This window comes from Squalius cephalus (genome assembly GCF_949319135.1).
Source record: "Squalius cephalus genome assembly, chromosome: 24".
NCBI classification, from domain to species: domain Eukaryota; kingdom Metazoa; phylum Chordata; class Actinopteri; order Cypriniformes; family Leuciscidae; genus Squalius; species Squalius cephalus.
In genome coordinates, this window is record NC_137145.1 from 23,360,527 (window position 1) to 23,601,964 (window position 241,438).

Sequence of the window (241,438 nt, forward strand, 5' to 3'; positions counted from 1 at the left end):
GAGCGTTCGAGTCCCACCGAGGCTTGGCTTCCGCCTTTCTCACATATTTCTCAGTCCCCTCTAAGTTCAGGCGGCTGGAAATATTAATATTGCAGTAAACGAGCCTGTTACCTTACACGCTCGCCTGCAAAACATGACGACGCTCCGGCTACTCGCCCCGCTTCCCGCGCAAACTGCGCCGTTCTCAGGGATGTCAGAGCGGACGGTCACGAGTAATGCTCAGCACCCCGCGTGCCTCACTCACCGGCGGAATGAGGAGGGAGATGTTTGTAGCCCCGCTGAGGCCGGGCCATTCTCCAATTCCCATACGTTTCTCAGCCCCCTCTGAGTTTAGGCGGCTGAAAATGTTAATGTTGCAGCAACGAGCCTGTTATAATCAGAGGCGAACCAACACTGTGTGGGGGCCCCAGGCAAAATTAATCAATGAGGCCCTTTTTTTAATATATATGTATTTTATATATGTTTTATACACTACGTGCGTGCGTGTGCGGTAGGCTAGTCGAGATGGCCATGCCTAAAGGACAGTGAGATGTATCATCAGGCTACTGTGGTAATATATAATATATACACTTTAGTATAGATTTGTTTTGTTAATACATCTTAATACATCTACACAAAACATCTAAAAGAGCATTTGTTTAATTTTTACGTGTTTTTTAATTAATTAAAAAATTAAAAAAAATTTAATTAACGAAAGGTCCATCTTCATCTTTATAACAGAAGATGCAATTCAACAATCTTCAAGATACAGTAAATCTTCTAACGTGTAACAGATTGTCACCTTAAAACAGTAATTTAAATTACGTGGTGGAACAATGCTAAATAGAAATATATAGTTAACATCTTAATTTAATCTTATTTATTTTTTTAGTTAATAATTAAATTGTTTTTTAAAGCTATTAGTATTTTTTTCTACTAACACTAATAGCACGTTTATATTAATTTCTGCTAAATACTGGGTGAATGGAGGAATACATGCTGCGCCCAAGCGCATGCATAAATCTCGCCGCAAAAGCAGGCTAAATATGTCTTACATAACGAGGCATTTTAATTTATTCTAAATTAGTGATTTCGACCTCCTCGAGCTTTTATTTTGGCACTTCCAGTTACCGGCATTTTAAATTTGCATATTAGTTAAATATTTAGTTTCACTCGTAACATTTAGATTCAACATTTAGATTTAGATTCAGATTTAACATTTAGATTTAACATTTAGATTTAGATTCAGCATTTAAATTTAACATTTAGGTGTAACATTTAATATTTAGATTTAACTATTTAAAATATCTCTAAGTTGACAAATATTGTTGTAAATGTGCTAAAAAGTGACATACCAAAAATTCATACCAGTTTTTTAAACATTGTTTGAAGCTAAATGTGACAAAATGTTGCTGTTATTTTCAGCGTGCTGCAAACATATCTTCATTCATTTCTGCTGTAAAGTGCATGTGCCTTTAGAAAGAAATTCATCTTTCATACCATACGGATTACATAATCAGATGATAATTGCTTAGTTTCCATTCAAATTTTTTCGTTTAAAAGTGGACATATCAAGCATAGGCTATATCATGTATGTGAGGCTAGTATACCCTACGCCGTGTTTCTGTTTATTTTTGAGACACGCTCCAGTTCACGGAGACCACGAAAGCGCGCCCTGATTGTTTATTTTATTTTACGAAAGCGCAACGTTTACTTGTTATTGTGAGTTTACACAAGTAAAAGTAGTTGCGACTGATGCATCATTCTTTTCTGTATGGACAAAAATATAGTATTTTTTTAGTCATTTCCACTGTTTATAGCAAAATGCAAGTAATCGCGTTGCCGCCTCATGCAGTGCCCTGCCAGACGGATAAGTCCTCTTCGTGTTTAACAAATCGAATCATGGATTTTCTACATACCCGCGAATCGCTGCTCCGGTTTGAAAAAGGCGGCTGAGGCGAGACGGTAAAAGCATAACCAGCGTAACGAGAAAGGGGCCCCATTAAGGGGGATGCAGAGCTGTCGCTGCGGCTTTATATTAACATTCCTGATTATTTGAATGATCAGCCCTCGGGGGGCCCCCTTAAAATGTGGGGCCCCAGGCAATTGCCTGGCTTGCCTGCCCTATTGCGGCGCCTCTGGTTATAATACACGCACGTCTGCACGCTATCGCCGACGAAAAACATGACCCGCCCTCTCTTATGCTCGAGCGAACCGATAGCCTATGCACTCTTCCCCTGTGGCTCAGTGGCAGAATAACAGGCTTTCACACCAGAGACCCGTGTTCGATCCCGGCTCTGGCAGCAAAATTTTTTATGCTGTTCGCTGATCCAAGCTCGCGGCCAGCTTCTCACACGCAGAAAGTGTGTGTATTGCAGCCAATGAGTCAGTTATACAACTCGCTCGCCTGCACACAAACGCTGTTCGCACAGCGGCCCAGAAAATCTGGCAAAGAGTGTTAATTCTGGTTATTCGGCTCACGCCGACGGTGTTTGAGTGTAGTAAATATGCCCACGACCCAGTGTTCATTTCTACACACAAGCACAATTCCCCCTGTGTACCCCACAGAGCACACTCACATAAAGCGCGCACTTGCCGCTCGAGTGTTAAGTGTAGGAAAGGTGCCCGCTCACGAGTGCTCACAACCACACGCTGTTCGCTCTGTCTCACACGTTCAGGGTTCAGATATCGCCACTGCCACCGGCCGTGTTTTAATAAAGAGTCCTGTGCCCGCTCCCCTGCGTTCACACTCTGCTATAAACACTCACGCGCGCTCTCTCAGCGCAATCCGGCCGGTCACTGCTATCAGCGAGTCCCCGTCTCGAAGCACTGTCTCAGCGCGCACCGCGCGCCCGCCACTGCAGGTCCCTCGTCCCGCGCTATGCAGCGGGCAGGACTCAGAGGCCATTCGACCCCTAGCTATGAGTGCGAATGCATGGAAAGCTATTCCGGGTGTGTCGACATGGGTGCTGGACACGGTAATACAGGGCTATTCGCTACAGTTCAGTCGTCGGCCTCCGCGCTTTCAAGCCCGGACCGAAATGAAAGTGAACGCAGAAGCAGCCCATCTGCTTCATGCAGAAATAGCGAAGCTGCTACGAAAAAAAAAAAAAAACGCGATAGAGAGAGTTCCTCCTTCTCTGACCGAGGCGGGCTTTTACAGCCGTTATTTCCTCGTGCCCAAGAAGGACGGTGGGCTCAGACCCATATTAGATCTGAGACATTTGAACAGGGCTCTCATGAGACGGCCGTTCAAAATGCTTACGACCAGGCAGATCCTCGCGCTAATTCGCCCGAGGGACTGGTTCATATCTCTCGATCTGAAAGACGCGTATTTTCAAATCCAGATTATACCCCGTCACAGGCCATTCTTGAGATTCGCCTTCGACGGCCAGGTGTATCAATATACCGTCCTTCTGTTCGGCCTGTCCCTAGCACCCCGTACATTTACGAAGTGCATGGATTCAGCTCTCGCTCCCCTGAGAAAACAGGGCATGCGAATTCTGAACTATCTGGACGATTGGCTCATTCTAGCGCAGTCAAAAGAGGAACTCATCTCTCACAAGATAGCGCTTCTCAGTCATCTGGAAAGCCTGGGTCTTTCGGTGAACTGGGCCAAGAGCTCACTTATCCCCAGTCAGTCAATTTCCTTCCTAGGAATAGAACTGGACTCGGTGGCGATGACGGCCAGGCTGTCAGAACAGCGCGCGCGCTGTGTTCGACACCTCGCCGCATCCTTCCAAAAGGGCAGATACCTCCCTCTGAAACGTTTCCAGAAGCTGTTAGGCCATATGGCATCAGCCGCAGCGGTCCTACAGCTGGGTTTACTTCGAATGCGCCCGCTTCAATGCTGGCTGAAATCGAAAATACCCCGCGGAGCGTGGGTTTCGGGCAGCGCTCAAGTCAGCGTGACTCAGGTCTGTGTCTCAGCCCTGCAGCCCTGGCTAGCGCCCGAATGGTACCGACAGGGAGTGACAATGGGAGTCATCTCACACCGCAAAGTGGTCTCGACAGACGCGTCCAACATGGGTTGGGGAGCGCTTTACGGGGGCAGACCAATCTGCGGCCCCTGGTCGGGCCCAGAGCGGAACCTCCATATAAACTGTCTGGAGATGTTAGCGGTCGAGAAGGCTTTGAAGCATTTTCTCCCATACTTGCGGGGACACCACGTGCTAGTTCGCTCAGACAACATGTCAGTGGTGTCCTACGTGAACCGCCAGGGCGGACTCAGATCCAGAGCCCTGCGCGCTCTAACAGAACGCCTTTTGGTCTGGGCTCAGGGCTCGCTGCGCTCGCTGAGAGCCGCGCACGTGCCCGGGCACCTGAACGACGACCCGGACAAACTGTCCAGGGACAATGTTACCCCAGGGGAATGGGCGTTACACAGCCAGACGGTACAGACGTTGTGGCGCCGCTTCGGCGAAGCGAAATTGGACCTTTTTGCCACAAGCGAGAACGCTCAGTGCAAAAGGTTCTTTTCGAAGAGCAAGGATGCGCTGGCCCAAGTTTGGCCCAGTGTCCCGTTGTACGCTTTCCCCCCGATCTCAATGCTGCCTCAGGTATTAGCAAAGATCAGGGAAACGCGCTGCGCAGTGCTCCTCATAGCCCCGCACTGGGAGAACCAACCCTGGTTCCCGGAGCTGGTGAGCCTGTCAGACACAGCCCCGTGGCCGATTCCGGCGAGGAGAGACCGTCTCTCTCAAGCCCGAGGGTCAATTCTGCATCCCCATCCAGAGCGCTGGTCTCTGCATGCGTGGGTAATCAACGAATATTCGCTGATCTGCCAGAAGGGGTAGTTAACACGACCTCGCAGTCCAGAGCCCCCTCGACGAGGCGGCTCTATGCGTCTAAATGGTCAGTGTTTAACAAATGGTGTGCAGGGAAGAGTTTGAACTCTCAGTCCTGTAGGGTTCCACAGGTTCTGAACTTCCTCCAAGAGCTCTTGGACGCGGGCAGGTCCCCCTCCACGCTCAAGGTGTATGTTGCGGCGATTGCTGCGTTCGCCGACTCGGCGCGCGGCCGCGCACTAGGAAGAAACAAACTCATTACCCGTTTCCTGCGAGGCGCCAGGAGGCTGAACCCTCCACGGCCACCTTCGGTTCCGATATGGGATCTGTCTTTGGTCCTGGAGGCCCTTAAAGCTTTTCCCTTCGAGCCGTTAGACTCTGTGGGTCTCTAATACCTCACTTTCAAAACCGTTTTTCTGCTGGCCCTCGCCTCAGTAAAACGTGTGGGTGACTTGCATGCGCTATCAGTTAGCGCGTCGTGTCTCGAGTTTGGACCTAACGACTCGTTAGTCATTCTCAAACCTAGACATGGCTATGTCCCTAAAGTGTTGGGTACTCCTTTCAGAGCACAGATTGTCTCCCTCTCAGCCCTGCCGCCGGCAGCCAGCGAGGTCGATAATAACCTCCTTTGCCCTGTCAGGGCGTTAAGGCTTTATATTACGCGCTCTGCAGCCTTCAGGCTCTCAGAGCAGCTCTTTGTTTCGTTTGGTGGGCACACCAAGGGTCTCGCCGCCTCGAAACAGACGCTATCCAGATGGATAGTGGACGCTATTGCGACAGCATACGCGTCCAAAGACCTGCAGTGCCCTCTGGGCATACGGGCTCATTCCACCAGAGGCGTTGCCTCATCGTGGGCATGGTCCAGTGGGATTTCCATTTATGACATTTGTACGGCAGCAGGCTGGGCCTCCCCGTCTACATTTGTTAGGTTTTATAACCTGGAAGTTCCCGCCCTGCAGGCTAAACTTCTTGCAGTCTAAAATCATGTTCATGCCCTGCTCTTCGCAGGCTGGATATTAGATTTGACTCTTCTGGTCGAGCCGCACTTTCAGGGAAAGCTTTTATATACAGACCGGCTGCGCCGCTCTGTTTCTCCCTACGGGTGCTTATGTACATGTGTTGGCCCGCATTGCTGGCCACCTCTCTCCCCACTCTTCACTCCCCGGGTCCCCTCCCCCTGGAGTTGTGTGTGGATGCATGGCGCGCACGGCGTTGACAAAGGGTTCCCGTAGCGTAAGTTCCTTACGCAATACGAGAGAACCTCTCGTAAGAGAACGATACTCGGTTACTCACGTAACCTCGGTTCTCTCTAGAGAGGGAACGAGTATTGCGTTCCCTGCCGTGCTTGCGCCTCGAGCTCATGTCGCTTCATTCGACAGAAACCAGAGAATTAAGCCTCCGAGCCCTGTTTTTATACGCTCTGACGCCGCCCCTTCTGGCGGGCTGTGACGCGCGAGGGCGCGCGCACCCTGATTGGGCGTGACGTCACGCGGGGCTCACTGGTAGGCTTAAGCAGTTGCCGCGCGGCAGCCAATGAGCACGCAGTATTGCCCGCTCTAGCTCTGCTGTGCTGCCTGCTGCACTGCGTTGACAAATTATGAAAAATTAAGGATAATTTTTTGGCTTCAGTATCTCGAGAAAAGATGACTTTTCCCGTAGCGTAAGTTCCTTACGCAATACTCGTTCCCTCTCTAGAGAGAACCGAGGTTACGTGAGTAACCGAGTATCGTTTCCGAGCTAACCATTCTACTGACACAGCATATTGCTTCATCTTAGAAAACATCAAGCTAAAAATGGACAAAGGAGGTGTTGTTGGTGCCATATTTTTGGACTTAAAGAAGGCATTTGATACTGTCAACCATCAAATACTCATCTGTAAATTATCTAATTGTAATTTCTCCCCTTGCGTGCTGAATTGGATGAAGTCCTACCTTACAGGCAGAGTTCAGTGTGTAAGGGTGGGTTGCGAGACCCTTTCTGAGCAATGAAATGGGTGTGCCTCAGGGATCCATCCTGGGACTCCTCCTGTTCAGCTTATATATAAATGATTTACCTTCGGTGTGTTCAGGGTGTGAGGTAAGAACCAAAGAACAAGCAGCTCTTAAACTCAATGAAACAATGATAAATGTTAACAAATGGTTTATGATTCACACTTGTTTCTTAATGTCAAGAAGACTGTTTGTAAGTTCTTCACAAAGTCTATGTGTCTGGAGAGATCATCCAAGTAGTCTCTTATGTTAAATATCTTGGTATTATCCTTAACTCCACATTATCCTTTAAAAAACAAGTGAAGAAAGTATTGCAAATAACTAAATATAATGTGGCTAATTTCAGCTACATAAGAAACTGTCTAACAATTACAGCAGCAAAATTATATTTAAATGAAATGATTATCCCTCACTTAACATACTGTATGACAAGTTGTTCTCTAGCTAAAGGTACAAATGTGAAGCCCATTCTCTCCTTGTATCAGCAGGCCTATAAAGTGTTAGACTGAAAATCCAGTACTTACCACCACTGTGATATTTTGGGCAAATATGATATCCTTATCTGGACAAATCTGACAAAATACACTGACGCCTGTTTGATGTTTAAGATCCTAAATGGAAATGCTCCTCCACCACTTCTGCAAGATTGGCACATAGAGGGGACTGTGTAATCCGCTTCAGGTCCACCTCCTTTAGCCAATCATGCTTCTCCGTTAGAGCTTCTCACTTGAGGAACACACTTCCAACTGAAATAAGAAACTGTGCCACATATCACTCCTTTACTCAAAGCCTTAAAGCCTGGCTTCTAGAAAATCAGACATGTGATCATTTTTAATATCTGTAGTTCATTGCTTATTTAACTATTACTGTGTTTGTTATTTAACCTGCTGCTAAAATGTTCCATGTCCTTTGCTCGTGGCCAGTCGTCCAGCAGCGTGGCTTCGTAATTGTGTCTCTTAATATTTTATCGAGATTAATGTACTGTTGGCTGTGTTTTACATGTTTATTGTTTATTTCCTTTGTTGTCGCTTTGTATGCTTGTATGGCTATTTGTGTGGAAATGCTGATTGCTGTTACTGAATTAATGTGCTGATGTTTTGCCGTTCTTTGTTGCTTCGCATGGCTTGTGTCTGTGCTGAGAATTCTTCTTTTGATGTTATTTCTGTCTTTAGTTATGAGGTGTTATAATGTACTTTTATAAGGTTTTAAAAACATCTTGGCAAAGGACTGCAGTTGAAAATGAGCCAGCTGGCACATTTACAGAAATGTTGATTAATGTGTGTTGTCCTTATAAAATAAAGAAAGAAAGAAAATGTGGAGTAAATTATGGTAATTTCTTTCTTAAATTGTAATGTCACTTTTCCGAAATGACACAAACTCAATGATAAATCCATCCGACAGTTGCGACTTGCAGGGCGTAGCCTTCAAAGTGAGGCAGTCATTGTCTAGTCTCCCTGTGGGTGTACAGACTCTTTCTCCCATCATGGTTGATACTTGCCTGTCTTGGTTTACCGCCTTCACCTTTTTTCCACTGCAATCTGATCTTCCCTGTATTGACTGACCGCATTACATGCGTTTCTCAGGCGTGTTATTCTCACCTGTCTACAATAAAGTCCCAATGTTGATTTTATCCTCATCCAGTGTGTGTCTGCTTCCTAACAGTCACTTACTAACTAACTGTATGAAGCTCAGAAATTTTTGTTGGGGTTTCATGGATCTAGAAATTAATTTCTTTGCATTTATTACATGTCAGTGTCACAATGAAATCAAACTGGACCATTCCTATTTTCTTTTCTATTTTCTGGAATGTTGTAGTGCTTATTATAAATTACTTATTTGTGCACATCATTATTATTATTAATAAAGCTGCTCTAAGCGATGTCGGGTGACGTCACTTCTTGTTGACGTTCGAAGTATTGTCAAACAAAACGGAGGCTAGCTCGACTCTCCCTCCTCCTCATCCCGTCCCTCTCCCTTCCGTGCTTCCTGAAACAGGCTTTTCCGATGTCAATCGGGACTTCACGCGTTCCTTCTCCTTCTCCTTCTCCTTTGCTATTTGGTCATCAGAACGTCGTCTCTTTGGTCGTGTGTCGGCTATATCAAAATTCAAGAGAATATAATTCTAACGTTAGTCGTTGCCTAGACATCTCTCCTCAAGCTAACTTCCCTCTTCATGCTTCTCTCTCCTCCACTCCCCACACCCCCCTTCATGTGCACGCGCAGTAACCCCCCAACACCCAACCCCAAATCATTCTTGTCGGTTATTAGCTGGAACACTGTTTGTTATGTTTTGTGGTCCAGGATGGGGCAGTTTGTTTTTCAAATAGTTCTCACTTTAGGTCACGGAAAAAGGTAAAAAAAAAAAAGACATTAATTAAACCAACCTTTATTAGACATTAATTGCATTAGTGTGTAATAAAATGTTAATATAAATTGAATAAGTGTTCCTTAAAAAAAAAAAATATATATATAATGTCCAATAAAGGTTGGTTTACAGCACTTAATTAGATTTCCTTGACCTAATCTAAAGTGATAACTATTTACTACTAATAACTAATTAACAATTCCTTTACTACGAGCCAATTAAACAATAATAACTGTGTTAATTAGTGACAATGAATGAAGAACTCACTATTTGTATATGAAGAGTTCAGATGCAAAAACCTCTAAGTGCCATCTGAAATTTTCTTCTAGAATGATCATTTTTATCAAGCTCGTATATTTAAGTTCAGTAATTTCACTTAAATGACAATTAATAGGTTATTTTCATTGCCATTTAAGTGAAATTACTGAACTTAAATATACGAGCTTGATAAAAATTATAATTCTAGAAGAAAATTTCAGATGGCACTTAGAGGCTTTTGCATCTGAACTCTTCATATATAGCCTATTAATACATTTACAATGTAGAGACTACAATTTATAAACTATGAATTATTAACTTTAAACTAATAGTTTGTTGATGATTTGTAAGTACTTTATTACTGTATACTTACCAAAACCTTAATTTTATTTCACAAGTTGCTCAAACTATTAGGGATTTTCACTGTAATCATTATGAATATTTCTTATGTCCCTTTGTCTGTATTGGGTTCATCATGACTGATGCAATACCTTACATCACGTTTCTGCAGCATTCAGTTTGCTATTGTTTCTTTACTGGCATTATGTGGATAAAAATGAGACACTTGATCCACCAAAGTTCAGCCGAACCCACCCACTGACACACTGAACTGGGTCTCTCTGTTTAATAGGCTGTCCTTCTCCTGTTCACCTTCAAGAAAAGCAGAAATGGGATCATGACACAAATATGTTTATCAATGCCATCTTTATAAATAAACCAAAGATTTGATCTTTAAACAACTACATTCTCGCCTGAGATACTCTTAAAACGTACTCGGTTACTAATGTAACCTCGGTTCTCTCTAGAAGAGGGAACGAGTATTGCGTAAGGTTACCTTACGCATCGGGAAAGTCTTCTTTCTTCGAGATCTGAAGCCAAAAAATTATCCTTAATTTTGTATACATTGTCAACGCAGTGCAGCAGCCGACAGACCTAGGCAGGCTGTATAAGCGTGCTCATTGGCTGCTCGGCGGCAACTGCTTAAGCCTATCGGTGAGCGCTCTGAACGCGGCAACCAATGAGGGCGCTTCGCGCCCTCCACACCCTTCTAACCGTCAGAATGGGTGTGGCCAGCGTGTATAAATTCAGCGCTCACAGGCTAAAATTCTGGTTTTCGCAGTCTGAAGCGCAAAAGCTCGTGGCGCGACACGGCAGGTTACGCAATACTCGTTCCCTCTTCTAGAGAGAACCGAGGTTACATTAGTAACCGAGTACGTTCTCTTACGAGAGGTCTCTCGTATTGCGTAAGGTTAGCTTACGCATCGGGAACCCTTTGTCAACGCCGTGTGCGCCGAGCATCCAGCCCATGAATCCCAGGGAAACCGGGGAAAACACTCTGCTGGGAAATGTGGCCGGTCAGAGACGGGCCAGCGCAGTACAGGCACTTCATGCAGCATATGAAATAGAGCGGCGCGGCCGGTCTATAAACATATAACAGTACAAACAGTAGGGCCGGCAGAGCGAGCCCATACAGTACATAAGCACTCATAAGGGTAGGAGAAAAACGACATAGTCGGTCTCACATGAAGAGAAAAATTCCCGCGCGACAGAGAATAATACGGGCGGCCAGCAGCGCGGGCCAGCACCGACAACAGCGCGTAACGGGAAATAGGAAACAGAGCGGATCGGCCGGTCTGAGTCAAACACTTCACCCTGAGTATAGTACCAGAATAGCGCCAGCATATGAACGTAGTCTGCACACGAGAAATGGGCAGAGCATACACGTCACTTATACTGACAGTATTTTTGCCTGTAGGGCAGGAACTTCCAGGTTATAAAACCTCACGAATGTTGACGGGGAGGCCCAGCCCGCCGCCATACAAATATCGTGAATAGAAATTCCGCTGGACCAGGCCCACGACGAGGCCATGCCTCTAGTGGAGTGGGCTCTGATGCCCAGAGGGCACTGCAGGTGTCTGGAGGCATAAGCTGCTGCTATCGCGTCCACTATCCACCTGGACAAGCTCTGCTTCGAGGCGGCAAGACCCTTGGTGCGTCCGCCGAAGGAAACAAAGAGCTGCTCTGAACGCCTGAAAGCGGCGGAGCGCGTGATGTAAACTCTCAGCGCCCGGACAGGGCATAGGAGGTTATCACTGTCCCCACTATCGGATGCTGGCAGAGCCGAGAGGGACATAACTTGTGCCCTAAACGGGGTTCCAATCGCTTTGGGGATGTAACCGTGTCTCGGTCTGAGAATGACTTTCGAGTCATTCGGCCCGAACTCAAGACATGCAGGGCTAACAGATAGCGCGTGCAAATCACCCACTCGTTTGACTGAAGACAGAGCTATCAGAAAAACGGTTTTAAGCGACAGATACTTTAGATCCGCGGATTCAAGCGGTTCAAAGGGAAAAGCCTCTAGGGCCGCTAGGACCAAGGACAGATCCCACGAGGGAACCGAGGGGGGCCGCGGGGGATTCATCCGTCTAGCTCCTCTGAGGAAGCGGATAATGAGCTCATTCCTTCCCATTGCCCGGCCGCGCGTCGTCTCAGCGAACGCTGCAATAGCGGCCACATATACTTTGAGCGTGGAAGGGGATCTGCCCTTTTCCAACAGCTCTTGTAAGAAGGAGAGCACCCGCGGGACCCCGCATGCGCGCGGATCCAAGTTTTTAGTATTGCACCATTTAGAAAACACCGACCATTTAGACGCGTAGAGCCGTCTCGTGGAGGGGGCTCTCGACTGTGTGATCGTGTTCACGACCCCTTCTGACAGGTCAACGGGTATCCGTTGATCACCCATGCATGCAGCGACCAGCGCTCTGGATGGGGATGCCAGATCGATCCACCGGCTTGGGAGAGGAGATCCTTTCTCACCGGGATCGGCCATGGGGGTGAGTGCGACAGCCTCACTAGCTCTGGGTACCAAGTTTGGTTTTCCCATCGCGGGGCTATAAGCAGCACTGAGTGGTGCGTTTCTCTGATCCTCGAAATGACCTGTGGCAACAGGGAGATCGGAGGAAAAGCATACAGCGGGAGGCTGGGCCATGTCTGGGACAGCGCGTCCTCGCTCTTCGAATAAAACTTCGGGCATTGAGCATTGTCTTTCGACGCAAAGAGGTCGATTTCTGCTCTGCCGAATAGGCGCCAGAGAAACTGGACTGTCTGGGGGTGCAGAGACCATTCTCCCGGGGGAATGTTGTCCCTGGACAGTCTGTCTGGACCGACATTCAGGTGGCCCGGCACGTGCGCGGCTCTCAGCGAGCGCAGCGAGCGGTCAGCCCACACGAGAAGGCGTTCTGTCAGCCTGCACAGATTCCTGGATCTGACACCGCCCTGTCGGTTCACATAGGATACCACGGACGTGTTGTCCGAGCGGACTAGCACATGGTGATCCCGTATGAATGGGCGGAAGCGCCTGAGCGCGTTCTCGACCGCTATCATCTCCAAACAGTTTATGTGGAGGCATTTTTCCCGGTCTGACCATAGGCCAAAAGCCGGTTTGCCCTCGAACAGAGCGCCCCAACCTGAGGTGGAAGCGTCCGTCGAGATAACTTTGCGGTGTGAGATAGCTCCCATTGTCACTCCCCGCTGGTACCAGTCGGCCGCTAACCAGGGCTTCAGAGCTGAAACGCAGCTCTGAGTCACTCTGATGCGAATACCGCCGGAAGCCCATGCTCTGTGAGGCACTCGGGCATTCAGCCAGCGTTGTAGCGGGCGCATTCGTAAAAGACCCAGCCGAAGCACTACTGCGGCTGAGGCCATACAACCCAGTAACCTCTGAAATGTTTTGAGAGGTACGGTGCTGCCCGGCCGGAGGGACGCGGCCAGGCGTCGAATGCAGCGCGCGCGCTGTGTCGACAGGCGGGCCGTGTACTGATATACCTGACCGTCGAAGGCGAATCTCAAGAATGGCCTGTGACGGGGTATTATCTGGATCTGAAAAGCACGCGTCTTTTAGATCGAGAGATATAAACCAGTCCCTCGGGCGAATTTGCGCGAGAATTTGTCTGGTTGTGAGCATTTTGAACGGTCTTCTCATAAGAGCCTTGTTCAAACGTCTCAGATCCAAAATTGGTCTGAGAGCTCCGTCCTTCTTGGGAACGAGGAAATAACGGCTGTAAAAGCCCGACTCGCTCATGGAAGGGGAAACCGGTTCTATAGCCCTTTTGCACAGAAGTGTAGCTATTTCTGCTCGAAGTAGATGTGCTACTTCCCCATTCACTCTGGTCTCGATACGCGCTTGAAAGCGCGGAGGGCGGCGAGCGAACTGCAGAGTATAGCCCTGTTTTACTGTGCTTAGCACCCGTTCTGATGCGCCTGGAATAGCTTCCCACGCTTTTGCGTGTGCAGCCAGGGGCAGAATGGCCTCCGGGCTCCGATCGCCGTGCATCGCGGGCTCGAGAGCTCGAAACGGAGGGGCGGGCGCGGCGTGCGCGCTCTTGGTGCTTAGATACGGCGGATCGCACGCAGCGATAGCTGGTCGTTTTACACACAGTGTCCCGGTGGCTTTAGACGGGGAACATAAAGTGTGAGGCGCGATGGCGGCGTCGGGGGCGAAAATGTTTGTTAGTATGTGTGAGCGCTCGAGGGCGGGCACAGGACTTACATTCAGGGGCGGGCGCGGCGCGCGCGCTCTTGGTGCTTAGATACGGCGGATCGCACGTAGCGATAGCTGGCCGTTTTACACACAGTGTCCCGGTGGCTTTGGACGGGGAACATATAGTGTGAGGCGCGACGCGCGATGTCGGCGTCGGGGCGAAAATATTAGTTAGTATGTGTGAGCGCTCGAGGGCGGGCACAGGACTTACATTTAAAACATGACCGGTCGTGCGAGGCCGTGTGACAGAGCGGGCAGTGAGTAGGTGTGGGCACGGAGAAGTGGACACGTGACCTACTTTTAACACTAAAGCAGCTTTTGCCTGCTTCAAGAGAGTGGGCTCTGTGAGAGACACGGGATGTATAGTGCTTGTGTACAGGGGTGAGCACAGAAACGTGGGCACATTCACTGTACTAGAAACACATACGGCGTCAGCCGTGCAACCAGACATTATGCTCTTTTGAAATTTCTCTGGGTTGCCGTGAGAACGGCGGATGCGCGCAGGCGAGCGGGTAGATATACCGGCTCGTTGACTGCGAGGTAAACAGCTGCAGTAGCCGTGGCAACGGGGACTGACAGAGCGTTAAGCTTCGACGGTGGTCCAGCCGCAGGGCTGCGGGATTTAACCGTCTTTTCTTCTCTCGTGTTTAGACGCTCAAAAATACTCGAGCACCCTGAGAAGGTGTGGTGCGAGAGGCGGGTTCGCTTTCTGTAAGTAAGAAAGACTGGCCGCGAGCTCGGAGAAGCAAGCAGCATAAATTTTTATCTGCCCCGAGAGCTGGGATCGAACGCGGATCTCCCGCATGAAAGAAGCTCCCGCATGCGTGTGTTTAAAACAGGCTCGTTTACTGCAATAGTAATATTTCCAGTCGCCTGAACTTAAGAGGGGACTGAGAAATGTGTGAGGATTGGCGGTTGTCCAGCCGTAGCGAGACTAACACACTCTCTTCTCTTTTCGCCGGTGAGTGAGGCGCGCACGCTGAACGCTGCTCGTGACCGTCCGCTTTGTCATCCCTTGAACGGCGCAATCTGCGCGGCCCAACGAGGGAGAGAGCGGGCTTGTTTTCTGTATGTAAGAAAAACTGGCCGCGAGCTCGGAGAAGCGAACAGCATAAACTTTATCTGCCGCGAGAGCGGGGACCGAACCCGGGTCTCTAGCATGACAGTCTAGGATTCCGCCACTGAGCCACAGGGGAGAATACATTAGTACTCGGTTAGCGTCATCATGTCTTGTGACGGCGTTTGCTTGCAGGCGAGCGTGTATTTATAACAGGCTCGTATACTGCAATAGTAACAATTCCAGTCGCCTGAACTTAAGAGGGGACTGAGAAATGTGTGAGAAATGGAGGTTATAGTCCAGGCCACGGCGGGACGAAAACACTCTGTTCCCCTTTCACCGGTGAGTGACGCGCGAGGATGGAGTAGCTTTCTTGTAACGTAAAGAGAGCTCCAAGACCGTCCGCTCCTGCCATCCCTTGTGAGCGGCGCAGTTTGCGCGGCTCGAACAGAGGGAGAGGAAACTCGCTCCGAGACCGTCCGCTCCTGCCATCCCTCGTGAGCGGCTCAGTTTGCGCGGCTCGAACAGAGGGAGAGGAAACTCGCTCCGAGACCGTCCGCTTCTGCCATCCCTTGTGAGCGGCGTAGTTGCACGGCTCGAACAGAGGGAGAGTACGGGTATCTATCACATTCGCCTCATCTCCTGACGCGGCGGCGCCGCGGGCGAGAGCCGGCGGTTGAACGGCCGGGAGGGAGAGGGCAAGAGAGAGCTCGAGGGAGAGGTTCCGGCGAGCTCCTCAGTCACAACAGTCTCCGGTGGTCGCTGCGAGCGGCGCATCTTATTGCGCGGCCCGGCAGGGACAGGCGGAGCGACAGCTTGGTCGAAAGCTTCAAGTCGAGCCCGCAGGGTCGACATTGAAAGCTCTTCGCACTCGGAGAGTGCGGTGGCGGCGTGCCCGCGGCCCAGGCGGAGAGCGCAGAGAGGTGGCGGTCTCCGTTGCTGAGCGGGGCGCGGCACGAGCCACAGGAAAAACGAGGCGTACAGGAACAGTAATAATGTAAAGGATATGTCGCCGAATAGCGTAGCAGGCACGGATGGCTGAAGGCGGCGAAGACGGCCGGCTTCCTCAGGCGCTGTCCTAAGCTTGCTGGTCGCTGGTTTTAACGGCGGCGGCTCTCAAGATCCAGCGATGTGAAGAGCGTCGCTGAAGACAAGAAAATCAGAATTTTAGCCTATGAGCGCTGAATATATACACGCTGGCCACACCCATTCTGACGGTTAGAAGGGTGTGGAGGGCGCGAAGCGCCCTCATTGGTTGCCGCGTTCAGAGCGCTCACCGATAGGCTTAAGCAGTTGCCGCCGAGCAGCCAATGAGCACGCTTATACAGCCTGCCTAGGTCTGTCGGCTGCTGCACTGCGTTGACAATGTATACAAAATTAAGGATAATTTTTTGGCTTCAGATCTCGAAGAAAGAAGACTTTCCCGATGCGTAAGCTAACCTTACGCAATACGAGAGACCTCTCGTAAGAGAACTCCCTATTTGTATATATAGCCTATTAATACATTAACAAGGTAGAGACTACAATTTATAAAATATGAATTATTAACTTTAAACTAATAGTTTGTTGATGATTTGTAAGTACTTCATTACTGTATACTTACCAAAACCTTAATTTTATTTCACAATTTGTTTCACAATACAGTATATGTCAGTATATGAATAAAAATTATGTTTATTCAGCCAGCGCACATACCTGTATTTACATCCTGTTTTCGGTCGAAGTCCATAGTAGTCGATTGTCGAGTTCACGCGCATAGGTTAAGTACCTATGATCACGCGCGTGAACTCGACAATCGACTACTGTGGACTTCGACCGAAAACAGGATGTAAATACAGGTATGTGCGCTGGCTGAATAAACATCATTTTTATTCATATCTTTCACATCTACTGCAGTCAGACTCACCCGCGTTCACCCCGAAGGAATCACTCACATTGGCTGTGCACTTGTAATGACACATCAAGGATGTTAAGAGGCTAAAAGCAGGTTTAAAACTTGCCCCATTGAAGTCAACAGGGTGCAAATTTTAAAAAGAGGATAACACGATGTAGGCAACACAAATTTTTGTCGTTGTTCTCTGTACTGACAGCACTCCAAATTTACTAAAAAATTAGCTCAATGTTAAAATTGACCGGAGTTCTCCTTTAATGGACAGGATATTAAGCTCTACTGTCAACAAAGGCTCAAAGGGAGGACTTTGAAGAGCTCTAAGTACCAGAGCTAGGTCCCAAGAGGGTACAGAGTGCAAAACACGAGGTGGATTTAACCTCCTAGCACCCTTAAGGAATCTGATGATCAGGTCGTGCTTCCCCAAAGACTTACCTTCTACTGCATCGTGATGCGCGATCTTGCTCATCCAGACCACAGCCTGGTAATCACATCAGACTGGTAAAACAGGAGAGCATTGACAAACGACCGAATTGTAAGTATATTATAAAGTTGTAATACAATACAACAATTTACATTATGCTATTAGCTTCTAGTTTGATATGATACTGTACATGTATTTTTTCTTCTCAAAGAAATTTTTATTTTATTTTACATACAGTTAGTGTTGCAAAATATGACAGACAGCTTATTCTTCCCGTACTGAAGCAGAACACTGTGTGTTCTCCACTATATCTGATGATAAAAATGTGACTTAGCATAAAGTTATCAGAAATGTCTGTTCACCACATATAAACCATATAAAGAGAATCAAATGTTTTGTTCCAGTTTCTCATGATTCTGGTGGTCCAGAGCAGAGTCAAACTGATATATCTGAAGAGATCCATGATAAGGTGAGATATTTAGTGTTCAGAAAAAACTGACACAAACTAGAATGAATGAACAGATAGAGTAGAGAATGACTTTCTTTAATGATACAGACCACTGTGATGGAATCACATGTTCCCATGAATGTTTGTGTTAAAGGTGGTATCAGCGATTTCAGGCCCAAACATAAATGATCACATTCATCTAATATTTCGCTAGCTGCACGCCCCATAAGCATGCTGTCAAAAAAACGCGTCTCTCTAGGTAGCCTAGGCTCTGAGATCTGCACACAAAAACAGCTGTTTTCAGTCTGTTTGGCCAAACAATCAAAACCCAAACAAATAGTGTTCCAACCAATCACCGACAGGGGCGGGTGTTGTGAGGTTTTCACGTGCAGCCGTCATAGGCAGCCGTGCACGAGCGCAAAACCTCACAACACCCGCCCCTGTCGATGATTGGTTGGAACACTATTTATTTTGGTTTTGAGTGATGTTGATACCAACTGTTTTTGTGTGCAGATCTCAGAGCCTAGGCTACCTAGAGAGACGCGGTTTTTTGACAGCATGCTTATGGGGCGTGCAGCTAGCGAAATATTAGATGAATGTGATCATTTATGTTTGGGCCTGAAATCGCTGATACCACCTTTAACCTCTGTTTTTTCCTAGAAAACTACAACACAGTAAAGAATGAGAGAACGTGACAGCAGTGACGTCATCTACTCACAGAACATGGAACTTCCTGGAAAGTAATTCTAAAATACTTGCAATGCCTTCAAAGTGACAAAGCCACAGAACATATTGAGATTCGTGGATTCCAGCCTTCCCTACTCCGTACATGGGAATTCACTGGACAGTTTTTAAAGACATTCAGATGTACTGCAAAAACAAGAGCTGCTGGAGGAATTTCAGCACTACATCTTTGAGGAGACGACTTTGCATTGACAGTAAACACTTTTTAACCTCCCTGGCTTTTGAAGGACCGGGGAGAGGTTGGGTGACCGATGGCCCCTCCCCTTGTGTGCAGCGAGGAAGGAACTGAACAAAAGCTTCCTCATGCTTTTTAAGCTCTCTGAACCTGGAGACGACTGTGTTTATTGATGAAGTCACCAAACAGGCCAGAGGGTGAAACTGGGGAGTCTAGCAGAAAGACACGGTCTTTATCTTTAATTCCAGTTAAGTTCAGCCACAGGTGCCTCTCCGTGCTAACCAGCGCTGACATTGAACGGCCGATTGAACGGGTCATTTGCTTAGTAGCACGGAGAGACAAATCTGTGGCTCTGCACAGTTCAGAGAATGCTTCCTCATCTATTGCACTGCCTGCACTCAAGTCCTTCAACAGGTCAGCCTGGGACGCCTGTAACACTGCCATAGTGTGCAGCGCAGCACCAGCCTGACCTGCAGATTGATAAGCTTTTCCTCTTTACAAACAGACATTTGATAGGAGGACTAACAGTTTTCATCATCGCAACATAGTGCAAACATATAATTTATTGAGTTTTGATAATATTAAACATTTTGTTGATGCTTGTTTGATTTCTTACATTTTAAATGGTTATGCACCTCCCCCATTTAATCAGTTTATAACGCAAAAGGATACCAATGGCAGAGCAATTACTAGAGGAGACTGTGTTGTACAGTTTAGACGTTCAACTTTCGGACCATCAGTCTTTTCAGTTAGAGCCATTCATTATTGGAATACTCTACCAACTGAGTTAAGGGGTGGTACAAACTATTCAACATTTAAATTTAAATTAATGGCTAAAAGCAAATCAAATTTGTAATTGTGTAAATTATCATTATTTTTATTTTTATGATACTGCCATTATTATCCCTAGCAGTGTTACTCTATGTAATTTGAAGAGTACCATAGACAGTACTCGGTAGGTACTCAAGATGGCGGCAGTCAACTGGAAAAAGAGCGGATGACGTAAGAGGTCACGTGACTGATATTCATATATTAAATCCAGTCACAAAGCAGCTCGTCTGCCACTCAGTCCGGCTGAGGAAGTGTGATATTCCCTCGATATTTACTAGCGATTTTTTTTTTTACCCTATTCACCTGGGGTGTCTTGTCATAATTGTGTCCACTCACAGAATGAATTAATCATGGCTGAAAAAAAAATTGTGCTTTCTACAATGTCATCATTAACTTTTGCTCTTGGATGATTCTGAATCTATGCTCATAGGTTTCATCATAACAAACAAAATATTATTAAGTTCACTTTTTAACTCTGTTACTGTTTCATTGTTCGATCACTTTTTTCAGGTTAGAATTGGCCCCAACACGTCCATCGGTGCCTAACAGTTTGGCCACATGAAATGGCCTTCTTTCCTCGCCTATCAGCTCCTCCCCCTATAGGGTGAGAGGGAAGGCTGCAAGGAAAGAAAAGGAGGATGGAGGAATCGAATGAAAGCTTTTTTATACATTTTATTCACTTGATCACTCGAGCGTCACTTCACAGCGTCATCAGCAGCGCTCAAAGGATCTGCCCTTATGTTGTTGTATAAGTTTGGTTATTTCAGAAACTCATTATAAATCATAATAAAGCAAGATACCCTGTTGAAATATGTGTGATGTGGTTTATATAAACTGCAAAGGTAAAGTATCATTTAAAATTATTGTGACCGATATGAAGGGCGAGGAGAATTGATATGTGTGTCAGTGATGCGTGGGTCAATGTATAAACAAACCGCACCTGACCGACGTTTTCAACTAACCCGCCCGCAACTCGGACCGCAAAAAAAAGAAAAAGAAAATATTGTACCCGACCCGCTTCCTGACCCGTATTTTTTAAAAGTAGTAAATGCTCATCTTAGCGTCTTAATATAACTTAATATATTCTAATTTTGTCAAGAATTATAAAAAAATCGTCAATAAGCTCATAATTTGTACTAAAATAGTCTAAATGTTTAGTTTTAAAAACAATTTTAAAAAGCTGGCTATGTCTATTTTGATGTTTCTGCGCAAGTTCAGCAGACAGTGAGGTTCGGGTTTGTTCCGATCAGAGCTTGTGAGCGAAGAGCGCATTTCTGAATATTCCGCTCCGCTCACTCATTCCGTAGGGTCGCCCGCTCAACGCAGAATGGCCTGCTGGTTCGAAAATATGTGGAATAAGGGCTGCCTCCGACTTTTTTTTCTAGTCGACTAGTAGTTGTTCATTTAAGCCATTCGTGGACAAATCGCCCTTTTATATTAATTTATTTTGGTTTGAATATTTTCGTTTAAAAGTAGACATTTCAAGCTTTCTGTAATATATAGCCTATATTTCTCAAATCTGTGAGGCACAAGCTGAGTTTCGGTGCCCTCCAGTTCACATGCAATGCAATTGATCGTGCCAGCGCCTTATTACATTGTCTGCTATATATTTGCTTCTTATTTATTAAATACGGGCAATTGATTGATAAAACATTTATTAAAATTAAAATACAATTTATACAAAACGAAAATCTTTTAAAAAGAGTTTTCTATAAATCAAAACTTAATGAAGTAGTCAAAATCATGTTTTACCAAAAACAGCGCCGTTGCTAGGAGGGCGCCAGCGCCTCTGCCTCGCGAGTGGATGATAGCCCTGAAGACGCCTAGCAATGATATACCTTTAGTGGTAGTATACCTTTAGTTAAGTTATACCTTAAGAGTCTTCGTAGCGCGCTAAGAGACAATGTTATCGGAAAATGCAGCCCAGGTATGATGCGTATGATGCGTAATGGAGATTCCAAAGCGCTCTTCTTTGGTCAGAACCATGGAGAGCGATCGCGGATTTACTTTTAACAATGCAACAAAATATTTAAAGAGCATCAAGCTATTAAAATCTATATTATGTATACGCACAGATAATATAACAGTAGGCTATATTAGTCAATATTTTTTTATTAGGTTAAGCAGTGATTGGATAAGGTTTTTTTTTTTTTTTTTTTATTTAACGTTTTTAATTTAAGGCCCACCCACTGGCCCATCCAAAACTGGAATCCTGGCGCCGTGCCTGGTTGGTCGTGCCAGTTTTGTGGTTATCAAATGTGTAAATAGCATCGCAAGAAGTACACATGACAAAGCCAGCACTTTGGTCATCATCTTTCATTATTTCGGCAAATGTCTCCCACAATTTGCTCTTTCTATTTGCGTATTTGCGGAGCTTCCACTCCCCAGTCTTCACCTTTACTCTTGCCGCCTACATCTCTACCTGCAGTGCAGACTGAGCTCATGCGTCATCTTCGCGCCAATTATTCAGCCAATAAAGTGGCCTATGTATTTCATAGAAAATTGCGTCTAGTACTATATAAATTAGAAAGGTTTAATTGGCATCTTTTTTTCAAACGACCCGACCGACCGCGACCCGAATATCATTAAAAATATTTTTGGATGACTCATAACCGCGGGTAACCGCGGGTGACCGCAGGCGCCCGCTCATTTTGGATCAACCCGCACATCACTGGTAGCAGTGTGTTGCCAGTGTTGCTCTTCCAAAGACAGCCACCAGGAGGTCTTTTGCTGCTTTTTTTGCATCTGTCCATTTCATGTGGCCAAACTGTTAGGCACCGATGGACGTGTTGGGGCCAATTCTAACCTGAAAAAAGTGATCGAACAATGAAACAGTAACAGAGTTAAAAAGTGAACTTAATAATATTTTGTTTGTTATGATGAAACCTATGAGCATAGATTCAGAATCATCCAAGAGCAAAAGTTAATGATGCCATTGTAGAAAGCACAATTTTTTTTTCAGCCATGATTAATTCATTCTGTGAGTGGACACAATTATGACAAGACACCCCAGGTGAATAGGGTAAAAAAAAAAATCGCTAATAAATATCGAGGGAATATCACTCTTCCTCAGCCGGACTGAGTGGCAGACGAGCTGCTGTGTGACTGGATTTAATATATGAATATCAGTCACGTGACCTCTTACGTCATCCGCTCTTTTTCCAGTTGACTGCCGCCATCTTGAGTACCTACCGAGTACTGTCTATGGTACTGACAAGCATTAACTAGCTAGCTTGCTACTATTTACAGGTTGGTACGGATACAGTAAATGGCTATGAAAGACAACATTTCGCACCTTGACTGCCATGAAAGAAACGCTACTTTAAAAAAATATCATTGTTAGGGTGTGATCCCTACGCGATACCTGATGCGTACTTCCAGCCTCTGTCCACTGCTGCCGAACTACCAACCCTGTGTAATCAATTCAATGATATTATAAGTTGATCCGACTATTTTAAGCGTGTATTAAGGTAGGGTAGGTAGGATTTTTATAAAAAAAACTTTTTTTCAAATTTGTTTAAACTATCTTTATATACCAATACATAATTAAAATGTAAGTGCTCTGAAAAAGAGAGAATAAAAATCGAGTGACTGTAGACCTTTTAATCTGCAATAAACACAGCTCATTATTTCCATTCGGGACTAAACAATTGATTGGTTTGGGCGACTGTCACTCACTCTCGCAACCAATGGCTACCACCCCTGTCGCTAGATCTGCCCATATGCGCGCGCACCCGTTTGATTTGAGAGGCGCGGAACCTACGAAGAGTAAAATGATGGCAGAGAAAGAGCATTCAAAATTCAAAGCACCTGCATATGCAGTCAGCGAAGGCAAACAAGGCAAAAACTACTTCCTCGGACCCTGCCCGCACTCTTGAACGACCTCCTCTGCTTCGCCCTCGACCCCGGACCTGTCCTCGAACCGACGATGCGGTACTTGTCTCCGGAGTGTAAGTTACGTTAGTCTTCATTAGAGTCAACAATGTTTTCATTATGGAAACTCTTACATGCAAAACACCGTATATGTTATGAATCTTACACGAAATTCACCTTCATCACAGTGTAACTGATGGTAATGGAAAAACGTGTATCAATGCAACCTGTTTTTAGCTTTGCCTTATAAATATAGCTCATTACCTATAAATATAGCTCGCTACCGAATCAAACTTTACCAGTATCGATATGCTAGCTTGATAGTGAGTACTAAAATAAATCTTATTTGTTTATATTCATAGTGATAAAGTTAGGCATTTTATTACATGTGATTCTGACATGATGTCACTGCATGTACTGCGCTCCTCTCCACTCGTCTCAGGTAAATAAATAAATGCGCCGTCTTCCAGCTGAGCCTGAGCGTTTGGCGTCGCGCGTTCATGTGTTTTGGGGGCGTGGCTTTGGAAGGAGCTCAGAAGGGAGGGGGTGGGAGTGAATGGAAATAATGAGCTGTGTTTATTGCAGATTAAAAGGTCTACAGTCACTCGATTTTTATACTCTCTTTTTCAGAGTACTTACATTTTAATTATGTATTGGTATATAAAGACAGTTTAAACAAATTTGGAATGTTTTTTTTTAGAAAAATCCTACCTACCCTACCTTTAAGGCTCATCAACTTTTTTAACCCTTCTGTTGTGTTGAAAACCCTATTACACATGTGGTGTTCCCAGTCAAAAATGACCGGCCTACAAAAAACAGCTTATAAATTACTTGTTGTGCTATATTATCACCAAATAGTGGATTAAATCTTTTTCTCAACTTGTTTTGTTTTTGTTTTTCAAAAGGATTAATCGTAGGTCTCATTGATCTGAGCTTTTGCACCTCAGTTTTTGAGTGATAAAAGCATTATTTGTGAATCATTTTGGCAGTATTATGTAAAATATGAAACAAATTGCACTATTGATCACACTAGTCTAATATTTAACCATGACATTTTTTACAGCATGTTTAAATTGTCATTTTTTGGAGCTCAGAAAAACATGCTGTTTTAGTGTGTATCCCTTTAAATGCAAATGAACTGCTGCTGCCGGCCCAGGGGGCAGAGCATCACGAGCTCGCGCTCAGAGCCAGGACAATCTCATCTGATAATATCAGAACAGAAACTCTCAGTTGCGGTGTTCATTTCGACTCGGAGTCGGAAAATACTGCCCACAGAGCCAGAGAATATATTCTGTACGGAGATAGAACAGGTATAGTTTAGTTTAATTATGGTTATAACTTATTTGTCATATGCTTTTATCCACTATTAATACAAGCCTGCTGTAGCAGACCCTGTCCGAATGATGACCAAAATATACTGACGAGTTCAGTGAAGTTTATTGTACATCACACAAAAGATGAGCGTTAGTTTTACTCCAGAGAATCACTGTAATAGCTGAATAAACACAGTAAAAGAAGTGCGCATTAAAGTCTTATAAACTCTCTCTCTCCCTTTCATTATCATCAACATACACAGCGAAGTACACAAAACACTCGTTACAACTAACAGTAAACAAATATATACACACCTTTTCATACACCTTATATCCGTAAAATGACTCGATGAGCTGCTCTCAATTTCATTTCTGCCTTGGTCAGTAACGTTAGGCCTGTCGCTCCGGAGACCGTAAGCTGGATCAGAAACAGTACTGATCCATCCTCGAGTAACAACGAGAGTAAATGAAGACTGCTATGTTCATTCTTACATCCAACAAAAAAACACCTCAATCGCTTAGGAGACATTCTTGTCTACAGCTGCTCAAGCGTCGAAACAATGGCAGACTCTGTGTCCAGCTCACTCAGGGTGGGTCTATGCTCAAACTGCAGTGTCAATCAACAGTCGTGGGAGGGGCCTGTGCAAAGTGATGTCACATTGCCCCGAATCTGAGAACAGCTTGTTCTGAGACAGTGCTTATGATTTATGGGGATTATAAAAAAAGCACTGGGTGGATTTTTATCATTATAGGGTGGTTGTGAACACACACTGCCAACACACATTTATGTTCAAACCATGTAAAAGTGAATTTTGCATAATAGGTGCCCTTTAAAAACATAATTTAACATATAAATAACACTTTTTAAATAGCCCACTTTAAGTGTTTATTACAAATAAATGACTAAATGCTAAAAATGAATAAATGTTAATGAACAAACATTTTCGTTGCATTTACAATTGCAGCACCCCCACTTCCCACGCCCCTGATTGGCTCGTTTTAATACTCTCGAAGTAGATTGGTCTCTCAAGGCGATCCCTATAACGTTGGCACGCAATGTCTTCCGTTCCCTCCTTCAGGAGACAAGGGTTACATACGTAACCGAGACGTTTTCTGGCTGCTGGGGTGCAGCTATTGAATACAACAATTTGTTGCAAAAAAAAAAAAAAAAAAAACATACACAGTTGAATAATAATTAAACGGAACATTCCACAGTCACTCAGAGAAGATGTAATGGAAATTTGTATTACCTTTATAAAGCCTATTTACATTCAGCATTATGATCAATCTTATATATAGTAATAAATGTATAATCAGCCATAAGCTATGATTAATGTAAAGAACAAGGATGCTTAATATAAAGGAGTAGAAGCTTGAACAAATGTATAACATAGTTGTCTCTGTCTTAAGATGTTTTTCACTTCTCAGTAGCAGGGTGCAAACCGCATGCGCAGGAAGTTAGTCTGACAAGTTCAGCTCTGCCACGGTACAGAGGAAGTGTTCTGTTGACATTCATGACATCTTATTTCAGAACAGATTTTCTTTCAAATGTTTGTACAGTACTGTGCGTTGTTTTTCTGAGCTATGTTTGTGATTGTGTATTTAATTTTGGTTTGTGTTGTGAATTTGATTTTGGTTTGTGTTGTGAATTTGATTTTGGTTTGTGATTGTGAATTTGATTTTTGTTTGTGATTGTGAATTTGATTTTGGCTTGTGTTGCGAATGTATCTCTGTTAAGAGTGGTTGTTGTGACTGTGTTGATAATTATACTGGCATGTCTGTATCAGTGAGGTCACAACACTGCTGACATCTGCCTCAGTTTAATTAACATTTCAAGCATTTGCCATATCACATATCAGTGTAACCTGAATAAATCTTTTTACAAACTTTTATTGTTATATTGTCTGTCTTGCAGTTGCTTCTACAATTAAACAAAGCCACCACCATTAAACAATCATCTAAAGATATTGATAAAATATATATAAAAATGATGGACATATCAAACTTTTTATCCACATTTTGAGTCTTTTATTAGGCCTAATGGACTCACTGGGAATTTTAACGTCTTCTGCATGTAGCCTCCAACACCACCTTCCTGCAAGTAGTCCCTTGTGAAAAAAAGTGCACTTTAGTATACTTTTCACAAATAACATTCTTTAAAGGTTTACATTTAAGTGTGAATTAAATGTAACGTTTTTGACGCACTTGATGTATATTATATGTAATTGATTTCAAATGTGTCACACATTAAGTTACAATTAAGTGCAATTAGTTGAAATTAAGAGTGATTTTTTTGGAACAACTTAAGTGGGACTTTTGTTGTGGCAAAAATTCTCATTAAACAATCATCACTGCATAAGAGACCCTCTGAAATTCAAATGATCATTAAAAAGTATTTTATTCTTGCAAGAAGGCCCAGTTGCCACACAGAAGTCACCAGTACAGTCTGTGAAACAAGTGCGACCACGAGAGGGAGGGCAGAGGAGTCTTTATACTGCTTTCAAGGTCTTCTGCTTAAAGGCCCTTATCTAAACAAGGAGAGGCTTCCCTGCTAGTTTTCTGATACTAAGTTTGTTCTTACAAACTCACAAGTTCTAAATTGGGCGGCCTCTGACCCTAGGGGTCAGAGGTCCCTTTTCAATCTGCCTCCTCCTGACGTCTCACCTGTTTCCCAGTGTTTAAAAACACACACACATTAGTCATATGTTGGCAGACCACATACAGTCCAGCAAGGATCATTTCAATGTCTTACTGAAATAAATGAAAATCAATACTGTAAATCAATGAAAATCAAAAATTTACATTACAATTCCCCCTTTTTATCATTTACTGATAATTGATTAATCAAACACATCAAACCATAATAATAATAATAATAATAATAAAATGAACCAAGTTTAAGTCTTACACTTATACTCTTCATCTCTGATTTTCATATTACTGATCACTCGTCTTTAAACTTGTAGAAAAAGAAAAGATTAAAATGAAATGAGCTTAGGCTGTTTTTGTAAGGATAGGCCCTTAATTTTGTAGCAAGCAAGTACAGGTTTACATAAGGCCGGGCTAGGTGAACAAGCACTGTTATTGCACCCCCAACACTATAGATCGGACCCTCAGTCACCTCAATATAAACAAGAAATAGTGTAGATTATATTTAGTAGGAAAACAACACATCAGTTCAACACATATCAATTCAACACCCCTTGTTGATTTCAGAAAACTATTACACAAAGAAAAGAAAAAAATAGATAAAAAATATTCCTCAATTCAAACCCTGTCCTTGTATGCCACCTCGTAACACGGATGGCTACTTAACCCTCTTTACACATTATCATCGTCCTTAGAAAGAAATAATTTAGAAAGTAAGAAAATAAGAAATTGAAAAAACACCCCCCAATTTACCACGTTACTGTAGCTTCCGCTACTTCCACCGTCTGCCTAATTTTGTTCATCCTTGAGATAGGCTGTCATTTTCGACAACTGCACAGACATTCCAGTACTCGTATTCACCCATGAATAACAAAATTATCAGAATAACATATACAATCATAACTCTTATACATTCAGCCTTTTCCATTAATCCACACCCATCTACATATTTCCTAACCATATTTTGTTAACTTTTAATTCAGTCGGGCAATGGTTTTACTTAGTAAGCTCTATTTAATACCCTATTTAATCAAATCTAACCAGAAGAGTTTTATGATTTTATCCATTCTATCCAATTTGGTTGTTAAAAATTAACTCTTACTTTTCCATTGCAGACCGACTGTCTTTTTTTGTTTATGACCGTACTTCACATCATTGAATAGATTTTATACTTTTCCTGAAAACATTTGCACCAATCAAATCATTAGATCTATATCAATACTAAGCCCTAGTTTGATTTAATCAAATAAAATCATCAACATCTTCACAAAACAAATTATTTTGGAACAGAATCAGTTCTGTTTGACACAATCCATCCTGACATTCTGCAAAAGGAAAGTTTTAAGTTATGCGCTGCGCAAGGTGTGGCCTTTCATTCTGCCCTGTATCAAAAGTCTGCAAAAACAAAATGTCAAGGTTATTGTCAGATAGTGAAGTACACGTAGTTTCTTTTGTCTGCTGTGCTGCCGCGGCCTTCGCTGCCGAATCTGCCCTGGCGTTTCCTGTTGAAACAGTCCTTGTTATAAGCACACTTACAGACAGCAAATTTTGTTAGGGAGAAGAACGACTTCTTGCAGGGCTTTTACCCAGTTAAACCCAGTGTCCTCCCAACATTTATCGTCCCACCTGTTTGATTGCATTCAGCAAATTTGAACCCCTTGGTATGGCAATTGTTACCATCCCCCTTTTGATGCATGATACAACTCGTGCATCAATTTAACATAATGGTGTTTGGGTAAACAAAGTTTTCAACACTAACCCAAACGTTGTCCTTCAGCCAAATTTCCCCCAGACATCTTTCTCTGCCTCTGAAACAAAACATTACGTAAGCCACAATCTCATCTTCTTATCTAATAATTTGAAGGGCACTGGCCCTGAGTCTCACTGCTTTTCAGGCCTTTTGTTTAGTCTCTTAAGTCAGTCATCTACAAACATTTTTCAATGTCAAAGTCATTAATTGTTTCTATCAGGTCAGGTCGTGGTGTACAGACTTGGTCAGTATCAGTCAAACAACATTCTCCTCCCTTTGTTCACAATAATCTACTGAGCTTGATGATCAAATTTCTTTCAAATATGTCATTTGCCTTAACCCATCTGTAATGATAAAACTCTCGTTCCAGAGGTTAATGACACAATATACACACTATGGGGACAGAATAGCTCCCCTAAACTAACACATACCAAACATGAATCAACACTCATAAAACATACAGTGCTGTCACCATCCAACACACACATACACGCATACCTGACTATGAACTGCTCATATTCTCATATTCATATCTTTTGGTGTTTACTCTAAACATATTTAAATTTTAAATAAGATTTTAAACTTCTCATTTTCCTGTAGCTTTTATCTAATTTTACATGGTCTCTTTACCAGTTTCAAAGCACGTTTGTTCATTATTCATTTTCTCTTAGAAAAGTCAGCTGGGTTGTTTTGGTTCATTATCATTATTTTGCTTCAGCTTGCTTTACCATGCCGATAACAGAAAGACGGACAGTCTACCATACCTTCTTCCACTCAAGCAGTCTCTCTCACTATACACAAATAATCTTTTCAACAGCCTCCTAAGACTGTAATTTAGACAAAACATAATAATAAATTCATTACAATAACCTTTGACCATTAACCTTCATCCAGACTTTTCTTGAATCTACAAAAGCTGTCTTCATCTTTAGCCACCAACATGTCTAATGACCTTCAGGAGTTAAAACTATCTTACATATATATTATTTCAATATCAACATTTCTATAATTTTCCTTTTTTCCTTGCCCATAAGACAACCATCATCATGTTCCTGACATAAATTAAGTTTTGTTACTGTCTCCATAACAAATAATGACAATCACCTTGCGGTCTCAGCTGGCTCTTGAAAGCCCATTCCCATCAGCTCTTTACTTCTTCTCTTCAGGGTATTGTCCCCTGGCATAGTTGCAGACACTTGTCATAATGAAAAACAAGCCATACAATGAATGCGGTTTCTTGTTAGTGGTATAGAGGAACTCACATTTTTGGGTCAGACTGCCGTAACTCCTCACAGCTCATCCCCCCTTAATGATATCATGATGCTGCTGGCCTCACAGTCACCGCTCAACTCTCATACCCATCTCACATAACACCTCCCATCAGGAGATGCCCAGTGGCGGCGGTGACCCCCTGCCTTAGTTTGCCCTCGTTTGGCCAAAGAGGATCTTACCCGTCCTTGAGTAATCACCTCGTGCACACTGGTAACCGCTCTTCCCCATAACAGAATCTTTTACCGTTTTCTTCAACATAATCAGTTGTTTTCTGGAGCTTAGGGAAGGCACATTCAAGAGTCACCAGAGCCATCAGGTTGCCTAATAATGTTAACACAGGGAGACAGGTTAATAACAACAGTATTTAATCACCTAAACTCATTAAACATCTTCAGATCAGCAAAATCGCAATACTGAGATTATACTCAGTGAATTTAGTTATCACAACGTCCATTCAGTGTACATCTACATCTGTAGCCGGAGCCATCAGCCCTGTTTCATGGTGGAGGCTAAGATCAGACAAAGAAGTTACTGGGCCTAAAATAAACTAGTCAAAATGTCACTTTTATCATTTAAGGTCATTATTCTTCTTAAAGACTTCTTTAAGAAGTCAAAAAAGTCATTCAGTTTTACTTTTAAAACATTTGCCCTCTCAATGTATAAATTCTGAACTGCCTGTAGCATGATTTCTTTTAACATCTTTGTGTTAAAGGCATCTTTGCCAGAATTTACATGTATTTTCAAACAACCATATTTTACATTTGTCTTTTGCCCACATCAGGGAATTTAGACATTACAAATTGCCTCTCAGATCGTGTCTTTGTCACACTGGACGTCTCAGCCACAGCACACACCAGATTCCGATAAGCAAACTGTTTCAGCCAATCACAAGCTTATCTTTTGAAAGCAAAACATCAGCTCCTAGTTCTTTCATGGTCAACTATTCCTCCACGTTCAAAACATTAACAAACTGTTTGTTTAATCAGATGCCTTTCTACACATTTTACATTTAGCAACTGTTAATCCAGTAATACTGCTTCTACTTATTTGATCACTTTTATGTATTTTGCAACTCATATTTTTAGTCATTATCTGTAATTTTACATCAACCTGTATTCATCAATTCACTTATAAAGAATATTATTATAGATCTTTCCTTCAAAAGGATTCCCTTAAGACTTAAATCTTTCAACCTTCTTTTAACCTTCAATCTTCTTACGACTTCCATCTATCAACTTTCCTTTAACTTTCTTTTCTCCCTTATTTACTTGCACGTTCTTTTCACTTTCTTTAGCACTGCGTTCACATTCTTAGTTCTTTCTCAGGCGAAAACTTTAATATCGTCATTTAAATACTGTTCTACTTTCAAACCAGAAAATTGTTACTTTCACATTTTCTCACTTTCTTTTATACTTTCTGAGTGGGCATTTACAGTTACGGGCTAAATGGCCCCGCTGACCACAATTAAAACACTCTCTTTGCCTATAGTTTGATCATTGAGCTTTCAAACGGCTCCAACTTACTGCACACCCTTGAAGCAGTGTGTCCCCATCAGGAATGTAAACAGAGCCACTGATAAGCAGTTCTCTGTATTCTTTTACAGTCCACCAGTGGCGGATTCAATCACAATAGCCAAATCATAATCTTCATCATTATCATTGGCAGCACATTAATTTTCATAAGCTGCACAGAAAATCACTCAACATATTCTAAGGGGTTTTCACATGTTTCTGTTTGACTTGAATCACATTTCTTTGAAGTCAAAGCTTCAGAGCACTGCTGCTTACAGCATTCGCTCTCTTCTGTCTTACTGTTTGTTTCAGGATTCTCAGTCCCACTTATCTCTGCTGTTTCACAAAAACCAAAATATCATATTACTCATATCTCAATCCCTAAAGTGCACAGACAGCCATTATAGCTGCTTGCTCCTTCAACTCTTGTTATGAAAATTCTCTAGACATCATTATTTTACCAGTAAAATATAATTGTTCCCCATTCTGCTTAATAAAACTTTTGTTCATTCCTCATCTTTATGTCACTTAATCTGACTTAACAGGCGTTCATAAATAGTTCCATAAATTCTATCAGAAATTTTATTTTCATAACATACATTTTACTATATTTCTTCTCATCTTTCCCTTCTTTTCGCTCTGCCTCATCTAACCAGTACACGATTGTTTGCTTACAATCCACACACACGTCTCACACACAACAACCTGTTGTTTTTCACTTCCCTCTTCCATCGAGTCTCTCACCGCTGTCAGCCTAGTGACACTTAACATTCCCTCCCTGGGAAAATCATGGTACTTAATCAACTTTCCCATAATTTTTCTTCATTTGACTGTAAACCGGTGAACAAAAGCGGTCGCATTTACTGTTAGATGACCCCATTTTGGCTGAATCTCCTCTCTTGAATTTTTCCTTTTGACGCGCGTCCTACTAATCTGTCAAACGTCTTCAACAGATCCGATTTTTTCACCCAAAATCGGACAGGTTTTAGCAAATATGCTCTGTGATTATCTGTGACTCTTCCGTTCACCTATTAATCAACTGTGGTACTTCCGTCCACCTACGAGCTAGTTTTTTGTAGAAACCGGTCTGATTCTGTCAGATCAGTTTCTCCCTCAAAACTTTCTCTGCTCGTACCAAAAAAAGAAATTCAGCCAGTATGGTTCACATTCATTTCACAATTATCAATTTACACTCAATTTCAATAAAACAATTTGCCGTTTCTTACCCAGAGATGCTTTCTCTTTTCTGTAATTACCACGGATTCTTTTTTGATCCTGGTGGGAGTTCTTCCCCTGGTCCTGAATGCCCTTTTCCCCATAATTTTCTTCATTGCATAGTACACCGGTGTGCAAAACCGGTCATATTTGCTGTTAAATGTTCCCATAATGGCTGTCTTTTTTCTATCACTATGCCTGTGGCTTTTCAAAACTGACTTTTCACCCAAAATCAGAGGGGTCGAAATTAATTTCCGCTTACTCTCAATATCTTTCTCTGGAGTTCGTTCCAGTGATCAATTATTTCAGCTCCTTGAATTAATTTCCTAATAACGAGTACTCAGCTTCGGTCTGGACAATATCTTGACCTGCTCTGAGGTCTCAATTTCCATGCCCTTTTTAAAAGTCTCCCCTTCCTCGTACCACAGCTCTAGTTTCAACTTCCAAATACAGCCATTATGGTTCACCCATAAATTTTAAAATCCCCAAAACAAAGTAAATTTAACTGTCTCTTACCAGAGATTTTCTGTTGCCACTTCGATTCGTTTTCTTAATTCCAGTGGTTGCTTCCTCCGGACCCCGGCGGAACGGCCCCTCGTCCCTCAAAACTGTTCGGGGTAGGGCTGTGACTCTGAGTCCAGGAGGCCAATTCACCGTCCGCTCTCGGGTCCGAAGGGCACATCCAAGGAATCCCACTGTTCTGACACCAATTGTTGTGGCAAAAATTCTCATTAAACAATCATCACTGCATAAGAGACACTCTGAAATTCAAATGATCATTAAAAAGTATTTTATTCTTGCAAGAAGGCCCAGTTGCCACACAGAAGTCACCAGTACAGTCTGTGAAACAAGTGCGACCACGAGAGGGAGGGCAGAGGAGTCTTTATACTGCTTTCAAGGTCTTCTGCTTAAAGGCCCTTATCTAAACAAGGAGAGGCTTCCCTGCTAGTTTTCTGATACTAAGTTTGTTCTTACAAACTCACAAGTTCTAAATTGGGCGGCCTCTGACCCTAGGGGTCAGAGGTCCCTTTTCAATCTGCCTCCTCCTGACGTCTCACCTGTTTCCCAGTGTTTAAAAACACACACACATTAGTCATATGTTGGCAGACCACATACAGTCCAGCAAGGATCATTTCAATGTCTTACTGAAATAAATGAAAATCAATACTCATTTGGGGTGGTGTTGCTGTAATTTATAGTAATAGTTTCAAAACCACTAAGAAATCAAGTTTTAAATATAATTCTTTTGAAGCATTGGTGCTTAATGTAAAAAATATATAGTGTAAACGATAAATCACGTTTGAGATTTGTGTTGGCTACTGTATACAGGCCACCAGGGCACCATACTGACTTTATCAAAGAATTTGCGGACTTTCTATCAGAATTAATATTGACTGCAGATAAAGTACTAATTGTTGGTGATTTTTAATATACACATCGATAATGAAAAAGATGCATTGGGATTGGCATTTAAAGACATTGTAAATTCAATTGGAGTTAGACAACACGTGTCAGGACCTACTCATCGTCGTAATCATACTCTAGATCTAATATTATCACACGGAATAGATGTTGATGCCGTTGAAATTCTGCAGCAGAGCGATGACATCTCAGATCATTATCTAGTCTCGTGTAAACTTCATTTAGCCAAAGCTGCAAAGCCGACTCCGTGTTACAAATATGTTAGACCTATCACTTCTGCTACTAAAGATTGCTTTATTAATAATCTTCCTAATCAGTTTCATCATCTCAGCATCTCAGATAGCTTAGAAGAACTAGATATTACAACAGAAACGTTTAACTCTCTCTTTTCCAGCACTTTAGACACAGTTGCTCCGTTGCGCTTAAAGAAGATTAAAGAAAATAGTCCAACGCCGTGGTACAATGAGCACACTCGGGCCCTTAAGAGAGCAGCTAGAAAAATGGAGCGCAACTGGAAGAAAACAAAACTAGAGGTATTTCGCATTTCATGGAAGGAGAGCTCTATTGCTTACAGAGAGGCTTTAAAAGCTGCTAGATCTGCTTATTTTTCAACCCTATTAGAAGAAAATAAACATAATCCTAGGTATTTATTTGAAACGGTGGCTAAACTAACGAAAAATAAAGCTTCAAGCCCAGAAGTTTCCAAGCAACACAGCAGTAATGACTTTATGAACTTCTTCAATTATAAGATTGATAATATCAGGGACAAAATTATAACTATGCAACCGTCTACTACAGTATCGCATCAGGCAGTGCATTGTAGTCTCCCTGAGGAAAAATTTGATTCATTCGTTGCTATAAGAGAGGAAGAATTTACTAAACTCATTAAATCATCTAAATCTACAACATGTATGTTAGACCCTATACCGACTAAGCTACTGAAAGAAATACTTCCAGAGGTCATAGATCCTCTTCTTAATATCATTAATTCGTCTTTGTCTCTAGGATACGTACCAAAAAACTTTAAGCTGGCTATGATTAAACCGCTTGTTAAAAAAACGCAACTTGATCCTACAGAATTAGTCAATTACAGGCCGATCTCGAATCTACCTTTTCTGTCAAAGATACTAGAAAAGGCAGTATCCTCACAACTGTGTTCCTTTCTTGAAAGAAATGATATCTGCGAGGATTTCCAGTCCGGATTTAGACCGTACCATAGTACCGAGACAGCTCTCGTTAGAGTCACAAATGATTTGCTCTTATCATCTGATCGTGGTTGTATCTCGCTATAAGTGTTACTCGATCTTAGTGCTGCATTTGACACCATTGACCACAACGTTCTTTTAAATAGATTAGAACATTATGTTGGCATTACGGGAAATGCACTAGCATGGTTTAAATCATACTTATCTGACCGTTATCAATTTGTAGCAGTAAATTATGAGATGTCTCATCGATCACAAGTTCAGTATGGCGTACCACAAGGCTCAGTACTAGGACCGTTGCTGTTCACTCTGTACATGCTACCCTTAGGAGATATCATTAGGAAACATGGCATTAGCTTTCACTGTTATGCCGATGATACTCAGCTCTATATTTCTTCAAAACCTAACGAAACTTATCAATTCACAAAATTAACGGAATGCATAGCGGATATAAAAAATTGGATGACTTTTTCTTCTAAATTCTGAAAAAACAGAGTTTCTAATTATTGGACAAAAAACTTCCTCACGTAATAATCTAGAATACTGTCTAACACTCGATGGCTGCTCTGTTAAGTCTTCGTCGTCGGTTAGGAACCTGGGTGTGCTCTTTGATACCAATCTTTCATTTGAAAGTCACGTGTCTAGTATCTGTAAAACTGCATTTTTCCATCTTAAAAATATATCTAAATTACGCCATATGCTCTCATTGACAAATGCGGAACAATTAGTTAATGCGTTCATGACCTCAAGGCTAGATTATTGTAATGCTCTACTGGGTGGTTGCCCTGCATGCTTAATAAACAAACTACAGCTGGTTCAAAACGCAGCAGCTCGAGTTCTTACCAGAACCAGGAAGTATGACCATATTAGCCCGGTTCTGTCAAAACTGCATTGGCTCCCTATTAAACATCGCATCAATTTTAAAATATTGCTGATCACTTACAAAGCACTAAATGGTTTAGCTCCGCAGTACTTGAGCGAGCTCTTAACGCATTATAGTCCGTCACGTCTATTGCGATCTCAAAATTCCGGCCAGTTGATAATACCTAGAATATCAAAATCGACTGCTGGCGGTAGCACCTTTTCCTATTTAGCACCAAAACTCTGGAACAGTCTTCCTACCATTGTCCGGGAAGCAGACACACTCTGTCAGTTCAAAGCCAGATTAAAGACACATCTCTTTGACCTAGCTTTCACATAATACATTATAGACTTCTATAATTTAATGTTAGGCTGCATAGATTAGGTCAGCCGGAACCGGGAACACTTCCCAAAAATCCTGATGTACTCGTTACATCATGAGAAGAATGGCATCTACGCTAATTTTAGTGTCTGTGTTTATCCCGAGGTTATCCTGCAGCCTGCCGGATCCAGGCCGTATCCAGATCTGACGAAGGACCTTCGCCTGGACCGATGACAACGCAGTGCTGAAGTGCCAACTAGTCTCTCCCTATGGAGGATCCCACTACCACTCTACAGATAAGGCGTTGTCGGGAAAATCCGTTTCGCGTTCCTACCCCAAAGCAACAAAATAAAATAAAATTCTTTATCAAAATTTATAGGGAAAGACAAGTACTTTGTTTAGGCTTGGCTTGTAGGGAATTCCAAACCTGCATATATTCAAACGCACATAACTATAGAACCCATTCTAAATGCTCATGTGAACGCCATCAGTGTTTCTCACAGGTTCGCGTTTAAAGTCTGTGTAGAGGGAATGGTGTCGTCTTAGCGGCCCCTAATTTAATAACAAATGATCATTGCGACGGAAGCAAATAAATCAAAACTAACTTTAGATGGAAATAACTTAACTCTGCTGTAAAGCCGAAACAATCTCTGTTACCTTAAATTATACGCTTATCTCTGTAAAGCTGCTTTGAAACAATCTACATTGTTAAAAGCGCTATATAAATGAAGATGACTTGACTTGACTTGAATACTGTAAATCAATGAAAATCAAAAATTTCCATTACACTTTAATACAACTTTATATGTACTTTCATAATTGTTTCTAATGTCTTTAAAATATATTTAAAGTGCACTGCTCAATGTACTGACAAGCAATTAATGTGAACAAAAATATACTTTAATGTCAGTTAACAATACACTTAAGTTTGAATTAAGTGTAATGTTTTAGATGCACTTAATGCATATTATATGTAATTGATTTCAAATGTATCTCAGATTAAGTTCAAATTGAGTGCAATTAGTTGAAAATTAAGAGTGATTTTTTGGAACAACTTAAATGGGAATTTAATACAACTTTAATACAACACTGCTCAATGTACTGACAAACAATTAATGTGAACAAAAGTATATTTTAATGTCAGTTAACAATACACTTAAGTGTGAATTAAACTTAGAATACATATTCTATGTAGTTTAGTTATTAAGTTTCCTTTGCAATACATTTCACTCAAACAATATAACTTTGAATTAAACCACACTTTCAAAGGTAATGCGTTCCTTAAAATCATCTAAGTAATTAGATATTGTGTGAAACACCAAATGTACATTTCAGAACTTACCACATAGAGACCTCAATAACAGTAGATAATACACAATGACGGTAACATTTGATTGTTTGTTTTTGTGTCATTTTGAGTAGAAAATTAACTCCAAATGTCACAAAATGGCAAGTTACTAATCCTAACAATAAAGCAATGATAAAACAGTGTAAATACAGCTGGAAAACAGTGAAAAAGCAACCTCATTAATTATTCAAGGCCCAGTGCATGATGGGAACACCAGTATCAGAAATGTTGAGTCATTTTACTTAATTTTATAACGTTGATATTTACGCTATCATTTCTACATGCTTGAATTGAGTACTAATATAGAATTTACTTAGTTTTTTAAATTCTTGCCTGAACTAACTTTTTCATGTAAATTACATTGTTTTTTTTATGTAGTATTTACTTCACCACAATTTTTTTTTTTATCATTGAGTTCAGGAAAGTCATGTGTTGAACTCCTGTTGAACACCATGTTTGTAGTTCAGTTTGCAGTAAGCAGTGGAAAGTGCACCAGGGGAGCCTTTATGCAGCTTATCAAAGTAGCAGATGATCTCCAAGCAGAACTCAGTTGTGATTATATAGTGATAATTGACACTTTGGGGGTTAAAATCCCCTGAGCTCGCACAACTGCACAACAGCCACGAACATGACAATAGCCGCGTTTCCACTGTCGAGCCAAAAGTGGGCGTGCTAGTGTGTGCCAGGGCCAGTCTCATTTCCACTGTCAATTCCGGGACTTGATCGGGTCTCGTCTGGGCTTCCTCTGGGCCAACGGCCTGGGTTTTTTGCCCGCTGAATACCTTGGTCTTGAGGAACAAAGGCAGAGTATACAGAGTCTGGAGACGGCAGTGCCGAATGATTTCATATACCAGCTAACATCAGCATTAAAGACTTTTAAAATTATTTTTTTAGCTCAAAACACACTTTCAGACAGCAGCGAGTGTTTGAAATAAATTCCGTTTGTGACCTGTCGTGGAAATTTCTTTATCCTAAGACTTTATCAAATAAGAGACACAGTGATACCTCTCAAAAGTGAATAAGCAATGCTTTATTTCTTGCAAGAAAGGCGTTCTACACACAGATAATGTCTAGCATGAGAAGGCAAAATGTCCTCCTCTTTTCAAAGTTAATATAGTACTTTCTTCAGCATCCACACCCTTCCTTAACACCTCTCGTCTAATTTGCTATTGGTGTATCAGCAAACAAATTACCCTATATGGCATGTTCAGTTCTGCTGCTCCTGCTCTTATGCGTGCACAGAAAAAAACATAGAGTTTAATATGAAAAACAAGTTTGAAAAACATAGATTAATTATTCATTAGAACACAGCACGCTTCCTTTCCTTTATGTGGGAACACAGCCCACTAGGGACAAGACATCCCACCATGTTTCACTCAAGCCTACATGCGTTATGCAGCTTATATCCATCAATGCATTCAAGATAAGCAAGAATAAAGTTTCCATTACAAAAGCATAAGTAAGAATAAAATTTCCATTACACTCCTCCCCTTTTTCATTTCTGAAAACAAAACATCCTTCAGACAATTTTATCAACATATAAAGTCTCCCATCGTTGGGTTTTCCCTTATACATATCATTTAGTCATAAGCATGTGCACTCCATTGCTGTAAACACATTTGGACGCACACCATTTGGACTTATCCTGTGGGGTTGAAAAATTTTGCATTATTTTCACCTCCCCTTGGCAGTCCGTGGGCTGTTCTGTAAGCAGAAAACAATCAGTTAGTGATGTAGCAGCCGCTGCTTTTGCTGGCAGGTCTGCAGCACGGTTACCTTTAGAAACTGGGTCAGTGCCACTAGTGTGTGCCTGGCATTTGCACACGGCTATGGCATGAGGCAGCAAGATTGCTTCTAGCAAATCTTTGACCAGTGTGTGATTCAACATTGGCTTGCCATCTGCTTTAAGGAACTCTCTGTGTTTCCACAGGGCTCCAAATTCATGCACCACTCCAAAAGCGTACATGGAGTCAGTGTACATGGTAACAGTTCGATCTGTAGCTAATTGGCATGCTCTGGTCAGCGCCATTAACTCTGCAGACTGTGCAGAAAAGTGAGCAGGCAACGGCCTTGCTTCAGCTATTTCATCATCAGTGACCACCGCATAGCCAGCCACGTTTTTCCCGTCCTCTCCCTTACTGCAAGAACCATCTACATAATAAATCAAGTCAGGGTTTGGTAATGGTTCATCTTTTAAATCAGGCCTTGGGGTGCAGACCTGCTGCAGTTCCAGAATGCAGTTGTGTGGTTCCCCATCTCCCTCTATTGGTAGCAGTGTAGCAGGGTTAAGTACAGTGCATCGCTTTATTGTGACGTTGGGCATTTCTAACAGTGTTAGGTTATACCTGAGCCACCTGGCGGTAGACAGATGTGATGTCTTTTGTTCCAACAGGATCATGGAAACCGCATGTGGAACCAGCAGGGTTAAAGCACTGTACCCCACAAAGTCTCTTGATGCCATTACAGCTCTCTCAGTGGCTGCCACTGCTCTGAGGCAGGCTGGCAAACCTCTAGCAGGATGAGAAATAAGCTATTGGTCTGAGCTTATCACCGTGCGTCTGCAACAGTACCGATGCCATATACCTTTCATCCACTGTTTGAGTGAATGGTTTCTCTGGGTCAGGAATGCCTAATGTAGGGGGAGATTGGAGGGCCAGCTTCATGTTAACAAAAGCTTGTTCGCCCTCCTCTGTCCACGTGATCTTACTCGCTGCAGTCAGCTGTTGGCCAAGAAATTCCAAGAAATGACATCATCTGTTTCTTGGTAATTGGCTTTGGAATGTTCTGAATGGTTTCTATCCGTTTCTGAGACAGAGTTTTTCCATGACCTGTCAGAACATGACCCAAAAACGTTACTGATGTTTGTGCTATGGCTACTTTAGCAGAATTGACCTTATGACCCTTGTGAGCCAGGTGAGTGAGTTGTTGCTGTCAGACAGGCTGCTACATTTGGGCAGCAGAGTAATAAATCATCCACGTATAGCAAGAGAGCCACGCCTCTTTCTAAAGTCAGGTCTTCTAAGCTGTTTCTCAATGCTTCATTGTAAATGGTTGGACTTTCGCAATATCCCTGGCACAGTCTTGTGAATGTATAGGCCTTGTCCTCAAAATTAAAAGCGAACCAAAATTGAGAGTCTGGATGCACTGGGACGCTGAAAAATGCATTAGAAATATCAACCACTGTATAATGTGTTGTATTCGGTGGAATCTGCGAAAGTATGGTATACGGGTTTGGGACATTAGGCGCATGCTGTTGCACTGCAGCATTGTCTTGTACGAATCGCCATTCGACTGGCTGTCCTTTGTCTCTAATTTTCTTTACTGGGAAGATGGGCGCTCGCACGGGAGAATTCGGACATTCAACAATTACCCTTCTTTCCAGTAAAGACTGAAAAACAGGTTTAATTCCTTCAATGGCTTCCCTTTTTAAAGGATATTGTGCCTTCTTTGGCCTGTATTCAGATTTTGGAATGATCTGAACTGGGTCACAATTTTTAATCAGTCCCACGTCATACTTGTCTTTTGCCCACAAACATTCAGGAACATTATGCATACCATCAGGAATTTCTAATCTGGTCATATGAGCGATGGGGGTGCTTGAGTCACTAATAATGATATTTGTTCTTATGGCTGGCAGTGTGTTACAACATGTCTGCTTGAACCAATTGTTGTTCATGCTTTTGAAAATCTGCTGTTGCTCATTGACACACTGCCAGTCTGTGATAGCATGACAGGCTTTGGTGAATGCCCCAGCTGCTCTCCACTCACTCTCTGGTGGTTTTGACAGTGTCACATGTGGATGTGAATCTTCCACATCAAAAAATGTTTGTTGATCATCTGACAAAATCACATTAAGCACACATCACTGCCCCTTCACAGTTTCTTTTTCACATTCATACCATCGCTGCGCAAACACGTCATCTGGGCCGCTACTGACATTTAGCTGTACAATGCAAATCTGCAGGCTGCATAAAATCAGCTGATGCTTTCACTCTGTCTTGAGCTTTTCTGGGCAGAAAATCATTTGGGGTCTGCCAAGTATACACATACAGTACAGTTTCCTGTTTTAGCAGTCTCATGTCAGCAGAGAGTCCAGATGCGCCACAATTTAATTGTACATGTAATTTACACATTAAATCCCTCCCCATGAGATTACATGGACATGATTCAGTGATCAGGAACTTGTGTTCAAAAGATTTGTCATTTATCTTACACGGCAATTTTACTGTCATTTGCTCTCTCACCACATGACCTGTGCTGCTTCTAGAGGAGACCCATTTATCTGACATTTCTGCATTTGGTAATTCATCTTTTCTAATTACGGAGTTAGTTGCTCCGGAATCAATCAGAAATAGCAAGGGTTTACTCATTACTACCATCTCTACCAAAGGCAAATAAACATGTGGTCTATAAAATATATCAGCAAGCATTTCTTCATTGCAAGGGCGATGGGGAAAATTAGAGTTAAAATCAAAACAATACTCATCTGATGCTAGAACAGAAGCCCCGTCGCCGTCCGCCCCCTCCTCTCAGTCTCCCATAATCTCACGTTGTCCCCCCTTTTGAACCCTGTGTCTCTTAGGGTTTGGACAGTCATTTCTCCAGTGTCCTTTTTCACCACAGTTAAAACATGCTTCTGGATCTGTGGTCATTACTCTTCCTTGATTTTGGCCAGGACGATTTCCTTGTCCTCCTCTCCCGCGGCCTCTGCCTCTGTACTGTCCTCTTCCTCTTCCCTCACGGTTTTAAACATTCAGTTGGGCTAGTGCTAGCTGCAGGGTTTGATCTTCCTTTTTCCTCTTTCCTTTCTGTTGCTCTCTCATGATGTCTTCAGCGTGCACTGCATGGCGTCTGATCTCAGACAGACTTGCCATAGATAATCCAACGCAAGTTATCTTGACTTCTTGTAAAATGTCTCTGTCCAAACCATCCATGAAGTAGGTTTTCAGCATTTCCTCGTATGGGTCTGGTCCCCTGGCCGCTTCCTCAGCATTGTTTTCCAGTGGCACACGGACTTTTATTCCGCTGCAGCGATCATAAATGTCCTTCAGACGACAGAAAAAATTCTTTGCAGGTTTCTTCGGACCTTGAGTACATTGTCGCACCTTTTGCAAGTCCATCTTGACCGGAAAAGCAGTAATAATCGCTGTTTTAAATGCATTTATTTTAGCAACGTACGTAATGTTTGCTTCTGTAGACCAATCCGGATCCTTGAGCTGGTCTGCTGTTGGCCATTTTCCAGACAGCTTTGACATTTTCACCGCTCCATATTTGACTTTCATCAGTCTTTGCAGTTCGTCAATTGTAGGACGGAATTCTTTGCAGAATGCCTCGAGCGAATCTGCTCGTTTTTGTCCTCCCTCATCCAGATCAGGCCAGTGTTCAGCTGCTTCTTTTAGTTCTTTTTGAGTCCATGGTCTGAGTATCAGCATCGCAGCTCCCCCTTCCCCAGCCACTTCGAACATTGGAGCTCTGACAAATTCCACGTCCTCTGTCTCATCTTCTGCATCCGTTTCCTCTTCTGTTCCACTTTGATTCGACATTTCTCTCAGATAAGTTCCTCTTTTTCCTTTCCCTTTATGCATTTTCAGATGTTGTATCTTTTCTTTGGGTTTCTTTGAACTTCTTGAGAGACTTGGACTCGCCTTCGAGCAATAGGACGGAGGTCCTGAAGGAGCTGAGGGAGCAATTGGTAAGGGAGGTGTCATCGCAGCTGCGGCATATGAGCTGTAGGTGTGTCCTGATCTGGTGTGTCTGGAGAAAGGGTCTTTATGTCCATTTGGATTTGGATCAGGGTTTATATCAGGAGACGGGTAATAGTCGGGAAGTTCTTCTTTCAGGACTGGATAGGTTCCTCCAGTCGCTCCCGCAGTTTGTTCCGCTCTTTGGGGCGTAGAGAGGTCAGAGAATGGGTTGTTCTGACTTCGAGGTTGAGGGCATCTGGCTGGAGGCATTCCGTCCTCATCAGGCAGTCGAACGAAACAGTCCTCAGAAAGAGAAGGAAAACAGTCAGTTTTTAAGTTCTGTAATGCCTTCTTAGATGCTAAATCTCTGTCTTTCTCTGTTGTCAGTGGGGCAATAGCAGCACACACACTTTTATTCTGTCTCCTAATTGCTTCTCTCAGTCATTCTTTAACCCTCTGAGGTCGGCAAATGCGCGGGCACGTTTTGCTGGATTTTCTCCACATTGTAGCACTATAAACTTAAATTACTCCGTCATTTATGGTCATACAGAAAAAAGAAATATAAAAAAAGAATCTGTGATATTTCTACTTTTGTATGTGTCCACTTACAATCAAATCAAAACATTGTGCTTTTGTAAAATAAAGAAAATAAACAGGGTGTGCGTTCTGCCTCTCCATCGCGGTGAACTTTTTTTTCTTGCGCATGTCTATAAACTGAAACAAAACTCAGCGAATACTTGTCACACATTTATGAGCCATATACCTTTATAAACATTTAAGTGTGTACTTTTAAATGATCGGATTCAAACTGAAAACAAATATTCTCTGTTTAAGTAATTTGTATAAAACCAACAAGATGTCCAGCTTCTCAAACGCTTCCTAATTATTTTTTAATTTACCACGCCCACTCGCGCAAAAGAGATTCACATGCAAATCTCCACATGGAACGCGATCGCGCTCATTAGGCCTACAGTACCTCAAAAACAAAACACCAAAACACTTCACAAGTCTCTGCTTTTAGACGCGCCTGAGCTTACATTGGATTTACATCAGAAGAAGAAGAATGCGATTTGAAGACAAGAAAGATGTAAGGTAAGAAATTCTTACATATTAGTTGTTTGTAGTTACTATTGTTGCATAAATTTCACATTGCAGTTGAACTGTTGCTAGATATATGGTGAATATTATAATATTTAGACCCGTGTTTACTGTTACTGTGTTTGTGGATATCTGCTCAAACATAGATATGTATATGGTAACCATAATGTTTTATATTTGAGCGCGATCGCGTTTGAATGTATCATATTTTGGATCGTGATCGCGTTTGAATGTATCATATTTTGCAGCACAATCGCGTTTGAATGTATCATATTTTGGATCAAACGGCTTCATGTTTTTACTATTATATCATTTCATATCATCATAACGAATGGAAACATTTGAAGTAACATGATAATCAATATATTTTTCTCTAGCTTAGTTGTTACTGAAATCTTTTGGAAGATTTATACTGCTATAGGTATAAATATAAGTATATTTATCCAGCACTGCGCATAGCAACAAACCTGGTGTTCATTATATTATATATTGTTGGAAACATTTGTGTGTGTGTATTCTGTGAATTTTAAAAAGCAATTTTAACCAGAAAAATCTAAAATTTATTCCCAAAATCGTGCAGGCCTTTCTCTTGATATCAGTATGTTCACTTTTTTTTTCAGGGCCCAGAAGCCACTGAGGACTTCAACATTCACATGAGTCTCTGTACATGAACATGGTAAAGTGAAAATCAAACACCTTGGAAATGAAAGGTATGTACAATGTTTTTATGAATGGCACAAAGGTATAAGTGCTTTTTTGTCATTTGTTGTGTATCTTTGGACTATGTTGTGTTGTAAATAAATCCAAACAATTTAAAAGCCATTCTTTTTTAAATCTCCTCATTTACAGTATTGTGAAAGGTTGCTCAGAATGATAGGGCCTGATAGCTCCTTAATAGGGCCGTTAGGGGAGTGTCTTTGTCTTTCTCAGGTGTGAAAAGCTTATTACATATTAATGACCTCCGCATAAAGCTTTTTCACACAAAACACGTCGTAAAATTTTTAAATCAATATATTGTCTTATCTTAATGAGCAGTCAAGGTGATTCTAGGCTACGTCATACAATTTTCAAAAGTCTTGTGAAGAAATAATCAGTATGGGTTTCATGGCCTTATTTCAGTGAGAATTTTTTTTTTTGTATTTTCACAAACCACGCATAAATGTCATTATCTCAAAACTACAAACTTTTACATACATGCTGCTGATATATTATTGTAGCAGAGTTTGTGCTGAATACAGTGTAATTAGACTTTAGCCATGAAAATGTCACAAGTAACAGAAATAACCAGAAATGTCAGAGCATGTCAGAACACCTCCAGGGCCCAGAAAACAGCTCAGACCTCAGAGGGTTAAAGACAGAACTTTCATTTTTGACCACATTCAAACTGGATGCAGCTGTTTCACGTCGAAATGGAATGATCAAAGTGGAAGGAATCCAAAAGACATACATGGACACAATGGAGAAGTGTCACGGTTCATGAATCCGCTGTCTCATGCTGATGTGTCTGTGTGAGTGTAATTGTGTGGGTGTGGTTACTCGTTGTGTTGATTAGTGTCTCCAGCTGTCATCAATCCCAGTTCCCTTTATATGCCCAGTAATTTCACTCTCATGTTGTCAGATCGTTGTGGTTGTTCCTCGGTGTGTGTGTCCTGTTCCTGTGCCTCGTCTGCAAAGTTCTTCGTCTGGATTTCGTCAGTTTCTTCGTGTCGTCTGGATGTTCCACGGTTCCTGGTTTTTCACTCGAGCACGCTGATCACCGCACCACCACCGGATCGCCATCTCGTCCCTGCTTCATTTCCACCTGAGTGTTTGTCCCCGACCTGTGTCTTCATCTGACCTTTATAATAAACTGAGTTTTACTTGCATCTTGCATCCTCCTGTTATTTCCTTACAGAACGATCTGACCTGACCATGGATGCAGCAAGCACGTCCCAGATCAACGACTTCATCGCTCACAGTATCTCACGTATGGACCAACAAGAGGAGAGCATCTCGGGCACAGGTCGTGCGGTGCAAGCACTGGTGAAGCAGGTGTCCGAGCTCACCCAACAGATACAACTTTTACGGACTCCCACTGCGCCCCCCACGCCGCCCGTTCCCCCACCACCAGCGCCTGCTGCAGCAGAGAGCCCAGAGCCACGCCTACCCACACCAGAGGGATACTCCGGCGAGCCTGAATTTTGCAGAGCGTTCCTCACGAGATGTTCCATGCATTTCGCCTTACAGCCACGCACTTTCCAGAGTGAACAGGCTAAATTGGCATTTGTATTAACCCTGCTGTCAGGGAGAGCAGCGCTTTGGGGAACGGCGGTGTGGGAGAACGGAGACAACTGCTGCATCTCGTTCCAGGCACTCTCCGAAGAAATTAAGAGATTTTTCGATCGTGCAGTGGCGGGTAAGGAGGCGGCCAGATTACTCGCCGAACTGCGACAGGGAGAAGGCTCGGTGGCGGACTTTTCCATCCGGTTCTGCACCCTGGCCGCAGAGTGCCGTTGGAACGAGGAGGCGCAGTGGGATATGTTCCTGCATGGGCTGGCTGACCGCGTTCAAAAGGAGATTTATGCTTTGGACTTACCGGAGACGCTGAACGGACTGGTGGAACTTGCTCTGAGAGTTGACGCTCGACTGAATCGTGTGACCAGATTGACGCGTCTCAGCCGTCCACAGCCCAGCACGGAGGACCACCAGCCCGGTGGTGCGAGCGCGGTCAGCCCCGCATTCGACCACGAGCCCATGCAGGTGGGGAGAGCTCGGCTTTCCCGGGAGGAGAGGGAAAGGCGGAGATCCCAAGGACTCTGTCTGTACTGTGGCCGGGCGGGCCATTTCATCCACTCCTGCCCGATAAAAGAGCAAGCCCGGTAGTAAGTATGAGGCTACTATCGGGTGGGATCTCCGCCGAGAAGACCTCATCACCATCATCGACCCTCCTCCCGGTAAGACTGAGATGGCGAACATCGATGCACTGCACCAACGCACTACTGGATTCGGGAGCGGAGGGTAATTTCATGGACTTCAAACTTGCACTTAAGCTTCAGATCCCCATCACTCCTCTCTCGCACCAGATTACTGTCAACGCACTCAATGGTCAAGAACTTCCCCGGATTACACACTCTACTGAAAGCATCACCCTCATCACTTCTGGCAATCACACAGAACTCATTTCATTCTTGCTCATGGACTCACCACTTACACCAGTGGTTTTGGGACACCCGTGGCTTTCCAGACACAACCCCCGTGTCGACTGGAGCACTAACACTGTTTCCACATGGAGTAACCACTGTCATGAGTCCTGTTTAGTGTCTGCTTGTCCCTCTGTGTCTGGTTCTGTGTTTCAGAGTGAGGCAGCGGATTTGTCTAACGTGCCCGCGGAGTACCTCGACCTGAAGGAAGTGTTCAGTAAGTCTTGTGCTGCTTCTCTCCCTCCGCATCGTTCCTATGACTGTGCGATAGATCTACTGCCAGGTAAATCTCCGCCTAAGGGCAAACTTTACTCTCTTTCTGTTCCCGAGAGGGAGGCCATGGAGAAATATATTTCTGATTCTCTAGCCTCTGGGTTCATCCAGCCTTCCTCTTCTCCTGCGGGGGCGGGGTTCTTTTTCGTTGGGAAGAAGGATGGTTCTCTGCGACCTTGCATTGATTACCGAGAGCTGAACAACATCACGGTAAAGAATTCTTATCCTTTGCCGTTGATGTCTTCAGCTTTCGAGAGGTTGCAGGGAGCATCTATTTTCACGAAACTGGACTTACGTAATGCATATCATTTGGTTCGCATCAGGAAGGGGGATGAATGGAAAACCGCTTTTAATACCCCTAGCGGGCACTTTGAATATTTGGTTATGCCTTTCGAGCTTTCCAACAGCCCAGCGGTTTTCCAGGCACTCGTTAATGACGTGTTGAGAGACATGGTAGATCAGTTCATATATGTTTACCTGGATGAAATATTGATTTTTTCTTCGTCTCTCCAGGAACACGTTCAACACGTCAGACGAGTGCTCCAGAGATTGTTAGAGAATGGGCTTTTTGTCAAGACGGAGAAATGCGCGTTTCATGCACAGTCTGTTCAAGAAGAAAGTGCTAAACTTGCTGAAAGACGGTCGAACAATTCAGACATGTCAGACTCCATGCTGGATGAAGCATTTGTCAGGACACTGGGATGCACAGGGCTCGAACAACCAGATATCAGGACAAGAGTTTTTCATCTTTTGATGATAAATCTTCAATCTAGAGGAAGTTCAATGGCTCAAAGCTTAGACAAAGTGAAAGATTTAAACAGTCATGGCCATGGAAATTTTATTGCCTACAAAGACAAAAACTATGCATCCAAGTCATGGTACAAAAATCATATCAAGATAGTTTGAGAGACGTCAGACAAGAAGGACAGTTCAAAAAGGGATTGTACTGAATTTACTAAACTAACGAGGGAAAGTAAGGATGATTATGATACAAAATACATCAGGGAAATTCTTAACATGACTGATGAGAAACTTAAGGATTTATTAATCCTTTTTTATTAATTAATTTATTAATTTCAAGAGATTGATAATCAATTCATCAAGGAAAACCACCTGCAAACAACCTTGGAGAACTTCAACCAAACATACCGCTCTGACTTAATTGACCTTTACCATGAACGAGACCAGTGTCAGAGGAAAGCTGATGAATTCATGAGAAACTGCCTAAAACCTGCCTTGGAAATATATACAGACCCTTTCCAAAAAATTTGAATATCATGGAAAAGTTTATTTATTTCCATAATTCCATTCAAAACGTTAAACTTCCATAGATTATAGATTCAGGGCCCACAACTTAAACGATTTCAAGTATTTAGTTGTTTATTTGTACATAATTTGGGCTTCCAGCTCATAAAACCCACGAAAACAGGATTTCAAAAAATTAGAATATTACATGAAATCACACAGTAATTACACAGTGATACCATGGTCATTGAACCAGATTTTGGTTCTTTTGGCAGTGTGGGCAGGTGCAAATCCTGCTGGAAAATGAAGTCAGCATCTCCATAAAGCTTGTCTGCTGAAGGAAGCATGAAGTGCTCTGGAAATGTCCTGGTAGACGGCTGCATTGAGTGGACAGCACAGTGGACCAACACCAGCCGATGACATGGCTCCCCAAACCAACACAGACTGTGGAAACTTCACACTGGACTTCAAGCATCTTGGTTTGTGTGCCTCTCCATTCTTCCTCCAGACTCTGGGACCTTGGTTTCCAAATGAGATGCAAAATTTGCTCTCATCAGAAAAGAGGACTTTGGTCCACTGTGCTTTATTAAATCCACACTGCCAAAATAACCAAAACCTGGTTCAATGACCATGGTATCACTGTGTAATTACTGTGTGATTTCATGTAATATTCTAATTTTTTTAAATCCTGTTTTCGTGGGTTTTATGAGCTGGAAGCCCAAATTATGTACAAATAAACAACTAAATACTTGAAATCGTTTAAGTTGTGGGCCCTGAATCTATGTAAGTTTAACGTTTTGAATGGAATTATGGAAATAAATAAACTTTTCCATGATATTCAAATTTTTTGGAAAGGGTCTGCATTTCAGAGAACTTGGGCATGAAAATGGCAGACAAGATGGTGAAAACTCAGCAATTTTCGGATCAAAGACAACATTACAGGATATACTCTTGAAAAATCTTCTCGTTGAATCTTAATTTTAAACATATTTGCAGTTCATCACGTCATATCACGTCAACGTCACATTATTTTGGACAAAATCAAAAAGCACTTTTCAGCAGAGAACAGAATGTTCACATTGGAGGAGAACCTCGTCAATGAAGTCATCAGTGAAATTAAACAGGCCATTGAAGAGGCAGAGCGAGACCCAGAGATAAATGGCATCAAGGGATTTATTGAGAACATTTGTAATAAACTTGTAAATAGGCTTGTTTTTCCCAAGGACGCAGTGGACAAAATCAGTTCACTGAATAATGCAAATCCAAAAAAATTGGCTGAATGCCTTCAATGTTCTGTAATGGACATGTATAAATCACTGAAAACAAGTTTCCAAGCAAGAGATTTTCAAAGGAAAATAGATCGTCTTCAAATCAAACCACAGGATGTGCTGTTCAAACGAGTGCATGGCTGTGGGAAACAGTGTCCATTCTGTAAAGCACCATGTGAGGCTGGAGGAGACGCTCACACTAAACACTTTGTCTCAATCCACAGACCAGAAGGTCTCGGCCGCTACAGATTTACTGATTCTAAAAAACTAGTGACCGACATCTGCTCATCACTAGTGCACAGCAACTCAAGATTTAAGTGCCGTGACACCAACGATCCGTCGCATCCATATAAAGAATACAGCAAAATCTATCCAGACTGGCGAATCGATCCAGACCCCAGCATTAGAGGCCTCAGCATACTGGAAATATGTGATGGCAGAATTCAATAAGCAGTTTGCAGAGCAGTTGTAATGGAAATTAGAGCTTATTTACATTCAGCATTAGTGATCAATCTTATATACAGTAGTAAACGTATAATCAGCCATAAGCTGATTAATGTAAAGAACAAGGATGTTTAATATAAGGGAGTAGAAGCTTGCACAAATGTATAACATAGTTATAGTCTCTGTCTTAAGATGTTTTTCACTTCTCAGTAGCAGGGTGCAAACCGCATGCACAGGAAGTTAGTCTGACAAGTTCAGCTCTGCCACGGTACAGAGGAAGTGTTTTGTTGACATTCATGACATCTTATTTCTTTCAAATGTTTTTTAACTGAGATCACATCCTCCTCCCTTCTGTTGTTTGGTACAGTCTGATGAGATAAAAGAAAGAGGGACTCGAGCAGGTCCTCACACCCTTCTGACATCAGCAAAGCTTTTCAAGTTCAAAAGTAAGTATTTGTAATTTATTTTCCTATATACAGTATACATAAAACAAATGGTGGCTTGTGACCCAAAATACTGTGCAAAGGCGTGTTAGATTTTTCACAAAAAAGGTTGTTATTAATATATTTTCTACAGGCACACCAAAGGAAAAGATAAGTTTACACATAATTTCCAATTTCAGTTTACAAATATAATTTTCAAACATTATTTGCCATACATAGTAATCTAGAGAGATGTTTATATGCACAAGGTGGGACAACAGACAATCTACTACAATCTGATCTCACAATCAGAGGCCGTCTGGGATTATGATGAAGAGACAGAAAAATTTCCAGGAAAATCACCTGCAAAGCTATCTTAAAAACTGTGAGCAAGTGTACTAGGACAAAAGCTGTGGTAAAGGGAGCTCATGATAAATATTGATTTGATTTAGTTGCTGAAAGTTAAAGATACACTATGTATTTTTTTTAAACAAAATGTTATTAAACAGAGGGTTAAAAAAATCCACCCCAAAAAATATATTTTTACTTCAGCCTAAATACCTTTTGATTAAAATAGGCCTCTTGTCAACCCAAGTCACGGACAAATTAAATGTGTTAAATGTGCAAACATTTGTTTTGTGGGTGAAAATTATGGTAATTTTTGTAATTGTTTTTCAGTAAACCACAGTAGCCAGCGCTCCTTTTCTCTGTGTATGGATATGAATCAACATAAATGGGCGTATGGTGAGTTTCCCACAAAACCCATCCCAACAGCTCTAAAACAAAAATCATTATTGTAGGTTAAGAGTGACATACCTTAAGTCTTCAGGTATCAGCACTTCCAACTAAAATTTTAAGACCGGCACAGTACTTCAATCACTATCAGGGTACATCAGTGCTCATAAATGGGTGTAGTCTTTAAAAGAGTAAACTCAAACTCCTTAAAGACCTTCCACTCAAGATGTCAGTTTCCATGTGTATAGTCAGGGCAAGGAAAGATGTTCAAAATTATGTATTAAATAAAAGGGGTCAAGTCAATAACAAAATGAAAAACGAAAAAATGTTATGTTCTGCATAGCACTAAGTCACTACCGGGTTCATCAGTTTTGGGTGTAGTCTTCAAAAGCGCTAAATGAAATTTATTTCAGAAAAATCCCCTTCACATTTACATGTTTGCTTTTCTGCAACCTAATAAATATGAACATACTACTAGTAGGTACTTCTATTCCTATGAATAACTCATAATTATAAAAATAAGACAAATATATTACTATTGTAGAATGTAAACAAAATGTACAGGAAATGGCTGGCAAAAAACAGTTGGCAATTACTTTCTATAAAAATGATAATTGCTGTAAAATGGAGTACAGTATAATGCTGTAAAGCAATTTACAGTTAATTGTTGTTTGTAAATATTTTTTTTGCATTTTGTTGTTTTCTTGCAGTATTATAAAATGAAAAGGGTTTTTTTCTGTGTGTGTGTGTGTGTGTGTGTAATTCCACTAAATTACAACTAGCAACTAGTAAAATTAAATCCAGAATATTCCATCTTAAAACTTTTTTTTTTTTAACATTTTGTTTGTAAGTTGACCACTTTTTGGCAGTAATCTTAGTGAATAAGATTAAAAACACTTAAAAACATGCATGCCTGTCAAAGCAATTTTTTTAAAACAGAAGTCTCATCCTGCATATGTTGTGGTTTTGATACATTTATAAACTTACATGCTTCACCCCTTAAAGTCCATTATCCTGTAATGATCAGCCAGTTAGGTTACAATAGTTAAAATGGGGTTAGATTTTACTGTGTGAGGAATCAGGGGTTAAAAAAATGAGACAGGACTTATGTTAAAGTGGATAAGAACGCTGTATTTACATTTTTCACAAGAGACTTTAAAACAACACAATAAAACCAGGAAAACTCAGGCTGTTTAAAGCATAGAGTCCATCGCACCATACCCTAAAACAGTCCATAAGAATCCTTGTGTATTGAAGCGTCCCAGTGTGAGTGTCCACCAGTGTATATACAGTCCTAAAGAAGTGATAATCCAAAAGTTTGAAGTTTGTGTCTGGAAAGGCAAGTCTCCAAGATGGTAACTCCACAATCCAGAAAAGTGATTGGTATATGTGGTGACTCCTGTTTGATTGCCATGCTGCTCTCTTTATACAAGTGTAGTTCCTGCTTCTTCTTCTTCTTCAGTTTTTGGCGCTTTGCATCCTGTGTGTAGTTCCTGCTTCCTATCATGATGTGATCGCTTTTAAATGACAGGCCAACCCATAGACTGTAAGGGCCAACCATACATTTCTCACAGACATACACACTTAAAATGTTAGGATGAATTAAATGGACTAAGAAAACATGTAAACCAATTAAAAATCTATTATACATAAAATCATTGTAATAAATAGACCAGTAAAACATGTCTCTTATGTGACAGTGTCGCAAACCTCCAGAATAAAGCACACCCATGAGGCTTGACTGTGTTGTTCTTCTTCTCTTGTTTTTGCCTTCAATTATTTGTGTGGCTGTCTTGGTGGCAGTGGCTGGGTTGAAAACATCTGCTCAAAGATCAGTAAAAAAAAAGCAGAACAAGCAGACGCATTACTATAATGTAACAGAAATTAATTAAACTAATTTAAAAAAAAAGTTTATTTAAAAAAGAAAAGAAAAGAAAAGAAAAGAAAAGAAAAGAAAAGAAAAATACAACAAACATTTGCTGCATTTATGATGTATTAAGTAGGTTTAACAAAAACATTTATATTTAAAGAGAATGTCTAATGCTATTTCATGAATTCTGACTTATTTATAACAGAGGGATTATCTCCGCCAGCCATGGTGCTTTGGGAGATGCGTTTGCATGGAGACCAAGTTCGGCTCCAAGCTTGGGAAAATCACACTCTGGGTGCAAGATTGCTTTTGTTCTCATTCACCCTGAACCCGAGAGATGTGATGTGCGTAAGCACACGGCAGGTGCCCTGCAACACTTTTTCCTTCGATTCGGCTATAATAAGCCAATCGTCTATGTATGTCTAAATCCACAGACCTGACATTCTCAGGGGAGCTAAGCCCACCTCAGCACACAGACAAAAAGTCTGTGGGCTGAGTGAGAGCCCAAAAGGAAGAACTGTGAATTCGTAACATGTGCCTTGATAGGCGAAACAAAGAAACTTCCTGTGTAGTGGATAAATGCTTATGTGGAAAAACATCTTTCATATTGACCGGTGTGAACCAGTCAGTACGTTTTATGGTGCAGGCGAGCGAGACATGAGTTAACATTCTTAAATTGTATTTCCTCAAATGTTTGTTTAACACTCGGGGACCCAAAATAGGGCGGAGAGAGCTATTCTTCTTTGGAACCAGGAAATAACAAGAGTAAAACCCCTGATTTATCAGATTGGGGGCACCACCTGAATTGCTCCCTTGTTTAGAAGGGAAGAAATTTCCTCTTTCAGAATGTGAGGTATGCTCTCCTCCTTGTGTGAAGAGAGAACACTGTTGAAATGCGGGGGTTTTATTACAAACTGCAGTCTGGAGCCCTGCATTATTGTACGCATTACCCATTTGGGGGCCAAAACAGTTTGCCAAACTGAGTGTCCCCACCCAAGCTGATACGTGTACCGTGTTAAGTTGGCTCATTTGTGGTGCAATGGTGTCCTCTAGTGGACGAACTACGGGCAACATGCAGGGGTTTAGAAAAATGTTCTCTCTCTACAGAGAGAGGTTCTCTCTTTGTGACGAATTCATTTGATATGTTTGTTTTAATGTGTTTTTTTTGTGTTTTGTGTTGAGGAACACAGGGGCAGAAGCTTTTATTAATTGGGTGAGGGGAACAAAGCGTGTGTGGTGTGGTGACACTGCTTGTTCACTTTTCCTCACAACAGACCCCCTGAATGTGGGGGGAGAACACACAACGTCCACTAAACACATGGGCTGGGCAGCCTAGGAAGGGTGGTTATGGAATTACCTTTGTGCCAATAATAATGAACAACTTTTCAAGAAACTAATGGAAAAATAAATTGATACTGAATAAAATATCTGTGAAACTGAAGAAATAAAAAAATCACAGGCAATTTTTTTGACTTCGTTTTTAATACACTGCATGTTTCGCTAACTGTTTTCACATCTTTCTTTCGCTGATCTGAACTTACAAATACGCTCCCATAGTTTTCATTTACGCTTCTGAAGTTTTTGTATACGCCCCTGAGTTTTCGTTTGCCAATCTGGCACATATCTCTCGCGGGGGCGGGGCTAGCAGCAGTGTGTTCTCATTGGCTACTGAGTTTTTGATTGACAGCTTCTTGACCTGGAAGTGAAGACATCAGTTTTGTGTTTATATGTGTGGATGTAAGCGTCTGTAAGCACAGCTTTCGATTTCATTTTAGTGATACCTCTTAAGTGTCACTGGCCCACCGGTGGGCCCAAAGCCATTACATATTTAAAACAGTAATATCCTATACTAAACCTAAACTAATCTTGACAAACTATATATCATTTGAAAGCTTACAATCTCTAGTTTTCATATTTGGTGATTTTCAAAATAAATTACAGGGGAGCCGTAATTTATCAATTTGCAACAAGAATATTTTCATATTCCTAAGGCATGTTCAGACATACATGTTTTGAAATAGCAATGAACATGAAAAATCATGAAACCTCAATTTTTTTTCATGCCAAGAGTTCAAAAGATAGCATCCAGGATCCCCTGACCCATCCATTCAATTATTTTAGAAAAAAGGGTCAGAAAATGTTTTAAAGAAAAAAATAATAGATTCACCATTTGTGATGTGGTAGCGAGCTATAGCGCACATACGTCATATCAAAATCTGCCAAACTTCCCATATTACTTCTGAATAGAATGTCTACTTCATAAATTGTATGAAAATTGTGGAAATAATGGTTCAGATCACTCAAACCACATATGGAAATGGAGGCACCCTTATATGGGCAGTAATGGAGTCTGGTTGTCACAAAAAGTTTGGTACTGCGCTCAAACAAAATCTTACTGAAAGCTCTTTTTTGAGATAGCAACCTAAATTTTGAAACACAACTTTTTTTTTTTGCAGTTTTAGAGTCGCTCAGGTTTTAAAAATATATATTTTATATGAAATATGAATATTTTTTACATTGTACATTTCCATAAACTCAAACTTCTATAACTTTTTCTGTTTCACTTTCTAAATTTATTTCACTTCTACAAAAATCTGCCAAATGTCTTCTTTAAAACAAGACCGATTGTACGTCTATACTCCAAAGCATTCTTTAATTACAACCATTTAAGTTCGATATGTGCATTTTCATGTCTACTCAAAAAAAGGGGGGTGACACTTAACAGGTTAAGTTATGAGTTTTGTTTTTTACATTTTATCTGTATTTATCTGTTCTTACTACTTTGTCGACAGATGCTTTTAGGAGCGCAAGAGATCTATTCAGTCTATTCAGGTGTAATTGTACATTAAAGTAGTGTATATAATACTGAAAAAATTGTATAGTGTCCAATGTTTTACAAGGATAGTCCACCCCAAAAAATGTAAATTCTCTCATCATTTACTCACCTTCATGCCATCCCAGATGTATATGACTTTCTGTCTTCACACTTGCAGAGATGGATTACTTTCCTTAAAATCTTAATTCGTGTTTATTTGTAAAAAAAAAAGAAAGTAAAATACATCTGGGACAGCATGGGGGTAAGTAAAATATATGAGAATTTTTATTTTTGGGTGAACTATCCCCTTAACATTCATATGCTGTGCTAATCCAAGATCAGCATGGACTAATAAGAATAAATTGTGTTTGTTGAGCTCCAAAGAAATTAAAATATTTGCATGATATCAGGTGTCTGAAGATCAAGATCCCAGTCATTCAAAGGTGATGTGTCTGAACGAAGTAAGATTATTGTCTAATGGGCACAGTAGATCTCTGGTATCACACAGCATCAGAATTGCATGGAAAAGGTTTTCCACTCCCTGGATAATGAGAAAGGAAATGTATTTTAATCTAACAATTCAAACTGCTTTGAACTCCCACATAACAAATTGCAGACTTAAAATATTGATTTCAAACTAATTATATAATTTAAGGGATTTTACATTACTAAATAAATATACCTCATGCACCATTTATTATCTGTAATACTGTTGTGTAACCAGTAGATGGCTGTATAGCCCTATATATAAATATCAAATGGCTGTGTGTATTCCATGTTTCTGGATGTTTCTGGATGTCATAATTACTTGCATGTATTAGGTTTTGCATTTGGACATACATTTATTATTAAAGACTATTAAAGATGAAACATTTTTCTCCGAAATGTTCATTTGAATTGAGCATTTTTAAATTATTAATATTAAAATATGGACACAAAAATAATTTTGTTACTCATTGTAACGGGGCGAACAAGACGTGAGACGTGCGGATCCAAATGCAAGGCTTTATTCCAAAACATGGTCATCATACAGGCAGGGTCAATAAACAGCAAACAGGTATGGCAGAGGCATGACACAGAGTAATCCTTAGGGAAAGCGTGGGTAGACGATCGCCGAACATCAACAATATCCAACAGGGGCAAGGCAAAGAGAGATAATCCAGGTAAACAACAATAATCCAAACGAGGTGCAAACAGAGTCCAAAGGGCTAGGCTAAAGGTGAATCCTGGAAACACAGGCAAGAATCAGAACACAGGAAAACGCAAAGGACAAGGCAAGACTAATAGTCTAGTAGCCAGCCCATAGAGCCCCATTGTGAACCCGGAAATGTTGAGTACACCAAAGTTTTATTGCAGAAATGTGAAGAATGGGTCCCATACAGAAACTGCCGGATGCTAATTTACATAGGTTGAGCAATTTGCATAATTAGCATTATTAGCTTAATCGTCCATTTTGACCACATATTTTGCACTGTATAGGCAATTTCTACAATGTGTGAGTGGTTTTAAAGGTTTTAGAGGATGCTGATTTCATTTCTGGCACTTTCAGACTTCAAAATGGTAATTCTATAACAAATTTGGATAAATTTAGACATTTTTTATTAATTTCGGCCAAAATTTTTGGTTATTTTCATGGTAAACACAATAATCTCACATTTCAGAATCACAAGAGCTCTTGCTCTTTGATGTGAATGTTGCCAACCTAAATTTGTTTACATTTCTTGAGGTCCAGTTATGTTTTTATGCAAATAAGCTGTTGCAGCTAGCTGGTGTAGTTGTAATAAGCATGTTGTAAAGCAAGGGAGCATAGTCTAGTTTTAAAGTTGAAATTCACCTTGCAAATATTTTTTTCTTATATCACCTTAATATTCGTAAAATTCAGTCAAGGGATTTAATGTTGACATTTTAATGTTGATATTACTTATGTTTTCACATTAAGATAAAAGGTGGACAGAGTTATAGTGACAGTATTGTTCAATACATTATACATTTCTAGCCAGATCCATTTTGTGGGTGAATCTGGTGTTCTAAAATTAGTTACCATTATTTAAAAATTTCAGATTCTTCTTTTTTTTTAATTCAGACTTCTTGTGGTTTGATAAGGAAAGGATTAAAAACAGTCGATATTCAGTGTTATTGCTGCTTTCTCAAGTTGTTGTGGAGGATTATTTAACCATTCAACTCTAGGGTTAAGTACTTTCAAAACAAAGAGAGGTGGTTTGATCAGGTCGAAATGTCGGGAAAGAAGTGTCTGTTTGCTCCATGCAGTGGAAAAGTTGGCAACTTTAAAATATCTGGGTCCAAAGGAATCGCTACTATGCTAATTAAGAGCTCGGAGACAGCCATACATGAGACTTTGTCAAACATTATTGCTTCTGATGGTGCTTCATCAGCTTCTGTGCTATGTCACAAATCTTGCTACAGCTCATATACTTCTAGCTCTAGAAACATGAGCAAACGCAAGTCAGACTCATGTCAGAGTAGGGTTGCCACCTTTGATTTGTGAAAAACCGGGACACTCAGATTTTTTTTTTTTTGTGTGTGTGTGTGGGGGGGGGGTTGTTTTTGCATGATTTTCTAGGGCTGTTTTTCCTTTATATTTAACTGAAATTTTTAAAAAAAATAATCTTGCAAATAAGTGTATTGTGATTGTCAAAACATTTTAGTAGCTAAACTGAATTGTATTAGGTTTAGTGACAACATGTTACAATGTTTATATGGTACAATTTCTGGTAAGATACGTTTTTTATTATTGCTTGAAACAAATTTCAGGATTTCAATTCAGTTCAATTCTTGTGATTTGATTTAATTGACTGATTTGGATAAATATTAGGTACACAAGATAGGCATTCATTTTTCTCAAGAAACAAATCTCACCTTATGCTGTAAACATAGAGCCTTATCAATTGGTAGTATTAGGTTAAAAATAACTTTATTTAACAAATTAAATATAATGCGTTTTTTTTATTATAATAACAACTTTATTTAATGATAAGTAAATATAATAAATATGTAATATAGTAGCCTACACATGTTTAGCAAAATACTCTCTATAGCTCTTTTTTTCTAGCTAACTAACGTGCTATAGCCTATTAGTCATCAAATGGCTTTCCTGAGGTAATGTTATGTGACAATTGTTCTCCAGCTGTTTTATTGACCCTTTCCGCGGTTGAAAAACACCGATTGATCGATATTATGTATGATGAATATACATTTCGGTAAGTTGTACGTTTTCTTTTAACATTGTTCATTCGTGTTTATTTACTATTAGCTAGAGGTGATCAGTTCACGTGGGATCTTTCACGTCACATTTACAAACGCCAAAACGGTGTTTATTGTTTGAATTTCGTAATAAAATTGACAGAATCTGAGAGCTAAGATTTTTTTTATATCATAAGTAACCTGCTCTGTCTAGTCTATCGGTCTCCGTGTCCTCTTTGCTTCGCGATTTTTCTGTGCGTGAGAAGGGTTAATTGCGCGTGGCAGCTCTGCAGTAGCCTAACAGTGACAGTAGAAGGAAACGGTTTGAAACCAGGACATTCTACTTTAGAAGAACATTTTAACAAAAAACCGGGACAATTCGTGTCCCGGGAAAGAATATAAATTTTCCGGGACTGTCGCTCAAAAAAGAGAACAATCCCTGGAAAACCGGGACGGGTGGCAACCCTATGTCAGAGTCAGCCAGGAAAGCAAATCATTCGTTCTCAACTCTCTGCCTTTGAGTATTCAAAACAGTGCTTGTTCTGTGGTCTTATTTGTGAAGAAAAAGACTCTAAAAATCCTAACAGGTGGAATCCAGTTAAAAAAATGTCAGACTTTAGATAGGCCAGGCCTTCCACCCTTGAAAGATGTGATTTTGTCTAAATGTGATGAACGGCTAGCCTAGAAATCTAGATGCACCCTAGCGGCAGCTAAATTTATTTTGCAGCCAGTGCAGTCTAGCAACTCTCCGTTGACTTTCGAGCTGGAAAAACCAAACTCTAGTCAGGCCAATCAAATCATGTATAGAGTCGGTGGGCGGGCTTAACAATGACGGCAGAGTTGTGATGGTTCTGCGTGAATTCCCTGCTACTTGGAAAACAAAGAATGGCGGCTGCTGCTGGCGAACAGCGGTCTTTCCAATCGGCTTTGGCCGCGACTCTGGAGGACTTGGAGTTAAGCTTTTCTTTGAGAAAAGAACAAAGTACGACACTTAAGTCATTCTTAAAAAAGGAAGATGTGTTTGTAGTTTTGTCGACCAGATACGGCAAAAGTTTAATCTATCAACTAGCTCCACTGGTGGGCAAACACTCTGGTTGGGTTGTAGCACTATCCTATTGCGTGAAGAGGGAATTTGATTTATCCCGCCATTTATCCCGCCCCTCAGATTGAGCCGTGCCAATGGTGTGTTGCCAGACCAAACATCTTGATGTAGGTCTGGCTTTCCAGGCTAATGAACGGCAGGATGATTGGGCAGAAGTTGTGAAGCTACGGGTGAATGGCATCATGGACCTACCTGCAGCTGATGCTCAGTATCACTCCAAGTGTTACAAAGCTTTCAGAAAGGTACCTATTGACTCTAATGCAACTGCTAGTAAACCAATTGACAGCTGCCTAGCTTCGGTCATAGACCACATGAGTGCAAACAAGTCAGTGACTTGGACTGTCTCCAAATTACATGATGTTTTTGTAGCTAATTCTGGGAGTTTGTGCCGGAAACAAATGCTAGCACACCTGTGTGATTATTATGGTGATGCCGTTATTGTAATGAGAGTTGAAGGATGTCAGACGATTGTTGGCTTTAGGCCGTACATTGCTAAATAACTCAAATTAGTAGGACAAACTGGCCTCTTCAATGATTACGATGATGATGTCGACAAGTTTGTCAGAAAAGTGCGGGCAGAGGTCCAGAATATTCCATTGCCTCGTGAATACGACCGTGGCAGCTTTAGGCATGAAAGGGTCATTCAATATACAAGTCCAACTCTCCTAAGACTTGTCTCCAGTCTTGTGTCTAGGGTAGAAACGGTGACCAAACCAGCACTCACACTTGCTCAATGCATCAGCACATCCGTAAAAGCTGGAATCACACAACTTTGGGGCTAGCTGTAAAACTTCATCATAAGGTAGTTCAGAACTGTTTCGGGACCTAAATGAGCATGGTCTTGTTGTAACATATGATGAGGTCCTCCGGGTTCCGGAAGTCAGCTGCCAAATACGCCTCAGATGATGCAGATACACTGAAATAAATGATTAGTTGAATTTAATCATTTTTTTTTTATCGTAAGTGGTTGCATTAAATTTATTTTACGTACATTTAAACAAATGCGTTAAGTTGAACTAAAATTGATTAAGTTCAATGAATTATTTTTTTTCAGTGTAAGTACCTGTGGGTATGGACTGAAGAGGTGCATTGGCCCTATTCACAGTTGGGGTGATAACTTTGACCTTGTAGTCTTCACACCCAATGGTTGCCACACAAGACATGCCATGGCCACTCAGTTTGTGCAAAATCCTGCAGGGATCCTGTTCCCTGGAGTGGCGACTCCAGACGGTGGGATTACGTCACTAAAAGTTCCCCATCTGACAAAGCTCCAAGCTGAGAAATTCTGTCCGGTAGCTAACAGCAGTCTTGCCATTTAACATTATACAGGCCCTAAGAAGCTGACTCCACCCGCTCTGAAAGAAGTGCCAAGAACAGCTACTGTCCAAGAGAGCATCCGAGAGAGGGATTCTAGAGCACAGAGGAGGGATGATGCTTCCATTCTACTCCTCTTCCCCTGGACTGGTCAGCCTACAATGTTGTGCAAGATCGTCACAGTGATGAAGGTGTGTCTAAAATGAAGAATATAAGTGTCTTTGGACCATTGCTCGACTCACCAGGACAGACGAGGATAGTGAAGATGATGAGGCTGCCTTTTGTTAATTAATTGTGAGGCATAGTAATTTGCCTGAAGGTGGTAGCCAGTGTGTGCTTTGTGTGGTGCGGAGGTGAGGCCCTCTTTGTTAGCTTTTGGTGTGGCGGGCTGACCTGGGTTGGCCAGACTCAGTTTTAACTCTTGCATCTGGCGGAGTTTTAACTGGGTCCCCGTTGGATCTTGCGACTTGCGGACCAACCTGGACAGCCCTTCTGCCATTCGGGAGTTGCCCTAGTGACTTGCGTGGCCTGTCTTGAATGGTATGTATACAGTGAATATTTGTTCATAGTTTGTTGATCACACATGGTGATGGGCTTAGGTGATGTCATCTCATTGGGTGTCTTAAAGAGCTACCCCATTAATATGTATCGTACAGTTGCAGGATCCAAGTTGTCAAATACCCGCATTGCTTTTCCCTCCAGAAATGCATAACATTCAGCCTAACAAAGATTCATTGTTTATCCAAAAAGCAATTTTGAATCTTCAAAAGTGTCAGGAGGGGATTCAGCCTCACCACACCCTAAACAATGCATCAATATTCACAAGAGCACTCAAGATTCTGAAATGTAAGTTATTTTGTATACCATAAAAATAACCTAAAATTATAACTGAAAGTAATCAGAATTTGCCTAAATAAATCAAAATATGTAATAAAATTAGCTCTTTGAAATCTGAAAATGCCAAAAATGAAATCAGCATCCTCTAAAACCTCTAAAACCACTCACATATTGTAGAAATTGGCCATACAGTGCTATTAATGCTAATAATTAAGTTAATAATGCTAATTATGCTAATTATGCAAATTGCTCAACATATGCGAATTAGCATCCGGCAGTTTCTGTATGCTGGGGACCCATACTTCACATTTCTGCAAAAAAACGTGGGTGTACTCAACATTTCCGGGTTCACCTAGTTGGCCAGGGACGGACTGACAATCTGTGCGTTCTGGAAAAGTCCAGAACGGCCGTCCAACCTGTTTTTGATAACACATACAACAGGTTTATAGAAAATCAACAAAAAAATCAATAAATATTTTCATAATTTTTCAGGAATTGTTTTTTTTTTTTAATGCTTGTATGTCTGAACCAGAATATCAAGATATTTTATTATTTCCCATATGATGGTGAAAAGTAAAAAAGCTTCACCATGTTATGTATAATAAATATTGGAGTATAACAAATAAAAATTCCTTATAGATTATTTTATCCCTTGAGCCCTCGCACACAAAAAGGTTGGAGACCCCTGGTATATAGTAGGCTAATATGTTTTATAATTACAAGTTTGTCTAATTTGGGGTTACTGTAGCCAGTGACATTTCATTATTTGTATTTTATGGCATTACATTTTTTGTTTTTATTTGAAGGCTGAGGCTTCACTATTAAACACAACCCCAATTATCATCATTGTTTTGAGATGTTACTTGACGTGAATACCTTGTCTGATAGGCTACAGTATTGTGGCTTATAGTATCAGGACATCCTGGCTAGTGTCTGTCGGACATGGCTAGAGGCGAATGGCCGGATGATGGGCCTATTTGGGAGAAAGTCCAGGGCTGTTTTTTAGCCCCAGTCCGTCCCTGTAGTTGGCTACTAGACTATAAGATCACTGGAAGGGCTCTGTAGAGAAGCTAACACTAGGGGAGTGCTAAAAGCAATTCAATACTCAGCAACAAGGAGAGAAAGTCCAAGGCTTATAATGAGTGTGAGATAGTGTGTGATAGTTCTCAGGTGTGAGTGTGATTAGTGGAATCAGCTGTGTGTGTCGTCAATGCAATGAATGATGGGGATTGTAGTGAAGTGCTAGAGTCCATGCTGTGAGTGGGTGACCTCTGGTGGTGACCAACCGGAAGTGCAGTGACCAACCAGAAGTGCAGTGACCAGATTTGTGACACTCAGGGGCGTTGCTAGACATAAAGCTCTACTGGGGCACAGGTCCCCCATTTTTGTCTGAGATAGCAAAAGTAACTAAGGAGGCCATGGCTTACCGATAGGTCAATTAAATATAAATTTAATTTCCAAAAGAATGATTCATTGTTATCACAAACAATCAAAGACAGTAGTACAGAACACAACAATGTATTTATTTTCTGTGCTATACAGTGCTGCAGGCAGGGGCGTTTGTTTCCAAAAACACCAGGCTGGATAGTTGGGTAACTTAGGGGAGTTGGGGGGCATGCTCCCCCGAGAAAATTTGGATTTCTCAGACCTACAAATGTGTATTTTAAGGTGTTTGAAAGCCAAAAAACTGGATAACAATAGCTTTAATAGAATGTTAGTGGGCAACATAGCATAAATTTTGTTTTTGTTTTTGCGTAGTAACTCTACACACAAACATAAAATGATTAGCTCACATACACACAAAACTACACACAGATATGAATTATGTAAAACACTACTATCTTGTGTCTTTTGCTTGTTCAGTGTGCAGTGGAGTGTATAGGAGTTTGTCACACGTACATGTATGTGCACAAATACACTGTATATATTATACAGGATGTTTGATTAATGTTAGTTATTGAACTAAACTGAATCAACACTGAAGTGACTATTAACTCAATATTGACACTATTGGCCAAGCTGCTTCTCAGGCGATTTTTTAAATTTGTTATTGTGAAGCTGCTGTGAAACAATATATTGTAGCTCATATATGTATATAAATATATACGGATCTACACACACACACACTGAATATGCAAAAATGGCAAGTCAGAAACTCAACTCTATTTCTAAAGCACTGTGTTTGTGTGTGAGTGTGTGTGTGTGTGTGTGTGTGTGTGTGTGTGTGTGTGTGTGTGTGTGTGTGTGTGTGTGTGTATGTATGTATGTATGTATGCATGTAAACAGAATGCATATAAACAGAAATTTAAGGGGGTAAAAATGATTTCTTTCTTTCTCAAAACTAAGTTTCTCACTTCACGCTCACTACTGCGCAGAATCGGAGACTTTGGCGTCCTCACTTTTCTTCAATGGACGAGAGTACGGCGTCGTCCGTCTTCTTTTACAGTCTGATTGGAACAAAATACGGGACTTATTCCGCCATAATGCTCGTTGCACTTTCTCTCATTCATAGTAGGCTAATGCGAGACTAGTGCACTCTTTTTCTGTATAAAAGTTTTTTGACTATAGTAAAGTACAATTCCATTTCTTGGCAGAGGTTTTTCATATGGGTTTTTCTGAGGCTTGATGCTTTTGCATCTGATGTCTGATGATGTACCTCCCTCAAACTCATCATCTCTCCTTTCTGCTTCCCTGTCCCTGCTTCGTACAAAAAAAAAACAAAAAAAAATCTGATGTCCATCTACAGAGGCCAATAATGTATAAAAATAAGATTATTTGTATTATTTACAAACTTTTGTTTCGTCATAGCCTACCTTAATAGCGTGCCAACACCTGACCGGACTTCAGTGTGTTCAAAGATGTGCGCGCTGCACTGCAGTTGCTTGGAAACAGACGCGCGCGGATATGGATTTCTGTCGCGCTGTTCAGTTTCTGTTTTCGGTTAAACTGCGTTGCTTTTACAAGCGTTGATTGTTTTATTACTGCGTTGCAAATAGAGAATTTCTATTACCCTATAATATAATTTCTATTAAATACACTGACAAATAAAATAAATTGTTGAACTCAAACTTCAGATTTACTGGGGCACAGCAGATTTATACTGGGGCACGTGCATCAGAATAAATATTGACTATATATACTTCAAAATAATTGAGTGTTTACATATCATGAACAGAGACGTAATCTGTGGTCAAGTCGTGTCTCCTCTTTCAAAAACTCTGCATCGCAAATTAATCAGCAATTTAAAAATTCAGGTTTAAATAGCTTTATTGCCATGGTCCAATAGCATCGGTTGTCTGATACAGTACTTTTTGTACTGTAGGCTACAGTACAGATACTGTACAGTACTCCAGCCCAATGCTGTTTGGGGTGGCTGGGGGAAATATGATCTAATCAAAGCAAATATGATCTAATCGAAGACTGTAACCGTACACTGTAAAACTTTTCACTGGCAGCTGGGTTGCCAGCCACATACTGTATTTTTACAGCACTAGTACAGTAAACAGCATTTACAGTACTCCACTGTAATTACAAAATACAGTATATACCACATACTTTTACAATATTAAACTTGTCTACAGCAATAAATTGTATTTTTACAGGGAATACTGCTTTTATTATAATTAAAATATTATACTTTAAGGTTTCATAAGAGTAGTCACACTATGAAAAAGAAAACAACATTTTCTGGGTTTTAAAACATTTAATTTGGTTAAAAGCAAAGATCAGAAAATTGCCTTCTGTGAACATGTTGGCTGAATTTTTTTTTAAACATAAAATGAAATTTTAACACTTAACAACAAACAGGTTAGCACTTAATTAAAGGAATAGTTCACCCAAAAATTTTTAATTAGCCCATGAATTACTCACCCTCAAGTCATCCTAGGTGTATATGACATTCTTCTCTCAGACGAATACAATCCGAGTTCTATTAAAAAATGTCCTAGCTCTTCCAAGCTTTATAATGGCAGTGAAGTGCTGTTTCTGTTTTGAAGTCCATAAAAGTGCAAACGAAATCCCATTCAAACAAGTCTGCAAGTTTTCGCAGAAGTGAGGAAACCTGTAGGCTTACAGTGGTGTTCTTTTTTGCACAACTTGGCCAGTTTTCTTTGAAGTTACTTGTCCTTTCTTTGTTTTTGATCCACCGTTCAGGATTGAGGTCAAGAAAGCGTCTAAAAGGCAGAAAAAACAAACAAAAAAAACAATGAAATATTATGGACCGAGTTTATATATTTTGACAGAGAGAGACAGCACAAAAGATGTGTAAATAGAAACCAGATATCGGTTTTAACGACTAGTTTGTTTGGATAAAACTGAACAACATGAAAGAAAAAAAGCAATGTTGGATGTTGTGATCAATAACTGATATTTTTTTCTACCCTGGTTAAAATACATCAACTCAATGTGTCTGTTTACATGCGCACTGTCAACTAACTAAACTTTTGGAAGTAGGGTTGACAGATTTAAAGTTTTATTATACAACTTTTGTCTACTCATCACTAGGGCTGTGCCGGTAAACTTGACAACCGCACCACCGCGGTTGTAAAGCGCCACCGCGGTGGCTGAGTAGTACCGGCGGTTGTTCGCCTAAAAAAAAAATTTTGTATATGAATGCTGTTTTACATTAATATTATGACACACAAAGCTTTGTTTACAAAACAAATAATAGGTTAGCAATTAAATGTTATATCGCAGCCATGGAAAAGTTTTAATTCATGACGAATGAGAGAGTTGTACGTGAGCCCATAAACTTAAGCTTTGTCGGCTTTGAATTCTGGTTTGCGATCTGGTCACCCGATTATCAGCGAATTTAAAAATATTCCATTAGTTATTCCTTATAGAAAGCTTGAATTGTCTACTTTTAAACAAAACAATTCAAAACGGAAAATAAACCGACTAGCATATATGCTTCTATTCCGTATTGAAGTGTGCATTTCTCTCTCGCGTTCACTGCGAAGAGTGAGCATCGTCAACTTCATCTTTGCAGCCCGACACTGACACACACACACACACACACACACACACACACACACACACACACACACACACAAAACACTTTATTAATAAACAATTCAAATGTCTCCTTGCTATATTTGACACGTTCATAATCATTACTTTTGCCGGTTCTTTGTGATAGCTGTTATGTGCGCTATTGGCAGCGTCACCCTCCGGTTACATGAACGCGTCACCGCCGCATCAGCACCAGAACATGGAGATTTTATTTTAGAGAATGATCGCACAACAGACATTAGAACATTAGATATTCTATAATTAAATCAACTAATCGAATATTCAAAAATCGCGACTCATCCCTGCATGGAATCTCTTTTTTCTTTTTCACTCGCGTCTCACCCAAAGACGCGTTAAACGTTTCTTCCTTCGCTTTTAGGTCGATTATTTTCGTATTCTTTTCTGTGGTAAAGTAGCCTAGAAAAACGCTGTAGGTCAGATAGCCTACATTTTTACTTGTACGTCAAATTCTTTTTAACACAGTTTGTGCTTGTTATTAGACATATTGGTAAGGCGCGTCAAGTTCATTTTGTAAAGCGCGTTTCACACGCGCGGGGAATTTTAGTTTTGCTTTCTCTGGCAGCGCGCAAACAGCCTAAATGCCTTGCCCTTGTAGAAGATAAATTCGCTCTTCATTCCTTTTACAAGTAGAAAACATGAAGATATCAGAAAAGAGATCGATGGTATCTTTCCTGCTCGTGTCCCACATCCCTCTCAAAGCGCAGAGCGGTAGGCTTTATCACGCGCCTTTGTGTGGAAATATTAAACGAAAAAAAAAAAAAAAAAAATAGATTCAACTTTATTATATTATGTAAGTTACCAGTATTTACTGATATTTATTTCAATGCTTTACAGGCTTTAGTGTGTTGTTTCTTTCTTTTTTTTTTTTATTTGGGTCCATTACTACCGCGGTGGTAAAAAACTGCCACCGTCACAGCCCTACTCATCACCCAGCTCATTAACAATATCATCCCCTCATCAGGTCCCATCAGAGTATCAGTGGAAAGGCAGTCATAGACTCTCAGTTTATATAGAGCACACTAGGGATGGGACGATTACCGGTTTCACTATAAACCACGATAAAATGTACTGACGGTTAGTATTGTCGTTTAAAATGTATCATTAAAACCGTGGTTTTTTTTTGTTTGTTTTTTGGCCCGCCACCACCCCCCCTCTTCGGAGGACAACTTTATTATTTAATAAAGCAAAATATATACACAATATGTTACAATACAGACAGTAGATTTATATACCGTGCATAACCATTCAACCAGTTTAGTGAGACCCTGGGTACATAAGGGGAGGGGGGATTATTAGGGGGGAGGTATGTATCTGGTAATGTACACGGCTTGTAGTTATGTTTGTGTGTCAAAAATGGGGACCAGGCAGGGCCGGAGTGGGGCCACTTTTCAGCCCGGGAGTTTCAGGCCCAAGACCGGCCCACTTTTTCCAAATTAGCACTTTTTCCAAATTGGATAAATTAAGCAACAGTTCAGCTCTTACTATTGTGTAGTTTGTAATGGTTCAACAAATAATTTAAAGGTTAAATAATAATTCACTTAGACTTTATAAGAAGCAATTGCGACTTTGTTTCACACAATTCTGACTTTATATTTCGCAATTCTGACTTTATAACACGCAATTGCGACTTTATATCACACAATTCTGACTATCTTGCAATTCTAACTTTAAAAGAAGCAATTGCAACTTTATTTCACGCAGTTCTGACTTTATATCTTGCAATTTCTGACTATAAGAAGCAATTGCGACTTTATATCACGCAATTCTGACCATATCTCGCAATGCTGACTTTATAACACGCAATTGCAACTTTATTTCAGGCAATTCTGACTTTATAACACGCAATTGCGACTTTATTTCAGGCAATTCTGACTTTATATGTCGCAATTCTGACTTTATAACACGCAATTGCGACTTTATTTCACGCAAATCTGACTTTATAACACGCAATTGCGACTTTATTTCACGCAATTCTGACTTTATATCTCGCAATTGTGAGATAAAAAGTCGCAATTATCTTTTAAAATGTTTTATTCTGTGGCGGAAACAAGCTTCCATACCTCCTGGCCTCTTCCTCCCATCCATCCTCCCTGACGCGTACCGTTTACGGTAGGGCCGGCCCAGCTTATCGGTAGGCGCCGGCAGTGCCGCGGTAGCCCAATATTTACCTGAGAAAACGTTTTGGAATAGACGGGCTATGGACCCAACCAACTCTATAGGAGGGGAGGGGAGAACTCCCTCACATGGTACAACCCATGCAGAGGCTGCGCGCTGCGGTGTCAGAATGCGAAACGTGTAATGTAGCCTAACTAACGTGACATTGAAATGTGAAAAAAATTTTTTTTTTAATTCCTCGACCGGCCCAAAAGTGAAGCGGCCCACCGGGATTTCTCCCGATTCTCCCGATTACCCACTCCGGGCCTGGGACCAGGCGTCTTCAAAGGCTGATATTTGCTTCCCTCTGTGTGCATTTTGTTTCTCCATTGAAATGTATTCTAAGATTAAATTTGTCCAGTGTTTGATGTGGCAAGATTTCTTTGATTTCCAGTTTTGGAGAACTACTTTCTTAGCGACAGAGCTAGAGAGATGAGCAACGGATTCCTGTATTTTTGCGGGATATGGATTTCGGAAAAGTCGCCTATGAGACAAAGTGTTGGGGATAATGGGATTCTGTGGCTCAGGATGGTGGACAGTGTCTCAGTGACTGTAATCCAAAAAGAGTGAACTGGTTGGCAGTGCCACATGGCGTGCAAATAGTCGTCTGTGCTACCTAAAGTGCATTGTGAACAGATATCGGTGTTGTGTAGACTCATTTTGAACATTTTACTTTGGGTGATGTGAGTTCTGTGAATGACTTTATATTGTATAAGCTGCAGGTTTGTGTTAACGGTCATGGAAAATGTATTCCTACAGATTTGTTCCCAGTACCCAGGGTTGGAAGAGACGGCCAGGTCGGTTTCTCACTTGGTTGTTGGGAGTGTTATTGTTGTGTTTTGGTTGGAAATCATTGTATATAGCTGGGAGGTTCATTTTTTTAAGTTATTAATTTTCATAAGTTCTTCTATAAGCTGAGAAGGTTGTAATGTATTGTTGACAAGTGTGATTTTATTTTTAATTTGAAGTCTAAGTTGTTGATATTGAAGGAATTGTTCTCTCCCAACCCCATATTTCTGTATGAGTGTGTTAAATGACATGAAATGGTGGTTCTCAAATAAGTGGTGAAGATGTGTGATTCCTTTTTGTGTCCATGTGGGGAAATAAAGAGGTTTGTTCTGTATCATGAATTCTGGGTTGTGCCAGAGTGGGGTGAACTTGTTTAATTCTAGTGATGATTTTGTGATTTGGTTTGTTTTCCACCAGGCTGTCAAAGTTGAATGGATGGTAATGCGTTGGCAGAGTTTGGATTTCTTGATTGATTGTGAGAGGAAGGGGAGGTCTGCAACTGGGATATTTGTGCATTGGTTTTGTTCCAATTCCAGCCATGGGTAATTATGCTTGTGTATATTGATCCATTTAACTAGGTACTGTAATTGATTTGCCAGGAAGTAGTGATGGAAGTTTGGTGCCTCAAGCCCCCCATGTGATTTTTTTATTTTGTAATGTTGAAAGTCATATTCTGGGTTTTTTGTTTTTCCAATAAAATTGTGTTGTTAATGAATTAAGAGTTTTGAACCATTTATCTGTAGGAGTGATGGGGATCATAGAAAAAAGGTAATTAATTTGGGGTAGGGTTTTCATTTTGACAGCAGTTATTCTTCCGATGAGTGTGAGTGGGTGTTTAGACCAGCGTTTATATTCGTCTTCAGTTTTCTTTAGGAGTGGAGTGTAGTTGAGGGTGAAAAGCTCTGACAGCTGGGGAAAATCTGAATCCCTAAGTACTTGATGTTGCCCAAGTGAAGGTGGAGGGATGTGTCCTGAGCTCCAGAATCCCATGCATCATCTGAAAGTGGTAGTAAAATTGACTTGTTCCAGTTGATAGTGTAATGTGAGACAAGGGATAAAATAACTTTTGATGCATCGGTCTAGTTTAATCATCTTCATTTATTAATATCTACAGATTTGTATGCATGAATTGTGCATTTCCAGTTATCTAAACAGTTAATAACAAAAAAAAAAAACTTTATACAAAATGCATCATGCATCACGCGTGTTTGTGCACGCGGGAAATATGTTGTGCATAACAATAGAAAACAAGGAGAATCGCGCAGTCACATGCTCAAACAATCAACAACGTCGCTCTAGAGGTGCGTTCCATTTGACCGTAAGTGGACTGCGAAGTGGACTTCACAGGGTATTCCGCCATCTTAAGTGAGATTCAAAATTTAACAGCTGATGCCATGATTTCACTTCAATACACAACTGGAAAGTAAAGTGATTTTATTTTAGGTAGTTGTAAAATAGTGCAATATAATTGTAAATATATAATATAATAATAAAAATTAAAATATGAATATAGTCCTATATATATTTATGTTATATCATAATTTGCGCGACCCCGTCGTTGACTTTCTTTGATGACGTTTGCAGGGCGTTTCAAATGAGCGGTTATTGTCAGTGAAGTCCACTTCAACTGATATACCGTGCTCAGGGAGTAGGGGAGCAGTGAACACTGCGTATGGACCCTGTCGAATGGAACGCACCTTAGATGTGTAAAAACAAGTGGAAAGCGCGGGCGCGCCGCTGTCTCCTTTCCACAAGCGCTTGCTCTCCCGTGGCGTCTGTCGTTGCTATGCAACCATGAACTGCGCTCTCCATGATGACAAGGAAGTATCAGCAAAAGATTAATTGATTTCTAGCCCTTGCATTAGCTTTACTACTAGATATATTTATGGAGATGAAAAATAATACGGCGCCCTGTATAGCTATGATCAGCTGTTCAGCCGAGCATTCAATGTTGTTACGCTGCAAGCTGATCAGTTGGTTCGTTGCTGCCGCGCTCTATCACTCGCACACCATAAAGAGCAAATTGTTTTTTAATGTTTCAATTTCGTGATTAAAATGACATAATTTGGAAGCGGATAATTTCTTCACAAACAGCTCATTGACTCAATGTTAGAATGCTGCACCTACACTCGATAGTGTGAATAAGATCAGCGCAACGCAGACCACTGCATTGACAGGGTAAAACATATGATCTGTCTACGGCCGGGGCTCAGCGGAAGACAGAAAATGCCGGTCCAGCGCTGATTGAGGAATTAAATTCGAAAATAAAAGACAGTTTGCCATCTTTTTTCTTGCATCTGTGAATTTATTTTTTAATCATTTGTTCTGAGATGAAGCGAATATATTTGTGCGGGAATTTCTCGCACTATAAAAGCTAACCTTGCGGGAATGGTTTAAATTATGCACAATACCCACATTCCCGCACCGAAATTCAAGCCCTGAAATGGCAGCAGGATGTGTAACTCTAGCATATGGCGCATATGTCATATAAAGTTAGGCAAGGCCAAACAGCGTTATCCATGTTGTTGCGATTACATCGCTAGAGTAAGCTAATAGTGAAACTGATAGCGTTTTTCATTTAATTACAATATGAGGACTGACGGTAGGCTATAAAAATCAGCGTTTCTGTGTAGGTGATGACAACCATTTTGACAGCAGCAATCAAAGCATCGCTAATTACGGTAGACCTTAATTTGAGATAGTAAATTTGTTCCTAATCAAAGGGAACACTCAACCTCAGAACAGCTGGGTGAGTTTTGTATTGGCATATTGGATACAGTAAATGAAGACTGTCAACTTCTTTACAATAGGCTACTATTTCATCACCCAAAACACTCCCACTCTCTGCTGTATATTCATAACCAATTATTTCAAAACCAACAACCAAGCCACATAAACAATGCCATTGGCACTAGTCTACATTGCAGACATGTCTCTTAATGCACATAACTTTTCACCTTTTTGCACAATCTTGAAAAAAGTACTATTGTTGAAATTCTCAGATCAAGCGAACTTCAACGCACCCTTATCCACTACCTGCTAACGTTAGTGAACCGCACCCGAGCAAGCACACTTCGCAGTTCCTCCGGAAATGCATTTTTCTAGTTTAAACTATGTTTTTACTACCTTTCTGAGCCTTGAAAGTTGTGCTGTATATGGGTGGTTCAAAAACCTCTCAGATTTCATCAAAAATATCTTAATTTGTGTTCTGAAGATGAACGAAGGTCTTACAGGTTTGGAACAACATGAGGGTGAGTAATTAATACAGAATTTTCACTAATCATTTAACTGAAAATAACTTGCACTGACATATCTTAAAATATGTGACTGCCACTGTTTTGTCTCAAGATGCACACCAGCAATGTTTTTTTTATTAGACATTTTTATAAAAGCTGCTTAAATACTCTTATTTTATTAAGGCCTAGACCTGGCTTAAGCTAAGCCCTGTATGGAAAACAGGGCCATATTGTTCATACCAGTAGCCAGCTTAATAAATACTGTCAAGACAAGGCTAGTGACACAATTCAGTCTAATATTTATATGAATGGCAAATATGCTAATGACTAACCTCTGAACAAACTCAAGGGTGCATGCTGCCTCTTCCTGGTACTGCAATCTGAAGTTATAGGAGGTGGCAAACAGCGCTGCCAGGCCAGTGATGAAGTTAGGCTGTGATCCTTTCACACACACCTTGACCTTCCAAACGTAATATCCAGCTCTGGTTGCTTAGAGATTGACCTGTAATTAAAAAAAAAAAAAAGAATTAATAAATAATATTAATAATTAAAATAACTATTGTGGGTTCCACTGTGGTTCGATGTAGTTGTCCATTCATAGTTCTATTAAAAAAAATTAAAATTGATTAGGGTTAGAACGCTAAAATGCACTGGCATATTATTTTGCTTGTTTTAAGCATAAACTCACTTAATTTTGACTTGTTCTTTCAGAAAACAAGACAATTTTTATTTGTCTATTAAATGCTTCTTCATATAAGAATTTTAGATATCTGGACTGGAAACAAGAAAAAAACACTAATTAAGAAAAACATATTTTGCAGTGTGGAGAGTAAATAATGGCTTTTCATTTTAGGTTTAAACTACCCCTTTAATGTTTACATACCAGGAAATATAAGACTTGGACTCTCTGGCAAATGTAGATTGCTGGACATCAGAGTTGCAAATTCCTGAAACAATTTTTAAAAAAGGACAGCACAACCATGATCAACAGAACCAAAACATAAAACATATTACAGAGATTAATGAGATTTGCTGAATAATCTCTACTTATCTGCTTGAAGGATAACACCGTCTAACTTCTCTTTGAATTGTGGGAGTAGTTGTAGGACCATGGCATGGCAATCAGGAATACTAAGTTACATTTGAAAACAGCATTAGGAACATGGATTTTCATGTGCTAGCAAAATTCTGACAACGATTCGAAAGCACGATCACAGAACTGACAGCATTTGATAGCATTTATATATATATCATATAGATAGACAGACTATAACTGTAATACTGCTTAAAAGCACTTACATTAGCACTGGACTGTCATCAGATTACAAAGCCTGAAACGAAAAAATATATATATATATCAAAAGCACGTCATGCAAATAACATGGTAAATGTTGCCTATTATGTGAAATGTCGAAGTTACTTGGTAAACAGGTGGAACAGAGTCAGTGGCTATGTGCACAAGCGTCGCGACGAACTTCCGCTATTGTCAGAAGTCGGCATATCAGTTTCCGGTAAGGATGGCTGACGCGAAACAGTCGTTCCGAAGCTTTGCGAGATCCCGAAGCGCAGATGTGTCGAAACACTGATCCGAAGCGTGATTCGAAACACCCATGTCACGTGACTATGACCAAACGAAGCCTCGAAGTGTTTCACTAAGTGTTTCATCAGGTGTGGTCCGCCGAATCAGCGTTTGATTGACACGGTCGGGAACAGACCACACAATCGCACATCTGTATAAAAGTGAAATAAACGCATTTTGACCTCGTGGGTTTATGTGAGAGGAGTTTGATTTTGAGATAGCGTATTTTTGGTGATATAGTGACATAGTGCGATTTGATTAGTTATAGGCAATTTAGGCTTACATTTAAATTTACACAACACATTGACTGATAGGCTAGAGACAGACAGAGTATAGTGACACATTAGATAGGCCTACATAGATATAAATATAGACAGCTAGATTAATAGATAGATACATATATAGATAGATTACAGATATAAATACATATATTATAGATAGATACATATATAGATAGATTATAGATACATATATAAATACATATGTTATAGATAGATACATATATAGAAACATAGATTATAGATACATATCTAGATACATAGATAGATAGATAGATAGATAGATAGATAGATAGATAGATAGATTTGGATAGATAGATAAAATGGAGGCTCCCCAGAAGAGATGCCGTACATCTGTGGTGTGGGAGCATTTCCATTTAGAAACCCCAAATTAAGTGAGATGTGTGTATTGTGATCGGCATCTAGCCTACTGCAACAATAGCCTACATCATCCATGATGCGCCATTTGAGGAGCACTCATCCTGCCATTTTGCAGGGTGCAGAGGATGGCATTCCCCCTGTACCTCGGCCTGCTACTGACACTGTTGGGCCATCTATATGCAATGTATTGTTTGAAATATAATTATAATTGAAATATAATTACAACCTTTTGGGACACTGTTTAGAAAGTCCATAGCCCAATGCCCTACAACCTAATGTCCCAATCACAACTGCCAATCATGTTAAAAATAGCTTCAATGTGAATATAATATAATATAATATAATATAATATAATATAATATAATATAATATAATATAATATTGTGTGAATATACATTTTATAGGTCTACATATGAGTACCCAATATACTGCAGCTGATGCCACAGTGGAAGTGAAAAAATACAAAAACGATGCGTATTTGCCCAGAACTCATGATCCCCTAACTTATGGAAAGAGAGAGCAGTAATCTTTCCTCATTTGTATGTCCTTGCTAAAAAATATCTTTGTATGCCAGCAACAAGTGTCCCTTGTGAGAGGATTTTTTCAAAGGCTGGAGAAATTATCTGTAAAAAAAGAAGTAGGCTAAGTCCTTCCACAGCAGAGAAATTAATATTTTTGAATAAAAATCTCTAAAAAAGTGAGACATTGTGGCTTGATTTGTTTTATTAATATTCATTTTTCATGACCAAAATAACATTATGCACAGTGAGGAGCCTATAGGTTACAAGCTTCACATATTAGAAAATTATAATAATAAAAAATAACACATTTTTTTAATGGCTCGTCAAGGTTGTTTCAGATCAACACCTGCAAGTGACCACTAGGTGTCACCGTTGAGACGGGTGTCGGATTGATTCAAAGCCTCGAAACAATATGGCACATTTGGTTCAACTGTTTCATTGCTTCACGAGGCCTCGATCTGGCCATCACTAGTTTCCGGTTTACGGCCACTTCATCGGCATCCGCTGTAAACAAACAAGATGAGTGCTGCTGTTGTACGAAATAAAGAGATACTATGTGCGTGACACATCTAAGTTTCTAAGAACTGTAGGTGGATCTTACAGCCGTTTCCCACATACTCCGTGTGCAGTGTGTGTGTGTGTGCGCGCGGTGCAGGAGCAGCACGCGCTGTAGTGCTTATGCGTTCGCAGTGAATAACTGATTCACGGCTGTACCACAAACACTTACTATTTTTATTTAAAATCCAGAAGTTACGCTGCAACTTTTATTTAATAAAATGTTTTTTCAGCATTGCGATTCTCTTTGTACACATATAACCTACACTCTTTAATGGACGCATGCACGTTTAAACACAATTTAAACAACATAGGGCTATTCCATGCATTACTTATATTAAGTTGCTCAAGAAAGTGGTCAAATATTTAACTGTAAATTGACAAAAACAGCCGACTCTCATGCCTTTTCTTTTCCATTTAAATTTTAATAAAATAAATCTAAAATAAAAGAACTTGTTTTTCCACCTCCACGAATGAGAGTGTTGATCATTATGTCGCCTTGTTGAAGTAAATTGTAGTTTACCTTGCTTTACCCCGGTCTTCTAAAAGTAAAAAGATGACTGTGAAAAATAGTAGTAGGCCTATAGAATTAAATGCATACGGTGAGATTACTACAATTTATTGACAAATTACAATTTATCTAGATCGTTTCCGCACCGAGTCTATTTCTGCTGTTCTGCAAACGCTGAATTAAAGTGACAGCGCATGTTTCGTGGTCAAAATTAACAAAGATTGACATGAAAATGTAGTAATTTCACCATAAATGCGTTTAATTAAATAAATTGTAGTCTCATTCGTGGAGGTGGAAAAACAAGTTCTTTGTGACATGCAAGATTTATTTTATTAAAATTTAAATGGAAAAGAAAAGGCATGAGAGTCGGCTGTTTTTGTCAATTTACAGTTAAATATTTGACCACTTGCTTGAGCAACTTAATATAAGAAATGCATGGAATAATAGCCCTACGTTGTTTAAATTGTGTTTAAACGTGCATGCGTCCATAACTGTGTACAAAGAGAATCGCAATGCTGAAAAAAAAAACATTTTATTAAATAAAAGTTGCAGCGTAACTTCTGGATTTTAAATAAAAATAGTAAGTGTTTGTGGTACAGCCGTGAATCAGTTATTCACTGCGAACGCATATGTGAAGCACTATAGCGCGTGCTGCTCCTGCACCGCACACACACACACACACACACACACACACTGAGTAGCCTATGTGTGAAACGGCTGTAAGATCCACCTACAGTTCTTAGAAACTTAGATGTGTCACGCACATAGTATCTCTTTATTTCTTACAACAGCAGCACTCATCTTGTTTGTTTAAAGCGGATGCCGATGAAGTGGCCGTAAACCGGAAACTGATATGCCGACTTCTGACAATAGCGGAAGTTCGTCGCGACGCTTGTGCACATAACAACTGCGTTCGCAAAATCAAACCAAATACGTGGAAACAATTTAGAAATGCGAAAGCAAAAAAATATATTGGCTTACCGTATAACTCAGTTGAACAATTTTCCATCTTCTCAAACTCTAAATCCCACTTATCGTCACAGGCGCAGGTTAGATTATTCAGATGACAAATTCTTACATCCGTCTTCATGTAACATTAACGTCGTCCATTTTCTGCTGCGTCACAGGCAACTAATGTTTGAAACACGAACCGAAGCTCACGAAAGCTTAAAAATTGCTCACAGATTCGCAGACACTGTTTATCTTGATAACAGGAATGATTATTCTGTACAGTTGAATCTCCCTGACAAATCAAGTTTGCCTGTAGTAACTACTGTCTGCTCGCGTCACATTTGAACTGAATTGAGCGCGAAAGAAATCAAGCCCACAATGCAATGCTTTTACAGTATGATACTGTGTTACGAATTTATCGGGATAAAAACAGAAATGTGCTGTATACAGCTGTTCTGTAAAAGATACAGCCTACAATTCTGTAAGAAATTCACTGTAAATTTACAGTAAAGGGTTACAGTAGATAAACAGGCCCTGTAATGATTGGGCTAAATCAAGACAACACTGCTGTATAGTGTTATGGGCTCTCACTGAGCTCTAAAATACGTCTCCACCTGAAAAAACAAGTACTGTATTATAAATAGTATTAGTATATTAAAACTTTTTAAAAAATCAGACTTACCACGAGTATCCACAGCAACTTCATTCACTTCCGGAAGTATGGCAGCAAGTGCATCTGGCATTGTGATCTCGGTTTTGACGTTTATTATTTGTTGTAATTTGTGTCCATCAAGCAAAGTTTTTACTGATAAGAAGCTGTTTTAATTTTATATAGTATACAATTTTTTGGTGTATTTAAAAAAAAAAAAAAAAAAAAAAAAAAAAAACCTTTACAATAATCTTCCATTTATTAAACTCTAGTTAACTACATTAGTTAACATACTATTAATAAACTGCACTTCACAGGCATTCTTAAAGGGATAGTTCACCCAAAAATGAAAATGCTGTCATCATTTAGGCTACTCTTCCTCAAGTTGTTCCAAACCTGTATAACTTTCTTTCTTCTGCTGAACACAAAAGAAGATATTTTAAAGAAGGTTGGTAATTAAACAGTTGCTGGTCCCCATTGACTTCCATAGTATTTTTTTTTTCCTACTATGTAAGTCAATGGGGTCCATCAGTCGTTTGTTTACCGACTTTCTTCAAAATATCTTCTTTTGTGTTCAGCAGAAGAAAGAAAGTTATACAGGTTTGGAACAACTTGAGGAAGTGTAAAAGATGACAGCATTTCCATTTTTGGGTGAACTATGCCTTTAATATCAATTTTAATATTCATGCTACTAATAGCCTACATTATTGAAATCAAAAGTTGTATTTGTTAACATAGTTAATGCAGAGGAGAGGAAGAGCAAGGGAAAAGGAGAGATCTGGGCACGGAGGGGCCCATCTAAGATTATATCGTCCCGGGCCCAGGCAAGACTGTCAGCTGGCCTGCAGATGGACATTACCTGAAAACTGTTCACTTCAGACTACAAAAAGATATGAAAAACACATTACCAACAGTTACAACATTTTCCCTTCTTATAAATAAACTGCCTGACTACTGTGAAAACTGTCCTCTGGGGTTACAGTAGAGTGACTATAAATACAGTCTTTTAGGTTTCACGGCTGGGCTCCCAGATCTGGTTCTAGTTACTACTTCTTTTGGACTGACAGAATATGTTAGAGGTGCCAGTGCATTTTTGTGTCTCTGTAATGTTCTTCTCAGACAACTGGGAACCAGCCTAGGTGTTCTGAGCTGTTCGTTCTCTGAGTTCTAGAGAGAGTTTGCCAGGACGGGGTTCATCTACTGCTAGCAGACCCATTATGGCTGGCCCGATTATGGTTCTCGTACCTGATGTCTCTCCTAGACAGCTCTCGCTGGGATATTCCCATCAGGAGTGACGTCATATCACAGGCTGGGGGAACAATCTATCACCCCCGGGCTGAGATATGGAATCTGTGGGTTTGGGCCGTGCACAGACATTATGAGGGGCAGTCGCCCAAACCAAAAAAGGGGCACTCTTAGGGGGTTAACTCTGAGGCAGTATCATCTTAATATAGATAATGAATTATAAACCTTTTATAATCATATTTTAAATACAATAGTTAGGCTTTAGTGCTAATTCAATTTATGTTGTTGTAAATACTCTTCCATTCAAATAATTTAATGTGTATCTTTCTTATCACACTCTAGCATATTCCTAGATATTCCTACTGTCAGCCAGTTCAACAGTCTTACCTGTAACTGTCTGATTTAGCTGATGCTCAGTGGGCTTTCCCTCTCTCTCTGAGCTGCCTCATCTTGAATGGAAGTATTAGACATTTAATTTAACATTATACAGCATAAATCTATACTGTAGTATTATATAGCGTAAAACTGAGCCAAAAGTGCACCAGGGTAAAAGGCGCTTTTGACTTTATTCTCTTTTAAAACACAAGATAGCACAAAAATTCAGATCAGTACTTTACAAAACATCCGCTTAAAAAAAAAAAAAAAAAAAAAAAAAAAAAAATCAGCTTTTGATGATGCACTTGGAAATGTGTCTTATCCTTGACATGATCACGGACAGCAACGCAAAGTTGATTCTGTGCTAATTTAATGTAATTTTTAATGTTTTTTTTTTTTAATGTTGTAGATTTATGTAGCAAATGAGAATCGCTAAAATGATATATATTATTAGGCCTGTATTGAGACAAAGATCATGTTAATGATTTTCAGCTTTGTTCAAGGTAAATATCATATAATAAAATATCATATTTATTTGTTATACTGTAAAGCATTATTAAATTATTATGGGATATCATTCAATGCTTTCAGAGTCTTTACTTTTTTTATAATTTTTGTTTCTGTATTTTTAAAATGTATTTTTTACCTTAACCCTTGTGCATCAATTAAAAAAAAAGTTACACAGGTCCAAAATATATATAGAGAGAGAGTTTTAAGTTTATGAAAATGATTTATGAACATTGTGAACATTATTTTATATAAAATATATATTTTATGAAACATGTTGAACTCTAAAACTGGTCAAAGCCATAAATCTAAACTTAGAGGTAGATATCCCAAAAATGAGCTTTCAGTAAGATTTTGTTTTGGCGCAGTACCAAATTTTCCCCAATAGATGTCAGCAAAACTCCACTGGTGCACACAGTGGTTGGATTTTAGATTTGCAGTTTTTCTCTCTCAGTCTCAAATATTACAAGCACACACTGCAGAGCTGCCAATTCTCATGCACAGAAAAATCGCGAAGCAAAGAGGACAAGGAGACCGACAGACTAGACAGAGCAGGTTACTTATGATATAAAAAAAAATCTCAGCTCTCAGATTCTGTCAATTTTATTACGAAATTCAAACAATAAGTTTTAGCGCTTGTAAATGTTACGTGGCAGATCTCTTGCGGCACATGAACCGATCATCTCTACTAGCTAATAGTAAATAAACACCAACACTGTTGAAAGGTACAGTACAACTTACCGAAATGTATATTCCTCATACATAAACATAATATCGACCAATCAGTGTTTTTCATCCACATAAAAGGGGTCAATAAAACAACTGGAGAACAATTATGTCACACAACATTTACCTCAGGAAAGCCATTTAAAGGGATACTTCACCTCTGGAAAGATGAATGTGTATTTAAAATGGGTCATTTATGTAGAAGAATTGTGAAATTATTTTAGAATTTGGAGCTTTCTAGACTGAGAAAAGCCAGAAAATGTATTTTTGGCTCATGTGGATAAAAGACAACAACTCCAAGAATGCACTTGCTTCGCTGCCCTACGAGGCCACTCCCAAGCCACGCCTACCGGTAAAAGAGCGCAGTTTAAAACAACAAAGCTAGGCTACTAGTGAGTCTCCGTGACGAGTCTGCCCGGGATTTCGAGATCGGCCAAAATGTCTGGGATTCGGCTATTGCGTTCTACAGTCGCCATTCATTGGGTCTCATTCATGAAACATTCGTAAATATACGAGTAAATATGTGAGTGATTTGTGCGTAAAGAGACCTTCCCGAAAACTCTTCTCCTGATTCACAAATACTTCGTAAACGTCAGATGTGATAGTGAAATGTGTGTGTGCACGCTCATTCTCAATTACCATAAATCCCGCCCATTAAATCCGACTGACAACTATATATGGGCATCATATTATGACACTAAATGAAGGATTTCAACATGTCTTCTCAAAAGCGAATGAAAAAGAGAAATTTCTCAGATGCAGAAATGTAAGTTTTATTATCAGAAGATGAGAGCGGCACCTGTGAGACGCACCGGTCTCGTATCTCTCATGGAGGAGCGGGAATTTTCTTAGCAATGTTAAAACGCACATCAACCGATCACTTGTTTAGCGTTCATGTAAACACTACATTCAGATTCACCAATCGGAATGAATTCAGTTAGATTGAAACAAAAGGTGTGCATGTAAACAATGAATGGCGACTACAGAAAGCAAAAGCCGAATCCCGGATATTTTGGACGATCTCGACGGCCTGACATGTCCGGGAAAAAGAGGATGGTAACCCCTACTACACAGCTTTCTCCACAGAACAAGAGCCTGCTAGCTTAGCTTCCAAAGAAAGACGGCTGACACTGTTTGTACATTCTGTGAGTGAGAAACCACCCTCTATGGGCGGGTTGAAAACATGCGGGACAGCTCCTACTACTGGCTGTAGTCTTTAGCCTCTGGCCAAAAAACCCTCTGATGACGTAAAATGGCGATTTTTGCATCATCGGAAGATTTTTTCCAGACAAAGGCTCAGGTTCAGGCGTGTCGGCGGCCATCTCTGCTGAGGGCTCAGGCGACGTGGCAGCGGCCATCTCATCCGGAGACACTGGCTCGGAGGCGGCCATCTCTGCTGAGGGCTCAGGCGACGTGGCAGCGGCCATCTCATCCGGAGACACTGGCTCGGAGGCGGCCATCTCTGCTGAGGGCTCAGGCGACGTGGCAGCGGCCATCTCATCCGGAGACACTGGCTCGGCGGCGGCGGCCATCTCATCCGGAGACACTGGCTCGGCGGCGGCCATCTTGTCCGAAGACACTGGCTCGGCGGAGACCATCTTGTCCTGAGACACTGGCTCAGCGGTGGCCATCTTGTCCAGAGACACTGGCTCAGCGGAGACCATCTTGTCCTGAGACACTGGCTCAGCGGTGGCCATCTTGTCCAGAGACACTGGCTCAGCGGAGACCATCTTGTCCTGAGACACTGGTTCGCTGGCGGCGGCGGCCATCTTGTCCAGAGACACTGGCTCGGCGGAGACCATGGCTGAGTCCCAATTCGCCTACTTATACTACGACCTAAAAGTATGTACTTTTTTTGTGATGAAAAAGTACATACTTTTGAGTGTGTAGCAAAAAGTATGCACGTTCTGGGACATACTTCCATGACGTAATGCAACGTGAACTTGAACGTGGTTGCCTAGTTACGCACACCGCGACTGTTAACAAAACATTTAACATTTCATTCATTTTTATATATCCAATATAATTTTATTTACTATTCCCATCTTTTTTTCCACAATACATTTACAATGTGTTTACCAAATTGAGGAGTGAAGCAGGGCGTCGTCGTAGATCAACCAAACGCAGGTCGTTTGTGAGGCGGCTCTGACGTTCATGTGCAAATGTGTGTAACGAAAGCTAGCGCTACTTATTTTCTGAGTTAAAATATTTCAAGTTTATAGTGTAACTATTGTTTAACGTATTTTATACTTAATCTTATACTTATGTATAATACTTAAAAATACCCCGATGAAAATGAACCATGCTTTTACTATAGTAAAAGTGTAGTAACCATGTTTCTTTGGTTGGACTGATAAAGTTAACATATGTACAGCCACAGTATTACTACAAATAAGTCAGACAGAAACATCAAAAGCAATACATAAAAAAAGACACTTGCATGACACTGTACTAGAGCCTAGAGTTCTCAACGGGCCTGAAAATTACAACCCGACCCGACCCGGCCCGTGGCTTTTAAAGCCCGGACCCGATGTAACCCGACACATAAACATGAATTATCTGCCCGAACCCGACCCGCGGCGGTTTTTTTTCTCTCATACACGTATTATCATGACCAGCAGACGGGAATTCAAATCAACCTTTAATGTTCACGCCTTTTAACAATACAAACAATACAAACAACTGAAACAATACACTTTAAATATATAAATAGGCTGTAGTAGCGACGGTGAATTCACCTGCGGCAAGTTTACTTCTCATCAACTCCATCTTCTTCTCCAGGCTAAAGGCGTGCACGCGTGTCAGGTCTGCCCCCGCCCCTCTCCATGATGCACGTTACACGCAGCAGCCAGACTTTCTTTATGGTGACCAGCAGCGATTAATAATAAATGGTTTTTTTTTTTTTTTTTTTTTTTTTTTTTTTTACTGAGCGGAAAAGATTAAGCCCGAGGTCCGACCCGACCCGAGTCATTTGATTATATTTTCGACCCGAACCCGGCCCGAACCCGCGGGACCCGTCGGATTTGTCGGGCCGACCCGACCCGTTGAGAACTCTACTAGAGCCTTTTTATTTATTGTTTTGTAGCCTGCAATGAGGCGCTCGGTATCTTCATCGGACCCTACAAGACCCATTAATATTACGAGACAATAAAATATAACTTTAATTAGGGTTAAACATTTGAATTCTTACACTTAAAAACTGAGGGCGCATCTCCGTTGCTGCATCCGACTGCCAGGTTCGTCCACCACCATCACCGCAAAGCTCCTCCCTCCCGCACGCAATGGGTTGTGGGCAATATTAGCCGTTAGAGTGTGCATTGATCTGCACTTCGAATTCTAACCGGAAATAGTAGACCATCCGGGTATCTTTGGAATACTCATTTCAACATGCTACGATTTGGGACGTACTAATTCTAGTTTCGCATACTATTTAGGACGGATAGTATGCGAATTGGGACTCAGCACATCTTGTTCTGAGACACTGGTTTGGCGGCGGCGGCCATCTTGTCCGGAGACACTGGTTCGGCGGCACCGGCGGCCATCTTGTCCGGAGACACTGGCTCGGCGGAGACCATCTTGTCCTGAGACACTGGTTCGGCAGCGGCAGCGGCCATCTTGTTCGGAGACACTGGCTCGGCGGCACCGGCGGCCATCTTGTCCGGAGACACTGGCTCGGCGGAGACCATCTTGTCCTGAGACACTGGTTCGGCAGCGGCAGCGGCCATCTTGTCCGGAGACACTGGTTCGGCGGCACCGGCGGCCATCTTGTCCGGAGACACTGGCTCGGCGGAGACCATCTTGTCCTGAGACACTGGTTCGGCAGCGGCAGCGGCCATCTTGTTCGGAGACACTGGCTCGGCGGGCGTGACGTGAACAGTCCCTGGATCGGCAGAAGTGACGTGAACAGTCAACGGTCTCTGGATTGGCAGACGTGACGTGAACAGTCTCTGGATCGGACTGACGTTAAGCTCTGGCTCAGCAGGACTGATGTGAAGCTCTGGCTCGGCAGGACTAACGTGAAGCTCTGGCTAGGCAGGACTGATGTGAAGCTCTGGCTCGGCAGGACTAACGTGAAGCTCTGGCTAGGCAGGAGATTTTTTTCTTGAGAAAAATTAACGCCTATCTTGTGTACCTAATATTTATCCAATTGAGTCAATATTAAATCAAATCACAAGAATTTAATTTAATTGAAATCGTGAAATTTTTGTCAAGCAATAATAAAAAAAAACATAGCTTACCAGAAATTGTACCATGTAAACATTGTAACATGTTGTCACTAAACCTAATAAAATGAGGTTTTATTAAGCCCTCCCCCCTCCCGCTATGCGCGGTCATTGGACGCCCCTTTCAGCTGATTGGTCAAGCATATCTGAGCCTGTGACATCATCAGTAGTTCACCTGGGGCACGTTCAAGTTCAAAAAGGTGCGCAACGTTTTGCTACGGTTTCCGGGTTGAACGTCATGTTTCCTGGAAACGGCGTGCACCGGTGTGCAACGGCGTTTTCTCTTGTTTGGTGGGTGTGTCAGAACTGCAGTCCAATCAGCAGCAACATGTACTGTATATAAAGCACGCGGTATTAAAGTGAACTCGCACAATGGGTTCAAGGAAAGTAATTTACAAATGTGTTCGATGCAGCTCGGTATACGCAACAACTGAGGATATTAGAAGATATGTTTGTCGTAAGTTTTATTGTACAAATATAGGATATCAACATAATGATGTAGTTGTTTATATTTTTAGCTTCACTGCAAGTGTATGGCATTTGGTATAGAAATAAACAATGGTAATTAAGTGCTTTTCCTAAAAATGAGAAAGAAAATACAGGGTATTAAAACAGTATGAACTACAAATAAAGTCAGTAGCCTATGTGATTTAAATAGATGTGTTTTAGTCTGAATTAGGTAAGATGTACGTGCTTCCATTTCAGTTTCAGCAATCCCTTCACTCGATTGGGATGTTCTCTTTTGTTCTGGGCGGCAAGTGAAGTATCTGTAACATCGGGCATATTTTGTAGTATTAAACACATATTTATACCGACTTCATCAGGCTCCGAAAATTCTTCACAAAGAACACAAAGAATGGCCTTCTCAGCTGCCATAGTTGCAACTCTTGCGTCATCAGAACAGTGTGTTCAACGCATCACCGTTTTTGTTTAAAAAACGTTGTGCAACGTTTTGTCGGGGCTGAAGAACGCAGCCCAGGTCTGTTCAACAAAATCCTAAAAAAATAAAATAAAATAATAATAATAATAGTAGTCCTATGGCTCTGCGTACTGGAAATATTAAATATTAATCTGCACCCAGACAGTTTTATAGCTGTGCAGAGTTAAATCTGTGTGGTGCTGCGCTAGACAGAGCAGAGCGGGTGAAGCACAGACCAATGATCAGTGTAAATACGCAGCAGTCATAATAACTCTTCTTTTAGACAATATGTTTTGGACAAGGTGTGGTCATGGATTTAGAAAGCAGAGGCCCCCCTCGTGGCCCAAACTATCACGGCATCTTAATTTTTAGAAACAGTAAAAGGAAGCTATGGGTTTTTATTTAGTTTAAAACAAAACCACTTTCTTCAACTCCATTTCTTGTGATGTTAACTGTGACAGCAGAGATCTATATAAAACAAAAGACAAAATGGAAACTAACAAAATCGGAAAAAAGTTTGTGTGTTTTAAGGGGTGTGTGTGTGTGTGTGTTTGGGTAGTACAGCGGCCCGATAAAAACGTTCCTGAAGCAGCAGCTCTGGATCAAAGAGAATAATGAGGCCTAACGAGAGGAGCAGGAGGAGGAGATGAAGATGAAGATGGCCACATACTCGCGATGGAAACGCTACAGGTGCTGGATAAGGAGCGAGAGTCCTGACCTGGACGCATCACTTTCGCTGACGATTGACCACACACACACACACACACACACACACACACACAGTGTCGTTGACAAAAAGATTGAATAATCTTTGGGTGATGATATAGCATAACAAGTGATTTATAAGAAAATTTTTATAGGCCGGTCATTTTTGACCGGGAACATTAAGGGCCCTATTTTAACGATCTGAAACACAAGTATCAAGCGCAAAACGCAAGTAACTTTGTGGGCGGGTCTTGGGCACTGTTGCTATTATACCGGCGGGATAAATTACTCTTGCGCCCAACGCAAATCTAAAATGGGTTGGTCTGAAGTAGCTTCATTATTCATAGGTGTGGTTTGGGCGTAACGTGAAATAAACCAATCAGAGCGACATCTCACATTCCCTTTAAGAGCAGGCGCGCTTGTTCTATAGCGGATTCCTATTATAACGAGGGATTTGCCAGGCGCAGTAGCGGTTCACAGCCGAGGAGACCAACGTTCTCGTCAGGGACGTTGAGGATGGAGAAACACACCCAAATTAACTCCTGTTAAACAGGCATATGATAATTTGGGTAAATGTGTAAGCTAGATGTATGCTTTTATAATAAAATATCTATCTATCTATCTATCTATCGTAATAATGTATGATTTGCAAAAATGAAAACTGCTGCGTCTGTTTGTAGATGAGAGAATCAAAGTGTATGTGCGTTGAGCACACGCTACATTGATTATGGCCCTTAAAATAGCATATGAATAACATGCGCAACGCGCCACTGACTTTAAACTGTTTTTTTTCGGCCAGTGGCGGAATTGTTTTCTAAACCTGTAAAACAGCATGAGGGAACGTTTGCGCCGGAACACGCCTCCTCTTTGCGCTGAACCGCCCCGGGGAGCGCAAGTGTATTTCTTAGTTAACCGACGTGCATCTGTGGAGGGAAAAATCCGCTTTGCGCGGGTGCAAAATAGGAATGATACATGCGTCGGTGTACAAAGTCAATTGCACTGGGTGCAAGATAGGGCCCTAAAAGTGTTATAGGGTTTTGAACACAACCTGAGGGTTAAAAAAAAAACTGTAAAACGGGGCGAGGGGGTCTGAATAACTTTTCGAGATTAAAGTCGAAATATTTCGACAATAAAGTCGAAACAGTACGAGAATACAGTCTTCCGTAGAAGTTGCATGTGTGCTTGCCGTTGTATCACATTTCCGCACAGGAATTCATAACGAGTGTTTCATCTGCGAGTGTTTCCAATTCATTACTCATTGTGTGTGTGTGTGTATGTGTGTGTGTAAAGAAATGTGCTTGTGAAGTCGAACTGTGTCGGACATGGATCTACACAAAATAATAGCTTTTAACTTTTATCTGGGCTTTCAACAAAAGGAAATTCTACAGGTGCCAATCTACCAACATGGCATAGGCTACCATTATAGACCTTATGTAGCCCCGCCCTTTTACAGCCCTGTGCTCGTCTTTTGACTTCCGGTCTGTATTTTCACAGCGTTTTGCGTGTTTATTAATGAACGGCTCGTTTTAAAATCTTCCCGGTCGACTTACATTTGTTAAGTTATCTGCTTTAAACATTACAGTCCTCATGATAACTTTCGTTAACTTTACATTAAGTAAATCCTCTTCAAAAGCTAATTACTCCTGGACAGAAATGCCATAGAAATATACAAAGCGACCGCAAAAGTTAAAAGACAATATTCTAAAGATGGCGGCGCATAAGGATAGGACGTTATAAAATATACTTCGCCGGAATAGACTTTACAGGCGCAAACACTTTTCAGACTGGATGGAGATATCCAACTTTATGAACGAATGGATGAATGAATGAGGCATTTATAACGCTATATGTCTATGCACACACACGCAACTTCTACGGAAGACTTTATTCTCAAAATGTTTCTGGTAATGTACGTCACCGCCGGGTCTCTGCTGCCTTCAGCGACTTCCGAAGCACCTGCTTCGGTCTCGAGGAGTCGGAGACTGTGGTGGACTCAAGTACACTTGAACAGGTGCCTGTCACTCCAGCCAGGCAGGGGTTCTCTGTCTTGTCGTGCTGGTGCTGATGCTCAGGTTTATCTAAAATAGCAAGGTTGGATGTTGTGCTAAACCCCTCTTTGCTAACATCACCGCCAGCGCCATGGCAATGCAGGCTCTTTATTTTTCGCCGAGCTGACTTTTGAAAAAAGTGGAGATGGTTGGAATATTACTCCTAATTAAATCCTCTCTGCTATCCTTTTCCCTTTTAGCTCTGCATTTTGTGGCTCCGCTGCTCCAACGTTTTTCATTGATGTCTTCTACCGCCTGTCCTGCCACTTGCAACAGTTTTCGCGGTAAGCTGACTTGTCATCATCAGACACAGCCGACACAGCCAAAAAACTGATCATGATACTTTTTTGTGTGCAAATACATTTTTGTTAACACACACACACACACACACATTAATGAATTTTATTTAAATTTACAAAAGAAAAAAAAAAAGGATGAGGTCACACAGTTAGTGGGGTCTTGGAGGCCCCCGGGCACCAGCCCAATCGGCTCGTGGTAAATCCGGCGGCCGGCCTTGGGTGTGGTCACTAGTCATTGCAAATACTATGCAGAACTGCTGATGGTGGTGGGTACAAATAATGTAAATTAAAATTTTACTGTAACTGTAATCATAGCCATGAGAGTGAGACAGCGAGACGATTGACTGTACGATAGCGGAGGAAAAAGTGCAAGATAGCCAAACTTTTGTTAAAATATTTATTTGTTTAATATAAGTGAAAAAAAAAATCAAATAACACTTGAACCACAAACTGAGCGTTCATTTTAAAGGGAAATTTCCAAATATATTTTATGATACTTATTTGTTATAATGCTGTTGTTTTATGTATTCCGTCTTAATCGGTTTGTTTTTTATTGTACTATTTTATTGTTGTTGTGTTTTCATTAAAAATAGCAATGAACCAAAAAAAAAAAGCATTAATTTGAAAGGTGAAAATCCATAGGTCTTTCATTTACATGTGTTACAACGCGGGTACCATCTCATCCGTCTTATTCGTTTTGTTAATAACGAATAGGCTAATGTTAATTAAAAAGAATCAAAATTCAAAGACTGGAGGAAGATTTTGTCAAACATTAGAAAAATAAGCGCTACAGATGCTGAACGTCATAACAAATATATTTTCTTGATAAATGTGGATAACACTGGTGTTGTCACAATTATTTTCCCACCCGCACATCCCTATTCTTAATGTTGGCTACATGTTACAGGTTGATTCTACTTCATAATAACGCTTTAGGCTTCTTAACCAGCACCCCTATTTTTGAGAATTTTCTGAAAATGACATACCAAATACAAATGTCTGTAGCTCTTATACCTTATGGGCCACATTCATAACTCTGATCTTTTTTAAACTAGACACTTGAAACTTTGTTACCCAAGAGTCATTATAGCTCAAAGTAGCATAGGAACACAGTAAAACAAGGTAAAATTGACATGAAAGTGACTGACGATTTCTTTAAATGAACTGTCTAACGTTGTCTCTTAGCGCGCTACGAAGACTCTTTAAGGTATAACTTAACTAAGGGCCCTTTCACACCTACCTGGTTTGGTCCGGACTTTCGGACTTTTCAGTTTGGTCCGAATCAAAATTACAGGTGTGAAACCTCCCCCGGACCAAACAGACGAAATTTGAACGCCTGCAAACAAACGCCGTCACAAGCTCTGGCTTTTCGCCCCTCTTCCCGCTCCCTCCCTTTGTTTGAGCCGCGCAAATTGCGCCGTTCACAAGGGACGTCAGAGCGGACGGTCACGAGTAATGTTCAGCGCGCGCGCCTCACTCACCGGCGAAAAGAGGAGAGAGAGAGTGTTTTTAGTCCCGCCGAGGCCGGACCAACCTCCAATTCTCACACAGTCCCCTCTTAAGTTCAGGCGGCTGGAAATATTACTATTGCAGTAAACGAGCCTGTTATAATACACGCACACCTGCAAACAAACGGTGACACAAAACATGATGACGCTCTCTTATATCCTCGCGCTAACCAAAAGCTTATGTGTTTTCCCCCTGTGGCTCAGTGGCAAAATCTTAGGCTTTCGCGCCAGAGACCCGTGTTCGAATCCCGGCTCTGGCGGCAGATAAAAATTATGCTGTTCGCTTCTCCGAGCTCGCGGCCAGCTTTCTTACATACAGAAAGCGAACCCGCCTCTCGCACCCTCCCGCTCATGATGATGCTCGAGTATTTATGAGCATCTACATATATGAGCCTTCTAGCATTTCGCTCTGTCAGTCCCCTTAAAAAGGCGACTGCAGATGTGTATTCCGCAGCCAACGAGCACATTGTACAACCCGCTCGCCTGCACCAAAACACGTTTTTTACGGCGCCAATGGTGTGTAGAAAATGTGCCCGCCTCCCAGTGTTCACCCCTACACACAAGCACGGTTCCCCCTGTGTCATTCACTCATGCAGTGCCCACTCTAGAGCTGGCATATGCCGCTTGAGTGTTAAATGTAGGAAAGTGCCCACACATACTCATGGTGCTCGAGTATCTATGAGCGTCTAAACATATGAGCCTTCAAAGCATTTCGCTCTGTCAGTCCCCTTAAAAAGGCGACTGCAGATGGTATTTTGCAGCCAATGAGTGCGTTGTACAACCCCTCGCCTGCACCTAAACACCGTTTTATGGCACCCCAGAGAAATCTCAAAAAGAGTATAATGTCTGGTTGTCCGGCTCACGCCGCATGTGTTTTAAGTGTAGAAAATGTGCCCACATTTCAGTGTTCACTCCTGCACACAAGCTCTATACCCCCCGTGTCTCTCGCAGAGCCCCCTCTCATAAAGCTGGCGAAAGCCGCTCGAGTGTTAGATGTGGGATTTGTGCCCACGAGCCCGTGCCCACAACCACTCACTGTTCGCTCTGTCACACGGCCACTCTCTGCCAGTCACGTCACAGATGTAAGCCCTGTGCCCGCTCACGAGCGCTCACACTTACTGACGAACACTTTCCCCTAGGGCTTCCCCCGCGCCCCGTTCCTCGCACAATATGTTCCCCGTCCAAAGCCACCGGGACATCATGTGTAAAACGGCCAGCCATCGCTGTCTGCGAGCCGCCGTATTCAAGCACCGAGAGCGCGCGATCAGAACCCGGAGGCCATTCTGCCCCTAGCCACACATGCAAAAGCATGGGAAGCTATTCCAGGCATGTCAGAATGGGTGCTGGGCACAGTAAAGCAGGGCTATGCATTGCAGTTCGCTCGCTGTCCCCCGCGCTTTCGAGCGCGGACCGAGACGAGAGTGAATGGGGAAGCAGCACACCTACTTCGTGCAGAAATAGCGAAGCTTCTGTGCAAAGGGGCTATAGAACCGGTACTGCCTTCTCTGAGCGAGTCAGGCTTTTACAGCCGTTATTTCCTCGTGCCCAAGAAGGACGGAGCACTCAGACCGAAAAGTTATCTCGACGGACGCCTCCAGCTTGGGTTAGGGCGCTCTTTTTAAAGGGCAAACCGTTTTTTTGGCCTGTGGTCAGACCAGGAGAAATGCCTTCATATAAACTGATGATAGCTGATGATAGCGCTGAAGCGCTTCCTCCCACACATACGGGGCCACCATGTTCTAGTCCGCTCGGACAACATGTCTGTGGTGTCCTACGTGAATCACCAGGGCGGTGTCAGATCCAGGAATCTCTGCAAACTGACAGAACGCCTTCTCGTGTGGGCCCATCACTCGCTGCGCTCGGGATGAAGAGATGAGCTCATCATCCGCTTCCTTAGGGGAGCTAGGAGGATGAACCCCCCGCGGCCCCCCTCGGTTCCTATTTTGGATCTTTCCTTGGTCCTGGAGGCCCTGAAAGCTTTCCCCTTTGAACCGTTAGATTCCGTGGATCTAAAATATCTCTAGCTCAAAACTGTTTTTCTGATCGCTCTGTCATCAGTAAAACGAGTGGGGGATCTACACGCGCTGTCTGTCAGCCCCACATGTCTCGAGTTCGGACCAAATGACTCAAAAGTCATCCTTAAACCGAGACATGGCTACATCCCCAAGGCGATTGGCACTCCCTTTAGAGCGCAGATCATCTCCCTATCGGCTCTGCCAGCATCCGATAGCGAGGACAGTGGTAGCCTCCTATGCCCCGTCAGGGCGCTGAGAGCTTGCATCACGCGCTCCGCCGCCTTCAGGCGTTCTAAACAGCTATTCGTTTCGCTTAGTGGGAGCACCAAGGGTCTCGCCGCCTCGAAACATAGCCTGTCCAGATGGATAGTGGACGCTATCGCGGCAGCTTATGCGTCCAAACACCTGCAGTGCCCTATGGGCATCAGGGCCCACTCCACTAGAGGCATGGCTTCGTCGTGGGCTTGGTCCAGCGGGATTTCTATTCACAACATTTGTATGGTGGCAGGCCGGGCCTCCCCCTCTACATTCGTGAGATTTTATAACTTGGAAGTTCCCGCCCTGCAAGCTAAACTTTTATCAGTGTAAGAGATGTGTATGTTCTGCCCAGACATTTGTGTGCAGGCCACTCTCGTGTCACTATGAGCTCTTCTGGTTGAGCTGCACAAATGGGTGAGATTCTATATATATATATAGACCGGCAGAGCCGCTCTGTGTTCCCTATGATGTGCGTGTGTAATTGCGCTGGCCCGCGTTGCTGGCCGCCTATTCTCCACACTAACGCACAAGGGGGTAATGCTCTCTATACAATAGACCGGCAGTGGCGCTCTATTTTCTCCCCGTGATGTGCTTATGTACTAGTGCTGGCCCGCGTTGCTGGCCGCCTTTGTTCTATACGTTTATATATAGACCGGCAGAGCCGCTCTGTATTCCTATGAAGTGCTTATGACATGTGCTGGCCCGCATTGCTGGCCGCCTGTTGTTCCCCGGGCTTCCCTGGGACTCATCCAGTGATGCTCGGCGCGCACGGCGTTGACAAGGGTGTTCCCGTAGCGTAAGCAACTTACGCATTACGAGAGAACCTCTCATAAGAGAACGTACTCGGTTACCTAACGTAACCTCGGTTCTCTCTAGAAGAGGGAACGAGTATTGCGTAACCTGCCGTGCTTGCGCCACGAGCTTATTCGCTTCATTCAATGAAAACCAGTGTTCAGCCTTTCGAGCCCCAAATTTATACGCTAAGCCACACCCATTCTGGCGGGCTGTGACGCATAGAGGGCGCGACGTCACGCAGGGCTCACCGACTACGTTAGGTAACAGAGTACGTTTTGATTGTACTTTTTTATTGTACCTTTTATTGTACTTGTTTTTTGTTTAAATGAATGTATAAATTAAATAATAAAAAAGGGAAGAAAAAAATATACATCTAAATTAAATTAATGAACAAAAAAAAAATCATAAAAGAACGAAGTAATGTGGGAAATATGCTTCAAAGACTTGGCAAAATATGGATGAATAAAAAAAAAAAATTCTTGCAGGGCATTTCTTGCAGACCACCTTCCCTGATCTTTGAACACCCCGGGTTGCAGTTAGTTTGCAATGTCCACCCAGATGTTTTGTTTTACATTATTTGTATGGTGTCCTTTAAATCTTTATAATCTGTTAATAACATCTTTGTTTCGCTCCTCTAAAATTAGGCCTACATTAATTTAATCTTTTTTGAAAGGTATCTTTTCTTGTTTGTTTTTTTGTTCATACATTTTGTCAGTAGGCTATCTCCGCCTGAATGTAGACTTTAGACTTGTCTTGATTGCTAATCCACAGATGACGATTATTAGGTTAAACCTAATAATTAAGGCTAAATGTTCAGAATACCATATAATTCCAATCTAAGGTTATATTTCAGCACTTGCGAATGGACAGCGACTCTTAAGTAGCACGTAAAACGCGTTCTCGTGCGTTCATGTTAAGTCCATTTTTGGGAAACGCTCGTGGAATTGCTGCGAGCGTTCGTAACCTTGCACGTAGAGAGTGCTCTTAAGAGCTACAGATACATCGTTATCGGGAAACCCGGCCCTGAACATAACTGTGACATTATGAAGGAGTCAGGGGCATTATGATTGTTTTATTCTTCATGATAGTTGCACTAAATTAACAAATTACATTGACATCCCTAATAATAAAACTAAAGATCCCATAGACAAAAACTGTTTTATTTAGGGAAATGCCTTTGCTCTTAAATTCATCCAATTCTGACTGGGCAAGAGGCAGCAAATGTTATTCATTTTGTTTTTAATTTACAGGGAACATCATGAATAAACTCCTGGAAAATTTGGGTTTGGCAGAGTATTATGGGAAGAAACTCACTTTACACACAGTGCTGCAGATCAGCAAGAACAGTGTGACAGATGTGTCTGTCCAGTCCCTTTCAGATCTGCCATGGCTGTTCTTGAGGAGACTGATGTTGCTACAAAGGACAGCAAGGAGTGTTAAGTGTTCCTCTTCAGATGGGGCAGAAGATTCAGAGTGGGATGATGATCAGGATAGTGCTGAATCAAACTGTCCTCAGTCAGTAAACCCTTTAGATGTTTTGACTGCTGTGTTTCTTTGTTCTGACAGTTTTCTTCAGCAGGAAATGATCATGAAAATGTCCATGTGTCAGTTTGCGGTTCCTCTGCTGCTTCCAAACAGTGATAACAATCAGATCACTCTTATGCTTTGGGCAATGAGAGATATTGTGAAAAAATACAGACCACACTCCCTGTTAGATCCAAGTGGATTTGTGGAAGAAAGGATTGTTCTCTCAGACCTACCGTTAGTGTCTTTTGTGAGACTTGGCAGGTGCAACATTTCCAAATCAGAAATTCTGAATAAACTGCTCAGCAATTCACAGCAATACACTGATACCTTTGTGCATTTCAACATGGGTTGTGGAAACATCAACAAGAAAATATCAAATGGCTTGGTTGAGATGGCCTGGTATCTTCCTTGTGGAAACAAGAACATTGACGTCTTTCCTGAGCCAATAGCGATTGCAAACTTGAGAGGTGACATCCAGAACTTTGAAACACAGTACTCTTTTCTTTGTGAGGCTTCAGCTGCTGTGTTTGTGTTCTTTGAATCCCAGTTTTTAGATACACAGTTAATTTCAGTTCCCAGTCAGAAATCTACGCCTCAACTATTTTTTGTGGGGGACTCCAACAACAACAATATAAATGCTACAGTCAACAAGCTCAAGCTGAAGAAAAGCAATTTCATCTTTAAAGCCAAGCAGAACGATGCAGACTTTGTTGACAAAATTCAGAGCAAGTTGCAATACGCAATTAATAACAACAATCACAAAACCTCAGTTGTTCATTTAGCTGAGATTGCACGGAATCTGGGAATCTTGGTGGACGAGGATGGTGAAGAATGTCAGCGTGCAAAAAAAAGTGCAGATGAAATCACATCAAAAATAGAGGATATAGTGCAGTTCAAGAAGGATGAGCTGCCCTTGCATGGAGAGATCTTGATGAAACTGGCCAAGTTAGAGAAGGAGGAATGCCGACTAAAGAAAATTGATGATAAGAAGATTGATGACTACAAAAATGAACTTCAGATGGAGAAAAAGAAACTCAGAGAAGAGCAATGCAGCAAAGACATATCTGCCACTATGAGATGCTTTATCAGTGCAATATCAACACCAGAAAGGGCCTACTTCTTAAAATGGTTGAGAATCGCTCTAGAGAATCGATCACATGAAGTACTGCCTCAACTCAGAGAAGAGTACAAAAAGAAATGTCAAGATGTTTGTGGAAACAAGACAGAAATTGCTGAGCTTGATAAAAAGATTTCAAACAGTTCTTTAGGAGTGGAGCACTTCATTCGAGAGATGAGCCAGCTTTACGAGGCTTCAGTCTCGCTTCCAGAAGATTCACTTTACCGAAAACAGCTGGAACACTTGCCTAGACTCTGTGCTGAACTACTATTGGATGGATTTTCACTTGAACTAGTGGATGGAGATTCTTCAAATATCCCTGTGAAATGGCTTTCTGGTGTGTTTTCTGAATTAAACACACTGGTGGAGTCCAAAAACAGGATTATGGTTGTCACTGTTTTGGGCGTCCAGAGTTCAGGAAAGTCAACGCTGTTGAACACCATGTTTGGAGTTCAGTTTGCAGTTAGCAGTGGAAGGTGCACCAGGGGAGCCTTTATGCAGCTTATTAAAGTAGCAGGTGATCGCCAAGCAGAACTCAATTGTGATTATATAGTGATAATTGACACTGAAGGACTGAAATCCCCTGAGCTCGCCCAACTGGACAACAGCCATGAACATGACAATGAGTTGGCAACTCTTGTTGTTGGACTGAGTGATGTAACAATTGTCAACATTGCCATGGAGAATTCAACAGAGATGAAAGATATTTTACAGATCATTGTTCACGCCTTCCTCAGGATGGAGGAGATAGGAAAGAAACACACGTGTTTGTTTGTACACCAGAATGTTGCTGATGTCTCGGCTCATGACTCAAACATGAGAGACCGTAAGTTTCTGTTGGAACAACTGGATGAAATGACACAAGCTGCAGCCAAAATGGAGAACAAACTGGAATTCAGCAAATTTACAGATGTGATGAACTATGACACTGAGACGGGTGACCACTACATCCCTGGACTGTGGCATGGAACCCCCCCAATGGCACCAGTGAGTATTGGCTACAGTGAGTCTGTGTATGATCTCAAAAAGCATATAATGGAAATATTCAGACGTTACAAGTCCTACAACATCAGTGAATTTCTTAAATGGACCAAAGACTTGTGGACTGCTGTGAAATTTGAGAAATTCATCTTCAGTTTCAGAAACAGCTTGGTGGCTGATGCATACATGAAACTGTGCACAGAGTACAACAGATGGGACTGGACACTGAGAAAGCAAATGCACACATGGGCGTTAGAAGCTGAAACCAAGATCTTAAACCATGGAAAATTTGAAAACTCTGAGAAGTGCACCGTTGAAGATGTTCGTTGTCGTTTACTACAGGAAACAGAAGCTAAGCTTTCAAAAGGACAAGATGAAATGAATGACAAGATCAAATCATACTATGAACAAGAAGAAGGTCATGTTGAACTAGTGGAAAATTATCGACAAGACTTTATAAACTCTGCCACGTCTTTGAAGAGGGAACTTTCAAATTCTGTCACAATCAAACTGGATGCAGCTGTTTCACGTCGAAATGGAATGATCAAAGTGGAAGGAATCCAAAAGACATACATGGACACAATGGAGAATAAAGTGCTGAACTTGCTGAAAGACTGTCGAGAGAACAAGTCAGACATGTCAGACTCCATGCTGGATAAAGTATTTGAAAAAATGTGGCAGGAGACTGTCAGGACACTGGCATGCACAGGGCTCGAACAACAAGATATCAGGACAAAAGTTTTATATCATTTGAGGAAAAATCTTCAATCTAGAGGAAGTTCAATGGCTCAAAGCTTAGACAAAGTGAAGGATCTACACAACCAAGGCCATGGAAATTTTGTTGCCCACAAAGGTAACATTATTTACAGGAAGTGGCACGCTCAATGGATCAAGACAGTTCAAGAGATGTCAGACAATCTTATCAGAGATTGTTGGGAATTTGTTAAAGCAAAGTGGGAAAGTGAGGATGATTATGATGACACATACATCAGGGAAATTCTTAACATGATTGATGAGAAACTTAAGGCTCATGAAGAGCTAAAGGGAGATTTTGAGCTGTCTCTTAAACTCCACATATGCGGCTTTGCAAGCAGAGAATTTCAAGATATTCACAATCAATTCATCAAGAAAAACAACCCACGAACAACCTTGGAGAACTTCAAAAAAACATACCGCTCTGACTTCATTGACCTTTACCATGAACGAGACCAGTGTCAGAGGAAAGCTGATGAATTCATGAGAAACTGCCTAAAACCTGCCTTGGAAAGATTTATTTCAGAGAACTTGGGCATGAAAATGGCAGACAAGATGGTGACTGGTGAAAACTCAGCAATTTTCGGATCAAGGACAACATTTCAGATTTCGGTCTTGAAAAATCTTCTCGATGAATCTAAATTTGAAACATATTTGCATTTCATCTCGTCATATGAAATGTTTGTTAAAGCCTTTATTGTGGACAAAATCAAAAAGCACTTTTCAGCAGAGAACAGAATGTTCACATTGGAGGAGAACCTCATCAATGAAATCATCAGTGAAATTAAACAGGCCATTGATGAGGCAGAGCGAGACCCAAAGATAAATGACATCAAGGGATTTATTGAGAACATTTGTAATAAACTTGTTACTAGGCTTGTTTTTCCCAAGGACGCAGTGGGCAAAATCAGTTCACTGAACAATGCAAATCTAAAAAAATTGGCTGAATGCCTTCAATGTTCTGTAATGGACATGGATAAATCACTGAAAGCAAGTTTCCAAGAAAGAGATTTTCAAAGGAAAATAGATCGTCTTCAAATCAAACCACAGGATGTGCTGTTCAAACGAGTGCATGGCTGTGGGAAACAGTGTCCATTCTGTAAAGCACCATGTGAGGCTGGAGGAGACGCTCACACTAAACACTTTGTCTCAATCCACAGACCAGAAGGTCTCGGCCGCTACAGATTTACTGATTCTAAAAAACTAGTGACCGACATCTGCTCATCACTAGTGTACAGCAACTCAAGATTTAAGTGCCGTGACACCAACGATCAGTCGCATCCATATAAAGAATACAGCAAAATCTATCCAGACTGGCGAATCGATCCCGACCCCAGCATAGAGGCCTCAGCATACTGGAAATATGTGATGGCAGAATTCAATGAGCAGTTTGCAGAGGAGTACAAAGCAGAGCCTGCAGAAATACCCTGGGGGAAAATCACAAAAGCAGATGCAGAGAAAAGCCTAAACATCAATTAACTACCTCTCTGACCTCTGTTTAAATTAGTTTGTTATGATGGTAAGGAAACTTAAAACTCACACCTTAAAATCCAAGTCTCCATGAATATTAACTATGACGACAAATAAAATAAAAAACAAAAAACTGCTGGTTTCAATATTAATCATAGCATATCCTGACTAATGCATGAGTACCATTATACAAAATGTTGCTTGCTCCTGCCTTGTATTAAGAAAACATGAAAAATAATTCAACTTAAATAAGTGTTTTATTCCAATAAAATAAAGATGTGTTTTATATGTAAACCTGTAGTTTGAATATGGTGGTATACTCTTAGTGACAAATAATTATTTTACCTATACATTCTTTTGTTTTGTTGACATTCATGAAATCTTATTTTAGAACAGATTTTCTTTCAAATGTTCGAAAGAAAAAATCTTGATCTTTAAATCTTTCTCTTTGATTTTTAATCATGTATTGTAACTGTGAGGTGTTTTTCTGAGCTATGTTTGTGATTGTGAATTTGATTTTGATTTGTGTGGTGAATGTATCTCTGTTAAGAGCTGCACGGTTGTTCTGTGACTCTGTTAAGACATATACAGGCATGTCTGTATTAGTGAGGTCACAACACTGCTGTCATCTGGATCAGTTTAATTAACATATGAAGCATTAACATGCCAATCACATGAAATCAGTGTAACCTGAATAAATGTTACCGGCATCAGAGTTGTTTTGTAACTTTTATTGTTTATAATATATTGTCTGTCATGCATCTCCAAAAGTCACCACCATTAAACCATTAAACAATCATCTAAAGATATTGATAAAATATATTAAAAAGCATGGACATATCAAACTTTTATACACATTTGGGTCTTTTATTAGACCATCTAATGGACTCACAGGGAGTTTTAATGTCTTCTGCATGTAGCCTCCAACACCTCCAGTTGTTGTTATTCCTTTTACAATATATGTGGGATAGAGTTGCCTAAAATCTAAATGATTTAGATGTTTAAAGAGATCTAATATGTCCTGCAAATTTTACAACCAAATGTGAATGAACATTAGCAATGACAACCGTTTTTTTTATTATTTTTTTTAGAGTGAGTCTTTAAAACTGTCCGGTCAACACTTTATTTTAAATAGACATGTTGTGACAAACAGCGTTACGTAACGTGATAATGGAAATAGCACGAAGACATAGGAGTATGAAGATAATAGTCTTTAATGATAAAACTCAGAAACCAGGAGAAAACCACACTAAACATTAATGAGGACAGACGAAGATTGAAGGAGAACACAGGGTATAAATACACAGAGAAAACAAAAGGAACTAAATTAGATAATTAACAGGACACAGGTGAAGGAGATGACTAATTAGACAGACAGGGGGAAACTGGGTCACAGGACTAAACCAAAAATACTGTGAAACAAGGGAGACAAGACCATACATGTAACACAACACATTCAGCAAAAAATGCAAAATATTTCAACCAAATTCAACATAACTTCTAGGTATATTATGAACTTTTGATCTTAAATTATGAACTTTTGTCTTAGAAAATGCAATAATTTATACAACAGAACTGAATAAAGTTGATAAAGAGTTGATGATGCTCTATCGATCCATTTTCTTAGTCAGTGATACTCAACTCCACCGCTCTGCACATTTTGTATTTCTTCTTCATTTAACACTCCTGATTCAGTCATTTATCATGAGAGCTCTATGAACTGAATTGTGTGTCAGATAACAGAGACATACCAAATGTGCAGAGCGGTGGTGGGTCCCCAGGTTGAAAACGTCTCAGGTTACGAATGTAACCTATGTTCCCTGAGAACAGGGAACGAGACAATAAGTCATTGACGCTTTGGGGAATGCCTCAGGCGTGACAGGTGTCTGAAATCAAATATCAACTCACAGCAATCATGTTGACCGGCGACAGCCCGTGCATCATCAGCTTGGATGATGAGCGCGCGACCTGGATAAAAGGGAGCCTTGCACACATGACAACATCCTATCGTCTGAAGGGACTGTTGCAGGCAGGCCCCGAGGCATGGCAGGGAGACGTATTGTCTCGTTCCCTGTTCTCAGGGAACATAGGTTACATTCGTAACCTGAGACGTTCCCTTTCGAAGGGAACTCAACAATACATCATTGACGCTTTGGGGAACGATATACCAACGCCGCCATGCTAAGGGGAGTGCATGCCAAAAGGCAGTGACAACTGTCAGAACCAGTAATTCAGAAAACACTGGAACCACTCACCCTTAGGTCACATCAGGCTGTCAGTGACAGCACTCCCTACCGGTCATAGCCCAAGCTAATGAACCAATAAACCACCAGAACATAGTTAATGGGGGTATATCTGGGCCAGCTCAAAGGCTTAGGACCACAACTTCCAATAGAAGGGGTCCCTTCTAGGGAGTGTGGCTAGGGGACCCAAGGGACTCCCAGCCAGTCACTATTCAGGGGAGCATGCCTCCTGAAATGCCACCAGGCTGGCCTGGTGATCTATACTAAGACACACAGTCTGGCCATTGCCTGTCTGTCCAAGACAGAGCCTCTGGAAGTTGCCTTGGATAAGGCATCCCGAAACTGAAGGCCTGTAAAGCTGGCAGAAACCATTCAGTTCCGGATCACAGAGACGGGATCTCCCGGAGAGTGTGACTTAACCTCAAGAAACGACGGAAGTCGTCCACTCAATCCACGGGTCTACCCAGTGCTCGATCCGAACACTGGGGAAGTAAGAGAGGGTTCAAAACTAGGAAGGTCTACTGAGACCTAAGACCTGATGACCCCCTCATGTGGGGAGCTCCAGTACATGAGGGCTCATATCAGGAAGGCCGCTGAGGCCTGTAACCTGGTGACCACAGTATGTGGGAGCTTGTATTCAGGAAGGCCGGAGAGGCCTGTAACCTGACAGCCACACAATGTGGGGCTACCTTCAGAAAGGCCTAATGAGGCCTGTAACCACAGAATGTGGGAGATAGCTTGAAAGGGAAGCGCCTGTCGAAAAACATTGCGACAGAAGATGCATCTAGAGTGGGACCCAAGGTGAAGAACCGGAGTCTGAGCCACATAAAAAAGGGAATGAAGCGGACAGCGCATAACCCTTACCATAAATATGGATTTTATAAAGTACACGAAACGAAAGTGCGTGTACTTAGCCATTCTGAATCCAGGAAGGCCTGGTGAGGCCTCTAACCTGGCAACCACAGCATGTGGGAGCTCATACTCGGGAAGGCCGGTGAGGCCTGTAACCTGGTGACCACAGTGTGTGGGAGCCCATCAGAATGTGGAAGTAGCTAGAGAAAGGCGTCTGTCGAAGCATACTTCGACAACAGGACGCATTTAAAGTGGGACCCGAGGTGAAAGACCGGGGTCTGAGCCACATAGGAAGGGACCGAAGCGTACAGCGCATGACCCTTATCATAAAATATGGATTTGAGAAAGTACACAAGACGTTCAGTCGTGTGACTTACCATAAGTATGGGTTTAAGAAGGTACGGAGCGTACGTACCAAAAAGAAAAATAGATGAAGTAAAGGTGCATGTACTTCATCACTCTATATTCAGGAAGGCCTAGTGAGGCCTATAACCTGACGACCACAGTAAGTGGGAGCTCATCCTCAGGAAGGCCGCTGAGGCCGGTGACCTGACGACCACAGAATGTGGGAGCTCGTATCCAGGAAGGCCGGTGAGGCCTGTAACCTGGCAACCACAGCATGTGGGAACCCATGATCAGGAAGGCCAGATGAGGCCTGTAACCTGATAGTCACAATGCGTGGGAGCTCACATTCAGGAAGGCCTGATGAGGCCTGCATCCTGACATGTGGAAGCTCACAACCAGTGAGGCCTATACCCTAGCGACCACAGTGAGTGGGAGTTCACAATCAGGAAGGCCTGGTGAGGCCTGTAACCTGACATGTGAGAACTCATAACCAGGAAGGCCTAGGAGGCCTGAAGCCTGGTGACCACTGAATGTGGGAGCTTAACACTCAGGAAGGCGGAGAGGCCTGACACCTGGTGACCACAGTACGTGGGAACTCACATTCAGGAAGGCCGGATGAGGCCTGTAACCTGACATGAGGAAGCTCATAACTAGGAAGACCTGCGACCACGGTGTCAAGTCAAGTCAACTTTATTTATACAGCGCTTTTCACAATACTACGGAGCCCCCCTAGTCCCACTTTGTCAAAAAAAAATTATTATAACTATCTTGTGGCCTCAAGATAGTAACTCGTGGCCTCAAGATAGTAACTCGTGGCCTCAAGATAGTAACTCGTGGCCTCAAGATACTAACTCGTGGCCTCAAAATTGTATAGCTAGTGGCCTCAAGATAGTAACTCGTGGCCTCAAGATACTAACTCGTGGCCACGAGAAAGTGAGTTTTTTCAAGGCGAACCTTCCCTTTAATGTTTCCATGGCGACGCGTCACGCGATACACCGCAGCCACAATAATACTGTATGACAGATGTGTCGCTTTTATTTCGCTTTTCCTTTTTTATTCAAAATATTCACAAACTTGCTTACCATGTCATCAACTAGCCTATCTGATATTCCGATTCTCAAATACGTGTAAGTGAGTGTGTTTGGTCGTTTAAAAACCTTTATAAATAATCTTGATCTATAATAACATGAGATGGGCGCTGCAATGTTGTCCTGTCAGTCGGATTTACAGCACGTGAATTCATCAGTTTCTCCCGAAATAAATGCAAGAAAGTGGCCGGTGAACTGAGAAGAATAGAGTAAACTTTATAGTTCCTTGTCTTGCACTATGTTTGTCTGATATGAATAACACATGTCGGCAAATTAATTTGAATAGATTGTTATTGCTGCTTCCACAGACATCAGTGTGTTTTACAAACTCCAAATGTATTGTTTTACTCGTGCTTATGTGTATTTAAATATCTGAAACCAAAAATAAACATTATGAAGTTGAAAAAACTGCTTGAAACATTAAGAGGGAACGTTCGCCTTGAAAAAACTCACTTTCTCGTGGCCACGAGTTAGTATCTTGAGGCCACGAGTTACTATCTTGAGGCCACGAGATATACTATCTTGAGGCCACGAGTTACTATCTTAAGGCCACGAGTTACTATCTTGAGACCACAAGATAGTAATAATAATTGTTTTTTTTTGACAAAGTGGGACTAGGGGGGCTCCGTACAATACAGATTGTATCAAAGCAGCTTCACAGTATTAAATAAAATAGTACATCAGTGTTTGTTTCTAGTGTAAAACGTCCACGTTTGGTAATGCTGATCAATAGTATTGTTGATTGATTAATTAAATTAAGTATCCCCAACTGAGCAAGCCAAAGGCAACAGTGGCAAGGAACCGAAAAACTCCATCAGGTGACCTAATGGAGAAAAAAAAAAACCTTGGGAGAACCCAGGCTCAGTCGGGGGCCAGTTCTTCTCTGGCGTTTATGAACTAGAGACCGGATTTAGCTGTAAGATTAAAAATATTATATAAATGCCTGGCTGAAGAGATGCGTCTTTAATTTAGTTTTAAACTGGGAGAGCGAGTCTGAGCAACGAACAGTATCAGGAAGGCTATTCCAGAGTTTTGGAGCTAAATGTGAAAATGATCTCCCTCCTTTGGTTGATCTGGATATCCTAGGTATGACCAAAAGCCTCGAATTTAGTGATCGAGAGCGCGATGGATTATAGGGCGATAGAAGATCCGTTAAATAAACTGGAGCTAAGCCGTTTAGGGCTTTATAAGTCAGTAGCAATACCTTGTAATTAATACGGAACTTTATAGGTAACCAATGTAGTGATGATAAAATTGGTGTTATATGGTCAAATTTTCTTGATCTAGTTAGAACTCTAGCGGCAGCATTTTGGACTAACTGTAGCTTGTTTATTGAGGATGCAGGACAACCAGCTAATAAAGCATTACAGTAATCTAGTCTCGAGGTCATGAACGCATGAACTAACTTTTCTGCATCAGAAACAGATAGCATATTACGTAGCTTAGCAATGTTTCTAAGGTGGAAAAAGGCAGTTCTTGTAACATATGAAATATGATTTTCAAAAGACAGGTTGCAGTCAAGTATAACACCCAGGTCTTTTACTGTAGAGGATAAAGTAACAGGACATCCTACTATGTTAAAGTTGTATTGTGAGAGGTTTTGTGGACGTTTTTTTGAACCGATAAGTATTACCTCTGTCTTGTCTGGATTTAATAAAAGAAAATTGCGCGTCATCCAATCTTTTATATCTTTAACACACTCTGTCAATTTGGATAATTTACGTTTTCATCCGGCCGTGATGAAATATATATTTGAGTGTCATCATCATAACAATGGAAACTAATTCCATGTTTCCTTATAATATTTCCAAGTGGCAGCATATATATTGAGAATAATATATATTGAAAATAACAGAGGGCCTAACACAGATCCCTGCGGCACTCCATAGTTTACTGGAGTTATGATCGATTTTTCTCCATTTAAATAGACAAAATGATATCGGTCAGATAGGTATGATCTGAACCAGCTTAATGCTTGTCACACCAGTATAATTTTGTAGTCGATCTAAGAGTATTGTGTGATCTATAGTATCGAACGCAGCACTAAGATCAAGTAAAACTAGTATTGAGATACAGCCTTGGTCAGAAGCTAAGAGTAAATCATTTGTGATTATATAAAGTGTGGGAGCTCATACTCAGGAAGGCCGGGTGAGGCCTGTAACCTGACATGTAGAAGCCCATCACCAGGAAGGCCGGTGAGGCCTGTAACCTGGCGACCACAGTATGTGGGAGCTCACATTCAGGAAGGTCGGTGAGGCCTGTAACCTGACATGTGGAGGCTCATAACCAGGAGGCCTGGTGAGGCCTATAACCTGGCGACCACAGTATGTGGGAGCTCATACTCAACCACCGTATGTGGGAGCTCATATTCAACCACAGTATGTGGGAGCTCATAACCAAGAAGGCCTGGCGAGGCCTGTAACCTGGCGACCACCGTGTGTGGGAGCTCATATTCAGGAAGGCCTAGAAAGGCCTGTAACCTGATGACCACCGTGTGTGGGAGCTCATATTCAGGAAGGCCTAGAAAGGCCTGTAACCTGATGACCACCGTGTGTGGGAGCTCATATTCAGGAAGGCCTAGAAAGGCCTGTAACCTGATGACCACAGTATGTGGGAGCTCACATTCAGGAAGGCCGGTGAGGCCTGTAACCTGACATGTGGAGGCCCACAGTATGTGGGAGCTCATATTCAGATTCAGATTCAGATTTATTTTTATTCAGACATTTAAACATTTAACAAATGATGACATAAATCTACATAAAGTCTGAAATGGAATAGGCAGAAGCAAAAGCTTATTGAGCCTATCCCAGTGCATTTACAAAACATAATTATTAAAGCTGCCAATGTCTTATACATGAAATTATACATTTCTTTTTTCTCCTTTTTTTCAACAAACATCCCCAACATCCATTTACATCCTTAGCATCCATTCTCAATGTATTTTTTTATAATTGATTTCTTCAAAAGAATTTTAAATTGAATTAAGGTTTTACAGTCTTTTAGCTCTTGGTCCAACTTACTCCACACATTAATCCCAACAAAAGAAACACAATGCTGCTTTGCACTCGTTCTCACATATGTTTTTTGAAACATTTCTTCCTTTCGGAAATTATAAACACAATCTCGTTTTTTGAACAATCCCTGGATATGCACTGGTAACCTATTATGGCTTATATTATACATAAATTGTGCTGTTTTAAACTCGACCAAATCCTTCAATTTTAGTGCTTTTAGTTTAATGAAGAGCTCATTTGTATGGGCCCTGTAATCAACTTTATTCACAATGCGGATAGCTCTTTTTTGAATGATACTTATTGGATTAAGATTGGTTTTATAAGTGTTTCCCCAGACTTCTAGACCAGGTCATGTACGGGAGAACCAGGGAACAGTATAAAATATATAAATTTTTTTCATTTAAAAGTTCTTTAACTTTGGATATTATTGCAAGAGATTTACATAGCTTTGCCTTGATATAGTTTATATGGGGCTTCCAGCTAAGCTTATTTTGTAAAAATAGCCTACTCCAAGAAATTTTATTTCATTCACTCGTTCTATCTCAGTATCATTTATTCTTAAATTTATACACACATCAATGGCACGATTTCCGAAAACTATAAATTTGGTTTTATTTAAATTAAGGGTTAACTTATTAGAATCAAACCACTTCTTTAACAATGATAATTGTTTTTCTACTATATCTTTCAATACTTCTAAATTTTTACCACAACTAAGCATGCTGGTGTCATCAGCAAATAAAATAAGGTTTGATGTTTTTGAAACTAATAGGCCGCTGTACGTGAGCTGTATCATTCAGTTTCGTTCCGACAAACGGGGCACTAATTTTTCTTTTGCTCAATATGTTCAACGTTAATAAAAGGTATCCAAGCAAAAAGTTCTCCACGCATTTTCCTGCAGTTAATGAGAAAAATGTATTTATTGGCGCACTATATTGACTGCGTATTGAGACATATAAAACTGTTAGCTAGATTTTCAACCAATCAGCATCGAAAATGTAAGTAGGTCATTTTCCAAGCAAAGGTATCCAAGCAAAAAGTTCTCCACGCATTTTCCTGCAGTTAATGAGAAAAATGTATTTATTGGCGCACTATATTGACTGCGTATTGAGACATATAAAACTGTTAGCTAGATTTTCAACCAATCAGCATCGAAAATGTAAGTAGGTCACAGCCGAAATCAAGCCAATATCACTACGCACATGTAAACAGAGGAGGGCGTAAGCAGCGCATCTTCATCTGATAGCGGCGATCAAGCTCGATTAACACACGTAAAGTGTATTCTTCATGTCGGAAAAGATGGTGGGAAAGGTCCGCAGCCCTTTACTGAAGTCCGATGGGAAAAAATCAAGCAATGTGCGTAGGAATGGCTCAAAACGTCGGACACTACGGAGCTAACGTTAGCTATTGCTAATAAACATGTTGCCCTCCTGGACAAACTGGTCTCTGATGTCCCAACAACTACGGGTTTCACCCGGCCTGATATCGGCGTTTTATAGACGCTTGACTTGTGTGTATGTGCGTGATGGGTAGGTTTAGGGGTCGGGTTAGTGTGTGTGTGAGAGAGATAGGCTGCTGTCAGTAGCCTAAAAGAGGCCTAGAAATAGGGTTTCGTTCCACATTTAAAATCAGAAATATATAGAGATATTACTAAACCTACCCACTTTCAAACCTGTTTATCATATAAACCCAAAAATGCCGAATTACCACTAGTACAAAATACACCAGTTTGAAATGTGTGATATACCTGGGGGCTGTTCCATAAAACAAGATTAGAGTATAAGCCAGGCTTATTTCGGTTAGTCAGACTTATTGTCGGTGGATTCTGTTTCATAAAGCAAACTTAAAATAGTTCAAACTCAGTGCTCGAAGTGGGGCGGTACTCACCGGTACGCAGTACCGGCACTTCTGCATTTTACTCCAAAGCGTACCTGTTTTCTTGCATACCGCTACTTCTCGCATGTAGCCGGTACTCTACCACTGACAAAAAAAGCGTCAGTGTCACGCCCATTTCACATATACTCCGTTTGCGTATGCGGAGCTTATTTTTTTCCCGCACCCATATTAACAGGTTAGAGCTTTCACACTGCACGCGGATGTGGTCCGGCAATGCGTTCCAGGAGCGGTGCATATACAGCAGTCCAACGATCGTTTCTACACCGAGTCTATTTTCGCTGTGCTGCACGCGCTGAATTAAAGTGACAGCGCGTGGTTCGTGGTCAAAATTAACACAGAATATGACATTATATATAATTTGTATTATTTAAAATTACTATTAACATTTAAAAACAGACGTTTTCAAATTCCAAAGCTTGCAGAAGGTTCCTAATGGCAATACTGACTTAGGCAGCTTTCCTGGTAGCCTTGAGTGAATTAACTTGTCTTAGAAAATGATTCATAAAACGTATAAATATCAGTTGAGCCTATGTTTACTTTCGTCACTGACACAGACGAAAATGAAAAGACTACGTTCAGCTTTAGGAGGGGAAGAAATAGACCAGGATAAGAAGACTGAGAGAAAAAGAAATATGAAGATGAGGAGAGAGCAGGTATTGACAAATAATCTAATGACAAGGTTTTAAAGAGAGCCTATTTCTTATAATTTTTTGGCCTTCAAAAGTCCTAAATTGCACATATGTAGATCAGAGAAATCCAAATTTTCTCGGGGGAGCATGCCCCCGAACCCCCCTAACTACGGGGGGCCTTGAGTCTGGTTGTCCAGGGCACAGGAAATTGTTAATCCGGCCCTGGGTGAAGGCAGTGAGAGTAAGGCAAGAGAGTACCGGCACCTTTTCCCCCCCACTTCAAGCACTGGGGGCTGTTCCATAAACCAAGATTAGAGTATAAACCAGGCTTATTTCGGTTAGTCAGGCTTATTTTTGGTAGATTCGGTTTCATAAATCAAACTTAAAATAGTTCAAACTCAGTTACCCTGACAACTTATGCTGGGAAACTAGCCTGGTCCAGGGCAGGCTAACTGTCAAGCTAAGCCTCAGCTGTTACACAGATCCTCTAACACTGACCGACAAGAACACAATGATATTACCACTGACACTCTCTCATACCATTATTGGACTTTATTACATGGCTTGGCTGAATTCCAATGTAGAATGCGGTCTGTTATTTCTTTATAACAGACCGCTGCGAAGTATAACAGACCGTTGCCATGAAAAACAGCGCGTTGCTATGGACGCGGAATGGACTATTTTCTTTGGCGGAAGCAATACAATCGTTTTTAAATCAATAAACTCCTTTTTGAATAAATAATTTGTGTCAAATTATTTATTTATTTTGTAGGTAGCCATGTAATAAGCGGGATAATGTATAGTGAGCCGGTTGTTATAGTGAATAACAACCCCTTCAGGCTGATTCAAGATCCCTCCGCTTCGCGTCGGGATCCCGTTCAGCCTGTCGGGGTTGTTATTCACTATAACAACCGGCTCTTATTAACCACTATTAGTCCAAAAATAAATACACAGTAGGCCTATACAGAAAATCAACTTAAATAAGGCTACAATGATAAATTAGACAATTTATATATATATATAAATTGTCTAATTTATCATTGTTTATCATATATAGATAGATAGATAGATAGATAGATAGATAGATAGATAGATAGATAGATAGATAGATAGATAGATAGATAGATAGATAGATAGATAGGCCTAAATACAATATATATACTACAGGTTTTCTTTTTTTACTGGCTGAATGTTTTGTGCCCAAGATTTAATTAGATTGTTTTAAAGATTTATGAAGACATTTCTCTCTGGTTTTGTTTGGCAGTTGTAGTACATGTTTATGATTATTAGAAGAACATTAGAACACAATCTAAAAAAAAGCTTTTTAAAGCAGAAGTTAAAATCACAAAATTAAAAATAAATAATTACAAAAGCACAGTATAAATTTTAACTGGTAAGATGAATCTGAGCTTAGAAATTGACAGTATATTAGCCTACATTTGATTTACCCCATTACAATAGTCCCTTTACAGTTATTGCTATCATAAAAATATACACACAGGTTTAAAATTCTAAATAAGGCACATCTAATGTCCAAATAACATATATATATATATATATATATGTATATATATATATTGTATTTTTTTTATTTTTTTATTATGTACTTTATTATGTCTTTCAATTCAAATACATTTAACACAATTATACAAATGGACAGTTCCTTTAAAGACATCATATTTTCCCCCAATAAATATTCCTTATTTTTCCTTCTACTTTTTTTCTTTTGTGATAATACCCACCAACACACATGATTAGAACAATAACCAAAAAGTACATAGTTAGACACTTTTACATATGATTTAAGGCGGAAAAGACAAAAAACAAAAAGACAATAAATATTAATACAAATTTAACATTCACATATTTATATCAAACTCTTATAATGACACATAATTCCTAATAGTTATACAAGTAATATTATTTGAATATCAAATATTCAATATTAAATAAGTAAATACATAAAATAACAAATAACTAGCCTATATAGTTACCCTGGCAACTTATGCTGGGAAACTAGCCTGGTCCAGGGCAGGCTAACTGTCAGGCTAAGCCTCAGTTGTTACACAGATCCTCTAACACTGACCAACAAGAACACAATGATATTACCACTGACACTCTCTCATACCATTATTGGACTTTATTAACCACTATTAGTCCAAAAATAAATACACAGTATACAGAAAATCAACTTAAATAAGGCTACAATGATAAATTAGACAATATAGACCTATATATAGATAGATAGATAGATAGATAGGCCTAAATACAATATATATATATACTACAGGTTATTAAAAATAACCTGGTTACACAAAATTAAAAATAAATAATTACAAAAGCAGAGTATAAATTTTAACTGGTAAGATGAATCTGAGCTTAGTAATTGACAGTATTAGCCTACATTTGATTTACCCCATTACAATAGTCCCTTTACAGTTATTGCTATCATAAAAATATACACACAGGTTTAAAATTCTAAATAAGGCACATCTAATGTCCAAATAACAAATATTTTAGTATATATATATATATAATGTACTTTATTATGTCTTTCAATTCAAACACATTTAACACAATTATACAAATTGACAGTTCCTTTAAAGACATCATATTTTCCCCCAATAAATATTCCTTATTTTTCCTTCTACTTTTTTTCTTTTGTGATAATACCCACCAACACATAGCCTAAAAACACACATGATTAGAACAATAACCAAAAAGTACATAGTTAGACACTTTTACATATGATTTAAGGGGGAAAAGACAAAAAACAATAAATAAATAGTAATAAAAATTTAACATTAACATATTTATATCAAACTCTTATAATGACACATAATTCCTAATAGTTATTCAAGTAATATTATTTGAATATCAAATATTCAATATTCAATATTAAATAAGTAAATAAATAAAATAACAAATAACTAGAAATAAAAGGGAGGGAGGGTTATATAAAAATGTAGTTAATGTAGGCTAATATATATTCCTTTATTTTATGGAATATTTTTTATTTTAGAGTTGCACATATCTTTTCAAAATGTATACATTTGCTCTTAATTTAATGTTATCCTCTCCATAATGTACTTTAGAAACTAAATCTACTCATTTAAAACTGGGGATTCTTGCTTTCTCCAAAAAAATATTGCATTAAAAGCTGTAATTCTCAGCATTCTAAATAAGTATACATCATCTTTATTAAGTAGCATAGGTCCTATACCCAAAACTATATTTTGTATCTCTATATATTTAGTTTCTTAAAAAAAATCTTCCCTGAATTATAGGCTACTTCACTGAAGTACTTCTGTTCGCTAGAAGTTCAGTGCAACTTATCCAACATCCTAAAGATAAATTATTATAATTAGAAGATATTTCTAGTGTTATAAAATATCGCATATTAATTTTCCAAGCAAAATGTATATTTTAGTCAGGATTATTGCGCTCATTTGGCGCGCATGCGCGCAGCAGCGCTCGTTCAATATGAAAATTAGCAGCAAAATGGATACATTTGCATGACTTTCGAACATTTACAGATGGAGAATATAACTGTAAAATGTCAGTTTTGATCTGAGGGGGGGAAAAACATGTCACAAACGCATAAAACAGCACAAAATATACGCTGTTTGATGATGGATCGATTTGATCCACGATCGACCTCTAGGGCTGCTTAAGAAACGCGTGCACACGCAATTATCTAGACTAGATAAACCTGGATCAAATTAGTGAGATTGCGTGAGCTTCAATTACCTTTTATGGAACCACTTTAGCCCCAACTCATTTGTTAGGCTCATTCAAGTCCGGTTTTGGAGTTTAATCCCCGCTTTTCTAAGCGTCTTTTATGGAACAACCCTCTGGTGAAGAAGCTGTCAATAAAAACACTGCTACTAGCCCCGCCCCCACGAGAGAAATGTGTCAGAACAGCAAACGAAAACTTCAGAAGCGTAAATGAAAACTCTGGAAGCGCATTTGTAAGTTCAGATCAGCGAACGCAATATGAGAAATAGTTAGCAAAACATGCAGTGTATTAAAAACGAAGTCAAAAAATTTGCCTGCGATTTATTCTTTTTCAGTTTTAAAGATATTTTATTCAGTTTCAATTTATATTTTAATTAGTTTCTTGAAAAGTTACGTTCATTATTATTGGAACAAAATTAATTCCATAGAGGACAGAGGTTTTTAAACATCAATTGTAAGAACGACAAACAATATGCGTTACTCTACACTGCACAAAACTCTGCATTTGAACAGTCAATAGCAAATACTTTAACAAATAATGAAGCATACTTACAGGCTCTGATTCAGAAGTGCCAGATTGCCCTAGCAAAGCTGGAATTACCCCCTTTTTTTTTTTTTGAAATACTAAGCCTTTGTGCACAGCCGGCCTTGTACCCTCCCAGGTTCAGGAAACTGTTTGCTGTCAAATATGCTACACACACACACAGCAATTTGTGCTGTACTGTTCTTCTTCTTCTTCTTAAGCGTTTTTTGGCGGTTGGCAAACCAGCTGTAGGGGAGAGCGGGGCACAACCTAACGCTTTTTGACTTTCTCAGTTTGTGCAAATCTACTTATGGTTCAGAGTATTTATTTTTTCCCCACATTAATTTCCCACATGTCTAGTACAATTATGTGTTTTTATTTTATTAATACAGTATACTTTTTTCTTGATTTAGCCCGAAAGAATGGAAGTGAAATGTGACAACATGCCCCATAGGTGGGGTACATTGTAACATGTGTGGGGCACATTGTAACATGACATATGGCAGCTTAAAATGTTATCTGATCTAATAAAAAAAATATACAAAACAAACTAAAATATTTTCTAAATAAAATACAATTAAAAAACTTTTTCATATAAAATAATGGCAATTTTTAATAATTAAATAGAAACTCATTTTTGAGTTTTGACTAGGAACACATGAAAACACAGCTATACAACATAGTTCAAAACAAATAAATAATTAGTCATTTCTGGACATTGACTCTCAGTCTTTATTCACCTTTTCCTCACGTTTTCTCAATAAAATTAATAAAAGTATAGAATATAATAGCATATTTCTAATAGGGGCACATTGTAACGCAGTGTTACAACATGCCCCCGCCTGCACAACTGCGATTTAAACCCTGCTAGTGTCTTCTGCTAGTTAGCGAAGCATTAAAGAACTATCTCAACTGTTAAATAACATCTTGGAGATTAAAATAATATCAGATTTGTCTTATTTTAAAATAAACACAAAAAATAGAGATGAAAAATTAACTTAAGTAAGAAATTTACTTTTGCTATGGTTTAATAAATGTCTATGGATATCTTCCAAAAAGAAAATAATTTTGGCGGATTTTTTTTTTCTATATAGTGTTGATATGGCAACTAGTAAATAAACAAAGTTCCGTCATCCAAGCATGTGCGGAAGTATTTAAAACAAGCGTGTTACAACTAACCCCGCGTTAGGTTGTGCCCCGCGCTCCCCTACTGTTCTGGAGCAGTGTTGTAAATAAATCTTAATCACTGATTCCTAATTGCTTCCTCTTTTGGAAGGGCAAATAAAGTGCTTTTGCATCTAATGACATGGCGGCAACAACACTACTACGACAACTGAAGCCACACCTTCTTTCTCTGCATACGCAAATATTTCCACCTAGTGCCGTAGGTTGGTGAGAGAGAATTCGATCGAGGCACTTTGGGTGTGAGCACAAAATCTGCGGAAATGAGTAAAATTATGCGCAATACGTACAATCCCACAGCGAAATTCAAGCCCTGTAACACCAACAATATTCATCCGGAGCAAATGAAATGAGTGAGTAAGCGTAAGCGGGTAAGCGGGTTTGTGTGTCAACTTGCTGTTGGAGAGGTGAGAGAGCGAGAAAGCACAGCTGATATAGTGTATCTGTATTCTGCAGGACATTAGAATTGGAAAGCGTTTCAGATATTTCAGTATCGATATTTGTCAAAAAAAAATAAAAAAAATTGACAACACTATATAGCACTTAGTTTATTTTTTCAGACACCTTTGTAAAAGACTACAATTGAAAAATGTGTATATGATATATAAAATTCAACCCGCCAAAGTGACTAGTAGGAGTGACTGTGTTACACGGCACTGCTGAAATCCACACGCATTTGGCGGGTGTTCATCTCAAGCTCTGTATATATGGAAGCATATGAGTAGCAATATTCAATTTGAAATGCAATATGTAAAATGGCAATGCATTTCGGTTACAGCCTATTCAGTTATATTGTGTTGAAGATATTACATATTTGGGATTAATGAATTTATGATTGTGAGTGACTCGAATTATTTAGTAATATAATTGTTTATTGCCTCCCAGCGCTGGTGATAGGGGCCATTTTTGGATGCATGTAATATTCTTTCACACACTAGAGGGCGCATAATATATTTATATTGACATGTCAAAAAAGAACATAATATCCATTATAAAAAAATATTAGATATTTATTTATTTTTATTTAGATAGTTTATTAGATTGTTCTTCACATGAAAGACCAATGTGCTACTACATTTCTGTTTGATACAGTAGCAAATTAAAGGAGAAGTTATTGTAATTGCGTATTACGTGACGTCACGAACGCGCATCACAGAACAGAGCAAGGCGAACATTTGTGCTTGTAAAACTTAAACTTTTTTATTTATTTTTGAAATGACCGATCGTTTCGCTAGATAAGACCCTTATTCATCGTCTGGTATCGTTTAAAGCCCTTTGCAGCTGCACTGAAACTGTCATTTGGACCTTGAACCATTTGGGTCCCATTGGAATCCATAATATGGGGAAAAATCCTGGAATGTTTTCATCAAAAACCTTAATTTCTTTTCGACTGAAGAAAGAAAGACATGGACATCTTGGATGACATGGGGGTGAGTGAATTATCAGCAAAAGTTTTTTTTTAAAGTGAACTTCTCCTTTAAATTAAATTGAATGTGGAGGATTTTAACTGTGACAAGATGATTAAAAGTATCTACTTTTATATACTTTTTATAATATTTTTATAAAAGTATCTAAAAAGTATCTCAAAAGTATTCTCTTTTGTTTGTTTTTCTTCACAAAACAGTACATACTTTTAAGGCATAGTATAAGAAGGCGAATTTGGATGCAGCATTTGTATTGTAAAGTGAATGAAATAGTCGCTTCTTTTCCTTCTTTATTTTTGTTGTTATTTATTTTTGACCAAAGAAATGGACAATAACAGACAACAACTGTCTCGCCCGTTGTAGATCATAGTACGATGCATCGTTGGTGAAATCAACTTGCTAGTCATGACTGTTTCCCGAAACCATGTTGTCGCAAAGTGGTCGTTCAACCATGTTGGTTAATGACGTCACGCATGTGGTGGGGTAATAACTTATTTTAATGAAACTGTTTGAGATCGAATTAACGCTAGATGTTTTGATATAAATTACAGACATGGCAATTTCAAAATTTTCTGTTATTTTGCTTTACTTCCAGACTCAATCATAGGCTCGTTCTTACAGTACATAGTAGAGCACGTAAACACATGTGCAATCTTCGACGACCCGCCTGCGGGCCATTGGGTGTGTAACTTAGAATTCCTGCAACATTTGCCCTAAAACGCCTAAAAGGCATACCCAAAATAAATTGGATGCTGTTCTTGAACCATTTGGAGTACTGTAGTGTATATGCATGGTGTTGGTCTCTTTTGAAAAGGGACACTTTGAGGTTTGTTCCTAAACTGTCAAAATCACTGCAAGTCTTACTAGTATTGAGTAATAGAACTTTGAACACACTAAAAAAGGGGGATTTTTTTTTTTTTTTTGTAAACAGATGCCTGCAGATAAATATAGCTGGGAGGTATTAGCTGGAAAACACAGTGGGACCACAGCATGAAGCCTTACCAAGCCAAATTTAAAAGTTGATAATAATACCTTAGTTAATGAGTGTTTTACACAGGTTTATCTAAGTTTATGTCTAGGCGCTTCCCAAAAAAGGCCACTATATCAAATATTATATATATATCAAACTATTTACAAATTTATGATTAGGTTTTTCTTTGGTTATTGAACCTCTCTATGAAGATGAAGGATGGGGCTCCTTGATGTCCATCATATGGCTTTCTGCTGACTAACTCCCAGGGTGCTTCTCAATATCCCTCCTCGTCTCCTCTCTCCTCCGTCCTCCATCCTATGACCCGGAAACCGATCGAGCTCAGCCATCTTGAAGGACATCTCAATTCTCTAATTGCACCGCGAGGAGTCGAGGATCGAGGAGTGAGGAGGCTTCCTGAGGAGTCATGAGCGAGGATACACAGGTGCATCCTATGCGGAAGAGTTTTATCGACTAAAACGTGAGGCACGTATCAATTCTCCTCGACTCCTCCCCCTTCACATCGGTCACAATAATTTTGATTTATACTTTAATTTTGCAGTTTATATAAACCACACACCTCACATATTTCAACAGGGTATCTTTCTTTATTATTATTTATTATGAATTTCTTAAATAAATGTAACCCAGTAGAATATAATTCTTCAGGTTATGGGTTATCTCAACTTTATTTGCTTTTGTTTGGTTCTAATTCAGATCTAATAGGTGATTGAAATATACATTTCAAATCAGTGATGTATAAAGATGTGTGTTCCTTTAAGAACGTCATTCCTATTTCAAGTTTGATTGATATGCACATGCGAAAAACGTGGCATTAACAAACAAGTTAGGTGTTACATTATTTTATTGGTTTATGTGAAGTAAGTCCCGCCCTCACTGGTGTTTTATGTAACGCGAGTGGTTGTTCAAGGAGAGAGGAGAGAGGAGATTGACAAGGCGGTCGATTGAAAAGAGACGAAGAGATTGCGGTAACAAAAAGTGGTTATCTAGATAATTCATCTGTTTAAAACGCTTATTGTGCCTTGTAACGTCTGTAAATACACACAAGTTTTGGAATAAGAGTTGTTTTGTTTTGTAACTGAGTCACACCGTGTGTTTGCTCGACATCGCGGCACCTTTTCTTTTCTTTTATGGGACAGATCGCCAATACAGACAGTGTTTATAGTTATTGTAAAGAGAACTGGTGAAGTACTGAAGACCCTCCCGTTAATTGTTAGTCGTTGAAATTCTAACGAGAGACTCGGAAGTTTGCCAGCCGCGATAGACGTTCTGCATCGTCATCAGAGGACGCGCAGCCGCGCACCGGAGGAGGATATCGCGGAGACCTAACGGTCACTCTGGGCCGAGGAGTCGTGGGCCTGTATTCAACGGGCGCGCAACAACGAACGCAAAGGAGGAAGATTTCCTGGGATTCCTCGTAGTGCAGCAGAGTCACTTATGGTTACCATCTGAATTCAGGTATCCTTTGTGTATAATTGTTTTCCCGCTCAGGAGAGTGAAGCGGCCAGTTTATTGTTTCAAAGGCCACTACGTACCCCAGCAACGTCTCAGGCCTGCAACGGTGTGTGTGTGGGCTAACTGTTGTGTGTGTGGGTGTGTGTGTGTGTGTGGGCCCACAGTGTTTTGTTATCATCTTTGTTATTCAGTACACTTACACTGTGATTTTTGATCATTTTCATATGCAGTGAAAGTGTGACGGACACATTCATTCTTTTTGTCATAATAATATATTGCCTTTGGGGTAGTATTGTGTCCTTGTGATTTGAGCTAATAGTTAACTGTGAATTACTCACACATTGTTTATTTGTTATATTAACTTTATTTATTTTTATTTTATACAAATTAAATTTGGCTACATTTTGTCACTTTCAAAGACTTTTATTCTTTCAAGAGAGGTTATAGCAGTACATTTAAGCACAATTGAGTATAGATAAATATTATAATTTTCTACAAGAGAATTAATTCAGCTAGTGACGTCAGAGGGGCCTAACTTCAACATCTGTAGGTATATAGTTACTGAATCTGGAGCGCTGCTGATCCTACTTAATTACAGGAAAGGCAAGTAGGGGGCGCTACATAACGTGGGGGCTCGTCCGGGATCTCCCTCTGCAAGTCACAAAATAGTTTGCTGAAAGAAGAAGAAAAAAAAAAGAAAGAAATTAAGCTCAACTCACCCCTGTAATTACATCATAATTAATTGAATAGTGCATAAAGTGTTGTCATGGCTCTAACAAAAGACCCCAGTCTCCAAGCAGAGTTGGCCAACTGGTGCAAAGATGTTAACATTGATGAGACTCATGCTCTTATGCTGGTAAACGTACCTGTTCACACAGAAGTGGCCGAAATGGAAGAGGTGATGGAAGCAGTAAAAGCTCTAGGAAGAGTTCGAGTACGAGACACGAGAGAAGGACCCACTTCACATTATCTGCTGGTGTTGTGTGAGTGTCGACAAGCCATTGACCCAAAGTGCATACCTCCTGAAGTGTCAAGGGGAGAAAAGGAAGAGCCCTGGTCAGTCATAGTAATCCAGACCACAGAATCTGCATCTGACACAGCTTCTGCAGGGTTTATAGAAAAGTTTGCAAAGTTCCTGATGGAAGAAGGAAAGTCTCTCAGCGAGGTACAAGCTTTGATTTCTCCACACAGTGCCACTGACAGTTCCCCCGAGTCAATTATTCGCGCCATGGGTGAGGTCCTGGAAAAGACAGTAAAGCACTCGAGTGACAACAACACATACCGACGCCTGCGCACATTTTCAGCCGTAGTTCCAACCCCCATGGGTGAGGAGAATATGGAAAATTGGATTGATCAAGCCAGGCTGCTGATAACTGAGTGTGACTGCTCCGAAAAAGAAAAACGACGCAGAATTGTGGAAAGCCTCAAGGGACCTGCAATGGATATTGTAAGAGCTGTCAGATTCTCTGATCCTGAAGCTAGTGCCTCACAGTATCTGGAAGCGTTGGAGAGCACCTTTGGATCATCTGAGTCTGGTGAGGATTTATACTTCAAGTTTCGTCTTATGCGCCAGGGCACCGGGGAGGCTTTATCTGAATTCCTGAGAAGGATGGAGAAGACCCTCAGCAAAGTCGTGGAACGAGACGGACTGACCCTCAGTATGGTCGATAAAGTACGAGTGGAACAGCTGATTAGAGGGGCTGTGAATTCTGACATGATGTTGCTCCAACTGAGGCTGAGAGAGAGAAAAAATCACCCACCTTCTTTTCTGAGTCTGCTGAAGGAAATACGTGAGGCAGAGGAGAGTGAAGCAGCTCGCCATAGAATGTCCGCGAAAGCGAAGGCCATACTATTCCACGAAGATGAAAGAGCCAGCGTGTCTGTTATCCAGGAACTCAAGGCCGAGCTTCAAGAATTGAGAACCCAAATAAGCGGGGTTGAGGGCCAAGATGTTTCTACTTCATCATTAGTGATTAAAACCAAAGAAAAACCACTCAAGAAAACAACTGAAAAAACTGATGATTCAGAAGTACAAGAGTTAAAGAAACAGGTCCAGCACCTACAGCAGCAGTTGGCAGTTCTGAGTGTCAGCTCTACTCAATACTCACCTCCTGTGCTAGAGCAGCGGCCAAAACCATGCCAGTCTGCTCCCGCAGCGTTAAGATATCAGTCAGCCCGAACAAGAGATGACTACTTCTGCTACAAGTGTGGAGAAGATGGCCATATTGCCACAAAGTGTCAAGCTCCACCAAATTCGGATCAAGTGATTCAGAAGCTGATTCGTTCTTTGCGGCAGGCAAAGGGTGGGAAGCACGAGACAGCTGACAATAGAACTACTCAAAACCAAGCCTGTTTCTCCAAAAAGAGCCAGACCACCATCCATGAATCCAGCCATCTTCCTAAAGGACTAGTAGGACCGGCATCCAATGTAAAGGTGAAGCTTAATGATCGTGTATGTCAAGCACTGTTAGACAGCGGATCACAAGTGACAATTGTGTTTGAAAGCTGGTACTCCAAAAACCTGCCTGATGTGCCCATTCACCCCTTGACTGGATTATCAATATGGGGCCTCAGTTCTTCCAGTTACCCTTATAAGGGCTATATCATAGTGGATGTCACCTTTCCCGCCGCTGTCACTGGTGTGGAGGAGCCACTCTCCATCCTGGCTCTTGTATGTCCTGAACCCCAAGGTCCTTCCCAGCTGCCAGTCATTATTGGTACCAATGCCAGTTTCTTCACACGCCTTGCTGCTCTCAGCCAGGATACAGAAGGATCCAGTGTTGCACGTGCTTTGAGAATCCAGACTCGACACCCTGCAATCCATCTGCCACAGCAGCAAAAGTCTGAACCTCTTCCTGATTCACCTGAAGGAAAAGTCCGATGGATAGGACCTGGTGATTGCTTAGTTCCACCAAGGGGAGACGTGTGTGCTGTCTGTAAACTGGAGACTGACAAGCCTTTAAGAAAAGAGATCTTTGTGGTAGACACTGCCGAGGACTCTAGTCTTCCAGCTGGAACCTTTATAACCCCAGTGGTACTCCCATCATCCGCGGTAGATGGACAAAACATACAAGTGCTGGTCCATAATGAAACATCCAAAAATATCTCCATTCCTGCAGGAACAGTAATTGCCAATGTATATCCAACTGACACACTCACCTCAAGTTCTGGAGAACAGAGCTCCGAAGCAATAGACCCGAGTTTGTTTAATTTTGGTGAGTCGTCCATTCCTGTGGCCTGGGAACAGAGACTGCGTCAAAAGTTGTCCACCAGAGGTGATGTATTTTCCACCGAGGAATGGGATGTTGGATTAGCTCGTGGGGTTGAACATACTATCAGACTGAAAGACACCAAACCATTCAGAGAACGATCCAGACGCATCGCTCCTGCGGACATCGAGGATGTACGATGTCACATCAAAGAATTGTTAGCAGCGGGAATAATTAAAGAGTCAAGGAGTCCATATGCATCGCCCATTGTAGTAGCACGAAAGAAGAGTGGGGCAATCAGAATGTGCATCGACTATCGAACTCTAAATGCTCGTACCATCCCTGATCAGTACACCACTCCCAGGATCGACGATGCTCTAGACAGTTTGGCTGGCAGTAAATGGTTTTCCGTACTGGACCTCCGCAGTGGATACTATCAAATAGCCATGGAAGAGGAAGATAAAGAGAAGACAGCGTTTATCTGTCCCCTGGGATTCTTCCAGTTTGAACGGATGCCTCAGGGTATTACTGGAGCTCCAGCCACTTTCCAGCGGCTAATGGAGAAAGCGGTTGGCGACATGCACCTCCTCGAAGTAATAGTCTACCTCGATGACATCATCGTGTTCGGACGCACCCTTGAAGAACATGAAGAGAGGCTGCTAAAAGTCCTGGACCGTCTGAGAGAGTGTGGCCTGAAAGTGTCGATTGACAAGTGCCAGTTTTGCCAGCCTCAAGTACGGTATGTGGGTCACATTGTGTCAGCTGCTGGCGTATCACCAGACCCAGCCAAGATTGAAGCCGTAACACGCTGGAAAATGCCCACTGACCTAAAGATGTTAAGGTCGTTCCTGGGGTTTTGTGGATTTTATCGGCGATTCATAAAGGATTACTCCGCCATTGTAAGGCCGTTGACGGAGCTCACCAAAGGTTACCCACCAACATCTGGGCAAAACCGAAAGAAAATCGATGGCAAGAAATACTTCAGAGTATCTGAGCAATTTGGAGAGCGTTGGGATGACACTTGCACTACAGCTTTCCATAAAATCATTTACTGTCTCACACATGCACCAGTACTTGCTTTCGCTGATCCTGCCAAATCATATGTACTGCATGTAGACGCCAGTCTGAGTGGACTGGGTGCCGTTTTGAATCAGGAGCATTCGGGAGGACTGAGGCCCATAGCCTACGCAAGCCGGAAACTGAGTGCTTCCGAGCAACGTTACCAAATTCATCAGCTGGAGTTCCTGGCACTCAAGTGGGCGGTGGTGGACAAGTTTCATGATTATCTATATGGAGCTCAGTTTGTGGTGAAGACCGACAACAATCCACTCATCTATGTGTTGTCAAGTGCCAAACTGAGTGCGACGGGTCATCGTTGGTTGGCTGCATTAGCTACATATAACTTCAGCTTGCAATACAAACCAGGAAGTCACAACATCGATGCGGATGTATTGTCTCGCTACCCGTGTGAATCGACTGCTTGCTCTGAATGGAAGGAAATACCCAAGTCAGGAGTAAGAGCCATCTGTCAGTTAGCAGTGGTTGCTGAATGTGAAGGGTCCTCATCCAGACTGCTGGATCACTTAGGTGCTTCACCTCAGAGTATTCCCGATGCATTCTCTTGTCCCACCACTTTGGGTCTTGGTCAAATGGGACAGCTGACTAATGCAGAGTTGAGGAAAGCTCAAGAGGATGACCCCGTAGTTGGTGTAGTAAAGCAAGAAGTGGAGTCAGGAAGAATACTTACAGCTGCTAGGAGTTCTGATGCTACCATTGCTCTGTTACAGCGGCAGGGAGACAAGTTAAAGATAAAGAGCCAACTTTTATACCGAGTCACCAAAAGTTCCTGTGGTAGAGAAAAGATACAACTCGTCTTACCCGAAAAGTACTGGTCTACTGTGTTGCACTCCTTGCACGACGACTCTGGCCATTTGGGAGTAGAGAAAACTACGGAACTCCTGAAAGATCGCTTCTATTGGCCTAAAATGTCTGCATACATAGAGAAGTATGTTAAGGATTGTGGCCGTTGTGTAATGAGAAAAACATTACCCAAGAGAGTTGCACCACTGAATCACATAACCAGCAGCGGCCCATTCGACTTAGTGTGCATCGACTTCCTGTCAATTGAGCCTGACTCAAAAGGTATTGGTAATGTTCTAATCGTAACAGACCACTTCACACGCTATGCTCAAGCGTTCACCAGCAAAGACCAGAAAGCTCTGACTGTGGCTAAAATACTGTGTGACAAATTCTTTGTGCACTATGGCTTACCCTCTCGCATCCATTCAGATCAGGGTGGAGATTTTGAGAGTGGTCTCATAAAAGAGCTACTAAGTATGCTGGGAATCCGAAAATCCAGAACGTCTCCCTATCATCCACAAGGAGATCCACAGCCAGAAAGGTTCAACCGAACACTTCTTTCCATGCTTGGTACACTGAATCCTGCAGAGAAAAACAGATGGAGTCAACACATTAACAGATTAGTACACGCTTACAACTGTACTAAGAACGAAGCAACCGGGTTTTCACCCTATTATCTTCTGTTTGGAAGAGAGGCTCGTCTGCCGGTGGATGTGTGTTTTGGGACTTCGCCTGATGGAAAGGAAGCCGGTAGCCATCGACAGTATGTGGAAAGAATGAAATCAGAGTTACAGAGAGCATATCAGTTAGCCACTGAAACTGCCCAGAAAAGTCAACAAAGGAACAAACGGTTGTACGACAAGCGAGTGAAACACCAAAGTCTGTCTGTGGGAGATTGTGTGCTGATAAGAAATCTGGCCGTGACTGGAAAGAACAAATTAGGAGACAAGTGGAATTCTGTTCCTTACCTGGTGGTGGAAAAGCTAACGAACTTACCTGTGTATCGCCTGAAACCTGAATCCGGCATGGGAAATGTAAGAACATTACACCGAGACCATCTCTTACCAGTTGGGGACCAGGTGAGGTTGGCAGATCTGGGAGAACCAACGGAAGTTTCTGCTCCGCCGGAGACAAGGACAAGATCTGTGGAGAGAAAACGGAGAAGAGGATTGGGAGAAAGGAATGTGGCCCTGACAGGAAGTGAATTGAGGAACCACTCTGAAAGTGAAGAGGATGAAGTGTGGTATTACTACTCGGATAGAGTTGAGGAACCGCACAGGCCAGAGTGTGTTACACGGGAGGACTCTACAGTGGATGGTGAAACTGTTAACTGTGGAGGTGATTTGGATAGACCCCTTGCAGAAATGGCAGAGCTGATACTCATGGAAGAAGGCCCTGGGGAGCTTCCAGATCAGAGTTCAGAGACAATGGGAGATCCTGGTTTAGAAGGGGGAGAGCTTGAAATAGGTAATGCTACTAAAGAGGTAGTAGAAACAGTTCAGTCCCGCCCAAAAAGAGACATAAGACCTGTAGTCAAGTTGAGCTATGATAATCTGGGCCAGCCCACTAACCGACCTTTAACTCTGATTCATAGAGGGATGGTCATAAATGTAGAGGGTGGGGAAGAGTCAGAAACGAAACTCTGTAACACCATGTGGTGTCACCCTATGGCACAGTGTGCTCGTTGAACTCAAATAAATCCTTATACTGAGCCTAAAGTCACCATTAAAGTGCTGAGAAGTAATCTCATGGGGTCATGAGATGTTTAGAAGGGGGAGCATGTAACCCAGTAGAATATAATTCTTCAGGTTATGGGTTATCTCAACTTTATTTGCTTTTGTTTGGTTCTAATTCAGATCTAATAGGTGATTGAAATATACATTTCAAATCAGTGATGTATAAAGATGTGTGTTCCTTTAAGAACGTCATTCCTATTTCAAGTTTGATTGATATGCACATGCGAAAAACGTGGCATTAACAAACAAGTTAGGTGTTACATTATTTTATAGGTTTATGTGAAGTAAGTCCCGCCCTCACTGGTGTTTTATGTAACGCGAGTGGTTGTTCAAGGAGAGAGGAGAGAGGAGATTGACAAGGCGGTCGATTGAAAAGAGACGAAGAGATTGCGGTAACAAAAAGTGGTTATCTAGATAATTCATCTGTTTAAAACGCTTATTGTGCCTTGTAACGTCTGTAAATACACACAAGTTTTGGAATAAGAGTTGTTTTGTTTTGTAACTGAGTCACACCGTGTGTTTGCTCGACATCGCGGCACCTTTTCTTTTCTTTTATGGGACAGATCGCCAATACAGACAGTGTTTATAGTTATTGTAAAGAGAACTGGTGAAGTACTGAAGACCCTCCCGTTAATTGTTAGTCGTTGAAATTCTAACGAGAGACTCGGAAGTTTGCCAGCCGCGATAGACGTTCTGCATCGTCATCAGAGGACGCGCAGCCGCGCACCGGAGGAGGATATCGCGGAGACCTAACGGTCACTCTGGGCCGAGGAGTCGTGGGCCTGTATTCAACGGGCGCGCAACAACGAACGCAAAGGAGGAAGATTTCCTGGGATTCCTCGTAGTGCAGCAGAGTCACTTATGGTTACCATCTGAATTCAGGTATCCTTTGTGTATAATTGTTTTCCCGCTCAGGAGAGTGAAGCGGCCAGTTTATTGTTTCAAAGGCCACTACGTACCCCAGCAACGTCTCAGGCCTGCAACGGTGTGTGTGTGGACTAACTGTTGTGTGTGTGGGTGTGTGTGTGTGTGGGCCCACAGTGTTTTGTTATCATCTTTGTTATTCAGTACACTTACACTGTGATTTTTGATCATTTTCATATGCAGTGAAAGTGTGACGGACACATTCATTCTTTTTGTCATAATAATATATTGCCTTTGGGGTAGTATTGTGTCCTTCCCAGACAGCAAACTGACTACGAAACGCATCCGCCGTGGAGGTACAGTGAACTCCGGAACGGATCCAGAAAGCGGATCCGAAACTGCGTCCACTTGCACACCGCGCCGGATCCGCCGCGGTGGCGGCTCGTGGATCCGGTCCGACACCGCTGCGGTCCCTTTGCGTATCCGTACATAAATGGGTACATCCGCCCCGGCTTCGCTTTGGATCCGCGAATGAGCCGCATATCCGCTCCGGGTCCGTTTTGGACCCGGTCATATGCCCGGCCCGGGTCCGTTTTGGACCCGTTCATAAAATTCCATCTACAATGCCACTTTTTTCCCCACACTTGATTATCTGGCCAAAACTATAGCTACAGATATATTTAAAATCTAATGGTGGACGAACATTAGATAGACTGGACTGCTCTATAAAAGCTTAAATAGTTATTAATGTATGTGCCTTTGAATAAAACATGAAATCATTAAACATGAATAATTTTTAGCCAACTAACAATAACAAAATAGGTTATTACAGACTATAAATGTATTTACTAATTTTTTAAATAGTTTTATTCATGTAAACATTGAATAGACATTACAGAAAAAAATGAAATCAACCATGAATTGTACCAAGAACATTTTATTTAGTGAAAAACATTACACTAAAATGATAAAGTATTTTTTTTCACTACTGTTGGGTCAAGGTTTGCTGACAGGGGCTCCGGCTCCTTGAGCTTCCCCTATCTGATGCCAGGTTGAACCACCGGATTACATGTTTTGTAATGTCGTCATCGGTGGCGGCACAAGAGACATGGCTCTTTCTCACAGCACCTGTAATACATAAGCAGATTTTCATTACATGTCATGAAATCACATTGAAGCTACCAGGTTGTTGTTTTTTAGAGGATAGACATAATTCTTTTTTTAACTTAAAATAATGTCAAGTCGTAACAGGGTGAAAGGCACTTCTGCCTCCGCTTTGCGGTCCTTTATCTGCTATAACCACGCTATGTAAGATTGCCAGATCGGGTCGCGTTTCTGTAGTTCTAATGAGACATAAGAAAACTACAGACTTTAATAGACTCCCTAAAGAATTTGGCACAAACACAAACAGAAGCTCAACTAAAATGATTAAGTGATTATAATTTTAACCATTATACAGCGTGACAAAAAAAAAAAAAAGTTTTCCTTGAATAAAACTTGAATGCCCATAAGTTTAGTTGACTAAAAAAAGAACTAAACAAAAACAGGATAAGGTTGACTACATATGATAAAAGTTAAATAGTAAATTTGACACAGGACTAAGCATGCATAAAAATAAAAAAGCTGACAAAATAAACTCTATTTGAGTCTTGTATCTAATGAGGTATTGCTCACCAGAGCAGGCAATACTGTCTGATCCACATCTTCCCCCCCGCCAGGTAGGTCTGTAGACCCTGCTTGCAGAAGGGGTTTGCTCTTCTGCTGGTCTCTGTGAACAGTGAGGCAGAGAAATGGGTGGAGGTGGAGCAGCTGTGCCGCTACTTAGGATAAAAGGTGGTGGTGCAATAACAGGAGCTGATGGTTGTGTTAAAAGTTTGCCTCTTTTTATGAGCATCTTCCTCCTCGCTCTCATCAGAGTCTCCCAAGAAATGACTATAAATTAGGGTGGAAAAAAACAAGCAGTAAACATCTTATTAATTACTCTTATTAATAATAACAATAAACGTAAAGCCTTCCTGTAGCTCAAACAGTAGAGTGTTGGCGCTTGCAATGCTAAGGTCATGGGTTCAATTCCCAGGGGAAGCAAGAACTGATAAGAATGTAAATGTGTACCTTAAAATGCAATGTAAGTTGCTTTGGATAAAAACGTCTGCCAAATGCATAAATGTAATTACATAAACATTTTCACTGGCCTAAGAACTTAAATTGTAAATCAATGTAATTGGTTGAGAATGGTTTCTCTGAGAAACCAGAAAACATACTGTCCATTTAACTCTATTTCAGCTGGCTTTACGTGTGGTGGTTGTCGGGTTCATCATATCCTAACACTAAATTATGTTTTTGAGAAAATATAGAGGCCAAAAAGTTCATGTAAAATATAAAGGATAATATATGTATACTAACATCGGCTTTGGCCTTCTTTTTGGCCGAATCTCCTCCTCTTCCTCTTCAGACTGTAGATCTGATGTGTTGCAATTTAGAGCTTTCTTCAAGAGTTGTTGTGCCACAAAGTAGTCATCTAAAAAATAAATAGCCTACATGTTAAACTTCAGTAGACCTTCAAATTAATAGAGTTAAAAAAGAACTATAGACAACAGAACAATATGAGAATATAATTAAAAGGATTTTCTTCCCATATAACATATTGGCAAAATACTTTGATATTTGCTTACAAAAGCCATTTAGATTATTTAAAAAGAAAATAGCATACCACATGATTTAATAACTCTGGCATCATATTTTTTCCAGTCAGGTCCAGGTTCCTCAGAATTTTTCACTGCCCCGTTCACTCTCTCATCATTTTTGTAGTTTGGCCAATAGGTAACTCCATCACTGTACCAATTTTGTGGCACCAAACATTCTTAAACGAGAAGGAAGTAACAAACAGCACCAGATAAATTTAACTTCCTGTTTCAAGAACAGGTCAGTATGTCTACTTTGGGTTATTTCACCAAGTGTATGGTGTAATTGCATATGGGTCACTTTTAAATTAAAAAAGCTGGTCCAAAAAATAAAAGAAATTCAGATATGGTCAACAAATCGGAATTGGGCATCAAGACCTGCAGTATAAATGTGGCCTTACTGAACTCAATTGAATCAACAATGAACTGTCAACTTACAGTGAAGTTGCTGAAGAACTTACTGTCTTAAGGTGGAGCTGGAGACAGGTACAGTTTTTCTATTCATTTTATCTAAAAGAAACGTAACAGAAACACAAAATACACATTTCAACTAGTGAGTTGTGGAAAATAACCAAAATTTTGAGTGTTTTCAAAAATAATTATACAGCAGGGCTCGACAATAAGGACTGCCTGATGGCCCGGGGCCAGCGTGAAAGACACTTGGGCCAGTTGCAGGAACTTTCACCTGCCCGACTGGGCCAGTGCTGCATCTTCAAGTTGATAATTTGCAAATTTTTAAGCCTTGACAATTGAAATGCTGTAGTGTGGACCAGTGTCAGTATTTGACAACATATCTGGCTAAATCAAGTTGGAACAGTATTAAATCTTACTTTACTCTGATGTCAGGAAAAGATGAAACTCCAAAATAAGACTGGTGGCACTTGAACAAACTGTGAACTGTAAGCTGCAACAGAACACACACACACACACACACACACACACACACACACACACACACACACACAATATCTTAATATGATATGAAATAATTATCTGAAACAACATTACATGGGGAGGTGGTGGAGAATATATTTGTCATGATGTAAACAAAAATGGACTCAAACAAACCAAACCAAACCAGTACAGTGCTAAATGCTGTAGTGTGGACCAGTGTCAGTATTTGACAACATATCTGGCTAAATCAAGTTGGAACAGTATTAAATCTTACTTACTCTGATGTCAGGAAAAGATGAAACTCCAAAATAAGACTGGTGGCACTTGAACAAACTGTAAGCTGCAACAGAACGAACACACACACACACACACACACACACACACACACACACACACACACAGTATCATATAATATTAATTATTTTTTTGAAACAACATTACATGGGGAGGTGGAACTGTCCAAATGTAAACAAAAATGGACATGCTATACCAGAAATTCAGTGAAAAAAGTAAGTTAGGTAACGTTAGGCCTAACATGATAATATTGCCTGACATTTTAACGTTACTGGAGGGGAGAAAATACGCGCTCAGGATGTGATAAAAATCCGGACAGCTAACGTTAATTAAATCACCTAACCTCCCAGACAGAAAGAATATACCATCCAAATAGCTTTTTACTCAAAGTTATTAATTATCAAATACATTTTTACTCAAATCTACGCTAATGACAATTTGCTAACTTGGTTTGCCACAATCATTTCAGAAATAAAATCATCGGTATGTTGAACGGTATGAACGGTAATGTTTTACAGCTAAGTAACTGTACAAATAAAGCATATTTGAACCATTCTTACCGTGATCCGTGCTTGTCGACCTGCCGGTTAGCTTTTCCACAGTGCGGAGAATGATTCTGTGACTTCTTCTTCTTCTTCTTTATTGTTTATTGGCGGTTGGCAAACCAGCTTTTGGATGATTCTGTGACGATGGCGACAGTTGAAATTAGGCGCGTTTGGTCAGCGGGTCCGCCCAGCGTCTGTAGCGAGTCCGCGAGGTGACAGTGCGTCAGGGGGCGGGGCACATGTTAAGGCGCGTCCGAAGTGCGGATCCGTATGTGATCCGTTCTGGGTTCGCCGATTAAAACCGCAGGCGGGGCCGATCCTGGAGGCGGGGCTGATCCTGTTAGCGCAGCGAAAACGAATCTGACAGTCAGGCGGATCTGGCGGCTTGAGGGCGGGTCCGCCACGGACTCCTTTGCTGTGTGGGTTGTGATTTGAGCTAATAGTTAACTGTGAATTACTCACACATTGTTTATTTGTTATATTAACTTTATTTATTTTTATTTTATACAAATTAAATTTGGCTACATTTTGTCACTTTCAAAGACTTTTATTCTTTCAAGAGAGGTTATAGCAGTACATTTAAGCACAATTGAGTATAGATAAATATTATAATTTTCTACAAGAGAATTAATTCAGCTAGTGACGTCAGAGGGGCCTAACTTCAACATCTGTAGGTATATAGTTACTGAATCTGGAGCGCTGCTGATCCTACTTAATTACAGGAAAGGCAAGTAGGGGGCGCTACATAAACAAATTTCAACAACATGAGGGCAGATCCTCTGAGCGCTGCTGATGACGCGATGAAGTGACGCTCGAGTGATCAAGGATTCCAATGTATACAAAAAGCTTTCATTCGATCCCTCCGTCCTCGCGTCTTTTCCTTGCAGCCCTCGCATCCTACAGGGGGCGGAGCTGAGACGCGAGGAAAGGAAGCGAGGAGAGGAAACGAGGATGCACAAATAAGAATTGAGAAGCACCCCAAGTCTTCATCCAGTTCAAAGTCAGATGATTGTCTGTGATGTCAAAAAAGCAAAGAAAGAAACAATTTACATCTTTTATGTATTCAACTATTTTATACAGAAACGCACGCACTCGAACAACCAGGCATGCGCAAACACACACACACACACACTCTCACACAAACATAAACATAAACCCGTGGATAAAGACACACAGGGACACAAACATACATTTACACCTCATAACAGCTCAAGAGCTCTCATGACACCAAACACACATTTTCTTTAAGACTGCAAGGGAAGCTCGGCTTCCCCTATAATGTCAAAAAATTAATGGTCAAATATGCACTATTGTGTTATCATTTTGACTAAAAATGCATTAGAAAACGTTCATCTCAAAGACGAGTTCGTTCAGAATCAGTTACATATAGCAGGACGGCTGACTCGATTTCCTTCTATGAAAGCGTAAGCGAAAGTTCTACCAGAAAGACTCTACTGTCACGTCATTAATTCACAATTACACGCTACCAATCACAGCCTGACATCAAATATAAAAGACTGTTCTTACCGTCCCATTTTGTTGCCTGCAGGTGTCGTAGTAAAGTTTTAGCTGCCAATTACGCTTCCATTCAGTTCGCAGAAACAGACGCCGGCGTTCACTTACTCGCGTTTCGATTCCAATCATAACAACACAAGTCATATCGTTGATTTGATCTCAGCAACTTTCGCGGTGCGCGAGTGCGACACGCTTGTGTAGGAAACAAGGACGTGGCAGCTGAAATCTCACGAGAGACGATCTCTTCACAGGGTAGTTCAAGTTCCACTTTCAAGGCTTTTACATTGGTAGGCACTTCCAGCGGCCACTGTTTACATGTCCCCATTACTATGATTAAACTTCATGATTCAGGTAAGTATAAACTTGCTCTTCTGCTCCCTTCATCAGTGGTAAGATCAAATGGTGACTGTGGCGAAGTGGTAGTTTTCTTAAACTGCCGATACATGTACAGCAGTCTGCAACGCAACATACTCACTGTAACGCTTTAAAAAGTAGGGCTGGATAGCTCGCTGAATGGTTGTAGCAAGTGTAAACAAAGATTCACGTAACTGATTTCCTCAGCGAGCGCAGTGTTCTATTTTTAGCGTTGTCGATCCCACGCACTCATGGGTAGTTGCAAAATACTAACAACTGGGTTGCTGAATAGATTTAAATTAAGCTTAAGAGCAACTAAGTTATTAAATCGGCTTTATGTATGCCATATTCACAGTCCGCGCTCCTCATCTGCTCACTCACCACGTGAGAGTGCCTTCTATCTTAAAGGAGCAGTAACTTGTTTTACGCCCTTCTCTGATTTGGTATTGCTTCGGCATTTATGAGATGTTTTAGCTAAATCACTTCCCGATCGCCGGGAAAGTTATAATTTAAAAAGGGTTGTAAAAATTTGAAAATGATACATGTAAATATGTCCACATATCATAAAGAGAAGCTGACCTTTAAAGCAAGTTGGTCATTGGATGTTATGCGTATGCCGTAGTAGACATGGTTATGAAGGGTAGGAGTTATGGGTAGCCTATATGTTGCAGGGGTATTTAATATAGGAAGTAAGTGATACATTTACAGTGCTCTACAACTGTTCTACCGTTTTCTTTTTCATATCAAGATCTTTTAATACTTATGTTTAAATTCTTCACTAACATAAATATGGTACAATCGCTGTAATACAAATTTTCTTGGTGTCTACTTAATCCATCGATATGCGTCATAGAAATATTTACATTATAGGTAGTTGATATTAAATGTACAAAGGCAGACTAGGATGCTCAGGTCAAATGTCACAGACTAAAATGTGCTTAACACCGTAGAACTAACAGTTATAAGTTTAGACCATACAATTCAAACCAATCACCAGACAAATCACAGTCAAGAAGACTCGAGTGACATTATATTTACTCATCTGTATGATTTAAATGTTCACTTATTTTTCTATTCAAGGGACTCCCTTGGTTGCCATGGCCAGTGATCTCTCGGCTGTGAATAAAACTTCACTCATACAAGAGCAACTCGAGAGTAATGTCAGGCGTGCGCTGCACAGCTGAGAAATACATTCTACGCTTAAAGTCAACAACAGAATATCTAGTGTGATTGAGGTTGTATCTTATCGGTATGCGTCACCATACTTCAGGTAAGTATCGTACTAATATTAATAAGATTAAGATTTAATGGTTATATAAAAAAAAAATAATAAAAAAAAAACACCATGTATCTCTTCAAGGCAGGCTCATCTCTCGTCTGTTATCACTGGCACTCAGTGCTAATTAAGCGATCCAATCAGTCGCTTTGCTTAATCCAGCTAGATCGTATATAACTGAAGGTGTGGCTCCCTACACCTTAAAAGCTTATATTCTGCAGAATTGTTTATAATGTTTCGCTTTTCTTTTCAGATTCCCTTATTTCCCATCCTGATTTTAATATACTGTTCTGGAATTGTCATTGCATTCTGTTTTGATATGCTATAGATCATATTCCGGGAGCTGGATTTATGTGACTTTGGGGTTTGTGATGCCACTAATCCAGAGGGAGTGCCGCTCAGTTCCTCTTAGCGTTGTTGCAGTCCTTTAAAATCATTCTCTTTAAATTAAGGCTTCCATGCTTGAAGTTTGTGCGTTGTAACTTTTCAGATGTTGTTTATGCTTTAACAGCAACATTACAGAAAAGTGAAATTCATTTAACCCCCCTTTTATTACTTCCCATCCGTTATGGTCTCTTCTCTTCCTATTTTCATATTCAGATTGTAGCCTACTAAATGCTCAACAAGCCCTCTCAACCCAAAATCGAGGCAAATTTCTTCGCTAGCTACTGGTGGTGGTTAACGATCCATACATCTATCATACGTCTGCTTTTCGCTGCTAAATCTGTTTAGTTATACACGCAGTCAATTTCTTTATCTTGTTCTTTACCGTCAACTCAGCCCATAATTTATTAATTTAAGTTTTGTGAAAATACCATAATAACAACGCTCCAAGGTTATTCGTATCCCTGCTTGCTTATGTCTATCGTGACTTTCTTTTGTTTGCTTTCTTCTTTGGCTTTCTTTGGCTTGCTTTCTTTCTTTGGCTTTGGCAAGCCTTTCGCTTGCTCAGTTGGGGATATTTTGGGGATATTTAATTTAATTTTATCAATCAATAAATTCCACTAGAAACAAACCTCGTTGTATTGTTTTAATTTAATACCATGAAGCTGCTTTGATACAATCTGTATTTGAAAAGCGCTATACAAATATATTTGACTTGACTTTCGTTTCTGATATCTGCAATAATTCTAAGTCTATCGCGGCTTCTGAAATTCTGCGATTACTGTTTTTTTTTTATTTTTTTTTTTTTATGGCCAATCGTGGCCTATTTCATTAATGCTATCGAAGCTTTCGATTTTGTTCTCGATGCATGAACTCTGCCTATCGAGGCATCACTTGTATGAGCTTTCATGATTGTACTCTAAAGGCAAATATTTCATGGTCGATCGCGACCTTAGTTCATAAACGCATATCGTAGCTTTCCTGATTGTAATCATCTTAATGTCATATCTCTGCCTATCGTGGCTCCTCGGAAAAGTCGCCTGGCTTCAGCCTTTATCATTATAAATGTAAGGTCAATCATGGACCTATTTTACGATCACTGGTATTGTTTCATGGCTAAACGTAGCCTATTACATTAATGCTATCAAAGCTTTCGACTAATCTTGGTTCTGATGTATGAACTCAGCCTATCGAGGCATCAGCCTATCGAGGCATCAGCCTATTGAGGCATCAGCCTATTGAGGCATCAGCCTATCGAGGCATCAGCCTATCGAGGCATCACTATTGAACAAGCTTTTATGATTGTACTCCAAAGCCAAATATTTCATGGCCGATCGCGGCCTTCGTTCATAAATGCATATCGTAGCTTTCCTGATTGTAATCATCTTAATGTCATATCTCTGCCTATCGTGGCTCCTAGGAAAAGTCGCCCTGGCTTCAGCCTTTATCATTATAATGTAAGGTTAATCATGGACCTATTTTACGATCACTGGTATTGTTTCATGGCTAAACGTAGCCTATTACATTAATGCTATCAAAGCTTTCGACTAATCTTAGTTCTGATGTATGAACTCAGCCCATCGAGGCATCAGCCTATTGAGGCATCACTATTGAACAAGCTTTCATGATTGTACTCTAAAGCCAAATATTTCATGCTGATCGCGGCCTTCATTCACAAACGCAAACCGTTGCTTTCCTGATTGTTATCATCTCAATGTCTTATCTCTGCCTCTCGTGGCTCCTCGGAAAGTTGCCTGGCAACAGCCCTCATTTATAAATATATGGTCAATCACGGTCCTATTTTATGATCACTGTCATTGTTTCATGGTTAAACGTAGCCTATTACATTAATGCTATCGAAGCTCTCAACTAATCTCGGTTCCGATACATGAACTCAGCCTATCGAGGCATCACTATTGAACGAGCTTTCATGACTGTACGCTAAAGCCAAATATTTCATGGTCAATCGCGGCCTTCGTGCGTCAACGCATGTCGTAGCTTCTCTGATAGGCATCATCCCAATGTGTTATCTCTGCCTATTGTGCTATCTCTGCCTATTGTGGCTCCTCGTAAAATCGCCTGGCGACAGCCCTCATTATTCATAAATGTAAGGTTAATTACGGACCTATTTTTAAAGAAAGACATGGGCGGGTGCATATGCTATTTAACTTTGCTTTATTTTATTTTCTCCCTTTCTTCAAGGTTATTCGTATCTCTGCTTGTTTATGTCTATCTTGACTTTTATTTTTATAACTGCAATATGTCTAAGCCTATCGCAGCTTTTGAAACTCTACACTCATTTATTTATTTATTTATTTATTTATTTATTACGGCCAATCGCGGCCTAATTCATTAATGCAAATTACATTTAATCTCGGTTCCGACGTATGAACTCAGCCTATCGAGGCACTAACTTATCGAGGCACTAATTTATCGAGGCATTTGCCTACTGAGGCACTAACCTATCGAGGCATTAGCCTATCGAGGCACTAACCTATCGAGGTATTAGCCTATCGAGGCACTAACCTATCGAGGTATTAGCCTATCGAGGCACTAACCTATCGAGGTATTAGCCTATCGAGGCACTAACCTATCGAGGTATTAGCCTATCGAGGCACTAACCTATCGAGGCAATAACCTATCGAGGTATTAGCCTATCGAGGCACTAACCTATCGAGGTATTAGCCTATCGAGGCACTAACCTATCGAGGTATTAGCCTATCGAGGCACTTGCCTATCAAGGCACTAACCTATCGAGGTATTAGCCTATCGAGGCATTTGCCTATTGAGGCACTAACCTATCGAGGCATTAGCCTATCGAGGCACTAACCTATCGAGGTATTAGCCTATCGAGGCACTAACCTATCAAGGTATTAGCCTATCGAGGCACTAACCTATCGAGGTATTAGCCTATCGAGGCACTTGCCTATCAAGGCACTAACCTATCGAGGTATTAGCCTATCGAGGCACTTGCCTATCGAGGCACTAACCTGTCGAGGTATTAGCCGATCGAGGCATTTGCCTATTGAGGCACTAACCTATCGAGGCATTAGCCTATCGAGGCATCACTTTTGAACGAGTTTATGATTGCATTCCAAGTCAAATATTCATGGCCAATCGCGGCATTACATTAACGCACATCGTAGCTTCCCTGATTGCATCATCCCAATATGTTATCTCGGCCTATCGTGGCTACTCGTAAAGCGACAGCCTTATCATTTATTAATGTAAGGTCAATTGTGGTCCTAATTTTAAGTAAGATGGGGACTAATGTATATGCTATTGAATTTTGTTCTCATTTATATTTTATTTTCTCTCTCTCTTCATACCTCGGATGTAGGCTATGCATCTTAAAATCTCAGCCTATCGAGGCTTCGTTTAAAATCTCCACCTCAAGTTTCGCGGCCAGACGTGGCTTTTGTTCTTGTTTTAAAGATGATAAGCTCAGTTCACATATAGTGTCATTTCCACACTCGATCTTGGTTAAGTTTCTAATCAATCATCTTTATCTCAGTGTATCTCGTAGTTATAATTTCTCACATATAGATATTCACATTAAATAAGCATTAAAGAAGTTGTCTAATTGTCTTTCCTTTTTTACTAATTCTCCTGCATGCTTTTCAGAATCCTCATAGGTACGTATGGAATTCATCTCTTATTCCTTATTTTTGGGGGTAGCTCCGCCCCTGCCTCTATCATCAGGCAGGACCTACAAGCTAACTTTCAGACCCGGACGGAGGACGGGGCCTACGCCAAAGAACTGAGACGGAGCTTGTCGTGCATCTATATTTATTTTTTCTGTAAAACCTTTCATAAAATAAATTCTATTTCATTCGAGAATCCTCCTGAGTCTTTTTGGTAGAACATACGTTCTCGTAGCGTCACAGTGCTTTTCCCTGTTGAAGCCAAGCGGCTATGGGGTGAGATTTCGGTCACAATTCTGCGCGCGCAAGATCACATTTTGAGCGTGCAAAAGGGCATTTCGCACGCGCGTGAACTGAGTTTTGCGGAGAAATGTTCGTCTCGCAGATAAGAAAATATTGCGAGCGAACGAAAATCAATTTTGCATTTAAAATAAGAATTTGGATGTGCGCGGACGTTCTCTTTCGCGTGTGCAAAGTTTAACTTTCTTGCTCCTTTCATACCAGCCGTGACCGCTCTCTAAGCGCAGACAGCTCGCTTGCTCAACACAACCCAGTGTTACAATATGCCATAATTCCAGCCAATCAGAGATGAGACTGCTAAATTCTGATTGGCTGGCTTGAAAACCAATCACAAGACTCCCTGCATCACCGACTGCGGAAGAGAACTAGTGTAGTTGAGTTTATTATTTATGAAAAATATTCAAAAACTTCACTGTAATTCACTGTATTGTTGGCAAATTCAGTTCACACATCACTGCTGTCCTGATGGTTATACTACAAGACTGACTTTGTATAAATATAGTTTTGCGTATTTTTTACGATTATTATTTATGAAAAATATTCAAAAACTTCACTGTAATTCACTGTATTGTTGGCAAATTCAGTTCACACATCACTGCTGTCCTGATGGTTATACAACAACGCTTATTTTGGGAAAAATATAGATTTTAAATTGTATATACTATTGTAAATGTAGAAGTTTTATGATTTTTATGAAAAATATTCAATAACTTCACTGTAATTTACTGTATTGTTGCCAAATTAAGTTCACACATCACTGCTGTCCTGAAGGTTATACAACAACACTTATTTTGGTAAAATACAACTACAATAAACTCAACTACACTAGTTCTCTTCCGCAGTCGGTGATGCAGGGAGTCTTGTGATTGGTTTTCAAGCCAGCCAATCAGAATTTAGCAGTCTCATCTCTGATTGGCAGCGAGCAATGGCATTGGCAATGTTGAGCAAGCGAGCTGTCTGCGCTTAGAGAGCGCTCACGGCTGGTATGAAAGGAGCAAGAAAGTTAAACTTTGCACACGCGAAAGAGAACGTCCGCGCACATCCAAATTCTTATTTTAAATGCAAAATTGATTTTCGTTCGCTCGCAATATTTTCTTATCTGCGAGACGAACATTTCTCCGCAAAACTCAGTTCACGCGCGTGCGAAATGCCCTTTTGCACGCTCAAAATGTGATCTTGCGCGCGCAGAATTGTGACCGAAATCTCACCCCATAAGCGGCAACCTCCCCGTCTCTCTCTTGAAACCAACACGGAAGTGAGTTAAACTGTAATTCGTTGACTGGCCGCTTGAGGCTGGCTGCAGAAGTGAGTCAAATCTGTATCTCCCCCATGTTAAAATTACCAACTTTACAGCAGAAAATGTTTACAGCCTGGATCTCTATGTGGCTTTGGTCTATACAGCTAATTTTGCCCTTCATAACAACTGTGAGGGAGGTGAATTTTTTTATAACTCATCCGTTTAGTTGATTAATATTTAAATTTCTGCATAATTAAGGGTGTGTCCACTTTTGAGTGACAGGTCTGCTGTTAGCCGCGTCACTACTCTCACTTCACCTCAGCAAATGTTGCTGCTGAACTTGCCATCTCTGCAGTGTTTTCTGTACTTTTTTCGGGATTATTTCATACAATTTAATACACCCATTACTTCGCCCACAGCTTTGGATTCCGTCGTTGTCGTCGAGGATCATTCGAGAGAACAACCAGCGCTGTATTTCAGTTGTTTTCCTCTGTGAACATGCACTAATGGATGTCTGACAATTCGTTTTTGGAGTTTTCCGATTTAAAAATGTCAATAAAGGCTCGATCGTTCTGCTCTCACGGAACAGATAGATTATAATATGCTTATGTACCGTCGGATGAAATCATGCAGGCGTCGGCGCTTTCTCCGTTCATGCAATAAATGAACATCCTTGAATGAGCGCGGATCTATGGTTTAACCCATTTGAGAGGCGGAGAAAATCAGAATTTAAAATGGACTGAATAACGTTAAGCTCTCTACGAACTTGACGAGCGATGCCGCGCTGACGGACCATAGACTATAAAAAAAAAGAGTGACTGACATGTAACTGTTATGCACATAAATCACTGTCACACACACTCTCTCAGAGTAATAGTTACTGCATAATACATTTTCAACTAGCAAAATAGTACAGAATCACGATACACAGTCTCACTTGTTTCCATGTCTTTTAATAATATTTCGAAGGGCAAAAACAGTTGATGATGTAAAGCCAATTAAAAGTTCCTGTCACTTTAGCGCGAGCCCCTGTGCAGTCGTAGACTTGGTACTTTCAGTAGCATATAGACCTTATGTAGCCCCGCCCCTTTTCAGCACTGTGCTCGTTGTCTTTTGACTTCCGGTTTTATTTTCACAGCGATCTTGTGTATTTATGAATGAACGGCTCATTTTAAAATATTCCCGGTCTACTGACATTTGTTAAGACATCTGGTTTAAACATTACAATCCTCATGATAACTTTCGTTAACTTTTGTTAACTTTATATTAAGTAAATCCACTACAAAAGCTAATTACTCCTGGACAGCAATGCCATAGGAATATACAGAGCGACCGCAAGAACGGAAGTTCAAAGACAATATTCTAAAGATGGCGGCGCCCTTGTTTCTCTGGCGCATAAGGTCTATAGCATTACCTCCCAAGCCTGAGCTAACTCGATCACGTCGAGTGGTGAGCGTGGTTTCAGATAGCCAGCCTCCTCCAGCTCCACACACGCCCCGCCTCTTTGCCCATTTTCTGTTCTCCGAGAGTGACGCAAGGTGACGTGAGGCCAAGATGGCGACGGCCGACTCCGTCCACTTTAGGCTTCAAAAATGCTCTTCAGAAACCTACGGGTGACGTCACGGACACTACGTCCATATTTGTTTACAGTCTATGGTTGAAGCCTATGGAAGGCATTTTCTGCCAAATTTAAATAAATAAATTAAATGATTAAAATTAAAATTAAAACCAGATTAACAATTTCATTACAGAAAACAGTACGCAAAAAATGTGACAAAATTGAGAATGAAATTAAATGATTTCATTTTCACAGCATTATCCCTGTCAAATTGAAAAATAAAATGCAATTGGTGATTTCACATTTCATTTCCACTACAGTCTCGAGGCAAGACTGCCAATATTAAAATAAAAAAGCGAAACGTGAAAAAGAAACTACAAATACAGTTTTTACAATGCTCGTTAGTAATGCTCACGCAATAATAGTGACACAATTCAAATACAAATGTAAATTTTCGTTTTCATTTTAATTCCTCTTTTATTTCACAGTTTTCATTTTCGTTTTCATTTTCAAAGACAACCTGCATGCAAATTATATGTTAATGAGTGTGTGTGGCTTATTCTAGTAACGGCGCTGAGACACGCCTTCTGCAAAGCTAAGTCATCGTCCCGTGTGCATGAATTGAATGTGTGAAACAAAATTATTTAAATGTGATTATATTGTAATCGAGACGACGAGATATGGTGAAATCTGTTAGTGAGCTTTTGCGGGAAGCTGCCGCAGCATTAGAACATGGAAACAACCAGCCTGACCATGTTAGATATGATGTTAGACTCAGACTAGACCATAATCGACGACGAGGTTCATTCATGTATTAGGCTGTTTTGGAAATTCAACTATTTGGGTGTACAGAAGTCTTAGTAACACAGTTTCTACAACAATTATAGCCAGACATTAATACCCAATGGCTTTAACCGAGGACCTCGGCCAATGTTTCATATTCGCGTCGTGCCTAACAACGCCCTTCAGCCGTGACTTATTCAGATGATACAGCACTAGCCTATAGTAGCCTGTTTTTATAAAACGGTTACCACGCAATACAAATATTAATCCCGAAACATGTGTATCTATGCAACTTTCATGAAGTAAAATGAATCTCTAAAAGCCAATTCCTTCCGCTGGAGAAAAAAAATAGTCCCTGACCATAAACAGCAACAGAAGAAGTTACATTAGTTCTCCATTAGATGGAGACAAAGACTGTCTTAATGAGTGAGTCAGTCAGTAGAGAAGACTTTTGAAATGACTCAAACTTGTGATCACGGAGAAGAAAGACGCAACTGACATGACTATAGGCATGGACAACCCCTATTAACTGTTAAAAGTACAAGATATCACACCGGACATTCAAACAGATTTTTTATTATGAATATAGGACTGACCTGAAGGAAAATGCTAGCCTACTGTAAATGCAGGTACACTCGCTTTCTCGGTCTCATCCAGAAGTTGTTACTGGAAATGAAAATCAGCATTGTGATTCTTTTTGTACACAAACGCAAAATAACCAAAAGACACGTAACAGTTAAACAGCGGACAGATACTGTATCTGAATAAGTCACGGCTGAAGGGCGTTGTTAGGCACGACGCGAATATGAAACATTGGCCGAGGTCCTCGGTTAAAGCCATTGGGTATTAATGTCTGGCTATAATTGTTGTAGAAACTGTGTTACTAAAACTTCTGTACACCCAAATAGTTGAATTTCCAAAACAGCCTAATACATGAATGAACCTCGTCGTCGATTATGGTCTAGTCTGAGTCTAACATCATAACTAACATGGTCAGGCTGGTTGTTTCCATGTTCTAATGCTGCGGCAGCTTCCCGCAAAAGCTCACTAACAGATTTCGCCATATCTCGTCGTCTCGATTACAATATAATCACATTTAAATAATTTCGTTTCACACATTGAACTCATGCACACGGGCTTAAGCCTGTTTTATACTTATGCGTCGGACCTACGCCGAAGCCGCCCTCTACGCTGTAGAAGGCGTGTCTCAGCGGCGTTACTAGAATAAGCCACACACACTCATTAACATATAATTTGCATGCAGGTTGTCTTTGAAAATGAAAACGAAAATGAAAACTGTGAAATAAAAGAGGAATTAAAATGAAAACGAAAATTTACATTTGTATTTTAATTGTCACTATTATTGCGTGAGCGTTACTAAAGAGCATTGTAAAAACTGTATTTGTAGTTTCTTTTTCACGTTTGGCTTTTCATTTTAATATTGGCAGTCTTGCCTCGAGACTGTAGTGGAAATAATTTTTCAATTTGACAGGGATAATGCTGTGAAAATGAAATCATTTAATTTCATTCTCAATTTTGTCACATTTTTTGCGTAGCCTACTGTTTTCTGTAATGAAATTGTTAATCTGGTTTTAATTTTCATTTTAATCATTTAATTTATTTATTTAAATTTGGCAGAAAATGCCTTCCATAGAAGCCCAGCGTCCATTGACTTCAATGGGGCTGCTTCGAACAGTTTTTTTCAATGCTTCGAAACTAGACGGTCATTGGATAAATGCTGTGATTATGTCCCGCCCACGGACTCTCAGGGTCTCTGGGGGTGAATGAGGAGTGGGCTGGCCTGGACTCCGGCTTCTGCGTGATGATTGGAGGGTGTATCGAAAGGCTGCATCTCCTTTTGATTGACAGCGATTTCATAAAATAAAAAGTCGCTGCCGCTGAAGCTATTCGAGCTCAGTCCCATCGCTGATTTTTCAAGTGTAGTCGAAAGACAAACTTCTGCAACCTAATTCTTGGTATTTGCTTGTCGAAATTGCTAGCCAATTTTCATAATACATTTCACACAATTATATATATATAGCTTTATTATAGTATTACTTATTATATTTTTTATATTATTATTATTATTAATAATTTAAAATAATTAATAAAATAATAAAAAAATATATAGTATTAGTAGTGATATTATTATACTTTATTATATTATTATTTATACCTTTATTATATTATTACATTAATACAATTATATTTAACTCTGCTGGCCATTGAGAGGACACTGGTCAAGTCAATGGAAAAGCCTTGTTGGTACAGGGTCACAGAGCATTTTCTTGAAAAGGAAAATTAGAATTTACGTATAAATAAATGGACAGTTTTTATGATGTAGGCCGAAAATGAGCTTCCCCTCTTTGAAAGACCAGCAGCCGCCGCCCCATACTGCGCGCTGGCTGGCTTAGGCGGTCTGGAAACCCCCCTTGCACTCTCGGATTCGCTCAAATCAGCTGTCATTCAAAAGTGCAGGGGTCAGCGGCCATTTTGACGTTGAAATATCTGTATTATCAGAGAATGTCTAATAAGGGGAGAACTTCCACTCTCAGTAAACTTCCGGCTTCTGAACTGGTTCCAGTTCCACTCTGGTTCCATATGAGGGTGCTCACAGGACGAGTGCAGAATGAATGGAGGTCTATGGGCTATATACCCCTCAAAATCCACTTTTCTCAGGATATAATTTGTCTTGTAATTTGAATGTTGTATTCGAAAGGAGATGCAAAGAATTTACACATTGCTGGGTGATAGATTTTTTAGAGTCACTTATCATTGTACGACCAAAGATACTGCTTTACGGCAATCCTTCAGTCACTTTGGTGCTTTCGCGCTCTGCACTTTCTTTTCTCTCGAGGCATCGACAACACAGCTGACACAGGTAAACACACGTGCTAGACAAGTTTTTCTTCTGTTTGTTTCTGGTCCCGCTTCGGATGCCACGATGCCATCAAGCGGTATCTCTGGTCGTAATCAGTCCTTCACTGACCAATCAGCGTTCATTAGCAGAATGCTAGCATGTTATGGGCAACAACAACTCAACCTGTAAGAAATCAAAAGGACATAAAGTACTCGTTCATTCAACTTTCAACCTATAACTCATGTTGAACTTGCAAAACCTACAATCAAATCTGAGATTTCTCAACGGCAATCGGGTGAAAGAGACACATTTAGCCGTCTAGCCCCATAGACTCCCATTCATTTTGCACTCATGGCGATCGCCCCCAGTGGAACTACAACCAAAATACGGTACAATAGGACTTAATAGGGAGTGGCCAGGCTCTCCATAGACGGGCTCTGGTATTATTTACATGTGAGGAGTAGTTTTACCACAGAATGCATCAAAGTTGTGACAGCTCTGTTGGCTAACTTGAAATGCTACTACTACATGGATGTTTATTGATATATAAATGTGTTATGGACTAAATACTTACTGTAGCTGAATTGGATTGTATGGAGCCTTTACAGTGTAACTAAACCATTGTTGTTGGAATGTAATGGATCAGTGCATGAACAGGAGGCTTTTTAGGTGAGTTTCTTCCAGTTGTTGTTGTTTATTTGGCATGTCTGTTGGTGGTCTGACAAAGAGACAGATTGTACCCGCTGTATTGATTGTATACTAAAATGGTTTACATCGTTCGAATCACTTTTTTTTTTTTTTTTTTTTGAGTTTTGAGTTTTGTCTTTCAAAAAGTTTAAATCTCTTGACAAACTAAAATACATAAATTACATTTGTATGTATTCTAAATTAAAGACACAGGTTGTACTGAATTTCAGTTTGCTTATTTTACTCAAGATAAGGATTTATTAAGTCCACATGTCATGCAAACTAGAAACTCTGCTTCTAACCACAGGTCGAGAGCTGTTGCTCCAAACACACAACTTTGCGATGCTGTTTGCGAATGTTCGTTGGAACGATGGTTTCAGGAAACATAGACTCGTTGAACTGTGCTGATAACGATGGAACTTGCGAACATAGTTGGCCAACGATGCTTTTGGGAAACGCACCCCTGTTCGAGTTCTGCTCAATATAATCAGTTATTAAAGGAGAACTCCGGTCAATTTTAACATTGAGCTCATTTTTTTGTAAATTTGGAGTGCTGTCAATACAGAGAACAACGACAAAAATCAGTGTTGCCTACACCGTGTTATCCTCTTTTTAAAATTTGCACCCTGTTAAATGGGGCAGGTTTTCAACCTGCGTTTAGCCTGCTTTAACACACTTGATTTGTCATTACAAGTGCCCAGCCAGGTGAGTGAGTTTATTTAGAGTGAACACGGTGAATCTGACTGCAGTAGATGTGAAAGAAATGAATAAAAGTGATGTTAATTCAGCCAGCGAAAATACCTGTATTTACTTCCTGTTTTCGGTTGAAGTCCACAGTAGTCGATTGTCGAGTTCACGCGCGTGATCATAGATACTAAACCTATGCGGGTGAACTCGACAATCGACTACTGTGGACTTCGACCGAAAACAGGAAGTAAATACAGGTATTTTCGCTGGCTGAATTAACATCACTTTTATTCATTTCTTTCACATCTACTGCAGTCAGATTCACCGTGTTCACTCTAAATAAACTCACTCACATGGCTGTGCACTTGTAATGACAAATCAAGTGTGTTAAAGCAGGCTAAACGCAGGTTGAAAACCCCATTGAAGTCAACAGGGTGCAAATTTTAAAAAGAGGATAACATGGTGTAGGCAACACCGATTTTTGTCGTTGTTCTCTGTACTGACAGCACTCCAAATTTACAAAAAAATGAGCTCAATGTTAAAATTGACCGGAGTTCTCCTTTAAGTTTAAGTTTTTTTTATATTAAGTACAATGAACTTTAAGTGATGTTGAGTAATATGAACTCACTTTGTTTGGTAAATTTGACTTTTAGGTTAACAATGTGACTTTTAAGCATAAAGCTGCCTAGCATGTCCAGAAATCAGCCCTGGACAAAAACTCCAGCTTTGAGCGGGGAATGGATTCTAACGTAAACACTTCTGATTGGCCATTGCGTTCAAGAAATCAACAGATATGTCTGTGACTGGCTACATTGGTCCAAGATGCGAAAACACAAATAAAAACCTTTGACGCTCTCCAGAGCACACACAGATACGCACCTGGATTGTTTGCCAAATCACCAATATGCTATTATTACGGAGAAAACTGATCCTAGACCAGCAGTAATGGGCAGCTTTTTCCTCTAAAAGCATAAGCAGCAGCAGGCAGTGGTTTGAAAAATATTTTAACTCTAGTCTCAAGTCCTTGCCCAGCCTTACACACATTCCACCTGTGACTATTTACCTTCGTTATTGTTTGTGGCAAGCAGGACAAGGCCGAGGGCCATGAGAATGGGACAAGGCCGGTGGAGGTCACAGAAGAGCACAACATTGTAAATAAGCTAGAATATATTGCATTCTTTGAGTGTGACATAAGCTGCGACATTAACAAAAATGTATCTGTTACCATGTATTGACTGTCTTCTGATTTGCTGCTCCTTTTTTTAAATGTGTGTTTTGTGTTTTCATTTTCATTTACCCAGACAGATCTCTTGAATTCATTCCTAACAGCTTTATACATCCCTCTGTCCCAATGCTTAAAGTTATTTTAATAGTTTGGCAGAACTGTTTGCTCAGATTAGCTTTCCACATCTGCATTGTTTGTTACTCGTGTTCTGATTCCTGGAAATCGGAAAGCCTTCCAAATCTGCCTTGTCACTCTGAACTCTGCAAGTTCCTGCAAATCACATGACTGAAAGGAAAAAAAAGTGAAACTGAAAGGAAAAATAAAACTGAAATAATGAGCATCACCTGCGCAAGGCACCGGTCTCAAGTTTCTCACGGAGGAGCTTCAGAAGCATAAAAGTAGGAGAGAACGACAGTGAAGGTGTCATGATTCCTGTCTTGTGTGGACTTATGTTATTTCCTGTTCTGTGCCATGTTTTGTAGTCCTTTGTAGATGTTCTTGTTGATTAGTCATTATGAGTTAAGTTTTACTGCTGCTAGATCCTATGCTGGTCTGTCATTCTGTAACGCTGCAGGTTGAAGCAGGGAAGGATGCAGGATCTACTTGCAGCAGCTTTTATTTAAACAAACTCTAACAGTCATAAACTGGATCACAAGAAACAAGAACAGAACAACTGAACAGAACAACCAACATAACGCAACAACGACAGACAAGGAACAGACTGAAACACAGGGCTTCAATACACAGAACAGATCAGGGAAACGAGACACAGCTGGGACAAATGAACTCATAATGACTAATCAACAAGAAAAACAAAGGACTACAAAACAGGAAATAACATAAGTCCACACAAGACAAGGGGCACACAAGACAGGAATCATGACAGAAGGATGAGAGAGGACCAGGCCTGGACTATTTTACGTTATGTTTGGTTTATATGTGTGTGGCAGTCGTCCGTCCGTTTTGTATTTTATGATAAAGTGTTTAAAGGTTTGCCAGTTCCCATCTTCTCCTTCCCTGAATAACAAACCTTGTTACATTGATCTTATTCTGTTTATTGTTTATTTTATTTAACAAATTTTGTTTTTACGAAACTGTCGGCTGACAATGAATCACATTTAACAAATCTTAATTATCACATTATTTTTAACCTATTGTAAAATTATGTAATTTGAGTGTAGGCATTGAGGTCCACCCTTTTTCAACAAGGTCCACTCACTTCACAATGGTCTAACTGAGTGTTGTTAAATGGGACAGTCTAGTCGCTCTAGCCTTTGAAAGATTTCTCATCACCTAAAAGCGGCAGTAACGTTTGTACTGGACTTTTTTTGAAAGTTATATTTAACTGTCTAAAAACAACAAAAAGGTTCACAACTTGTCTAAATACTGTTATGGTTTGTGGAGAGATGAACCCAATCGCAGATAGTATGCAATTAACACGGTTTTATTCAGACAAAACAGGGAAAACAAAACCCAAGATGGGGCAAAACAAGGCTGGTGGGCAAAAACAAAGACTAACTACACTAGACTAAGACTTGACATACCTAGACAAATAACTAACAGCAACAAGATCAGGACTTTACAAGACAGAGTTCTTCACAAGGTACTCACGGGAAGGTTTACAAGGTTAACTAAATGATGAAAAAGTGGTATAAGAGTACTGGCATGAGTTTTAAGAAAAATCATGTTTAAATTATTTACATCACAAGCATGGGAAGCGTTCAAAGAACACAAAATATTATATAATTTTGTGCGATTTCAGAAAAATAGAATTGCTGAGATTCTGCTGGTACTGATGTGAGAAACAGAGGAACAGTAAATCTAGCGGATAATTCTTGTACAGATGCAATAAAATACTCATTGAAAGAATTAGCAATTTTATCATGATCAGTGAGAAGAGTACCATTTATGGATATTTGTAAACGGTTGTTATTTTTAATTTTGTTTTCACCAGTTATAGATTTAATTGTTTGCCATAATGTTCTTGGGTTGGAAACCGTTCGATTAATTTGATTTTCAAAATAAAACTGTTTTGCTTTGTACAATTCAAAATTACACTTATTTCTAAACTGTGTGAAAATAAGCTTAGCCTCAGGTGTTTTTAGTAATCTGTAGGCTTTCAGAGCCTTTCAGGCCTTCTTTTTTAAAAGCTGCAAAATGTCAGGAGTTACCCAAGGTACTGTATTTTGCCTAATATGTATTTTACAGGTAGTAGTACATTTTTGACGTATTGTCTCCACTCTTCTATGGAAATTTGACAGAACATGATCAGGATTTGGCAAAGACATCTCATTACTCCAATCAGTATCAGCAAATTCAGCATTAAACTAAGATGATTTAGAGTTTGGTACATTTTTAATATAATTATTTTTATGACATTTTGGCTGTTTAAAATATTTCCTTATGACATATATGAGTGAATGATCTGAAACTGCTGTGTTTATCACTCCAGATATACCATACTTGGAGGGTTGATTAGTGAAAATAAGGTCCAAAATAGAATTTTGTGTTTTACCAAATCTGGTGGGATCTTTGATTAATTGATGAAGACCATATTTTATGGCAGTTGTTTTCAGAAGTTTTGATGAATTATCAATCCAATTCAAGTTAATGTCACCAAGAATAACAAGCTCCTTAGTTTTAACAGATTTTATTAAGTCAGAGAACTGCAATAAATATGCAGTTGGACAATAATAGTAACTGAGAATTGATTTGTAAAGTAAACAACTAGTTGAAGTGACTCTGAAACTGTTGAAAGTTTTACTATAGAATGTACATATTTTTTATTTACATAAAGAGCAACACCACCACCAATTTTATCAGTCCTGTCTCTGCCATATAATGAATAGTTTTCAATCGCAAGAAAGGAATCTGATATAACAGGGGTCAGCCATGATTCAGATATTGCCATGACATGAGCCTTAGTTTGGGCAAGCATGATTTTAAATTCATCCAGTTTGGGAACAAGGCTTCTCATGTTTAGATGACAAATTTTGAAACCTCTAATTCTACCAAGCTGGCATAAAGTAACTGGATTTTTCCTTAGACACGATTGTCTTTTTTGTGCTCTAAAAGGTTTAGAATTAAAGCCTAACAGGAGGAGATTTAAATAGCAACTGAGGTATAGTCGATATGCCTACAGGTTGTTGAATGCACTGCAGTTGAGATAGATCCATGTGTGGGACACCTGCATGTAAACCCAGGCCCAGAGTGCTATTTAAAACATGAGTATAATATTCCAGGAACATACGGAACATAACACACCCCAGATCTGTTACCACACACAGATGGAAAACTCTCCACAAAACACAGACGTCAGGAGAATAACATAACGCTTGGTATTTTAATGTTCCATGGTATAACATGAAAAAGGCAAGAGCTTTTTTCAGTCACTCCATTCCTGTCCCTCTGCTTATTTTCTTTTTTTCCCCTTTTTATTCTGCTGTAACAGTATGAAAAAAGACAACAAATACTATGAATATGTGGTCTGCTCTCACGATTTTCAATGCACTAAGAATCTCTTTTTTCTCCCCAAAACCTTACATCTCTTTCCAGGTTTGTTTTCATGCAGATGCTTTACAATTTAATTGTTAATAATACCCATTAGCAGTGTTTGTTTCTAAAGGAGGTAAATACAATATTTATTGTATGTCAAAAAAAAAAAAAGACAAATCACTTATAAATGATTTTAATTAGTGTCTGAATGTAGGTCTACTTTAAAAAGAGATGGGCCACCTTGCAAATAAAAATGAAACCACATGTAAGCTGTGAGGCTGACAGTAGATTATGAAGTCTTACAGAAATATCAGGACTTCCTCTGTAGAAAAGTGCAGAACGCTTTATATTTATTTACGGGCCGCATTATGGCCATGCAGGTCAATTGTGATTGTATTGCTTCTGGATGTAAGCTAAATGGTTAGCCTCAAACTAACTTTCTTTCTTTCTTTCTTTCTTTCTTTCTTTCTTTTTATTGTGTGTGAATGGTATCCAGTAAAAATTAAGCTTTTGGTTTCTGACATTACAGCTGTGGCTGTCACAGAAAAGCACAACATTGTAAATAATCTAGAATATATTGCATCCTGTGAGTGTGACATAAGCTGCGACATTAACAAAAATGTATCTATTACCATGTTTTGACTGTCTTCTGATTTGCTTCTTCTCCTTTTTTTAAATTGTGTTTTCATTTTCATTTAGCCAGACAGATCTCTTGAATTCATACCTAACAGCTTTATACAGCCCTCTGACCCAATGCTTAAAGTTATTTTTATAGTTACTGCAAATCGCATGACTGAAAGAAAAATGAAACTGAAAGGAAAAATAAAACTGAAAGGAAAAATGAAACTGAAAGTGGAAAGTCTTCAAAATACTGGTACAGCCCAAATGGATAAAAGAGAGGGGCTCCAGCTGGTCCTCCTCATACTCTTCAAACATCAGAGAGAAACATTTCAAATTCAGGGTAAGTATCTGTTTCTTTTCAGGTGTATTACTGATTTATATTCATGTCTGCTTGTGATATTCAGTGTTTGGATATTCTGTAAACAATCAGTGGAGAAATGGCAGTGTGTGATTTGGGGAAAGAATTAAGGACAGATTTGAATGAGGCAGAATTTTTAAAGTTTCACTGATGAATTTTAAATTAGACCAGGTTAAATAATAAACATGAAGAATGGATTTAAGATGAACTGCTTTTTATCATCTTTTGTTGTTGTTGTTGTTGTTTTGGTATGTTGTATTTTAGAATTTTAAGCTTACATTTACAAATAGGCTCCAGGAAGAGGGTTGAGAACCACTGAGATAAATCAGTTAATCAAGAGTGCATCAATACTTAAATACTTTTTCCCTAAGAATGTCTTTGTTAACAAAACAATATATATTTTTACAGAGACGTATACTATGTTGTAGCAACTCATAATGTAATAACTGCACATAATGTGGTATCACATTTATTACACAAATAATTACATTACATATTACATACATTATTGTAACAAAATATTCATAATGTAATAATTTGATCAAAATGTAATAAAATCCTGAGCTCACAATGTAATAACGATTTTAACATTATGAAAAATGTATTACATTATAAACTCACCAAAAAACGTGCCATATTTTCATAATTGTAGTAGCTTTTAAAACATAAAAAATATTAGTATTCCATTACAGTAAATTTCTGTCAGCACCACTGTCGTCAAATACGATTGACTAGCATTCAGTTTGGATTGGCGGTATGGTTCTGTTCTGGGCAAGAACTCCCTGCGCATTCATGCAGCCTAGCATAAGAGCAGGGAGAGCAGTGATAACCCCCCGAAACAAAACCATACGCCAATATCCCCCAACACAAACTGACAGCGAAATTCTGGGTGCCTTTTTTTTTACACACTACCAACATTGTTAGTCGCATATGTTCAGCAGCACTACAGATCAATATACTGTGGGAAGCATCACCCTAAGCTGGAGCAAGCAAGGACTCATTGTAACAAGCGTGTTGCTGTAGCCAATAGTTCTTATTCGATCTACGTCATCAATGTTTACGGCGGCCATGTTGTTGACATAGAAACCACGGCAACTGTCGAGGCAGCGTCCATGGTATTATCGCTGTATTTTATTTTTTTTTAACAGCGCGATGGTGTGTTGTGTAATACACGGCTGTTCTAACAACAGAAATAAGAATCCTGAAGTTTTTATGCGATACCGACTGTCAGAAAACGTGAATGGAAGGAGACAGAGGAGTTGGGCCAGCGCAGGAGAGACTTGTGGCTAACGTTAGCTATATAGTCTCAACTCCCCACAGCAAAGTCTGTTCCCATCATTTTACCACATGTTAGGGGGGATTGGAGGGATGTAAAAAATGTTATTGCATAACAATAAGTGTGTTGTGATTGTCAAAACATTTTAGCAACTAAACTGAATTTTATTAGGTTTAGTGACAACATGTTACAATGTTTACATGGTACAATTTCTGGTAAGCTACGTACGCTTTTTTATTATTTCAATTCAATTATTGTGATTTGATTTAATATTGACTCATTTTGATAAATATTAGGTAGGCTACACAAGATAGGCATTAATTTTTCTCAAGAAAAAACAACTCACCTAATGCTGTAAACATACCCTTGTGAAAAAAAAGTGCACTTAAGTGTACTTTTATAAAGTGTACTTATTACATAAATAATATACTTTAAATATATACACTTAAGTGTGAATTAAATGCCATCTTTTCGGCGCACTTAATGCACATTAAGTGTAATTAATTTCAAATATATCATATATTAAGTTGAAATAAAATGTAATAAGTTGCCATTAAGAGTGATTTTTTGGAACAACTTAATTGGTACTTTATTACAACTTTATATATACTTTCATAATTGCTTCTAGTGCTTTTAAAATATACTTAAAGTGCACTGCAAAATGTAATGACACGCAATTAATGTGATTTAAAATATACTTTAATATCAGTTAACAATACACTTAAGTGTGAATTAAATGCAATGTTTTCGACACACTGAATGCACATTAAGTGCAATTAATTTATAATATATCACATATTAAGTTGAAATAAAATGTAATAAGTTGCCATTAAGAGCGATTTTTTGGAACAACTTAATTGGTACTTTATTACAACTTTATATCTACTTTCATAATTGCTTCTAGTGTTTTTAAAATATACTTAAAGTGCACTACACAATATAATGACACGCAATTAATGTGATTTAAAATATACTTTAATGTCAGTTAACAATACACTTAAGTGTGAATTAAATGCAATGTTTTCGACACACTGAATGCACATTAAGTGCAATTAATTTAAAATATATCACATATTAAGTTGAAATAAAATGCAATAAGTTGCCATTAAGAGTGATTTTTTGGAACAACTTAATTGGTACTTTAATACAACTTTATATCTACTTTCATAATTGCTTCTAATATCTTCAAAATATAGTTAAAGTGCACTACACAATATAATGACATGCAATTAATGTGATTTAAAATATACTTTAATGTCAGTTAACAATACACTTAAGTGTGAATTAAATGCAATGTTACAATCAACAAAACTAAATGTAAAACCCTCTAAATTTACTGACAAAATAATCTCTAAAAGAAGTACATAAAAACCTTTCTGTTGATGCACAAGAAAACCCCAAGAAACACTATGCATAAACACAAACAGTTTTGGAAAGAGACCTTTGGGTAATGCTTTACAAAAATATATTAGTTACCTACTTCAGTTAACATGTCATGAACTAAGAATGAATAATACTTTAAGCATTTATTAGTCTAAGTAAGATAATATTAGTCTTGGTTAGATCATGTTGGCTAAAAAATAAACTAATATTAACAAATGAGACCTAATTAAAAGTTACCGAACCTTGTTATTTAGCTCTTAAAGGGATGTTCAGCAGAAGAAAGAAATTCAAATTTCAATCCAATTTTTTAAGTTGTTGGAAAGTGCTGTTTATGTCAATGTCCCAGATGCTCTCCAGAGTATATGTGAATGGAAATGTTTCAAAGATGCAGGAAAGTCAGAAAAAATGCCTTGAGGAAAAAAACAAAAAAACAGAAAATTTGTTTATAATACAGATCCAGTCCATTATTATATTTGGCTCAATTGAATGAAAGAGATAGATATACAGTTGCGCTTCAAAGTTGATATACACCTTGCAGTATCTGCAAAATGTTAACAATTTTATCAGTAATAGGGATCACAAAAATGTATACGTTTTATCTTTATTTAGTACTACCCTTATGAAGCAGTTTATTCTGCAAGGTGTATGTAAACTTTTGACTGTTAACTGTTGATAAATTGTGTGATGTGATTGATTACCTCAGTCACCAGGGCCACATCGTAGTAGAAAGCTGGGCATGGTTCCTTCTATTTCCCACAAACACCAGGATTCCACTGACTACGCCATCTTTACTGACACTGGGCTTAAAGTGATTAAAAATAGAGAACCTTTTTATTGCTACTTTACAGGGAATTAAGCATAACTTTATCAATTACACAAATATAGATATATGACCCATGCAAACCCAGGACCAGTGCAAATTAAGAAAGGTATTCTTACATTTTAAGCTTGCCCCACATAGCTATCTTCATGAAGGATGTTCCTGTTCTTGTATTTACCACGGTTGACACAGCAATGCTGCAAGCCTTCTTCCTTTGGTTTGTTACCTATAAAATATATGATGATTATAGGGCAGGTGTAAATGCACAGGTGGGAATTTATTACTTGCACATGCAAAAGATTCAAAGCATTTAAAAGCTATAGGGATAACGTTAGTTAGTGACTTGAAAGTAGTGTTTTAACTTGATCAGGATGTGCTGTCATGATAAATCTTGTAAAATCACCTCATCAATACAGGTCTGTGATTCCACACCGCTTGCACTGTATCTCCAATAACAAATATGAACTGATCCTGCAAAATGAATGTTTAAATCCAGATAAACACAAAAATATTACATATTCCAAAACAAATAGTAATTGAACAACTCTTTAAATACAAAATGAAATTGAACACATTACAAGCATTTTTTTATAGAGGTGGGTAATATATTAAATATTTATGGTGGTTATAAGATTGATTATTTGTATTAAATGTATATAAACGTCTTCGAGTGTTACAATATTGGATCAGCATTCAGCAAATGTTTAGTAGCTTGTTTAAAATAATTTAAAAAGTCGGTTTAGTTTAAAAAAAAAAATCAGCAACCAAATTCCTCGAACACGACCACACACGCCTTCCTCACATTACAATGTAAGACATTATTAGAATGCAATCATATATAAATTATTGAAAACATGATTAATTCACCTCCCGAGTCTATTGAGTTTATAATATATGCGATTAAAATGCACTCAGCAACTGACATGTTACGGAGAAAAAAATAATTAACTAAAGAAAGCATCAATATATACTTACTTGACTGATTATTTGCAGCATAACGTCTCATCTGCAAACAAACATCCAAACGTGGTGCTCCTTTTGTTCTCTTGTTTGGCTAGCTTCAGTATCATCACGCATCGCAAACGGATCGCAAAACATAGCGCATTTTTCAAACTCTAGTGAAGTAGAGCGTCATAATGACGTAGTATTTCTCGCGCATGCGCATTAAACAAAATTTTCATATATCATGCATGGTTAAATGTTATTTCAGCTTTTCTGTTTAAGTTGAAGTTGTTCTAACTCATTGTGTTGTTAAACTGTAAGTTCACAAAACTTTACTCATTAACCTAACTAAAAGTCAATCTTTTTTTTCAATGTAGTCTAGTGTGATTAAAATTAAATGTATTTTAACTGAATTTAAATGCAAATTCATTTTGTTTACATTTGTTTAACTTTTGCTCGCAATTAATACAATTTTAAATGTGTGTTTAATTGACTTAGAACAACATAATGATATTGAAAGTATTATGTTCACAGATGTAAAGTAGCTACAACACATTACTATTAGACTCCTCTCATATATTACATTTTATTTTCAAATATTATGTAGAAAGCTGGCACTAGTTGAGTTCATAGAGCAAGGGCTGGTGATAAAAATGTCAACAATAAGTTGTACTGGATTATACTGTATAAGCAGATGTATTGGAAAAATACATTTCAACTGCATAATGCACACAGTATATATTATAGACAAAACACATTTAAAATACATTAACAAATTAATTTTGGACAACACACTTGAGTTGGAATTAAAATCAATTATTTTCCATGTTTTCCATTAAAACTGTTATTTTATATATTAGTCAATACATCAAAATAAATTCCCTTTAATAACTTATAACTTTAATACATTTAAAACACTATAAATCATAATTATTTAAAATGTATGTTTAAGTAAAACTTAGTAGACATTGCAAAGTGCATTTTTTAAAACATGCACTTAAGTGTGTTTATAAATATTGTCATGAAAGTGTTCTTTCTTTAAGTTAAGCTTAATTAGACAGTATTACAAAGTGCATTTTTAAAAAGTGTACTTAAGTGTGTTAATAAATATTGTGATGAAAGTGTACTTACTTTAAATTAAACTTAATTAGATATTATTACAAAGTGCATTTGTAAAAAGTGCACTTAAGTGTGTTTATAAATATTGTGATGAAAGTGTACTTTCTTTAAGTTAAGCTTAATTAGACATTATTACAAAGTGCATTTTTAAAAATGCACTTAAGTGTGTTTATAAATATTGTGATGAAAGAGTACTTACTTTAAGTTAAACTTAATTAGATATTATTACAAAGTGCATTCGTAAAAAGTGCACTTAAGTGTGTTTATAAATATTATGATAAAAGTGTACTTTCTTTAAGTAAAACTTAATTAGACATTATTACAAAGTGCATTTTTAAAAAGTGTATTTAAGTGTGTTAAGAAATATTGTGATGAAAGTGTACTTACTTTAAATTAGACTTAATTAGATATTATTACAAAGTGCATTTGTAAAAATTGTACTTAAGTGTGTTTATAAATATTGTGATGAAAGTGTACTTTCTTTAAGTTAAGCTTAATTAGACATTACAAAGTGCATTTTTTTAAATGCACTTAAGTGTGTTTTTAAATATTGTGATGAAAGTGTACTTACTTTAAGTTAAACTTAATTAGATATTATTACAAAGTGCATTTGTAAAAAGTGCACTTAAGTGTGTTAATAAATATTGTCATTAAAGTGTATTCCCTTTAAGTACACTTAAGTGGTCTTTAATTTTAATTTTATTATATTATCTGCAAGTGCACTTTTCAAAAAGTATACTTTGATTATTTTAAGCACACAAAAAAGTACACTTTCAATACAATTAAGCACACTTCTTTTTCACAAGGGTACAGAGAGAGATATAATGCGTTTTTTTATTATAACTTTATTTAATGATATAAGTAAACATATAATAAATATATAATATAGTATATAATATAATATATAATATAGTACACATATTTAGCAAAATACTCTATAGCTCTTTTTTTCTAGCTAACTAACATGCTATAGCCTATATATTATGGTCATCAAATGGCTTTCCTGAGGTAGGCTAAATGTTATGTGACATAATTGTTCTCCAGCAGTTTTATTGAACCCTTTGTTTGTTTGATTGATTGGTCGATATTATGTATGAGGAATATACATTTCGGTAAGTTGTACTGTATCTTTCAACAGGGTTCGTGTTTATTTACTATCAGCTAGAGATGATCGGTTCACGTGCCGCTAGGGATATGTCGCGTCACATTTACAAGCAAAACGGTATTTATTGTTTGAATTTCGTAATAAAAGTAACAGAACCTGATAGATACAAGCATGTTGTATAATCGCAGAACTATTGCTAAAACTAGTGTAGTTTGGCAGGGGAAACATACAGCAATGGCTCCGACTAGCGACAACAAAATCTGATAAAACTAGTCTGGTCAGAGGAGTCATATTCCGTGCGCAGCTAAGCAATGAAAGTACATTGTGCTTCCTCATTCAAGAAAATGATTTCTGCTCCCATCGTACTGAATTCCATCGGCTGTGGAGGTGAAGATGACGACTCCCATGATTCCACACTCCTTCACAGTGACAGGACCATCAAGCTACGATGTTGTTAGTGTTGAATAACAGATCTCTGAGGTGATCGTCCCTACTTTATTTTGCACAAGTATGTTACCGATAATATAGATTAGCTTTAGCCACAAGCATGTGCTACTTTAACACAGCATGTTGCAATAATCAGATAGAATCAAGAACAAGCATTTTTCCAATGCAACCAGATAAGCCTAGAACAAGTGCGGCGAATCTCGTGTTCAAGTTCACAAACTTGAATTAATCTGAGGTGAAATCCTTGTGGGGAACGAATTCCTCTCTCTTAATTTACGATTGCACGATTCCTTGTGAGATGATGCGGTTTGCCTGCCGAATTTCGCCTTTTAGTTGGCTCCTTAAAGAAACGCGATAGTGTCATAGTTCTGATAATACTGAGGAGCTTATGAAAGGTGTCGTATTCCTATAGGTAGACGTGGATCAGCTGAAAGTCAGCTGATGCGAGTTGACTAACGTGACATGCCAGAACTGATGCTATGCTTAATTTTTTAAAAATGTATACAGTATGTAAGAAGTAGAAGTAGAAGTCGAGGTAGGTCAAGGTACTTTTTTATTTTCTCCCCTATGGGGGAAATTTGTCTTAGATGAGAGAACTGCTGCAACATTTTTTAGGAATCTTACTGGAGTCTCGGCGCGCTCCCGTCGTCTCGATCGTTAAATGTGAGGTGATAATCTGCAGTCGGCGACCCGATTTATGCCCGTCTTTCTCTAGTCTTTCATATCAAACATGTTTGATATTATCGCAAGTCTTAGCGTAGTCATAGTGACGTAAAACAATCAACAACCAATAAATTCGCTACCTTTGCTGTGAGTATTGTCCATTCTCTGTATTCTATAGTAGATATGTATCTTTTCTTGTATTATGTACCCTCGAATATTCACTGTGAAACACTTGTTCATAATTTCAACACAGCATTTAAAATTATACCCTTTCAAGATATTTAGTTCAAACTATTGTTCTCATCATATAATGATATAGATTCATAACCCCCATATACAGTCATGTGAAAAAGTTAGGTCATACCATTAAATAGTCAACTCTTTATTAAGAAATGTTCACATAACAATGTCTAATTTGATTTTTTTTTCATTCCTGAAAAAGAAAGCGATTTATTGTAATTAAACAATATAAATTACATATTTTTACTCATCAAACTAAAAATATGCATAAAAATGCCTATTTTAATGTAGGAAAAAATTAGGACCCCTAATAACTAGTGATGTTGTTGAAATTACTTCAGTGAGGTAAAATTGTGGAATGGCTGATGTCAAAGTCCTTTGATATCTTTTGAAATCCTTTTCCACACTCATAAGCAGTGTGGGGGAAATATATGGGGGTTATGTACCCTCAAATTTATTATTTGTCCTAATTTATTCCTCCTCAAAAATTGCATTCTTTTAAAATTACATTTCACAGAGAGTCTTAAAAAGGCCTTCCTTATTTTTAAATAGTTTAGTTAAATCACTGGGTCCTTCAGTATTGTTCAAATTGTTATTACATGTCCATATGTTGAAAAATAGACAGGCTTTCGTGGTGTCCTATTTTTTTCACATGACTGTATGGTTGCCTTTATATAATTTAATAATAATGATAATTTATTATTAATATTATTATTATTTTAATTATTATTTAATGATGATAATCACATAATTTGGACAGTGACTCCCACCCCCTGCAGAACACCATCACTGCACTGAGCAGCTCCTTTAGCGATATACTCCTTCACCCCAAATGTGTGAAGGAGAGATCTTATCTGATATACCACCACTGGCCTACCTTCAGAAATATTTTGGATCATGCAACATAATGTGATACATTATGATATTGTAAGAAAAAATGATGTGGACGTCGAAGATCTCAAAAATGAAGTTTATTACAGCATAGCAGTGGCAAGGTACACAAAGCACCTTGGGTTCACCGGCGTCAGAATGAACCCAGAACATCCAAATCTTAAACCTTTTATCCTGTTCTTAATGTAAATTAAGTTGATCTTGTTGCAACAGCTGTGGTCTGTATGTTAATGAAGTTGAGACACCCCATTGTCTGAGAAAGTTCTCTGTGTCCCACACCCAGTCCCATTCTACAATTGACTACCATTTGCTCAGGATGTAATCAACCCAAATGGTCAAGAAACAATAGAACTTGACTGCCTTAATCTCTATGATAATTAAGCCATTTTGGGGATGAGCTTATTCTAAAATATATTTAGGAGTGGAATCTGGGTCGAGGCAGACTACAATTTCTTACAATATCTAACTTTAGCTGCTTCTCCTCCATTTTTGTTAAATCACTGCTGAGCATGATAGGAGGAATTTGGTGGGAATAAAAAGCTAATATAATCTAGTTGTAGTCTTGTAAATAGTGTCACTACAAGATTCAATGTTTGTAAAATCTTTAGTCTGAGACTAAAAACTGTGAACCCCAAGTCTTTAGATGTGAGCTGACAATCTTATAAAGTCTTTTCTAAATCTTTTCAAAGTCTTTAGGTGTACAGAAAGCATTATGCCGAGTTCAGACTGCATGATTTTAGCCCCGATTTTGGCTCGCCGACAGGTTTTGAGAAATCGCCGACAAATGCCCGAAATCACAGGCAAATCGGTGCTCGTTCACGCGAGTGACAATCACGCAGTGTGAATGAGCAAAGACGCGATCTGAGAGAATCACCGACGAGTCGCCGACGCCCGTGAGATATTTGGCATGCTAAATATCTGGACCTGTCGGCGATTCAAAATCCTCCTGTGTGAAAGTGTTCTGACTGAAAACTACATCGGCGATGACTGACAGCCAATGAGAGAGCAAGATACAGAGCAGCGGGGAGTTCGGGGAGGAGTTATAGACCACAATATCAGTATTTTAATAGATATATTTACAATTATATCAAACAGAAACAAAGCACAAACATTTGCTTGACCATCAGCAACAGCAGCACATTGCAAAATTATTTATTTACCCCAAACTCTCTTTGCAGAACACACAGTCCTTGCTCCCCTTGTCTTCCCAGCCATTTCCTCAGGCATAATGTTTTTCTTTTTCTCCTTTTCGCTGCAAATCAGTGCACAGACAATTTGGATCGCAAGCTTCTTGCAGGCTATCATTTTTAATAACAATTTCAAACTCGCGCGAGAACTGCGGTCTTACGCACGCGGGATTTTGCGTTATTTCCTTATCACTTCTCGCGTGTGTTTGGTTGCGAAACGTAGTTTGCGGACCAGACAGAAGTTGTCTGCGATTCTTCCTCCTGAAAGTCATGCAGTGTGAAACCTCCTGTCGCCGATCCATCGCGCAGTGTGAACACACCAGCAACTGAATGTAACCCTGGATAGTCATGCAGTGTGAAAAGAACAGTGACCCGACTACTTTGAAAATCGTGCAGTCTGAACTCGGCATTACTCCACACATTAATCCCAACAAAAGAAACACAATGCTGCTTTGCACTCGTTCTCACATATGTTTTTTGAAACATTTCTTCCTTTCGGAAATTATAAACACAATCTCGTTTTTGGAACAAAACAATCCCTGGATATGCACTGGTAACCTGTTATGGCTTATATTATACATAAATTGTGCTGTTTTAAACTCGACCAAATCCTTCAATTTTAGTGCTTTAGTGCTTACTTTTAGTGCTTCTTTCTCATTGAGACGTGGGGTGCTTCTCAATTCTTATTTGTGCATCCTCGTTTCCTCTCCTCGCTTCCTTTCCTCGCGTCTCAGCTCCGCCCCCTGTAGGATGCGAGGGAAGGCTGCAAGGAAAAGACGCGAGGACGGAGGGATCGAATGAAAGCTTTTTGTATACATTGGAATCCTTGATCACTCGAGCGTCACTTCATCGCGTCATCAGCAGCGCTCAGAGGATCTGCCCTCATGTTGTTGAAATTTGTTTATTTAAGAAATTCATAATAAATAATAATAAAGAAAGATACCCTGTTGAAATATGTGAGGTGTGTGGTTTATATAAACTGCAAAATTAAAGTATAAATCAAAATTATTGTGACCGATGTGAAGGGGGAGGAGTCGAGGAGAATTGATACGTGCCTCATGTTTTAGTCGATAAAACTCTTCCGCATAGGATGCACCTGTGTATCCTCGCTCATGACTCCTCAGGAAGCCTCCTCACTCCTCGATCCTCGACTCCTCGCGGTGCAATTAGAGAATTGAGATGTCCTTCAAGATGGCTGAGCTCGATCGGTTTCCGGGTCATAGGATGGAGGACGGAGGAGAGAGGAGACGAGGAGGGAAGCAGTTTATTGGGCGCTACGAATGTCTATCAAATGCGCCTGTACGTAGCTCAGCCAATCGTTTCAATTATACCAGATGACGTATGTAGAGCGACAGAACTTCGACGAGGAAGAAGACGAAATAAACTTGCGTTCTAAACTACTTAGAACACTATCTAAGGCTGCATCGAAAGGTAACTTCGCATCTGCTGCCATGTTAGATCCATAGATATAAACAAACTGCTTCGGTGTGTCGCATAGACGTCGTCATCGTCTTGCTGCTCCCTCCCCGTTCTGTGATTGGTCCCCTCGCTGAGGCGAAAATCTAGTCCATGGAATCCAGGCTTCCTAGCAGCGTGAATAAAATCGCGCTGCACACAAGGCAGCATGGGGAAACCGTACTCGGTTACCTAACGTAACCTCTGTTCTCTCTAGAGAGGGAACGAGTATTGCGTAAGAAGCTTACGCTACGGGTAAAGTCATCTTTTCTCGAGATATGAAGCCAAAAAATTATCCTTAATTTAATATCTTGTCAACGCAGTGCGGCAGCAAGCAGACCTAGAGCAAGCGAAGTCGCATGCTCATTGGCTGCTCTGCGGCAACTGCAGCAGCCTATCGCTGAAACCTTAGCGTGACGTCACGCCCAATGAGCGCGCTGGGCGCGCTCACGCATCACAGCCCATGTGAGGAGGCGTGGCTTAGCTTATAAAAGAAGGTTCAGAGGCTGCTATTCTCTGGTTTTTGTCGCTGAAGCGAGTGAGCTCGTGGCGCGAGCACGGCGGGTTACGCAATACTCGTTCCCTCTCTAGAGAGAACAGAGGTTACGTTAGGTAACCGAGTACGTTCTCTTACGAGAGGTTCTCTCGTATTGCGTAAGAAGCTTACGCTACGGGAACTTTCCTTGTCAACGCCGTGCGCGCCCCGCATCCACTGAATGAGTCCCAGGGAAAAACCCGGGGAACACTATAACAGGGAACCGGGCGGCCAAGAATGGCTAGCGCAGTACATAAGCACACACATAAGGGGCTCAGAGCGGCGTGGCCGGTCTGACTAACAGCCCCAGAATTGAGCTCAACCAGGAGAGCTAAATCACACAGCAGTAGTCTGCACACAGAGTGGGCTGGCTACGCGGGACTTAGACAGATAAGAGTTTAGCCTGCAGGGCAGGAACTTCCAGATTGTAAAATCTCACAAATGTAGAGGGGGAGGCCCAGCCTGCCGCTGTACAAATGTCATGAATGGAAATTCCGCTAGACCAAGCCCATGAAGAGGCCATGCCTCTGGTGGAGTGGGCTCTGATACCCAGCGGGCACTGCAGATTTTTAGACGCATAAGCGGCTGCAATCGCGTCCACTATCCACCTGGACAGGCTGTGTTTCGAGGCGGCGAGACCTTTGGTGCGCCCACCAAACGAAACGAAAAGCTGCTCCGAGCGCCTGACAGCGGCGGAGCGTGTAGTATAATTCCTAAGCGCTCTGACAGGGCAAAGGAGTTTACCGTCGATCTCGCTGCCGGATGACGGCAAAGCGGAGAGAGAAATGACCTGCGCTCTGAACGGTGTGCCCAGACTTTTGGGGACATAACCGTGTCTCGGTTTGAGGATGACTTTAGAGTCATTAGGTCCAAACTCGAGGCATGCAGCGTTAACTGACAGCGCGTGAAGGTCACCCACGCGTTTAACTGACGACAGTGCTATCAGAAAAACGGTTTTTAGCGTGAGATATTTCATATCCACTGTTTCCATGGGTTCAAAGGGATGCGCTTTCATGGCCTCTAAGACCAGGGAAAGATCCCAAATAGGAACCGACGGGGGTCGCGGCGGGTTCAATCTCCTCGCTCCCCTGAGGAAGCGGATGATGAACTCGTTCCTCCCTAATGCGCGGCCCAGCGCCGAGTCGGCAAAAGCTGAGATGGCCGCAACATAAACTTTGAGCGTGGAGGGGGACCTGCCCGCGTCCAACAGCTCTTGGAGGAAGCACAGCACCTGCGATACCCCACATGTTAGTGGATCCAGCCCTTTGGCGGTGCACCATTTACTAAACACAGACCATTTTGAAGCATAGAGCCGCCTCGTAGAGGGGGCTCTAGACTGTGTGATCGTGTTCACAACCCCTGTTGGCAAGTCAACGGGTAACCGTTGATGACCCACGCATGCAGAGACCAGCGCTCTGGATGGGGGTGCAAAATCGAGCCGTGGGCTTGAGAGAGAAGGTCTCTCCTCACCGGTAACGGCCAGGGGGCTGTGTCCGCCAGCCGTATTAGATCCGGGAACCATGTTTGATTCTCCCAATACGGGGCTATGAGGAGCACCGTGTGGCGCGCTTCCCTGAATCTCTCGATAACCTGCGGCAGCAGGGAGACCGGGGGAAAAGCGTAAAGCGGGCCGCTGGGCCAGTTCTGGGCCAGCGCGTCCTCGTTCTTTGAAAAGAACTTTGGGCATTGCGCGTTGTCTTGTGACGCAAAGAGGTCGACTTTCGCTCTGCCGAAACGGCGCCACAGTAACTGGACTGTTTGGGGATGCAAGGACCACTCTCCCGGGGGAACATTGTCCCTGGACAGTCTGTCTGGACCATCGTTCAGGCGACCCGGCACGTGCGCGGCTCTCAGTGAGCGCAGTGAGTGCTGAGCCCACACTAGGAGGCGTTCCGCCAGGGTGCAGAGCATTTTGGATCTGAGACCGCCCTGGCGGTTCACATAGGCTACCACTGACATGTTGTCTGTGCGGACCAGTACATGGTGGCCTTGCAGGTATGGGAGGAAGTGCTTGAGCGCATTCTCGACCGCCAGCATCTCTAGACAGTTTATATGAAGGCGACACTCCTGGTCTGACCAGCGGCCATAGACCGGTCTGCCCTCGAAAAGCGCTCCCCAACCTCCGTTGGACGCGTCTGTCGAGATAACTTTCCGGCGTGAGACAACTCCCATCGTCACCCCAGTGCGATACCATTCGGCTGCCAGCCAGGGTCGAAGGGCTGAGACACAGCCCTGACTCACTCTGACTCGTAAGCTGCCGGCCGTCCAGGCTCGGTGAGGCACTCGCGCTCTTAGCCAGCGTTGAAGCGGGCGCATGCGCAGTAAGCCCAGCTGAAGCACTGCAGCCGCTGAGGCCATGTGCCCCAAAACTCGCTGGAATGTTCTCAGCGGAGTCTGGTTGCCCGTCTGGAAAGATGCGGCTAGGTGTCGAATGCGGCGCGCGCGCTGCTCTGACAGTCTGGCCGTCATAGCCACCGAATCCAGTTCTATTCCGAGGAACGAGATAAACTGGCGGGGCAGTAATGAGCTCTTGGCCCAATTGACCGAGAGACCCAAATTTTCCAGATGGCCGAGAAGCGCTGTCCTGTGAGACAAAAGCTCTGACTCTGAATGCGCTAGAATTAGCCAGTCGTCCAGATAGTTCAGTACCCGTATCCCCTGAGTTCTCAGGGGAACGAGAGCCGCGTCCATGCACTTCGTGAATGTACGGGGTGCCAAAGATAGACCGAACGGCAGGACGGTGTACTGATATACCCGGCCGTCGAAGGCGAATCTCAAGAATGGCCTGTGACGGGGAATTATCTGGATCTGGAAGTATGCATTCTTCAGATCGAGAGAGATGAACCAGTCTCCCTGGCGAATTTGCGCGAGGATTTGTCTGGTTGTAATCATTTTGAACGGCCGTCTCATGAGGGCTTTGTTCAAGTGTCTCAGATCTAAAATGGGTCTCAGCGTCCCGTCCTTCTTGGGTACGAGGAAATAACGGCTGTAGAAGCCAGACTCGCTCAGAGAAGGATGCACTTGTTCTATAGCCCCCTTGTGCAACAGCTTTGCTATTTCTGCCCGAAGCAGATGAGCCACTTCTGTGTTCACACTCGTCTCGGTTCGCGCTAGAAAGCGAGGCGGACGGCGAGCGAATTGAAGCGAATAGCCGTGCTTTATGGTATTCAGCACCCATTCTGACACGCCCTGGATAGCTTGCCATGCGCTGGCACATCTCGCTAGGGGTCGAATGGTCTCTGGGTTCAGATCGCCGCGCTGTGCGGGATGGGGAACCTGTATCAGAGAAGATAGGGGGACGCGCGCATTGCGCGCGTCGCCGGTGCTCGAATACGGGGGCTCGCAGACAGCGGGGACTGGCTGTGCAGCATTCAATGGCTCGATCACTGTGGACGGGGCACATTTTGAAGCTGGGAGCCCGTGGCGCGAGAGCGGCATGGGGATAAACGTGTCTGATTGTAAGTGCGCGCGCTCGTGAGCGGGCGCGGGGCTTACATACACAACACGGCCAGTGCTGGGGAGCTTTAGAAGATCTGCATCCCGGGATAACTGAGTGACAGAGCGTGCAGCGTGTAGATGTGGGCACAGATTCGTGGGCACATTTTCTACACTTAGCACTCGAGCGGCACTTGCCCGCTTTATGAGAGTGCGCTCTGTGAGCGTTACCGGGGAAACTGTGTTTGTGTGTAGTGGTGAGCACGTGGGTGTGGGCACATTTTCTACACTCATGACACCTTCGGCGTGAGCCGGAAAACCCGAAACCAAACTCTTTATGAGATATCTCTGGGTCGCCGTAAAAACGGCGTTTGTGTGCAGGCGAGCGAGTTGTGTTACTGGCTCGTTGGCTGCGATGTGAACCACTGCATTAGCCTTTTTTAAGGGGACTGACAGGGCTGAGCGCTTTGATGGCGGTCCGGCCGCAGCGGGACTCAGCCATCTTTTCCTCCCTGCGGCTGCTAGGAGGACTTCGCGGGCTCAGGTTTCAGCGCTATCCTAGGCCGGGGTCCCCGGGGGGGAGGCGGTCTGCGACGGCTGACTGAGCGCTGTCTAGGGCGGCCGCCCTGGCGTCGCGAAGATGGAGGCTGAGCAGAGCGCTGTGTCGAGCTGCGTGCAGGAGGCTGATCCTGAGAGCGGCCTGCAGCGGAGCTCGAGCGGCGGGGCAGAAAGAGGTTCATAGCCTGTGAGGCTTTGTGCACCTCTGAGAAGCGATCCACAATCCCGCTGACCGCTGGGCCGAACAGGCCGGTGGGGGAAAGCGGGGCGTTGAGGAAAACTGCGCGCTCCCTTTCGCTCATATCCGCCAGCGTCAACCAAAGGTGCCTTTCGGTGACGGTGAGCGAAGCCATGGACCTTCCGATGGCTTGTGCCGCTGACTTGGTGGCGCGAAGCGAGAGGTCCGTCGCGCTGCGCAGGTCAGTCAGAGTGTCCTGATCCGGGCCTCTCTCGTCCAGATCACGGAGGAGATCGGCTTGGAGGATCTGGAGCACAGCCATGGAGTGCAGGGCGGAAGCGGCCTGGCCGGCGGCAGCGAAAGCGCGGCCGACGAGGGCTGAGGTGGTCCTGCAGGCTTTTGACGGCAGGGCAGACTTTGAGCGCCATCTAGCGGATGGCGGGCAAAGGTGCGTTGCCACGGCTTCTTCGACCGGAGGGATCTGTGTATATCCCTTCTCGGCGGCCCCGTCCACTTGGGAGAGGGTCGCGGAGGCCGGTGAGCGGAGTCTCGCGGAGAATGGGGCGTTCCACGACTTAGCGAGCTCAGAGTGGAGCTCAGGCAGGAAGGGTGCTGACCTAGAGGCGGGCGCTTGGCGGCGGCTAGGCAGAAAACACCCGTCGAGCCTGTTAGGCGCGGGGGCCTTGGGTGGGGACCAGTCCAGTCCCAGCTGGTCGACCGCTTTGGTGAGGAGGCGGAGGAGTTCCGCGTCGACACTGGCGCGGGACTTGCTAGACTCCTGTGTCGAGGAGGCGGAGCGGCAAGACCCCGACCATGCCTCGCTGTCCGAAGCCATAAGAGAACAGCTGTCTGATAAAGCGGCGTCGTCCGCTTCATCCCCTAGGGCGACGGCAGTGCGGGCGAAGGCCGGCCGCTGCGCGTCGGGAAGGAGAGAGGGAGATAGCGAGGCTCGAGGGAGGGGCTCCGGTGAGCACTCAGCAGCTGCCGCGGGTTCCGGTGGCCTCTGAGAGCGGCGCTTCTTCTTGCGCGGCCCGGTGGAGGCAGACGGTGAGACAGCGAGAGCGTCGAACGAGGCGAGTCGAGCCCGCAGGGTCGCCATCGGCAGTTCTTCGCATAATTCACAGACGCCCGCGGAGAGAGCGAGGGCTGCGTGGTCACGACCCAGGCAGAGAACGCAGATCACATGGCGGTCTCTTTCGCTGAGCGGAGCTTTGCAGGAAATGCAGTTAGGCATGATGCAATGAAAAAGGATATAATCGCCGGATAGCGAAGCAGGCAGGGATAGCTGAAGGCGGCGAAGACGACCGGCTTCCTCAGGTAATCCTCGGCTTGCAAGGCGCTTGTTTCAACGGCGGCTTCCTCAGAGTCCAGCGATGCGTAGTGCGTCGCTGAAGAGACAAAAATCAGAGAATAGCAGCCTCTGAACCTTCTTTTATAAGCTAAGCCACGCCTCCTCACATGGGCTGTGACGCGTGAGCGCGCCCAGCGCGCTCATTGGGCGTGACGTCACGCTAAGGTTTCAGCGATAGGCTGCTGCAGTTGCCGCAGAGCAGCCAATGAGCATGCGACTTCGCTTGCTCTAGGTCTGCTTGCTGCCGCACTGCGTTGACAAGATATTAAATTAAGGATAATTTTTTGGCTTCATATCTCGAGAAAAGATGACTTTACCCGTAGCGTAAGCTTCTTACGCAATACGAGAGAACCTCTCGTAAGAGAACCAGGCTAGTTGAACGCAGAACTAAAATTAATAAAAAGCAGTCTAGCATAGACAACCAGACTTTCCAAATGTTTCAAAATATGGTGCATTAGTGTAGAAATAGCATCATTAGTACTGCGGTTACTCTTGTATGCAAACCGATAATGATCTAAGGATGGCTCCACTTGGCTTCGCAACTCTTCTATAATAAGTTTTTCCACTGATTTCATGACATTAGATGTCAGGGCCACAGGCCTGCCCTGCAGTCATTATTATCCTGCGGATATGAATTTTTTTGGAGTTGGAATTATGATTATATTCTGGCCTTGGCTACATAAGCGTCCTTAATATTACCATAACACTTGTCTAGAATAGTATTTTTCCTCGTACCACACTTGACATATTGGAAAAAAAACCTGGTAAGGATCTCTCCAATCCACACTGGTTAAAGGGAGTACTGTAAGGGAGTACTAATACAATTATGAAACTATGAAATGTTTCTGGTGAGTTTATATACATTTCTCATAATGTAAAAAACATTACATTGAGCTCAAGATTTTATTACTTTTTTAGAAGATTATTACAATATGAACATTTTATTACAATAATAATGTAATACTTCTTACATTATGTGCAGCTATTACAACATGCTTCATATGTTCTTATACGTTGATAATTGTCTGTAATAATGAAAGTCTAGATTTGTCTTTTATTCTAAAAGACAAAATAATAATAATAATAATAATTCTTTACATTTATATAGTGCTTTTCTGGGTACTCAAAGCGCTTTACAGAAGGGGGAATCTCCTCAGCCACCACCAAGTTGCAGCTTCTACCTGGATGATTACAACATGTTCTTGTTTAAAGGTATATTTCATAGAAAAGTGCTGCCACCTGCAGACCTCAGAGAAGCATTGCCTGTTCAGGGTAAGTACTAGTACTATCTTTCTATCTACTAGTACTATTAGTTTAATTTGTTGTTGTTGTTGTTGTTTTTGTTCTACAATGTTTGTATAGATCAGTGGATTTCAATCCTGGTCCTCCTGGGGACCCAACGCTCTGCACATGTTGTATGTCACCCTTATTTAACACACCTGATTCAGATCATCATTACAGCTCCATAAACTGCACTGTGTCAGTTATTAGAGACATATAAAACGTGCAGAGCGGTGGATCCCCAGGTGGACCAGAATTGAAAACCACTGATATAATGAATCTATAATAAATCAGGAAATTAGATGAGATGGTGGTTATATGGTAAAATAAACCATTCATATGGGCTGACATTCTCTTGATTTTTCTGCTTATAGGTGAAACCGTAATAATTCTAATGAAATGTAAAAATAAATTTATATTTATTATAATTTATTATAATTTTGAACAAAATAATCAGGATTATCAATTTAACCATTATGCAGCATGATTAAAATGTGGCTTAGTTTTCATTAACTAAAACTAGACTAAAAACTAGGACAAGGTTGATAAAATATGATAATACCTCAAACACAGTCTCGACAGTTCACGAAAGCTGTCACATTAACAGGTAGGCTATGCAAGACAGTGGTTGAATCTGCAAAATTAGTCTTTTTTTTATTTATTTTTTTATGTCGGTAATGTTTTGCTCTTGGTCTTCTACTAGTGCTAACAACTTGTACAACATATCCACGTTCTTAGAATTAGCTGCTTGTCTAATCAAATTATTGTACTCTAGATCAGATCTAATACAAATAACTAAATGTTCTGTTGTTGGCACACTTTGTAGACAGCACCCCCCCAGAAGACAACAAAAACAAAACAATGCCTTCACAAAAAAGAAAACAGAGACAGAGAGAGAAAGCACGACGAGAGGCTTCTAAAGGCAGTTCAACACTGCAAACATGGATTCAAAGCTTCAGCAAGCCAGCAGGTAAATCATCATATAGAACAGTTAGCAGACAGTGTGTGTTTAATTCTTGTAAGTATATTTCCCATTATAATCACTTGTCTTAGTTGAGACTAACACATCATAGGCTCTAAATGAGTTGTATATTAGCACAGTATACGGATTTATGCTGTATTCTATATGAAATTAAATGTCTATTACTTATTACTCCATTGAAGATGAGGCAGAGGCAGAGGCAGAGGCAGGCTCAGAGAGTGAGGGAGAGCCCATTGAGCATCAGCCAAATCAGACACTTACAGGTAAGTGTTGTTAAACTGGCTGACAGTTGTCAATTTTTTTTTTTTTCCGTGTCACGTGATTCCCTGTTTATCATGTGATGCTGCCATGTGTCTTGTCATTGGTTAATTGACCAATACATCTGTGTATTTAAGCCCTCATGTTGTCATGTGTCTCTGTCAAGCATTGTTAGCTGTAACCACTGTTTGTGAAGTTCTGTTCTAGTTCATGTCTTGTTTTTGAGTTTTCATGCCCTGCCATGCCATGTTTTTTTTTTTTTCATGTTTGCTTTTGTTTATAATAAACTGCACTTGGGTTCTCATCTCTCAACTCACCTCCAGTGGATCTATTACAGAATACTTGACCTACATCAATGAACCCAGCAGTTGCCCTCCTAAACTTACGCCAGGGAAATCTTCCCCTGGAAACGTATGTGGAGGAATTTTGTGGACTGTGCTACCAGGTAAAATTTAACGATGTGGCTCTTAAAGACCTTTTTCGTTTTGGGCTGAACGATCCGGTGCGGTCCCAATTGCCTGGGGAAAAAAAACATTTTTCTCTGGCCCAGTATATTGACTATTCGCTTTTGTTAAGCGGCTCAGCACTTACTGTGGGTTTAACAGATGAGGAACACCGCAAACCCCCAGAATCCTCTCAGTCTGAGCCTCTTCACGTCATGCCTGCCAAGCCTGAGTCTCTTTATTATTTTTTTTTATTATTTTTTTTATTAGGAGTGCAAAACTTACAACATAGGGTGACAGAACACAACAACAAAACACAAAAACAACAATAAAACAGCAGTAATAATAACAGCAATGAAAAAAAGACAAATAATAATAGTAATAGTAGAAGTATTTAAATAGTAATAGCATGTATAATAATAATGATAATATTTTGTGGTGACGGTAACAGTAATATCAGTAATAATAATAACATTAATAATACAATAATGATACTAAGGATGGTGATAATTTGTGTTGACGGCAATAGTAATATCAATAATAATAATATATAACATTGATAATAGTGATAATAATGATAACAATAACAGTAGTGGTACGCATACAAACAAAATAAAAAAAGAAAGGTGATGATAAGATTTGTGTTGACAGAGAGAAAAAAAATAATAATAAATGAAATAAAATCAATAATAACAATAATAATAATAATAACAACATTTATATCAATAATAATATCAGCAGTAATAACAGTAATAATAGTAATATTAAATATGGCGATGATGATAATATTTTGTATTGACAGTACACTGTAAAACCCAACAAGTTAACTCAACTCAAACCGATTGAGGAAACTGATTGCGGCAAACCATTTAAGTTTAAAAATAAATACATATGAGTATTGTGAACTTATATATATAAGTTCACAATACTCATATGTATTTATTTTTAAACTTAAATGGTTTGCCGCAATCAGTTTCCTCAATTGGTTTGAGTTGAGTTAACTTGTTGGGTTTTATGGCTCGTTTCCACTGAGCGGTACGGTACGGAACGGAACGGAACGCATTTATTTGCGTTTCCACTATCAAAAGTTGTGAATGGTACCAAAATGCCGAACCGTACCGTACCACTTTTTAGGTACCCTTCCATTGGGGTACCTAGCACAGTGGTACGGTACTAAAAGGTGGAGCTAGACTCACTGCAGGACGTTGATTGGTTGACAGAGAATCGTCACTTGCGTGTGCTACAAGAGGAATGACAACATAAGAAGCGCCATTTTTTAATATAAAGTTTAATATAATACTACTGTTACTGTATCACGAAATGTAATTTTAAGAGTTTTTCAGGCGAGAATGTAGTTGTTTAAAGCTCAAATCTGTGGTTTATTTATAAAGATGATTATTTTTTCCCCCGGTTGTGAGATCCATGCGTTCAGCGGGCGCTCGGCGCTCATGTTTCCCAGCTGGATGAGCCTTTCCTCGGCTAGTCCTCGGCGTTCGTCGCTGACTCCGACGGTAGTGGTTAAACATAAGATATAATTCGTTTTGTGTAGACCTAACGGGCGATCTTTGATTCTTGTCATTTTTATTACAAGATTATCACTGATGTTTATTGCAACATTTGTACAAATGCATATATTGCCTGGAATATGTTTATTTTATTTATTTTTTTAAACGAAAAGAGGTAACGTTAGGGTTGTGTTTTAAATTTCGTTTTGTTATAAATAGAATAACGTGCAGTGAATAATCAATATGTGTTGCGCATGAACCACATTTGTGTCCCTATAATGTTTAATTTATTTAAATGAAAACGAACAGAGGCAGAGTGGTGTTTTATAACATATTTCGTTTTATTGTTGCTTAAAATGTAACGTTACATACAGAGTAAGTTAACAGAGATAACCGGAGTAGCAGAGCGAACTGAGTGACGCTTTTAAGAACGCGCTGTACCATGTAGGAGTCGCACATGGCAAGTACAAACTTTGCGTACTTGATATTGAGAAAAGCCTAATGTCGGTGCTTGTCTTCTTGTGACAAACATGTCGAGAAGCAAGAACAAGATCTGCTGTATGTCATCCATTGTAGTTTACTATGTTGTTCTTCGCGCGAAAATGACGTCGATCGAAACACCACGCCTATCAAGTAAGGGTACTGTTGGCAGTGGAAACGCTAGCCAGATCATGGTTAACAGACCCGAACCGTACCGTACTGCTCAGTGGAAACGAGGCATTACAGTGTACAATTGCAATAGTTATATCAATAATAATATAATAACAATAATAACAACAACAATAATAAAATTAATAACAACAATAACAAAAAAATAGTAATGCTAAAGATGGCGATGATGATAACATTTTGCGATGACGGCGACAGTGATATCAATAATAATTACAGTAATCATAATAATAATAATACTAATAACAATAATAACAATACAAAAAAAAGACAAGCCTGAGTCTCTTCACGTCATGCCTGCTAAGCCTGAGTCTCTCTTCACGTCATGTCTGCCATGTCTGAATCTCTTCACATCATGCCTGCCAAGTCTGAGACTGTTCTGAGTTGGTTAGCCAATATGACAGTGTCCTTAAGCTTCATCTTGACAACATCAAAGAAAAACAAGCATCATGACATGACCATAAAGGAGCGCTTCATTCAGCTCTGTGATGTTCAGTCAACAACAGGAGAACAGCTTGAAAACCTAGTAATTAACTTGCTGAAGGAGAACCAGCTGAAAGTTGAGGACATCCATGATCAGGGTTATGATGGAGCAGCCAACAAGAGTGGGCCTTACAAAGGACTACAATACAAAAGCAAAATGAAAAGGCATTATATGTTCTAGGGCTGTCCCCGACTATGGATTTTCATAGTCGAATCAGAATCGTCATGTCTTGCCTATAGTCGACTAATACATACAACCGGCACATCCGGGAACTTAACTGTCAATTTCGTAACCGCCCCTTTTTAGGGGAAAACAAGCCAGACTTCCCATAGACTTCAATACAAAATAGCGGCACAAAACAACGTCCGTACACAGCCGGCAGACGTGTATAACTTCAGAAATCACTTAGATGAAATATGTCGAGTAATTATATGTCCACCCTGCCTTCCATAGAGCGTGAACGATACATTTATAAACTTAATTTGGGCAATTTAAAAACATGTCCCTTTCATTCTACCAGCGTCAAATTGGCCTATCAACCTCACCCAGTGGTTTACCCGGACATTTACTCGTACCTCATCGAGTCACCAGGTAGCCAGTGAATGATTTTACTACGGTTTTAGACGTAAACATCTTTAAATGTATAATATTGTGTCTTTATAATTAGAGTATCTAACGTTACTGAGCGCACTTTTCTGTCCAGCTATACAACTAGCCTGGTTTAGCTTTCGATAGCATCATCCGTAATTCATGATATTTCCATAACAGCAAGAAATTGATGATGATGGCAGGCAGAGATGGGCATAAATACATGGAAATGTATTTAAAATAAAATAAAAAATACTGTGTGGAAAAAAAATAATTACATACAAATACATAATAGGGGTATTACTGTGTGAAAAAAAAAATGTTTAAATACAAATTACATGTTTCTAAGGGTTAGTACACGTCCTCAATCCGTTACTGTGTATGGCGCTCGCCGGATTGTTTTCCCCTAAAAGTGGGCGTGAACCTTTTCAGAGACGTTCTATGACGCTACGCCGGTTGTATGATATAAAAAATTCACAGACAACATATGTTCACATTCATGGCACAATTCAAACGGGACCAGAAAATAATTATTTTCTCCCATTCACTTGCATTGACAGTTTTTCAACTTTGAGGTCCAGCGGGGTTAGCGGAAGGGGCGGGACTTACCAGCTCTATAGTCGAATCATGTGTATGGGGGTGGGGCTGGGGGCGGGGCGTTAACGTTTCAAAGCCGCGATGTACAGAAAATCACACAAAGCTATAGAAGAAAATGTATAAAAACATTTTGGATCATTAAAACTAAGAAATAACATAAATAACTCCAGAAAGGCCACACTGCAGACAGGATTTGCTTTCCACATGCAAATCAAATTAAATCGGCTAAATTACCTGTGCGAGCAGGCCAGCCTACAGCACAACATCGATGCACCGAAAAAATAAACAATTAATTTACTAAATTAAATTAGAACAGAATATACCTTTCTAATAAATAAAAATACAAAACGAAATAAATCAGAATCAAGTCACAAGATGAGCAAATGTGTGCAAAATGCCTAAAGTGCAGAGGAATATATATTCAAAACACAAGCCACAAATAGTTAGATTAGATAACCCTGACAGATTAATAAATAAAATAAAGAAATTATTAAAATAACGATAGTAGCCAGAATTTTCAACTTTGTCTTTTTAACTGCAGAAACAACAATAAATGCTAAACTGGAGAGGCAGTCTTTTTAGCTAAAAATGTTCACAGCATCCAAAAATCAAATTAGAACCGGCTGAAAAGTTTTGCAATCACTTGGACCCTACCTGATCGAGAGAACAAATCCAGCCTTTCACTCTGATCGGTGTCCGTTGGAGCACAATTCAAATTGTGCGCGCGGATAAAATACATTCTAACGTGAAACCCAGTCTATGCGTGAAACGTGTTACTGTTAACGTTGGCCGGCAGAAGTGCGATCATGGTTTTCCTGATGCTAAATCCAACCGTGGAGAATATCCTTTCTGATGGTGTACATTCCACACTTTAGATTTTCTTATCCCAGACATTGTTAAAGATTTAAATCCTTGTCGCGAAGACGCTCCTCTGTCGGTCACGGATTGAAAGTGAAACTTAAATCTGTCGCGGGGTGTTTGGATTTATTCACGCACGTTAAAAAATATTTATTAAAAGCTTCTTTCTTTGCACATTTTTATATACAGCATTATCATAATAGGCTGAATATTAACGAATTGACAGAAAAGCTAGTTCTATGTGAAATCAGACATTGAGCGCCCTGACGCCCTCATATAGCCAAAGTGGCATGATCCTCGTTTCATAACACCTCCGTGAAGATTCGACCCTGAGATCGGTAGTCGAATCAGGCTCCTCCTATCGAAGCATCGAATCTTCGACTATTCGGGGTCACCCCTAATATGTTTATTGCCATGCTCATTGTTTGAATCTTGTATTAGTGGAGAGTGCAAAGTCAAGCATTCACTTTGTCAGTTTTTTTTTTACAGTAGTTGAATAACTTTACACCTTCATTGCCAACTCCACAAAACGACATGCAGCTTTTGTTCAAACACAGCAAGCCAGGAATCCTGGCCAGCGTGCCCTTGAGCTACAGAAGCTCTCAGACACCCGATGGACCTGCAGGGAAACAGCCCTCAGGACTCTCAGAAAATGCCTCCCTGAAGTTGTGCAATTTTTGGAAGATCTGACCAAGTCTGAGCCACCTGATGTAGCTGCAGCAATGCACAGCATTAACTTTGAATTTATTTTTGCTTGGCGATAACAACTCCAATATTCATGGAGACAGCAGTTGCTTCAAATGCTCTTCAGCAGCAAGACTTGGGCTCAATCCCAATTCTATTTTATACCCCTTCGCCTACCCCTAACCCTTCGCCTACCCCTTACCCTTGCCCCTTGAAACAGAGTGTCAAGGCGTAGGGGTGAAAATATTCCCCTAAGAAATGAGACACCACTACTACACCATTACATGTCATTATACTGTACATCGTCGCTAGCGCCTACGTCACAGGAGATGCGCCAATGTTTATCACAAACTTCCAAGATGCCGTCGTCAGCTGTAGTCTTGTGTGAGTTACAGCTATTTTTTGCATTTTTCTTCTGAAGTTTGCAGAAAACAACGGAGATGACGATATCTTCGACGCCTAATAATGCTGCGTTCACACCAAACGCGAATAGAGCGTCTGGCGCGAGTGATTTCAATGTTAAGATGCGTTTATGCGCATCTGGAGGTCTTGCGGCGCGAATGAGGCGTTTAGTGCGGTGCGGTGGACGCAAATTCGCCTCATTCGCGCGTCCACTTCGCTTCAAACTTTTGCTTTTTACATGCGTCATATTGTTAACGAACTTTAACGATTTTTTTTGCAACCGTTTCTTTGAAGAACATGACCGTAAACACAAGATTGAATGTGACATAAAGAAAACGATTTTTGGCAGTCATGTTGCCTCTGTAGCCGGTGTATGCAGGTACATTTCTCATACCCCTTCGTTTGAAGTGTGGTCCCGAAAAATCTTCGTTTCAAGGGCTATCTGGCCCTTCCCCTTACCCCTACCCCTCCAACCAAAAGAGAATCGAGACAGCCCTACCCCTTAACGGGAACGCGCAAAACGGAGGGGTAGGGCCAAGGGGTAGGGGCAAGGGGTGAATTGGGATTGAGCCCCGACTTGGCAGCAGCATACACTGTTGTAAATGGTGTCATTAGCAAAATGAACACACTGAGGACTGAAGAGCAATTCAAATAAAAATTTCACAATGCTACCATTCAAGCAGAGACAAGAGGGATCAATGTGCCTGAAGAGATTCCAGGAAAAGCAAGGCGGCGAAAAGTACCAACAAAGTTTAAGTACTGCTCAACATCAGCAACAGAGGACCACCAGCCACAGACTTTAGAGGAGTAAGGATGTACTTCACTTTTTTGGATTCCCTGATTCAGGAACTCCACAGGTGATTTCAAGTGAAGGGGAACACTGACAAAATTGTGATGTCACTGCATTTTTTGATTGAGCCATCAAAGTGGAAAGACACTGCAGATGCTGAAGCACTTCATGCTGCCAATACTCTCTGTGAGTTTTACGGATTTTAAAGGGACACTCCACCCATTTGCATTAAGCTTTGCATTGTTAGAAACCCAGTCATACTATTGAATGGTCGTGCAACACTCTCTCATTTTCCCCTGAGACGGGAGAAATCCGTTATTTACCTCTTACACTTCCTCCTACAATGACGCAAAAATCGTCATTTTGCGTCATTGTAGGAGTAAGTGTAAGAGGGGGGGATTTCTGTTGAGACTACAGACACTCATTCCTCATCTTTCCCAGGGGGCGGGACCCGCTCACGCTACAGACCTATTACAGATCAGTGGGTGGGACTTTACTCTCTGAAACTGAAAGCAATATCCTCCATCTTGTTTGAAGCTAAGCTAACAGGCGCTGTGGAGACAGATGTAAAGTTATGACAATAGCGGAGGAGAGTGCTCAATATGATATAGAAGAAGATGATTTCGGAAGTCTGATGCTTGAATCAGGTGTTTGTGGCTACCTTTACAAGCCGCATTATAGCGAAGAGCAGCCGAGGCAGAAGACCTGCCTGCCACGGACGAGGAGCCCGGACTGGCTCGGGTTAGGGCGGACTGGTGGCGCCGGTGATCTCACTATGCAACTACGAACCGCTACGAACACAGAGATAGAGTCCGTCTGCGGCAAAGAATTTCAACGATGACAATTTCTCCTGGACGAAATCTCTGAATCAGACGAGGACACGGACGTTTGTGTTGAGAACTATCCTAGTTTCGCACCGCATATGTTCTGACTGAACATCCAGGTACCATGCAACAATTCACCTTTTCGAAAGAAATGTAAACGATGAGTAATGCACTAATGAGTTCGCCAACTAACTAGACATTTTGTGTGAAATGATTTTCAAGCTCTTGTGGTAGCTAGCCTTGTAGACGGAAGAGTGATTTCTCTTATAGGCAGATATGAGCTTTCTGGATTAGTGGGAGTGGCTTGCAGAGCTGTGCAATGTGGTGCATTGTGGGAGTTGTTGTCTTTCATACAAATGCGTCCTGAAGTTATTTTTTGTCTTTCCTCAGTCACGAAGGCACCAAATTCAAAATTTATTTTACATTTCGACTACATATATGACCCACTTTAAATAAAAAACAATGTTCAAATGGGTGGAATGCCCCTGTAAGAGGAGGAGGAACAGCTGCGAACTCAGCTTAGAGTTTTCCACTCTTCATTCACATGTTCACAAAAAAGTGCCCATGCAATTTTGGAAACATTTAAGGAGTTTGATGCTCATGTTGTGTTTCCAACACTTTTTAAGCTGTTGAAAATATTTGCAACACTACCTGTCTCAGCAGCCGCTGTTGAACGCTCATTCTCGAAGTTCAAGCTGGTGAAAACTCAACATGACATCATGACTTTGCGTAAACATACACGCCACTTTCAAGTCAAAAGTGGCGTGTTATTTATACGCATTTTGAGCTATTCGCGTGTATGTTCACGCCGAAACGAACCGTCATCTTCCGCGTGTATGTCTACGCCATTAAATGTCCGAGCGAAACGGAGCAAAATGTATGTGAAATAATCATGTTGGTCCCCTTTGGAAAACGTGTCGATGTCACAGTTTAACAGCCTCAGACGTGAATCTTACACGTAGCCTACCATTATCCCCGGACGTTTCCATCTAATCATAACCATTTCTTAAAACTACGTAGGCTACAATTATAAAGAAAAACAACAGACAGACAAATATAATCACAATAATTTATTTAATACGAAAATGTCAAAATCGGTACCAAAAGTTGTTCACGTGACGATGTGTCGCAGTGGTTTTGTATGAGGTAACAGAGCAGAATTTAAGTTATTAATTCAAATCCATCATGAAAATGTTAATCCGTCTTCGGTTCGGTTCGCTCTGAGGGCTGCGCGGCAGTGGTGCGCGCTTCATTTCAAATGTGAATGACGCAATCTGTGACGAAGCAGGCGAGGCGAGAGCCAATGAGCGTTTGATATTACTGCCGTAACCATAGTAACCTGTCCGCTTCTTGAGGGCGCAATTTTTGAATTTGAATTCATAACAAGCGCGGGGTTTGACGTTTACGGTCAAGATGACGATTACTGGATAAAGGGCTGAGTTTGGATCTTTTTCTGGCAAATATGGATTCTGAAGGTTTGGATTACATCAAGCTAATAAAATTGGTGTATTTTGTGAATCGATGTTGTGTTGTAAGGTTAATTATTGTGATTATACTCGTCTGTCTGTTGTTTTTCTTTATAATCGTTGCCTAGGTAGTTTTAAGAAATGGTTATGGTTAGGTTTAGGGGTAGGATTCGTGGCTCAAACTATATTTTAATGCCATATTGTTCATAAAAATGCCATTTTCCTATATCTGTCCATTACGTTTTATAATTTTAATATTGTCCATAAAATGGGTATGTTTAGGTGTGGGAGTAGAGTTAAGGGATCTTACATTTATAATCTATGGTATTAACCCCAGTGACGGGTAGGTTTAGGGACGGAGTTGGGGTAGGGTCATATAATGTAACGTTAAGTCAACGGCGTTGATAAACACGCTGAAAAGCGATTATGCGTGTTGATAGCACGCCAAAAATGGAAATCGAATTGGCGTGTCATACATACGCCATTTCATGAGATCAGTCTGTGAAAACTAAACTTCATAATGCGTGTGGACAAGAACGTAAAAGATGAGGTTATTAAGATCTTTCAGGACATGGTACCAAATAGAAAGGTTTTGCTGTAAAAGGAAAAGGTAAATACCAAAATGTAAAATGGTAAATAGTTTGTTATTATCAGCAATGTGTAATTGTGATGTTCTATCAAAACATCTACAATGAAGTCTAAAATGTATTTGAGCGTGTGCTGTCTTCTCTTTTAATTGTACATTTTGTAATAACTGGATAATTTGTGTTAACAAGCAACCACCCCCTTAGTCCCCCTTTTTTTTGGTTTAGGCCACTGCCCCTCAATATATCTGTGCACGGCCCTGGTCTTGTGGGTCTTGAAGTTAAGGATATGGCCTCTCTCTGCATGGGTTAGGGTTAGGTTACCACCCAGCCCCTCAGTTCTCCAGATGCGGCGTAGCCCTCTTGGTCTGTCCCTCAGGTAACACTGTAAAAAATCCAACTTACGTTTTGTATGACAAAATCAGTTTTTAAAGTTTATTCCACTATTTAACATGAAAAAAGTTGAGAAAAGTTGAGATAACTCAAACACGTAAGTTGAGAAAACTCAAAAATGTCCTGCAGCTGGTTGCCTTAAACTTTTAAGTTTTCTCTACTTTTTTTTTTTTTTACAGTGTATCGCCCTGGCACTCCAGACACAACCTCCCTAGCAATGACTTTAACAATGCTCAGTCTGTAATTTACAAGGTACATCTTTTTATATGTATTTGCGAATAAGATTGGCCCTTCGGGCATGGGGTGCCTTGGGACTCCCATTTACCTATTCACCCACTGCAAAAATAATCATTCCTTCTGAGAGATCTCCCTCTTCTGTTTCGGTTATTTATCGGTATCTTCTTGAGCATTCATTCAACCCTTATCTATTACAACTGTTTAAGCCAAGGATCTTAATAAAGATGTGCATGTTTTATTTTCGGATCAGGTATGGAGGATGTTTAAGCTGTCTTCGAAGAACCCCAATCATCAAATGATACACTGGAAATTACTACATAGGGTTTGCTTGACTCCTATGAAACGTTTCTATATGAATATATCCTCCTCTCCCAAGTGTAATCTGTGTTCTCAAGGATCTCTAGGAACGTACTTGCACTTCTTTTGGGACTGTTTTACCGCTCTCACAGCGGCAAAACAATTTTTAGTTAACCGCTGGAATCCTCCTCACACAATGGACAGACGAACATGGACAGTGTCTTTGCTGGACATTATATCGATGGAACTCTCAACTTCTCGTATGCATGGATCCAATGTTAAGACTGTGAATTTATTGCATGCTGCTTTTGATATTGTGTCAACTTTTTTAACATCCATGTAATTTTTTTTTTTATTCTTTTTTTGGGTCTACATTCTATGTTTGTATTTTATTTTATTTTTATTTTATTGAAGTCTACCAGGGGTGGGATGGGGTGGGTTAGCCAGTCGTAACAGTGGCTGTCTTAAATGACACTCGGAACTAATACAGAGCATTTCAGACTAAAGATCAAAATTAGGGCAGAAAATATTAATTTTATATAACTGCTTTATGTGCAAAAACTGTACCAACATTATATGTAAACCACAAGAAACCTATTAAAATAATATTAAGGCATATTTTGGCCCCTTTAATAAGGATCAATGTATGTTGTCCATACAGTGAAGTCTATAAAGTGTTGTTGTTGTTGTTTTGTTGTTGTTGTTGTTGTTGTTGTTGTTTTACATTTGATTACTTCATTCAGTTTCTATAATATTTCTAAAGCACTGTTTATTTCATTTGTATCTTTATTCAGTTGTATTTATTTGACCTATTTCTTTTGATTTGCTTATGTTTTCTAATTTTAATACTGGCTGTTTACTTCAATAATTCAATTATCTATTTTGACCATGCTGGCTATCCCATATTCCCATTTATCATGTGTGTATACCTCTTATTATGTGCTGCCTGCTCTCAGTTAGGATGATTTCGTGATTTGTCTGAAGTCCAACTAAGGGCTGAACATTTTGTCATCATTTACTCACCCTCAAGTTGTTCAAAACCTGTATGAGTTTCTTTCTTCTGTTGAACACAAAAGAAGATATTTTAAAATGTAACTCATTTTCTTCTAATTTACAGAGAACATCATGAAGAAACTCCTGGAAAATTTGGGTTTGGCAGAGTATTATGGGAAGAAACTCACTCTCCACACAGTGCTGCAGATCAACAAGAACAGTGTGACAGATGTGCCTGTCCAGTCCCTTTCAGATCTGCCATGGCTGTTCTTGAAGAGACTGATGTTGCTACAAAGGACAGCGAGGAGTGTTAAGTGTTCCCCATCAGATGAGTCAGAAGATTCAGAGTCGGATGATGATCAGGATAGTGCTGAATCAGACTGTCCTCAGTCAGTAAACCCTTTAGATGTTTTGACTGCTGTGTTTCTTTGTTCTGACAGTTTTCTTCAGCAGGAAATGATCATGAAAATGTCCATGTGTCAGTTTGCGGTTCCTCTGCTGCTTCCAAACAGTGATAACAATCAGATCACGCTTATGCTTTGGGCAATGAGAGATATTGTGAAAAAATACAGACCACACTCCCTGTCGGATCCAAGTGGATTTGTGGAAGAAAGGATTGTTCTCTCAGACCTACCGTTAGTGTCTTTTGTGAGACTTGGCAGGTGCAACATTTCCAAATCAGAAGTTCTGAATAAACTGCTCAGCAATTCACAGCAATACACTGATACCTTTGTGCATTTCAACATGGGTTGTGGAAACATCGACAAGAAAATATCAAATGGCTTAGTTGAGATGACCTGGTATCTTCCTTGTGGAAACAAGAACATTGACGTCTTTCCTGAGCCAATAGTGATTGCAAACTTGAGAGGTGACATCCAGGACTTTGAAACACAGTTTTCTTTTCTTTGTGAGGCTTCAACTGCTGTGTTTGTGTTCTTTGAATCACAGTTTTTAGATACACAGTTCATTTCAGTGCCCAGTCAGAAACCTACACCTCAGCTGTTTTTTGTGGGGGACTCCAACAACAACATAAAAGCAACAGTCAACAAGCTCAAGCTGAAGAAAAGCAATTTCATCTTTAAAGCCAAGCAGAACGATGCAGACTTTGTTGACAAAATTCAGAGCAAGTTACAAGATGCAATTAATAACAACAATCACAAAACCTCAGTTGTTCGTTTAGCTGAGATTGCACGAAATCTGGGAATCTTAGTGGACGAGGATGGTGAAGAAGGTCAGCGTGCAAAAAAATGTGCAGATGAAATCACATCAAAAATAAAGGATATAGTGCAGTTCAAGAAGGAGGAACTGCCCTTGCAAGGAGAGATCTTGATGAAACTGGCCAAGTTAGAGAAGGAGGAATGCCGGCTGAAGGAATTAGGGGATGACGATATTGAGAAGTACAAAAATGACCTTGAGAAACAGAAAAAGAAACTCAGAGAAGAGCAATGCAGCAAAAACATGTCTGCCACTATGAGCTGCTTCATCAGTGCAATATCAACATCAGAAAGAGCTTACTTCTTAAAATGGTTGAGAATCGCTCTAGAGAATCGATCACATGAAGAACTGCCTCATCTCAGAGAACTGTACAAACAGAAATGTCAAGATGATTGTCCAAACAAGGCAGAAATTGCTGAGCTTGATAAAAAGATATCAAACAGTTCTTTAGGAGTGGAGCACTTCATTCGAGAGATGAGCCAGCTTTACGAGGCTTCAGTCTCACTTCCAGAAGATTCACCTTACCGAAAACAGCTGGAACACTTGCCTAGACTCTGTGCTGAACTACTATTGGATGGATTTTCACTTGAACTAGTGGATGGAGATTGTTCAAATGTCCCTGTGAAATGGCTTTCTGGTGTGTTTTCTGAATTAAACACACTGGTGGAGTCCAAAAACAGGATTGTGGTTGTCACAGTTTTGGGGGTCCAGAGTTCAGGAAAGTCAACGCTGTTGAACACCATGTTTGGAGTTCAGTTTGCAGTAAGCAGTGGAAGGTGCACCAGGGGAGCCTTTATGCAGCTTATTAAAGTAGCAGATGATCGCCAAGCAGAACTCAATTGTGATTATATAGTGATAATTGACACTGAAGGACTGAAATCCCCTGAGCTCGCACAACTGGACAACAGCCATGAACATGACAATGAGTTGGCAACTCTTGTTGTTGGACTGAGTGATGTAACAATTGTCAACATTGCCATGGAGAATTCAACAGAGATGAAAGACATTTTACAGATCATTGTTCACGCCTTCCTCAGGATGAAGGAGATAGGAAAGAAACACACGTGTTTGTTTGTACACCAGAATGTTGCTGATGTCTCGGCTCATGATTCAAACATGAGAGACCGTAAATTTCTGTTGGAACAGCTGGATGAAATGACACAAGCTGCAGCCAAAATGGAGAACAAAAAATTCAGCAAATTTACAGGTGTGATGAACTATGACACTGAGACGGGTGACCACTACATCCCTGGATTGTGGCATGGAAACCCCCCAATGGCACCAGTGAGTATTGGCTATAGTGAGTCTGTGTATGCTCTCAAAAAGCATATAATGGAAATCTTCAGAGCTTATGAGTCCTACAACATTAATGAATTTCTTAAATGGACCAAAGACTTGTGGACTGCTGTGAAACATGAGAAATTCATCTTCAGTTTCAGAAACAGCCTGGTGGCTGATGCATACATAAAACTGTGCACAGAGTACAACAGATGGGACTGGACACTGAGAAAGCAAATGCACACATGGGCGTCAGAAGCTGAAACCAAGATCTTAAACCATGGAAAATTTGAAAACTCTGAGAAGTGCACCGTTGAAGATGTTCGTTGTCGTTTACAACAAGAAGCAGAATCTGAGCTTTCAAAAGGACAAGATGAAATTAATGACAAGATCAAATCATACTATGAACAAGGAGAAGGTCATGTTGAACTAGTGGAAAATTATCGACAAGACTTTATAAACTCTGCCAAGTCTTTGAAGAGGGAACTTTCAAATTCTGTCACAATCAAACTGGATGCAGCTGTTTCACGTCGAAGTGGAATGATCAAAGTGGAAGGAATCCAAAAGACATACATGGACACAATGGAGAAGAAAGTGCTAAACTTGCTGAAAAACTGTCGTGAGAACAAGTCAGACATGTCAGACTCCATGCTGGATGAAGCATTTGAAAAAATGTGGCAGGAGACTGTCAGGACACTGTCAGGCACAGGACTCAAACAACAAGATATCAGGACAAGAGTTTTAACTTGTTTGATGATACATTTTCAATCTAAAGGAAGTTCAATAAACTTAGACAAAGTTAAAGATTTAAACAGTCATGGCCATGGAGAGTTTATTGCCTACAAAGACAAAACAAGTGTATGCAAGTGGTGGTATAAAAACCATATCAATACAGTTCAAGAGATGTCAGACAACCTTATCAGGGATTGTCAGGAATTTGCTAAATTAAAGAGGGACAGTAAGGATGATTATGATGACACATACATCAGGGAAATTCTTAACATGATTGATGAGAAACTTAAGGCTCATGAAGAGCTAAAGGGAGATTTTGAGCTGTCTCTTAAACTGCACATATGCGGCTTTGCAAGCAGAGAATTTCAAGAGATTCACAAGCAATTCATCAAGGAAAACAACCCACGAACAGCCTTGGAGAACTTCAAACAAACATACCGCTCTGACTTCATTGACCTTTACCGTGAACGAGACCAGTGTCAGAGGAAAGCTGATGAATTCATGAGAAACTGCCTAAAACCTGCCTTGAAAAGATATATTTCAGAGAACTTGGGCATGAACATGGCAGGCGAGATGGTGATTGGTGAAAACTCAGCAATTTTCGGATCAAGGACAACATTTCAGAATTCAGTCTTGAAAAATCTTCTCGATGAATCTAAATTTGTTAAATATTTGCAGTTCATCTCGTCATATGAAACGTTTGTTAAAGCCTTTATTGTGGACAAAATCAAAAAGCACTTTTCAGCAGAGAACAGAATGTTCACATTGGAGGAGAACCTCGTCAATGAAGTCATCAGTGAAATTAAACAGGCCATTGAAGAGGCAGAGCGAGACCCAAAGATAAATGACATCAAGGGATTTATTGAGAACATTTGTAACAAACTTGTAAATAGGCTTGTTTTTCCCAAGGACGCAGTGGACAAAATCAGTTCACTGAACAATGCAAATCTAAAAAAATTTGCTGAATGCCTTCAATGTTCTGTAATGGACAGCACTGTGGATAAATCACTGAAAACAAGTTTTGAAGTAGATTTTCAAAGGGAAATAGATCGTCTTCACCCCAAACCACAGGATGTGCTGTTCAAACGAGTGCATGGCTGTGGGAAACAGTGTCCATTCTGTGAAGCACCATGTGAGGCTCGAGCATACGATCACACTGAACACTTTGTCTCAATCCACAGACCACAAGGTCTCGGCACCTACAGATTTACTGATTCTAAAAAACTAGTGACCGACATCTGCTCATCACTAGTGCACAGCAACAGAAACTTTGAGTGCCGTGACACTAACAATCAGTCGCATCCATATAAAGAATACAAAAAAATCTATCCAGACTGGCAAATCGATCCAGACCCCAGCATAGAGGCCACAGCATACTGGAAATATGTGATGGCAGAATTCAATGAGCAGTTTGCACAGGAGTACAAAGCAGAGCCTGCAGAAATACCCTCATCTTGGAAAGACATTATAAAAGAAATAAAAGAAGGTAAAAGAAAGCTTGAAGTAAATTAACTTGTGCCCCTTTGGTCTCTTTTTAAATTAGTCCAGTACATTATGGTAAGAAAACTTAAAACTCACACCTTAAAATCCAAGTATCCATGAATATTAACTATGATGACAAATAAAAATAAAATAAAAAACGGCTGGTTTCAATATTAATCATAGCATATCCTGACTAATGCATGAGTGCCATTAAACAAAAAGTTGCTTGCTCTTGCTCTTGCTTTGTAATAAGAGAACAGGAAGAATAATTAAATTAAGCTAAGTGTTTTATTCCAATAAAATAAAGATGTGTTTTAAATATATAAACCTGTAGTACTAATTCGAATGTTGTGGTATACTCTTAGTGACAAATAATTATCTATACATGCATGAATTATTTTTTGTTGACATTAATGAAATCTTATTTTAGAACAGATTTTCTTTCAAATGTTCAAAAGAAAAATCTTGAGCTTCAAATCTTAGTCTTTGATTTTTAATCATGTACTGTAACTGTGTGGTGTTTTTCTGAGCTATGTTTGTTATTGTGAATTTGATTTTGGTTTGTGATTGTGAATTTGATTTTGGTTTGTGTTGTGAATGTATCTCTGTTAAGAGTGGTTGTTCTGTGACTCTGTTAAGACATATACAGGCATGTCTGTATTAGTGAGGTCACAACACTGCTGACATCTGCATCAGTTTAATTAACATTTGAAGCATTTGCCAATCACATGAAATCAGTGTAACCTGAATAAATGTTACCGGCAACAGAGTTGTTTTGTAACTTTTATTGTGAATAATATATTGTATGTCTTGCATCTACAATTGAACAAAATCACCATTAAACAATCATCTAAAGATATTGATAAAATATATTAAAAAGCATGGGCATATCAAACTTCTATACACATTTGGGTCTTTTATTAGACCATCTAATGGACTCACAGGGAGTTTTAATGTCTTCTGCATGTAGCCTCCATCACCTCCAGTAGTTGTTATTCCTTTTACAATATATGTGGGATAGAGTTGCCTAAAATCTAAATGATTTAGATTTTTAAAGATATCTAAAATGTCCTGCAAATTTTACAACCAAATTTTGAATGAACATTAGCAATTACAACTGTTCTTTGTTCCTTTGTTTTGGCATTTTTTAGAGTGAGTCTTTAAAACTGTCCGGTCAACACTTCATTTTAAATAGACATGTTGTGACAAACAACGTTTTGTAACGTGGTAATGGAAATAACACGAAGATGAAGGAGGATGAAAATAATATTCTTTAATGACAAAGCTCAGGAACTAGGAGAAAACCACACTAAACATTAATGAGAACGGACGAAGATTGAGGGAGAACACAGGGTATAATTACACAGAGAAAACAAAAGGAACTAAATTAGATAATTATACAGGAGAAGGAGATGACTAATTAGACAGACAGGGGAAAACTGGGTCACAGGACTAAACCAAAAACACTATGGCCCGGTTTCACAGACAGGGCTTAGACTAAGCCAGGATTAGACCATAGATCAATTAGGACATTTAAGTAATTTTTATAAACATGCTTAGAAAAAAACATTACCGATGTGCATCTTAAAACTAAAAAGGCACTGATATATTTTTAAGATCAGTCAGTGCAAGTTTATTTCAGTGGAAACAGCTCAGACTTACATTTTAGTCTAGGACTAGTCTTAAGCCCTGTCTGTGAAACCAGGGGTATGAAACAAGGGAGACAGACCATACATGTAACACAACACATACAGCAAAAAATGCAAAATATTCAACATAATTTCTAAGTATATTATGAACTTTTGATCTTAAATTATGAACTTTTGTCTTACCATTTTCTTAGTCAGTGATACTCAACTCCACCGCTCTGCACATTTTGTATTTCTTCTTCATTTAACACTCCTGATTCAGTCATTCATCATGAGAGCTCTATGAACTGAATTTTGTGTCAGATAAGAGAGACATACAAAATGTGATAAATTAAAAGATAACCTTTTAATCACCTCTACCTTCAAGCAACAGACACTGAATCAAGGAATGCATGCACTGTATATGCCTCACTCATTCCCTCAGTCAGCTGCTGAACTCAGAACTGCATCCTTGCATACTCTTACTATTCTCCTATATCTTTCTGTGGCAAAAATAGATTAGGCTGTTAGTATGTGATTCTGAATTCAGTTGTCTGTCTCATATTGAAGGGGTCACATATGTCATTGAAGGTGAAGTAGCCATTGTAAAATTTGCTGTTATTCCTAGTGTTATTAATTTATTTTCTTTATTTATATTTTTGAGCAGATTTTGAAGTTACAATATGTGCATGGCACATATGAAAAACATCACAACCTACTGTTTTTCTTTTTAACATCATTTTAACATCTTACTTAACATTTTTAACAAATATACAGAACACTCTACCCATCCCAAATTATCCCACACAAAAAAAAAGAAAACAGAAGAATAAAAAGGGGGAGAAAATCATCAAATCTCCAATGAAGGTACAGTCTCAACAAAGAAAATGATAGGATTCCACATTTTATAAAAATTAGTTAAGTCTCTGATGGAGTGTTTTTCCAGGTGTAGAAAGGACATTAAGTTCTTCGGCGAAGAAACATTAGAAGGGGGGCATGAAGAATTCCAATGCAACAGTGTTGCAACAGGTGATCTGAGGGCGCGCGCGTTTACTGGTGTGTGACGTGTGCGCGCGTTCTGGCTTAGTCTGCGCAAGCACCCATCACACACCAGGAAGCGCGCGCCCTCAGATCACTTGGACGTGGTTGTGTACAAGAGGTAAAAACGATATAAATACTGTTCGTTTTCTCACACAAACCGCTCGTTTCGTGTCTTAGGCCATCAATGTGTACTTACGATAGGGAATTGTTTAATTTGGACTTCTCTGTGCATGCTCTTTGAGGTGGTGACCGTAGACCTGCATTATATGACTGACAGACAAGAACGGTTTGACCTAAAAATATCAAAATTGAAACTACTGCGGAAACAAAGACACCTACATCTTGGATGCCCTTGAGGTAAGCTAAAACATACCAAAATTTAATTTCAAAGTGAACTATCCCGTTAAGAGCCTTTGACAGTGTAGCAAAAAAAAAAAAAAAAGACCAGAATGAATACAATTTAGGACAGGTATAAAATGTATGGGTATGATCTGCTGGGGATAGCGAACATTGCACCTGTCATCTTCTGTTAAAGAAAGTTTCTTCAATTTTGCTTTGGTGAAATGAATTCTGTGAACAACTTTAAACAGAATAAGATTCAAGCGAGCACAGATGCAGACAGAGTTTTTAGCTAGAGTATTATTCCACAGCTCCTCATCAAGCTCCTGTCCTTGCTCTCTCTCCCAGGTTCCCTTGAGTACAAAAAGAGGAGGGAACTGCGAAGAGCGTAACAGGACATACATTGAGGAGATATGGCTATGTGATTTCGGAAGTGACATTATATCTTCAATTAAAGTTTTCTTTGGCTGGTGAGGGAAGGTAGCAAAGTCTACTTTAGCAAAGTCATGCATTGAAAATAGAGGAATAAATTGGATTTAGGAATTTTGAATCTACTCAGTAAATAAATGATGCAAATACATGATCATCAGGAAACAAATCATGAAACAGTACAAGGCCCTTCTCTCTGAGCTGTGCAAAAGTTGGATCCAAAGTAGAAGGTACAAAAAGATGGTTACCACAAATTAGCATTAAGGTGGACAATGTGTTTAATTTAAAATGATGATGAAACTGTTTTCAAAATGAGAGATGAAAGCACAATCGGGTTAGTTCTGTCAGGTCCATTAAGTCAAGAACACACAGACAATAAAAATAATTTAAGAATTTTTATTGAATAGATTGCAAACAAGTTGATGTTCCTGAATTGAAATTTGGCGGTATGGCTCTGTTCAGGGAGTCCTCTGACCTTTCATGAGCACCATGAAATAGCAGAGAGTCAGAGGACAGCAGCAGCATTAGGGAACGCTCAGTTTATGACTGTGACAGCTAAAATATCCCCCCCCCAAACAAAACCACACCTGGCAATCCTCTGAGATACAGAGGATGATTTAACAATTTATATGCTTAGTAATCTACGAATATACAGATAATTTGCTATGTTATAATCAGATGAGTCCCCTGACCATTCATGAATTAGCAGAAGTCAGGGGACAGCAGCAGTATGAGCAGATAGCAGCCACATATAGGGACAGCATTATCAGCATGAGGGCACTTACGTTATTTTGACTAAATGAGCCATCCCCCCCAAAACAGAAATTGAGTGTCTCGAACGGTGTCGTCTGAGCCGCCCTAATTTAGCGATTTATATTATGGTAAAAATTATTAATTAATTACTGAAATGACTATTCAAGACCGCAATAGCTAAAACATGCTGTTACCTAGAATTATCTGTCTTTGAACTGTTTTGACGGTCTACAGTGTAAGCGCTGTGAAAAGATAACCAAGCCACCTTCTGAGAAACGAGCTAGATGAAGGAATTAAACAGCTGGTAGCGCATCCAGGGGCGTTAAACTGAGCAGAGCGCGAGCAAAATAATGATCAAATGTGTTGATTAGCGAAACAAATCAGAGACTTGAGCTCATGGCTTTCTGGGCGTCAAGAATAGCCCGAAAGTCGGGACGGATAGCTTAATGGTTAAAACCGGAGCGGATTTCTTACCAGATCAGCAGAAGCGAGCAACAAGCGTATGAGCAAACTGAAAGTGCTTTAAATAGGGCGCCTTGTTTGAGCTTGGCCATTGAGCAGCGAGTGGAGTGTGGTGGATTTTAATTAATCAACTTTAATTAATCAACTAACATTTGTTTTTCTTGCAGGAATAACATTCATATACTTTTAATGTGTCAAAACTCTTTGGGGAAAAACTTGTGATTTTGAGTATGTGTCTATGGGTAAAAATAACATAGTTATGGGAAGTGAAACTAGACAAGTCTGTTAGAACAAATTAAGTCATCTTTAAAACCTTGTGATAAGTAATCACAAGATCAGAGTTTGCTTTACCTAGTAACAGAGGGGTTTGCATATGAAGAACCAATCAAATAGTGGGGAAATTATGTAATGCAGCATGAAATTTATGCCATACCCTGATTCTATAAAAACTGTTGTATATGTATTTTTCGGTGGGATTCTCAATGGAATTTGTCTGAGATCCTCCGGCCTTGCTTCTTGGGAGAGATTCCCTGAGAACTGCTCGGGAAGATCTCCTGGCCGTGATTAAAGCATTTGAAGGACAATTGCTAGAGTCTGTTTGTCAATTTATTCCTGCGCAGGAAGCTAGTTTAGGTAGGAAGCTAGTTTAGAAAACTAATTAGTTAGAGGAACAAGTTAGACTAGGTAAGATATCCAAGTGAGGACGTCGCCAGGAGACGAGACTCAGATATCAGGTGGGGACGTCGCCAGGAGACGAGACCCAGGTACCCAAGTGGGGACGTCGCCAGGAGACGAGACCCAGGTACAGATAGTTAGTTTAGGGAATAATCTACCCGAGTGGGGACGTCGCCAGTAGACGAGACCCAGGTAGTTAGGTTTAGGGAAAATATCCACGACAGGAGCTAACCAGCTAATGCAGCTCAGCTGAAGCAGATCAGCTGACGGGACAGTGTTGTTAGCAAATAGCATTAGCAGCGTCTTGACTACCTGGCCTGCAAGAACTGACGCTGACGCTCAATTGGTGTATTTAGAGGAGCGTCACAATTTGGGATAAAAAACTAATGCCGATAACGAGGATGATAAGCAGGAGTTAGCTTCTATCATACACCAATTAATATTCGGAGAATTACACTATGTATATATTTTCTGAATATTAGCTGCCCAATAATAGAAAAGGAAATTTGGAAGAGCGAGACCCTCATATTGAGGGTCACTATTGGCCGACGATGGTCATGTGTGATACGTGGTGACGTGCAACACAGACGCGCTATGCTTAAACACTACGCAAAAAGACCCGAGGCCCAGAGAGAAGGAAATGAAAAGTGGAATAAAGTCGTTGTTTTTGTTTGTTTTTGAGCACAAAAAGTATTCTCGTCGCTTTATAAACTTAAGATTGAGCCACTGGAGTCACTTGGACTATATTAACAATGTCTTTAATACATTTTCTAGGCCAGCAAGTTTCAGTCCCTTAGAAGCCTATGGAGGAGTTAGACAACTCTCAGATTTAATCAAAAATATCTTAATTTGTGTTCCGAAGATGAACGAAGGTCTTACGGGGTTGGAACAACATGAGGGTGAGTAATTACTGACAGAATTTTCATTTTTGGGTGAACTAACCCTTTAAAGCCTGGCCTCTAGAAAATCAGACATGTGATCATTTTTAATCTCTGTAGTTCATTGCTTATTTAACTATTACTGTGTTTGTTATTTAACCTGCTGCTAAAACGTTCCATGTTCTTTGCTCGTGGCCAGTCGTCCAGCAGCGTGGCTTGGGTACATGGTATTTTATTTTATGAACAGTCTGGTATGTTCTTATATAGTGCTGTTTTATAACTTATATGCATGTTACCATTTTATTAACCCGTATCTGTCAGGCTTCTGGGTGGATGAAGTAGGAGACATACACGAAGACTATGAATTCCAAGGTTTTAATTCTCAATATTAAACAAATACAAACAAAAGGGAGCGTGTGCTCAGAACAATGAAAACCTAACATTCAACATTAACAAACCTAACATAAGCATTGACCGACAAGTGAAGAGTGAAAACCAGGAACTTAAGTACACACACAGATGAACACAAGACAGGTGATGCAGATAATGATGATGAACCGGTGGGTAATGAAGGGAGTGAGTTCAGGTGTGGAAACAAGGAGGATTCTGGGAACTGTAGTGCAGACAGGACGATGACAGACAGTGAATGTGACATTACTTCCCCCCTCCCGGTAGGCGCGTCCTCGCGCCGTAGAAAGACCAAAGGGGTGGGAGGGTGGGCGCCCTGGAGGCTGACGGGGAAGACAAGGCAAGGGAGACAAGGCAGGAAGCCTCCAGGGCGGAGCAGACTGTGGGTGTGGTCACGGTGGAGCAGGCTGTGGGCGTGGCCAGGACGGAGATGACCCCTCGGGCGGCCACGGCGGTGAGGACCCCTCGGGCGGCCACGGCGGTGAGGACCCCTCGGGCGGCCACGGCGGTGAGGACCCCTCGGGCGGCCACGGCGGTGAGGACCCCTCGGGCGGCCACGGCGGTGAGGACCCCTCGGGCGGCCACGGCGGTGAGGACCCCTCGGGCGGCCACGGCGGTGAGGACCCCTCGGGCGGCCACGGCGGTGAGGACCCCTCGGGCGGCCACGGCGGTGAGGACCCCTCGGGCGGCCACGGCGGTGAGGACCCCTCGGGCGGCCACGGCGGTGAGGACCCCTCGGGCGGCCACGGCGGTGAGGACCCCTCGGGCGGCCACGGCGGTGAGGACCCCTCGGGCGGCCACGGCGGTGAGGACCCTTCGGGCGGCCACGGCGGAGAGGACCCTTCGGGCGGCCACGGCGGTGAAGACCCTTCGGGTGGCCACGGCGGAGAAGACCCTTCGGGTGGCCATGGTGGTGAGGACCCCTCAGGTGGCCATGGCCCCTCGAGTGGCCAGGACGGAGCCCTATGCCCCCCCCCAAAAAAATACTTGGGAAAAGTCCCGGGTACCAGAGAGGGCTCGGTGCTGGGCAGCGATGAGGGCTCGGTGCTGGGCAGATCCAGCGAAGAGGGCTCGGTGCTGGGCAGATCCAGCGAAGAGGGCTTTGTGCTGGACGGGACCAGCGGTGAAGGCTCTGGACTGGACGGGACCAGCGGTGAAGGCTCTGGACTGGACCAGCGGTGAAGGCGGCTCTAGGCTGGACAGGACCAGCGGTGAAGGCTCTGGGCTGGACGGGACCAGCGGTGAAGCGGGCTTTGAGCTGGGCAGGACCAGCGGCGAAGAGGGCTTTGAGCTGGGCAGGACCAGCGGCGAAGAGGGCTCTGAGCTGGGCAGGACCAGCGGCGAAGAGGGCTCTGAGCTGGGCAGGACCAGCGGCGAAGAGGGCTCTGAGCTGGGCAGGACCAGCGGCGAAGGGAGCTTCAAGGTCGGCGGAATAAAAGAAAACAAAAGCTCTGCGGGCATGACGCTGTCTGTCACAGGCGCAGCGGGCATCACGCTCACAGTCTCAGGGGCGGCGGGCATGACGCATACTGCCTTGGCTTCGGCAGATCTGGCGTGAAGTGCAGGCTCAGCTGGACTGGCGTGAAGTGCAGGTTCGGCTGGACTGGCGTGAAGTGCAGGCTCGGCTGGATAGACGTGAAGTGCAGGCTCGGCTGGACTGGCGTGAAGTGCAGGCGGTGAAATGGCATGCCATGGAAGGAAGCTCTCCAGACAACAGGAGAGTGCCTCTCTCCAGTCCTGACCGGTCCCTCGGGTCGACTTCCTTGGCCCCAAGTCGGTAACATGCCTTGATTATTTCGTCATCCAGCGAGCAGGAGGCAGCAAGAGGGACAAACCCCCAGGTGAATTGGAACAGATCGCGGCTATCCCGAGCCAAAGCCGCGATCTGTCCAGCGAGCTCCCAGCTCATCTTTTGGTCGGTCAATCTGTCAGGCTTCCGGGTGGATGAAGTAGGAGACGAACACGAAGACTATGAATTCCAAGGCTTTAATTCTCAATATTAAACAAATACAAACAAAAGGGAGCGTGTGCTCAGAACAATGAAAACCTAACATTCAACATTAACAAACCTAACATAAGCATTGACCGACAAGTGAAGAGTGAAAACCAGGAACTTAAGTACACACACAGATGAACACAAGACAGGTGATGCAGATAATGATGATGAACCGGTGGGTAATGAAGGGAGTGAGTTCAGGTGTGGAAACAAGGAGGATTCTGGGAACTGTAGTGCAGACAGGACGATGACAGACAGTGAATGTGACAGTAACTGTGTCTCTAATATTTTATCGAGATTAATATACTTTTGGCTGTGTTTTACATGTTTATTGTTTATTCCTGTGTTGTCGCTTTGTTTGCTTGTATGGCTATTTGTGTGGAAATGCTGATTACTGTTACTGAATTAATGTGCTGATGTTTTGCCATTCATTGTTGCTTCGCATGGCTTGTGTCTAGCTGAGAATTCTTCTTTTGATATTATTTCTGTCTTTACGGAGTTATAAGGTGTTATAATGTACTTTTTATAAGGTTTCAAAAACATCTTGCACAAAGGACTGCAGTTGAAAATGAGCCAGCTGGCTAGCACTGGCACATTTACAGAAATGTTGATTAATGTGTGTTGTCCTTATGAAAGAAAGAAAGAAAGAAAGAAAGAAAGAAAGAAAGAAAGAAAGAAAGAAAGAAAGAAAGAAAGAAAATGAGGTGTAAATTATGGTAATTTATTTCTTAAATTGTAATGTTACTTTTCCGAAATGACACAAAATCAATGATAAATCCATCCGACAGTTGCGACTTGCAGGGCGTAGCCTTCAAAGTGAGGCAGTCATTGTCTAGTCCCCCTTTGGGTGTACAGACTCTTTCTCCCATCATGGTTTATAATTGCCTGTGTTGGTTTACCGCCTTCACCTTTTTTCCACTGCAATCTGATCTTCCCTGTATTGACTGACCGCATTACATGCGTTTCTCAGGCGTGTTATTCTCACCTGTCTACAATAAAGTCCCAATGTTGATTTTATACTCATCCAGTGTGTGTCTGCTTCCTAACAATCACTTACTAACTAACTGTATGAAGCTCATACATTTTTGTTGGGGTTTTATGGATCTAGAAATTAATTTCTATGCATTTATTGCATGTCAGTGTCACAATGAAATCAAACTGGACCATTCTTATTTTCTTATGGAATGTTGTAGTGCTTATTATAAATGACTTATTTGTGCACATCATTATTATTATTATTATTAAAGCTGCTCTAAGCGATGTCGAGTGACGTCACTTCTTGTTGACGTTCGAAGTATTGTCAAACAAAACGGAGGCTAGCTCGACCCTCCCTCCTCCTCATCCCGTCCCTTCCGTGCTTCCTGAAACAGGCTTTTCCGATGTCAATTCGGGACTTTGCACGTTCCTTCTCCTTTTCCCTCTTCTTTGCTATTTGGTCATCGGAACATTGTCTCTTTGGTCGTATGTCGGCCATATCAAAATTCAAGAGAATATAATTCTAACATTAGTTGTTAGTCGTTGCCTAGACATCTCTCCTCTAGCTAACTTCCCTATTCATGCTTCTTTCTCCTCCACTCCCCACACCCCCCATCATGTGCACGCGCACTATCCCCCCCCACCCCCACACCCAACCCCAAATCATTCTTGTCGATTATTGGCTGGAACACTGTTTGTTATGTTTTGTGGTCCAGGCTGGGCCAGTTTGTTTTTGTTGCTGTTTGTGGAGCCTGTGGTGTCTACAGAGACTGCGTTTTTTTACAGTGTGTTCAGGGGACAGGCAGCTAGCGGATAGTGAGGAGATGTTTGTTGGATGTGACAAAAAAAGTTTCGGCCTAAAAAATGCGTGACATCGCTTAGAGCACCTTTAATAATAAAATATGTCCTTGTAATCTTTAATAAAAAACAATGTCTCCTTCCCCTCAATGGCATCTCCTCTCTGATGACTGCGTATTTTGGCGCATGGGCTGGACAATAAGGTTGTTTAATAGCCAGACAAATTTCAATCCCTCCACTCAGTAAAAAATAAATAAAATAAAAACTCAGTAAGACTTTATAATAAGTATACTGTAATAAAGTGCTTAATTTGAAAACTATTAGTTTAAAGTTAATTCATAGTTAATATTAAAAAGCTTTACACAAATAGTGAGTTCTTCATTCATTGTCACTTTTTTTCACAATTTGCTCATATGTAAAGAGTTAGATCATGTTTTTTATGCTTTGTTAACAACTTATTAACTGCAAATAGTTCTCACTTTAGGTCACGGAAAATGGTAAAAAATGGTGCTTTAAACCAACCTTTATTAGACATTAATTGCATTAGTGTGTAATAAAGTGTTAATATAAATTGATAAAGTGTTCCTTAAAAAAAAGAAAATTATATATATATATATATATATATATATATATATATATATATATATATATATATGTATGTATGTATGTATGTATGTATATATATATATATATATATATATATATATATATATATATATATATATATATATATGTATGTATGTATGTATGTATGTATGTATATATATATATATATATATATATATATATATATGGGTCATTGACGAATAAGGTTCTCTTACGAGAGGTCTCTCGTATTGCGTAAGGTTAGCTTACGCATCGGGAAAGTCTTCTTTCTTCGAGATCTGAAGCCAAAAAATGATCCTTAATTTTGTATACATTGTCAACGCAGTGCAGCAGCCGACAGACCTAGGCAGGCTGTATAAGCGTGCTCATTGGCTGCTAGGCGGCAACTGCTTAAGCCTATCGGTGAGCGCTCTGAACGCGGCAACCAATGAGGGCGCTTCGCGCCCTCCACACCCTTCTAACCGTCAGAATGGGTGTGGCCAGCGTGTATATATTCAGCGCTCATAGGCTAAAATTCAGATTTTCTTGTCTTCAGCGACGCTCTTCGCATCGCTGGATCTTGAGAGCCGCCGCCGTTGAAACCAGCGACCAGCAAGCTTAGGACAGTGCCTGAGGAAGCCGGCCGTCTTCGCCGCCTTCAGCCATCCGTGCCTGCTACGCTATCCGGCGACATATCCTTTACATTATTACTGTTTCTGTGTGTATTCTAAAAGAGCACGTTTTTGCGGCTTGTGCCGCGCCCCGCTCAGCAACGGAGACCGCCACCTCTCTGCGCTCTCCGCCTGGGCCGCGGGCACGCCGCCACCGCACTCTCCGAGTGCGAAGAGCTTTCAATGTCGACCCTGCGGGCTCGACTTGAAGCTTTCGACCAAGCTGTCGCTCCGCCTGTCCCTGCCGGGCCGCGCAATAAGATGCGCCGCTCGCAGCGACCACCGGAGACTGTTGTGACTGAGGAGCTCGCCGGAACCTCTCCCTCGAGCTCTCTCTCGCCCTCTCCCTCCCGGCCGCTCAACCGCGGGCCCTCGCCCGCGCCGCCGCCGCGTCAGGAGATGAGGCGAATGTGATAGATACCCGTTCTCTCCCTCTGTTCGAGCCGTGCAACTACGCCGCTCACAAGGGATGGCAGAAGCGGACGGTCTCGGAGCGAGTTTCCTCTCCCTCTGTTCGAGTCGCGCAAACTGAGCCGCTCACGAGGGATGGCAGGAGCGGACGGTCTCGGAGCGAGTTTCCTCTCCCTCTGTTCGAGCCGCGCAAACTGCGCCGCTCACAAGGGATGGCAGGAGCGGACGGTCTTGGAGCTCTCTTTACGTTACAAGAAAGCTACTCCGTCCTCGCGCGTCACTCACCGGTGAAAGGGGAACAGAGTGTTTTCGTCCCGCCGTGGCCTGGACTATAACCTCCATTTCTCAGTCCCCTCTTAAGTTCAGGCGACTGGAATTGTTACTATTGCAGTATACGAGCCTGTTATAAATACACGCTCGCCTGCAAGCAAACGCCGTCACAAGACATGATGACGCTAACCGAAAGCTAATGTATTCTCCCCTGTGGCTCAGTGGCGGAATCTTAGACTGTCATGCTAGAGACCCGGGTTCGGTCCCCGCTCTCGCGGCAGATAAAGTTTATGCTGTTCGCTTCTCAGAGCTCGCGGCCAGTTTTTCTTACATACAGAAAGCAAGCCCGCTCTCTCCCTCGTTGGGCCGCGCAGATTGCGCCGTTCAAGGGATGACAAAGCGGGCGGTCACGAGCAACGTTCAGCGTGCGCGCCTCACTCACCGGCGAAAAGAGAAGAGAGTGTGTTAGTCTCGCTACGGCTGGACAACCGCCAATCCTCACACATTTCTCAGTCCCCTCTTAAGTTCAGGCGACTGGAAATATTACTATTGCAGTAAACGAGCCTGTTTTAAACACACGCACGCCTGCAAACAAACGCCGACGCGACACATGAGGTCGCTTTTTATATGCTCGCGCTAACTGAAAGCTAATGTGTTTTCCCCTGTGGCTCAGTGGCAGAATCATACGCTTTCATGCGGGAGATCCGCGTTCGATCCCAGCTCTCTGGGCATATAAAAATTTATGCTGCTTGCTTCTCCGAGCTCGCGGCCAGTCTTTCTTACTTACAGAAAGCGAACCTGCCTCTCGCACCACACCTTCTCAGGGTGCTCGAGTATTTTTGAGCGTCTAAACACGAGAGAAGAAAAGACGGTTAAATCCCGCAGCCCTGCGGCTGGACCACCGTCGAAGCTTAACGCTCTGTCAGTCCCCGTTGCCACGGCTACTGCAGCTGTTTACCTCGCAGTCAACGAGCCGGTATATCTACCCGCTCGCCTGCGCGCATCCGCCGTTCTCACGGCAACCCAGAGAAATTTCAAAAGAGCATAATGTCTGGTTGCACGGCTGACGCCGTATGTGTTTCTAGTACAGTGAATGTGCCCACGTTCTGTGCTCACCCCTGTACACAAGCACTATACATCCCGTGTCTCTCACAGAGCCCACTCTCGTGAAAGCAGGCAAAAGCCGCTTTAGTGTTAAAAGTAGGTCACGTGTCCACTTCTCCGTGCCCACACCTACTCACTGCCCGCTCTGTCACACGGCCTCGCACGACCGGTCATGTTTTAAATGTAAGTCCTGTGCCCGCCCTCGAGCGCTCACACATACTAACTAACATTTTCGGCCCGACGCCGACATCGCGCGTCGCGCCTCACACTATATGTTCCCCGTCCAAAGCCACCGGGACACTGTGTGTAAAACGGCCAGCTATCGCTACGTGCGATCCGCCGTATCTAAGCACCAAGAGCGCGCGCGCCACGCCCGCCCCTCCGTTTCGAGCTCTCGAGCCCGCGAGCCCGCGATGCGCGGCGATCGGAGCCCGGAGGCCATTCTGCCCCTGGCTGCACACGCAAAAGCGTGGGAAGCTATTCCAGGCGCATCAGAACGGGTGCTAAGCACAGTAAAACAGGGCTATACTCTGCAGTTCGCTCGCCGCCCTCCGCGCTTTCAAGCGCGTATCGAGACCAGAGTGAATGGGGAAGTAGCACATCTACTTCGAGCAGAAATAGTTACACTTCTGTGCAAAAGGGCTATAGAACCGGTTTCCCCTTCCATGAGCGAGTCGGGCTTTTACAGCCGTTATTTCCTCGTTCCCAAGAAGGACGGAGCTCTCAGACCAATTTTGGATCTGAGACGTTTGAACAAGGCTCTTATGAGAAGACCGTTCAAAATGCTCACAACCAGACAAATTCTCGCGCAAATTCGCCCGAGGGACTGGTTTATATCTCTCGATCTAAAAGACGCGTGCTTTTCAGATCCAGATAATACCCCGTCACAGGCCATTCTTGAGATTCGCCTTCGACGGTCAGGTATATCAGTACACGGCCCGCCTGTCGACACAGCGCGCGCGCTGCATTCGACGCCTGGCCGCGTCCCTCCGGCCGGGCAGCACCGTACCTCTCAAAACATTTCAGAGGTTACTGGGTTGTATGGCCTCAGCCGCAGCAGTGCTTCGGCTGGGTCTTTTACGAATGCGCCCGCTACAACGCTGGCTGAATGCCCGAGTGCCTCACAGAGCATGGGCTTCCGGCGGTATTCGCATCAGAGTGACTCAGAGCTGCGTTTCAGCTCTGAAGCCCTGGTTAGCGGCCGACTGGTACCAGCGGGGAGTGACAATGGGAGCTATCTCACACCGCAAAGTTATCTCGACGGACGCTTCCACCTCAGGCTGGGGCGCTCTGTTCGAGGGCAAACCGGCTTTTGGCCTATGGTCAGACCGGGAAAAATGCCTCCACATAAACTGTTTGGAGATGATAGCGGTCGAGAACGCGCTCAGGCGCTTCCTCCCATTCATACGGGATCACCATGTGCTAGTCCGCTCGGACAACACGTCTGTGGTATCCTATGTGAACTGACAGGGCGGTGTCAGATCCAGGAATCTGTGCAGGCTGACAGAACGCCTTCTCGTGTGGGCTTACCGCTCGCTGCGCTCGCTGAGAGCCGCGCACGTGCCGGGCCACCTGAATGTCGGTCCAGACAGACTGTCCAGGGACAACATTCCCCCGGGAGAATGGTCTCTGCACCCCCAGACAGTCCAGTTTCTCTGGCGCCTATTCGGCAGAGCGGAAATCGACCTCTTTGCGTCGAAAGACAATGCTCAATGCTCGAGGTTTTATTCGAAGAGCGAGGACGCGTTGTCCCAGACATGGCCCAGCCTCCCGCTGTATGCTTTTCCTCCGATCTCCCTGTTGCCACAGGTCATTTCGAGGATCAGAGAAACGCACCACTCAGTGCTGCTTATAGCCCCGCGATGGAAAACCAAACTTGGTACCCAGAGCTAGTGAGGCTGTCGCACTCACCCCCATGGCCGATCCCGGTGAGAAAGGATCTCCTCTCCCAAGCCGGTGGATCGATCTGGCATCCCCATCCAGAGCGCTGGTCGCTGCATGCATGGGTGATCAACGGATACCCGTTGACCTGTCAGAAGGGGTCGTGAACACGATCACACAGTCGAGAGCCCCCTCCACGAGACGGCTCTACGCGTCTAAATGGTCGGTGTTTTCTAAATGGTGCGCTACTAAAAACTTGGATCCGCGCGCATGCGGGGTCCCGCGGGTGCTCTCCTTCTTACAAGAGCTGTTGGAAAAGGGCAGATCCCCTTCCACGTTTAAAGTATATGTGGCCGCTATTGCAGCGTTCGCTGAGACGACGCGCGGCCGGGCAATGGGAAGGAATGAGCTCATTATCCGCTTCCTCAGAGGAGCTAGACGGATGAATCCCCCGCGGCCCCCCTCGGTTCCCTCGTGGGATCTGTCCTTGGTCCTAGCGGCCCTAGAGGCTTTTCCCTTTGAACCGCTTGAATCCGTGGATCTAAAGTATCTGTCGCTTAAAACCGTTTTTCTGATAGCTCTGTCTTCAGTCAAACGAGTGGGTGATTTGCACGCGCTATCTGTTAGCCCTGCATGTCTTGAGTTCGGGCCAAATGACTCGAAAGTCATTCTCAGACCGAGACATGGTTACATCCCCAAAAGCGATTGGAACCCCGTTTAGGGCACAAGTTATGTCCCTCTCGGCTCTGCCAGCATCCGATAGTGGGGACAGTGATAACCTCCTATGCCCTGTCCCGGGCGCTGAGAGTTTACATCACGCGCTCCGCCGCTTTCAGGCGTTCAGAGCAGCTCTTTGTTTCCTTCGGCGGACGCACCAAGGGTCTTGCCGCCTCGAAGCAGAGCTTGTCCAGGTGGATAGTGGACGCGATAGCAGCAGCTTATGCCTCCAGACACCTGCAGTGCCCTCTGGGCATCAGAGCCCACTCCACTAGAGGCATGGCCTCGTCGTGGGCCTGGTCCAGCGGAATTTCTAATCACGGTATTTGTATGGCGGCGGGCTGGGCCTCCCCGTCAACATTCGTGAGGTTTTATAACCTGGAAGTTCCTGCCCTAAAGGCAAAAATACTGTCAGCATAAGTGACATGTATGCTCTGCCCATTTCTCGTGTGCAGACTACGTTCATATGCTGGCGCTATTCTGGTACTATACTCAGGGTGAAGTGTTTGACTCAGACCGGCTGATCCGCTCTGTTTCCTATTTCCCGTTAAGCGCTGTTGTCGGTGCTGGCCCGCGCTGCTGGCCGCCCGTATTATTCTCTGTCGCGCGGGAATTTTTTCCTTCATGTGAGACCGACTATGTCGTTTTTCTCCTACCCTTATGAGTGCTTATGTACTGTATGGGCTCGCTCTGCCGGCCCTACTGTTTGTACTGTTATATGTTTATAGACCGGCCGCGCCGCTCTATTTCATATGCTGCATGAAGTGCCTGTACTGCGCTGGCCCGTCTCTCCGACCGGCCACATTTCCCAGCAGAGTGTTTTCCCCGGTTTCCCTGGGATTCATGGGCTGGATGCTCGGCGCACACGGCGTTGACAAAGGGTTCCCGATGCGTAAGCTAACCTTACGCAATACGAGAGACCTCTCGTAAGAGAACGTACTCGGTTACTAATGTAACCTCGGTTCTCTCTAGAAGAGGGAACGAGTATTGCGTAAACCTGCCGTGTCGCGCCACGAGCTTTTGCGCTTCAGACTGCGAAAACCAGAATTTTAGCCTATGAGCGCTGAATATATACACGCTGGCCACACCCATTCTGACGGTTAGAAGGGTGTGGAGGGCGCGAAGCGCCCTCATTGGTTGCCGCGTTCAGAGCGCTCACCGATAGGCTTAAGCAGTTGCCGCCGAGCAGCCAATGAGCACGCTTATCCAGCCTGCCTAGGTCTGTCGGCTGCTGCACTGCGTTGACAATGTATACAAAATTAAGGATAATTTTTTGGCTTCAGATCTCGAAGAAAGAAGACTTTCCCGATGCGTAAGCTAACCTTACGCAATACTCGTTCCCTCTTCTAGAGAGAACCGAGGTTACATTAGTAACCGAGTACGTTTTTAAAAGTGTAAAAAAATAGAATGGAGATATAACTATATCTGAAACCATTTTTTAGTTTACTTAGTTTTTTTAGTTTAAGATTTTGTGGTTTGTACAATCAATTAACACTGTTTTTTGTCATTTTTTTACAAGATGGAAAAAATGTCAACAAAAAAGTCATCGGTTTTAACCACTGATTTGAAAGTTAAAAACTGATTTGACGTTGATGTTGAGATAGTATATAGTGTGTACCACAGAAGAAATGTTAAAACAAATTATCACTGATCTCATAAATGTAATAATTTATTGGACTACTCTAAACACTCCAACATATTCAAGTAAAACATTGCACAGGGAAAGGAGAAAAGGGGAAATGTAAAAAAGAGAGCCTTATCTGCTTTATATTTGTATTATTGTAGTTCCTTTAGTTATTAAAAACAATATTATTACATTTAAATATTTACTATATCGGTTTTACCGAATGACATTTTGACACTTCAAAATCTTTAAAATACCTTTATATGTAGTAAAATATAATTAAAACCTTTTGGATTCAGTAAAAGAGATCAAGTTGTACTACCTTACATACTTTGGATGTTATATATTTGTTTTTTTATTATTATTAAGGCCTTTGGACAAAAAAAATGACCCGTCACATCATTGACCCATGTATGTATGTATGTATGTATGTATATATAATGTCCGATAAAGGTTGGTTTAAAGCACTTAATTAGAGTTTCCTTGACCTAATATAAAGTGAGAACTATTTACTCCTAATAACTAATTAACAATTCCTTTACTACGAGCCAATTAAACAATAATAGCTGTGTTAATTACAGTGGCAATATGAAGAACTCCCTTTTTGTATATATATATATAGCCTATTAATAATGTAGAGGCTACAATTTATAAACTATGAATTATTAACTTTAAACTAATAGTTTGTTGATGATTTGTAAGTACTTTATTACTGTATACTTACCAAACCTTAATTTTATTTCACAATTTGTTCAAACTATTAGGGATTTTCACTGTAATCATTATGAATTATGTCCCTTTGTCCATATTGGGTCATCATGTCTGATGCAATACCTTACATCACGTTTCTGCAGCATTCAGTTTGCTATTGTTTCTTTACTGGCATTATGTGGATAAAAATGAGACACTTGATCCACCAAAGTTCAGCCGAACCCACCCACTGACACACTGAACTGGGTCTCTCTGTTTAATAGGCTTTCCTTCTCCTGTTCACCTTCAAGAAAAGCAGAAATATGACCATGACACAAATACTGTATGTGATTGTGTGGCATTCCATGTCACCCTGTTTGACAAGTTTAAAAGAGAACAACACGTCCCTCTGGGTTAGAAAGGGGGCTGGCCATTAGGAATATGCATAGCATATATATAGAGTCTTAAAATGCTTATTCACTCAGAACTCAGATCTTATTTTGGATAATAGGAATCTTTACTTACAGAGACAACAGAAATCTAGATATTTTCTGTATTCCATTTTCTTCTCACAGTCAGTCATAAGGTAAGAAATAAATCTATAATCTGCAATAATTGTTTTGCATAAACAAAGAAAAATAAATTCTCTGTACACTATAACAATTTAAAAATATGTGACCAGGGTCACAAAACCAGTCACATGGGTAAATGTTTTTAAATTGAGATTTATACATCATCTGAAAGCTGAATAAATAAGCTTTCATTGATGTATGTTTTTTTTTTTTTTTTAGGATAGGACAATATTTGGCCGGGATACAACTATTTGAAAATCTGGAATCTGAGGGTGCAAAAAAATCTAAACATTGAGAAAATCTCCTTTAAAGTTCTCCATTTATGTTCACGATTGTGCCGCATTCACTCACAAAAATAAATGTTTTATATATTTACGGTATGAAATTTACAAAATATCTTCATGGAACATGATCTTAACTTAATATCCTAATGATTTTTGGCATAAAAGAAAAATCGATAATTTTGACCCATACAATGTATTGTTGGCTATTGCCACAAATATACCCGTGCGACATATGACTGGTTGTCTGATCCAGGGTTACATATATGAAATAGTATTTTATCAATTTCATGTCATAAGTTTGAGATACATCAACTCACAGAGCAAGAACCGTGAGAAGAGAAAAGGAGAAACAGAGAAAAATGGAGAGCAAAGAAGAACGATCTCGCTCATCCAGACCACAGCCTGGTAATCACATCAGACTGGTGAAACAGGAGAGCATTGACAAACGACCAAATTGTGAGTATATTATAAAGTTGTAATACAATACAACATATTATAGTTACATTATGCTATTTGTTTCTAGTTTGATATGATGCATGCTTCTCAAAGAAAAAAAAAACTATTTTACATACAGTTAGTGTTGCAAAATATGACAGACAGCTTATTCTTCCCGTACTGAAGTAGACACTGTGTGTTCTTCACTATATCTGATGATAAAAATGTGACTTAGCATAAAGTTATCAGAAATGTCTGTTCACCACAAATAAACTATATAAAGAGAACCAAATGTTTTGTTCCAGTTTCTCATGGTTCTGGTGGTCCAGAGCAGAGTCAAACTGATATATCTGAAGAGATCCATGATAAGGTGAGATATTTAGTGTTCAGAAAAAACTGACACGAACTAGAATGAATGAACAGATAGAGTAGAGTATGTCTTTCTTTAATGATACAGACCACTGTGATGGAATCACATGTTCCCATGAATGTTTGTGTTAAACTGTTTTTTCCTTAGAAAACTACAACACAGTAAAGAATGAGAGAACGTGACAGCAGTGACATCATCTACTCACCGAACATGGAACTTCCTGGAAAGTAATTCTAAAATACTTGCAATGCCTTCAAAGTGACAAAGCCACAGAACATGCTGAGATTCGTGATTCCAGCCTTCCCTACTCCGTACATGGGAATTCACTGGACAGTTTTTAAAGACATTCAGATGTGCTGCAAAAACAGGAGCAGCTGGAGGAGCTTCAGCACTTGATCTTTGAGGAGACGACTTTGCATTGAGAGTAAACACTTCTCACAGGGTGATTGGGAATGACTCCTGCTCTTACAAAATACAGGATTCAGAAGCATGTTTAATGTGAAGCCCGTGAATCAGCTGCCTGAAGCACCTGGGAGGATGATGATGTTACAGACTGCGCTGAAACTGTGAAGTCAACACACCTCCAAACACACACCACTGAAACACAGAAGACTGATCAGGAATCTTGAAAACTATCAGCAGATCCACTGCTGAACTCTTTTGGACTTTGTGCTGTGAGAATACATGTGAGTTTTATATGAATCTTCTGTTCATATTATTTTGCATCATTATATGATTATTACAGTTTTAGTTCATTTTATTTTCTGAAATAGTTTTGAACTCTGCTTGAAATGTATATAAATGTACTTTTTACTTTTGTGATAACATTTGAGACTGATTTTATGATGTTGATTCACAAATATAACTGGTCTGATCTGTTACCACACATAGGTGGAAGACTCTCCACAAACACATTAGAAATGTAAACATATATGAGTCTGTCATATGCTATAGGCAAATAACGGTAACACTTTACAATAATCATGTACTAATGCCTGAATTAATCATTACTTTAACATGAACATGATTAGTAGAGATATGAACTAATCATGAGGCAATGAAGAGCTATCCTTAACTACGACAGGAGTCATAATTCATGCATGAATAACAGCAGCCTTAACTACATGTTAGTACATGTTTGATAGTTAATGCATTAATTAACATTTAGGAGTAAACTAAATCAGTCAGGCTCAGTAGGAAGGAATAAGTAATATTTTGACTTTAAAATAAATGTAATCAATTTATTGTAAATTTAAACTATTGACATCTGCAGCTTCGTCATAATAAACATTACTGAATGGCACAGAATTAGTTTGTAGTTATTTTCACTGATCCTCCATATCAAACATAGAAAATACTAAATCCACTAATAATTTTTCTTAAAAGGTCTAAGGCCCCGATCACACCTAACGTGTTTTTCAGGTACGAAAACGCAAGACACACAGCAGCACTGCCCAGATCACAAAGAAAGAGCTGTGCGCTGCGTTTTTTTTATGTTGCTAGGCAACCACCGAAACAGCAGTCCAGTCAGTCAAGTAAACGTCAAATCAGCCTTTTATTAACTTTATTTACTTTGTTAACATTGTGGTAGTTGGTTCGTGAAGTTCCTGGTAACCTGTGAGAGCACCACAAGTTTATCCATCATCACACTCTCCGGACGTTCAAAGCAACTGTTAGCCTGGAAATCCAGACCTAAATCTAAAACTCATGAATATCGGCAAGCTCGAGGGGCGGCACCAAGCATGCATTTGAAAATCTCACTGCAGCTTGATTGACAGGTGATCTGACCAATCATACTTCGCCATCCGCCATTTTGTCCGACAAAGCAGTCAGGAGAGTTAGTAGATTAACATGGGAGGATTTGAACTTGAAAAACGGAGTGTACTGACGTCTTTCCGTGGTTAAAACAACATTACTTCTTATGTTTGTTCATGTTTATTTGAGGCTATAAATTAACTAGAAGGAAGAGATGATCGGTTCACGAGCAGCTTTAACTGATGCTCTACAGCGAGCTGTCACGACACATTAAAGAGCTACAAAACGGTATTTATTGTTTAAATTTCTTTAAAAAAATGACCAAATTTGAAAGGTGAGACTTTGTTTAATATGTTTAATATCAAACGTAACTGAAAAGTAACCTGGTCTGTCCTGTCTGTCAGCGTGTTTTCAGTCTCCTCTCTGCTCCGCGATGTATTTTTCACTGCGTGAGAACATGGTGTGGCGTGAGAACGGCGTAGCTTGTCGGACATAGCGACAGTAACTAAGGGGGGCGGGTCTTTGCGAACGGTCAATAGGGTATATGTCGAACGTCGCATTACGAAACCGGAAAACAGAACGCATCGCTTCCGGTTCAGGTCTTTTGTATGTGCTTCTTGCATTTTTTTACTGTTTTACTCAAGATAACTTAAAAGGAGCGAGCAAAGATGATCATAACCAATGTCCCTCGCATGTGAAGGTCGATATTTAAAAGTAAAAAAAAAAAAAAATCTTCACACTAACGTTTAGATATTTAAATAGAATAAAACGCCAATAACAAAGTGAGATAGGTAGGTTAGCTGATTACCTTAAAATTCCATAGATATCGGCGTCAGTTCATACGGCTGTTAACACTTTCTATGACAAGCGGATGCGATGAGACCAGGTTTCCGGTTTCGTCATGCGACGTTCGACATATACCCTATTGGATAACACTACGACCAATCACAACAAGTTATCGCTTAGCTACCAGCGGAGCTAACTGGTAGATTAGACTCTTACCTTATCCGGTCGGCAAAACAGCAAAAACACCCTGGATGGAAAAAGGAACGATTCGAGCGCCGTCTTCTGTTCCTCGTTTAGAGAAAAAGTCTAAATCTTTCATTGTAGCGGTCAAAGCCGTTTCAAACAAATGGTGTTCATCCATAGCCATCTTGCAATGCTTACTAATGACTTTGACGTTGCAGCGCTGTCGTCATCTCGCCTCTGGCCCGCCTATATCAGATAACCCGATGTGATTGGTGCAGCTCAGATCGAGGGGCATATTTAATGAGCATCATTACTCGACACCAGATTAACTCGCTGAGCAAAGTAACTTGTGCTCTCGCGAGAACTCTGGATTACCAGGGTAAGCAACTGTAGCTTTCATCACTACAATGGAAGGCCCACCTCTCCATTCATTCGATTGGACATTGGAAAAAAACGCGATGACATCGGGCGCTTTTTCCGCTCTGAGTTACTTTTTTTCAACTGCAAAAAGTTCCCGAGGTATTGGTTCCCCCCCAAAAAACTGGAAACATGAACTAAGGTAAGGGGACCATTTGCTGCATCCAGACACACTTAACTGGGCTGAATACTAGTTAAGTACTAGTAGGATGTGTATTTGATAGTAAGTTTATGTTAAATCATGAGCTGAATTTGGTAAGTAATTAACAGTGAAATAATTGTGATATAAAGTCATGGCACAGTAATGCATTAACAAGCCATTTGTGGATGTTAGTTGGTGTTGTCACACTTTGGCTGAGTATAGGTATGTTGTATGGTGTATGGTTAGCTAGTAATGAATTAAGTATGATATGCAAGTAAAATCATGACACAGTAATGCATTAACAAGCCATTAGTAGAAGTTTGTGTGTGGTTTGTTAATAATGAATTTAAGTATGATGTGCCCCCAATTCGCCTTTGGCTAAGCCACACCCTAGAATGTAGATTGACCAATCACAGCGCAGCCAAGAACGAGCTCCGACAGAGGTCCGACACTTTCTCACAGCGCTCCATTGACTTTAACGCAGGCGTCTCATGTTTTTGGTCTCGGCAGGCTATTACCGTTGTAGTTGTATCAGAAATATGGTTAAACGTTGTGCCTGGGGCATTTGTAACACAGATACGCGTTTCCCAGAGAGGTTGGAGGGGGGTGTCCGTTTTTTTACCTTCCCAAAACCGAAGTCAAATCCTGACAAGTGTCGTCTTTGGATTAAACTGTGTGTGTGGACGTCCTCACAGTCAGCTAAACCCCTCAAGGATCAACAAGCACACTTTTGTGTGCTCTAAGGTAAATTTTGCTTTTAACCTTACTGTGAAGTTATACTAGTTAGACAGTTTTATGCTGTTTTAGGTTATGATTTCGGTTCTCTACCCTAATTAATGAAGAATCAAGGTGCTAGCAAGCAATTAAGCTTAGCGATAGTTTAGTTATCACGTAAGTCAGGATTGTATATTTTGACTAGCGGCTGGATGTTAGCTAACTTTGTTATTCAAGATACAAACACCTAACGTTAACGTTAGGTGCTTGTATCTTGAATAACAAAGTATCTTGAATTACAAAGTTAGCTAAACCAAACCGCATAAAACTGTCTAACTAGTATAACTTCACAGTTAAATTTACCTTAGAGCACACAAAAGTGTGCTTGTTGATCCTTGAGGGGTTTAGCTGACTGTGAGGACGTCCACACACACAGTTTAATCCAAAGACGACACTTGTCAGGATTTGACTTTGGTTTTGGGAAGGGGAAAAAACGGACACCCCCCTCCAACCTCTCTGGGAAACGCGTATCTGTGTTACAAATGCCCCAGGCACAACGTTTAACCATATTTCTGATACAACTACGACGGTAATAGCCTGCCGAGACCAAAAATATGAGACGCCTGCGTTAAAGTCAATGGAGCGCTGTGAGAAAGTGTCGGACCTCTGTCGGAGCTCGTTCTTGGCTGCGCTGTGATTGGTCAATCTACGTTCTAGGGTGTGGCTTAGCCAAAGGCGAGTGATTTCTTCAATCTGAGAACTCCAAATGTCTTTCCCTACAGCAGGTGTAAAATGACACATGAGTATCTGATGTTTATGTGTACTTCTCAGGAGATGGCATTGTAGTTCACACATACCTATAAAAAGGTGTACAGTAAGAGTTTGAGAAGTGTGTTGCACCTGCTGCCAGTTATGTAACACCTGGCACTGTTGGCTTGATTGTCCTGTCTTGTATCCTGCATTAATGATCTGCCTTCATGATAAATAAATCAAAATGAATATCTGTCTTCATGTGCTATCAGAAATTTTCTACTTCCCACTTCTGAAGTCAAAATTATGAGCTTGTGACATTCAAGTGATTTGTTGTCAGAAAGAACAGGAATCATGGAGGACAATAGGTTTATCTTGCCTTTTTATGGAGAAAATCTTGTTAAATCAAAATGATATTTAGCGTCCCATTCATTGACACATATAAACATCTAGATCCTCCAGCTGGACTGCCCATGATCTCCACTAGAGGGCACTCCTCCTGACTCCTTTTCTCTCCCATGATGAACTATATTGCTCATAATCCAGTCCTCATACTCACTAGGGTTTAATTTCTCCCACCTGTCGATCATTTGCTTGTCTGAATTTGCCTTTTTAAGCTGTGTTCTCCATTGCTTTCTTTGCATAGTTCTTTATGAATGTTACTGCATTTCTGAGTGCCTATATTCTAGTTCCCTGTTCCAGTGTTCATGTTCTTGGTCTGTTTTCTTGGATTTTGACCTATTGCCCTATTTTGGATTATATTCGACCATTTACCTGTTTTGACTACTCTTATGGATTGTCCTAAATAAAAGCTGCACTTGGATAGCCCATCAAGTCTTGGAGCAGTGATTCGTAACAGAAGACTACGCCAAGTATAGATCCAGCAGCCGATCTAGATCTATCATGGACCGAGTTGACCAATTACTGCATCATTGGCAATTAAAAAGTTGAATGAGGAATACGTCCAGCTGTTTTGTGAGTTTTCATATCAGGTACCTTTTGATGAAATCGCACTGACAGACCGGCTACTCTTCATCAGCTCCAACGGTCATGGAGCTGGGTTCACTCCTGTCCAAACCCGATTTCCAGTGTGGGGGACCCACAACTGATGCCTGTGCGAGCAGCCAGCATCCCGAGTCCGGTGATCAATGCGAGTCCAAGTTTAGTGGTCCCAAGTCTGGGGGTCTCAGAGCAACTTCCATTATCGATTGTGCTTTCTGTGATGGTGGACATCGTTGCCTGTCCTGTCCATGGTGGCTCTGTACCCTCTATCTCCCCTGTTATGGCCAAGGAGGCTGTTTTTGAACTCATTACTTTCTCAGACACGACCACAAAGGTCATCCCTGAACTCTAACGGCCTTGATAAGACCACGAAGGTCACCCTTGAACCCTCTGTCTGCCCTGTTACGACCAAGGAAGCAGCTTTCGAACTTGCTGTCTGCCCCAACACGGCCATTGAGGCAGTCTATGAACCTCCGCCTGTCCAGTGTAGGCCAAAGAGGCTATTGCTAAACTCTCTGGGCTCTCTTTTCTAGTCCCCCCTGCTCCACTTTGGTGAGCTCCTCGTCTGCCGTTATACTTTTATACTTTAAACGTTACACTTTACAAGCCAATTAACTTGTTTTAAATGTATTATTTAATGTTTCAAAATCCAATACATTTAGTATTAAATTCAATACAATACAAACACACAATACAAACCAATATATAAATTCAACTATTTTCTTTATGTAATATTTTGTTAAAATATTTAACCATATTTGATCAATCTCTTTACATAATTCTTTTTAAGATACAACGCCATTGTTGCATGAGTCAGTCTAGAAATACCCTCTGCGTTTGTAATTAAAACTCTGCCCCATAGAGAAAGATCTATCACCAATTCTCTCAGTTTACTGAGTTAGATCCCACATACAATATAACAATATACAAATATTTTTTCAGATCACCAAAATGATTATTTTTAATTGAATTATCTTCAAAACATTCTTTTAATATTCTATAAAACAGATGTATTAACCACTAATTAACCTGTTTTAACCACAAATTTTACGAAGCAAGCTTAAATGGGCTGCAGTCCCGCAGCAATCTGGAACTTTATTAACATCTCTATTTAGTGATTGTGCTCACTCAAAAAATCTTCAAAGTCTTTCGACTTATATTAGGCTATAATATACATAAAAAAACTGTAAAAAAAACTAAAAAAAAAAAAAACCTTTTTCGTGATTTGTTATCACAACTTTTTATCTTTTGTCAAATCAACTTAGATAATTAATGTGGTTCAGATAACATAATATTTTGAGTTTCTATTTATTAAACCAATCTCCTTCATTGTATTAACTCAATTCTTTATCTATCTAACTTCAAAAAAAATTCTTCATTTAACTCAAAATTTAGGCAACCAGGTAACTTACTTTTTTAAGTTAAACCAATAATATTTTTTTTACAGTGTATACAGTATAAAAGAGTTTGTGAATTTAGACTGCAGGTTCAACACTAGAGGGCATTACACTGATACATACTGGACATACAGTACACTGGTGAAGCTCAACAGGCAAGGCAGTCTGTGTGGTGCCAGTTCCTCGTGATACATGATGTGGCCACAGAGCCATTATAAAAAAAAATTAAATTTTGTTTTCCTCATAAATTATGTCAAAAACAAACCATTTTCCAATGCATGTTTTAATAACTACAGTGTAAACTCAGAGATTATTAAGCCCATATTTTGTATAAACATAGTCCAAATGTTTGTCTATTTTACTGTTGTACTTTTTTAATAGAGATACAATTAATTTGTCTAATACTCCTTTTTGTGTCAATTAGGTGAAAAAAATAAAAGTAAATCCAAGTCATTCAACTAAGAGACCAAGTCATATAACAAATAAATGCTTTATTTTCAAACAGTTCTCAAGTCATTCAAATGTGACCAAGTCAAGTCACCTGAACTCTGATCCTTCTCTCTGGAAATTCTTTTTATTGTGGGACTTTGCTTAATCTGTGCCTGGGAAACCAGCCCTATAGTTCATTTAAGGTCAGAGCATTTCAGGACATTCATTTAGAGACAAGTACACATCAAACACAGACTTGTTTCTTTAGGTAGCGTTTGTAGGTTCTGCAAAAGGCCTTTGAAAGCTCTAGATGGTTCTTTGGGCCACACTCCTGTTCCTGCTGAACTGAGCCAGTATTTTACTACAACTGATATCAGCTCAGAAGGCACCGGAGCTCAGGTCCTGATGAGACACGTAACAGATTATCATTTTACATTTTTAAAACCATACAGGTGCGTGGAAATACATTACCAAGTTAGAAAGCCAACTCTTACCTTTTCAGGATTGTGATTTCTTGATTATGCCTTATTATACTTTATTATTACACTTTAAATCATGTTCATTTGCATCCTTAAAGCTGAAGTATGATGTTAAAGAACACTTATCCCATCCTAACATTCAGCAAGAACTTCAAGTCAACAATTTTTGGTTGATTCCCTCAAAAACTCTAAATACTGCATCAAAACATTGCTTTGCTTGTTTGAGGCTCCTGACCCGCCCGGCAACAGCTCAACCAATGGGGTTAGTGGGGCGGGGCTAGCTGTTTGATTGGACATTAGCAGACAAGAGTGTTTGGGAAACCTGTCTGAAAACAATATTATTTTTGGAGTTCTGTTTGGTGGCACTATAGTGGCACAGAAATTACACACTTCACCTTTAACATAATGGCCATCTGCTTTGAATGAGACATTTGCATTCACAGTGAAAGCTTCAGCCAACAGTCTCATGGGAACACTGTTCTGTTTCAATATTGGCACATTTCTCTGTTTTTAAGCAAGATTTATCATTACCCATGTGTGTTTCATTATGACACAGAACATCTATCATCTTCAATTTAGATATGTTTGTTATTTATTATGTTTGTCTGATGCTAATACCTTCCTCGTTAACATTTAGAAATATGGCCTGAGAAAATTCTGTAAGCAGTTTACCCAACCTTGTGTCTTTTGAAATCTGTTGTTTGAGCGAGTAAGTGATGACAGCATTTTCATTTTTGGGTAAAATATTCCTTTCATAAAACCATAATTAGAGCACTAGCCTTGAGAAAAATAGGTGCACTTAATTGTACTGAATGTGCAAATATAAAGTATATTTTCAAAAGACTTTTACACTTGGCTGTTTCTTAACATTTAAATTCACTTTTAAAAAGTGCACTTTGTAATAATGTCAAAATAACAGGTTTACTTTGAAGTATACATTTTTAAATCATGATGTTATCATACTTTAAATTATTTCAATATATAATCTTTTGTTGTGTTTTGAAGTACACTCATTTTGATGTGTTGACTAACACACTAAGCACATGTAAAGTTCTTGATTATAATTTGAACTGTAGTTTGTTATTTGATATTACATTAAAAGTTAATTTATTTTAAATGTACTGAATTGCAACTTCATCATTATGACATTAAAGTTTCAATGTACTTAATGTACTCCAACCCCTGGTTTCACAGACAAGGCGTAAGTGAATCTAAAATGTATGTTTGAACTGTTGAACCTGAAAGCAACTTGATATCTTAAAATATATCAGTGCCATTGTTTTGTCTCAAGATGCACACCAGCAATGTTTTTTTCTAAGGCATTTTTATAAGAGCTACTTAAATGTCCCAATGGAACTAATGCCTAATCTTGGCTGAATCTAAACCCTGTCTGTGAAGCCATGCAGGCCCAAATGTACTTAAGTCTTATTTGAGAAAGTAAGAAAGAAACTTAAGTCTTTTAAGTGGGTTAAAAAAGCACTCTAAAGTCCAGCTAATCACAATATAAATTTAAACCATAACACATATTCATTTAATTGCAATGCAGTTAAGTGTCCAAAAACTACATTCAGTTCAGACTCAAGTCTATTATTTTATAGTATATTATCGCCATAATAAGTACTCTTTTTAAAAGTATTCTAAAGTGTACTTCTTTTTCACAAGGTTTATATATTACCAGTATGTTAGCACATATACATAGTCTTTCCAAAAGAAAAAAAACAGCACTTTCTTAGTTTCTTTTCAGGTGAAGAACTTAGCCACTGTGAACAACAAAACCAAGCGTGCACGTTCACCAATCAGCCAAGCTCTGCACCCGCTCAGAATGACGTCACAAATGCAGGTGTTTTGCTTTTTGTGTATAAACACCCTAAGGAAGTTTCCCTGTCTCATTCTGCCACGACAGGAGCCCTTTTTTCAAATTTCCTCCATGTTTGTCCATTTCCTCATGAACTGCTGGTAAGGCCATGGCAGTGTGGTAATCCCTGGCAATGTGATTTTTCACTACAGTCACAAATCCGCATGCCAGGAACCCACACAGCCACAACAAACCGGTAACCCCCGCCATCCCACCCCGACTCCTGCTTCTCCCATGCTTGGCTTAACTCTAGGTATTTCCCTAATTATCCACTACACCCAGATAAGAAACTTGATGCAATTTTCTTGCTAAAAAGGCACAAAAGATAAGGCTTTTGAAATTAACAGTTAACATCACTTATTGCATTTTGCTATAAGATTAATTCATGGTGAGGTGAGAAAGAGATGTAAATCTGACTCTCATTACATTGGGGAAAAGATTATTATCTGCAGTAGCTCTTGGAAAAATGTACTTTAGAAGGATGGTGGTTACACCATCCTGACATGGTATAAATAATTGTATTTACGTGGTGAGGTACTCCAAAGAATACCACAGTATTACCATGGGACATGTCCGCAAAAACATATCTAATTTGTGGTGTAGTATTTTGAATCCCAGCCATGAGGGCTGATCAGCTTTCAGTTTAGTATTTAACCCCTAATTTGCCACACAAGTAGAGCAAACATGATTTCATCATTTTAGGAAATCATTACTCTCATGTGAAATTTTTAAATGCCATTGAAAGAACCATTTTCTATTACGTCCTTCATTTGGCATTTTTCTCTGATATTTCTCATATCTCTAAATTAAGTACTTTACTTTACAGTAGGCCTATGTGGGGAAGGAAGTGTGAAGGGTTGGTGCTACATAAAACACGAGTAAATCAAACAGACTGCATCCAATTCTTTCAAAATAAAGTGCAGTCCAAAAGCCTCACAAACTCCAAAGAAGGACTGTAATTCTCCGGTCTTAATGTTCCTTGCTCATCTGAAGTATCCAGCGATCCCTGCCAGGAGGATAGTCGTGGAGTCTAGCACAGTTGTTAGGCTGCAAAACAAAGGGATATAAGTTAGAACTGAATGTTCACACAATCTAACAAATACAGTTTTCAATACATTGTAGAAAAAAATACTAATGAATCAAAATAATAATTCCTGTTTAGCTAAAATAGTTTCCCCGTGTTTATTCCTTTAAGAAATGGAACATTTAAGAAAAGTGCACTGTACAAGAGAAAGAAACAAGCAGCTTTTCCTCAAGCTGAGGTAAATACTAATATGTAGAAGGTGCACATAATGCATGAAAACATAAGATTTAACATTAAACCCTATAATGTATGTAACTGATAAGAAAAAAAAACCCGAAAGAGTTATTTTAAGGAAAAACACCAAATGTCAATTGTCACGCAGTGAATTCTAGGAATGTCAATTTACAGATTTTCACTTTAAATGATAAGATTACTTGTTCTTTTTCACTTCCAAAAAAAAAAAAGAGAAGTAAATTACAGTAAAATTACAGTACTGTCAAATTACATGAAATACCTCATTAGATTTATTACAGTTTTTCACCGTATACAGTAACTGAACTTACCATTAACCAATTAACAGGTTTTTACTGTAGTATTTTTGCAGTGTTTTACCCTAAACAAAACTAACTTAAGGGATAGTTTAATGTACCCTAAATCAGCAACCTTTTTACCTTACCTTAACCTCATTGCATATTCTGACAATTTTCATATAGCTGTATACGAGCTGGGGAAAATGTTTATAGCTAAAAAGTGACACTATCTCCAAATTTTTGTATAGCATTTATTATATAATAGATCATACAATATTTTAGTTTGACTTCTTGAGGTGGACAACCAACATTTTCTGAAAGTTCAACTTTCTGAAATTTTTTTTCTCTTATTCTCGTTCCATCCAAGCTCTTTTATTCTTCGGCTCGTGAAAGAAATCGGGTTAGTGTGCTTCATCTGTGTTGCTGCGAGTACAGTCCAGATTGTCTTTTTGAGGACATGACCTGTGGGCTTTGTTTGATAAGAATCTGTAATAATGTCATTATTGTGTCTGGACAGACCCTGATTACAGAGGCTAATCAAACGCTGCTTCCGTTCCACTTCGTGCAGCGTAATGTGTGTGTGGAGGGGCATGAGCGAAGAAACGGCCTTCTGTCTTCAGCCAAATTGGGGGAATATTACATTACATGATGCATTGTGCATGCAGTTGTATCCTGCTCTTCACTATCATTATATTATTACTGATTATTGCTTTCTGTATAGTATAGCTTCATGACTTGATATACATTTAGATATATTTAGATGTGACTTCAGGCAGATTTATGGGTATAAGATTTCAAACTAAATATAAACATTTTCTGAGTCATTCTTGCAAGTGATGTCACAATGCTACGGTGTTGTGGGGGGTTGCCAGGGCGTTGCTATGCAGTTACTAAGGTGTTGACGCAAGTCAAAAAAGGGTCATAAATCCCTCCTTCAATGGTCATCGATGAGTTTTCCTCACCTGTACATTCGTCCACCAAATAAAAACGTTCAGTCGGTTAGAAAAGTAATAGCAAGCAACAGTTTACAGTTTGAGCACCAGTCCCAGCTGTGTTGAAACCTTTTTAACATTGGTTACTTTCTGCCTTTTTTTCTTTCTTTTTTTTTTTAGCTGTGCAATGTGATGCAAGGGAATTGCTTGAGTGTGAGACGAATTATGAGCAATTGCAATACAGACAATTTTTACGGTTGTCAGTCACTATGACATTATGAAATTTATGCCTGCCAATGTTAATTTTGCTTTTTTGCATTTATCACAAGTTTCAACAGAAAGGTTTAGGGTCCTGGAGAAAAATGTTATTGCTCAAATGTTGCTCAAGAGACATACAAGAGTTCACAGCAATGGTATCTCAACAATATCTCAACTTTTTTTGTTAAAGTAAAACAGCAACAAATGAAACATTTGTTGACATACAAGATTATAGATATATAAAAAGATTTTTAAATATTTAAGTTCATATTGCACACTCTGAGTTCTGAAATCTTGCAGACTTTAGTATTTTATAACGTTTGAGCACAGTTTTGAGACTTTTTTTTTATGGGGTGAACAAAATGACATTTTGCAATAGTTCAACCATTGCTTCAGAAGACGTGCAATATCGTGTCATATGAACTACTTTTCTGATGTGTTTTTTATTTTATTTGTTAATGTGGTCACTGTGAGCCGTTATGTCAAAGTGCAGCATGAACATTCTTCAAAAATTATCCTTTTGTGTTCTACGTAAAAAATATAAACAATTACACAATGACAATTTTAGGGTAAACTATTTATTTCTGTATCTGTCCTATCTTTTGTAAATTATTTGACTTTGAACAGAAATCACTTGACACAGTGAGGCTCCATCCATGGTTTGATGAGTAGTTGTTCATACATGCTTTTGGATTAGAAAGAGACAAGCTGGGCCCCAAAACATGCCCCTCATGACCTCCACATGTGATCCTTTGTCTCACTGCTGTTTTTCTGCCTTTCAGCGGCCCTCGCCACCCTCACTGGAGGTTTTTCTGATCGTCTGTCCTGGGAATTAATGACTGCTAATGAACAAGGGGTGCAGAGGCCAAAGCAAAGTGGTAGGAAATGATCTGAGAAATTACAGCTCCCGTCTCTCGGTATCTCCATTAACAGCGTGAACGTGCAGCCCATGCACTCTCTGAACAGAGAAACAACACTGATCCACCCCCATCAAGACCACTAACAGCCCAGACCCCTCACTCAACCCCAGCCTAACCTTATCATGTGAGAGAGCTGAGATTACAGCACTTGGCCCCTCGTTCAAAGCAGAAAAACAGCATTGCCTCTCTGGCCACGAGTCAAGGGTGCGAGTTTAAATTAGAGAGCAGTCTTTCACTCTTGACATTTAGGGTGGCACAGTATATCTTCACCTTATTTTCACTAACACACTTATTAAGACACAGACTCTATTTTACTCTACACAGACCGGATTACTCATTAGACGGCTTAAATCAGTTTGACTTCAGTAATGGTTTTATGTCCTTTAAGAGGCAGGTGAAGAATCTTTACCGTTACAGCTGTAAGTTTTAAGTGTTGGTGGGATGGGTGCGGTTGGCCTGGGCCTTGTCACCATCTGAACTCATATTACTAAAGTGAGAAAAGAAATGTTGTCCTTTCATAGAGCTGAGATTCATAAAAAATTTGGTAACACTTTATTTTAAGGTGACGTAGTTACATGTTACATGTACTTACTATAGTAAAAAAGAAAAAACTAACACTTTATTTTACAGTGTCCTTGTTACATGTTACATGTACTTACCATAGTAATAACAGTAAATTCTGCATAATTGCATGCACCTAACCCTCAACCAAATCTTACCCTAACCCTAAGTACATGTAGTTGCTTAATATTACTCAGTACTTAAATATACAGTGACACCTTAAAATAAAGTGTAACCAAAAACAGTAAATTATGCATTATTACAAGTAACTAACCCTAAACCAAACCCTAACCGCAACTCTATAGTAACCACATGTAGTTCATTAATATTACTCAGTGCTTATTTGAGTAAGCACAATGTAACTACGTCACCTTAAAATAAAGGGTTACACTTTATTTTAAGGTGTCATTGTTACAGTGTAATTATATACTGAGTAATATTAAGCAACTACATGTACTGACTAAAGGTTAGGGTAGGATTTGGTTAAGGGGTTATGTGCATGTTATTATGCATAATTTACTGTTATTACTATGGTAAGTATGTAACATAAGTAACAAAGACACTGTAAATAAAGTGTTATAGAATGTGCACTTGTAGTGTACTTCATATTTTAAAAGCATATTTCAAAAAATGTTCCAACAGATAATATAACACTATATGAAAGAGCAAAGTTTAAAGACATTTCTTTACACACACCTCTAAAAAGTGCCACAAAATTTTTTTGACACAAAATTACATAAATAAATATGTTTTAATAACCATTTGTACAGTAGGTGATCTGACACTGAAATGTTAGATAATTATTTATAAAATTCCAGACAACATTACAGGAAACATGAAGAATATGCCATAAAATCCTATTTGAAAATTTGAATTTCATTCAGGTTGTTCTTTCGTAGCTTAGAAGACATTTCTAATCAACTTTGTCTCAGATGTTTTTCCTTAAAATTCCTTATGAGAAATAAAAATAGACACAAATCAGTGAACATAGGGATTTGAGTTCATAATTGACTGCAGACTTTTGGTATTGTGAGCACATTTTGAAAGACAGTCAAGATCCCATTGGAATTCTTCAGGAGATTATACCAGGTTTGTTTTTCTCAGGAGAAAAATCTCAGAAGCATGAAAAAGTCTCAGTTTGCTCTCTAAATAATCTCATTGCTATCTAGTAACTAACAGATTGTAATTTTTCTTTCGTCTGGGATATAACTGAGTACTAGATTCTTAAATAAAAAGAAAACATCTGCATGCATCGTAAAAACAGGAATCCTTACCTTTTTACTGCTTCTTGAAGCTTCACTGGGATCAAAACAGAATGAACTGCATAACATGAGTGGATTGTACGATCCGAAGGAGACTCCCCACTGTTTCCCCTGACTGGCTTCAACATCATCCCTTCATACCCCTCATTAAAGCTTCCCCCACTCCGGTTTCACCGAGACGGTCCAGCATCCAGCAGTGTGTGTGTGCTGGAGGAAACTGGCAGTAATCCTGTAAAAGTTCCTCAACTCTGAGCCTTACTGTAATCAAATGCGGCCGTTAGATGAGGGGCTCATAAAGGAGAACATGAGCTTTACTCATCGCTGCTTTTCCTGCCAGTCCCACCCTTTTGTCTGCTGGATGCCAAGCATTTCTTCTCTCTGCTACTCTGTGTTTCCCTCTCCGAAGGTTAGGGTTAGAGATTTAAACAAACCCCTTACCGTAAGTATTAAACTTTGGTGTGCAACTCATCCTGCACCATTTGTGAAACGGATCTGAATTATACACCATAAGACTTGTTGAGGAGAGGTGTGCGATTAAGAAATCCGATAGACTTACCTTGAAGAAAGGACCCAAACCATACCTGGAGACATGAATATCGCAGAGATTTAAGGTGAGCCCTTTTGACTTGGACCAGTAAGCAACCATTAATCAACACATTAGAAACCACTCAGAACCTCTTAGCGACACCCTGGGAACCATCCAAAACACCTTAGCACCTTGGTGGTAAGTTTTGCACTGATAAACCAAATAAAAAAAGTGTTATGAAGTACACTTCCATAACATAAGTGCTCCGGAGTGTGACGAAAAACTAGCTTAACGCAGGAGCCTGAAGCCTAATCATGTGTGTAATGCGTAACCTGAGCACTTTTGCCTTCACCGTCTCCTCTTATCCCTGCTTTTATGTAGTCATCCTGTGGATCTTAATCCTGTGCACAAAGTGTAATAAGACCTTTAGACACACAGTAACATCATATCCTGTTCAGTCTCTTGTATTAGGAGAATACTCCAACAGAGGATTCATTACCACGTTGTGCCTCAGAGCACAGTTCATCACCTGAATACAGTTCAGTGGATCACAATAGAGTCAGTGTATGTTTTTTTCCAAAAATATTACAAAACTTGCTTTCATGGCGCCTCCATGATCATAGGGTGCTGAGGATGGTTGCCAGGGTGTTGCTATGTGGTTGCTAGGGTGTTTAGGGTGGTTGCTAATTGCTTGTTTACTGGCCAAGTCAAAAGACCCCACTTCGGGTTTGGGTGATGACATTTTACAACCTGACCTTATAAAAAGGTCAAATTTTCTGGCTTTATATTTGAGTTATTGGCCTTAGTCACAGGAACAGCGTTCTTCAGAGGTCCTCTCTATAGTATTTTTTAAATGTTTTTTTTTTATCCTTAATGTTTCTGCATGTTGGTTGGACCGCATTATTTGGTTGGTCGCACCACATGACATGGGCAAAATAGTATTTATAATATTTTAATATCTTTTTCCTAGTAAATATTCATACAATATTATGCCAAACTACCCAAGGCTTTCTTTTCAAGAATTTAATTCTATAATGATCCTTTTTTTCCTCATTATTGTCTCAGAACAGTTGTATGACCCTGACCTGACATTGTTAACGTTATGCCTCCCAAAAATATTAAAAGTAGATTTTCATTCAGAAGTGTAAGACATGTTGATGATAGAAAAGATGTATTCAATCAAGTGATTATATAAATAAATTCCATTTTGTATTTTAAAATAAATTAATAGTTACAACATGTACATCACAATCACAGACACTTCTGGCTATGCAAGTTTAGTTTTATACATTGTTGAATAATAAAATAATTCAGAGCACAATTCATGAAGCAATGCAAATATACATTGCATTCTCGGCATTGGTGTAATGTGTGCTTTAGCGCGTGCTAGTCTAAATTATCTTCTATGTTTTCTCTTTCAGTTCAACTTGTAAAAGTTTGATAAGAATCTTGCTGAGCGATTTAGTTGAAGTTGTCAATGTTTAGATCCGGTTTAATGGCACAGACATTTGAAGGTAACTCTATCGCCCCCTTAAGTACTGGGGTTTATTACCACCGCAGTGGTCAAAGGTTAAAGGTGGGGTAGGCAATTTCAGAGAGGTTAGCAATAGCAAGCTAGCTTTGAAAGCATGAAATCCCACCCTCCCTGGCATCATCAAAGCCACGCCTCCTTCAAAACACATGAACAAACACAGCAGAGTCTCCAAAGCGTCACAAGAGACGGCGTTACATTACCTCATGTCTCAAAGCACATAATATTACAATAATAATGAACATAAACAACTTACAGAGTTGTACCACCTGACTGCAGAAGATTCATTTTGGAGTTGATAGTGTTGACATAGAAACACATAAATCTGTGTATGAGGATGTGAACAGTAGAACGTCACGGGTTGCCATCTCGTAATTACGGTTATGACATTGCTTGAACGCAGCATAAGCTCATTGTTTTGGTTCAGGAGGAAGTGTAAAATGGCTACTGTTCGTATGTGGCGCTCGGTGACTGACGTCTGTCTACAACTCTGCATCTGCACAGCCTGATGACGTGTGATGTCTGCGCGAGCAGGTGCGCGGAGGAATGGAAATACATGCTGGCAGGCAGGTAGGACAGCGTGCAATGATTATGACACAGAAGATATATGTAATTTTAAAAAAATATTTAGACCACTTCTACTATTGATTGCTATTAGGATATAAAGAGAGTTTCAACCAGAATAACAAAATGTGTTTATGTATTAAGTACTTTTACCTTTAATTCAAGTAATTTTGTAATGGAACATAAGAACTATATGACTCATTTTATATTAGACGGTAACAACAAAACACTGGTACTTACCATTCCTATACAAATCACATTAAAATGAAAAAATGTGAAGATTTACTTAAAAAGAAATCCACAATGAATAAGGAAAACCTTGACCTAGTGACTTAATCAGACCAGTGAATGGAGAATGGGGCGCCTGACGCCTCTGTGTCGTCCTCTAAATTGGGCTTTATGAGTTTGCATTGTGCTGTTGTGCATTAATCTTACCCCACAACAATTCAATGAGCGATTTGTTGCTGTGTCCTATGTGACACAATGCGTCTTATTCACCACCCGCTCTCTGTGTGGGAAGTTCTGGCCGGTCTCTCTCTCCCTCTCTAACAGTCCTGAGTGAGTACCAGGCAAATAGTTCCTTTCATTCTTTATACCAGTTGCATCAAACATTCATTGTTATTGCAGTTACATTTGTGTACAAAATGTTTATCACACACAGATTTAATCTCCATTCTTTAGAGAGCCACCGTTTGATGAGTATACTCTAATGTCAGTGATTACAAACAAAATCTGATCTGTTAATTTTCCACTGGAATAAGTCTTTTTCTAATAAACCGATATACGCAATTCGTATCTCCAAAGCACAATAAAAATGAAAATGACTTCAAACGTCTGGTATTCCCGTCCTGCCACTGCTACAGACGGAGGGCAGACCAGTGGGCGTCTTCCAGAAAGAGCTGCAACCAATGCCAGACCATGTAAGGCTAGCCAACGTGCCCAAAAATAAATATCAAAGATAACTGGGAGAGGGTGGGAGAAATGGATGTAGAAGGAAAGAAAGAAACAGAACCTCACAGATGTTTCAGGAACATCCATATGCTGGCTGCATGTGACGGATCACAGAGCATTTCTGTCTGTCTGCATGCAGCAAAACCCCAGTCTAGTTAATGGGATTGCCCCACACTACCGCCACTTTGCTCTTCTGCTTTGATAGGCCATGTGGGACATCTACTTTAATGTAGTTAGTCTGACCTTCCTGCAATTTCAACACATGGCACATTAAAATAACAAAATCCAGATGTCTGATGCAGGAGCCACCAACCCTTCAACCCTTCAACCCTTGCACCCTGTTCCATCGAAGATATGTTACCACGACATAGAAGGGACTATAATGGTGACACAGAAGGGACTATTATCAAAGCCCGGACAGTTCACTTGGCAGCCATCTTGATAATGCCCCTGGGCGGCTGTTTTCTAGGCATGCAAGTCCTTCCAACTTGAAAACTGTTGGCTAATCTTTCAGTCCAATGAAAATTTTAATATAATGCATAATGAAATTGTATCTGTTAAATTGTATCTGTGAAGTACCATGTCTGGTCCCTTGTGCCCCTAATTGCATTGAATGTGTACTTGTAGTGTACTTCAAATATATATATATATATATAAATATAAATATATATATATATATATATATATATATATATATATATATATATATACTGTATATACAAAAACTGAAAATGCTACTTTTAATGACTTCTGCAGTTTCTAAATTATTCAACCCCCAGAAGAGAATGCCTCACAACAGTGCAAATCTGCAAAACAGGTGTTGCCTCAAGCACACCTGATGCAACTGATCAAGGGCTTCATTAGTTGCACCAGGTGTGCTTGAACTAGAACACATGAAATATCTGAAGTGGCTAGGTTTCTTGAGTCTCATGTTTGACTGCAAGTTAGAAATATGGTCAAAAGAATGGTCAAAAAAGTTAAGAAAAGATATCATTGCTCTTCACAAACAAGGAACAGGATACACAAAGATAGCGAAGGCACTAAATGTTCCTGGAGACACCGTTGGAAGCAAAGTTTGCAAGTTCAAAGTTATAGGAACAGTGGTTACACTACCTGAACGGGGCAGAAAAAGGAAACCATCAACGGCTGCAACCAGATTTCTGAGAAGGCAGGTTCAGAAAAACCCTCGAGTGACTGCAGAAGACTTGGAGGCAACAGGCACTGAGTGTTCTGCTGCACAGTAAGGCTCGCACTAAACACATGCCAGAACTCCAAGACATACACCACTACCCAAAAGTGGCTCAAATTTGCTCAAAATCATATAAATAAGCCAAAGAAGTTTTGGGATTCTGTTCTGTGGAGTGATGAATCAAAACTGGAACTTTTCGGCCCTCTGGATCAGCGGAGTGTCTGGAAGAAGAAGAATGAAGCGTATGCTGTAAAGAACACTCTGTCTACAGTTCAGCATGTTGGGGCTCGTGATGCTCTGCGGCTGCTTTACATCTTCTGGCACTGGAAACCTGCAGTGTGTGGAAGGCGAGATGTATTTATTGAAGCATCAGGAAATCCAAGGAGAAAACGTCATGCCGTCAGTGAGAAAGCTGAAGCTTGGGCGTCATTGGACCTTTCAACAGGACAAAGATCCCAAGCATACCTCAAATTCAACCAAGGCTTGGTTGCAGAAGAAGTCCTGGAAGAGTCTGCAGTGGCCTCACAGTCACCTGACTTGAACCCCATAGAAAATCTCTGTAGGGATTTGAAGAAGGCGGTTGCAGCACGCAAACCCAAGAATATTACTGAACTGGAGGCCATTGCTAATGAGGAATGGGCTAAGATTCTTCAGAAATGCTGCCAGAAGCAGCTGTCTAGTGTTCATTGCAAACAGCTGAAAGTCTGTAAATTTTGCCAATAAACCTGATTTGCAATGGGGGTTGAATAATTATGTATATGTGTATTTTTTAAACTGTACTTGCAGATAATGTAATATTAATTAATTAAAAGGCCCCTTATGAGTACTTAAGTAGAATTCATTTTCATGACTGTTTATTAAGACAATTCAGTAAACTTTTAAAAAGTGCACTTTGTAATAATGTCAATGAAAAGATTTACTTTTAAGTACATTTTAAATATTCTATAAATGTGCCTTGGAAAAAAAAACATTAGTGTGCATCTTGAGACAAAGCAATGGCTCTGACATATTTGAAGATATGCCAGTTCAAGTTTCTTTCAGTTAAAACAGCTCAAACATGCAGTTTGGGTTTAAGTATATTATTTTAAAGTATAGCATATTATTTCCATTTTAATAGCTTTGGTTATCTTTGAATGTTAGCACATGTTCAAATGAAGCTATCACTTGTTTGAGAAGTATAGGTGTCACGTTCTTTTGGTGTTTCGTTTAATTTTTTATGGACTTTTAGACTTTTCTCTTCAGTCACATGTTTCCTTTGTTCTAGTTTCCCGCCATGGACACTCATGCAATCAATATACCTGTTCGTCATTTAGCTAGTTATCATTGTATATTTAAGTTTCTCCTTACATTCAGTTAATGTCTGGTATTTTTCCCCGCTGTCTGACAGTGGGGAAAAAAGTAGGTTAATTTAATAAATTTAAAGACTTTTATCACGGGAAAGGGTGTTTTTAGGCCTGATAAGAAGTGGAGAACCTAAAACTGTGATAAATCAGTGTAACACTTTAGCTTATTGCTTTGATCATTTGGTTTAGCAGCTGGTTAGCATGACCTGTTAGCATGGCCTGCTGGTAGATATACTGTTACTACATCATCAGCAAAGCTCATATTTCTCCTTTAAAGAGTTAAAGAATTAAATAGTAGCCATGATGTACACATATGCAACATATATATGATTAATATTTCTATTTCAGATGGAAATGATGCTGTATTCTTCACATGTGGAGGGATTGTGTGTCTTTTGTGTGAGGAAGAAATGCTTAATTAGTTAGGCTATAATAAGGGAGTGAGGCAATGCTTATTACACTATTTATTCTAAATGCCACCACAGCCAGGCTGAGGAAAAATGTGTTGGTGAATTCACTGAATTGTGTTGAGTTCTCAATCACTCTATGTGAATGGATGCCATTCCGTCCTTTCACGTGGGAAAATTATTGCCTGAAATAAACGATGACTCATTCGGCCATCTAGTGTTGAATATGGGAACTCTTCCTTTTCTTGTAGTTAGTAGGACAATTCCTTTATGCGCAAAAAAGCTGTATTTAAAGATACTTCGTGATGTTGGTTAATTAATTGACACAAAAGTTTTGTCATTTTATATTAATGATACATTCTGTTAATGTATATTCTATAGGCTATGGTTTATTTTGTCGTAAGCATCTGTTCCCGCGTTGTTGATACAAATTTCGATCTTGATTCAGTATCATTTCATATGTATATAGCCTACTGTACATATAAGGAAAATATTTTGTATAAGGAAAAATATTTTGTTGAATGCAGTTTGCATTTTTTTAGCTCTATTTTAAAATTTTCATGGGCTAAATTCAGTATTTGCTTGCAGTCATTAATATTCACTTGTGTGTGCTTATATGAGTATCTTTAAAATATTAGGATGCAAGTAGATCTAGTGTTTGACCATGTCTTAATATTTATTTAAATGCAAAACCTAAAAATAAGTAGGGCCTAAGCAGTTATGACCTGATTCTCTTTTGAGCAACTAGGCTAGTAGATGCATTATTAAAGAGCCATACAGGCAGAGGCACCTAGTGGGTAAACGATGGCATTACAAAGGAAAATTATTATTTTTCCGGTGACAAATGTCTCTAATTTGCCTCTTTGCATTGGAATTTAAACTACTTTTCTCCATTTTAACCTTAAATAATACACTATTTGTAATATAAATATTGTTTAAGTGGTCAGGAATGGACTATTATTATTGCACAAATAGTATTTAGTACCAAAAGATCTCTTCAAAATATTAAATAAATATTATTGAACATTTGTTTAACTGAAAAAGAGTTAAGGTGTATGGTCACATTTGACCACCAAGGAGTATCATGAGTGACCAATACGTAAGGAATACCTGAGCCTGAGGGTTAAATTAAATACAAGAAAAACATTAACATTAATGTGGCCTCTCCATAACTCTCCGTTTGTCCATCAACCACGTGACCGCGTGGCGACGACGCGCGCGAGATCAAAGCACGTCGCAACTCTGTTTTTCAACGGCTCTGGCTACAGAGATCTGTTATGCCGCATTAAGTGCGCCAAAACGGTATTAAATTCGTATAAAACGTACAAAATTTGAAAGCAGAGATGCCAATTTGGCGAGAGATTTGGGCACAGTGAGACCGTGAGACAGAGAGTGAAAGCTTGTTTCTCACGCCACATGTGAGACTTGGCAACCCATTTATTTATAGCCTCGCTCAACCGCCACTTAACAACTGTAACAACAACAACTAGATGCGAATACTAAGCTCAACAACATATTTCCCACGGCAGTACACATCAAACCAAACAAATATGCAGTTAATTTATTCAGATCTTTCTGTTTCAAAACAGAATATTTGACTGTGAAAAGTGTCAAAACACTTGCTTTAGTGAAATTCATCTGAGTGGATGAAATATTGAAAACATATAAAGTTGTAATTACAGAGTTTAGTAAGTATGAAGAGATACCGTCAAGCTATTCATTCAATGTTACATTAGTATACAGTATGTGCATATTCCAACAGAAAACTAATGAGCTCAAGAGGAAGATCCTGTATTGTCATGCACTGCCTGGATGCTGTAACCTCTGAGGTAAAATACGATTAAAAACTCGAAAAAATAATGGTGAGTAGCCTAGGCTAACATTTATCAAGCATCTCTATTAGCCTACAACCTGTAGTTTGAAATGATATATCTTTTGTCGTTCATTAAAATAGGTATGACATCTGCCTGTATCCTGCAAGAGGAAACACAGCTAGTCAACTGAGGTAAAATAAAACTCGGTGAATTCCAGATTAAAAATAAAAAGGTGTGTAGTATTTTAAAGCATCTCTGTTCACTTTTGTACATCCTGTAGTTTGATTTGTGTGTATATTTTTGTGTATATTGTGTGTATATATATACAGTGCTATGCATAAGTTTAGACACCCATGCTAAAGTTGACTAAAAAGAGGAATAAAAAATCATCTTTTGGAAATTGAACTTAATGCCTTAATTAAAAAAATTAGGAAAAATCCAACCTTTAAGGACACCAATTTTCTTTGTGAATGAATAATGTATTGTAAATAAATAAATGTCCTTCCTTAAAATAGAGGGTGCATAAGTTTGGACACCCCTATTTTAAATTCCCATAGAGGCAGCAGATTTTTATTTTTAAAGGCCAGTTACTTCATGGATCCAGGATACTATGCATCCTGATAAAGTTCCCTTGGCCTTTGGAATTAAAATAGCCCCACATCATCACATAGCCTTCACCATACCTAGAGATTGGCATGGAGTACTTTCCATAAGATCATCTCTCAATGCAAATCAAACTAGCTATTAGGCTAACTGAAATAAAACCATGCCAATCTCTAGGTATGGTGAAGGCTATGTGATGATGTGGGGCTATTTTAATTCCAAAGGCCAAGGGAACTTTATCAGGATGCATAGTATCCTAAAAAAAAAAAAAAAAAAAAAAACTTAAAAATAAAAATCTGCCTGCCTCTATGGGAATTTAACATAGGGGTGTCCAAACTTATGCACCCTGTATTTTAAGGAAGAACATTTATTTATTTACGATACATTATTCATTCACAAAGAAAATTGGTGTCCTTAAAGGTTGGATTTTTCCTAATTTTTTAAATTAAGGCATTAAGTTCAGTTTCCAAAAGATGATTTTTTATTCCTCTTTTTAGTAAACTTTAGTATGGGTGTCTAAACTTATGCATAGCACTGTATATATATTATTTTTTCATTTAGTAGAAATAATAGGGAGGTTCACTGCCTGAATGTTGCAAGAGTTAGACGTGGCCTGTCCATTGAGGTCATTAATAAAGTATGGTAAATTTCAGATTAATACCTCAAAAATAAACAGGAAAGTAATATCTTTCAAACATTTCTGCTCTTTATCAACCTGTAGTTTGAATCGATACATCTTTTTGTCATTCCTTAAAATAGGGATGGCAACTGTATGGATGTTACAATAGGAAACACAGCCTGTCAACTGAGGTAAAACTCCGGTGAATGCCAGATTAAAAATAAAAAGAACAGATGAGTAATATTTTAAAGCATCCATGATCTCTATTGTACAGCCCGTAGTTTGAATTGATACTGTGTATCTTTTTTTCATTCTGTAGAATAGTAATGTTCACTACACGAATGCAGCATGAGGAAACATCTTTGGGGAAAAACTGGTATGTGCCAGACTGAGACCCCAAAAATAAAAATTATTACTGCAGGTGAGTAATTTTTCAGGCATTTCTTTGCACAACTTAAAGTTTAATATGCGCTGTATTGTGTCATTCATTACAATTGTGATGTTCACTGCCTGAATGTTGCAAATAGAAACGTCCGCTGAGGTCAAATACAATTGCGCTAAATCCCTGATTGAAAACAGAAAAAGGGAAAACAATCATAGATGAGTAATATTTCTCGAGCATATTTGCTCTGTGTTGTCCAGCCTGAGGTGTGTGTGTGTGTGTGTGTATTTATTCAGTAGAACAGGGAAGTTCACTGCCTGGATGTTGCAAGAGGAGACGTAGCGTGTCCATTGCGGTAAAAAATAAAGTCCGGTAAATGCCATATTAAAGGCCTGTTCACACCAAGAACGGTAAAGGTAACTATATTAGCATCCTCACCAGCGAAGAATATTGTTATGTTTATTCTAAGCACGCGCTGCAGTTTTATCGTCTCCAGAGACAATTCATATAAGAGACATGCCACTTCCTCAGTTCTCAATACAACTATATAAGGAAAACCTGTAACGGCAAAGATGGCGGCCGGGTGGCACGACTTGCCTAAAAGGACTTTGTCGTCTCCCACTTTAATTTCTCGAGCTCTTTAAAGTTGGAAGGATTCTGATTGGCTGTCAATGTTTTTATCGTTCAACAGCTGGATTCCAGCGAAAATGTTTCTCTGTGCTTTCATCGTTATAGTTGATCCTATTTCTATTGTACAACCTGTAGTTTGAATTGAATGTATATCTTTTTTCTTTCATTAGGGAGGGCAAATGCCTGGATGTTGCAAGAGGAGAATCTGAAATCTGAGGGTCTTAATGTCTTAAAGTACGAGGAACGACCGCATTGAACCTGTTGCGCATCTCCTTTGCCTTCTCTTTCCTAATATATAAAACCCTGTGGAAAATACTTGGGAGTATATTTGGATAGTGCTCTTAAATTTGACATACAGTTCAGTTCGGTGGTCAAATCTAGTTTCCTTCATCGAAGAGCACTTGCAAAGGTGAGGACTTTTTTTGTCCTTTTTGAATTTTGAGATATCCATTCATGCCCTGATTACTTCAAGGCTTTACTATTGCAAATCACTCATATAGGAATCAGTCAGGCTTCTCTTTCAAGGCTACAATCAATCATTTAAAAACAACACAAGTTGACCAAAACAAATACACACTGACAATACACCCATTACACATCACTATTCAGTCTCCAAACACCTACAGAAAATTGTAAGCAATAGAGAACAGATGCATTTTTTTTCTAACTATACAATAGAAAAAAAAAGAAAAAAAAAGACTACAAAAAAAACAAGAGAGAAAAAAATGCTGCCAGTCACGTTAAAAAATACAGACATTAAATCCTAAAATATAAAGTCATGCCTTATATGAATTATAGTATATAACAAGTACCCACAATTTATATGTCTACTCTATATGTCTATGTATTACTCATTCCTCTACTCCAAAAAAGCTTATAAAAGGAGCACACACTTCCAAATGGACTCGAGTGCTTTTTCTTGCTATGGCAGCCATTTTTTCCATTGCCATGTGTTCTAATAGTACATTTAACCAATGATTAATATTTAATAATTGTTTTGTTTTCCAATGTTGAAGAACAGTTTTCTTAGCAAATAGTAGAGCAATATAAACTAATTTTACATAGTGAGGTGTGGTGTCAATCTCGATCTTCTACACACAGAAGATAATGGTACTTTAATCTTAAAAATAATGTACAATTTCTCCAAAACCTCTGACTAAAATTTTGTAATGGGGTTACAATACCATAAAGAATGGAGGTATGTATCTTGACTATTAAGATTACATTGAACAAAATGGGTGAATTAGAGAAACCAATTTTTTATTTTTTATATTGTGTAATATGTATTCTGTGAATCTTATATTGAATAAGGTGTACATTAGGATTATTAACCAAAGAAAAATATTTTTTACAAATTTGTGCCCACTAGTTGGGTCAGGAGATAAAGATACATCAGATTCCAATTTTCCAGTGGGTACATTGAGCTGTCTGTGCCAAGTATTAATCTATATAATTTATATAATATTTTTTTCGAAGGTGAAATAACTTTAATCTCAGTAACAAAACAAGATGGTTGAAGTGTATTATAATTAATATGTATTGTATTTTTAATGACCTTCTTTACAAGTAAATAATGAATTCTACTTTAGGAATATCAAATTTAGAAATTAAATCTTTGAAGGAAATGCTTTTTCTACATAGATTTTAAACATTCATACGAGTCACAGGATCTAATATGTCGTGGGAGGAGGATATTCCAGAGTGTTGGCACTGCCACAGAGAAGGCACGGTCTCCTTTAGTTTCCAACCGGGATTTAGGAACATTTAGAAGGAAACTCTGCGACTGTCTTAAGGGTCTAGCAGCACAGTGATGTTGAAACAGGCTTGGAATATACTCTGGAGCAAGACCATGCAAACCTTTAAAAACCATTAACAGGACCTTGTATTGCTCTCTAACATCAGCAGGAAGCATGCAGTGCAGAGAAGCCAGCACCGGAGAGATACTACTGGAGCGTTTCCTCGTGCCAGTCAGCAGTCTGGCCACCGCACCAACAAGCACCAAGCTTTCTCGCTTGAGTGTTAAACATTGGTGGCTAAAGGGCCAAGGTGAAGTGCAAACCTTTTAGCTACCTAAGTTCCAGGGACCAAAGATCACCACTTCAGATTCAAACGGTACAAAAGCAGCTGCTAGGCTCCGGACTTGTGTCAGGAAGCATGAACATATCACCCTAATTTCATGACACTGGTTGCTGGTCCACTACAGAATGGATTTTTATAATGGGTTTATAAATCTCTCGATGGCTTAGCAGCATCTTCGCTGATCTCCTGGCAGGTCTCTGAGATCCTCAAACTGAGGACTATTAGAGGATCCAAGGACCAGATTAAAACTGAGATGTGACCACCGAAAATTTGCAGTAGAAGCACCGAAACTGGGGAACAGTAAGTGTTCGAACTGCTACAACTGTAGATACTTTTAAATCAAAACTCAAATCTTATGTTTTTCATAGCTTTTAATCGATGCAATGTCTATTTTGTTGTTTATTGGATGTGTTTCTCTGTATTGGGTTTTAACCTATACTACAAGTAGTATGCAAGGCACATTGGACAGCTGTTGTTTTAATTGTGCTTTATAAACAAAGCGGTATTGACATTGACATGGTTCATCTGGGACATCCTCTTTGAAATTCAAAAATAACAGCCCTGATTCTTGTCTCCTGCAGGATCGTCTGTTATAGGAACAACTGGGAGAAGTCGAGGTCATGCAGGATGCAGAGCCTTTCTTGCTGTTCTGCTCCACTGTCAGGTCTGTCGTCTGTGAGAAGACAGGCGGACAGGTTGCATTCTGCCAACCAAAGGAAAACCTCACATCAGAATGTGGTTCATTTGGATGATGTGAACGCTGTTTTCTGAAGTCAGGTACACACACGCAAACATACTTGAATCCTGGTCTGGGGTAAGGTTCATCTCTGGTATGGTTTGCTGCTGAGAAGTATGAAAAAATAAAGATACAAACACTTTTTTTCAGCTCCATCACAGACTAATATTCATTGCTATTCCATCAAAGACTACATCCCCCATAATCCTCTGCCCTGTTTCTTCATCACTGATTGTCTACAGCTGTTACTCATTAGCTCTGTCTATAAAAACCTGGTTCACTCTGTCATTCACTGCAAGGTTTGGTATGTTGTTGCACTGCAATTCTGAGCGGTATCCTGTTTTCAACTATCTTGGTCTTTTGATTCTCTGCTTGTCTTCTGGATTACCCTTTTGCCTGTGTTTTCTGCACGGTTGCACTTTTTATTGACTGACTGTGGTGTGACCTCTTGCCTGTTTTTTGGATTACAAGTTTGGATTGTCCCAATAAAAGGATCTCCAACCCAATCCTCGGAGCAGTACGTAACAGATATAGGCAGCAGGTTAGGACTGATGTGGTTATATGATGACATTATTATACTATTATAACAAATCTTAAATGCATGCAGTATTTCATTCACTGCATTCAGAAATGGAGAATGCACCACTGCACCATATTTTTAAAGTCCCCATGAAATCAAAATTTGTTTTTTGGCTTTTAGTATGAATATGTTAGCCTTACTGTTATCTAATGGCTAGTGTGCTCCAAAACAATGACAAAATTCACATTTAGAAGATATTCAGAAGTTTCCAATCACAGCCTCTCACTTCTGCCAATATGGATTAATGATTTTGATGACATATGCTTTCCATTGGGGTGAATGTCTTTGCTATCTCCCATTAAAACAGTAGGTAGCACAATTCAAGAAAAGTGCTTCCTGTCAGATTGTGCCATCTGCATCATAATCATGAGGTTTGAGGCTTTATTAATGTCCATACCTACCCTACCCTAAACCTACCTTTAAAACAATGCAATAGTGTTGGTATAGCACAATCTGAGCATTATTCAGCAGAACACCGGTTCAGAGACACGACAGCACAGAGCGGATCATATGCACGAGTCGGTGCAAACTATAAACGCATCGGATCCATTTGAATTCTGCACAGAATGCTATATTTTAAAGCGATATGGAGGAGATGAAACGGTCAGAGATTAGGAAGAAACTGCGGCTTTACCAAGCTCAACGGCTCTGGCCGAGCTATGATAAACTAAACGCTGTTCAGTATGTCCTGCCCTGTCTTCCTGTTTCAGTGGAAATTACATCAACACATTGAATGATGCTGCGTGTTTCAAGGCACTTCAGTGTGGGCCTTTAAATCAGATTGTGAAAGTAGTTGGAATAAACATTGGATTTAACAAATTATTTAAGATCTACACCACACCTTTCAGTCGAATGGAGTTCAGTGGGATTGCTTGAAGTGTTTACATGATTTTTAGTCAGACTGAACTGTCAAAAACAGATAGGTTGCATTTAAAAGTTGCCAGTGACAGGCCAAATGTGAGAATATGAAATTCTGGGTGTGACAGCCACTGTTACTAACCTCTTCTAAAGAAATTGTGACCCTGGATCACAAAACCAGTCATAAGTCGCACGGGTATATTTGTGGGAATAGCCAACAATACATTGGGTCAAAATTATTTATTTTTCTTTTATGCCAAAAATCATTAGGATATTAAGTAAAGATCATGTTCCATGTAGATATTTTGTAAATTTCCTACCGTAAATATATAAAACATTTAT

The 241,438-nt window shown here is 40.5% G+C and overlaps 2 protein-coding genes and 7 long non-coding RNA genes across 16 annotated transcripts; 5 read left to right on the forward strand and 4 right to left on the reverse strand.

Annotated features, from left to right (window-relative positions):
• Positions 1–17,333: 17,333 nt before the first annotated feature.
• Positions 17,334–18,948, forward strand: LOC307152898. The gene is made up of 3 exons (XR_013820084.1): positions 17,334–17,397; positions 17,691–17,755; positions 18,395–18,948. It is a non-coding gene; the product is annotated as an uncharacterized lncRNA (long non-coding RNA).
• A 32,819-nt stretch (positions 18,949–51,767) lies between these two features.
• Positions 51,768–102,530, forward strand: LOC307152880 (up-regulator of cell proliferation-like). 2 transcript variants are annotated; one of them, XM_079861864.1, is made up of 4 exons: positions 51,768–51,862; positions 52,517–52,582; positions 91,296–91,379; positions 97,221–102,530. In XM_079861864.1, the coding sequence occupies exons 2-4, from the start codon at positions 52,552–52,554 to the stop codon at positions 101,825–101,827; spliced, it is 4,722 nt and encodes a 1,573-aa protein (XP_079717990.1). In that variant the 5' UTR covers positions 51,768–51,862; positions 52,517–52,551; the 3' UTR covers positions 101,828–102,530. The 2 variants fall into 2 exon arrangements, with proteins under 2 accessions (XP_079717990.1, XP_079717991.1); XM_079861865.1 differs by lacking the exon at positions 52,517–52,582 and having other exon boundaries at positions 51,783–51,862; positions 97,221–102,291.
• On the reverse strand, positions 67,400–82,216 carry LOC307152896. 3 transcript variants are annotated; one of them, XR_013820080.1, is made up of 5 exons: positions 76,343–76,681; positions 76,222–76,253; positions 75,806–76,053; positions 75,255–75,424; positions 67,400–67,884 (listed from the first exon to the last, which is right to left on the reverse strand). It is a non-coding gene; the product is annotated as an uncharacterized lncRNA (long non-coding RNA). The 3 variants fall into 3 exon arrangements; XR_013820081.1 differs by lacking the exon at positions 76,343–76,681 and adding an exon at positions 79,729–82,216 and having other exon boundaries at positions 67,402–67,884; XR_013820082.1 differs by lacking the exons at positions 67,400–67,884; positions 75,255–75,424; positions 76,343–76,681 and adding exons at positions 75,653–75,697; positions 79,729–82,216.
• Positions 102,531–129,861: 27,331 nt separating the features above from the next.
• Positions 129,862–131,713, reverse strand: LOC307152972. Its single transcript, XR_013820098.1, has 4 exons — positions 131,578–131,713; positions 131,271–131,385; positions 130,542–130,799; positions 129,862–129,995 (listed from the first exon to the last, which is right to left on the reverse strand). It is a non-coding gene; the product is annotated as an uncharacterized lncRNA (long non-coding RNA).
• A 193-nt stretch (positions 131,714–131,906) lies between these two features.
• Positions 131,907–136,461, reverse strand: LOC307153104. The gene is made up of 4 exons (XR_013820104.1): positions 133,297–136,461; positions 132,721–132,782; positions 132,379–132,452; positions 131,907–132,058 (listed from the first exon to the last, which is right to left on the reverse strand). It is a non-coding gene; the product is annotated as an uncharacterized lncRNA (long non-coding RNA).
• A 17,726-nt stretch (positions 136,462–154,187) lies between these two features.
• Positions 154,188–191,659, forward strand: LOC307152878 (up-regulator of cell proliferation-like). Of its 5 annotated transcripts, XM_079861859.1 has the most exons (7): positions 160,966–161,027; positions 161,252–161,390; positions 172,959–173,122; positions 173,958–174,101; positions 174,296–174,376; positions 174,709–174,816; positions 186,310–191,659. In XM_079861859.1, the coding sequence occupies exons 2-7, from the start codon at positions 161,359–161,361 to the stop codon at positions 190,920–190,922; spliced, it is 5,142 nt and encodes a 1,713-aa protein (XP_079717985.1). In that variant the 5' UTR covers positions 160,966–161,027; positions 161,252–161,358; the 3' UTR covers positions 190,923–191,659. The 5 variants fall into 5 exon arrangements, with proteins under 5 accessions (XP_079717987.1, XP_079717988.1, XP_079717989.1 ...); XM_079861861.1 differs by lacking the exons at positions 160,966–161,027; positions 161,252–161,390 and adding an exon at positions 154,188–154,247; XM_079861862.1 differs by lacking the exons at positions 160,966–161,027; positions 161,252–161,390; positions 174,709–174,816 and adding an exon at positions 154,188–154,247.
• On the reverse strand, positions 157,881–158,834 carry LOC307152900. Its single transcript, XR_013820086.1, has 3 exons — positions 158,720–158,834; positions 158,148–158,215; positions 157,881–157,970 (listed from the first exon to the last, which is right to left on the reverse strand). It is a non-coding gene; the product is annotated as an uncharacterized lncRNA (long non-coding RNA).
• An 18,741-nt stretch (positions 191,660–210,400) lies between the features above and the next one.
• Positions 210,401–212,190, forward strand: LOC307153118. Its single transcript, XR_013820109.1, has 3 exons — positions 210,401–210,539; positions 210,824–210,888; positions 211,036–212,190. It is a non-coding gene; the product is annotated as an uncharacterized lncRNA (long non-coding RNA).
• A 23,588-nt stretch (positions 212,191–235,778) lies between these two features.
• LOC307152932 lies at positions 235,779–239,020 on the forward strand. Its single transcript, XR_013820090.1, has 5 exons — positions 235,779–235,837; positions 235,972–236,022; positions 236,151–236,252; positions 237,014–237,252; positions 238,746–239,020. It is a non-coding gene; the product is annotated as an uncharacterized lncRNA (long non-coding RNA).
• Positions 239,021–241,438: the final 2,418 nt, after the last annotated feature.

Coding starts and splice junctions, on each gene's coding strand:
- LOC307152878 (XM_079861859.1), top strand. CDS start 161,359: ATGTTGTTAGTGTTGAATAACAGATCTCTGAG. Junction 174,102..174,295: donor AAGCTTCAGCAAGCCAGCAG/GTAAATCATCAT, acceptor ACTCCATTGAAG/ATGAGGCAGAGGCAGAGGCA. Junction 174,377..174,708: donor GCCAAATCAGACACTTACAG/GTAAGTGTTGTT, acceptor GATCTATTACAG/AATACTTGACCTACATCAAT.
- LOC307152880 (XM_079861864.1), top strand. CDS start 52,552: ATGGATATGAATCAACATAAATGGGCGTATG. Junction 52,583..91,295: donor TCAACATAAATGGGCGTATG/GTGAGTTTCCCA, acceptor TTTCCCTTTTAG/CTCTGCATTTTGTGGCTCCG. Junction 91,380..97,220: donor CACTTGCAACAGTTTTCGCG/GTAAGCTGACTT, acceptor TTTAATTTACAG/GGAACATCATGAATAAACTC.